This window comes from Strigops habroptila, chromosome 1, assembly GCF_004027225.2.
Source record: "Strigops habroptila isolate Jane chromosome 1, bStrHab1.2.pri, whole genome shotgun sequence".
Classification (NCBI taxonomy): domain Eukaryota; kingdom Metazoa; phylum Chordata; class Aves; order Psittaciformes; family Psittacidae; genus Strigops; species Strigops habroptila.
Window position 1 is genome coordinate 57,759,711 of NC_044277.2, and position 288,358 is coordinate 58,048,068.

The following is a 288,358-nucleotide window of genomic DNA, read 5'->3' on the forward strand; positions in this document are numbered from 1 at the left end:
ATTAAAATTGTACGTATGCACAATGTGACAGTTACAGTGGAGTTAGAGCTTAAAAGCCATGATGAAAGAGTTTCCCAACAGTTTCTACAGATGTGTTTATATCTTCACTTCACTTGCTTTAAAACCACTGTGATTAATAAGCCTTAAACATTATTCCCTCAATGAACATATTTCCAACCTTGAAGTATCTTCTATTACACTTTTTTTTGCATGCAGGATTATGTTGAGCCATGGAGTTACAAAACCTTACGGTCCTACCCTCTCTCCTTCTCTTTCTCCCTCTCCTCTGCCTGTCTCCCCCACCCGCCTCTGTCTTTCTATTCTGTAGGGAAGGAATTTTTTTGAGCCCCTTGTTGTCAGAGACATTTGAAACAATGACAATGAATGACAATGGAATATATTAGTCAGCCATCACATGCTGCTGTGTCTCATAAAGAAGGAGCTATCAGTACTTTCCAGAACATTTCCAAGTCTTCTGACTCTTGCCAGTGCTTGATCCTCATTTTCACACCTTGCTTTCTTCACCAGCCCATCTGAAATCTGCTCTTCCCTGGATTTTCCCATGAGATTCATGTCTTCTGCTTCTTTGAGACTTCCCTTTTATCTGTTTTTCTCAACCATGTCCCCTCCGCCTGCAATGTAGATGTCCAAGGCATTGTCTTGGGAGTGTCCTGCTTTCTCATGTCCTACTTTCACGAGAAGCCAGAGGAGTTTCTCTGGTGCCCAGCTACGTCTTACAAGGCAGATCTGACCTGTCCTTACTCCTATTTTCTTCAGTCTCCCTCAGTCTAGCAAAAGGAAGAAAAATATCCTGGTTTCAGAGAAGAAAAAAATCCTCCTTATGAATTTTTTTAAAACAAAATTTGAAAAAAATATCCAAACACTTTTTTTTTTGTTTCCTTTTAATTTCATGCTTCTCTGTTAAGTCTCTGAGCCACAGGAGTGCTTTTGAAAATGAGACAGTCTTATGTTACCAAATGACTATTTTGAGAATTTCATCTCTTGGGAGGATCTATGTCCAGTGTCAATAGTAAAAACTCATTTAAGTGTATTTACCTCCAGTGGAACAACAATATTGTGGGGTTTGGTTTTTTTTTTCCCCCAGATATTAAGCATTTCTTAGTTTTCAATGCCAGCTTGAAAACAAAGTGAAGGAAGATGCTATGATCTTGCTAGTGTATTTCATATTTGAAAAACCTGCTTAAAGTTAATGTATACTTTCCTGTAATTATTCCTTTAATATATTCTTGGAATCATTTATGGAAGCACATTTTTATTTTATAACCAATGACTAAAGTTTCCATGGGTGGTCTTTTATTTTCTTTGTGTATTTGATGCTATCTATATTACACATTCCCCACTCCATGAAATCATAACATGAAAGCAATTGATGAACTTGTATTCCCTCTGCATGTAGCATTTGTTATCCAGACAAGTAAGACATAAGTCACGATGTCAGCAGGTAATGAAAGTCTTTCTTTCTATCTGCAGATTCCACAGCAGTACTTTAGCCATGTTTTGTATTTCGTACCCTAATAATTCTTTACATGAGACATTTTTGGTTTCACAATTCGCTTCTCTCCTATTCATTGCTATCTAAGATGGCTATTGAAATCTTAAATTAATAAGAAATTAGAGCTACAACTCATCCACTCAGAAGCAAAATAATGCCTGTAAATGACAAACCTTACTTTGATGTATTATTTAAAAGTGTAGTGTTGCTGCCAAGCAGCTTTTCTCTCGAGAGATGACAGTCTATGACAGCATACGGTAATAAGAGGGGGGAGGAGGGGCTGTTTAACATCCTATCTGCTGAGAAGCTTCTGTGTGTGTTTTTAAACGCTGAAAGAAAAGGTCACCAGCATGACGTATAATCATTAGCTCTGCTCTTGGTAATTATAGCTAGTTGGAGAGAGACAGTTAGTTATTGCATTGTCTATTTGTCAGAAAGCTTTCACTTCGTGTTTGTTAGCCTTTTTCCAGTCTTTATCTGAACCAGTGTTTTACCATAGTTCAGTTATGTTGGTCTACTGACATTTCACTCAGATTAAACACATGCAAATAATCTGTTCTGCTGGCAAGAAGAATTCAGGATCAAGAGCAGTAAATGGACTAAAAGGCATAGAAGCAATCGCCTCACTAGAATCAATGTATGAATTGAGAGACTACAGAAGGAACATGTTATGGGCTAAAATCTAGTTAGGGAGCAAAAGGCTGGTTTGTGATAAGAACAGGAATGGTGGAGTTGCAAGACCTGGGCTGTTGTCCAGAAATCTTTTTTATGGTCTTATGCAGATCATTTAATCTTGGTTAAATCACAGAAATCAATGAGGCAAAGACATACCCTCTAGAAGAGAAAGGCAAAAACTACTATCTATCTGAACACTAATCATTCTCTTCAGTCTTTGTGTTGGATAATTGTGAATTAGATACTGAAGGTTTTTTGCCATCTAATAACACTGTTCAACATGTACATTAATAAATTACATTAGTTGGTAATATAGATTATTTCAGTTATCGGCACATTAAAATAAGATAAAAATGTCCTGGGCTTGTATTCTCTAATTAATCTTACAGAAAGAAAATAATCCAGTTCTCAAGTCCACTGATCTTAAGTTTCAGGAAATAATTATGACATAGCTTCTAATGCTTTGGTTGGATCCTTAAAAAAAATGATCATTATATTCAACTTCTGGTTTTCTGCATAGGACTAAGTCCTATTTTCTTTCATTTCTCGCTTATACAGGAATTGATGGTTTCATCACACAGAATGCTCTGACTGAGCTTTTGTGTGAATGTATTGGTTGATTTCATAGTTCTGTATTTGAGACTGCTTTGCACAGTCATATGGTCATATGCTAGGTTTCTTATCAGTAAAAAGGCCTTTAATTTTTGCAATTAAATTTTATAAAGTATAAAAACAGAATAGCAAGTATCTAAAAAATGCTAAATCAGTACTGCTGTATTACCAAAAAATCTCCAGTAGACTTTAACTCTCATTTTCCTGGTTGGATTTCATATATATCTGCCATTTGAGATAGCTAGCAATTTAATTGACACCCAGACAGATTTTTTTTATTCAGGACTGACAATTTATTTTAATGTTTTATACAAAATGTGGACATTCTCGTGTGTATTTCCTTTCATGGTGTATCTGCAATATACACACACTTTTTGGAGAAAGCAGAAATAAGCATTCTGAATTCTATGGATCACAAGGGAGAGGAAGAATGGGCCTATTGAGTACTTCTGCTAACCTATGCAAGAAACAAAAGAATGTCGCTATGTTTCCCTATTCATGAGAATTCACAGCAAACTCTCAGAAAGATGGAATGATTCAGAGGAACAAGAGTTAAGAATAAAATCCATAATAGAGGGAGGTATTCCTCAAGAATGCTAGAACAATGCCCAGGAAGTGAGAACCTGCTGATCCCACTGACAAGTTGCATTATTCAATGGAGGTTTTATCAGTAACTTAAATATTGTGAGGCTTTTTTTTTTTTGTTAATTAGAATAATATCAAAATTTTGTTTATTTTTAACTGGCTTCATTAACTGGTATCTGAATTTTGCAGAATAATTGTACTTCAAAATGATCCTTTGGCTGTTTCTCAAGGCTAGAGCTCTCTTGTATTGTCTAAAATTCTTATAACTGTGAATGACTCACCAAGCCTCAACATTCCTTTGAAAATACATAACTGCCTGATGCTCCCTCTGCTACCCTCTTTAGTGGTATCTTCTGCTGGAACTAGCAGTTACGCACAAACTAATTTACATAGTAATGGACTCTGAGCAGTCTTGGCTGAGATGAAGGTAACCTGTGTCAGATTTGTTGGTTATAAAAGTACATCAAATATAAACTATATAAATCTGTATACTATTAATAACATGTACACTGTTAATGAGTGGTAATAGAATATTTAATGCAATATGTATATTCATATATTTTATATATTACAGGCTTCAACCAAGAAAAAGATGGAGTTAGCACTGCAAAACCACCTAATGCAACATACTTTTCTAAGAACCTTTCCATAGAAGTATATAAACATAGACACAATATATATATGTATATATATTATACACTCACATATGTATGTGATATATATAAATATATATATTTATATATATAAAAAAAATGGGAAAGCAGTGGTATAGTCTAATGCAAACAAAGGGTTTTTCTGTTCCAATCCCTCACCAGATGTTTGTTACAGACTTGATCGGAAGTAAGACAGTGCTCTACCACTTTCTGGCAAACCCTAGATGGATTGCAAGACTGATGAGATGACAGTTTCTTCAACAGTGTGGAAGCTGATATAGAAGTACATCTGGAGTCTATAAGCACTAACCATTCTTATACAATGAGGAAGAGGAAAGTTCTTTTCCTTTGCTATATTTATTTGGCATGCAATTAAACTGAATCCATGAGTTTAAAAATACGTATATTTTAGCATTCGCCAATATCACAGGAAGTTTTATTCACAATAAAAGTTTGGGGGTTTTATCAGATTAGACTACTCTAATAGGATATGCTAATATTGTCTGGGAAGTGGGTTGCAGTAATACTGTGTTTTCAAATAGAGAGATAAAGTGAAAAAGTTTCTTGTGAAAACACTGTTGGATATGTCAATTCCTGTAGTGAGAAAGAAGACAAATTTAATTAAAGCCCTAGACTTCTAAATTATAAGCTAAAAAAGTGGATATTTGATTTCCGGTTCATAAAATTTCATTTCACTAAAGTCACTGTGATCCTTTAGTTAGGTCCTTTTTTGGTTTTTAAGTCTATAAATATTTTAGGGTGTGACTTTTTTTTTTTCCCCCCAGTACAAATGTGTACGGTAAGAAGGTATAACTGAGTGTTTGGTGACAATCCCAAAATGTTAAACAAAACTCTAAATTTTTGTACTTAACTTTTCGGTAGAGGCTATGTCTATGCTTTCTATCCAATGCTGGTTTTAAATTTTGTAACAAAGATATATATCAGCGCATTGGCTGAGTATTGCACACCACTTGACATACAGTGTTGTTCAAGAAGAGAGATTGCTGCTCCATTTTTCCTGTACTGAGAGATAATGCCTTTTTTACATAATTATTGAATGACAACAGAAATGAAAGTTCTCAGCCAGAGAACTGTGCTAATGTTGCAAAAAAACCCCAGCAAGATTGATTTAGAAAATGAATTTATTTTAATGTGTTTATACTAGTTTTGTGTTTGCATTCTGATGTGAATAAATACTCTGTAAAGGTCTTTATGTAAATCAATGATTCAGACTAATTTGAAATCCTGCTTGCAATATGGATTACCTTGCTTTGAAAATGATAATGAAAAATTAGACAAGTTTAGGGACAAACAATAAGAAAGCTGAAGAGCATAAAAATATAATCAAAGATTTTTATAAGAAAAGAATTTTTAAAATTATATTTTGATTACTTAATTTAAAAAGGACAGGCATAAAGATGACAAGCATATTTCTTATATAAAGATGAGAAGAACAGAGTATTATAACTGCAAAAATAACAGATAATTTATCAAGGATTTTTCATCCAATCTCAACGTAAGAATTTATCTTATGAAATAAAAAGTTAAGGAATTCAACAGTAAATGCCTCTTCATAGTATATATATAATTGGATTAATTAGGTACAACATTTGGGAAAGATGAGCACTAATTGTTTTCAGAGGGATGATACTGTACTAGGTAGATCTGCAGTCTTATTTTTGTATTGTAATGCTTAGTCCTCATACTAAAATAAGAGATGCAGTACACTACAATTTAAGTGAAAAAATATAACCCCCCTCATATACCACAATACTTAAAAATAAACACCTGTCCAACTGAAAGAAAATAATAATTTCCAGATTGTCGAAGTAATATTTTTTTTTGGAGCAGAAACTTAAATGTTCATATTCGCTACTCCTAAGAAAGTATAAATAATTCAGAGAAATGGTTGCCATTGCATTCAGAACCAGATTCTTAATATCTAGGAAGTTTCTTCACATGTTTTTAAAAAATGTTGCAACAAAGACATTTATGATATACCTATTACATCTTAGGTTTATCATCTACCCTTTTTTTTTTTTTTTAACTTAAAATTTTGGCATATGTCCTTTTCTTTCCTGAATTGCATGGCTATCTAAATTTTGCTAGATTCTTACAGGTCTCAACAGCCTTTTATCTTCAACAACAGTCTTGGTGAGGCTTCTGAGGCAGAGGTTGTGGTGTAGAAATGGTTATTGCAAGCTGAGGGAAGAACTTACCTATAAGACCATCAACAGCATCAACTCAGGCAAAAAGCTAAATAGTGTAGGTTTCTCTCAGACAACTTTTTTTTTTCACTCATTCACCTACTTCATTTCCTGTAAAAGGAACAACTCAATCTTATTCTTTACCTATGGCAGCAACATTTTATTCTGTGTATACTGACGGAAACGTTGGAGTTTTAGTTTGTTGCAAATTGCATCAGTGCCTTTTCTGGATTTGAAAGTGCCTATTAAAGTGAAATAGCCAGTAAAAGACCTCAGATTTTGTTGGTGGGCACAATATTTATGTGAAACATAAAGACATAGGCAGGTTTCCATTTCAGCATTCACTAAGATTGAACTAAGATTGATCTGATTCTTTGAATAGGCTGAAGAAAATTATATGGTTTTAAATTTTTTCCTCCATCTTATTCCTAAATTTAAAATTGAGTTATATTTTTCTCTAGATTAAGCAATATATTGAAATATCCCACTAGGAATTACATTTTTGTCACAATGACAGAATTTTTTATTCATGGGAATAAAAAGCTCCCATGGAAACATATTCATATGACAATATGATTTTCAGGATTGCAGGTCTCTGCTTGAAGAATGTTGAATAGTTTTAATCTTATAAAATGTTTTAAAGGGGAAAAAAATTCACAAGTTTACTCTCACAGTAAGTTTTTGCTGCTTTTTCAGTCCTTTAAGATGTAAACAATCTCCAACACTAAGGGAAACTTTTAATTGATATTTGGGGATTACTCATTTTAAATAAGATATTAACACTTGTCATATAATTAATTTACTCATTTTGCTTTGTGAGCAGTCCTCACAGTTTGCTGACTGTAATGAGTTGAAGGTACACCCATGAGAAAACTATATCCAGTTTTCTGAAGTGTTTGTGAAACGTGAGCTGTACCATGCTGAGGCCAATTTCTTGTTTCTTCTGCAGCTCTCTGGCAGAATTCTGCAAGGAATTTCAAAGGTCATATTTTGATGCTGCTGCATCAGAAGGGAACAATGTTTTTTTTCCCTTCCCACATGAAACTGAATTAGTATATTTGGAGCTTCTGTTAGGGGGAAAGAGTTTGTGGCTATCCTGCTGACAGTTGAATTAATTCATTTGAGAAGGTACTAGGATTGCAGAAAACTGAAGTTCTGCAGATTTAGTACGGTCAAAAGCATGGGACCTGTCTGTACTTTGTACTAATTAAATTTTTTACCTTTTAAACTGTACTAAGACCTAATTATTTGGAAATTAATTAGCAAAACCAACTCTGTTTTGTTTTATAGATGGATGCTTAACAGTAGCAGATAAGATTGTTACACTAACTGCACCAAATAGACTCTACTGCTGTTAAAATTTGTATATTATAAGGCTTTTATTCTGACTAGCTTACAAATGAAAACTATTTTGAAAATTATTCCAACATGAATGTAAAATATTATCACTAGATGGCTGGAAAATTACGATTTGAGTCTTTTATTCCAACTCTGTTTTCTGTTTGCATGGATCAGAGAGGTTATGCAGGAGGGATGTATTTTTTCCCAAATAATTCAGACTGCAAATGATGTAAAACTTAAGAGTTCTATTTGATTCTTCATTCAATACATGCAATTTCTAACGCAACTTCCCCTCCCACCCAAATATGAGACATCTACTGGTGAAACACAAAATGAACTTTGATACGAGGTCTGCAGTATCTGAAAAAGCAACTTATTGTTCAAATTGTTTGCCTAGGTTATTTCCATTGTGGTTTGTTCATGATCAGCACCATAAACATTGAAGCTATTTCCCATAACTACAGAATAGCAAGTTACCTTACAGCCTGCATCTTTCCCTCATGACAACTTTTAGCACTTACATACTTGGTCAGAGTTTGCAATAGCATATATGAAGTGTGTTGATCACAGGCTTTTATAGTCCTGAGCAGCTATGCAGAGTAACTAGACATTGTGCAGAGTGAGAAGCTCACTCTGCACGTGTAAATCCAGACAGCTATAAAGGTAAATAGGCTTTTTGAGAAAATATAACAAAAGATTTTAGCCATTCTTTTCACCCAGCACAGATGTGGCTAATGTAAGTGTTTAAGCAGCCAGGAGATAAACAGCATCAGGGAACTGATCCAGCCATAAGTACTTTTCTGGGTAACTTTTTGATTGGATTGATTTTCTTATCTGATAGTCTGTTTGCACTGCTACAGGATGCTTGGGCCAATTGGCAGTGTGAGGGCAGAAATAAGTGGCTGGGGTATTTTGGGAGCAGGTGGCCATTAAAGGAACTAGATTAAAACCTTCTGATACTGACTGAATCATTGTGACCTTGGCTGTCAGCAAAGTCTTAACATTCACTATCGTTTCTCTACCACACTCCTTATTTTCAGACACTTGCTAAACCATAATTTAAAACCAAAGAAAGACTGGGATTTTTACTTATTTATCTTGCCATTTGATTTTCCATGAAGTAGCAGGGAAGTGAGGGTGAATTGAGATGTGGGCATTGGATGAACGTAAGTTTTCCTAGGCACAGTCTGCATCAAAAGAAACTTCTAAGAACCAAAGAATTAGTCTTTAAGCTGTCTTGTGATGTACAGTTAACTCGATTTACTAGCTCCTGTTCTCTGTCCCTGCCCTTTTCCATGCAAATTTTTCCTCACTTTTCTCCCTGTCTTCTCCTGTTTCTGGGTTAGTGGTTTTGTCACATTTCTTGTGGTGCTCGTTAGACCCTAAAATTCATGAAACGAGAAGTCCATTATCTAGTTTTTGCCTTCTGGCTTGTTTCTGTATAATTCAGGCCTTTTTCCATTGGTGGCCAGAAGTACTACAGATAGATGAGAGCATTTAGCTAGCACTAAAGGGAAATGGTAAAGAATTCCCTCTTTTTGGGACCAGTAAAGTGTTAGTGCATCTCACTGAATCCGTTGAAAACTTATCCAGGAGTTAGAACGTTCTTTGCACAAAATATATCAACACAAACCAATGCAAGAGCACCAGGACATGCTGACACACTTCTGACAGTCTGTGAGAGAGTGGTTTGTGTGTCATAGCTTGATGTAAGCATCTGAGGAGAACAAGTAATCCTGCGACTAGGGTTTAAACCACAGATTTTGAGCTGGGTTGCGCACAGTAGGAAGCATATCCTCAATGACCTTGCTTGGAGTCACCGTGCATGCAACTGCCTGAGCAGCAATGCTTTGTGTTATGGAACAAATAGCAACATTTCTGGACACCCAGCAATAAAGGGTACCTAACACTTAAAATAGCACTCCATTGCTGAGGAAGAGTAACATTCATTTTGGGGCAAGCCAAAGTCAATTTTATATTGTGACAGCCTCCAGTAACTTCTTTTTTTTTTTTTTTAATTGCTGCTGATGTTAATAGACATAAGGTTAATTTTGTCCCGTTTTTCTAACTGTTTTTGCTCAGATGTTTTGTCTCACATGGAATAGATACATCTTTTTTCAAGTCGACATGTTAGGAAGTTAGTTGCCTGAAGAGGAAAGAGGTGGCTGAAGAGTTTGCACCGTGGTCCTCTGAGCTAAAATGTTTTCCTGAACATCTAATCTATTTTGGTTTAGAATCACAAAATCATTGAAAACAACACTTTATCAAAAGCCAAGAATTAAAATATTTTTTAAACTTAAAATATTTTAAACCGGTCTAAATTTATCATGCTTTTGGTTTCTTGATAACTTGTTCAGTGCGATTGGTGTTAAGACACAAAATACGGAGGTACTTTGATGAAAGTTCATGAAACTATGGACTTTTAATCCTTGAAGAGTCATCTAAAGAGGAATATTCTTTTAAATGTGAGCCATGGCTTGGTTATCCTCTATTGGTGATAGTTCTGAACTGATAATGAAAAACCTTAGCAATTACTTTTCAGTAACTAATATTTATATTGTAACCAGGAAAAATAAAGATAAAGATGCATACAAATGAGCACTGGTTTATTTGAGAACTCAGTGCACTGAGAACTGTATTGTACTATGGCTAAGATTCTGCCTGGAATGAAATTATTCTGTTCTGAAGGAAAAGAGAGGTGCATACTTTCATGACTCATATTATTCTCAAGGGGCAGGAAAAAAAAAAAGAAAAGATTTTGATCAAATCTTCTATGTTCAGAAGCTGAGAGTGGTTTTTTTTCCCACTTCTGGTAAAGCCAATTTGCAATTATAAATATAAGCTGCCTTTGTTTCTGTTCCATGGTGGCATTAGAGAAAACACCAAAGCAAGGAAAAATCACACTCTGAGCAGGGGTAGACTCATATATTCAGGGGGAGAAGTGAATACTGAAGTTGCTTCAGTTCTTAGCAGCCTTTCTCATTTCTATTTTTTATAGTATTTATCACTAGCCATTCCTGTTTCTGCTTTATCCATTGCTTTTTAAAGCAAACAAAGAAACATGAAACAGTTTTTGAAAGACTAACTTAGCCCACAGTTTGCTAAAAGGATAACAATATACAAAGCAGACACAGACCTGTTAGGAGATATATAGCAGTTATAGCCCTGATAGGATACTAAGTACCAAAAATAAAATTATTTTTTTATGGCATATGAGTAGAGAAGTGCAAATAATTCACAAATTACAGGTGGTAATGTGGAGAGAAGCTGTGTTCACTTTACTTCTGCATTCCATGTCACGGGCAAAATTTTTTTCTCCTACACTGTGTTTTCAGATACATTTCCCATTCTAAGAATGACCTGATCTTTGAAACTTCCATTATTCCTTTTGGGATAAGATTCAATATTAAAATGAGTAAGCTTTTACATTCTTTCTTTTTACTTTTTTTTTTTCCCCAATAATAAGTATTTAATAAAAAAACATTCAGTCTCAAGCTATTTTGGATAGGCTATTGCTCCTGGTACACTGCCTGCAGAAATCAACAGGAACTATTTCACTGGCATTTGTGGACATCGGAGTGCAGGTAGGTTTTATGACTTATTTCTTCTTTTAGAGAAAGTGAGATTTCAATGTCAAGTTTCTGATACATAAGCCTCATTTGTCAGCTTATGCATACATTTACACAAAGTTCTGGCATATTTGCTGTACTGGGGGAAATACTGCTGTTAATACTCTTAATTCCATGCCCTGGACTGTTGCTGAAGTTTGAGCACATAATGAGGTGAGTTTGCTTTAAATGAGTATTTTTTTTTAATCTATGTACTTTTTACTTACTTAGCATACTTGTAAACATCAGCATTTCACTTGTGCTATGAGGATACTACTGAGAAAAGTATTGGAATCAGTTTGCCATCATTGTGTGAAGCCTGTGCTGCTATTGCAATTCATCACCACCTAGGGATGTTGCTGTATTTAATGGACTAAATTGACAAAAATGTTAATAAACCTCTGCAGAGAAATTCATCCATCAGCTGAATTTACCTTTCTAAAATGCCCTTTGTGAAAATACCTGGGGGCATACCACACAATTAATATAAAACACAGGCACCAGTAAAACTTTAAAAGGCTTAATCCTACAGAACAGTTTTTTTTTTTTAAATGAAGCCTTAAACATGCACTGTCCTCTATTTCAAAGTGCATAAATAAATTGGGCCAAGCGCCAAAGTCTGAAAAAGCAGAGCCTTTTGCACATCCTTATAAGCATATTTATAAACTGGATTTTGATGAATGAATGGAATACAGAAAATTAAAATCTCTAACCCAGCATTTAAGTGGTCATAAGCTTTAATTAGGAAAAGCATGTCCTAACTACAATTTAAACAGAGTTCCAGAACTGTTTGAGGCACAACGTGTGTCTGCAGCTGAATTGCACACCAAGGAGAATTAGCTTGAGAAACCAAGAACAGAAAATTGCAGCATACAAGTTAAGGCAGGGAAAAATAGACCACCCCTGAACAGTATGAACTAATATCTCCATAGCTGCCCTCAGGAGCCCAGATCTCAAGTGCTTCAGTTCAGAGGCGGTTACAAGGCACCTTGATTACAAGGCAGCTCTGAACTTCTAAATAAATCTCAGAACTGCTCTGTCTTCAAGGTTAGAGCGTTACCTGAAGGACAAAGAAACTTCTACTGAGATAAGGTGTGGAAATATCTGACAGTATTTTTTTGATATGTCTTTAGTAAGCTTCTCAGGTGGAGGCCAGGCCACTTAGCTGCAACACAAATTAAAAATGCTTCCTAATTTTGACCCCAAACCCACTAACTAAAAGGCAGTTTATTACTTAGTAGGTTATAGAAAAGGATTGCAATGATGGCACTATAGGTAAACCTTCTGCAGCTGGTGAAGACCCCTCCAGTTTCACGACTAGTGCTGTGAATAACAGTGTTCCCTTCTGAAGTCCCAGAGTAGTGCTCAAAAATAAGTGGTGACTCCAGGTCTTGTACGTTAAGACAGACAGAGATTGCTTTCCCCAAACTGCTGTAGCTTGGTTTCATCCAAATATGCAATCTTACTGTATTGGAAAATTATCAGCATTTGATTACATAAAATATCCACAAAGATGATAGAAATGAAGGAAGGACTTTCATAAAGGAAAAATAAGAGTATTCTGAATGTCAATAAAAGCTGGAAAATGGCCAAAGAATAGAGGTTATTTTCGTGTTTGTAAACAAACACAAAAATTAAGATCTGACATCACAGCAGTATGTTAGACCTGAAACATGAATGCAGAATCAGATTAAATAGTGAAATAAATCCAGGGAGTGGAATATTCACAGCCACTGAGCTGGAAGGGACTGATGTGATCCACCTGCTCCTCTGTCAATGCATGTGAACACATCATGATCACAGAAGCACCTTAAATGTGTTGAAATGAAACATGAAAATATATCTAATTAGCCAATCATTAAGACAAAAACATTCAAAAGACACAACTAGTGGGCAAGAGTGCTTTTACATTACCTGGGAGAGAGAAAGTTAATAATGATTTTTTTTTATATATATATTTTTCTTTTCTTTTTTTTCCCCTACGCAAATGGCAAGGTTTCAACCAATTATTTCAGTAGATGGTGTTAAATACAGAGGTTCAGTTTGCTAATTACAGTCCTAACAGCAGAAGCTCCCTCTTCTGAAAGGATTTCTGCTCTGGTTCTGGGACAGTAGAATGAAGGCCAGGAGCTGACCTAAGCTCTGCCAGCTGGCTAAAGGCATTGCCACAACAGGGAGATTTTTGGGCAGGTGGGTGTGGCACAGTCACAGCCCATTTTGATCCCCTCCTCATGTCCCGAGTGTGGTGAACAGTTAGCAAAACAAAACATATTTCAAGTTTGGTATTTTTAAGTGGATTTTCTTTAAATGGAATATTAATAAAAATATAAAAATATGGGAATTGAAGAACACTGACCAAACACAGCATATTTCTGTATTACTAACTTTCTCCCTTTGTTCTTAAATCTTACAAGAAAGAAATTTCAAACTGAACTCTTATGTAAGAGTCCCACAAGCTTAGACTGATGAGTTAGTTCTATTTCTGATCTGTCAGAACAACAAATACCTTTGCACCAGTCTGTGATGCCCACGTGCCTTCTGTAGCATTTCTGTTTCATCGTCAGCCTCGGGAATAAAATAAGTTCTTTTCTTGTTCTCATCTGCTTTCATTCCTTCTCTTGTCCATTATATCTCCCATACTTTACACATTTTTTTCCTTACTAACCATTTTTTACTTCTTTTGCAAGAACACCCTGAATGTGTTTGCTTTCTGCCTTCCACCTTACTGAATCCAGACATGCTGGTATTTAATTTAAATTTTGAAGTAGGAGGTTGCATGTGTCCGTAAGGCTAAGACTTTCTAAGACAGCCATGCAGTCAGTGGACTGTGAAGTCACTGCAGTATTGCTAATGTATTACCAGTATTACCAAAGACAATCTAGAGGGACAACACCCCTGCCTCTGTCCCCTTTTCTTAACCAACCCTGATAGAGTATAAGTCTCTTTAACATCTGGATGTCTGAATATTTTCTTACTTTAATTCATCCTATCTTCTTCAGAAATACTATATACATGCAGTTTATCATTAATCTGTGGGGGAATGTTTGTCCTTAACACTGTTTCAGCAGAAATGCTTTGGCATATACTGTAAATTCACCAAATGATGAGAATCTGGAACAAATCTAGAACAGATTATGCTATCATGCCAGCTACTATCAGTGCAATTTAAGTTTAGGCTTTTCATACAGCATAACAAAAGAGCTTCAGCGACTGGCGACCTCCAGACTGTTTGATGATCATTTCATATCATAAATATTAAATAATGGTATTTATTTCCAATTCTACAGGAAAAAATATAATTATAATATAATTATAATTAAATAATAATATATCATTAAATATAATTAATAACATATTATTAAATAATAATATAATTAAAATCTCAAAAGATGAAATAGTTTTAAAAATAGTATGAAGGGAAGCACTGAAACTTTTTCTTTCTCACCACAATAACCTTTCTTTCTCATATAAAATATGCTGTGGGGTTTTTTGTTTGGGTTTTTTTTTTTTATTTGTTTGTTTGGGGGGGTTTTTTGTGTTTGTTTAGTTGGTTGGTTTTGGTTTTTTCGGTTTAGTTTGGTTTTTTTTTCCCCCAGGGAATGTATCACTAAAATCCCCATCTACTATTCTCAGTCAGCAAGGTTATTCATGCATATAAAATTTTTTGAATACATAAATACTTACGCTTTAACACCACATTTTACATTTGGCAAATAGCAAAATGTACAGATTATAAACATCTTAATAAAATAATGGTTTCTGAATTCTAAACAGGGGATACCACAAATTTAGACCTACACTGAAATGAAAGTAATGACACCTATTTTAAAACCAAGACCAAAATTATATGCTGTCTTCCTGCCTTTTTTTTCCTTTTTACGTAGTTTACTTTCTGTGTCTGTTGCTGTACCTTCCCAGGAGAAGAGATTAGAAGTAGAGTGAAAATATTTATTACTTGTACTGCTTTTGGTAATATTTTTTGACTCTTTGTACTCAGTTCTGAATAGTTTTCTGACTTCTTGTCTGGTGATTTTCTTTGACAGACATCTCCTTACCTCAGGAGAAAAGAATGAAAAAACCAAACAAAATGATCTGCCCAACCACTGTGGTAGGGGGAAATAAATAGACATAAGGGTTTATCCTTTTTTTCCTCTCCATCCAGATCACTTTTCTTGTTTGTCAATTATACAGTGGCTGTGTTAGTTCCTCCCTTGCAGCTTTGTGCACTCTTTAAGAATTCCTTTATTGTTATCATATCAAAGACATGGAAAACTATTTCATAATTCAATTTACAGTTTCTGCAACGACTGCACAAAAAAATGGTTTAATGTCTTGAGGAAGGCAAGCATTTACCATGTAAAGTTATTAACATCTTTGTTTGCAGAGGAAGTGGTTTGTTTTTTTTTTTTTACCATTTATGAAACAAAATTTTTGCTGAGACTGATAAAAATGTTTAGAGCAAATTGTGCTCCCTGTGTGCTCAACAGCTGATTTCATCTGCTGCCCTGCAAGAGATGGCATCTCCTAGGTTGCCTTGTGAGAACTACAAGGATCAGCCAAAACAGAACTCTGTTGCTTCAACAACAAACATCTGGCAAGGTGCTTATCTGTTCTATTGCTCTTTTTAAAAAAATAAAAATATCACAAAGCTCAGTAAAATTTGTTTTCAAGCTATTAATTACTGGAGCATCTTTAATATTTTCAGTGTATCATGGCATAGTATATTATTTTATAAGTTGTTATAGGAGAAGAAAGACATTGATTGGATCATTCGAAATATCATTTGACATAATTGTACTTTGACATTTGCCAGGCTTAATTTACAATCAAAACACTGCTAATAGGGAGTGGAGTTCTTCCATCAGGGTCAGAATACATGCTCCTTTCAATTGATTGGGTTTGCACAGATTTTTTTTTTCCTCTCTTGTTTCTTGTTTTCTTTTTTTTTCCTTGTTTCTTTTTATTTTTTTATTTTTGTATTTTATCTTTTTCCGCCCCCTCTATTCTTCCCCCCCCCCCCCCGAGAACAGCATGTAGGAGATTAATACCTGATAGTCTTAATTTAATTTAGTCTTCTGAAGATTTGTATAAAGTTCACCTCTCTCGCTCCTGCTATAAAGAGTGGTTTTGAGCTACCTTACCAGTGTCTCTAAAGGAAGAGGAAAGGTTAATTGTGGCTTGTACTGCTCAGAACCAGAGATGTGGTTCTGCAGGCTCTGACAGAAGAAAACATTTAAACACCTCCTTGAAGACTCTTTACTCAGAAAAAGACTCTGCAGATCTCAGTGTCTCACGCACTGTGGCTGCACACACATTCAGCTTCATTTGAATATGTGGTCTTCTGAACAGTGTGAAAGTATTTACACTAATTCAAGTGGAATGTACATTTTCCTGAAAGGAGTGAAAGAAAGTTTGATACTGGGGCTTAGAAGTTGCACTGATAAAGGTTAAACATTATTTGACAAAATGCAGTAATTTTTGCCAGTGCATGAAAATAATGGTGAGACAAATACTTGTACTTTTTTTTTTTTTGCTTAATGACAATGCTTAATTGTTTTTAGGTTTGGGGTATAAGTTCTTCCTTGTCAAAAATTACTCTTGAATTTATTTTTTTCTTCAGGGAAAAATAATTGAAACTATTACAATGAACAGTCTTTTATTCTTCAGGAAGCTCATTTAATAAAGGTTTCAGTGAGATAAGAGGAAGGAAAATGGGAAAATTACTCTTCTTTAGAGGTGTGTTAATCCTGAGAAATTGAATTAGAGAAAGACAGTATGAACTATAATGTAATTAGTGTGATACTAATGTGGTTCACATAAGGTACCATGAAGAAAATTAGAGGTATTATGCAAAACGAACACATACCACCTTCTCTTCTCTAATGTGCAAGGATAAGAATTATTTGAAGGTAGTTTGATTATGTGGCATCATGGGTTGTCCTTTTGCAAATGCTGAAATCCAAGTTCCGTTCCCTGACCATGAGAGCAGTATTTGATGAAAGAGCTGTACTGTTCTCATGTTGGGATACCAGTTTCTAAGATCAGCTCTATTTAAGTACTATGCATCAACCGTAACACCTGGAATTTCATCACAGCTTTTGTTGTAGTTTAGAGGACACATTGGCCCCCACTCTCCCGGAGGACCTACTTTTACCTTTTTGGCTACATTCAACCACCCTCAACTGAGATTCCATTTCATTGGCAAAATCATTCTGTTTGTTTAAAAAAACCCCAAAATTTTAGTTCTTAGATGAAATGTTCATTAAACAAAAGATTCATAACAATAGGTTACTGCTGTTATGGCATTGTACACATGTATCCTTCTGTGTACACTGTGGGATATTTTTTTCTATTATAAGGTTGTTCTTTTGTTTGTTTGTTTGTTTGTTGATTTTTTTATAAATAGTATGAATGAACATTGTCTCAATGTACCTATACTTGTTTACATAATTTCCGAGACCTATTATGCATCTTCTAGAAAGAAAGCCAGACTTTGCTGGGTGTCAGCCACAGTTATTCAACTGGTTAGTTGAAGGGTTGCAATACCATTTCACCATTGTGAAAGTTACCTACTTTTACAGTTATTTCATAAGAATTAAGATGACTTGTGATGTTTCTTTCTTTTTGGGGTCTTTTTTTTTTTTTTTTCCTTTCCTTTGGGGCTGAAGTCAAATAAAATTCAGATTGCTGTGATTGAGAAAAAAAATACTGATAAGTTTTGTTACATTTGTTTTTGGTTTTGAGTAATTTGCAGTTTCTTTGATGATGCTTTTATGAAAGCATCATGTGTGCACACAAGATGTACCATTGCAAAGTATGATGTCGTAAAGACTATTATCTAATATTGAACTATATGCTTTATAAGGTATCCATCTATATTTTACTGGAGCTTGATTAATCTCAGTTTGCAAGTTTCTATATCTCTTTGAGGAATATATTGCTACTGCTGAAGCCAAGAAACCCTAATTTTTTTTTAATTCTTTATGCTGAGTTGAAAATTTCCTGTTTTAAAATGTATGAACAAATCACTACTATGTAACTAGTGTCTACATTAGACAACACATAATACACAGAACAAAAATAGGAAATCAGATAAGAGTGTTAAGAAGAAACCTGGGTGTATTTTAGATCAAATCAGTAACAGTGAAGGAAGAAGATGCATGGACCTGCTAATACATTTAAATATGTAGATATATGTATCTTTAATTATAGTAACCTCATGTTGGCTTGTTTTCTAGGATTTTTTCCGAGAAGAAAAGAGGTAGCAAACATTTACTCTTGATAATCCAATAAGGAGTAAAGGTTTCATCCATAGTTCCTGTGGGGGGTTAAATTACTGAAGTATGTATCAGAATTCTTTCTGTTTGTACACAAATTCCCCCTAGATTATTCCAAAGATGATTTGTCATGTATTACTGGTGAAATAAGTAGATTGGATATAAACCAAGATACACAGAAAAAAAAAAAAAAATCACTTGAGTACATGGTGACAACAAGGCATTGTGAAGGCTTCAGCTGGCAAAGGCAATGTCATTATTACTATATGCTTGCTCACGTTGTCAGGCAATAGCAACATTCATGCATAAAGGAAATCTCAATGAAATTAGTGCGGATTTTTTGCTTAAATTTCAGTGGCATGAAATAATCCAAGTGATTACAGTAGATTATTACTCATTCTTCTTTTCTTGGAAATTCTGGTTTAAATGACAGGAAAAAAAAATTAGTTCTCCCTGTGAAGACAACGGATTTAAATAGTGTCTATGTTATGATAGCAGATCAAGTTTCTCATCACCTAGCCAACTGTAACTCCTGAGTGATAGTAATTATTTTTGTCAAATTTTAAAGAAATTCCTGAAATAATTAAGAGATTAAAATGAGAAATTTATCAGAAGAGTGTCAGAATTGGAAAATACATAAAATCACAGATTTCATCATCCTTTCCTCTCACATAATGATAAGACCATTTTACGTAGGTCTTACCCTATCTCTCATACGGAATCTGAGGCGCAGATCAATGGATTAATTAACTTTGCAGCTGTCATTCCAAAGGCTAGTATCAGCCATGCAAGCTGAACCTTCTTCTCCTTCTCAGCATCAGTGCCTATTCTGATAAACTTCTTTGCCTTTTTAGCTGTAGTTTATCAAGAAAAATGAAACAATGAGGCAGAGTGTACTGGAAAAGGTAATCCTTTTATTATGTTTGTTCAGAGTAAACATCACATTCATTAAGAAGTCTGGCATATGTCCAGGTATATACCAGAGACATTTCTGAGTGCTCTTCATAGGATTCAGTCATTGAGTACTTTGTTCCAGTGGTTAGATATACACTAGCCAGAAGTAAGCTGGGGAAAAAAAAGAAAAGATATCCAACTTAGATAGCTCACAGATGATATTAATGGGTATTACAGATAATTTAACAGATTGGAATTAAGCTTGTTGAAAAATACAGATTGTCAATGAAGGATGAAAATTCAGATAAGCACAAGACCTTCTAGTTCCTAAGGATGGAACTTTTCTTAACTTCACATAAACTTTTGCACTACACTTAAGGTGTAGTTACAAAATAGGAATTCTTAAGGTTTGTATTAAGTAGGTTTTTGGACTAGATCACCATAATACACTGCCTCATAAACTCTGCAAATACAGGAAATATCAAATAAGCATGCAACTCTCTCTCATTTAGATGAGATGTTCTGACTTCACATTACCTTGATCTAAACTATTATTACACCAGTCTCTGACAGACTTTGTATACTGCATGAAACTCAGAAAGAAGTATGTCACTGATTATTTCTGGACTCTCAGCAGCTTTGTAGAGTTTGGTATTGCTACTCCTAGATATATATAGATAAGGTAGCATGACCTTCTTTATGTGGAATCTTATCTTAACAGAGAAAAAAATTTATTCTTAACACTCTAACTCAAAATAAAAGTATTTTAAAAACTATAAAATCATAACAGCAACAATAATACCACCAAAACTACAAATCTAAACTTTGGTTGGTTGAAAAGTATTTGTACAAATTTTCTCAGACATAATTCCTACATAACAAAACTTGTTTACAAATGAAAAAGAAGAAAAACTGGATTACTATATTTTTTCTGAATACTTAAACTTGTCAGGCCGTTTAATTTATGTATGTGTATCTACATATATACATATTTATAGTTTCTTCATATTGCTTCTCTATGAAATATTTAACCATATGTTATATGCAATGTACCTATTTCTCATAGTGTAAGAATGAAAGTGAGTGAAAAATTGAAGGAAAACACTATTTAGGCCATATTCTGGTGACACAAATGTAGCAGTTTAGGATTTTAAACTGCTGATGGATCTGAAAATAAATGATAGTGGTAAAGAAGGATTTATTTCCTTTACCAGGTAGGTCCTGATTAAATTCAACAAACAGTTCTGTCGGAAGGCTTGATGACCTCCCTCAATTACATTCTTGTATCTCTAGAGAATTTAGTTGGGTTTTTTTTGTTTGTTTGGTTGAATGGGGTTTTTTGTCTTTTTTTGTTTGTTTGTTTGGTTTGGTTTGGTTTGGTTTTCTTTTTTTTTGTTTTTTTATTTTGTTCATGTCCTAAGATTCATGTCCTAAGAAGAGCTGCTTTGGTAGGAGACTTGCCAGGCTGGTCAAGTCAGCTTTAAACTAGATGTGCTGGGGTAAGGGGACATCGATCCATCCCAAGACTCCCAGTCAGTTGCCAGCACCTGTAATAAATGCTTGGAGCGATGCAGAGATATTTCAGCTGCTCCAGCCAATGAGTCAGCTTTATTTGGAGCTCATCTCAGTCCAGGGCACTGAGCTTGCTGCATGCCCTTCTCACTGTCCTGAGGACCTCAATCACAACCATCTCATGGTCGCTACAGCCAAGGCTGCCTTGGAGCATCATATTCCCAATCAGCCCCTCCGTGTTGGGAACTGAGTCAGTTACTTGTTTTTCCTGAGTGTTGCAGGGAAAAGCTGCTCAGTCCATGCAATTTAAACCAAATTGGGATCAAAACACTTTATTGAGCTATCAAGAACACGGAATTAGGCAGCAGTTAGTGAAGTGTTGCATTCAATTAGTAATACAAGAGGTAAACCCCCAAACTAGACACGTGAATGTTAATAAACACAAGAAAGTATCTAAACACCCTGTGTAACAAACGCAAAAGAGATTTCTTATATTATTTTTCTTTCCAAGAAGACCTCACCATAAGCAGCATAGTAGCAAATGCCACTTGGTATATTGATAAGCAATGGTGAGGAAATCCTGTATGCTCTCTACATTTCTGTAAAGTTAATGCAGAGGGAACCAAAACCCCTTTCTTTCATCTCTGGGATCACCACAGTCAAATGACTGTATGTGGTGTAAAAGTCTTTATTGATACAGTCTGAACATACAGATTCATTTACAGGGACATCCTGCAGCGGTGCCCAGAGTGTGGCTGCCATGGGCAGGGACATCCCCCTGGGCCTCCTGGGCACAGGCACTGCCTCAGGGCCAGCACCTCAAAGGCATGCTGGGCGAAGGGGCAGCAGCAGGGCTGCGCTGGGCAGGGATGTGGGGGCCCCGTCACCCCGTGTCATAGTGCCACCACCCGCCAACGCAGCATCACAATGCTCTGGAGCAGTATTAGGCAGCATCCTCCCATGTCCCACTGCCAGAGTGCCCAGTTTTGCCACCAGGACAGAGCTGGCAGCCTGAAGGTGTCCAAGAGGAATTCCTTGAGGCACCGGTGGCATTACTTGGAGGGGCTGAGGGAGGAACACGTGAAACTGCACAAAGCTGCGGGAAGTTCTCTGTTGCAATTCCAGCTCCTGGAGGGGCCACACTCACAGCTCATCTGATGGGTGGAAATCCTGCTTCAGTCTTTGGGTAGCTCACCGTCCTCATCTTCTGGGGAGATCATGGCAGTAGCCTTAAGAAATAGGATGCACAGATGGCTCAGTGCCCTCCCCCAGTGCTTTGGAGCTCCACTGCCAGGCACAGGAAGGGTTCTTGTTCCGAGGGTTGATGAGGCCAGCGGCATTTTGCTATTCTTGGAAGCCCCTGAGATGGCTCCAGGTGGAGGCAGAAAAGGCAGGGCCAGCGTCCCCTGAGAGGCATAACCAGCCCGTGGATCAGGAGCAGGTCTTGCTCACATGCTCAGGGAGTAGCCAATCGCCAGTCCTGGGGTCAGAAAGGAACTTTCCCCCGGGGCAGATTGGCACTGGTCCCCGGGGGTTTTTTGCCTTCCTCTGAGCACTGAGCATGACCACTTGTCAGGGCTCCTCTGGTCCTGGTGCTCTGGATTATCGCCTGCTGCTCATGCACCACGAAGGTGGCCCCTTTCGTCTTGCAGCTGGGGGGGGAAGGCTTTTTTGCCCCCAGGATGGACCGGCAAGTGTCCCTGGGGTTTTTTGCCTGCTCCGCAGCCGAGCACAGCCCCTCGATGGGGCTCCTTTGGGCTATTGTGGCCCAAAGGCTGCTGCTCGTGCTCCATGCAGGTGGCCCCTGTGCCCTGCATCCAGGGGGAGGCAGCCTTCTGGACTGCCAGGGTGGCCCAAGTGTGGCCCTGGGACTCCCAGAGAGGCCCAAATGTGGCCCCGGGACTTGCTGCTGTCCTCTGTAGCACTGAGCACCACCCCTTGTCAGGTCTTCCCTGGCCCATTCTGGCTGGGTTCTTGCACTGTTCTTCGCACCACCACGGCACTGCTCTTGCCCCAGCTTTCCTTTGTCAGGCTGCAAGGGATGTTTTTTCAAGCTAAACTGAAGGATGCATCAGCCTGCTGCTGGCTACGCATGTGCATCGTGTTAATGCTTGTGAGCATCAGCTCTGCAAGATTTAGAAATAGAAAATATAATCTAAACTAAACTAAACTAGACTAAAATTAACTAAACTAAACTAAATTAAACTAAACTAAACTAAAATAAGATAAATAAAATAACTTTATTTATAAATAAATAAAATACTCTTTCCACCTGTGACCTTTCTGATTTGTGTCTTTGAAAGTGTTTTTGGTGTTGAAAATCCCTTGGCATTTCAGGTAAATAATGGTCTCATCATTATACAACTCACTGGGAGTGCAGGGAATAGAATGGAACAGAAGGGAATAGAACAGAACAGCTATGATATGTTATGCATATAGTTCCTCATGACAAGCTCTGATGTAGGTTGGAGGGGCCACCTGCAGTGCAGGTCCCAAGGGAGGCCGGTCCTGGGCATTGAGGCCTATGAGCAGCCTCTGGACCCTGACAGAAGTAGACCTGCACTCCTCATATACTCTCCTTTGTACAGGGTGCCATGTACAGGGTGCCACTAGAGAGAGAGTATTGGACCAGATGGACTCCCGATGGAGTGTTGCTGTTCTCAGGCTCTTGCATTTTGTTCTGTTTCTCCAAAAGAAATAACTCAGGCATTTTTAAAAACTAGTATTTGGGGGAGGGGTGGGGTTGGGAGTGGGGGGAAATCACAAGGAAATGAGCAGGTGTTGCCCACATACAAAAGATTTGCAATCGTTTAGTTCAGGAGCACATCCTGCTTCAGGCTGAGGGCTTGATCTTTGAGCCTCACTGATTTCAGTGGTCTTTTGCTATCCTGTGAAACCCAAATAAACTGGATGATCACAAAAGAGTTTCAAAAACCAGTTCACACGTGTTTTTTGCAAATCTTTTCAGGTGCCCGAATCATCCAGAGACAATCTACATTTCTCACCACCATCAGAAGGCACAGGCCTCCTTCCCACAGACTGACAGAGCCAGTGCCTATGATGGGACATGATTACCCATTCAATCCCTTCTGCTAGTGCAGGGCTGGGAAGAAATGTCATCCGGTATTTCCTCAGCATGTACTGTTTGGGAAAGAAGGAAGTAGGGAGAAAAAAATCGGAAGAGACCTACAATAATCAACAAGTCCAACTGCTTGACCACTTTAGGGCTGGCCAAAAGTTAAAGCATGTTACTAAGGGTGTTGTCCAAATGCCTCTGAAACACTGATGGGCACAGGACATTGGTCACCTCTCTAGGAAGCCTGTTCCAGTTTTTGGCCATCCTCTAGGTAAAGAAATGCTTCCTAATGTCTCCTCTAAACCCAACCGGGTGCAGCTCTGAACCATTCCCACACGTCCTATCAACGGATCCCAGTGAGAAGAGATCAGCACCTCCCTCTCCATTTCCCCTCCTTGGGAAGAGCTGTAGAGAGCAATGAGGTCACCCCTCAGCTTCCTTTTCTCCAAACTAGACAAATGCGGTGTCCTCAGCCACTCCTCACTGGACAGCCTTCCAGCCCTGTCACCAGCTTTGTTGCCCTCCTGGATGCTTTCAAGGACCTTCATGTTCTTCTTAAATGGTGGAGCCTAAAACTGCACCCAGTACTCAAGGTGAGCCTGCACCAGTGCTGATGACAGCAGGACAATCACCTCTTCGTTTTTATTGTGTTTTTTTTTTTTGTTACTAGCTCCCAGCTTCCGGGATTAATGCCTTCCATCTCTCCTGTATGCGCTATGACGGATGCTTGTGGCCCCTGCACAGTCTGGGTCTGGAGCAAGCAGTCCAGCTCCCTCTCAGCTTCCCTGACATCTTTCAGCTACTGACAGTGTCCCGCAGCTCAGCCCCTGCTGCAGGAGGACCTCCACCAGGGCGCACCGAGGGCAGCCCTGTCCATTGTGCACCCTCGCCTCAAGAGACCAGCGGAGGAACTTTCTACACCCCGAGCTCTGCGCCGCAGCCTCCCCTCCCACCGGCTCTGTCTGGTGCCGCCGCTGCCACCGCCGCGGCAGCCGGAACAGAACTCCCGGAGCGCGCCCGGCCCCGAGCTGAGCGCTCCCTGCCCCGCCCGCTGCCCGCCCGCGCTGCCCGGGGCGGGTTCTCCCCGCTCGGGCGGTGTTTCCCGCCTGGCGCCGCCGCCTGGGAGTCCCTGCGCGCGGCTGCGGAGCTGCGGCTCCTGGGCAAGGCCTGGTGGGGGCTCGGGGCTCCTGGGGTGGCTTCTGCCGCTCAGAACTGAGGCTCCGGGACCCGGGGTTTCAGACTTTGGCCTCTTCAGGAATGTGCTCGGTAAGGTTCCATGGGATAAAGCCCTGGAGGACAGGGCCCAGGACTGCTGGTGGATATTCAAGGATCACCTGCTACAAACTCATGAATGTTGCGTCCCGACTAGAAGGAAATGCAGGGCCAGGAGACCTCCGTGGATGGATAAGGAGCTGCTAAGAAAACTTAGAGGGGAGAAAAGAAGCTGATAGAAGGTGGAAGAGAGGACAGGCGGCCTGGGAAGAATACAGGGATGTTTCCGGGAAGCTAGGGACCAGGTTAGGAAAGCTGAGGACCAGTTAGAATGGAGTCGGGCCAGGGATGTCAGAGATGTCAGGAAGGGCTTCCATACGCAGGTAGCAAATAAAAGACAGACTAGGAATAATGTGGGCCCTCTCCGGAAGGAAATGGGAGAACTGGCTACCCTGGATTTAGAGAAGGCTGAGGTTCTTAATGACTTCTTTGCCTCAGTCTTCACTGGCAAGTGCTCTAGCCACGCAGCTCAAGTCTTGGAAGGCAGATGCAGGGACTGTTGAGAATGAAGACCTTAGGCCCACTGTAGGAGAGGATCAGGTTCGAGATAATCTTGAGAACCTGAATATGCACAAGTTCATGGGACCTGATGAAATCTGTCTGCAGATCCTGAAGGAGCTGGCGAATGAAGTTGCTAAGCCACTGTCCATCATATTTGAAAAATCATGGCAGTCAGGTGAAGTTCCCGATGACTGGAAGAAGGGTAATATAACCCCCATTTTCAAGAAGGGGAAAATGGAAGACCCAGGGAACTACAGACCAGTCAGCCTCAGGGACCTCTGTGCCTGGCAAAATCTTGGAGCAGATTTTCCTGGAAAGCATGCTAAGGCACATGAAAAACAATGAGGTGGTTGGTGACAGCCAACATGGCTTCACCAAGGGGAAATCCTGCCTGACCAATTTGGTGGCCTTCTGTGATGGGGCTACAGAACTGATGGACAGGGGCAGAGCAGTTGACGTCATCTACCTAGACTTGTGCAAAGCATTCGACACTGTCTCACACAACATCCTTGTCTCTAAATTGGAGAGACATCAATTTGATAGATGGACCACTCAGTGCATAAAGAACTGGCTCAATGGCTGCAGGCAAAGAGTTGTGGTAAATGGCTCGATGTCCAGTTGGAAACCTGTAACGAGTGGTGTCCCTCAGGGATCAGTGTCGGGACCTGTCTTGTTCAACATCTTTGTCGGTGACATGGACAGTGGGATTGAGTGCGCCCTCAGCAAGCTTGCTGACGACACCAAGCTGTGTGGTTCGGTTGATACGCTGGAGGGAAGGGATGCCATCCAGAGGGGCCTGGACACGCTTGTGAGGTGGGCTGATGCCAACCTCATGAAGTTTAACCAAGCCAAGTGCAAGGTCCTACACCTGGGTCGGGGCAATCCCAGGCACAGCTACAGCTTGACTGGAGATGTCATTCAGAGCAGCCCTGAGGAGAAGGAGCTGAGGCTGTTGGTTGGTGAGAAACTGAACATGAGCCAGCAGTGTGCGCTCGCAGCCCAGAAATCCAACCGTATCCTGGGCTGCATCAAAAGAAGCGTGACCAGCAGGTCGAAGGAGGTGATCCTGCCCCTCTACTCTGCTCTCGTGGGACCCCACTTGGAATACTGTGTGCAGTTCTAGTGTCCTCAACATAAGAAGGACATGGAGCTGTTGGAGCAAGTCCAGAGGAGGGCCTCGGGGATGATAAGGGGGCTTGAGCACCTCCCATATGAAGACATGCTGAGAAAGTTGGGGCTATTCAGTCTCAAGAAGAAAAGGCTGCATGGTGACCTCATAGCAGCTTTCTAATATCCTGGCCTACAAGGATGCCAGAGAGGGACTTTTCATCAGGGACTGTAGTGATAGGACAAGGGAGAATGGGTTCAAACTAAAACAGAGAAAGTTCAGGTTAGATGTAAGGAAGAAGTTCTTTGCTGTGAGAGTGGTGAGGCACTGGAACATGTTGCCCAAAGAAGCTGTGAATGCTCCATCCCTGGCAGTGTTCAAGGCCAGGCTAGACAGAGCCTTGGGTGATATGGTCTAGGGTGAGGTGTCCTTGCCCATTGCAGTGGGGTTGGAACTAGATGATCTTAAGTTCCTTTCCTAACCATTCTATTCTTACAGGCTAAATAAGGGGAGCAATTAGCCCCTTTATGGAGGAAAAACAGGAGAACTCACTGGCCCAGGTCCTAAACCACTTGGCTGAGGCTCTTCAACAACAGAACTAGACTGTGTGAGATTGTCTGAATCTCATGTAATGAGTTTTCTGGAGGCTGGTCCTGCTTTGCTCATTTTTCCACTGCAAATTAACTTCACTGATATAAACAACACTTTGCCATTTTACCTGCTGATATTCTGCCTTATTTTTGAAAATGAACTGATGCAGCCAAAATATAAAATTTCTGAAAAATACCCCAAAGCAAAACTAACCAGATGTCCTGGGTTCAGCAGTCATTTTTCTCCTTCTTAGTAGCTGGTGCAGTGCTGTGCTTTTTAGCTTTCAGCCTGGGAAGAACGCTGACAACACCGATGTTTTTAGTTGTTGCTAAGTAATGTTTACTCCGACCAAGGACTTTCTCAGTCTCATGCTTTGCCAGGGAGGAGGGGAAGCCGGGAGGAAGCAGAGACAGGACACCTGACCCAAACTAGCCAAAGGGGTATTCCATACCACAGCACGTCATGCCCAGTATATAAACCGGGGGGAGTTACCTGGAAGGCCCAGATCACTGCTCGGGTTGGGCTGGGTATCAGTCGGCGGGTGGTGAGCAATTGTATCCTCTCCCCTTGTTATTTCCCTTATCGTTATTATCATTGGTGGTAGCAGTAGTCTCAAACCACGACACCAGAAAACTAAATGTTGTAGTAACCAAAGATTTCTTATCTGAAACGCTTCTGCACTTTCAGAAGCAGCAACAACAAAATATTTAGGGTAGTTGCATAAGGTTTACTGTAAAAATTCTTGCCCAAGCCTTATTGTGAGATTGTACTGTAAATGCTTTCATCACATTACAAGTTAAAAGTCAACTGGAATTGACTTTTCTAAATTCTAAAGATTCTAAATAATGGATATAACACATATAATAGAAGCAAAGAATGAAATCCTGAACCGAAGACTAAAGGTGGTTCTGCCACTGACTACAAGGGAATTAGTATTTCACTCAAAGATTTTTTTTTTTTGTATCATTTAGGGACTTCGTAATTTCATGGAAACTAGTCTGCATTCAGGGTTCATGATAGATGCATTTAAGTGGAAATTAATAAATTTGTAAGTCAGAGTTTGAAATGGAGTTACAAATGCATTTAATGCAAGTAATTTAGCACGTAAATATTCAAACAAGAACTCTCCTTCAAAATTCCAGGGTTTTACTACAGATATTTAATTGACAATTATTATAATATGTATAAAATTCTCTCAAAAGCTATATACATCTTTTGACTTGAAGAACTAAATCATGATTTTCCAGTTTAAAATACTGGAGATGAAATATCAATTAGGAAGCTAGTAGAGCAAGGTCTTTTTCAGTAATTCTGGAGGAAAATTTGTGAGACAGAGCACATCTCATTCTGAGAGGGGAAAACAAGAATGACCTCATTTTAATGATCTGTGCTCAAAACAAAAGTGAAGTTTGCAAACTTAGCTGCGTTCTGAAAAGAAGCAGGAAAAAATACTCTCTCTGCACAGTAGGAAGTTCCTCTGCCTTTCATATTTCTAATTCCAGGCAGCATGCTGTCTGCTCCAAAGAGCAAGAAAACAAATGCCAGGCTTTAATCAGTATTATATTGGCTGTGTAGGGACTTTCAGATCATTTGCCCATTCCTAACAATGTCATGCAGATTCCCTTCAGAATATCAATGCGCAGGCCTTTTGCCCTTGCTGTGAAGAAAAGGTTGCAAAATACTGAAGATGAGCAGCAGGTCCATTTGAGGTTAACATTCCTTTTTGTGATGAGGGAAGGAGGAAAGGGTAAAAGTTTTGCTCTAATTTAATTCCTTAATGAAACTAAGAATTAGAATCCCTGCAGCGTAGTGCTAACCTTTTCTCTAGTGTCAAGCAATTTTTTTCTTCAAATACCTCTTGGATAATACTGTAGGCTTACGGTTATAAGGGTTGGCTTAGAGGCCGTTAATAAGACATCTTGTACTGAATTTGACAGACCTTACACCGCTGCCTTAGACACAAATCTCTGTTCCTGAAAGTGCAGAACTGTTTTTCAAATAAGAAATGTTTGATCATTACAACATTTGTTTATTACTTTAGGGGAAATGATAGGTTTTAGCTACAATAGTTAATTTTTTTTAAATGGGGCAGAGTAGCACTAGGTAAAATAGCGAAGCTTCACTGATATTAGTGGAGTTAAACCGATTTACCTCAATTTAGCAACCTGTTCAAAACAGTACTTGTAATGTTAGTTTTGCTCAGGTAAAGCACTGAAACTAATTATGTGTATTTTAAAACAGAAGATATTTCAATGTTTGCCATGTCTTTTCAAATGATTGATCAATTGATTCACCTATTTGTTTACATTTTCTCAATATTGGAGAATGTCTTGCTTTTAGCCATCCATGGGGTTTATCACGAAATGAAATCCAGTACTTATATTTACAGTCATGTATTTCACACAAAAGCCTCCAGTATTCCTATCTATGAGGAATAAAACTGTATTCAGAATAACATGGCTTTCAAGCAACATCAGCCCAGTTTAATGAACTGAATTCCAGCACTTTTAAAGTCAGATGTTCTTGTCTGCTTTTCCCTCAGTGTCCCTAAAATCCTCAGGTCTTACCCCTCTTGTTCTGTACAAGGAAACATGCCTGGAAGAGGTTGTCATCAATGTCAGTGATTAGACCACACTTGGACCATCATAGCATTTGGACAGTAAGGCAGTTGGTGAAAACATAACAAGGAAGCCAGGTCTGAGGAAAAAGACAATCATTTTGGGTACATTGGAAATCCACTGCTGTATCTCCCCCCCACCTTCTCTTAGTCTTCTTATCAAAATTTATTCTAGTTAGCCTAATTTTTAATGGCCATAATATATCTATTTAATTTGTGTCAATATTTCTGTGGTTTAAATAAATTATTATCACTGACAAGTGTAAGTTGACATACTGTAATAATAAGAAGTAATTATATCCTTTGCCCACATTTATTTTACAAGCTTTTCTTGAAGGAGGTATGCCCTATGCCATTATTTAGCTTGCAAGCCCTTGCCGGAACCTCTTCCTTTTAGAGTTCATCTTTCCTGGACATTACTGAACAGGTCTGTAAATTCTGGAAGACATTTTATCAGGGCCTTTTACAGCAATATTCATTATTATAAATTCACAATATTCATTATTACGAATTTTTTTACAGCAATATTTTTTACAGCAATTTTTTTACAGGAAATTTACAGTAATTTACAGTAAATTATTTTTACAATAATTTTTTACAGCAATATTAATTATGAATATTCAATATTAATATACAGCAATATTCATTCTTTACTGCGAATACTGCACTAGAAATACATTTCAAGAAGCACATAATACAATGATTGTTTTACAATCAGCTAATCACTTAATCTAATTTCTAATTTGCACTATATGTTCTGATACCAGTGCACCACTGTATTTGATTGTCTTTTGTGTTCTTTTGTGTTCTTTTGTGTACTTCCTTCCTGATCTTCCCATCCTGTTTCTTCTAAATCCTTCATTTTCTGAGATATTCAGCCCAGGTGTCTTCACGTGCTAATTTTGTACTTGTCATTATTTTTCAATTTAAATTAAACTGAGTGAAAAAAAAAAATTTCTCTTTCAAACGCTTTCATAATGTCTTAATGTATTTACTCAGCTTAGAACTCAGCTTAGAATAATACCACTTTTTCCTCTTTTAGGGACTTTTTGGTAAGGAAATCTGTTATTCTTCATATCAAAGATTATCCAAACTTCTTAATGATTATTCTTTAATCTATATTTTTGAAAACTAAAGTCTCCCACAGTGAAATAATTCCTACTGTTTAAAATACTATAGAACTCCTTTATGCATAATGACCCACAGTCACATATTGCTACAGCTAAACAATTTATCTAGGTGGTATAACTTTATGATTGCATATTAAAAGGTCGATTCACATATTTACAAAGCTTCCTTCTTGTGGTAAATTTAACTGTTTCTGCTGTATTTCCTTGGGTCAACAAAATGATTTGCTGTTTCAAATTTGTAAGAAGTTGAGAAGTTGCCATTTCACAGGATATTACTAGAATTGACTAGAATAACTAGGATTAAATTTTTGAGTACACAATGATGTAATTATTAGGATTTCATATTATCAGCTAGGAATGTTAGAGAAGAACTTCAGATCAAGTTTTTTACCTGTTCCTATTTCTTCTGTCCCCTCGGTGTATGCTAATAACCAATTGCTCTAAGTCTTTCTTCAGGTGAAAACTGTCTACACATCTAGCTGAACTATTTAACTATGCCTTTTAGAGGGTAATAGCTTCTTCATTACATGAAGCAGCTAAGCATACATTCAAGATTTCATTGGCTTTCTCTTTTCATTTATTATAATGCATTACATATTCACACTCCACATCAGCATCCTGTCTACATTGCTTAATCAATGATGAGGAGCTGATACGCCACAGCAGAAAAAGGCATAAAAGCACTCCAGAAACCACCAAGGCTAGCTAGAAGTGATGCATGCTAGCTCAATCTATCATCCTTCTTCACCACATGTAGTGAAATAAATTCAGTGGCGAGAGAAAAGTGTTCCACTGTGAGAGGCAGTGAGATAATTCTGAAACTGCCTAGAAACTCCATATTGGAGACTCTTTGTCTCTTCACAGGTCAGTGTTTGAAAGCTAAAGCTGTATTATGATTGTCTCCTCCATGCGGAATGGCTGTTTGTTAGAAAACTCTGTTACAGTTGTGCTAGCTTCTTTATTTATTTTATTTGTACTTTTATTTCCTTTATTTCTACTTTTATTTCTTGAGTTGTCCTGCATTTATATGTTCCTACTAGTATCCCTAACACCTGCTAAGATAATAGGAGAGTAGTATGCACTGTGTATCTGTGTCAACCAGGTATAATTTTATCAGTATTTCTTTGCATAGGGCATGCAAAGAAGGAAATCAGAATATGTCCAACTGCACACAAGGACCTTCCAAAAATCTATTTTTATAACTAGCTCCACAAAGTAACTTGAATAAGAAAGTAATGTAGGCAGATATGTGTGAGGGGTGGCTCGAAGGACATTAAAGTCATGAAAGTCCTTGAAGACACTTCAGAAAACTAGGCTTTAACTACAAGGTTCCAAATAGTAGATGAATTGTGATGTTTGGCAGACCTGTATTTCTGAGATATTATAGATACTGTTCTTAATTTTCAGAAAAAATGCCTGAAAACCAAAATAAATTTACTTTTCAGTGTTTAAAAATTAAAACCATGGGTAAAATACATTCTGTACTTGTGGAAATATGTATGTGGGCTCTTCATGCAAAATATTTGGGCATGAAATACTTATAAAATTAGTAAGAGAGAAAAATCAAATGCAGCACTACTCTTTTGAAAAAGTTGTCAGTTCCATTCTTCATGCAACATCTGATTTTTCACTTTTTTCTCTGAGTCACAATTTATGCACAGCTGTGTTTCTCAAATAACTATTTATGCTTTTGTAATTTATGAAAGAAGTGAAGTCTTTCAAAATGCAATAGACTTTTCTTATTTCTATCAAACAACACATAATCACTTTCATTGAGCTATTCAGAATATTTGAAGTATGCAGTTTACACTTTCTGTCCTTTTCTTATCTTACGATATCAGGATTTTCTCTAATGCATTGTATATAACGCAGAAATATTTTACCTAACAGGGACCAAGTTATCTTGGGAAACGTAAAGCCGTGTTGGAGAAAGAGCTTTGTGTGAACTAACTGGCTTAGCTATTACTGTGCTGGGATGGCTGTATTTTTGTAGAAATATTTATATCAGATGCCATTGCACTGCAGAGATCCTGTCATATATTCATTGAAAATAAAAGTGGCGAGATTCATTGTCGCAGCAATCATGCCTGAGTGCTTCTCATGGGAAATTAGACATTTAAGTAAGAATTTACGTGCCTAAATATCTTTGTGGACTTGGGCCTTGGCCTCCTAAATTAGTTTTCTAATTACAGTTTCACTGACTATACTTGGCATGAGCCATAAACAAATTAACTATTATGTTCGTCAGAGGCCTCCCAAACATACCTCTGATTGATCAGGTGAGAACCTAAAGGAGTTGTAAGAAAATCAGACAATGTTGCATGCTAGAATACATAATGCTCCTGATAGTATATTCTGAACGGTCTTCTTCACACACACTTTCCTTTCCTCCCCACTCCCTTTTTTTTTTTTTTTTTAATTCCATCAGATGCAGTAAAATGAAGATTATTATTAAAAGAAAAGAAAATAAAAATTGCTTACTATTAGTTAGATTTTAGTTTTGCAAGAGAGAAGATTTTTCCTCTGTTTCACATCACAAAATGCTTAAACCTGCGTATATTTACTACTCAACAATTGATGATTCCATTAATTTGAAAGAAAAATAAAAATAAGTAAAACTACTCGTGTAAAAGAACTTACGGGTACAAAAGCTTATGTATTGGGTTATGTAAATTCCTTTTTCTTTCACTTAGAGTTGAAATTACTGCCTTTTCAAATTGGTGTGCAATATAATCTTTTTTCCTTTTTTTTTTTGTCCTCAACCACAACTTTTCTGTTGCACTTAGACATTAGGATAGCTTAAGAAATTCAATGGTATTTGTTATTTTATTGGAGAACACCATAGAGCCAGCATATATTGCATTCTGTCTTATGTTTTGCTGCATTTCCTGATAAAGCTTTCTTTTTCTTGTTTCTTACCTAATCTGTTTGGCTGCTTGTATAGCAGAAATAGCTTTATCAATGGATTGCATGCAGCTGGTGTGGTAAGTGGTGATGATTTAGCCTGAAAGACTAGCCTTCAGGTGTTTTTCCAGCTTTATTCTCTAAAATCACAGGATTCTTGCCTCTCTCAAATCTGCTGCAGATCTGTGTATATTACATATACAGGGTGTATTAGGGTTATCCATCAGAAGACTGTCCAGTGTTTCTTTGGCTTTAACAGATCTCTGCTATCCAGCAAAAATTTCCCTGTGATTCAGTGAAAATCTTCTCTAAGACTGAGATTTGCTGTGTGGGCCATCAGAGGTCTCTCCTAGACCTGGAACTACACAGAATATGTATTAAAGACTATGGTAACTGAATAAAGAATTTTCTTATGTGATAGGGGAAGATGCAAGTGCTTGGCAATGATAAATTTTTAATTAAAAGTGAATTTTACAAATGGGGATATGATATGTCTCAAATTAACATGATGAAATTAAGTGAGGGTAAGTACTATATTTTTTAAATCAACCTGGGCTTCTGTCCCCATCAAATACAATATTTAAAATGGGGAGAGAAATCCTGCTAGGAGGGAGGAATAACTGATCTGGCAGTTTTATTCTTCACATATGTATTTGAGCCAAAATGACATTCTTGCAGACATGGCAAACATCATCTGGGATCTAACCAGTGCACTATTTAAGAAAGAGAAATAACCATTCTTGTAGTAGTTGTCTGCCTTAAAAGTACCATGTCAACATTTTTAATAGAGATGTTTACAATGTAACCTTCCTAGGATGCTAACAGGAGAGGTAGGTAGAAACAGGAAAGATGAGAGGAAGCATAATACTAATTTCACACAGTAAACTCTCACTGTGTTACAAAGTATTTTTCTTATCATCAAGAAATAACTAACTTGATTTGCTGTAGAAATTATTTATTTCAGAAACTGGGGGGAAAAATCACCTTGCAAGGGTAGCTAAACAATAGAATGGATTACCTTAGGAGGTTTCAAAAGACAGACTAGACGACCATCAGACAGAGCTAGTTTGTATAGGCTAGAACTGTGTACTGGCTGGATTGCTTTGTAAGGTCTCCTCAAACCCTATGAAATACAGTTTCTATAAATAGTTCAGTCACAAATGCCAATGGTAATTTCATCACCAGTTTCAATAGTAATCTAAATGCAATTAAAAGTCTTCTCTGCATGCCAGTGAGATATATAGAGCAGCTATGTATCATTATCTTCCTTTTACAGATGGAGATATCAAAGTAAATGTTGCAAGACAGTAAATGTCTGCAAGACAACAAAATATGATTTTTCAGAACTCAGAATTTAGTCGCCTTACTTTCTTCTATGTGTAAGAGTGAGTCACTACTTAATGACGCAATTCAAAGTTATTCCTCTTGCCGTAACCACCAATTTAACCATAAACTTTCTTAAATGTAGAGATGTTTAAAAGATGTGAAAATAATGAGCTAATAGTACTGGTTTCATTAAGCCTCTATGGAGCTATTGCTCTAACTTGTCTAGGGGCTTTTGAAAGTCCCACCTAATAATAACTGAAGATGACAACAATGTGTTTTAGGAACGTGGGATGAAAAATGACCTCCTCCTGCATTTGTGGCACTGAAAGTCTTTATTTTTGAAAGCTGCTGTGTATGGGAAAGAACACCTGGAGTAACATCTTTTGACCACATTTGGAAGGACTTTCTTGCTTTGCCAAAGAAAGTGTTTAACAGAAAAAGGTTTATTTACTTCTTGGAAAACTGATGATTTGACTGAATCAGCAAGATGCCCAAATGATACTTCCACAATTTGCACCTGCTTGTCTTGTTTTGATAAATGTGAAACGACGCAGATTAAGCATTATGAGGCGTATTGCAGGAACACACATGCTCAAGCACTCTGTTACTCTTCTTTCCTCCTTACTTTCTTAGATCACATTTCGCAAGAAGGTTGGTTTTGTTTTTTCTATTTTTTGTTTAAGAAACCTGACAGAAGGGCTCACAGCCCATCTCTTTTGCTCCTATAGCTGTGCATCACTGAAGTTCTGCAGCCATCTTTGCTTCATTTTACTGCTCTAAATTACTTGTTCAAAACACCACTTTTTCTATTTGACTGCAAAGAAGATGATACTTTCTTTCTGTCTGCTGAAGAGCTAATAATGAGAAAATATTATGTCTGTCTTTGGCAACTAGAAGCCCCTAGAGAAATCTGAAGAGCTGTTTCCAGAAGCATCTCATTACTAGTGGGAAACTTTATAATTTTTAACTTACTCTAAGGTTTTTATTTCTCTTGTGTATGTTTGTTTGTTCATGGCTTTTCTTTTTGAAGTCAGTATACCACTAAAGAAAGTCCCAGCACCAGTATGTCTAACAGAAAACAACAATCCCTGTCTTCCCAGTTTTTAAAATAAATTTTACTTCTGGAATCAACAACCTGTGTCTGTGGGAAGTGTTTTCTCTTCAAGCTTTCAGTCTTCACTAATAAATTAATTAAGAAAAATGGGACTTCTTTACATTAGGAAGTTAAGTACCATTTCCACCTCATAGATGAGCTGGAAAATAGTTGATCCAAGAGTTGAGGAACAAGTTTCACATCTAGATATGTATTGATTTCTGTTGAGGTATGCATATGCATAGATGTACATGTATAGAATGCAGTCCTGGGGGAAAAGAAACATCAAGGAAAGAAGTGCATCCATACATTTTACCTGGACTTGTGCTAAGTACTTCACGGGTGGACAAAGAAGCCAAACAGGCAGTTCAATTCAGGAAAAAGGATGTTGTTAAAGCAGGTGAGAGAAAAAAGTCATTTGTCTCTGACATTTGAAATCTGTACTATAAATTTGAATTCCTTGGCTATGTCACATCCCTGGAAGGAAGGGGATGAGAACGTATCACAAAAATTCCATTTTCATGGAAATAGTATATACTAAACATGCTGCCACAGGGGACAATGTGGGACAAAACTTAATCACAAAGTAATTCCTATCCATTAATAAATGCATAATTGCACAGGTGCGTAATACATTTACAATGGCCTCTGCACAAACAGAGGTTGCTGGACATGAAAATGGAAGGGCAGTCTATTTAGTACTTATACCAAGCAAGAATAACATGCAAATACATAAACTTCCCATCAAACTGAGACAAGAAATTCTGTGCTTATAATTTGAGAAACCCTAACGATGATATGAAGGTTATGTGGACTCTAAGGGCTTAAGCTGATTCTGTATCTCATCATAACAACAGGAGCCTCTCCATTTGTGGAAAATGTAATCAAAATCATTCAGACTTGACATTTGCAAGGGAGGTCAGATGCAACAAGAAGAGCTTCTACTGCTACACCAGAAGGAAAAGGTTGAACAAGGAAAAGAATGACCTGTTTATAGAGAGATGTGGTTTTAGTGACAGTGGCCATGAGCAACACTGAGGTACTCGGTGCCCACTTTGTCTAAGACTTTGCTGTTAAGGTCTCCCAGGCATCTGTGATTAGAGACAGGGCTCAAGGAAGAGAATGATCAGCAATGGATAAGGATCGAGTCAAGGATTACTGGAAAGAGTTTGACCCATATAAATTGAAATCTGCATTGAGGGTGCTGAGAAAGCTGCCTGATATTATAAAAGTGGTTGAGGTGCTCTGCAACTGAAGAAAAGCAAGTGTTGCACTCATCTTCAAAAAAAGCCAAAAGGATGATTCAAGGAACTGCTGAATGGTCAGCCATACTTTGGTTCGTGGGAAAGTTAGGGATCAAGTCCTCTTGGAACAAGTTTATGGGCACATGCAGGAGAATAAAGTGATTAGGAAAGATCGGGAAGGATTTACTGAGAGTAAATCATGTCTGATTGAACTTAATGCTTCCTGTGATAAAATAACTTTATTTGGGGATGAAAGGGATGCCATTTATCTCAACTTTAGCAAGGCTTTTCGCACTGTCTCCCACAATATTCTTATTTCAGCTTGGGACATTATGATCTAGATAGCTAGACATCTAGATGGTAAAAAGGTGGTTTGATAGTCTTACCCAGAAGGTCATGGTCAATGGGTTGTGTTCCATCAAGAGGTCAGTAACAAGTAGAGAATTACAGAGAGCTGTACCAGGACCTGTCTTGGTTGACACAGAATCATAGAATCATAGAATGGTTTGGGTTGGAAGCGACCTTAAAGGCCATCTAGTTCCAATCCCCTGCCATGGGCAAGGACACCTTCCACTAGACCAAGTTGCTCAAAGCCCCATCCAAACTTGCCTCGAACACTTCCAGGGGTGAAGCAGCCACAGCTTATCTGGGCAACCTGCTCCACTGTCTCATCACTCTCATCTCTATCAATGAGTTGGAGGAGATAATGGAGCACATGCTCATCAAGTGTGTAGATGTAATCAAACATGGGGGAGACCAGCTGATAGTTGATAGATCCTTGGGCTAGGGTCTCATCCAGAGAAACCTGGACAAACTAGAGGAATAGGCAGATAGGAGCCTTGTGAAACTGAGCAAAGTGTCAAGTGCTGCTTCTGATACAGAAGGGCTCCTACGACGACAACATATTGCAGACCAACAAGCTGGAATGCCTCATGTGGGAAAGGCCATGGGCCCGGGTATGCTGTGAGTTGAGCCTGAGCTAGAAAATGTGGCCAACAGCTCCCTGGTCTATGTGAATAAGAGCATGGCGAGCAGCTACAGGGGTGTTTATCCTCCTCTACTCAGCATTCATTAGGCCAAATCCACAATACTTTGTCCGGTTTTAGACCCCTGATACAAGAAAGGCAACAAATCGGAGTGTGTTCAGGAGAGGGGCCTTAGGATGAGTGGGAGCACTTGCCCTGTGGGTAGAGGCTGAGAGGCGAGAGCTGTTTCAACCTGGAGCAGGCTGCCCAGAGAGGCCATGCAGTTTTCATCCTTGGAGGTTTTCAACACCCAGTGGTACAAAGCCCTGAGCAACTATCTCTGACCTCAGAGCTGGCGCTGCTGTGAGCAGGAGGTTGGACTGGAGACATTCTGAACCCCGTTCCAGCTTGAATTTTCTGATTCTGCAACTCTATGAAAATCCTGTTTACTGACCAGAACAATATAGATGCTATAAATAAATGTGAAAACCATGTTTGTGTGTGATTTTGTCCAGTAAGATGTCCAAGGACTGAGAATCAAACCTTAAAAATACTTCCTTTTTTAGCTTTGCAGAAAAGAATGTATCTTCTATAAAAAGCATTCCACAATCTGCTAAAAGGCATTTATGAAAAGTTATTTGTTTATTTTTTATTCTGAAACATGAAAAACAGGAAATCAGCTTGTGGCTTCTCTGCTGTGGACGAGTTTCTGCTGTTATTTTTCTTAAGGATCAGAAGTAGGACGTAACAACACTAATGCTCAGAAGTATGGTTAACTACAACAAAACAAAAATCCCGAGGAAAGAATGCTGGTATGGCTAAACCTGAAGAGAATTTACTTCAGCCTTAATTGTTGTAAAACATAACAATAAAAAAAATTGTTTCTTTATACTAAAATAATATCTTAATTTAGTATCTCTTCTGTTTTGTAGTTTCAAAATCCCTTGCAAGTCTTTACAGAGACTGCTCCTTACTGAGGCCTCACCACATTTATGTGCTTTTTTTTTTTTTTCAGAATTTTTACTCCAGAAGTCTAAGAACTATGGCCAGAGGTGAAAATACTAACTGTGACCGTAAAGACCCTTTGCTGGTCAGAGAGACATTGTAGGCTTTTGTTTTGGCAAGTACATTCCTGTAACCTAATTCTCTTTTTTCTCTATTGTTTAACCAACCACAGCAAAGTCTCTTAGGAGGTATCATTGAGTCTGACACTGGACAAGTGTCTGTTTTATTTTCTTTTATGCTGGCACACTCTGCAGGCATCCTGTGTCTGACAGAACTGAGTGTACAAGGTTCTGACAGTTCTCCATCTTTTCTTCTTTTCCTGGGGGCAACAAGGCTCATTGCAGATCACCTGCCCTAAACTGTCCACTGAACATTGTCCATCTGCACTGAAACAGAAGACAAATAAATACTGTAACTCAAAGATTTCATTTAACATTTATTTAAGAATCACTTCACAGAACTATTGCTTCAAGGTTTGTTTTTCTGATGTGCAGGCAAGGTGTCTGCAAAACCTAGATTTCAAAGTTCCCATGTATCACATTTTCTATTGACTACAGGAAAAATTCTAATTAATCCTCAGTGTACTTGCTCTCTTTCTGTATTGGATTGATTGCAAGTGGATTAGTTCATAGATCATTTTATATGAAAATCATAGACCAACATATCCACAGGTTTTGTGCAGGATGCAGTCTTTGACTAGTGAGTCAGATCTTTTGACAACATGTTTGCAAACCTGCTAAACCAGCAAACAGATTTCTGAAAATAAAAGTTAAAATAATATTTAGTTATTGATATGATCACCTTCTTGGGAATTTCTTTATCTTGCAAAAGTGCATAGCACAAAACTATTGCCTCAAAAATTTATATTGAATTTTAGTCATAATCATGCCCTCAAAAGTGTGTTGATCCCAATATAATAAGAAACATCATTTTCATTAATTTAGCCCATTTGAGTTCCTTTTTAAAAGTGCTAGTATCATGTAAGAAGTTAAATACAATAATAATACAGTCATTTTAATAACCATCTGATGTCACTTTGGCAGAGATATTAGTGAATAATAATGTAACTGAACCAAAAACATGTCAAGAAAGCCCTGAGAAATTGGTATGTAAAATAGATCCAATAAACCATAAAAGATAGATTTTGATTTGACTTGGAGTCGTGTCTTTTGTCAGCCATCCTATTCCTATTGATCACATCAAAGGTAAACATGGTAAATAAGGTAAAAGGCTAGATTTTTTTTTTGCTGAAAGCAACTGTTTAGATTTTTGAATTACCTCTTTTTATGTTTATTAAGTATATTTTTGACTTCCTGTAAGAGTTTCATAGTAGTTGCTTGGAGATTAACAACTGGAGATTAAAATGGGAAGTCTTCAGTCTCAATATAATCTGATGGTCAATAGCATTTTTTGTATATTGTCAGTATTAACATGACAGTCAGTATGGGGGTGTTGGTTGACGAGAAGCTTAACATGAGCCGGCAGTGTGTGCTTGCAGCCCAGAAAGCCAACCGTATCCTGGGCTGCATCAAAAGAAGCGTGACCAGCAGGTCAAAGGAGGTGATCCTGCCCCTCTACTCTGCTCTCGTGAGACCTCACTTGGAGTATTGTGTACAGTTCTGGTGTCCTCAACATAAAAAGGACACGGAGCTGTTGGAGTGAGTCCAGAGGAGGGCCACGAGGATGATAACAGGGCTGGAGCACCTCCCGTATGAAGACAGGCTGAGACAGTTGGGGCTGTTCAGCCTGGAGAAGAGAAGGCTGCGTGGAGACCTCATAGCAGCCTTCCAGTATCTGAAGGGGGTCTACAAGGATGCTGGGGAGGGACTCTTCCTTAGGGACTGTAGTGGTAGGACAAGGGGTAATGGGTTCAAACTTAAACAGGGGGAGTTTAGAGCAGATATAAGGAAGAAGTTCTTTACAGTTAGGGTGGTGAAGCACTGGAATGGGTTGCCCAGGGAGGTTGTGGATGCTCCATCCCTGGCGGTGTTCAAGGCCAGGTTGGACAGAGCCTTGAACCACGTGGTTTAGTGCGAGGTGTCCCTGCCCATGGCAGGGGGGTTGGAACTAGATGATCTTGAGGTCCTTTCCAACCCTTACGATTCTATGATTCTATGATTCTATGATTAAAGCAAGAGCTTTTTTTTATGATGATTATTATTTTTAACAGTTTATGGAGTCTGCAGGTTATCTAGACCTTGATATGCTGGTCTGTCCTGTCTTCTGTGTTTTATGTGTTGACAGTGCTTTCTCCCACAGCAAAAAGGATAGGTGACATCGGAAAAGAAAGTGACTTCATTGTGACCAAAATGCCTTTTTCACTGTGTTTCCACATATGCCCACATGGAACATAATACAGGAAAGGCAGTTAATGATGGAAAGTCCCCAGAGCTGGTAGGGTTTCTCAGAAACTGCCACTGCTAGATAATACATTTATAGCAGTTCTGTCTACCTTGCTGTCACAGCAAGCTGGATAAACATGTCTGAGTTACCTTTAACAACCTAATTAAATTCTGAGCCGTTACCCATCTACTTGGGCAGACTGTAAAGCCTGCTTTGAACTCCAAGCACTTAGGCTTCAGGCACATCTGTTCTGTGTCTAGAAGACATGTCCACAGCAGTTTTTGTCAGACACTTTAATGACACTTATGAAAGTCCCACCTTGGGAATCTAAGGGCCTGGATCATAAACAGTGTATGAGCCCTGACACTGAGAAATACATTACACTCTATTTCCATATGTGGAAATATGTATATGGGTGTAAAGTATTATATAGTATACAGTATATTCAAATAATCTCAACCTATATATACATATACACTACAGGTTTCAGTAGGTTTTTAGATTTCTACCTTGGTTAATTTATAGTCTTAAGTCCCTTGGGAGAGAAATCAACACAAATCATGGCAGTGTAGAGATTTTAGTTTTTAAATAAATGTCAGAGTAGAATATCAGGTTTTATGAAACCTTCAGATAGAAACGAGAAGCTCAACATGACCCAGCAGTGTGACCTGCAGGTCAAAGGAGGCGATTCTCCTCCTCTACTCCACTCTTGTGAGACCCCACCTGCAGTACTGCATCCAGCTCTGCGGCCCCCAACAAAAGAGGGACGTGGGTCTGTTCAAGCGAGTCCAGAGGAGGGCTGGGAAGAAGATCAGAGGGCTGGAGCACCCCTCCTACGAAGACAGGCTGAGAGAGGTGGGGTTGCTCAGCCTAGAGAAGAGAAAGTTCAGGGGAGACCTTAGAGCAGCCTTCCAGTACCTAAAGGGGCCCTACAAGAAATATGGAAAGGGACTTTCTACAAGGACATGTAGTGACAGGGCAAGGGTAATGGATTTAAACAGACAGAGGGTAGATTTAGATTAGGTATTAGGAAGAAATTCTCTACTGTGAGGGTGGTGAGACACAGGAACAGGTTGCCCAGAGAAGTTGTGGCTGCCCCACCCCTGGAAGTGTTCAAGGCCAGGTTGGATGGGACCTTGAGCAACTCGGTCTAGTGTGAGGCGTCCCTGCCCGTGGCAGGGGGTTTGGAACCAGATGATCTTTAAGGTCCCCTCCAAGCCAAAACATTTTGTGATTCTATGATTCTATGAAACACTTTGATTTGATGAAGAAAAAAAGAACAAACCATCTTTTTTTTCAGGACTCACAAAATTAGATATACTTGTTGCTAGTAAATCTTTATAAATTTAAAACATATTCTCTGGAGGTTCCAGATTGAAATCTGTTTTCTCATAAGTACCTATAAATTTTTCATGTCCAGTACAAAAAATAATTCTTATAGGGTAAATAAAAAATGCTAATGAAGCAGTAGCCATCTATCCACCCAACACATTGACATTATTAAGCTGCAAAATAGGTAATAAAAAGTGATTCTATTTCAAGTACCATTTTGGGAGGAAAACCATGTAAATGTTGATGCATGGTGAATTAAAGTAAATTAATCTGATAATATGAGTGAATTGAACAAGCTGTGCAATATAAATATTTTAATCACTTCTTGATCCAGAAGTACCTCATCTACAAATGAGCAATTACTTTCTACCTCATGGGAGTTGTCTTTAATTATGAGGCAGTTTAGTTGGTGCTATGCAAAAAGTACATGTAAATATTAAGCATCAGACCCTTGAATTTGTCATTTGTAGTATGAACAGCATTTTATATCCCTTTTTGCAGCCCTGCTTGTGTTTTACATTAGTAATTTTATTTGCTGGTGGTTTTAACCTGAGCAGACCAGTCGTTATCAATCTTTTTTTAATCTGAGGACAGAGAAACACTTCCCAGTGGAAGTTCAAATGGATGTCTATTGAATTTACGCATAAGCTTGTTTTTCTCTGTCCATTATAGACTACTCAAAACCAGCCTGCCAATGCTTTAAGCTTGAATACTATACATTAAAAACAAAGTTCTAGGTATAAAACTGAATTACTATATGTTATATGTGGGGTATGCACTAATCTTACAAAAAGCTTAATCAGCCAGTTGTGCGCTGAGTTCCCATAACTATATCAAAGGATATTGGAATCTATGAACGGGATGATGTATGCCAAAGGAGACCAAATAGTTTTGTGTAGCACAAATGTTTGAGTTAGTGTACTCTACTGGGTATTCCTTATTTGTGGGTAAGGAAGCCAATGTCATGTAGCAGCAACATCCTTGAAACTTCAGTAGGTGTCATTTATGCATTGCTTTTGTTGTCTTAGTGATGAATTAAGGACTTGTTTCACTTGCTGTGGATTGTATCACTTCTGTGCAGTCTGCTCTGAAAACACAAAAAAAAAATGGATTAGAATCACAGAATCATAGAATCATAGCATCAACTAGGTTGGAAATGACCTTTAAGATCATCAAGTCCAGCCATTACCTTGGAGGCAGAATTTTTTGCATCCCAATTACAAATGTCTCCTTAAAGAGGGCAATCAGAGTTTCTAGTATGACACATATAAAACACTGACTTTATATATCCTAAGAGTGAAACTCATATATGCTTCTGAAGCAAAACCTGAGTCCACATCCCACTTCAATTTTACATAAGATATATTTGAATAGAATAACTCATATCCAAAGAGTGTGTACGCATAAGAAATAAAAAAAAAGAAAAACTAAATAAAAACTTCTCTGGGTTCTTTCAGAGAAATCCTATCCATTCTATGGCTCACTGTTGTAATAAAAAAATGAAACAAAAGAAACTGATTGATCTGTTAAAAGACATGAGATGCTGTGGAATATGTGTTCTGGTTTTGCTATCTTTCCAGCAAATGTCAATTAAACATAAAAAATCATTGTTTCTAAGTTCACCAGAGATGATAATTACCACAAATCTATCTTCTACGCAACTCTAAATTTCCATAATGTACCCTTACTGACAGTGACAGGAGGAAGAATGCCATTATTCATATCAATGGATGAGGAACATATCTTAGAATTACTTCATATATATTTTGCTGAATTTACTGCTTCTGCTACAAAAACCCTATTATTTCCTGAGGTATTTATTTCCAAGATCCTGACTTTGATTTTACTCTAGTGATAGCCTATGAGGAATCTTCTTTATTTTCTTCTTTCAATTTCAGTCTAACCTATTGAGGAAATACTGCTTTATTGAAGCACATGGTTCTTCTCAGGTGCAGATGAGTGACAAATGGTAGTTTCTAAGTTGATCTTTGTATCTATCTTTGGGATTTGTGTTTGGCTGGGGCCCATTCAAAGATTTCCATCATGCTGTAATATTGTTTTGTAGAAATGAGACATGAAAAACTGAAATATTAATCAAAGTGTCAAAATGCCCTCTGACAGCTATTCTGTGAGTGAAGTACATGTTCATACAAGGGTTTAACCTAAGTGCAAGACAATGGGCAGTGCTACAGACAGATAGGAATAGACAGGGAAGAATGGAAAATGCAGAATGGGCACAGACTCACTTGTAAGCAAGATTTGTTTACAAACGCTAATGAAATTTCCAATAAAAATAATCTGAAAAGGTTTCTACTCAGTAGTGGGAAAAAGCTGGCACCCAAAAGTGTAAACAAATGAGTTTCCAACTGAACATTTTGTATTCCTAAATGAATGTCTTTGAAAAGCCTGCCTCTCTTCTCTTCAGTGAAATATATAGGCTTGGAATATGAAGTTAATCGTCCAAAAGACAATACAATTCATAGATTATGATTACTAATATTAATAGATTGTAAAACAGTACAGCTGTCTTTAGTTTAATCTTTTGAATTTAAATCTTCCGTCATGAAGTAGGAAATTATTTTCCCTATTGCTTGCAACATCATCAATGGGTCTTACCAGTATTATTTATTAAGCTGCAACTGAAAACTTTGAAACCATCTACAGTTAGAACTTACCCAATTGATGCCCTGGGAAATTAGTTATAATAATGAAGAAATTCACCTGAGTATCCCCTGTTTGCAATGTCATTCATAGATCTGTTAATAACAGACATGTAAGTAAGTAACACAATAAATACTTCAGGTTTTGTATGCTGACAAAAGACTTAATTTTGAGTTATCCTATTGCTCCAAGTTTACTATACCATGTCAGGTTTGATTACCAAATTAAGCATATGAATAAGTTATTCAGTGGAAACATCCAAATATTTATAATTAAACATATAGTCTTTACCTTTTTAACCTGGAATTTGGATAGCTAAATTCCAGTCATTCTACTTAGTTTCTTCTTGTAAATCTAAAGCTTTGGCTTTAATTTTTATACTGCACACACTCTTTCATCCTGTCCTTCCACATGGTGAGTCATAGAAGTTAAATATGAAAAGATTTAACATCCTTTTCCCCAGCTTGTTGGCCTCAGAAACTAGAGTATGCTGCATCCATTAACATGTCAGGACCTTGTGCTTTCTTTTTCCAAAGTCTTCTATGAAGCGTGCTACCTCTTGACGCTTACAGAGTATGACACCTTTGCAATCTCAAAATACAGTGTATCTGCACTCTCGTGTGGTGTTTGTTTTCATGACATTAATCATTGTAATGAGTTTAATTTAGCATAGCTGCATGCACTTATCTCATATGAGAATCTAGGCTACGTATTAATGTGTAAACAAGTAGTTCCTGTTGTCAGTCTCCTAAGAACGTATTGTGCCTTGACAATACGAAGGATACCTGAGTTTCATTTGTAACTCTGAGACACATTCACCACATTAGGATTTGTGAATTCTGATTAAGGCTTAGATTCTTCACTAGGAGGGTGGTGAGACACTGGCACAGGTTGCCCAGATGAGCTGCGGCTGCCCCACCCCTGGAAGTGTTCAAGGCCAGGCTGGATGAGGCTTTGAGCAACCTGGTCTGGTGGAAAGTGTCCCTGCCCATGGCAGGGGAGTTGGAACCAGGTGATCTTTAAGGTCCCTTCCAAGCCAAACTATGCTATGATTCTGTGGTTGTAATGCTTTCTGGAAGGAACTTTTCTCTTATGCTGCATAATGCATGTTCCTGGCACAATGGACTACCAGTCCATCCACACTGCTCTTGATGCCTTCTGCTGTATTGCTGGAGCAACCCCTACTACTAGCACTGTACTGGGTCTGGCTGGGGTGGAGTTAATTTTCTTCACAACAGTCCATATGGTGCTGTGTTTTACTCCTAACTCATTATCGATGTTCTAAACAGGTAGTTCTTGTTTCTTTGCAGTTTTCATGGTACAGAAAGGCATTATTCCATAAATATATTATGTCTGCATGATTAGTCCACTATCAGAGACTGGAGGAAGTGAGTTTAGTTTTGTCTTCACTTCTGGGTACAATCCTTACCATGGAAAAAAGGGTTAGTATGTTACTTCAGTTTATAATTAGTCATAGCACTTCATCGATGAGTGTCTCTATACAAGAGTGCACCCATAATTCAAATAAACAGAAGGAGTTTTAAAGAGCAAATCTGTGGCTTTTAAAAAACAAAAATGCTAGTGTCTTTTTCTTAATGTCTGAAATTGTTATATTTCTTGTTCTTGGAAAGGTAATTGTCATATAAACTTTGAGGAAAAAGAAGCCGAATTCTGTCTTTTTTTTGACAGTGGCACTTTTTGTCACTGCAAATGTTAATGTCATTCATGTGCCCTTTTACGACTTTGTTTCTATTATGGATATGTATGGGAAGATTCAAGACGATTAAAAGTATTTTTGTTTACTGGAGAAAATTGCAGCTAATAATTCATACATTTGTACAGCAATGCAGAATAGCATTACATTTTCCCTGGTCTATATGAGCCTGTGGCACCATCCTGTAAATAGTGTGGTGTATTTCTTGTCGCACTTGAAAGTCCACCTCAGAACTGGTACACTAAAGTATTATTATGTAGTTCCTTCCTCTATACTTTTTGTAGAAAATTAGTTTTCTACAGGTTTTTGGATGAACTCAGATTTATTATCCACTGTCTATCGAAAAATAATGTGCAAAGAGGGGTTTGTTATTCATTTCTTTATGCATGCTCACCTTCTGATTGCATAAAATCCACCAAAATTTCATAAATAGTAATTACTCATCTCTCTTCTATCTGTAACTAGTTTTTTATTCTATTGTTTGATTACTAACCTCTCAACTTCTGCCTCAATATTTTGGTTCTCCCTTTTTTTGTTGTTATTATTCTGGACAATTGACAGACACCTTTGAGGCTAAAGCACTGTGTATGGCACATGGGAAGAGAAAATATGAATTAGCAAAGCAGGGTATCTAAGATACCTACTGAGAACAGAGATGTTACCATCAAATGGTAGAACAGTGAGGAAGGGAGGCTTTCTTTTTGGTTGTTTTCATTTCCAAGAGACTTTTGGAAAAACAAGAATATAAAGTTGGCATAGTCCTTAGGCTACAGAGGTAGAAATGTTGAGGTAATTTACATTTCCTTGCTTGGTTGGTGCTACATGTGAGTTGCTACATGGAGTTACAAGTGTTCTATGTTAAGAGCTGACAGATATCTGTAAATTCTAGATGTAAATGTTGATTCATTTTATAATTGCTTCTCTATTTTAGACAATTTTCTAATAAGCGTGATATCAGATTGTTTCTGATAATCTATTAATTACTTCTTTGACACAGTGGGGAAGTTAAATCTTAGATACCTGTTCATGCAGGCCCTGTAAGCAACAAATCATCTGATTACATTCAAAGGTACTGTTACAGAAATTTAAGTTGCAAGACTAAAAAGAACTTTGGATTCGTGTGTAAGCCTTTTTGTCTCCTGTAATGTAACTTATAACGGAAGAGGAAAGCCTGTAATCTGTATTTATCACAGTGGAACTAACTTCCCTAGAAAAGATATTTAAGCCTTGATATCTCATCAGTGAGGTAAAGATACATATAGTGATAACTGTTTTTCTGTAGAACTTTGTGAGGTCAATGAGACCTGGTGGCAAAGAGGAATCTCAAAAAAAAGTATTTTATTTTCTGTACTGTGAAGATGATTTTCTCTAAGTTTTTTCTCCCCAGTAAAATGAAAATGCAGAAAGAAAATTTCAAAACACGGCACTTTTGTGTATTCAAATAAGCGAAGAAAAAACACTAATAGACAACCTTTTCAGTTGCTTTAAATGGGGGTGTCCTGGGTTCAGCTATAGCAGTCATTTTTCTCCTTCTTAGTAGCTGGTGCAGTGCTGTGTTTTTTAACTTTCAGCCTGGGAACGACGCTGATAACACTGATGTTTTTAGTTGTTGCTAAGTAATGTTTATTCCAACCAAGGACTTTCTCAGTCTCATGCTTTGCCAGGGAGGAGGGGAAGCCGGGAGGAAGCAGAGACAGGACACCTGACCCAAACTAGCCAAAGAGGTATTCCATACCACAGCACGTCATGCCCAGTATATAAACCGGGGGGAGTTACCCGAAAGGCCCAGATCACTGCTCGGGTCGGGCTTGGTATCGGTCGGCAGGTGGTGAGCAATTGTATCCTCTCCCCTTGTTATTTCACTAATCATTATTATCATTGGTGGTAGCAGTAGTGGTTTTGTATTATACCTTAGTTGCGGGACTGCTCTTATCTCAACCCGTGGGAGTTACATTCTTCCGATTCTCCTCCCCATCCCTCCGGGAGCGGGCGGAGGAAGGGGGGGAGTGAGCGAGAGGCTGTGTGGTTCTGAGTTACCGGCTGGGCTCAAACCACGACAGGGGGGAATTTAAACTGCGTTCCACTTTATTTTAAGAATAAGTATTTTCCAGCACCACTAGGTGTCATTGTATCTATTATTAATTCCCGTGCAATAACTCTTACCAGTACCTAGCAGCCAAAGCTGATGACTTAATCAGCTTCATCAAAATTTCAGTTTAAAAAGAAATAAAAGAGGTAAAAATATGAGACATTATGAAATTGGAGAAGTTAATCTCTGAAAGCTCAGTTACACAGAAAAATAAGAATTCTATAAAATCAAAGATTTGGAAGTTTAAAACTAAAAGTCTCGTTTCATTAACTTCAGTACAGATTTTCTTCTTGAATACAGAGATGCCTTCTTTTAATTTTCATTTGATACTTCCTATTACTACATATGAGATCAGTCAGATTCACAAAACCACGTAGGCACATAGCAAGAATGAGCTTTACATTCTGAAGTATGGAGTATGAAAGGCCAGTCTTCTGGGACTGTTAATCCTGGATGGCAGACACACCCCCTTTGCTCTAAACATCTGCAATATACATGCATATACTGATACAGCTGTTCTTGCCCAAACATTTGCTTGCATGCTGTGCTTTTTAGCACTACAGCGATACATCAGAGCTGTGCCCAAGTGCTTTGATGACGCTAAGCTGCTAAGTGTGTTTAGCACCTAACATACTGACAGGACTTGGTTCTCCACCTGTATGAAGAAATACTTTTGTGTTTGTTTCATTCACTTTAGAGAAAAATGATGGTGAGGTGGTATTTCTGCTTTTGGTATGATAGAGGACATACCAGGCACATGTTCAAAAGCTGATCCAGGACATGAATCAGGACTCCAACTACAGGAACTCACAACACACTAGTTTCACTGTCAGAAGCATTCCTTAGCCATCTGACTCTATGCCAGTAAGCTGGGAATAATTTCCATCTTTTGTATGGATGACTGCACAATCCTAGGGCTATAAGGGAGTGTGGGAATCAGTTAAGCACCTGTAATTGGTTAGAATATCCATTTAATCCTGGTCTCCAGGCTCTGTGCCTCTGAACTATCTAGGTATTTTTCACCAGCTGTTAGCTGAAAATCCAGAACCTGTCTTGGTGGTCTCCTCTAGACACTATCTCACTCAAACGCTCATTACATTTTCACTGGAAAATCTGAGGCTTGTTCTCTTTCATAAGAGCCTTACACCAAAGCCTCTTGGCTAATTACAGACGTATGCCTTATAGGGAGAACAAAGACCTCAGACACTACAGAATTTAGGACTATTTACTTGAAATTCAGCAGAAGTTTAAAGGCTGCCACTGGAAAAGAGAAATAGTCAAATATTGAACTTGTTCAGAGAAACCAAAGCACTTCCCCCTCCCTGCCCTGCCCCCTACAGTTACAGTCAGTTAACATACTTATTTGTCTCTTACGTCTTCTGCAATGATTCTACCTTTAAGTTAATTTAACTAAGTGTACCAATTATGTTATCTTAAGTTGTTATTTTCAAAATCTGAAGCTGTCTAAAGTCCCAGTGTGAGGAACTTAAAAGGTGACATTTCACTAATGACTGCTCTGAGAAAGTGACAGAGATTGATAGAGTGTTTTTTAAAGATGTCCCCATGAGAAGCATCTCATATAAGATGAAAATGACACTGCAACTTTTAAAAACTGTGGTGTGTGTCTGCTTTTGTTTATAAGAAAGAACTGGGATAGAGAAGCACTTTAAGGTAGTTTTCCAAATGCATGACACGTATTTTTTATTTAGAGATGTCTTCAGAGTGTTTTTTCAACAACAGTTTTATGCTTACTAAAACCTCACCAAAAACAGTTCTTCACTGCCCTGCATACCAGAAACAAGTACATTATGGGCCAGACTGTGCCTTGTCAGCTCAGAGAAGGAATAATGAATGAGGAACTCTTTGTGCAGAAACATTCAAACCTCTCATATAGGCTCATATAGAGCACACCTCTTGCTGTGTATTAGGAAGGTAGAGCCTTACCTCTTATTCTGTTTTTCCTAATTGCATTATCTCTCTATAGATAGTAGTAACTTCAGGTTTTTATTTGCACAGGGGTTGTGTTTAGGCTTTGCTCTTCTGCAGGAAATATAAGGGCCAGTAGGCTTCTTTAGGTCCTACTCGCTGCCCACCTTCCACTAGTCTAGTGGGCACAGGTATCAAAGGTTACTGCAGTGCAGTCCACAATCAGGAGACATGCATCTATGCTTCAGGCATCCCTTCACAATGGAGTGTCTCTGTTACCAGCAACCAAACAGATGAAAAGAGTGGTCAAAACTTTCTTCATGTAGAGAACAGGAGCAGTTCTGAGGACCTGGGAATAGCCTATCCCAGCCCTGTTCAGTAGTTTGAATGCTTACTCATATGATATAGTGAAAAAGTGTCTGACCTGTGTGATTCAGTGTGATTTTTATGCCCAATTGCAAATGCAAACAAATGCAATATGCAATATCACACCCCCTTACCTTTCTTTTTTTCTTTCCTTCCCCCCCCAGTTATTTTCCCCTTGTACTCTGCTCTTGTGAGACCCCATCTAAAGTACCTTGTCCGGCTCCGGGGCCCCCAACACAAGAGGGATGTGGGCCTGCTCCAGTGAGCCCAGAGGGGGGCCACAAAGATGATGAGGGCTGGAGCATCTGTCCTACGGAGACAGGCTGAGAGAGGTGGGGTTGTTCAGCCTGGAGAAGAGAAGGCTCAGAGGAGACCTTAGAGCAATAATACTTAAAGGAGGCCTACAAGAAATCTGGAAAGGGACTTTCTACAAGGGCGTGTAGTGACAGGACAAGGGATAATGGCTTTAAGCAGACAGAGAGTAGATTTAGATTAGGTATTAGGAAGAAATTCTCTACTGTGAGGGTGGTGAGACACTGGAACAGATTTCCCAGAGAGGTTGTGGCTGCACCACCCCTGGAAGTGTTCAAGGCCAGGTCGGATGGGACTTTGAGCAACCTGATTTAGTGGAAGGTGTCCCTGACCATGGCAGGGGGTTTGGAACTAGAAGATCTTTAAGGTCCCTTCCAACCCAAACAATTCTATGATTCTATGAATTCTATGATTCTATGAATTCTATGATTCTATGTACCTCTAGGTACAGGTAATTGTGCTTTCATGGGTAGCTAGCAGCGGTTATCTAAATAGAGTATGAAACATGACATTATTTAAGTTTGGTCCAAGTGTGCAGTACCCTTCTCTTTGCACAGAAGCCAATTCGCCACTGAATGCTGCTTGACTTTCTTCATAGAAAAACATCATCATCTATATTAATTCTTTATACCATTTGAGAGGTAAACCTGCACCCTTCCAGATTTAATGGTAAAAGTAAAATTACTTAGGACATAGCTCTGATGGGAAAGCTGCTCTTTTACAGCACAAAAGAATTAAGTCTAACAGCCCCATCATTACTTCAGAAGAAATTCTCTTCAGAAGAAACAATGAAAAAGGAGGCATTTTATTCTCCCTTGACTTAGATATGGCTTTCAGGTCTCTGTTGGTCTAGTCTCTGTTTTACAAAGAAAAGTACGTGAGTAGAAGTAGAAATGCCATCTTCACTGATTCCCTTGTATCTTCTCTGTTTTTGAAAAATAGTTAAAACCGGATATAGAAGAGAGTGCTTGAGATGGGAATTGCCATCTATTGAGTACATGGTCATTAGATTAGTTTTACAGTTCTGTACAGCTTTATGTAGTTCATAAAAGTCTATTTCATTCACATGATTTCATGTATAGGTTACACAGTGAAAAGTGGCTCAGAGAGATGTTAATCACAGCTGCTATCTGTTTCTTAAATTGTCATTTTTATCAGGTGCAATGCAGACTTAAAAACTGCAGTATTCTTTTCTTATGGTTATATCAATGCATTAAACTCTTCTTAGTGAGAAGCATTACAAGATCAATAAGACATTTTATCCACATTTTCAAGGTGGTCCCTTGGGCCTCCACATTCCCTCCTAGCTGTTAACGGAGTCAAATGACAGCAGATATTATAAAAAAGATTTCCAACTCAAAATCCTTTTCCTAGTCCTACACTGAATTTTCCTGCACTCCAGACATTCAGATGCTCAGGTTAAGGTTTTTTGCTTTATTTCTTTTGGACAGTATCATACCCTCCCCCCGGTTATTTATTTGCTTCTTTGTTTGTTTATTATTTTCCCCATGTTAAGCAACCATTACAATCATAGAATCATAGAATCATAGAATAGTGAGGGTTGGAAAGGACCTTAAGATCATCTGGTTCCAACCCCCCTGCCATGGGCAGGGTCACCTCGCACTAAACAATGTGGCCCAAAGCTCTGTCCAACCTGGCCTTGAACACTGCCAGGGATGGAACATCCACAACCTCCCTGGGCAACCACTTCCAGTGCTTCACCACTCTCACTGTAAAGAACTTCTTCCTTATATCTGATCTAAACTTCTCCTGTTTAAGTTTGAACCCATTACCCCTTGTCCTACCACTATAGTCGCTAACGAAGAGTCCCTCCCCAGCATCCTTATAGGCCCCCTTCAGATACTGGAAGGCTGCTATGAGGTCTCCACGCAGCCTTCTCTTCTCCAGGCTGAACAGCCCCAACTTTCTCAGCCTGCCTTCGTATGGAAGGTGCTCCAGCCCTGTTATCATCCTCGTGGCCCTCCTCTGGACTCACTCCAACAGCTCCATGTCCTTTTTATGTTGAGGACACCAGAACTGTACACAATACTCCAAGTGAGGTGTCACGAGAGCAGAGTAGAGGGGCAGGATCACCTCCTTTGACCTGCTGGTCACGCTTTTTTTGATGCAGCCCAGGATACGGTTGGATTTCTGGGCTGCAAGCGCACACTGCCGGCTCATGTTAAGCTTCTCATCAACCAACACCCCCAAGTCCTTCTCTGCAAGGCTGCTCTGAATCTCTTCTCTGCCCAACCTGTAGCAGTGCCTGGGATTGCCCCGACCCAGGTGTAGGGCCTTACACTTGGCTTGGTTAAACTTCATAAGGTTGGCATCAGCCCACCTCACAAGCATGTCCAGGTCCCTCTGGATGGCATCCCCTCCCTCCAGCAAATCAACCGAACCACATAGCTTGTTGTTGTTGGCAAACTTGCTGAGGGCGCACTCAATCCCACTGTCCATGTCGCTGACAAAGATGTTGAACAAGACAGGTCCCGACACCGATCCCTGAGGAGCACCACTCGTTACAGGTTTCCAACTGGACATCGAGCCATTTACCACAACTCTTTGCCTGCAGCCATCGAGCCAGTTCTTTATCCACTGAGTGGTCCATCTATCAAATTGATGTCTCTCCAATTTAGAGACAAGGATGTCGTGTGGGACAGTGTCGAATGCTTTGCACAAGTCCAGGTAGATGACATCAACTGCTCTGCCCCTGTCCATCAGTTCTGTAACCCCATCACAGAAGGCCACCAAATTGGTCAGGCAGGATTTCCCCTTGGTGAAGCCATGTTGGCTGTCACCAACCACCTCATTGTTTTTCATGTGCCTTAGCATGCTTTCCAGGAAAATCTGCTCCAAGATTTTGCCAGGCACAGAGGTCCCTGAGGCTGACTGGTCTGTAGTTCCCTGGGTCTTCCATTTTCCCCTTCTTGAAAATGGGGGTTATATTACCCTTCTTCCAGTCATCGGGAACTTCACCTGACTGCCATGATTTTTCAAATATGATGGACAGTGGTTTAGCAACTTCATTTGCCAGCTAGCAATTTCATTCGCCAGCTATGAATGAGACAATGACAGAGACTTTTTAGGGCCAATGCCTAAGTCTGCAATTGAAAGCATCAGAAGTCTTTTTTCTTCAGTAATTTCAGTGTGGGTTTCCAATCATGTGAGACTTCTCAGGATTTACCTTTATCTTGTTATGAGATCTCAATGTAGTGATGTACATCAATGTGACTGTCTATCACTTGAAAGTTCATCTTTTGAATCTCCTTGTCAGCTAGGCTTTGCGATGACATACCCAGGATCTCTGGTTCTTATGCATCACTGGTTTCACGTACCTGCCTTCCAGGCCTCCTAGTCCTGGGCATGTAAATCAATTCCCTGGTCCTGGTGATGAACCCGGTTTTCAAACTAATCTCCCTCTAAAGATAAAAATATACCCGAACATTAGTTTGTAAGAAACAAATTAAATGGAAAAACAAAAACCATAAGACAGTATGTATTACTGGTAAGGAAGGAAATTTGCCTTTTCAGGTTCACAACTTGTTACTCTCAAGGGATTATAAATGAAACACTGTGACAGGGAGCACTGTTTTTTCTTGAAGCTATCAGGCAGAAGGGTATAGGGGAACACACACTTATCACAAGAACCACCCAGATCATTTGTGTTTGAGTATTACAAACGGCTACATTTAGATCTAATATGACTCACCTGTACTGCATGTTTGCCAACATTATACCTGTTCTGTTTATTAACATGGAATGGATTAAACAAGGTAAAAAAAACAAACAAACCAAACCAAAAAACCCACCAAAAATCATATGGTTCAGCTTTCCTGGAAATTTTTAAAGAATAGAAATAAGAGAATGGAAGCCATTCTGGAATTAGAGAAGATAGAGGTACTGCAGCACAGGAGTATCATCTCTGTATGGCGTAGCATATGGGCAAGGCATGGAGGACAGATGGCTCAGGAGAAGAGAGGTAGAAAAAAGAGCAGAAACCCCAACTCTGACAGTTCAGCAGAAGAGCTGCTATCAGTTCTAAAGGATTCAGAAGTGGGTCGGAGTAACACCATACTGGAGCATGGAGCAGGTTGAGGAAAGGCCTTGGTTTAGCTGACAAGAAGAAGTTATGCTGCACTGGTCTTCTCTGCTCAGGCTAATATGGTTCAGTCAGTGCTAAACACCAAAGAATCGAAATGCTCAAATCCAGGAGCAACACTCACTCCGACAGCTCTGAAGGCAGAACAGGGAGGTCATATGATTTGGCCTTCAGCATTTGAAGTACACTTGCTAAGGTACAAAGGCTGCAGGCAGTGGTGGCTGCAGTCACCTCCAGGTTCCTGGATGAGATGAGAGCATCATGATATCTCTGAGCCCACGTGTCCTCTGACAGACTAGCTTTAGATTATAGCTACAAAAACCTTAATGTTTGTAGCTATCCAACAAATGCACTATGGTTCAACATGCTATATTGTCAATTTTCTCAGTAATTTTGATGCTTTTCTATACCCTCCCCCCATCCATGAGAACTCTGTGATGGCAATTTAATCTCTCTTCAGTAAGAAAGAAAAAAGACTGCACAGTCTTTCTGTGTGGCGTAAATGTGACAACACTCGAAAAAAGAAAAACATTAAAAAAAAAGAGAAATGTAAAAATAAGTCGAGGTGCCCCATTGTTTAAAGTCAGTTAGGTCTTGACTTAGGTTTTTTTTTTGTTTACTTTCTTTTTTTCAGTGCTTAGGTTTGGTAGTGTTAGTAAACTGTATGTTTTATTCTTCATGATGCCAAGCTGAAAAAGAACATCAGCCCTAGCTTTTGACAAAAGGGAATGTAGTCATATGAACTCTTTAAATGACTGCTAACTATCTTTTCTTTGTTAAATTTCAGTATTTTAATAAGATTTGAAGCCTAAAGACGTTAAGAATTGGTTTTGGTTTTGAATCTCAGTTGTAAATATATTTAGATATTATTACTATTACTATTACTATTACTACCTACTACTATCATTGCTACCACTACTACGAATGTTAGTATTCCAATGGCAATAGTCACAAATGCAGAGAATTTAAAGTTTATAGGAAACCTATAGTTAAATTTAGAGCAAAGGTAAAAGTTTAAAACAAAAGTTTAAGTAACATCGAGGAAAGTTTAATTGTATAAAAGCGCATTTAAGAACCCCCCTTATTTTACCTGGTAAATTGCTATTGGAGTATTGATTTCCCTCTCACTCCTGTTTTTTACACCTCTTATTTCATAAAGAAGAAAATTCAGTTCCTTTCAAAGTCTACGTGCTGTTTGTAGATGGTATGGCAAGTTCCTTGTCTGTAACAAGGAAGCTGATTTCTTGAGTAAACCACAAAGTAGGATTCACCTTTATCTGTAAATGCACAACAGATGTTTTCATAACTGAGAAGCCCTAAAAGGTCTCACCATAAGCTTCAAGACAGTCAAAGGGGTCTTCTAAAAGTATCATACTACACTTTATCCTAGCAACATGCCATCCTACTTTCTTTTTCTACATCTTTTTCTTTTTTTTTTTGTGTATACTTGCTTCCCACCCATTCCTTTTTAATTTGCCTCTAGGCTTAGCCTTTCCATGCTTCCTTAACTTCAGGTTTTTACTTTCACTTCTCTTTGATTTATTCTTTGTGACTTTTCCCCTTAACTAGCCATATTCTCCAGGGGTCCTCTGAGGGCATAATTCAGAACTTCATGATCAGAATGACTAGAATGACCTTCAATAGCATTAGGTGCATTATAAACTTTGTCAATAACAACTTTTAAGTTTTGCTTTTAAGATTTAGCTGTATAAATAACGATATGACTCCAGGATTTGTCAAAACTAGGTCCATTTCATCAACAACAACAACAGCAAATATCTACATATTAACATAAGAAAGTGACTTCGAAACATGGAATTAGTCTGGTAACTTGGATAAGAACAATACTGCTAAATCTAAATAGACATTTAAATATTTTAAAATGCCTTCTTGAAAATTATGAAATTAACCTAAAGTCATGAGATTTTATTATTTATTTTTTTAGCAAAAAATGAGTTTAGATTCTGCCTTTGTTGAGCAAACAAGAGGTTCAATAATTGTTATTTCAAGAAGTGAAAACTGACATTATCACTAAACTAATCAACTCCAGAATTGGGAAATAGGAGGAAAAGCACCAAACAACAGCACCAAGCTATGGAAAAATTACAGAATAGGTTTTACATTAAATTTTCATGTGACTGATGGGCTAGTTTGTGTAAATGACATACTCAGTGCGGTAAAAATAATTGGAAAGAGCCCAACTCCAGTGCTGGAGCAGTGGACAGATGTTAACAGGGCACTCTTCCCAGGCTGAAATTTGCAACCTCTCATGACTGTACATGCCCTGGTTATCAGTTTTATTCAACACTGGCTGCCTCTGACACACATACCATCAAAATGTTAACTCATGAATGACTACTTTCACATTTAAACCTGTCACACTGGGCTGCTAAACAAGTGAAAACCTATTTCTTTATGAAGCTTTCAGTGTGCTGTTCCTGCTAGTGTTGGTTAGCCTAAAATATCTTCAGGGCAGCCTAGTGCTTCACTTCCGCCTGGCACAATGTACAGAAGTATGAAAAATAAATATTATAAGATAAATGTAAAGTGTTTTGCTTGGAGTTTAAATAAATGAAACTTTGGGTCATCTGTCTACAGATGTTTTCTTGTCTTCTAAAGAAGTTGATATAGACCTCTGTAACAAGTTTGATTCTCATTTTCCACCCTGAAGATTTCACTTAACTTTCTCGTATGACAAGCAGTAGCTCACTCTTTGTAGTATGACTCTAGCTACCTGCAATAGAGCTGTTCTTTTGTCCTAAGTAATAGTGCACAGATTTAATCGAGTTTAAAAATTTTAGAGATGACCATTTTCCTCACTTGTGATCTTCGGTGAAAGTACTGATATCCTGCTGACATGTTGCACAAGTGCTTGAAGTCAAGGCTACGTTAAGCCTACTGTAAACAGCAAATATTTCACTGAGGTCAAGCAAGCTCAGCTACTCATAAACTGTCTAAAGCATGTGGGTTAGAAGAAAGACTGGCTACACTGCTCTAAGTCCCAGTGTATTTTTTGTTTTCCTTCACCTCATAGACATCCAAGTTTGGAAAAAAGAATCTCATGGGACACTTTACTCTTGAATCTGTTTCCCATTCTTAGGAAAATCCTAGAATTGCTGACAAGAATAAGAGAAGCTACTGGGTGCCTACAAAAAACATTACTTCAGTTAAGAAATGACAGATTTGGGGTTGTCGGTATAACCCTAAATGAGTTCTTGTGTAGGTATTCTCACACATTCTTTCCTTCGATAGTCACGTTATCTTTGTTTCGCAGGATCCCAGTTTTATCAGAGTATCTGTCGGAGACCCTGAGACTGGATTTGTGGAGTCTCTAATGAGCATTGCCCCATGTTGGCTCTTTGAGTGTCTGCAGATTAAACTGTAGCTCATCTCCAGATCCCCCCTGTTTCCCCCATCTTATATATAAGGCCCAGGGTACTTAGATATCCTACATGGTGCTGCTATAAGCCATAACAGGATGTCTTAGTTCACCAAGAATGTTTTTTTCTGGATCATTCTAATTCACACTGCCAGGTTATGTTGTCCAGGCAGCAAGACTCAGGCCTAAAGGAGCTATTCCTCAGAGGTGATATATCAGAGTATGCAGCCAATGACACTTGGGATACAATGCCAAAGGCCCTGCTTCAGGTTTAGTATATAATGTCATGTGTACCTGGCTTACACAGCGCTCCATTGGACAAACTTTCCATCTTTAACATTTTCTGCTCATCTTCCCTCACCACTTTATTCTCTTTATAGCCAAAACATTCAGGCACGTGTCATCTCATATGCTGAAAGCAGCCTGACAGGACTTTTTTTCCTTTCACTCAAGCTACTGCAAGAAGATATTCTGCTGCAGACCATCGTCCTAAAACTCAACGATCTTTCCATTTCCAGGAGTAGATTATAAGAACTCAATAGAGGTACTAGTAACCTCTCCCCAACCTATAGCATAATTTCTTGCTGGCCAGTGTGTTTTCTCTTCATTTTTGGTGACAAGCTAATTGCCCACAGGCCAAGCTCATCCTGTTGCCAGCCTTTACTCTGATCTACAAATGCTCTCCATGCTCACCTTCTACTGTTCCTGGGATGCATCATGCCCAGGCTGTCCTGCATCCCTCGTCCCCCAAATGCAAGATTCTTTTCACTTTGCAGCATTTTCTGTGCTTCCAGGGCTGTCTCTGGACTAATGACCTGTAAGCATGGTTGCTGCCTGCTTCAGTGGGTTGGCATGAGCCTAATCAAGCCTGGGGAAGCTGTAGAAGTCGAGGGATCATAAAAGAAACAAGTTACAGAAGACAGATTAATCAGAACATGCATTTTTGTAACATTAAACAACAGACTGCCTGCAGTTGCTGCACTCGTCCTATCCTGTATATATTTTTGAGGAATTCCACCTATATCTGAACCTTCTTTTCACTAAAAAATATTAACTGTAAACCCAGGCCTGAGACATGCCTAGATATCTGATGAAAAGTCTTGCAAAAATTTAAGTGAAGACACGTTATGAGGTCGATTTAGGGCAACTATGAACTCTTATCAGAAATTTAATAACACTTCTTTAAAATAATTGCTACTATATAATGAAATAAAAATTGAAGAACAAACAGTAGGAAACCCTAATCAGATTTACATCTCATTTCCATTTATATTTGTAACAAGTTTTTATACTCCATACTGAATTGAACCTTTTCTGCTGTTTAATAAACAGATTGCTTGTGTTCAAGAATTTCAAGGATGTTGTCTATGGGTGTATTTTTGTTTATTTTTTTTTTTTCCTGTGCTGTTCCCTTATCTCTGTGTGTGAAAGAACAAGTAGCACAGGAAAACGTTAAAATAAAATTTATTTTTTCAAAAAAGAAAATTTTGCTCTCTGATGTAAATTATGTTTGATATGGTCCTTAAGTTAAAGTTTGTACTGCTCCAGTTCTTTTAAGTATGAAGCTGTTTTTAGAAAATGATTTGTACAGGGAGATTTAATATTTCTTTACCTCTTAGGATATAGGCAAGTGCTCTGTAGTGAAGACTCCACTTATTTCTGCTATGACTACTTGCATGTGCTTATCAATCATGCATCACTGCATACCATGGGGCATTTATCCACTTTACAAACAAGAACAGCACCACCAAAACTTAAAAGGCTCCAGTTGGGCCACCAAGAAACTGAAGGCCCAGCGCTGGAGGGGGCCAACCTGGACCCTGAATTGATTTGAAGGGGGAAACAAGAGGAACATGAGGATTTTGGATATTCAAGAGCAGCCAGTGGGACTATACAAAACTTTGGAAGGAACATTTAGGAAGGAGGAATGCAGAGGAACGAAGAGAAAATTAAACAGAAAGGCATATAAAAGCATCTGGTCATGCCTAAACCAGGGCTCGTCAGTATACTTGACCGACCAAGCCTGGCATCTGATCACCCCAGTCTGTCCTATTTTGTTATTAAAACCTTTCTTAACTATCTCTGTTATTTCACTCTCTGTCTTGTGTGTGAGGGCTGTGAGGGCTGAGTGCCAGCTATTGGTGATACTTATGTGAGTGGATTTGATGACAGTGACTGGAGCCAGACCGAAGGGGCAGCTATCGTGTGGCTTGTGTTGGCTGTTGAAGCACGTGGCGTAGCTATTGGGGTAGAAGAAGGGTAAGCAAAGTGAGTGAGAGGCTTAGCAACAGCGACTGGAGCAGGACTCCGCGTCACAGCCTGTGTGCCTGGTGCCAGCTGCTGGGGTTACCAGAGTGTTTGTGTCTTCCGCAAACCTGGTATGCATGGGAGTATGTGTCGAAAACTTCAAGCTGGACCAACTGGTGAATAGGAGAGCCCTGGGGCAAGTGAGAGCGCCTGGGATCCAGGTAGGGGTACAAGGCAGAGAAGCCATGCTAGTACTTGGGCGACCTGCAAATGTGCTTGTGCATCTGGATTACAACTTTTCTGCTGTCTGAACCTACAAGCAGATTTAACAGGGAAAGAAGTTGCATCCGTTGTCTTGGGATAGAGACCTCCAGCCTCAGCTCTAGTGGCCAGGCAGGAGGTGTCCCTAGCCCCACATCCATCAGAGGAAGCACCCTCTTGACATCCCGTGACATGCTGCTTTTGTTTTGAGAGAGGAAATTAGCTGTATGCAGCAGCTGCAGAAGAGGGAAAGGATCTTACAGCATTCTTATGTTTCTCTAAAGATACTTTAGTTCCTGTTGTGGCTTTATATTAGGACAGGTGAGATTGAGTATTATGAAGAAAATCAACCATGGAATGTGACCGATGGAAAGAATATTCCAGTCATTCTGTGAGGAATGATGGACAAGAATGCTTCACTTTTTAGATGAACTCGAGGCCATATAATGTGAGGAAAATAGGTGTTGTATATTAGAAAAGAATTCTGTGTATATGAAGCAGTGACAGAGCTTCCACTGATCATTTCCGATCATCTCTGGGAAATGCAAAATTGAGTGTTAATACAGAATCTACTCCCAACATACATTTTGAGATACTCAGTATAAACTCCGAAATTCAATGGGGATACTTCAGAATTGCCAAAGTTCAACTATATGCTGAATTAAGCCCACAGGATTTACCACATTAGGTAAGCATCCTGTCTCTGGCACTATCTCTGCCTCAAGTGCAGGTTTCATTTATTTAATGCATAATGATTCTCTATTAATTACTTTGTACACTGTGCCAGCCTGTTTGTTTTCCTGGTTCCTTTCCAAGAAATAATCAAAGGGAGAAATTCATGAAGCGCTGGTCAATGCTGAAGTCACTTCTAGTTAATTTACTTCATATTAATTCAGTAGTGCTAAGCCCACTGGCAAAACTTTTGTGTCTTTTTCAACATTGGTGAAGTCTCATAAGAATGATAACAGGGAAAAGCTATACTATTTACATGGTCAGTCGTGCAGACGCCATGCACAATATCAAGTTGCCTTCATGGTGAGACTGTAAATAGATTGATCCTTCCTATTACTGTCTTTGTACACAACTCCACACTGAGGCTCAATTATCACTGATCCATATATGAGGACATTTGCAAGCTACTCATTCTGGGATGCAACCTGTTCAATCAGCAACATTTCTTGTAAATAGCATTCTGAAATCGTAGATTTGATCACAAAGCAATAGCTATTTAAACTAAAATACTCTTTTTTTCTTTTTTTTAGAAAGAAAAAAAGTCTTCTTTAATTCCCAATAGTTGTTTTTTGTTGGTTTTTTTTTAGTGAGGTGGAGTTTACAGGTTGCATTTATTCCAGGTAGATAAGGTAGAAGATTTCTAGTAACTTTTTTAATGGAAACCAGGAGGAAATTGTTAGGAAGGAAATATACTAGCTGAAAAAAAAATGAAAGGAGAGATGATACTAAAAGGGCTGCAGGAATATGAAGAGCAATCGCTTGAAATTGAGGTTAAAAGACTGAAAGAATAGGACAAAAAGCTAGAAAGAACAAATGTATGACTATCCATTTTCAAACTTTGCAGTCAGACTCTCTGTAACAAACTTGTGTTAAAATGAACGGATACCATCACTTGCTTAGTCTGGTTTGGCCAATCTGGAATACACTCTTTTGAGTCAGAATGTGGGGAAAATGTAACTTGGGGAAAAAAAAAAGAAAAAAAGAAAAGGAAAAGGTTTGTTCTATTTCTCTGCTTAGAGAACTCATCTTTTATACCATCATTTCAAAATCAGAAATACTTTCAGTGTCATGAAGTAGCGTCAGAGCCAACATCTGTTGCCCTGTGTGGTTAAAAGAAAGGTTGGCATACACAGAATGGTTTACCATAGCCCCTTGTTTTGGGGGAGGGGGTGTGTGGGGTGAGGGGTGTTGTGGTGTTTGTTTTGTTTGGGTTTTTTTTTTCTTTTATTGTTATTAGTATATTGTATCAAGCTTTAATGCAAGAGTAATTTAATCTTATTTTCAAATGATTATATATCTTAAGTGGGTGTATGCAAACTACCTCTTTGTCAGCTACTTGACTCCACATTGTGTGTTCTTCATTATGGCTAAGGTGTTTTAAGCAATGAAATTTTTTTGTTGCCTGCTAATTATCCTCACACTTTTTGTTGTCCGATTCACTAGCAGCAACTATCATTATGGTGAAAACATGATTCTAGATTCTGCCCTCACCTGGATTTGTTGATTTCTTCCTGAAATCAGCAGGCATTGCTTTGTGCATTTGGGAGCAGTAGTCAGTGTGAAATGCCCATTTTGACCAAACCCAGCAAGTTTATCTGTAATAACATAATGAAGAGCAAGGATCAAGGTCGTGTTAGCTCTGCATTTTCTTTACAGAGCACTATTAAAGTGAGAAACCAGATACCTCGTTTTGTGTGCTTATTTGTCATAGCTCCATCTTCAAACTGAGTCTCTCTTGAATTTTTTTTTTGAGAAGGATTAAGAGCTCCTCAATATTTGCGCACTGCAACTAATCCTATAATAAATATAACGAGTAATATAAATTATCTGCAATAAAGCCAGACAACAGTATTTGGAGCTGAACTTGAAGTTCAAAAGTGCTTGAAGGGCTGGATTAGGTGTGGTGCTCAATTTGATTAAATAAAGCTGTTATTAACTCCTAGGAAGGCAGCAAACCAAACAAAGAAAATTTGTGCTTCTGAGTAAGTGAGCTCCCAGTACAACTCAAATTGTTTTGAAATGGAACTTTCTGCTGCACATATTAAGTTTTTAATACCTCCAGACTCTAGTCTAATTTCTTCAGCCTTTTAATTATACTATTATTGCTCATAGAATCATCAATAATTTTTTGTGCCTCCTCTTTATTTTTAATTTTTATTTAATTCCATCCCAATTGAAAAGGGCAGTGGGTGAATGTCTTTTCAGACATTTCATTTGAGTTTGAGCAGTTTTAAATTTTCTTGGACTTTTCTTGTTTGTACTTTTTCCCTTTTGACATAATTTTGAGGGACTGATCCTGTTTGTATTTTTATTTAAGCTTCATTTTCAGGATAACGAACACTTCACATTTGCAAAACAATGTACCAGCACTACTTTAGTAAAGGATGTAATCCAGCTCTAAACAGAATAACTTCTGCAGTAGGAGCAAATTAAATACTTTGTACTGTATCACAGTCAGTAAAATCTGATTCTGTACTGTGTTCTTGATCTATGAGGATCATGTCCTCTGTTCAGTTCAAAGTTTTTGGGACTTCAGGGTTCTTAATAGATCAAGATTGTAATTTTTAAACCGTAAGACCTTTAATCATAGAAAGTAATGGGGAAAAAAAGCTTCTTTTAAAAATGAGAACACCTTTCCTCTTATTTTTCTTCTTCCGTTATGAAGCAGATTGATCCTTAATAAAAGTAGATTTCACCACATGGAGGACACAATATGTTAACTGTAGGAAAAATGAATCAGAGATGCAAGAGAAATTCTGTGTCCAGTTCAGTATGATATTTCAGTTTTTAAAACTTTTCTTGATAAATAATGAAACTCTGCATATGCATGTGACTAAGCAAAGGTTAAGAAAAATCATTCTGCTTGGACCTCTCTGTTGTGTTTGAATGCTGTTGCTGACTAAGTAGGATAGACCAAGCCTTGACAGCAGTGTGAAAGGACTACTACTAAATAGTACCTGGAAAATTACAGTCAGGTGTGCAATAAAGCAAATGCCAAACATAAAATTCACTCTTCTTAATTAGGTATCCCTCTTAACTAGGTATCACTCTAGATATCACTCTAGGTATACTCTAAGTAACACTCTTCCTTAGATAGGTTTCTTAACTACACCAGTTGTTTCAGCTAGTTTTATGCTCAATAGAAAAAGATATGTCCAAGAGACAGATCATTATATCCACTGGTGACACGATTATTATTTTTTCGTTATGCCTGCAGGTATAGCTACGTATCTAGCCTGGATGAGCCAGCTAAAGTTTAGATGTTGAAATTAGGGCCCATCCCAAGTCATAAATTGGTCAGCAGCGGACCTTTTTTTTTTTCAGACCTTGCAACATGAAAAGCATTATGATGTCATTTTGATAAAAAAGGCAAATAGTGCTAGGTTTGTGGCATATGAATTAATATGGTGTTAACAAAGATACTCCTGGGAACAAAGAAATGTGTTTACATCAGTTTGCTGTATATACCTTGCAGTAGATAGATACTGCGGTATGAAATCCAGCAAACAATAACTGGACCAAATGGTCTGTGTCTCAGATAAAAACGTGTCAGATAATAAAATCTATATAAAGAACCCCCTGCCAGAATCTATATATAAATGTACAGGATATGACATTTCTTTGTATTTATATTTGGAAAAAGAACAATGATAGTTTCTGAAAAATAGTGCAGGATTGTTTAATGTAGGAATCTGTCATGGTATCCTAGTTTCAGCTGGGGTAGAATTAATTTTCTGTAGTAGCTGTGTTTTGGCTGTGAATAAGGTTGATAACACAAAGGTGTTTTAGTTGTTGCTAAGTAATGCTTGCCCTGACCAAGGGCTTTTCAGCCTCTCATACTCTGCCAGTGACAAGAGGCACAAGTAGACGGGAGGAAACAGAGACAGGATGCCTGACCCAGAGTAGGCAAAGTGGTATTCCATACCACAGCACGTCATGCCCAGTACATAAACTTGGGGGAGATACCCAGCAGTGACTGATTGTTGCTCAGGAATGGGATTGGTCAGTGCAATTTTACTGTGCATCACTTGTCTGTCTTTATCTTATTATTGTTATCAGTTGTTGTTGTTGTTATTAATATAATACTTTATTGCAATTGTTTAAATGTTCTTACCTCAACCTGTAGGTTTTCATCTTATTCTTCTCCCCATCTCACTGAGCGGTAGGGGTGCAATGAGTGAGCGGCTGCATGGTACTTAGTTGCTGACAGGGCTTAAACCATGGCACATGGAAAGAATATACAAAATTAAATAGATTTAAGACTGTAGAATTTCCTCACTTTCACTTTTCCTGAAACTGGAACACTAACTTCTGAAACCTTCAGATTTCTTTAACAAAGTTTCTTTGCATATCACAAACTTTTCTATATTCATTTTCTTTCTCCTCTTGTCCCACTTTTCCTACTGTACATGCACTCTCTCTCTGGTTTCTCTTTCCCTGCTGGTATACCACTAACGCAACATATAAATGAAAGACAGGAAAAGTTGAAATAACTTTTTCTTTTTTTCCTTTCTTTTTTTTCTCTCCAGAATTCAGCAGTGATTCAGCCCTGCTTCATAGGCAAGCCAAAGAAAACTGGTTCCTGTGCTCAGTATTGCTAGCCACGTTCTCTTTTACTAGCTTTCTCTAGAGTGGTGGGAGTAATAAGGAAAAAACCCAAACCCAAGCAGTATTTATGGCTCTGAACAGCAGCCTGAACATAGTAAGGGTAATTTTTATCATCTTACAGAAATAAATAAAATACTTTGACTATGGAGGGTGATAGTTTTGGAAACTGTAGATAGGTAAATAAAGAAATTATCATACTTCCTGTAATAAACCTTCAGCTAGACGGAGATCTGGTTGGCCTCTGAAGTTAGAATCATAGAATCATAGAATCGTAAGGGTTGGAAAGGACCTTAAGATCATCTAGTTCCAACCCCCCTGCCATGGGCAGGGACGCCTTGCCCTAAACCACGTGGTTCAAGGCTCTGTCCAACCTGGCCTTGAACACCGTCAGGGATGGAGCATCCACAACCTCCCTGGGCAACCCATTCCAGTGCTTCACCACCCTCACTGTAAAGAACTTCTTCCTTATATATGATCTAAACTCCCCCTGTTTAAGTTTGAACCCATTACCCCTTGTCCTACCACTACAGTCCCTAAGGAAGAGTCCCTCCCCAGCATCCTTATAGGCCCCCTTCAGATACTGGAAGGCTGCTATGAGGTCTCCACGAAGCCTTCTCTTCTCCAGGCTGAACAGCCCCAACTCTCTCAGCCTGTCTTCATACGGGAGGTGCTCCAGCCCTGTTATCATCCTCGTGGCCCTCCTCTGGACTCGCTCCAACAGCTCCATGTCCTTTTTATGTTGAGGACACCAGAACTGTACACAGTACTCCAAGTGAGGTCTCACAAGAGCAGAGTAGAGGGGCAGGATCACCTCCTTCGACCTGCTGGTCACGCTTCTTTTGATGCAGCCCAGGATACGGTTGGCTTTCTGGGCTGCAAGCGCACACTGCCAGCTCATGTTAAGCTTCTCATCAACCAACAGCCCCAAGTCCTTTTCTGCAGGGCTGCTCTGAATCTCTTCTCCGCCCAACTTGTAGCAGTGCCTGGGATTGCCCCAACCCAGGTGTAGGACCTTGCACTTGGCTTGGTTAAACTTCATAAGGTTGGCATTGGCCCACCTCACAAGCGTGTCAAGGTCCCTCTGGATGGCATCCCCTCCCTCCAGCGTATCAACCAAACCACACAGCTTGGTGTCATTGGCAAACTTGCTGAGGGCGCACTCAATCCCACTGTCCATGTCGCCGACAAAGATGTTGAACAGGACCGGTCCCAACACTGATCCCTGAGGGACACCACTCGTTACAGGTTTCCAACTGGACATCGAGCCATTTACCACAACTCTTTGCGTGCGGCCATCGAGCCAGTTTTTTATCCACCGAGTGGTCCATCTATCAAATTGATGTCTCTCCAATTTAGAGACAAGGATGTCGTGCGGGACAGTGTCGAACGCTTTGCACAAGTCCAGGTAGATGACGTCAACGTCATATAACAACTTCTGTTGGCTTCTTATTCAACATTCCTGAGTAAAAAATGTCGTATAGAGGAAATTATCTGTCCTCTGTATTGTCAGACAACATTTATTAACAGAAATTTAACTGCTAAAACAGTTACTTTCTGTACTATGATATGGCATAGATTTACTGTAATTGATAAGCACAGAGGTGTTGATATCTCTTTCCTACATTTTTTTACAAGTTTTGGGAGCACTGAGCATATGCAGTGAGTGAAATGAATGACAGTGAATGCAACTCAGTTTTTCATTTCAGCATTTCTGCATAAAATAATAGGGATGATGTGCTACTGTGCAATACCAACATCTGATAATTTATGACTTTTTTTTAATATGTACACTTCCTGATAGCGCACTTCTTGATGCAGGGTCCAGGTCTTATTAGCAACATAGCACTGTTTTCCGCCAATCAATTTGCTAGTGTAGAAATTGTAGGTGGATGCATTTTGGGTCATACTTTATTCTGAAGCAGGTCGTACTTATGGTATCCAATGAGCAATTCAATGGAAAAGTTCACTGAAATTTGCAAAGAATGAACATAAGTATTTTTCATTGTCACTTTCTTCCATCAACTCTTCTTTCACAATACTTTAATACACATGTTTCAAAGACCACACTGGGAATATTCGAGTGTACAAATTCCCTGTAAATGATTGTAATGAGTTCTGCATTCTTTAGTGTTTTCAACCCTTTTAATCTTAACACCAAGGCTCATCTGTGACCAGGTCAGCTCAAATCAGCCGTGAATGGTTGGAACAACATGGTTTTCTTTACCATAGTTTACCTGTAAATCTTGCAAGATTTGATAAGGTTTTCATAAACAACCAAAAAATTATCACAGAAAAGAATTGTCTTAGAATGGCTTTTGCTACCTTTATCTCTTTTATTACATACATGTGGTGCATGCTAGTTTTTGGGTTTTTTTTTTTTCTTAGTGCAATTTCTCTATAAAGATCTGACCTGAGAGTCTTTGCTGTTGTAGTTTGCTGCTTCAGGTAGTCTGCCAGAGTCCATATTTAGCATACTGCAGGGTGCAAAAGAAGATATAGCTGGTTTTGAATCCCTTTTAATTACCTACAGCTCTGCAACAGCATTCATTACTTTGCAGAGAGTATCTAGAGCTGATGCTGTTACATTTATTTTAACTGTTGCTTTAACTGTCCTGAGATACCATCTGTCTTAGGTGCTTGTAACTTCCATTATTTTAGTAATTTTTTTCTCATCACATGCCCAGTAAGTTAGAGTGTATGTTTGTGCATGCATGTGTGCATGTGCGCTTATATGTGTTGACTTTCTTGTGTTCCTAATTCTCGCTAAGAGTTCGTGCATGCTTTAGCAACTTTGCTTGAGCTGAGGTTTGGGCTTCTGAGCCAGACATCTTAAGACAGTAGTGCCCACCTTATAAAGATTAGATAATCCTTCTCTGGCACCATTTATATCCATGAAAAGCTCAGCTGCTCTTTTAGCATAGATGCAGGTGCACAGATTTGCATAACTGTGCCTTCAGCCAAACTAACGTAACTGACATGTCCTTATCCTCTTCGAAATATATGATGAATAACAGTAGATTCAGAGCTTCATATATCAAGAGATGCTTTTGATGGTCTGTGCTAACCATAGATGTGACATCTATGCATCCATGAAACATGGCTCTCCTTTCCAGTCTCCTTAGATCATCAGTTTAAGACTATGTTAATAAAACAGCATATATATTATATCATATATAATATATACTATATATATACATTATCTTGCATAGTAGTTGTTTCTTATTCACCGATTTCCTAATACTGGAAAAAAATGCTTTGCAAATTGAACAGTACTCTTAATTTTCATTTTCAGTGCCAGTGATCTTTTTGTTAAGACTATCACTTATTTTGTGAGGCCTTTTGAGACGTTCCCTGAAACACAAGGCCTGATTTACTCACCAAGTTAATCATATCTATATGTGTACATATATATACAGAAAAATCCATAAACATGTGAACTTAAATGGTTAAATTTGATTTAAAAACTGATTAAAATAATGCTGAACTCTAAGAATTTACCTGCAACAGCAATCTAAATAATAGGGTATAAATAAATGCAAATGACTTCAGTCCATAGTTCTTGCAGCCATCTGCAATGAAACAAGGCCAAAATTTAAAATAGAAATTAATGATTCTTTTTCTCCTTTTTTTCCTAACTAGGAATTAACTAGTGATGGGGATTTCAGAAAGTGCTGGAGATTGTCCTTTGTGCATTACTGCTGAAGCTGACAGCTTGAAGCTGACTTTTCTCAAGAAGCTAGAAAACAGAGATATTAATTGCTGTTAGTCCCTTTGGGAAATCCCAGTCTGAATGACTCTAACTTCCATTCATTCCACAGAACATTAAGAGTCTTCTGCATCCAACAACTTGACGTCTGATCTCAATTCCTTAGTCAAAAGCTTTCTTTTTTTCTGTACTTGTTTGCACTTTACTGCACGTGTTTTTCTTAATGAATTCAATTATTTCATTTTGCATGTTAACATAATTCAACAAAGTTGGTAAATTATGATTTAAAAGTCTTTAATTGTTCAGAGTAGTCACTGCAACAGAAAAGGAAAAACAATGTAATGAGAAAAATAATATATTCTTTGTAAGGGGATAATTTAATTTTCTTTTCTGGGGATGACTGGTTGCAATTCCTCTTCATATATAAGGAAAACTCACTAACTATTACTAATGCTTCTTGCAAATGATATCCTGAAATTTAATATTGTAATATGTAATCCCTACATCTGTGGATGTACATCAGCTAATATTTTAAAATAATGCCTATTAAGATCAATGTCAATTAACCACAATTCATTGTTTGAATATCGATCGACCATATTAAATTTAACATTAGTGTTAGCAGAATGATGTATTAGTCAATTAAGATAGCATTGACAGAGAATCTTAATTAGATATTTAATTCTCTAGCCAGATTTAAGAAAAACCTAATCACTGGGTCCAGTGTTTTCCCTTTGTCTAGAATATCTGATTTTATTTCAGAGAAAGTTATTTACTTACACGTCAGTATAAACTGCCTTTTTTTCAACTGACTCTTGATTTTCTCTCGTTTTTGGTTGTTTTTTGTTTTTTTTCATTTGCCACCTGGATTTCCTTATTTCCATCGAAGATTTTCTAAATCTTGCATGCAAGTTTTCTCAAGCTGAATAAACCCATTGCAATGAGCTATTGCCTAACTGCAGAAGAATCTTTTCCAAAGCAGTCAGGAAATTATTCCCAAGATAGCCAGTCACTGACTGCTGCAAGAGAAAAAAGACTTCGACTGAAACATCCCCAAGTATTTGTGCAGAGACTATTAGGCAGTTTGCAAAATGAGCTAAAACCGTCTCTATGCCTTATTTCCTAACTGATCTTCTTGTTCATTTAGTCTGTAGTCTTAGTTTTAAACTCTTATTATCCCTTGCCACTTTTGCTTAAATAGCCATGCCTGTTTACTCTTCACATCCTTGTTCTGACACTTTTGCCACTGATTGAAGTAATGCGCATGAAGTAATTCCATGTGGGGTGATAAAGAACATCAGTATTTAGGTAGGAAAGAAAAAGAAAAAGGAAAAAAAAAACCAAACAAAGAGAAGAGAGATCATCAGAAGCTGAACTCTGAATATAATGTTTTCTGTTAGACGAGAAACAGAAAAGGACAAAAAAATCCTGCTTCAAATGGATTAAAGCACGTAACTTTGTTGCTTTGATTTTCTGCAATATAACAAAAGCCTCAAAAAATGAAACAAAATATTTCAACAGTGTTTAATCAATATGAAATATAACTTGTCTTCAGCATTTGCTTCTGAGACCTTTAATATTTAGAGGTTTCATTGCGAAATGGAACAAAATAACTGTCATCTCATGAAATTAAATTTTTGTACTGCTGCGTCTAGGAATACTCATAGCTGAAAAGAAATTAAAGTCTCATTCCAAATGGGCAACAACACTGTATTTGAATCTGTCTGTTTTATATGAGTTTACTAACCAGTGTCAGTTAATAAAAAGTGGTTCACATTGATCAGTGAGAAAGGCATTGTGTATATCTGAAATGGGTAAACTGTTTTTATTTTATTCAGCTAACCACTGCTGGAATCTGCAGATTTACAGAATCATTAATTCAGGATCAGATTTTAAGTAGCTAGGTTAACTGTATTGCATGTAACAGTTTTTCTCTGGCTAAATTTCAGGTGTAACTTATTCGTCTTTATATGCTTTATTGTTAAATAATCTGTTCCCTGAATAGAGGGTTTTTTGAATAGTAAAACATAAAAGAAGAAAATTAAAGATTACTTATGGCAGGTGACTTTTTTCTAAATAATTTTTCTAGAGTTTTTAATAAGATTCTGGTTTCACTTTTAAAGTTTCTGTTCTTCTGAAGTGAATAAGAAAATTCTTGCTTAGCTTCTAGGAGAGATGGACTGCAAATACAAATGTTACAATATTGTTAGTGGTTTCCTTGTACTAAACATAATCCTATTGTAAAGGTTTGACAGGGGAAAATCATGTTGTACTTGTGTTGTCTCCTGTACTTTTCCCTAAGCATACACTGACTGACACTGTCAGACATGGGATACTAAGTTGGGTGAAACTTTGATTTAATGCAGTGTGGCAGTTCTTTCATTCACATGAAAGTAAGTTGCTTTATGAAGTATCAAGAGTTAGAAAAGGTGAGGCAGAGAAAAGCATACAAAAAGGATAAAAAGAGGGCTGGAATTTCTTAAATATCACAGACTTAGGCAATGAAAATTAAAGATTAAAACCATTTCAACCATCTTCAATCCAGAAGATGCTGACAAAACGATTTTGGTGCCAAATACTGTTTTAGAAGTGTGCTAGAAGCTGATTTTGTGACCTTTTTGAGTTCTCAGTAGCACACAACTTTGAAAACAATCCATGGACCTCTCTAAGCACATGTTGAAAACCTCCATGAAAGCCTGGAAATGCTTCATGATGTTTTGGGCATGCTTTAATAGCTGTATATGCGAAACAAAACACTGTTTTAAGCTTTCCCTTCCTTCATGTGTCTTCTATTCCTATATTTCTATTCTTCATTAGGAACTTTTTTTTCCCCTAAAAATTTCTATGAAACAGTGAATCTTAATCTGACTGTTCCTAGTTCTCACACCTTCAGTTTACAAATTTATGCCTTTGTTCATTGAGCAGCAATACTGGCTGAAGAATGCATCTTTGTTCATCATTCTTTGTAGGAAAAAAGGGTTAATAGAGTGAATTTTAATAGACCATTTCTATATGTAGATAGAATAATATGCATATGTGTTTCTGTAGGGTTGGTGAAATTTCTCTTGATTAAAAGAAATGTAGCAGATTATTGTAATGTGAGTGATGTTTCACCTTTTTCATATTAGAGCAAAATAGTAAAAAGCCTTGTTTTGCATACAACACACTGTACACAGACAGAAAATTAAAAGGAAAAAAAATTCGAAACAAATTGAAACAAAATAAGCCAAGCATTGTAAAGACACAAGAATGTGAAGCTGAATTGCTTTCCATTAATTCCTGAGCTTTTCTCATTCCTATTCCCTAGCGTAGAGCAGTTGTACACTTCAAAAATCAGTTTATTGAAAGGTAGCATGACTACATAATGTATGTCTTTCATGTACATTGCCTCTTCACAAGTTCATTGTTTTCTTAAGTTGGTCTTAAATAGAAATAACATGAAGAGGTAAAAACTTACAGCTGAAATTAAACATAAGCTTATAATAAATGTTTTGATCTCTTTCTAAAATGGCTTTAATTTTGAGGTACTTGAGTTAAAGCTTCTTATCTTTCAGTTTCTTTTTCTATTTGTTCATTTAGAAATTTGTTCGAAACAGGTGATCACAACTTCAACTATTCAAACCCAAGAACTCTGAATATCAAGATTTTTTATTTTCAGGAGAGTTTATCACTCATCATATACTATTATTAAACAGCATTGATTTAATTTTGTATTCTCCCTCCTTATTACAGAGATTTTAACTATTGTCTGTGATTCTTGCATATAAACATATATTCTGATTTAAATACCTATGTTTACAGAGTTGACCAGTAACACTCTATAGTTTCCAGATTGGAATGGCTCATGAAATGTGGGATGTAATGGAGGTCTTTATCCAATTAGCCGCTTATCCTTATTTGCCCTAACATTTGTAGCTTGTCAGTTCAGGCTCTCTGTAATTGCTGTGCTTTGCTAAGTTAGATTCCTAAAGTCTGGGTGGGAGCTGGAGGTGGGAAGAGGAAGAAAAAGTAAATGCATCAAATCATAAAACAATAATAAAATAATCCAGTGAGCTCTGTAGCTCAAATAAACTGTGATTTCACCATGGGTTCCATCTTTTATCTCCAGTTAGATAAAATTCAGAACTCCTATTGCTTTCAAGAGGACTAGATTACTTGGAGCTCAGTTGGACCTCAGCAAGATTTCTTTTTTTTTTTTCCTTTGCCAAAGAAGAATTTGTATATTTACAAAACAAACAAAGAAATGTAGCTCTAGATCTCTAGAAAAGAGGGAGAGGAGATTTTTCCCAACATTTTTGATCTATCTGCTCAGCATATTTTCTTAAACAGCCCATGAGGCTGCAGGAAAGAATAGTATTCTGTTAATGTAGCTATCACTTGCAATTTATTTTCTGCATTTTTAATTCATCTTTAATAACTCAAACTATGGTAAATCCTAGAAATATAATAATCCCTATTACTTTTATAACCCTGCCAAAAGAAGGGCAGAGTTCTTTGGCTATCAATGCTTAGAGATTTCAAATAATAAATTACAAGTTTCAAGCACAGCTCAACCTCATTTTTCATTTGATCTAAATATGAAATGGCAAGTAAGTGATCATGTCTCTTATTCAAGTACTTTCAAACAGATTGTTGACACAAAAAGTTCAGTGTGCTTAATCAGGAGACATAATTGTCAGATTTAAAGGCAAACTTGTTTTCTCATAAAGTAATTTCAAGCGATATCTCTCTGTAACTAGCCCTACTTTTAAAAATGGTAGTTTTAAAAAATAGTTTACTTACTTACTTCTACAATGGAAAAATATAACCTCCAACTGTTGTTAGATGATCAATGTTTCTGAAAAGGAGCTTTTCAAGAAAGAAAAATGAAACTATGTGACTACAAATGTTGGCAATATATGGATCTTACAAATCTGATCTGAATTTTCTGGGAAAAGGCTACTTATTTACTGTTTTTTTAGCTGTTGTTTCACCATTTAGAATGTGAGTAAAGAGCACAGTACAATAGATTTTAGTGCTATTTCACTGTTTCTGCCAGCTGGTTAATTGTTTCTTCATTAAATGCCTGAATTCCTGATTTACAAGTTACTTCCTTCCTGGTATCAATCTGTTGGATTCCTTAAGCGTGACTTCTTTAACATTTATGATGAGACTCCACCTGAGTACTGCGTTCAGCTCTGGGGCCTCAACAGAAGAGGAACATGGAGCTGCTTGAGTGAGTCCAGAGGAGGGCCACAAAGATGAGCAGAGGGCTGGAGCACCTCTCCTATGACGACAGGCTCAGAGAGTTGGGGTTGTTTAGCCTGGAGAAGAGAAGGCTTAGGGGAGACCTTAGAGCAGCCTTCCAATACTTAAAGGGGGCCTACAAGAAATCTGGAAAGGGACTTTCTACAAGAGCATGTAGTGACAGGACAAGGAGGAGTGGCTTTAAATTAAACAGAGGTTTAGATTAGATATTAGGAAACAGTTTTTTACTGTGAGGGTAGTGAGACACTGGCACAGGTTGTCCAGAGAAGTTGTAGATGCCCCATCCCTGGAAGTGTTCAGGGCGAGGTTGGCTGGAGCTTTGAGCAACGTGGTCTAGTGGAAGGTCCAGTGGCCTGTCAGGGGACTTGGAGCTAGATGTCCTTTAAGGTCCCTTCCAACCCAAACCATTCTATGATTTTATGATGATTGACCGGTGGATTATGAAGACTGCCCAATCAAGGCAAAGAAACTTCAGAGAGCTATTAGGAAAATGTATGAAAGTCTTAAGCTATTTCCACTTTCTAACACACAGAAAAATTGAAAGGACATTGTAAGAGTTGTTTTCTAATTTATGAATTTAGTGATAAACATGAAAGATATTCCTCACCTGTTTGCACCACTTCTGGGAAATCATGAAGTATCTCAGTATCTCAATAAAATGGCCACTGACTTTAAATTTAATAATAAAGACAATTGTGGGAAATAACCACAGAAGAAACCCCGAAAGAATATGACAGCTGTTTTAAGATGTAGACACCAAAGCATTATTTTCTGCCTTAGGACTGATAGAATTGTCACTGATGATATTGTGTTGGAAGCTGCATATCAGAAAAGCTCTAATCTGGTACCTGTGGATCTGCAGTCGGATCTACATGACTTGGACCATGAACAGACTCAGAAGTGGGATCACTGTGCTCCAGAGCACTGACACAAGTTCTGATACTAGTGCTGGCTTGTTAATTACATGTGAGTTGCAGGGCTGAGGAGCCAGGGAGCGTCAATACCACTGTGCCATTCATGTGCCGTCTGCCTGCTCTTCTTGTAGAGATGAGGGGTTGTGGGAGTATGAAGATATCCTTAGAACTGGTGCCTCCAGTATAGTAACAGCTGTGACAGATGACTATTCCTCAAGAATTCGTCTTGTGACTGAAACATTAGAGGACAAAGAAATCTAAGCACCCAGCTAAATCAGAGGCCTGGGTATCATGCTCAGAAAACAGTCCATGTAACATACATCAGTCCCCAAGGACAGTCTGACAGAGCAAGGAGAAGAAAAGACCTTCAAATGTCAGCCCCTAAGGCTGAATTTAAACCCATTAACGAAAGTAGTGCTGTTACTACAGATACCTTAGAGATTCTGATCAAGGTTTTGAAAACACCTCAATGATTTAAATGTTTTTCTCAGTATGCAATCTCTCAAAAGCTGTGATTTTGAACATCCATATTACAGCATTCCTGGAGTCCTGATGGTTTGTCCCTGGAGCTTTGATGATTTTGATGGCAAGATGAAACTTCATTGATCTATAGGAAAGAGCGGCTGTCTATGAGATTCTTCAGCTAATTATTCACATTCTCACAACATGAAAAAAGAATACTGCTGTACCCGTACTTTATCTTAGGTGTGTATTGTGTGTTTTATATGATTGTTAGGGTTGTACTGTCAAGCTTTATAGTCTAATGCAGCTCTTAAATGTTAAACAATAAGTTTTCCTTGGCTTTAACTGGAATCAGAGCATGGTTTTGACATGGTAAAAAAATGTTTTAAATGCATCCGTATTACAGTTTAATCTGTCTAAATTTATTTCTTGAGGTTAATTTGATAAAGATAGATTTATTAAAAAATGTCTGCTTATGACAAAACTCTTCAGCACCAAGGTATTCCAACAAAGAAAAAGGTGAAGTAAAGCTGAAAAAAAAGAATTCACTTTGTTTGATATGTATACAAAATGAAATATGCTCTAATTGTTTGATAAATAATGCAATAGATGGTGAGAAATAGGACCTTTAAGCAGTTTTGAATGCATTCTGGATAAAAACATTCTTTCAGTTTAAATGAAATATATATTCATAAAACTTTTTATGTTTATTATTCTTGAATATTGCCTTTTTATTTTTTAAATATTTTTTTAAATTATTTTTTTGTGATGATGATCATGCAAAGCTTTTTATTTTAACCTGGGGAAGAAATTTCATAAGCCAGTCCATCCTCTGCAGTACTCTCAAGAACCACTTTTATCTTGTTTGTAGGTAGAATCAAGAAGGAGAGATAAACTGTTTGTGAACTTATACAGCTTTGAATTAAAAAAGGAATTACTTTTACATGTTTCTTTTTTCTCCAGAAAATGAAATATTTCTGAATATTGCTCAGACTACTGTAAAAAAAAAAAAAAAAAATTCTCCATGCTCTCCATGCTTCTCCATGCTCCATTCTCAGCCCTTTTGACTCAGATAGATAAGTAGATTGCAATTTTAGGACCGCTGATTACATCTGTGTCCACATGAATATGTAGTCATTACAAATACCTTCTTACCTCAAAGGACTCATTAAATACCTTAAGACCACATGATTGGAGCATGTGGTGCTTACATTTCAATCTGTTTCAAGGAGCTGGAAATGAAAACCAATGCTGCCAAGACTGGCCTGCCAGTGTTGTCAAGCTGCCAGGACTTATTTCAAACAAACAAACATGTCTGGAAAAATGGAAATTGAGCTGTTCCTATACTATAGATGATTGCGAAAATGGAGGCATAGAAGGTCTTAACTGCTTGCATGCATTTTTATTTATTATCTTTTTAAAACTGTAAGATGTTCTGAGCCTAGAAAAGGCCATAGTTTTTTATCTGGTTATGTGAAAACAAAGTATTGCAGAAAAGGAACACGAGAAAAAGCTGCCTGTTGGAAGTACTGTTTAGGCCAGTATGAAAATTGGTATCTCAGTTGCAAGGTCAGGTGGTATCCTGAATAAATTTCTATTGTCACCTGCAGGTCCAATCACTGGTTATAGGTTCCCGTGAACCTTTAATTAATTGGCGTATCTTCTGTACCATAGGTTTCAGCAAAAAATGAACAAACTTGACAAAATCTAACCAATTCTTTTCTGAAGAACATCCAAGGAATGATGGCCAATTAATAGTACTTTAAAAAAGGACTGAAGTGGCTTGATGTGTGGCTCCAGTAACTTGGGGAATCTTAAAAAATGAATCTTACAACTTTTTCTACATTTCTAAATTCTAGAGAGCTTCACACAGAACTGAGGTGTCATGCAACTTTTCATTTTTGCTAACAATGAAAATTCTAAAAGTTTAGGTTATAAAAAGACTTTCTAATTTTTCTCGGTCTTGTGCATAGATTAATATTTCAGAGCAACAATTTTGTCTTGTTCTGTGTGGGAACACTATCTTTCACAACTGATCTTTTGTTTTGTGTGCACCACAAAGCCTCTGCCCTTGCTTTTCCTGTTCCCAGCAATATTTGCATATGTTTACTGGGGATGTGTTTTTTAAAATAGATGCCCAAAAGAAATAGTTAAATATATCATGGATTGAAAGAAATGTTTTCAATCGTTGGTGTAACAATAGATAAGAATCTAGAAGGTAATGGAGTCCTCATCTTGTGACTAGAGAATTGGTTTTCATCACATTATTTCTACTAGCTTCTCTCTCACGGCAAATCATTTTAATGAAAAGCCTGCAGTAGGTTCCCTTTCATCATGATAGCCATTTGTTCTTAAAATTAATTTTGTAATTCTGTGGGAACCAAAGAAAAGAGGAATAGCAGCAGCCAATAATTTGCAAGTGCCTGAACAAGCTTCGTAATTGAAGAATTAAAAAAAATAAAGGTATGTAAAAAATATATCTGTATAAATACATACTTTAGTGTCAATTATGTTAAAATGTAAGCCTTCAAAGACATAAATAGCTGACAGGCATGAGGGCATTTTAGAATTCCAGAATAGCTGTGGCACTATTCCTTACTAACTAGATTAATGTAAATCAGAAATAATTCCTGTAGCATCTGGAAATTATACCAACAGGATAGCACTGTAACCGAAATCAGAATCTGACAATATTCGTGAAGTGGCAGCTATGCCAGAAGTATTTCCAAAGGCTGTAACAGCCAGAATTAAACTTGTAAAACCAAAATAATTTCAGACATGAGTCCAAATCTATTCTTAAATCAAGTCACTGTGTCTTGTTATTGATGTGTGTTTTGTTGTGCATACGATTGAAAGACTCAGGTAACACAGCAGAAAAGATATAAATTTTAAGGAGGAATCTAGATTATGATGTTTTCTTTGTAAATGTAAAGAGTCATTTAATCTTCTGATTGAATTACAACTGAGAGAAAATAAAATCTCTTTTAAGTTCAACTAGTTGAATTTCATGTTCCATTCAACACATGGATGAAAGTCAGATTCATAGGGTGCAGAACTGAATTTTACATTTTAATGCCATCTTTCGTAATTCTAATCCCTCAGTAATGTTGTACGACAGATGACAAAATCCAGGCAATAGTATTCATAGGCTAAGAGTATAGTCTACCAGTCTCTCTGTGTATCCTGTGTATTGTCTAGTGAACGCAGTAAACTCTAGCAGGCTAGGTTGTTATTGCATTTTGTCTCACAGAATTGAGAATAGAATTTAAAATTTTAGGGTTATCCACTTACTCTATTCCTGGCTTTGTATTCAAGTTCGTATAAATTAAAGAAGTGTATAACTGCATTCAGAATCAAACTGTTTACAAGTGGACTTACGCATATATATATAAATCAAATAAGTGTATAATTGCTTTTAGAACACAAGCTGCTTGCAAGTGAAAATTACAATATGCTATCATGTGTTTGAGCATGTTCTTAATGGCTTTTACGTATGTGTAAAGTTATTTCAGCTTAATAGTTAGGAAAATTTATTAGGATAATCATTCCAACAGACAATACCAAACCAAAATACAAAAAAAAAAAAAAAAAAAAAAGAAGCTGTATTTCCATGAAGCTGGTTTCCCCTATGCAGTTTCTTAAACTGAGTTGCAAAAATTACTTCATTATAATGTTAAAAACATTGGAAGTATATAGTATCTTTTAGTAGATCCTCACATTTAACAATACAGCTTTAATGAAGTAATTGAATCACTGATTTCAGTGTAGCTACCTTAATTTACACCAGCTGAAATGTTTCAAGTAAATGCTATGCTTCACCCACTGGATAAACAAAGCATAGGAAGGAATATTCATCTAAAATAATTTAGAGAATTACCTGCTGTTCTTTGAGTACTGAACTGTATGACATAATTGTGACAATTTGTGTCTGTTGTTCTGCTCAGAAAAGATTTCTTCTCCCCTGGGGCAATAAAGATATTTCAATGCTTCTCCAGTGTTAGGCAAATATGACAAAGTAAGTTAATAAGACACACTTTTTCAGAGCTTCTTGCCATAATAATCCAGTTTTTCTTTTGTTTAATTGTGCTAGCTGGGAAACTCAATTGTATCACTGATTAGTGTGGAAGGAAGCAGGTCACCCAGGAGGAGGCTAGAGTTGCTGTCCAATCTTGCAGGGATAGGGTTAGGAAAGACTGATCTGGGGCTGAAGCTGGCAAGGGATGTGAAGAGCAACAAGAAAGGATTCTTTAAGTACATAAATGGCCAGAAGATGATGGGAAAAAGTGGATCCACTGCTGAATGGGGGAGGGTGACTCTGACAAAAGCCATGAGAAGTCTGACATACTGCATTGTTTGCCTCGGTATTTACCAGGAAAACCAGCCTTCAGGAACCTCAGGCTCCTGAGACCAGACAGAAAGGCTGGAACAAGGCAGACTTATCCTGATGGAGGAGGAGCAATTTAGGGAGCACTTCAACAAACTAGAAGTACCTGAGCCCATGGGGCCTGTCCGTGACACCTGGGAGAGTTTTGTGTCCATTGGAAGAGAGCACATTGAATTAGGTTTGAGGCTTGATTAGTTCATTTATCAATTTCTTGAGAAAGTAGCATATTCTTCAATTTTTTATTACTTAAAATAAATTTTAAACTTTGGAGTAGAAAACTGTATATATTTCCAATAATTGTTCTAATTTTTCAATCCTTTTCTCTCTGGCTATACTCTTCAATTCACTCGTGTTTCTATTGTGGTTTAAACCCAGCCAGCAAATAAGTACTATGCGGCCTCTCACTTCCTGTCCCCACCCTGAGATGGAGAAGAGAATCTTAAAAAAAATAAAGACCTGAGGGTTGAGATAAGAACAGTTTAAAAATTGAAATAAATGTAAAATATAATACAACAACAACAATAATAAATATAATAATGATAAATGGAAATAATGAGAGAAAAAAGAGAGGAAGAAATAACCCCATTACCCTCCAACTCCAAGAAGTGATGCACAATACAATTGCTCACCACTCGCTGACCAATACCCAGCCTAACCCAAGCAGCAATCTGCCCTTCCAGGTAACTCTCCCCAGTTTATGTACTGGGCATGATGTGCTGTGGTATGGAATACCCCTTTGGCTAGTTTGGGTCGGGTGTCCTGTCTCTGCTTCCTCCTGGCTTCTCCTCACTGTCAGAGCATGAGAGACTGAAAAGATCTTGATCAGGATAAGTGCTTCTGCACAACAACTAAAACACTGGTGTGTTATCAGCATTGTTCTCAGACTAAAGCCAAAACACAGCACTGCACCAACTACTAGGAGGAAAACTAACTCTATCCTAGCCAAAATCAGGACAGCTTCTGTGTCCAATTTGACCTGAATTCTAACCACTAACTGGCAAGAATATTGGTGGATTTAATACAGTATAAAAGTTGCTTGTTTATGGATCATGAAGGAGGTGATAGAGAAAAGAAGATGGTTATTTTATGTCTTCTGTCAGATGAAAACTCCAGATGATGACTGCTAACACAGAGGTACCATGCAATGTGGCAGCTAAGATCTATTCAATAAAAAAATTGGTATGTATTGCTCTGTCATCTGCCTGGAAAATCAGAACATAAATGGGGCTTCAGGGAGACAAAACCTGAAGTATACAGAACAGTCTCAAATATAAACTGATTTTTTATTACTGCTGAAGTTTTGCAGCTGATGGTAGAAATATTTTCTATAAGGTCTACAAAAGATGGTGACAAATACAACATATCTTTCAAAATGGTGGTTATCCAAGTATCTTGTGACTTCTTATAAAACCACAGGTTTGCTTACTATTATTAGCAGGATATGGCTTTACAAGACAATAAAAACTGCCCTGTTAGGCATACTGATTACAGAAAATATATGAGCTTGTTAAAAAGTTAAAAAGTATATTTTGTTTTAAACATTGAATTATACTTTTTTCTCCTCAAGTGGCTCATTTGTTTGATGAAAGCTTTTAATTTCTCTTCATAATTTTACTGTTACCAGGTCTATTTCTGCAGAAGGTTCTGTGCTGCTAGGCTGAAGTACTGTGGTCAACATCAGTTTTTCAACATCAGACTTTCCTGTCTTTTCTTGACTTTTCTTGTTCATGAACTCATGCTTTAGGTACTTTGCTAATGGCCAGTGTAGGATTCCAAAAAAAGTATCTGATTTTACTTCCTTAGATTGGGTCATTCTGATAGCATTCTAATAATTGCTTCCTTACCTGATTTTTTTTCCATGTATTTTTTATTATAACAAATTATTTCTTATCATTAAATTTGGAAAGTCTATAGACAACAAGAAGGTGGTTTCCTCTTCCCTTAACATTTCTTGCAGCATTTAATTGACTGGTTTGCTTTCATTTTATTTTGAAACAGGGCTTGTGACTTTATACTAGTTAAGTCTGCACTTGAGGACTACATGATACTGTGTTTTGAATTCTCACAACGTATGTAAAAGAATACTTAGGTCTACTTCCACTTCTCTTTTTTTCTTTTCATTTTGACAGGGTTAAACTGTGCATATACATACAATTTCTTACCTTTTTCTTGTGGTAATTTTATTTTGAGCCCATATATGTGTTATAAGGAATGGTGTAATAAAACTAATCAATATTATTTATGCAGTTATTGACGTTAAGGACTGCAGAAGAGAAATAATATGTTATTTCAAATGTGCGTACATACCATTTTTACATTTGTGCTTATTTTCCCAGTTTTCTCCAGTGTGAGTGAAAACACATTTCTTTAACAAGAAGTATGCATACTGAGCTTCAATGGCAGACACAATGGAGAAAAATTACATACATTTGAAGATGCAAAGTTGAATTTGCAACAGTTTACACTATTCATAGCGTGTATTCCCACTATTCTGTCATTTATAACTAAAAACCAAATAGATCATGTTCAGAGATGTACACCTAGAATGGTTTGACTGCTGCTGGAAACACAGTCAATACGTATTTCTTTTTCTCTCCTTGCTTGCTTTCTTCATTTTATTTTTTAAAGGATATAGTGCCCATAAAAGTTTTTGGATTGACAGCCAGGAAGATTGAAATTCTCAATTTATCCACAAAACAAGTACCATGCAGCTGAGGTAATAATCCTTTCATATACCTCAACCCTGACCAGGAGTGACCAGGGCAGACATTGGGGCTTCATTTCCATTCAATCCTTGGCCTTTGTGCTGACTTTGCCAATGAGGAGAGTGATTAGTGCCAGCTGAGGGGTGGCTTTGCTGAAGGAGATGTCTGCCTGCGATGATCAGTATTGACACCAGACAGAAAATAAATCACATTTCCAGACCTCTAAAGAGACAGAGGAATAGCAAGAACTACAGTCAGCATAATCATAATGATAAATTTCTTTTTTTTTTTTTTTTTGCACCTACTACCTGAAAGCTTGCTGGTTGTCTGTGCAAAGACAACAAACTGAGCTAAATGCACATCACAATAAATTGGCTTTACCTGTGACATTTCTCCCTGCTTAATCCAAAATTTTGTCTGTGCTAATTGATGTTCAGGAATTACCTCTATAGCAAAGAAACAAGGGAAAGCAAAAGGAGGCTTGTTTTCTTCATGTCTTCTTTACTAAAAACTAACTTCAGTTCTTGTGATCGACTTATGTAAAAATATCATTATTACCCTTTTGAGTCACCCAAGGTATTGGGCTGACTTGAATACAGAATGTAAATTTCTGTCTTCTTCTTTAGAAAGAGAATTAGTAAATATAAATAACACATGGACAGTTCTGCATGAATACTCAGCTGAGCTCACCTGGTACCTTTGACCAGCAATGGACCACCTTCCTCTCTGGTGCCTCAGTTGTGGTGTGTCAACTGGATCAATGCAGTAAAGCAAAAACTGAGTATTCTGTCTAGTTTTGACACAACATGCAAATACTTGAAGAAGAGTGCTTACTAACCCCCTGTGAGGGTTTGTGAGGAGAAGGTAGGGATTACATGAAGTCACTGTGCAAACGCCTGAAAACTGCTACAGCTCTATATGGTGGGGCAGTCTTATGCAGGAGAAGAGAACACAGAAGGATCAGGAATTACCAGCACTTCTCTAGAGTCACAAGTGTAACATTGCAGAATAACAGCACTTCCCAGTGCCTCGTGGTGGCTGAAGGGTTGGACAACGCAAGCTGCGTCTTGCAAGAGAATTATCTTTCAAAGTTTCAACCAGGACAACTATATGGGACAGAAGAAATGCAACCTCTCATATTTACAAGAAAAATGTGTCTATCTTAAGATTATTTGAGAGATGATTATACGTGTATTTTATGTTATTCGTATTATTCATTACAATTCATTCAGTGAGATCTCCTTAAAAGGAGGAAAGAGAAAATAGTAAAAGCTCATAAATTGGACTAGGTAGTTTACAGAAAAATGTACATCCCTTTCATTTTCATTGAAGTAATCCTACATCACGTCAGACTAAATGTGCATGTAGCCCAGTAATCTCTTTTATGACAGTGGACAGGAACACATGCCCAGAGAAAGGGATAAATCAGGCATGCAGTTCCCCAGGATATCTGACAGTAAATATGCACCTTCTGTTCCAGGGCTAGATAGACTGATCTTGTACTTTTTTAGGCTTAGGTGATTTTTTGTTCCAAATATTTGTCCTGTTGTTTTTTGAAGCTATATGAACTATGACACCTACTTGTTTAAAAAGATGCCTCTAACTCATGTGACAGGAAAGATTTTACCTTCTTCATGCTTACAGTTTTATAGACCTGTATCATACCAATCTTAGCATCTCTTTTCTGTAAAGAAGAATCTTCACTTTTGTTGTTTCTTCTATGGAAACTTTTCATGTTGGTTGTTTCTGTACTTTTCAGAACTGTTCTATATCCCTTTTGAGGGAGACACAACATCCCTCCATAGACATGACTGTTGCGACCTGATCTGCAGATAATTTTGAAGGACTGTGCACTGTCAGCTTGTACAAAGAAGTAAAGATGTCTTCAGATTTGTCCCCTCTTCTTTTCGTAAAAATTGCTAACACTTTTTGCTTCTTGATTGTTACAGAGCACTTAGCTGTCACTTTCACAGAGCTATCAGTTATAACCCCATCACTGAGTAGGAACGGGCAGCTTATAGCCGTTCATGTTTTATGTAAAATTAGGATTTTTTTTCCCCTGCATGCATCATTCTACGTTTATCTCCACTGAATTGCAATTGTCTTTTTACTACTGGGTCAATCAGTCACATTACATTAGTTGGCTGATTTATTACACTTTCGTTCGTCTAAAAATTGTAGCTCATCTTTTGCAGTTTAGTTAAAAAGAAAAAAAAAACAACAAAAATAAGCACCCTATGTTGTGAAAGAGCATGCTGTTATCTGAAGCAAGGAAGGAGGAGACGGTGGAGTTGACTCATCATTCTCTGAGGATTTGTGAATACTCTGTGTATGCAGTTTTAGGCTGGGCTTGTGTTCATATAGTCCTGAAGAATGAGTGAAGTCTGCTGTCATGAGAAAGCCATAGAGCTTAATTAAAATCACTTAGAGTTTAATTAAAATAACCACGTACCAATGTGACTACCTTTATGAAGTAAGCTGTCCTTTTGCTTACATAAAGGATATCAAAGCTGGCATATCATGTTGCAAAAATACCCCAGATAATACCAGATAGACATGCTTGCTGACAGCTCAGTGGACCCTTGTACCCTCCCCTGTACTCAAACATAAAAAAACCACACCTTGTTATTCAAGGGAGCAAGTGGATAGATATTTCATGAGGCTGCACAGCCAAAGCTAGAATAGAAATAAGACCTCACCCAGACACAGAAGAAAGGACACAGACAGTCCCTCAGTATAGGGAAACCTGTGTCTAACATAAGACACTAAGATGCATATATTCTTCCAACTTCTTTCCTTTCAGCTGCATGACTTCAGGAGATTTAAAGAAATAAGTGAAATATGAAGGAAATCACAACCACTTTCTCTCACTTACAGCATCAGATATGTATCTAAGTAACCAATCAATGCAGCATTCTGCTCCTAACAAAAGCTCAAACCCCAAGCAAAATTAGAGCTCCTTTAAATGCAGTTATTAATAGCAACATTAACTTAAGTGACTTACTGCTGAGGCAAGCCAGCTGAACAAGTTTGCAGCTCAGAAAATGACAGCCACTCAGTGCCTGCAATTGCCTTAGGAAATGCACTGACAAAGTCCATGGAAATGTTCATGTAACTCAGACATATGTTCATTAGGTCAGTTCAGTTTCTCCAGACATTCTTGATTATCTTTTCCTCATAGCAGCCTTAGAAAACCAGGGGAGGGAAAGGAATACACCGGATGTAGGGCAAGATTCTCTGGCCTATTAAATCTGTGATAATATATATCAAACAGGACTTCAAATAACTGGGGATCCTGTTTGATTAGTGGGAAATGTTTCTTCTTCACAAGGCAATGTTGTGTTTGTCAAGGGGCTTATCCTGTATGCTGTGGTGCTCACCCTGACAAAGTGGCAAGGGCTTTGGATCCCTACCTAATTCACACTACCAAAATGCTCTGTATTAATTTCAGTGATCTGTAATTGCAGCCAAACTATGAAACAGCAAAAATCTGTCAAATCATGCAAAGTTATTTAGAAGACCTGGTGCTTGAGAAGACCTTAAGGAACTTTCAAAGGGACCCAGCAAAGTGACAAAATGTTGGGAAAGATATATTGTTTAATTTTAAACTAGCCACAATCTTCACGAACTAGAGATTCATGTATTTTATGAGCTGTCATGTATCTTTAACTCATTTTGTTCTAGACTATTTTCTGAATATTTTTGATAGGCCTGGTTACAATAGAGATAGTTGTTTTTGAGGTTTTGTTTGTTTATGTGGTTGGTTGGGTTTTCTTTAGGAGAAAGAAAGAGAATAGTCGGCTGGAGGAAGTAGTATTAGTTCAAGGGGTTTTTTTTCCACTGAAACATAGTCATCCTCTCCCTGAAATGCTGCTAATAACTAATACATTTTTAATTACATCTTTCTGAAATGCAGAAAATTCTCCCCTCTACTCACACATTTTGCGTCAGATAATACGTAAATTGTAGAATCATAGAATATGTTAGGTTTGGAAGGACCTTAAGATCATCTAGTTCCAACCCCCCTGCCATGGGCAGGGACACCACACACTAGACTATGTCATCATCCAAGGCTCTTTCCAAATGAATGAAGCTTCAGTTTAAAGCCATTATGCCTTTTCTTATCACTACATGCCCTTGTAAAAAGTATCCCTCCAGATTTCTTGTAGGCCCCTTTCGGGTACTGAAGGCCATAGTAAGGTCTCCCAGAGCCTTTTCTTCTCCAGGCTGATCAACTTCAACTGTCTCAGCCTTTCCTCATGAAGACGATCCCTCTGATCATCTTCATGGCCCTCCTCTGGACCCACTCCAGTAGGTCATGTCTTTCCTGAGGACTCCAGAGCTGGACACAATATTCCAGGTGGGGTCCCAATGACAGTGGAGTAAATGGGAAAATCACCTCCCCGGACTTGCTGGCCATGCTTCTTGTGATGCAGCCCAGGATACAGTTGGCTTTCTAGGCTGCAAGTGCAGTATGCTGGCTCATGTCCAGCTTTTAATCTACCAGTACCCCCAAGTTCTTCTTGGCAAGGCTCCTCTCAATCTCTTCATTCCCCAGCCTGTATTGATACTGGGGATTGCCTGAACACAGGTGCAGAACCTTGCATTTGGCCTAGTTGCACCTCATGAAGTTCACATGGGGATACTTCTCAAGCTTGTCCAGGTCCCTCTTGATGGCATCCGATCCCTCAGGCATGTTAACCACACCATTCAGCTTGGTATCATCTGAAAATTTTCTGAGGGCGCACTTGATATCACTGTCTATATTATTGCTGAAGATATTGCTGAAGATATTAAACACTACTTGTCCCAGTACAAGGTTGAAAGGGACCTTAAAGATCATCTAGTTCTAACCACCCTGCCATGGGCAGGGACACCTTCAACTAGACCGAATTGGTTAAATAAATTAATGATACTCCATTATGAATGAAGCTTAATCTTTCCTATAACCCTTTTTTGATGGATGTCTAAATGATTTTCTTTTCTAATTTTTTTCTTTTTTTTTTAAACTCCATAAATATCTCTCTGAAAACTTGCCTGTGGTTTAGATTCTAAGACATACTTTTTGGGAACTGAGTTTTTTTATGATAATTTTTCTACTTTTTCTGTTTGTTTTGTTTGTTTGTTTGTTTTCTGAGGGGAAATGAAGGTTGAAGTACCATTTAATACTACATTTCCATTGAAAATAAAACATTATCATATGAATTTCATTATGTATATCATGAAAACAAGATGTTTGTTCCTTGATCAAATTTAAGTTTGTCTTTACCTGCTTCTACTGCATTTTCTTAATAGTCTCATATATAGAAAGGAAGAATTTTTCATTCTGTTCTCTCAAGTTTTGTGCATTTGGTATGTTTCTGTTCAGCCATGTCGTTTCTTCTGTTTTGTCTCTCCCTGTGTTTACTTTCCATGTTTCTAAAAATTCCTTCTACCTATTTCTAAGCGTACATTACTACTTGAGGTAGAGAAATACCCCATTTAATAAAGACAGAATTATCCACTTTCAACCATCTTCCATGTCTCTAATGTCTCATGTATTTATTCCTTACACCCCTCTGTTTTCCTGTCTCTCTTCTTCCCTTCTGCATCACTAAACAGATACATCTCTGTGTACACCTGTAGTTTTCCTCCCTGCCTCTCATTTTATCTTTTGATATAGCTTCTATTCAGAAGCAAACAATACCAAAATTGGAACTATTATGCTTTGATTTCAATAACATTTTTCAACAAGAAATTTGGAAGAAAATAGTTTTCCCTTCCTTTTTGAGGATTGAAAAAAAATGTATAAAAATGTTTCATAACAACAACAACAAAAAATCAGGTAAAAAAGGCAGAGAAAAGCAGAGAGTTTCATAGAGTTCTATGGAAATAAAGAAACTAAAAGAAAAAAAAACCCACCAGATGAACTAAAAGATTAAATGCCCTTCTGTGCCCATTCCACACTCTACCTGATTGCTCCTAAAGCTACTCTGTGGCACTTTATGCCATTGAAAGTTGTGTGTACTTACACATACAGTAGGATGTTGTCAGTGGAGCAATAGCCTCAGGAGAAAAAAACCCCAACACTTCTTTTTTTTTGGGGGGGTTTTCACTGGCCTAATATCTAATCCTTGCCCATAACTCCATCTTTTGTTCTCTTATTCCACTAGCTTGCATCAGAGAGTTTGGTTTTCTTTCTGTCTTTTATTTTTTTTTTAACTTTTTTATATTACTTAAGACTGTGATGCTTGATTTCACCAAAGACTTCTCCAGAGTGGGGCACAAGAATACCAGAAACAAGAGAATGATATACTGTCTACTCTGCAAGTCTGTCTCTGACAGTAGCGATAACAGAGGGTGCAAGCTTCGTCCCTTTCTGCTCTCCATTGACCCTTGAGCTCCACAGCAACTTTGATCATTTGACTAGGGACATTGCAAGGACTATCCCCTCCTACTTCTTTTACTATCTGTTTATGGAGCTATTGTCAATGATTTGTCTCATCTCTTCTCTATCCTGCTGCTACTGACTGCTGTGTGACCCCTGTGCCAAGAATTTCCAGAAGTTCCCTTACCCCTATATTAAAAAGTGCTGTATTTGTTTCAGTTTGAATCTCTACTAGATGAATTGTTTTACTTTAATTGCAAAATTGCAAATTTTGATGAAGGTCAGTTCTGCATAAACCTTATTCACCACATTCCTAATTTTGCAAAGCCTCATTAGGTACCCCTTCAGTCTTCTTCCCAGGTGGAAAATACCCAAATGCTCCTTTTATTTTCTCCTGGTAAGGGAGTTTTTCCACATTCTTCATCATTCTAGTTACCCTTCTCTACATTTTCTTTAGCTCTACTGTATCTTTCCTGAGTTGCCAAGAACAAAAGTACACGCAGTGCCTGTAGCTTGTAAAGTTTTCATACAATGGCAAAAGGACATTTTCTGTCTTGTTTTCAGCACTGCCCATGCAGATAATTAGCAAAAACATATGAAAAATGTATGTTGCTTTCAACAACTGATGCTTTCAGGCTGAAGATATCAGTCCAAACATATGAATTATATTGATGGAGTCCTTGGTCCCCTTAACCTAAAGGGGACCAACTGCAATTCCTTTAGCAGAGTTGCAGAGCAGAATTTAAAATTGCAGGGCAGACTAAGTTGAAACCACAGAATGCTTAGACCTATTCTAAGAGCTAGATATCTGAGAAACAGTACCAACAAAGACACAGTATGAAGTAGAGATCTGTTGAGCACCAAGAGCCATGTACGTCCGGTGTGAACAGTGAAACCACACTGTTAGCTATGTTTAGGAATGGCTACCCATCCTGCAGTCTCATTCCCCAAAAACTGCTTAGGAGATTTTTTTTTCAGCAAGCCTTATCAGCTCTAAAGTTATTAAAAAAAAAAAAAAAGTTCAAATTTTATTCTTAAGTGAGCATGAAATTACAGAGATTCAAGAAGATGGCAAAAATCCCTAAATCGTAGGTGATGGATAAATTTCAGTTTCCTGCTGCTTTTGTCATTCACCCACATTCACACCGGAACCACAACCACAAAGATGCAAAACTTTGGCAGTTTCAAACACTATAGGAAATCAATTAAAATGATTTTGTCCCCCCCAAAGGAGCATTTTGTTTGCTTTCAAGACTAGGATATTAAATGATTTCTGGTTTGACATATTGCTGCTCCCTGCGAGTCTTTGCCCATCTTCGGATGGCAGTTCATATCTATAGTTTCTATCTTTGGGTAAAAAAAATAGTCCCAGAAGAACATGAGTCCTTATGAAGCATAAACAAAGATGCCCTTTGAGTGCCTTTATTTTTATTAACTTTTGAGTTAACAGCTGAAAATTTGAGAAATTGGTCTTTTTTAAAAAACCGTAGTTTCCAAAAGTAATCAAGGACCTTTTAAAAATGTAAGATTTAGAAATAACTTAAGGATCTGAACTTCATTTTGTTAGTAGATTACATACTCTGAGTTTTTCTTTTTGGAAGATGGCAATATCAAGATTAAGGATATTCCAAGTTTAGACCCCAATTTAGCTTATATTGAAGATATATTTTAAAGAAAAAAAACCATTCACATGGATGTTTCTCTGTTGCAAAAGACAGAGAATATTGTCAAACAGTGACTTATCTTTGGTTAACCTGGAAAGTTTTCCTATCACTGTAATGAATCATGAGTGAGATACTTTTGGATACATTAAGCCAGCCTGTGGTTTGACAAATATTATTTCTTCATGTTCTGTTTCTGCGAGTGAAAAGTAAATAGTTAATTTACTACTCATATTCCTGTAACAATTTTTGAACAGTATTGTAAATTTACACACAAATAAAGGGAGAATGAGAAGTCAGTCCAATCTAGATTCAGGTTAGAAATGTATTTTAATGTAGATACTATTTACACATGCCACCTTCAGGTAACAGATGAAGCACTAAAAGCTGCTAAGCATTTATTTACATATATTTTACAGAAGTAAGCAGGTATTAGTTGCTTCATTGGGACTTGCTGTTTGTCAGCGGAATATCAAGACACTTCAGTTCTCAGCACAGAAATAAAGTGTATGCACACTCCATATACCTGAGCCTCTGTGGACATATTGGTCTGGGATATTTTTTCACAGGGAACATTCTGTTTCATTAGCTTTTCTGGTTTGTTGCTACGGTACAAATTAAGCACTGAGTTACAACTGCTAAAGTTGTTAATTTCTTCTATTTCTAGCTTTGACTGGAACCCCCTGTTTGCTGAGAATAGCACAAAGGATTATGTGCTCACAACATTTCTGTTGAGGGTCCAAGGAGACCTTCATACACACCACGGGTTTAATTTTTTATTTATTTTTTTTTTTTAATGACAAAATGTTTTGAAATGAATGAACACTAGAATAGAGGTGGTAGAATAGAGGTTTAATTTTATAGAAGCTTGCTCTGGCTGAGGTATTGGTTCTGATCCTTGGTTATTCAAGTGAAAATATCACAAACAGCTGCTCTAGCACTACTAGAGATTTCTCTTTACGGGTTTGCTTGTAGGCTACATCCAGCTCTTTTCTAATTTTCCTTGGACACTGTTCCAGGCATGCTGCATGTTAGTTTCTGACATGGGTAATAAAGAAACTGTTCTGCTTGACAAATACTTGACTTTAAATTGCAATGAGAACTAGCAGTGCCCCCAGAATGTACTCTGATCTTGGGAATAGAAAGACAGAAGTTCTCCGTGCTACCTCAAAAGCTGTCACTGCTCAAGCATTCTTAAAGTATTGCCCAGCTGCTTGTTGCTTTCATTTGTTTAATTTTTGTCAGTGGCTTCCACTATGGAGATATTACAAAGAGAAAAGTTACTCGATCTTATAGAGACTTGTAGAAAATCCTGTCTTCCTCTTTCAACAGGAAAAGCCTGACTTCGACTTGGCGCTGACATTAAGCAATACATTAGTGTGAAATCAGTCCAATAGAAACCAGAGGGGTTGAGCAGTTAAATCACATGCTCAATCACAAAAACAGGAAGCAGAATTGAGGATGAAGGTTAAAGTTAGGGTTTGGAGAAGCATTTTTGAGGCTGAATGCTTGAGTTCCAGACTGAATGATTTTTCATTTCATGGATACTTTAGCAGATGCACTTGGTTCAAGAAAAAGCAATCCTCTGGATATCAGTATTAATACTAAAATATTCTATAATGGTCAGTATATTTATAACGAATACATGAATTATTAATGCTTGTATTTCTTCTGTATTTTCTTACAGCAGCACTTGGGTATTGCCAAGCTAATGCAATCCTAGGATATATCAAGCACGTTTTTTTCGATAGAAGTAGGGAAGTATTTAACGGCATTGTACACCAGTGTAAAATGTACATCTGGTACTCCAGAAAGATAAATTTATAAAGGAAGCAATGCAGAAAAAGGCTTCTAGAATCATCATGGCAATAAAGAGTGCATCTTACTGACAGAGACTAAAAGTATTTAATTAATCCATCTGAAAGTTCCCTATAAATACCTCAGGGGAACAAACATCAGAGAAAAAGAGCTACATAAAACAAAGGACTATGCTTGAACAAGCATACTTTAAACTGATCATGAATACATTTATAGGATGGTTTCTAAATATCCAGTCAATGAAATTCTTACATTATTTTCCAAACAGCATAGTGAGGGCAAGAAAGTAACCCACTTTTGAGATGGTTTTGGAGGACCTTTTATTAGGAGAATTATATTAAATAATTACTTACTATAGCTAAGGATGACACTTTCTGGTTCAGGCCTTCCCTTCAAGGCCAGTTTTTGCAAACACATTTTATACAGTGAAAGTAGTGTCTTGTCTTTTCATTTTTTTTTTTTTTTAAATATTTTTTCTCTCTCTGTGGGGGGAAAAAAAAAGAAAAGAAAAAAAGAAATTCCACCTGTTCTTGCACATAGGAATCCAGGACTTGTGCAATTGTACATCTCACCAGAATAAATGCTATTTGCAGAGGAAACTCGAACACACGTTTTCTAGAAGGGCTGAAGGAGCTCAACACTGGGTGTTGGGGATAAGGAGGTTTCTGGACCAGGAGGAAATTAGCGCAACTGCTAGGTTGAAATAAGGGAGAACCTTTCTGATAGCAATGTTGCAGCTGAGTCTTCCTGCAGCTGTCCTCTATCACTTCACTACAAAATTTGCTTCTCACTTTAATAGGTCTAAATGAGCAATTAGATAATATAATGCACTCTAAATTATTCTTAGGGCACCTTTTCATCTTTCTTATCTTTTCTCCTATCTTAAAGCAACTTTATCTTTTTAAAGCCCAAGCCTAAACTCCTTTTTCTTGCAAAACTTCAGGAAAGATTGTTTAACCTAGCCATCAGTTGGCATATTCCTGGCTCTGACATTAATTTTTTCTTCAGTATCTCCCCCAGCCTGACCCACATCAGCACATTCTTGAATTGCTTCTGCTGTTCAGTCATGGCAACTCTCATTACCTGTATGAATAAACTGCTTCATTAGGTTTTTTGTATTTTTCTCTTTGCTAAGAGATTTAATTGCTGTGTAATGTGTCAGTAATACTTTACAGAATGTTTACAGTAAATTATATCTAATTTAATTGGTTCATTTAGGGCTTCCAGGGCAATGTCACATGAATGCTAGTTATCAACATGAAATTTTTTGAAAAGTTGGAATATTTTTTTGGGTTGTTCTATTAAAGATATTCAAGAAGTGAATGTAGGTGTTGGCCTGGAAGCAAAAATGAAGAAACAGACATTATTGAGATGCACTATATCCAGGAGAGTGTCCAACACTTCACTCCCAATGGAGGTTGCCTGTGATTGAGACATAAAAATACAGGAAAACTTTGCATCTTGCAGATCTTTCAATTTGGATAGTTGTAGAAAGAACAGAAAAAAATAAATGTTTGTGTGTCATGGTTTATGTGTGTGGTGTCCCTGCCCATTGGCAGGGGGGTTGGAGGCTAGATGATCTTAAGGTCCTTCTAACCTGAACTATTCCATGATTCTATAAATGCCTGTGCTTTCATATCCTGCATTACACGGTGGTGCTCTTGAAAGAATTAAACAAGTGAAAGTTTTTTACGCACTCTCCTTTCACCTTTGTCCAAAAAATTGGGCAAAATTCTCTAATTGGGGAGGAACAGGAGCTTCACAGAGGGCATAGGCATGCCCTTCACAGAGGGCATACATCAGGAATACAGGGAATGGAAAAAGAATGGGGGTTAAAGCAGATATAAAGAAATAACAGAAGATGAAACAGGGAAATGAAATGCTGGAAGGATTAGTTAAGTGAATGCCTGCCTTCTAGCTGCTGGAAAGGAATGTTTCTCTTTCCACTTTGAGGCTGATAATTGATTATTAAAGGTGGCATAATATTTTTCATTTATATTTCACTTTAACTTCAGGCAATTCTCATGCAAAGAAATTATTTCCTCTCAAAGCCCAAAAGGTTACAAATAATTACTTTAAGGGTAATTGAATTATGTTTTATTATCAGTATCATATAAGAATTGTATTTGAAAATGCACTAGTGATGATATACAAGGTTTCAATTCTACTTGAAGCGATAAATGCTTCAATTATATGTCAACTGAAATCAGTACTAAATGTAATGAAAACTATACATGCTCCTGTGTATGCTCTCTTTAAAGCCACTGAGTCTTGAAATCCACTGAGTATGGCATTAGCATCCATACTACAGACCAACATTACCATTGTGAACCAAAATTACGTTTATGCTATAAAATAGTCATTTTACATGTGCATGGCACTGCACAGTTGCACTGAACTTCTATGTATAATACCATTACAGATATCTGACACAAAAATTTGGCACTAAATATTTTGACTGAAATGATTACTTCATTTCATACCTAGATATACTACTGAAATGAAAGAAGGCCTGTCCAAAACTGTAGTCCAGAAAAATAGGTCAATAAAAGGTCAGGGCACATCTACAATCCAGGGCTCATGAGCACAATTCATACTCTACTATATACAACAAAAATAATGGGGGATGTTTTTTGTGGAATGGATTAAAGACCATGTAGTTAAGTAGTCTGAAGTATAGTTCTGCTGAAGTCAGTTGAATTTTATGGCAGAAGAAAAAAGGATGATGTGCAAAAAAAGAATGTTTCCAATCTTATCATTATCAATAAAAGTAAGATGTCAAAAAGAAAGAAGGGAACAAAGCAGTGAATCTGGAAAAGCATGTCCAAATTGCTTCACGGCTACTTTGAAATACATTATTCATGCATCAAATACATATTTAAAGGTTCAAAAATTACAAGAAATTTGGCTCAGTAACTGTGCATGTAAATATTTTGAGCAACGTTGTTGTTCCTTTTATTCCACACTAAAAATCCCAGGTATTAAAACCTGAATGTTTTCTGGATCTAATCTAATTCTACTGTTCATATTTATTATACAACTGTATGCAGCCTTGACTGTGGTGTCAGAAATTCATTTGTGTATGATAGCACAGTTTTAAAATCCTGTCTGGGGAATAACAAACTTGGCCTAGTCTCTTAGCGTGGATATAATGGAGCTGAATGGCTGTGATTGAGAAGTACTTACACAATGACCCAGAAGGGTGAAAAAAATAACAAAGAAAAATTTAAAAGGCTGTTTGTTTTAAAACCCACATTTATTATGACTATAGAGAAGTGAAGGTAAGTGCTAGCCTTGTCCTGACAAAAGGAATAGTGTAATGATTATTCACATGCAACATTCACACTCCTGCAATAATAATTTGAGACAACAACAAAACAGGCCATTACATGATGGGGGATTGTGCTTGAGAGTAGCTTACATCCTCCTTGTTAGTGCTGAAGTGTTCTGATAATTGCGAGGTCAGCATTACAAACATATAAAGAAGTAAGTCTTGAAAAGAGGAGGAAATATGCTCCTAAAACATATGACGTGTGCATAGAGTAGATGAAAAATCTTTTCATCAGGCTTCGCCTCACTGGCTGCACTGTGTCAAAATGCACTTTGCTCTCCTATTTCTAGATTTTAAACTATATTCACCCTCCTTTTTTCTATGCAACTTTTCTGAAGAAAATATTTGAGTGTGGCTAAAATAGACTTTATAAATGTGTTAAATCTTACTCTTCAGGCTGAGAGAGGAAGATTTTTTTTACTCCCTTGCCAAAGTAAAATGCTAAGGAGCAATTAGTTTCACTGAAATTCTGCTTGCAGTTTTGGTGGTTCCTTCCTCTTGAAAATTTCTTTCTAATCTTCATGCAGCACTTTACTCAATGTCAAGCTATATTTAAAACATCTACAGAAGAAGGAAAGAAATGGATTACTGAAAGTCTGAGGTACTGGTCCTCAGTCTGGGACCCAGATTCAATTCCCTTCTCTGCCTGGAGCAATTTACACTCATGTTTCCCACTTTCCAGAAGAGTGCCCTCGCTATGAGTATACTCAGCTGTTTTTTTTAGGTGGGATCTGTCAAACTCTCTTGTTAAATATAATTCAAGTCTCATGTGAAAACAGTATTTTTTGATTAATGCAGGGGGCTTTACCACCTGCATTAAGCAAGTTAAGACAGCACAATGAAAGACAAGCCTTATTTCCTCCTCCCCTCTCTTATTGCATGCTCCCATCAACCTCTTTGTATTTGGACTAGATAAAGTGTGGTGAAGGGATGTCAGTCCAGTTTCCTAGACCAAAAGACTTGTTTCATACAGCAGCAAGTTATCATCAAGGCAGTGGGGATTACCTCTCTGTTGCAGGACTAATAGCTATTTTAATGTCAAGAACTATTTAAGTATTAAGTTCTTAGAGAATAAGATTGTGAGAAGCTCCTTGAGATACTAGTCTAAATCACTCATTCTGGATATGCAATACCATTTAATGCTTACAGATTTTTTACAAAATACAGATTAGGACTAGGAAATACAGAAAGAGAGGATTAGGTCCAGGTTAATGAAACCTAAATACAGACGGAGTCTTGGGTGACATGATTTAGTGTGTGGTGTCCCTACCCATGGCAGGGGGGTTGGAACTAGATGATATTAAGGTCCTTTCCAACCCTAACTATTCTACGATTCTATGATTTAGATCTACTGAATGTTTCAGTAAATACTTACAGGGGATGCTGTCATAATGAATCAAATCTCCCCACCTCATGCAAAAATATAGTAAGAGTTAGGAATTGTGCATAGTTTTGTGAAGAGTGAATTTAATGAAATTTTTTCTTTGTTTTCCTTAAAACTGAATTAATTTTCAGTCAAGTCCATTAGATGAGCCATAACAAACATTTGAGTTCACTCAAAGCTGATATTTTTTGTAAAGTTCAGATGATGTGGTTTTGACTCATTTTATTTTTTGATATGGAAACTGTCTTCTAAGGAACCTGCCTTTATTTAAATACAAACATGAATACAGTAACTTTCTCAGACCATAAATTTGGAGAAAATTTTCAGGGCTTGCAATGACCGCTCATTAATTTTCAATATATATTTTTACAGAGTCTTTCCATAATTTAATAGTTTGAACTCTTTGTTTCTGTTAGAATTAATTAATATAATGAAGATGTCAATACCTGAGAAATAATTGCTTTTGAAATCAAACTTGAACTACTACAAAGTAACCATAGAAAATATTAAAATTAAATTCGCAAAATGCCTTGCTAGAAACATTCCAAAGCCCTCTTTTTTTTTTAACATTTTCTTAATTGTTCCAATTAATGATTTATCGTGTTGTATTGATAGACTGAGGAGGTTTTGCATATTTGCTGAAATACAGTTTGGATTTGGGATTCCAAATTAAAAAGAAAAAAAAAAAAAAGGTATTATTTAGTCTGAAAGTATTTACTATCAAATTAGAAAAGTAAAATTTCTACTTAGGATAACAAAATATAATTCACATAATTTTACAAGTCCGCGGTTTTTGTTTTCTTGTAGTATCTTCCTGATTTACAGAATTATTATATCTAAAATAATTGAATTAAAAACCTCAAAACCAACAATGTTTCCTAACTCAGAAAATTGAGGACTATCTTTTGCAATCTTTTGTGTAGCATGGGAATGCTCTTCGAATTATACATATATTTACACAGGTTTGTTGAGCAGATATATGATTATTTATACATTTAAGTGCTTTGTTGAACAGGGGGCCATATCTTGTTAAATTCCTATGCCTGAGTGGATGGTCACATACATGAGTAAGTAGCTTGACAGCGTGTTAATTTATGAATGTAGTATGATTATTGATATATAAATATTTTCCTTTACATTGTCAGCTCTAGCGAATCATAATGTGAGTAGCTGCCCAGTTGCTTAATGTCCTGTTTCACACATGGAATAAATATACCTCCAAAATATCTTCTTTGTCTCTTAAATAGTGATAATATAAACAGATGAGAGAATGGATTTGTTCTCAGGAAAAGCAGGAAATGATATCGAGCTACAGCAGCAAGAGCAACAAGAATGAAATTGTACATCAGCTCATGCAATCAAAGTTAAGTTTATGATACTCAAGAGGAAATCAACAATAAAAAACATTTCAAATAAAACAGAGGAAGCGACTTTCACTTGTTGCTCATTTCTTCAAGAAAGTGCCAGTAGGTGTTCTTTCCAGCTTGCCTGCTAGGCAGATGAAAGGCTCCTCAGATTAATTACTGCTTGGTTGTGACAGGCTTGGGAGATGGTTTCTATCCCAGAGCCTGCTTCTTTTTTTCTTTTTCTTTTTCTTATCTCTCTCTCTTTTTTTTTTTTTTTTTTTTTTTTTTAAATAATGGTGGTTTTCCTTCAGTTCTGTCTGATCTCTGACTCACCACTGTGGAATGAAAAGAAAGAAGCTTTCTGTGCACAGCCCAGACTGCCACAAATGTTATACTGATGGTAGCATAGGATTCAATATAGATTTTTTTTTTCTTAAGCGTTTGTATCACTGTTTGTTGCAGACCCTCTACTCTATGGAAAAAGCCCGAGATCTTTCCCAAAGCACCTTGACGTGCAGTGAAATATTGGTATTTGAATTAGAGCCTAATGAGGAGCAGCAGAGAAAATGATGTGTTTCAGCTCTGTCTTTTTTGTAGCCAATTACTCCAGGCTCCTAGTGTTCATGTCTTCCACGTACTTTCTTTAATTAGCACTTTATTAGTTTGGCTTCAGAGAGCTGGTTCTGGAGAAAACTTTCCTGAAGCTGCCAAATGGTCACAAGCAGGAGATGATTAAATTTAGTCTTAAGCAATAGGCATCTGCATGCATTCTTTGAATCTAAGTGTGCTTTAAAAGATGTGTTCCCAATAATTTATGCCCAGAGGGGTGTTATGCTGTCAATAAATGCATATGGAAAAACTCTCACATTATTACCACTGTTTATATGTTATTCATTTAGATCTATTTTAATAATAGGATTCTTGACTCCTCCCCATTAAGCTCAATTTGATTTATGTTAGTGGCAAAAGAAATATGAAATGCAGGGGCCTTATTTTTGGTAGATTGAACAGGGAAAAAAAGCAGCAATTTCTGTTCACTGCAATCATTTTTATTGCTTTCGTTATGGGTAGGTCTGTTGTCTTCGTTTTATCGCTATTAACCCCTGATATTGTCTTCAGAGATGATTATTAAAGAGGACTGCACTAGTCGAAACAGCAGAAGATTGAATAAACACAGGTGATTTATTAAAACACAGACCATTTCTTTCTATATTTATTGAGAAATAGTAAATTCAGCTGAAGATGTAGTTGTAAATCCTACAGGTTTTGTTATAAAGCAAATGGTAGTAAAGTCAGTGAAATTTTTTTGTTGTTTAATTAAAGTCTAGGTGATTGGCTTTTTGGCCGGTCAGATGCCCATCATGCGGTCTGCCTCAGAGGTCAGGTGGGGACCAGCAGTGCAGACTGCTTGAGGGCCAACAGAGGTAAAGCATGAGTGGGGACTCTTCTTACTTAAACAGTATGGGGTTTATTCCACTTCTCAGTGAGTGACACCAAGCAGATGAATTTGCTTGGTACTGTTGTTGGTTGTTTTTGTGTTGTTTTTATCCCCCCGCCCTTTTTTTTTTGTTTTGGTGTTTTTTTGTTTTTTAATTTTTTAAATCACCAGCTCCTGAGTTGTGACTTAAAACCGGTTGATAACCAAGCACCACACAGCTGCTTGCTCAGTCCTCCACACCCCTCCAAGTGGATGGGGGAGAAAATTAGGACAAAAGTGAGAAAACTTGTGGGTTGAGATAAAGGTAAAGGTAATAGGTAAAGCAAAAGCTGAGTGCACAAGCAAAGCAAAACAAAATAAGGAATTAATTCACCACTTCCCATTGGCAGGCAAGTATTCAGCCATCCCCACCACAGAGCTCCATCACACATAATCATTTCTTGGGAAAACAAACAGCATCAGTCTTCTCCTTCCTCCAGCTTTGATATATATTGAGCATGATGTCACATACTGTGGGATACCCCTTTGGTCAGTTGGGGTCCGTTGTCCCAGCTGTGTTCCTTCCCAAGTCCTTGTGAACCCCCAGCTAACTCACTGGTCAGGTGGGGTGAGAAGCAGTAAAGGCCTTGATTGTGTATAAGCACTGGTCAGCAATAACAAAAGCATCCTTCTGTTATCAACATTATTTCCAACACAAATCCAAAACATAGCCCCATAGTAGCTTCTATGAAGATTAATTATACCCCAGCCAAACCTAGGACATCCTGTCAGAAGGTCTATGCACAGAAAAAGTAGACCTTCTCCTGAGAGGATCTCTAGAGATTCTCCTGAGAGGGTCTCTGGGTGGCAACTATTCCCCTTGTTATTCTTGCTCTGCATTTTCCTTTGCTAGTGTTGTAGCCTGGAGTATGCACAGCAGGACCACAGTATTCTAGCCACTGGAATATACTTTTGGCAGTTTAATGAAATTTCTGAATGCTACTCCAGAAGTCACTGAACATGCACTTTCCCATTTAGTGGCAGTGCTGTTTGTGAACATGTGACTCATAGCTTTGTTAGTTCATGAGCATGAGCTCTTATAGAAGCTGTTGATGATTATTTACTAGCAATTTACAAGGTCTGTGTGTTGATTCATAGTTATACTATGTCCCAAATGATTCAAACAAATGAAAGTATTAAAATAACGCAAAGGCATTTATTTTGAATCACTTTATTCTTATTGCATAGTTAAAAGAAATATTTTATTGTAGCTAATAAAATCCATGAACAAATTAAGAACTTGATTCACTATCCTGTACGTAAATAGTAGGCATGAATTTGCTAGACTAATTTGTATTTTTAAAGGAGGATGTTCAACACAGACGTTAGCAACCTGTTCTGACATACACCTCAAACAGTCATTTATATCTATGCTGAGGGTGTACGAAATGCTATGGGAGGCTAACCTGAAGGCACAGCACTGGGTTTCTTTACACATGCATCTCAAATGTAAAGGAAGTGATTAATGAAGAATTCTATAATGACATTAGCCAATAGCATTTTGTACTTTATAGGAAGTACCTTAGAAAGAATTAGGAAGCAACAACTGATGGTGAAAACGGCTAGAAGGTAGCGTTCAATTAGCTGCTATCATACCTATTAAAAATAAATCTTTTTTTTTCTAAAAAAAGAACATTTTTGTAATACCCCACAATGAACAGCAAAAATTCTAAACAACTGTTTTTTAATATCCATCAAGATTAATTTTATAACAATCACAGAATACCAATTTGGAAGGGACTTTATGGATGATCTAGTCCAAACTTTCTAGGTAGAGAATGACCCCTAGAAAATCTTATAGCTAACTGTTTATCTGCTTTTAGTGTTATCAGTCTTATACTTTGAATTAATTCAGTGACTTGTGATGCCATGGTCATCAATTTTCAGCTGGTAGGTGGCAGAAGTCCCTTGGAAATGATGAAGGATTAACATTTAGCTTCATTATCAGCAAGACCGATAGCACTAAGACTATCTGAAGTTTGATACGATCACTGCAGTGCTTTAGCTAATGAAATCTAGAGCTCTCACTAGTGCTGTCATGCCTCATAAGCAAGGCTGCTGCGCTATGCATGACTGCATCCACAAAATTGTGAAAAACAAAAATTTATACTTTCTGCACCTGCTCCAGTGCTTTTAAAACTGCATAGCACTAACTCTCTTTTGACTTGGCAGTTGGTTGGTTTAGAATTGGCACTACCTGTAATGCAAACCAGAAAAGGAGAACACTATAAAGCTGCACCCAAATGTGTCTTGGGGAGAAAGTTAAGGACACTTTGCAAGAGGCAAGCACAACTCCAGAGAGCACTCATTGAGTACAAAAGGAAGCATGCCAGATAAATCACAGGTTTTAACCTACACTTTCTTATGCAGCCCTAGGTGAGCCCTGGGACAAACTTGTGCTACAAAAAATAAGTTGAAACTGTCTTCTCATGATGTATGGACACATTTCTACTGCCAAACTGATAGGTATTATATAAAAAAAAAATAATCTGTGAATATACACACTGTAGGAAATCAACGAACATGTATTTACAATGTATGAAAGAGCTACATTCTGACTCTTAAACAAACGCATCTTCTTTGTTCAGCAACAACCATATCATACATTTTATTCACTTCAGCGTTTTCAATGTTAGTTTTTAAACTTTAGATTCAGCATGAAAACCACTTCCTATCCGATAATCTAACTTCTGCCTAGATTTTTCATTTTAAAATTCTTTCACTAAATCAACTTGTAGCACTTCCGTAACATAAACAGAAAATATTTTGTTGACTGGTGGGATACATCTACTTCTAGGGGTAAATAGAGCTAAACAGTATAGAAACCCACAAATATCTCTAGCACAAGAGAAGAATAACTTTTTCAATTCAAAATGATGGAGTAATCTTTATTTTTCAAATTACAATTAAACATGTTGGAATCTTATGAAGACACAAGCTACTTGGCATGAAGGACAATGGGTAGATAGCTCGTCCATGGATCAAAGGTAGTATACATAATTGAATAACAAAGAATATAATAGAATTTTACATATTAGTGTGAGTTACCAAATATTTTTTATACTTAGCCTTTGAAACCTAAAATTTCAGTGTGTTAATATTTGTGAGTAGCAGGGAAAAAAATCTTATATGAATTAGAAAATAGTTTTTATGACTGCAATTGGTCGTTGGTCAAACAAATCTTCAACGTTTTGGTCTTTCTGATTTGGGCGATTCTGCGTTTTATCTTGTTTTGGTTTTCTTTCTGTCAGACTTTCTGAAGAGGGAGAGTACTTAAATTACATGAATTTAAAGCAAATGAACTACCCTTTCATTAGCTAGTCAAAATCCTGCGTTAATAGTATATGATATTACATGGCCATTTAAACTTCATTGACTTCCTAAAATAATTTTTCTGCTCATGTCTAAATTTAGTGGTGATCTAGATTGTAGCATCACTTTATGACTTTGAAGTAGCAACATTACATACTTATACAAGACAAACTGTTCAAAATACTTCGCAAATAATACTTGATTAAAGTTCAAAGCAAGAATTCTAGAAAACAATGTGTTTCACTCATTTTATACACTATTTTTTCCATTAAACTCAAAATTTAATAGGAATCAATTTTTATTTATTACATATACGCCATTTTTATACAGTTGCAATATTCATCCTATCCAAAAGGGAGAATGAGAAGTGAACAAGTGAAGAAGGGGCTTACTGCACTTAGATGCATTAAGCTTAGCTGCTCATGAGACTTTAAAACTATGTGCTTAAAGTCAGAGGAAAAACTGAGAAATGAAATTCAGAAATAGGTTCTAGGGTCTTTATTCTTATCACTATATATGTCTTAGCATTTTTGGAAAGTGTTTTCCTTCTGAAAATGGAAAAAATACTGAAAACCTGTTGCTGCTCATATTTGTGATCAAAAATGTAGTCTATTTCCTTGGTTATTAGACACAGGATTTTGTTCAATAAAAACATTTTTATTACAGTGTAATTTTACATAGTATAATGAAAAAGTAATGAAAAATAAAATGAACTAGTTTTAGAATTTCTGAAATAAGAAAGTTCTTATTACTTGCTAGTTTGAGAAAATTTTTCTCCTAAAACCAATCTTGAAAACAGAATAAGAATTTATAAGAGCTGTGTTAGATTAAAAATCAAAGAAGATTCTTGGGATTTCAGCAGTATGAATAAGTGATGTCTGCCAGAAATCATGAACAATGACATTTAATTTTTGAATACTTTCCCTTAAAACTACTTCTGATTTACAGTAATACATTGTACAGAAATACGTACATATGAAAACTATATTTAAACACATAAAAAAAGACATAAAGACGGTTAATTGTGAATAATATTTTCTAAAAGCTAGAACAGTATTGAACGATCAGTTTCAGTGTGTAAATACAAACTGTTTCTGTCAGTTTATGGAGTAGGTCCACTAAGAAACACAGAATCATTATATGTGAGCTCATTTAAATGAATTCCTAATATTTATCTTACTTGAATGTTTAAATGTTTACAGTCTTCCTCTTTGCTTTCCTCATTTTACTAATGACATTCTTCTTTTCATATTTCATCTTTTATTTAATTGGTCTCCAATTCTGTCATTAGAGCTTGACTGGCTCTCTAGCAATTCTTTGGGGATCTCTTTTGCTGTGCTTCATTTAGTGACTGTCTCTAAGTTCATCACATTGTTGCTCGCTAGGAAACAAGAAACAGAAAATAATGAAAGGAGCCAAGTGCAGCCAGCAAGTGCAGAAGGTAAAAACATCAACATCATCTGGAAGTGAGGCACCTCAGGGCAACCCATCTTCACTTTCAAGTAACACCATTACAAAAATGAAAATTAAAAAATGGGAAGCTGAAATAGAAATAAAATTAAAAAAAATAAAAAATGGGAAGCTGATAGCGGCAGCAAAGTGGTGTTGACTAAAGTGACAAGCAAGTGGCGACGACCAGAAATTTCAGGTGACACGGTCAGTATAGCAAGCTAAAAATGAGAGATTCATCAAATATACACAGTGCAAGCGAGATCATTATCTTGCAGGAAAAAGGTATTATACATATATATTCAAAAATAAAACTGTCAAAAGAACTGAAAGAAGACCCTCTCTCATTAGTATGCCATTATCCTTGAATTTTGGAGAAAACAATGCTAGCTGTATAACATGGAGTTAGACAGTTTGTTTTTTTTTTCTCGAATTTTCTTTGAAAAACTGTGATGCAGAAATAGAATAACCTTCTGTGTCAGGTTCAGGAAGGGCAAAGAAAAAAAAGTAGAAAGGAGGACATAGGTAATTAAGATCATTTCACTGAGGAGCATAAAGCATGTTGTACAATAGCATACTACTAACAGTTTAATACCCAGAGGCTGTAGCTAGATTCACCCACTGATATTTCAAGGACTACTCTTTTTTATATATAACATTAAAAATTTTGCCTGCTTATTCCATGGTCTGTCTAGCATGACTTTAGGGACTATACAGTTGTTTCAGAATGTCTTTCATATAATAATACATATGCAAAAGGATTTAGAAAATTTCTATTTCCCCTTGTTGTTGTTCTTTCTCCTTTTCTTTCTTTTTTTCCCTCCTATTAAATTTCTATAAAATTACCTCTCAATTTAATGTTTCTTAAAATGACATGAGTGCTAATTGGGGACCCTGTTAATCTTGATTTTACTCCTCAATCTTCAACTGGATAACTTCAATTACATTTCTAAAGGTTTTTAAGCCTCAGTCTTACCATCTGTAAAATAGGAATAATGATAACTCAAAAATACTCTCTAAATGCAAGAATTCTTATTATTTTATTTAAAGAAATTTACTAATTGTATGTAAAATGGACAGGCACAATGATTCCTTTGTTATTAAATTGACAAGAAAGGAAAAAAAAGTTGTTTCCCATGGTCACTTTTATACAAACCATTGAGTCAGAAGCAGAATAACCCAGAGTGAGTAAGCAGAAAGTAATCATTCCCCATGAGCATGTCTGCACTTCACAATGTGGGCAGTCCAGTCAAGAGACCATTGCTCTTCTTACAATCCTAACTTTGCTATGTTGTATGCTAAGCTCACATATATGAACAGGCTGTGAAAGGGAGGAAGGGGGAAACCAGACTATGGTGTCAGTGTCTTCTTCCAAGTAGCAAATGATAGTACAAGAGGAAATGACCTCAAGTTGCTTCAGAGGAGGTTTAGATTGGATATCAGGAAAAATTTCTTCATCGAAAGGTTATTGAACACTGGAACAAGGTGCCCAGGGGAGTAAGCACCATCCCTGGAGGTATTTAGAGTATGTGTAGGTGTGGTGCTTAGGGACATAGTTTGTGGTGGACTTGGCAGTGTTAAGTTAATGGTTGGGCTCAATGACCTTAAGGGTCTTTTCCAACCTAAATCATTCTATGATTCTATGTTACAGAGTGCCTTAGTGTCTCAGCCTTTGTGGTGAGATTACCTTGGCTGTCCACCAGGTGCCCACCAATACACACAGGCTGCAGGGTAATCTCTGCTCTACCTCCTGGGGCATTTCCTCCCCCTCCTTATTCACTGGCATTGCTGCCTGCAAAGTTGTTTCTCTCAAATTTCCTCAATTCTCTGTTGAGCAGCTTTTTTAGCCCTTCTTAAATATGTTATGACAGAGACATAACCCTTTAGATATATGCCATTGACCAAGTCTGAGACTAAGACTAGATCCAGCTGCACCTAGGCTCCTTCCATAGTTTAGAAAGCAAGGGGGTCTATTCTGAACCTTGTGACCCAGTGGAAAGGTTTCCCTTACACCTTGTGCCTTTGGTCTCTGTATCAATAATTTTTAGCTCGATTTTAACTCTATTTTCCTTTGCATATTTTGTCCGTGTGATAAGGAATAGAGTGAGCCTTGCTATTGAATTTTCCTAAATTGTGCCTAAGTCATATTAAAACTGCTCTTTCTAATACTTTAATGGTCATTCTTTGAGCAACTCTAACCACTCATTTCATGACAAAAGGCACTACAACTAATGCAGATGCACGCAGTTTTGACCAAAGCTGGAACTGGCTCTGTCCAACACAGGGGAAGCTTCTGGTGTCTTTGGAGAGAAGCCACCCTTGCAGCCTTTCTACTACCAAAATCTTGACAAGTAAACCCAATTACAGTCTTGCAATATGAGAAGTCATCCTGCAAAACTCTTCTTGTCATCCGGTAGCCTTCCCTTCACAAGCAACTGTACAATCTCTTGACCACCCACCACAATGCTGCTATGGCAGTGCCTTTAGCCTCCCTGTGCACATCTCCCTGTCATCTTGCAGTCATAGAGTCTGAACCACAGGTATGCTGGGTTTTCTGTAGAAAGGGGTTGCCTTTGCTATTTACATTGTTCTGTTCTTCCTCTATCTCCATTCCTTCATCTTGCAGCTTTCAGTCTATAACTCCATAGCTTTCAGTCTATAACTCACCCTTCCCATCACAGCTCTTAATTTACAGCACCATAGCCTGGTAGTAATGACATCTCACTATTCAACAAGTATTACCCTATAATAGACACGCACAAAGCTTATCAGTCAGTGTGCAACTGCATCTAGTCAGTCATGCTCCAATAATAGCATCATGGACAGGTAGACCCAGTGGGCAGTTTGAGTGCGTCCTGGTGAAAAATGTATAGCTACTAAGGAAAAAGTTTACTGAGGAAATTGCCTGCTGGATAGGGAAGGATGCCTCAGAGATGACATTCATCTGGAGGCTGCTGTTACTTCTCTTCCAAACTGGCCACTTGGAGGAGTTTTTTACTTTTCTCTGTATTGCTTTCTTTCATGCTCTCTCATTTTTTTATTTTCTCTTCTTCCCTTTCAACATCATAAGGTAACTTTGAAAAGGTTGTGTGCCATTAGCTTATCAGTTTATCACTGTGGTTTGCAAGCCAAGGCATAATGAGTGATATGCTCACAGTAATTTGTGTATTTGACATCATTGTGGATGCACACAGCAAGGAAGGGAGTTGAAAGTCTGAGAAGCTTCTAGTACTATTTGATTATGAGGAGTTCACACACACCCCTCTAGGCTCAAAATTCTTTTTAACTTCACAGACACACCTACAGAGAGACATATATGTCTTGATATTCTATTCTAAGTTCTTCCAGCTCCTGATAGTAAACAAAATTTTCCACCATATGGCATCTAAATTATTTTAAGGGATAATGTCCTATATGTTACCATAAACCAATGACAATTATTTAGTTTTAGCATAGTACTTACCTGTTCACAAGAGAAACCTGGTGGAAGTTGATTCAAGGTTTTATAGAAAAGAATACAATTAGCAATGTCTGACAATAAGCAACTTAAGTTATCTACTTAGGTCCCTTGTAATTCTGGACCTATAACTCTTTATGAATTGTGACACAAGTACCTATAAATGATTGAAAAAAATACGTTCATTTAAGAAAAATAGTTATCTTTGAAATAGAAATTCCACCTGAAATGTCTGTTTTACTTTTTTTTTCTTTTCCTTTCAGATTTTGGCTTAAAAAGTGACAACGAAAATGTCAGTAAATTCATTATTTTCATCAGCCACAGGGAAAGTATTTAGCTTTTCCTTAAACATTGCTTCTTATGCATCCAAAATGCTTTCATCTTTAGTTGTTAGAAATTGGAATATTTTTTCAGGGTTGGTTTTTTTTTTTCCCTGAAGTTACAAGATTTTAGAACCAATTTGATGAAGTGTTCTTTATTATGAAATGTTTTGATAAAGGACAAAAAGCTATACCGTAAACAATGCTAGAATCAGTATTTGGGTACCAGTCTTGTAGAGGCAATATTGCTAATCGTAAAATTATTTTAAATGTATCTCTCTCTGTTAAAGATCACCTTTGTAGGTGCAATGAATATATTGATGTAGCATTTTGTGACTTAACTACTATTCTTCTTGCTCTGTAAAGTGGTTATATATGGAAAATACTACAGACTGCTATTCCCTGATGACCTATTAAGTACATGAAAAATTGAGAATCCTCAGCTTGCATTTTAATAATTTGCATCTAACTTACATTTGTCAGGCATTTGGTTGTGTGTTCAACTTGAATAGTGGTGGTTTTAATTGTGGTTTAATCAGAGAATGAGCTGCTCAATGCCCCTTTTGCACACACAGCTGTATGTTTTGTGGATACTTTTAGGTTTCTAAGGCTTTTAATCACTAACAGATGTTCTGAAAATGGTTGCAAAGTACTTGAGAATGGAGTCTGTCAAAAAAGAAGAAATTTTTATGAAATAAAATTTTCTAGTTTTGTAAGTTTCCAGTTTTGTATGAGTAAAAGTTCAGATGCGGTTGGTTCGGCAGCAATTTTCACTGAAATGCTGCAGCCAGCTTAGTAGCACTACTGGCATTCTGGCTCACCATGTTGCACATCTGTCATTCTTCTGAGACCCTACTCCTTTCCCATTTTGATATCATCATAAAAATATTTGGAATTTTTTTTTTTTTTTTTTTAATGTTTAGCATTAACCTTCTTAACATGAACAATTTTGAAGATATTTTAAAAATACTTTAAAATATAGATAGCCAAGAGGTGGCAGTAGTCCATCCTGTATTTGCTCTGTGTTTTATTGTTAGAAGTATATGCTTGCCTTTCTTTGATAGGCACAATTACTTCAAATTAGATACATGATTTTTTTTTTTTAAAGTTTTCAATTGCCTAGCATTCTGAGTACAGTTCCCATTCGATCAAAGTCTCAAAGGTCTTTGTCAGAACTAGAGGAAAGTAAGTATTTCCTTTAAAGGCTCCATCCTCTGAAGATAGTGAGACAGGTGCTTAGAAAGTATATAATTGGGCAGGTATGAGTGACACTAAGATAAGCCTTTGATCCTCATGCACAGTGGGAAGACAGGTACATCCTGTTCTCCCAAGCTTAAGCATCCCCTAAAGGCTTGCAGAGTCCTGTGGTTACATGCCGCTCTGTGGCTTTGTGAGGTCCATGTCACCCAAAAACTGCACACTTACCACTGTTACGAATGATTATTGCTGAAATGAGGATGGGGAGCTAGAACAAGGCCAACGTCAGACATCAAGGATGTCCCTGTAGGGGTAAGCAGGGAAGCAGGGAAGTGTGTGGCTGGAGGAAAACTCAATCAATGGACCAATAAACAGGAAAGCAGGGTTGAAAAAGGAACTGGAGGGTATGCTTATTCTAGAGACTGGATTCTTTTGTAAAGAAATGGACAATATATAAAGCTGAAGGTTGTATACAGCTCATATGATATTTAGTTCAGGCTATGAAATGAGCAAAATTAGAAAGCTGGTGCTGCAAGTCAATAAAGGAAGTTGCATGACACAGTTACACTTTTGCATTTTGATTCTTTTTTCTGATTAGTCCTAGTATGAACCAATCAGTTCCTGCACCATTTAGGGCATATCTGAGGCATGGAGAAAAGTATTGAGTTCTGTTTTAGGGCCACACTGAGACCTTGAAGAAAGTGATTGAACAATTTGCGATACCATGGCTCCTGGAGTAGAAGTTTCTACATAGGGTATGGGACCAAAAGGATATGATGTGGCTGGGAGTGCAAAAACCTACAGTAGGAAGACCAGATAAATGTCATCATCCAACGCTGATGGATTACCAACATCGGCCATTACCAACATCTGTACTGTCAACCTCTGAACACATGAAGTAAGAGAGGAAGAACTGCAGAGGTATGGGAAAAGTAAGTTGTGTGAGGCTACTGCACAGTCAGATTTGCTTCTAACAGCATCTACTAGTACCAAGAGCTTGCTTGGGTGTCAATTCATGACAATGTTGTTTACAGACTGTATTGTTAAGAATCTCCTGGTAAAACAGGATCGAATTCAGCATTAGTTTAGTTATTTCATGTATAAATAGGGGCCCATTAAATTAGGGTGATCAGTGGTGACATCTGAAAGCATACAGAGATAGAAAAGTTCCACCTGCAGAAAGTAAATTAATGGTTTATATGTGCTAAATTGTTTCATTTTATCCTTTTTTTTTTTTTTCAGGGTTGCATTTATGGGCCACAGTAGTTGGAGACCAACTGTGTGATCGAAATATTGTAGCCTTGGCTCACAGCAGGTTCTCTCTTCTTTTTCTGAGTTTTCCTGAATGGAGAGTTATTAGAATGGAAGTTGTCCATATGATAGGAACTATTAAAGTAGGAATCATGACTTGCATTCTGTATGTTATTGCAAATAGTTCCCTTGGGAATTAATAAGGTTGTGGCCTAAGTAAGACATAAAACTTCTCATTACATTTTGTTCTACTAGGTTTTTGGGGAAAAGAGATTTGGATCAAAACAAAATGAATTTTTTTTTCTTTTTTAGCCTGTGTTTTTAAATCAATACATTGTAAAATTCACACTTAAAAAGATATTTATAAGGTAACACTTTTTTTCCTCAAATGAATATAAATGTAACCTACTATTTTTCCATATCAAGTGAATTCAGATTTGGAGTTTTTAAGATGGGCACTGTATCTGACTGTGTTTTTAATGTTCCCAGCCCAATGTGAATATCCACACTAATGGTATGAGTTGTAAATAAGTTATGATTGTGATCATGGAAAACTTTGCACTTGCAATCATTTCCTTAATAAGTTTTTTTTAAAAAATGTAGCCTACATAAAAAATAAAAGTGCTACTTAGTTTTGAAATCTTATTTGCAAAGCAGTGGCATTAAAATAAAGATAGAATTCATATTATCACAAGTATGTAACCATCAAATCCTGTTCCACAGAAAACGTGATGAAACAGTATTCATCTGATACCTAATAATAATCTTATACAAATATTCTGGTGTGTTCTCTTGTAGCATATTTATGATCTTGTTGTGTCTGGTCCAAGTTTCTTGACATTCTGAGTACCCCTTTGGGGCAATATGACATCTTGCAGTAATGTACGCTGTGCATGTCAAAAAACAATGCCAATCTGCTTCTGCTACTCTGAGTTTTAAAAGTGGAAAGAGAAGGCTGTTCATTTTTTAACATATGCAGGATGGTGATGTTTACAATACCAGCTGGAAAAGCAAGTACTCGTACTAAACTGTGCATGGAGACAACTGAACAGGAGGAAGAAAGGAAAAAACCCAGCCCAAACCCACTCAAATTTTACATACTAGACAAGCACTGAAAATAGGAGCAAGGAAATCTTGGACTTTGTTAGTACCAGGTAGTACAGGCCAAAATAATCTCTTCCAGATTTTCCCATTTATTAGCCCTTCCCATACTCCTCTCCCCCCACACCCAAACTGTAAGACAAAAATAAAATATTTGTAAGAAATATTATAATTACTGGGGAAATGTGTAGAACAGAATATGGCCTGGTTAACTTTACAGGGTCTCTTTATCTAGTATAAATAAAAAGCTAGATAAGGTAAATAGTAGAATCGTGTCATTCTTTGAAAACCTAGCTCTAGAGATTTTGGTGATTTTAACACTAGATATAATAGTTCAGCCGGTTCAGCTAAGAATCAGGTCCACTTTGCTTGTAGTATAAATGAGGTCATGAAAAAGTCTATTCTGATGTGGTTACATTGCTTAAACTATGTCAACAGGCTTCTTTAGAGCTAGTCCAGATATTTCTATACATCACAAAACCTGCTATCCTTATATTGCTCTAAGAATATTTAGAAAGAAGCCAAGAAAGCATTGCCATGATATTTTGTGAATAAAAATGATACTTAGGTGCATGTGATTTCTAACACTTACCCAGTATTTGGATGACAAAAGAAGTCTGAGTAAAATCTGTCTTAAACAGCAGCTTCTCAGGTTTTTGTTTGTAAAAACCATGTTTGTGTCATGTTTGTGTTCCCTTTGTAAGTCTGATTTTTGTCTATTCATTCTTTTATTTTTTGTTTTGCATTCACTTAGAGTCAAGAAAATGTGAACACATGCATTAGATTTATAATGCTAACCATTTGTATTTCATGAAAACTTGAAAAGAATGATAGACTGAATTTGGGTATATATAGACCTATCTGCTCTGTGTCTTCTTCATTTATCCTCACTCCACTCTGTACTGCAGCAACAATCTCCTCTTCATGTTGATAGACCATCATGTATGTCAAGCTGTCCAAGGAAAAACAAAACAAAAGAAACAAAAGGAATAAGGTAATATATACCCTCACTAAAAATAAACTAAGTATTTACTACAGTGTTTAGTAACAGAGTTTCAAAGTTATGTAGGAACTGATCAGCATGTCCTGTGCAACAAACCATCCTCTTACTATTGGTAGAATAAGGGAGAGTGTTTTTCAGGAAAAAAGAGATAGGTGCTTAGCATATTTTGAAAACCCAAGAACTTTATTTCAACACCTGAATGAAGAATTAGAACTATAATTTAAAAACAAACAACAAATCAACAATGACAGTATCAACCATACAATCAGGGCATTAAACGAAGGAAAATATCGACAATAAAATACCATGAGATATTTGGAAGAGGAAAAAAAGTTTAATATTAAAAAAAAAGTATTTTCAATTAACACGAAAACTTTTACATTTCTCTGTCTGAAAGCACAAGAAGTATATTAGCTATTTTATATTCACAGACATCTCTTTGAGAGTGTATGGAATGAAATTCACAACACAGGATTCAAATAGAAGTGGCTCTACTGGGGAGATCTACAGATGAGAACTTAGGTCTTCAAAAGACTGTAGTAGACAGGTTATTATAGTACAAGGACTGAATTAGCTTCTGCAAAACAACAAAGGTGTCTCATGCAGGAGTAAGTTTTCGAGGTTATTCAACACCTATTAATGCAATGGCACCTCATGGAATATTTATTGCATTTTTAACCCATATTATGCAAATAGGACATTAACCCCATCTAGCCACTTGAGGTAAAACAGCGATATTGATCAAGCGCTCAAACATCATACTCCTCAGAGTGTCGTGGGGTTTTTTAGGGGTTTTTTCAGGGGATAAAGAAAAGAAGTATTGTAGCGTAGGTCTGCAACTTCCTCTAATATGAATATTTTCACTAGATCTTTTTGCAAATATTTTTTGCAGCTACTTACTTCTTTCCGTGATTAGTGTCAGGATTTTTGCATAAATATTTGAAGGACCAGATAGCAAAAAGTGTTTTCCCTAGTGGTATGTAAAAAAAAAAAAAAAAAAAAATCTTGGTTAGAAATCATATTTCACTGCTGAAGCTATCAGAGAAAAATATGAAGATCTTTATAATAATTTAATATAGACTTTTCCATATTGTGTTAGAAAGCAATCAAAGTTTAGTATAGATAGCTTGTAAAATATGAAGCAAAATAAGACTTCGCCCTTTCCATTTGTAATGGTGAACTGTTATTAAAACCAAGAACAAAACATGAATCAAAAACCTTATCTTTACTTAAAATATTGTCAGCAATAAATTACAAATTGTTTTAATGAAAATCAGATGCAGAAGACTTCTAAATATTAATTTAAGCCTTCTGGGAAATTAATATAATTAAACAGAGAAGATTAGTTGCTGGTTTTTTTTAAGAAAGATGCAGAGGGTAGATTTTTGTTCTTATTCTGTACTTCCAGACTTAGTAGTAACTCAAATTCCATGGATGCAGTCTGCAATGGAACAAGATGAATATTGCAAAAATTGCTGATATATATGGTCTGACTTAATATCAGCAGTTTAACTTAGTGCCTTGAAGCTTAAATGGAATGCAAAACACAGTAAGTACTGCATAAGCAAGGAAATAAACTTCTTATGTTCAAGTATCTTATAGGATACAAAAAAATTCTTTAAAATAACTCATCTACAAAATGGGAGATGAAAGATATTAAAATGTTGGCCATTAAGTGTCATATTTTAACTTCATGTCTATATATGCTATAAGCACATATATTATACATAAGTGTGAAAATATTTGTGTATCTGATCCCACATTGCTTTCTTGTAGGAAATCTTGCAAGTCACTGTAGCTGAAAGATGCAGCAAGGAACAGGTGTTTGGGAAAAGAGAAAGTATTGATGGAAAAGGAAGCAAGAGGAAAAATGAAGATCAAAATACATAATGTTAAGAATGAAACTCTTCAAATTAAGCTCTTCAAATACCAAAGTAGTAGAAAAAAGACACATAAAGAGCTAAGGGGTTGTTTTTATTCTAACAGAAGTAAAGATATAACTGAAATTTAAGATGAATGTCTATGGTTTTTGATCCATTCAACCATTACAATATCAATGAATGCCATATCAGGAGATAGTCCTAGTCCTTTAAATTTCCTTAAAAAAAGATTAAAGATTAACATTCCATAGTTACAACATTTTTCTCTCAAAACCCACTTTACATTGTGAAATGTACATGAACAATACAATAAAACATAGAAACTGGAAGGATTTTCAGTGTAATAAAAGAACTGTTCAATTTACTTACTCTGACTTCTTTGAGCATTTTTCTTTGACAAAATGTTGTTTCTACACTTTTCTTAGTTTTCTTAGAGAATTAAAAAAAGTAATAATTTTTTAAAAAATACGGAAATACTAATTTTTGAACACTTAAAAAGTTTGCACCTCTCCCATCATGAAAAACCTACTTTGAGGACATAACAGTTATATGGATAAGTTTTTAAACAAAAAAAACCCCAAACTAAAGCACTCTCTTCCCCCAACTGTTTAGTGAAAAGCCTAGCATTTTCCAAAGTTTGAGAAATAAAATTTTGCTTTGCTGATTTTAATGTCAGGTAAATAAGGAAACATTCCTATCTGTCCTAAGACAGTAATTCCATTGAAAAAACTGCCAAAATGATCAGGAGGAAAGAAAGTGTGATTTATGTGGCACAGCTGTCAGCCTTTGAGTTCTGAGGTAAAGGTTCAGAAGTTCCTACATTGCAGTCATCTATTTGAGTATACAGTTTTTAATCAAAAGTGCTAAGCCTCTTGTAGCTGATGCTTAGGAAGCAATTTTGACTGCTCAAATTTCACATCCTATTGGTGATGTCTCAATAAAAACCTAACAGTCCATGAGACAAGAAGGCATTTTTTTAAGATAATAGGAAAGTAAAGAAAAGCATATAACTAATACCAGGTAGCAATGCATCGATATCTTTATTACTATTTACAGATGCATGATTAGCAATGCTAATAATAATGTCATAACTTTTACACCATAGTTAATGAACACTGTCTTCAAAGTCTGGCAGGAAGCCTTCTGAGTAATCTTATACTGGAAGAGAGTTCTTTATGACCAGTATGAGTACTGGCAGGTGATGGAAGTTTGGAAATGCCCTACTTGAGAAGGTACAATACTAGCACAAATGGGATGAGCCTCAGCACCATGCTGCCATGCTGTGACTGTCTCTGTGTTCCACAGTTTATTTTCCAGTTTACAAAGAAATCACTTTGTTTTGCTAGATTACTGTAACTCTCTTCATTATTGTTGCATCCTGCCTCTACAAAGGCTTCTGATTAATTTCTTTACAAGTACCTAAAACCTTTTTGTGCTGATTCCTGTATACATGGCAATTTTATTCAAAGAATAAATTGCTTAGATTGGTTTGCCTCTACACTCGTGCATTTCACTTTTCACAAAATTATTCAACTTCTATCTAAAATTTTAAGAGCTCTTTCACTTAATTTTAAATGTTTCTCTTTTTTTTCTTACATAATTTATATTTGTTATCTTTTTATTGAAAACAACCACGTGACATAATTTTTGTTTCCTCTAAATTCAGTATGATATTTTTCTGGTCTTCTTCTCAGTGTTGGATCTGTTATCCACATACAATCTATTCGTGTATTAGGACCCACCCTCTCTAAAATTGCGTATTTGAATCCAATGCTTAAAATGTGTTGTGAAATTTTAAAATATGTTGCCCTCTTTAATTTCATGTACGGAAATGATCCTTACAAAAAATAAGTTCAATGTAAGAATCTTAATAAAATCGTCTGAGAACTGAATTGTTTTTCCTCACTTAAACATGGTACATTGTTTAATGATTTAGAGATGTTAGTATTACAGATGTTAGTATTAAAAGTATTAAACCCTTACTTTCGAAGATTATGATATGACTTTATTTTCAGAGCAAGAGATCACAATCTTGTTTGAACATATTCCATGTAACTGCTGTAATCTGTAGGATTTCAGGTGATTTGGTTTCCCTTATCCTCTTTTTACTCATGGTCTTGTCTTTATTTGTTTTGAGATGACTATAGTTATTATAGAGAATCACAGAATGGCTGAGTTTGGAAGGGACCTCTGGATGTCATTTTGTCCAACCCCCCTGCTCAAGCAGGGTCACCCATAGCTGGTTGCCCAGGGCCAATGATGGACACCCTACAAGTTGTCTTCCCAGTGTTCAGTCACCCTCACAGTGAAAATGTGTTTCTTGATGTTCAGATGCAACCTCCTGTGTTTCAATTAATGCCCATTGCCTCTACATATTTTGAAAGATATGTATTAAAACCATTAGTGGACAGTAAAGGAAAATACTTGCAAGAGATAACAAAGAGACAGAAAGCAATACAGGTTTAATCTCTTTAGCTTAATTCTCAGGCCCATCCAACCTGCCTTTGAACACTTCCAGGGGTAGGGCAGCCACAACTTCTCTGGGTAACTTGTTCCAGTGTCTCACCACCCTCATAGTGAAGGGGTTTTTTTCTGAATATCTAATCTAAATTTACCCTCTACCTGAAAATTTGAAAATATCTACTATTTATACTGTTTATATTTATAATATTTATATACTATTTATATAAAAAATTGAAAATACCTACTATTTGAAAATGAACGTGAATTTTAACATAAGACTTAAATTTAAGTGAAATACCAGGTGTAGGTGAGTAAAGTTGCTAAGCCACTGTCCATCATATTTGAAAAATCGTGGCAGCCAGGTGAAGTTCCTGACAACTGGAAAAAGGTAAATGTAACCCCCATTTTCAAGAAGGGGAAGGTGGAAGACCCGGGGAACTACAGAGCAGTCAGCCTCACCTCTGTGCCTGGCAAAATCTTGGAGCAGTTTCTCTTGGAAAGCATGCTAAGGCACATGAAAAACGACGAGATGGTTGGTGACAGCCAACATGGTTTTACTAAGGGGAAATCCTGCCTGACCAATTTGGTGGCCTTCTGTGATGGGGCTACAGAACTGATGGACGGGGGCAGAGCAGTTGACGTCATCTACCTGGACTTGTGCAAAGCGTTCGACACTGTCCTGCACAACATCCTTGTCTCTAAATTGGAGAGACATCAATTTGATAGATGGACCACTCGGTGGATAAAAAACTGGCTCGATGGCCGCATGCAAAGAGTTCTGGCTCAATGTCCAGTTGGAAAACAGTAATGAGTGGTGTCCCTCAGGGATTGGTGTTGGGACCGGTCCTGTTCAACATCTTTGTCAGTGACATGGACAGTGGGATTGAGTGTGCCCTCAGCAAGTTTGCTGATGACACCAACCTGCGTGATTCGGTTGATAGCTGGAGGGAAGGGATGCCATCCAGAGGGACCTTGACACGCTTGTGAGGTGGGCTGATGCCAACCTTATGAAGTTTAACCAAGCCAAGTGTAAGGTCCTACACCTGGGTCAGGGCAATCCCGGGCACTGCTACAGGTTGGGCAGAGAAGAGATTCAGAGAAGTCCTGCAGAAAAGGACTTGGGGGTGTTGGTTGATGAGAAGCTTAACATGAGCCGGCAGTGTGCGCTTGCAGCCCAGAAAGCCAACCGTATCCTGGGCTGCACCAAAAGAAAAGTGACCAGCAGGTCAAAGGAGGTGATCCTGTCCCTCTACTCTGCTCTTGTGAGACCTCCCTTGGAGTACTGCACACAGTTCTGTTGTCCTCAACATAAAAAGGAGATGGAGCTGTTGGAGCCAGTCCAGAGGAGGGCCACGAGGATGATAACAGGGCTGGAGCACCTCCCGTATGAAGACAGGCTGAGAGAGTTGGGGCTGTTCAGCCTGGAGAAGAGAAGGCTTCGTGGAGACCTCATAGCAGCCTTCCAGTATCTGAAGGGGGTCTATGAGGATGCTGGGGAAGGACTCTTCCTTAGGGACCGTAGTGGTAGGAGTAGGCGTAATGGCTTCAAACTTAAACAGGGGAAGTTTAGATTAGATATAAGGACGAAGTTCTTTACAGTGAGGGTGGCGAAGCACTGGAATGGGTTGCCCAGGGAGGTTGTGGATGCTCCATCCCTGACGGTGTTCAAGGCCAGGTTGGACAGAGCCTTGGGCCACGTGGTTTAGTGTGAGGTGTCCCTGCCCATGGCAGGGGGGTTGGAACTAGATGATCTTAAGGTTCTTTCCAACCCCTACTATTCTATGAGTCTATGATTCTATGATTCTGTGATTCTATGATCTGCACTGACATCTCAAGGCAATAATGACAGACTTCGTATTTTGAGAAATTGTCTCCAGCACTAAAAGAGGCAGTGTACGTTTTCCTTAGTTGTCTCTATTAAAGTGAGTATTGTTCTTCAATATGCTGTGCCTATCCCTCACCTGTGACTCAGATTCTAGGAGATCATGGTGTGATTCACCTCTCCGTTATACCCTCATGGACGTGCAGTACCTTTGTTAATTTGTAAGCTGCTATCTCTACAGGTTTGTAAATGTATAATGTCTTCAGTGTGAAGTGTTGCTTTATTTTACAAGTGTTTTCTACATAGAGCTTTCAGAAAAGCAGTGTCTGAATCAGCCTTCCAGTCCGCAGGTGTGTATGGGATCTGGCTTTCACTTGGTTTCCTTAGTGCTTTTTCTTCTTAAAGAAAGTGTCCTTTATTACTGTAACTGCTTAGCCTTTTAAAGCAGATCATCCAACCATGGAGGAAGATATCCATCAGACCTTTTCTTTGTTCTTGTAAAGTTCAACTTCTACTAAAAATCTGAAAAAAATTATCTTTTTCTTGCTTGGACAGCTTGGGATCTGTTTAAAAGTGCTAAAAAGTGAGTAAGGTTTGATTTGGAGGAAGCTTTTGGCTTATGTAGGATTCATTTCTAGAAAGCAGAGAGGGTAGAAGAGGTAATCCAATTTATTCACATTCATTTTCAATGTAGAAAAGAAAGGTTATAATTTAGCTGAAGTTCCGGAGGGCTTTGAGGCAGGGGATTGGAGTGGCAGGACAAGGGGGAAATGGCTTTAAGCTGACAGAGAGTACATTTAGATTAGATGTTAGAAGAAATTCTTCAGTATGAGGGTGGTGAGACACTGACACAGGTTGCCTAGAGAAGCTATGGCTGCCCTATCCCTGGAAATGTTCAAGGCCAGGTTGGATGGGGCTTGGAGCAAGCTGATCTAGTGGAAAGTGTCCCTGCCTGCGGCAGAGGGGTTGGAACTAGATGATCTTTGAGGTCCTTTTCAACCCAAACCATTCTATGATTCTATGATTCTATGAATGAACTGATACATAAGCCACGCATGAAACGTTAGAATAAATTTTAGCCTGTTCACAGTAATTATTTTCCCTGTTAAAGCCTGAAGATCTTTAAGGCTCGTTTAATCTTTAAAACTGTGAATCACATGGGCAGTGCAAGAATATGAATAGGCACTAACACCTTTAAGTGTGAATTTATCGAAAAGTTAATGGAAGTAATTCATAACAAATCCAGATAAATCATGTTTTGCATAGTCCATCCAAGCCAATTGATCTTCATCCCATGCTTGATATGAATGGCAAATGTCAGGGTGAGTTCGATTTTTGTTGTTTCTGTTATTCTTTTAAGTAGTCTTTTTGGAACTTGTCTACAATTAAACTGCTGAATAATCACCCTCAATTTTCACAAGTGTGAGCCTGTAATTAAAGGTAAATGGTTTTAGGCATGAAGAACAGAATGCTTTCAAAATGCTGAACTGTGAAAAACTGATGCTCAAATTCTGTAGTTCTGCTTTTCTAACCTCAGCTTTAAGAAATATAAATGAATTTAAATAAAATGGTGCAAGGTGGTGCAACATAAGACTAACTTAAGCTTCCTTGTTTCCCGTGTTTTCATACATCTTGATCACAACGTACATCTTGAGCACATCTCTACTCTCCTCCACAGTCACAGTCGTACTATATGGGAAGTTGTTACTATACTAATGGGTTATTACAAAAAAAAATCTAAGAGTGTCTACAGAATTAATAACAAAACCTTTTGCAATAATGAAGCATGAAAACAGAAATGCTGTGGTAGAAGAATTTAGAACACCTAACTGTAGGTACTTAATGCAGGCACTCAGAACACATGCTGGAGGTTCATGCTTTTTTTCTATTGGATAAACCTGGAAGTGGAAGTCTCAAATTCTAGACCTTCCAAGCTGACTTATTCAATTCAATAGATCTGTCTGGAGAGTTGGTTGCCATATAGTTTATTTACCTAAGTGTAGAAGAGTGTAAATAATACGTAATTATTTAGATTTTTCTTAAATCAAAAGATTGTATATCCAGTATCTTTCTACTGCATATCCTTTAGTCTCAAGCCCATGGTCTCTGCTTCCAATATCCACTCTGCCCCAGGTTTGCTTTCTGTCTTCAGTCTGGTAGTAGGGTCTCAGCTTTCCCCTGAATTCCTATCATGGGATGACAGTCCACCTTTCAAGCAAGTTACTTCTGGATAACTTGGAAGAGTCCTGTAATTTCTAAGGCAGCCAGATGCCATAAAAGCTCAGTGGTAGTACAAAAGCACTGTCCTGTGCAGAAGTAAGTGACTGGAGATCACTGAATAGGCAGCATTTGCTGCAGTGTTTGACAGAAGTTCACAGACCATCAGGCACAGGTAAAATCATCTATAAGCAGGAGAGTTTTCCTCTTTTTTTTTTTTTTTCTTGTGAGAATATGCACACATGTAAAAAACCAACAACCAGAAAAGAAACCCTCAGAAATGTGCTTGTTGTAATAACAATTAGATGGCTGTCTGAAGAATGCAAAATACAAGATGCTTTTTTACTTATTTATTACATTCAACATTAGTGCTGCTGTAAGAACAGCATCTAAGGTTTCTTCTATCACAGGGAACTAAAATCTACTCTATTCTGTAAGGCAACAAAATTTATCTCTTTCAGTATTTTCTACCACAAAGAGTGTCAAAGGTGGTTTGCAGTTTGTGGCATAGAGATTTTATGACCCCTGCTGAATTTAAGCTTTATCATCAGTTGCCTGATGAGTGGTAAGAAAAGGACACTGTGACGAAGCAGTCTCTTCTAGGTTGCCTTAAGCAGCATAATGTAGCTTACATCTCTATTTTATTTTTCTCTAAGCACATGTCTAAACTGATTTACTTCATTCCGAAATGCGCAGTTTAATGCTTCTTCACAAAATATGGAACTTTTAGCCTAATCTGAATCACAAACTGACTAAACAAGGCGGAAGATAGCTCCAACAAATGTGAAAGTAATTTCCACCATCACTTTCCTGTAAAAAATGTTATGCCAGATGTTTCAACCACTAACAAGGCAATTTAAATATGAATGCTCGCAGTTCAGTGTTGTATCAGTCATACATAGCACTAAATTGAACAGTTAAAGACAGAAAGTGCTGAACTACAAAAGAACTGTGTAAAATATAAGATGCAAATGAATTATTGTCCTGGGTTCAGTTGTAACAGTTATTTTTCTCCTTCTCAGTAGCTGGCGCAGTGCTGTGTTTTTGACTTTTGTCTGAAAATAATGCTGATAACACACTGATATTTTAGTTGCTGTTAAGTAATATTTACCCTGATCAAGGGCTTTTCAGTCTCATGTTCAGCCAGTGAAGAGGGGCACAAGAAGCCGGGAGGAAGCAGAGACAAGACACCTGACCCAAACTGGCCAAAGGGGTATTTCATACCACAGCACATCATGTCCAGTATATAAACAGAGTGGGAGTTACCCAGAAGGCCCAGATTGCTGCTTGGATCGGGCTCGGTATTGGTTGGTGTGTGGTGAGCAATTGTATTGCGCATCACTATTTTTTATTGCTTTTTTTTTCTTTCCCCTTTTAGTTTTATATTCTCTCCCCTTGTTATTTCCCTTATCATTATTATTATGGTAGCAGTAGTAGTTTTGTTTTACACTTTAGTTACTGGACTGTTCTTATTTCAACCCGTGGGATTTATATTCTTTCGATTCTCCTCCCCATCCTGCCAGGAGCGGGGTGGGGGGAAAAAGGGGAGGAGTGAGTGAGCGGCTGCGTGGTTCTGTGTTACTGGCTGGGCTTAAACCACGACAATTATTCTGAATTATACTAAGTACTAAATAGTCATTTTCAGTCGACTCTGCAGTTATCTTGCAACAGGACTATGACTCCTTGTTAGACTTCTTTAAAAATTAAATTAACATAGAGCATTTTCAGTTTCTGGTTACTTTGGGCTTTGCTTTTATTTTGTCCTCTTCCACCTTTTCTTTCTTCTGAATCTTTCTTTCTTCTAGGCTCTCAACCTTCTTTTTCTTTTTGCAATTTGTATCTACATACTTTTTCTTCCTAAACCAGTAAATATCTCACTGGTGGTACATCCCATTCCAGAAAAAAGAATGAAGTTCAATAGCATTGCTCAGTGCTGTTCCACTTGTTCTACTGCTCTAGGTTTTATTCTTTTCCTTCTATGCTCTGCACATTTCAAAAAGGACCAAGAAAATGACAGGTCAGGAAGCAGTTACTTTTCGAGTAAATAAAACAGCAGCGATAAAAGCATTCCTCAATGGACTGAGTCCAGTAAAGCTAGGCTTTAGTCAATTACACATCATTTTTGTTGACAACCCCAAGAACAACAACAAAAGCACTAGCTTTGGTGGTATGGAATTTTAATGTATAGTTGCAATGGGCAGTGTTATTAGATGCTATCAAGAATTTTTGTGTTTAAAGAAAGCCTGAATGTTTATCAGGATTTGTACTGGACACAGCCTGCCCCACTGCTGGGCTGTCCCCAGGGAGGCAAAGCTTTTCCTTATACCCAGTCAGAACCAGTCTTGTTCCAGTTGATGGCACTTGTTTCTTCCCATTTCATGGTGCACCAATATCAAAAGCCCATCTCCCTCTCCTCAGTAGCCTCCCCACAGGTGCCAAGGGGCTGCTGTAAAGTGTCCCTGAAGAAATCTCTTCTCCAGGCTGAACCGGCTGTTGTCCTTCAACCTCTCCCCACAGGGCAAGCGCTGTCTTAGCGGATCTCTCCTGAACTTATTCCAGTTAACTGAAGTCTTTCTTGCTCTGGGCCCCTGAATACTACTGTATTCAGGAACAGTGCTTGATGCCAGGGATGTACTCTTGCTGTGTCCTGTTCCTATTCTGGACAATCCCCTGTGAAGCACCAGCTGTAGTTGTCCATAGCCTGGAAACCAAAGAAGCTGCAATGGTCACATGCCTGAACACCACATGGGCTGGAGTCTCATGCAGTGGGCATACAAAGTTATGTAGAGATGTAGTTTTAACCTCTGAGTACCAACATATTTCTTTAACATTTTTCTTCCCAGATATTGTTGTACAACTGACATAGTAGGATAATGAATTCAATTAAATTAATTAATCATGTAAACCAGTATCTGCATGGGGTTTCAGGTATGTTACATTTAAAATATTTTTGTGAAGATTAATGGACAGCTTTTGCCTGCCCATCTGCGGGTAGGTCTACATTGCAATCCAGGATGTCCAGTTCCTTGCAGATATGATTGCTCAAGTTAACATTAGCCCACCTAGATCAGCTCCTTTTATGACAAGAGGTACTTCAGTTATGCAGACGGCATGCCCCCTACCGTGTTGAGCTCAGTACACTGATATCCAAAGCTATAAGATGAAAATATGTGTACATGTGATGAGCTCTGACATACAGGATGGACAGTTTTAAATCCCTGCATGACATTAGTGTAAGAATGGCACATGGCTTCATTAATAGATTTATATCATTTGTTATTATTCCTCAAGCACTGTTTTAACAAAGATCAATCTCTGTGAAATACCCTACTCTTCACCCTTTTCTACTACACTGTGGGGGCAGAAGGATGTTCAGACTCATATGTCCATTCACCTCCCAGAGCAATAGTGATACAATCCCATCACAGCATCATCAGTTGTTTAAGACTGCCTGGTTCCAAATATTATTTCAATACTGCATATATTATAGTACCATACACTACAGTACTGCATAATACAGTTAGCATAATACTAACATCCTGTGTGTCTGTGAACTTGCCTGTGCCATGTTCTGTGACAAAGCAGAGAAACATGTCCCCCATCAATGCTGGGACTATCTCCTTTCCCTTTCTGGGCTGCAGCTGAAAATTAGGAGGCAAAGAAGTGTAAGAAGAGGTGCATTCCCAACCACTACATCAGTATACGCCAAGACAGCAGTTGCTATTGTATGATTGTTCTTCCTCAGAGAACCTGGTCAGGTGAATGAATACAAGTATTTTCAGAGTCTGTAGTAGACTAAAGGTCCTTCTTTGGCCACCTATCATCCTGCTGCTGGTGCTAGCCAAAAGCAGGTAATTAACAACAGTTTTAATAAAGAAGGGATTATTTGAAACCTTTCTCTATTATTCCAGGTCAGAAAAAAATACTTCAGGAATTTTCTGAACTGGGCAATACATCTGGACCATGATATTTAGTAGTCACTGATAGACTGCACTCTGTTTGTTTAATGTCTTTAAAACCACATTTATTCTTCTGTTTTCCACAATATCCATTTAGTTATGATTTTTTGATTTTGCTTCCTGTCCCCCGGTGTCCTCCTATTCTACAGTTATTCCTGCTGACATTAGCAGGAATAACTACATGTGATAGAGACTACATGAGTGGTGGCTTGTAAAGGAGATTAGGTAGTTGAGAGTCACAATATAGTTAATACTGCTGACATTAGCTATGCAGCTGATGATCACACAGGAGTAAAATCATTTGTAGTGATAGTTAAAACTGAGCATTGGAAGCTATTACATTTTACCACTGGGGGAATAAAAGCCCACCAAACCTGAGAAATATTATTTCTGCTATCTTAAGGTACTGTAGGCACAGGGCTTATAAATACAGATTGTGAAAATAATTTCAGGTGATAGAGACTTTTTTCAATTCAGTGTGTATTGTTTAACTAATGCATGCTATCAAGCAGTGAAGCCTGGAGATCTAAGTGGGACAGATCACTATATTTTTTGTGCTAAGCTTGAAATATGTTCCACAGAATCAAAAGTTTGATTTCTGATAGTGACAGTTTAACTTAGCAATTTAACTGAGGCAGAAAAAAACTGAATAGCACGAAGTTTACTGTGTCATGGGTCTTTCAAGTAAGACCTTTGTGATTTTTTATTTTATGTGATCATAAAAAAGATCCCATAGCTGTTCTTTGTAGCTGACAGAATTTTGTCTCCTCGGAAAAATTTTCTCCCCGTTTAGTATTATGCAACATAGTTCACACAGCTCAGCTCTGCTTTCTAATTTTGCAAAGGGATGTACTTCTTCAGTTCCATATGTTTACAGTACCTGAAAGATTTGCAGACCTTTGTGGCACAAAAATATTTTAAACATAGGCTAATATTATAATAGATGTGTGAACTGCTAAATGATTTCAAAACATCACCAGTGATTCAGGATTCTGTAATGTTATCAAATGACTAGTTATCTCAAAACCATAGTGTGAACTGACATTCCATAGCAGGATGACTAAACCTAGTAAGTTTAATGACTGGGTATTTAGATGGACCTAGCTACAGCTCCCTGATCTTGGATGCCATCTCCGAAGAACTGTAAGGAGACTGTGGTCTGTGCTATCTTCTCCAGAGCCATCACCTCTAATGGAAAACAACAGTGCTTCATTGCCACCTTGTGTAATGGTGATGTTGTTCTGTACTGTTTCTTGGTCTCCACCATATACTTTAGAATGTGATAAGCAATTAAGCTGAAAACAAGACATAGAAATGTCAACTGAGCTATTGAGTTTTATTTTTACATGAAAAGAATACTTTCATGTCCGATAGCTTCAAGTCACATAGCTTCAAATCACTGCATTTCCTTGACCACAAACTCTGTCTTGGACCACAGAAACTTTCTCAAAGAAGGTATTTGTAGAAAAATTGCACGTTGTCATTAAAGAGCTTTCAATTCTGGCTAATTGGCTTTTGCTTATGAAAAGATGTTAAAGCAAATATACCTCACGAAGGTCAGCTAAACAGAAAGACTTCATATTATTCACACTGTCAAATTACATAAAGCACATATGTCAGCATGTAATATGCAATAACTGAGATGGGCTCAGACAAAAATGCACTTTACCAAACAAGCATCTCCTAATATGTATGTACTGATTTATACGTGGTATTGACTTTACTTTAAGCAAACTATCCTTAGCTGTTCCTAACACAAATTTTAGCTGTCTAGTGAATATCTCATACCAGTAAGAAAAATTTTGGTTTCAACCTAGATGCAGTGATATACTTGTATAAACAACAGTGAGAGTTTACAGAGAATCCAAATGAAAAATAGCCAGAAATTGACAGCTTGAGCATCAGTAAATATTAACACCCTTCTTGCTAATTGCTGCCATCACAAATTAATGGAAGTCTTTTAAATCTCCTGACAGTGGTTATGTAACATTCTGTGGTTAAGGCAACTCAAGGCAGTACATAACAGATGCCATCATTAATATGCAACTGCATATGCTTCCAGCATACAAGTTTTTGTAAACTTTTTTTTTTAACTTTCCTTCCTCATTTTTTTTTGTTGCTTGAAAATAATTCTTTAAAATTCTTAGATTCTGCTTTTCCACCCAAGTGTTCTAAATTAAACTCTTTTAACCCCTTGCCTTTTTCCATGAGGGAGTAAGTTTGGGTAGTACTTCATGGATATACTAAGTATCTATTCTTAGTAGAATCAGAATTATAAATGTTACAATTTAACAGATTGCTTATGGTGAAGAAATTATCTTACTGAGTCTTTTTTTCCTCCCTTCTTCCTGAGAAACTTAGAAAACAAAATAAAACTTTGGGAAAAAAGTATTCTGTTAACCCTGTTGGATTTCAGCCTTTTACTTTGTCGAGGCTTAAAATCTATCATCTTGAGCTTCTGAGTTCCGTTTCTTCATGGAATTATATTTTTCTTCTTGCAAAGCTTTATAGCTTTTATTAAAAAAAAAACCCCCAATTGGTACACTTATTGTGTGACTTATACACACGAAAAGCCACCCAAAGCAATACATCTGTCTTTACTTTCTTTCCAGTGACAATAGTTAGGTATGGCAATGGAAGGAGAGACCAATTTTAAAAGGTTAATATAAAACTGTATATGAACAAGAGATTACTGTAACAGATTTTCTTAACTTTCCACTTCTTCCTTTCTTTACACATTTTCGTCATGTCCTGTCTCTTCATCTCTCCATCCCTTCTTTCCCTATGAATGAGGACATCTTCAATATTAGTTTGTGATGGTCTCCTTTCACTACTCACCCTGAGCTCTTTTCTCCCACTAACCAGGGCAGTAATAGTCTAAAAAAAGGCAGAGTCTAAAATCACCTTTCTGACAAGGGTACACATAGCATCTTTCTCATAGATCACAGCTTGGTCTCTTCTGTCCCTTCACATCTCTCAACAGTCTCCAACAGGGAATTAATGTCACTTCTCCTGCTGAAAAGCAGTTGATGTACATCTGCCTTAGGGACCTGGGGCTTATGCCTGAGTCACTGGTGGGCATGTGACTGAATATCAGTGAATCGGAGAGGACATCTCCAGAAAGAGAACTACACAGCAGCACACATGAAAGGCCTCCGTCTTGCACATAGTCACAGGTTCAAAGTCTCTCAGGTCACCAGAGCTGCTCTGGTCTTTTTATCTGTTCTGAATAGTGTGATGGAGACATTATGAGTGGTGGCTTGGAAAGGTCATTAGACAAGTGAGAGTCACAATACAGACAGCCACTTCCTTTTCTCAGTAAGAGAATCAAATGTTGTTAAGTGATAAAAGATGCCATTGAACCAGATCTCAGCCTGTGCAGCCGCTTGGGATTTTTCTGTTCCAGGTGTGCAGGGCTTGTGTTTCTCTGTAATAACTCATGCAACCACTGTTGGTGCAATTAATACAGCCTGTTGTAGTATCTCTGCATGCTGACTCTTCTTTCCACTGCATCTGCCTGTCCTACCACTTCAGCGTCATCCACAAACCTGGTAAGTGTGAGTTCAGTCCCATCATCAAGGTCATTTACAAGGACACTCAACAGCATCTGGCCTGAAGAAACTCCTGGGGAACTCTGTATCTGGCTTCTGCTAGTGGACTTTGAGCCATTCACCACTAGCCTTTGAGTTTGGTAGTTTAGATCAGTTTCTACCCAAGTAGTGGTCCATCTGTTCAGCAGAGAGCTTGACAACTCATCTATGGAGATGTTGCTGGAGACCATGCCAAAAGCCTTGCCAAAATCAAGGCAGATGACACCCATGGCTCCACTGTCATCCACTCAACAAGCTGTTTCATCAAAAAGGCAACCAGGTTGGTCAAGCATGATCTATTCTTGGTAAATCCATATCAGCTACTCCCTTCTTGTCTTTCATGTGCCTGGGTTGTCCTTCCCTGAGGACATCTTCCTTAATTTTTCCAGGAACCAGACACCAGAAAGGTGTCTGTCTGCGCTTTCTCTGATTCTTTTTTCTTTTTCCCCTCAATGTTTTTAATTGGGCAAAATATTTGCCCTATTGTGGTTACTTGGACTTCTGATCCCTGTGGGTTTTCAGAAATGATTAATAGGAATTATTTTGTTATCATGCTAGGTAACACTCTCAGCATCCTTGGATGCAACTTGTTTGGTCTCATGAATTTATCTCTTTCCACTTTGTATAGATGGTCTGTAACTCAAACCTCCTCTACTATCAGCAGTTCACCATTTCCTTTGTTACTGCTCCTTTGTGTTACAGACCTCAAACTGAAGACTAAGGTGGATGAGACAGTTACTGTCTGGGTCCCTGCTGTGACATTTGTGACTAATTCGCAAGCCCCATTGACAGTACACCTATATCTTCCTTGTATTTTTGCTTTCTACTAACATATCTACAGATGAGTTTCATGTTATTCTTGAAATCTCTTGCCAGTTTGAGTGGCATCAGATCTTCTGCTTTCCTCACTGCATGGCTGCCTACCCAGATGACATTTCTATGTAGTCTTTTTCGGTTTTCTACCCTTCTTGTTCTCTCAGGTACTTCTTTTCTGTATTGGTAGTGTACTGTTTACCCAGGCTGATTTCTGACTGTACCAGTATTTTTGTACTGAAGGGGGAAGGGTTGTCCTTCTGCTTGGAGCAGGCTGTGTCTAAAAATGTGCCTGCACTCCCAAGCCCATTTGCCCTCCAATGCAGGCTCCCAGGTCATCCATCCTCACTATTCCCTGAGCAAGTTGAGATCTGCTTTTCTCAAGGTCTTTATTCAGTCCTTGTCTTCTCCACCCTTAAGGAAGGGAGGTTGGAACGAAATGATCTTAAGGTCCTTTACAACCCTAACTATTCTATGATTCTATGATCTTAAACTTCTCAAGCTTGTGATCACCACATTTTCAAAGCTGCCACTTATACTGAAGTGTCTAAACAAGTCTTCCTTAGTAGTGCACAGCTGTTCTAGAAGAGCACCACTTCCTAATCATTTACTGTCATTGTTTTGGAAGTTGTCCTCAGTGCACTTCAGAAATCTGCATTGCTTGTGCACTGCTGTGTTGCTTTCCAGTAAATATCAGACTGAAGTCACTGTGAGAACCAGGGCCAGTAGATCTGAAGCCTCTTTAAGGTGTCTGAAGAAAGCTTCACCTATCTCTTATTCCTAGTGATGTCTAGCAGACACCTACCACAAAGTCTTGCCAGATGGTAGCTCCTCTCATTTGGACACCTGGACTCTACAGGGAATATGGAAGCAGCCCACATGGCCCTGCTTCTCACATGCTTTCACCCTGTACCTTCTTGCTATCTGGATTCAGAGAACATTCCCCATGAAACCAAGTTTTAACCCTACCTCATTGTTAGCCATCCCACTAGGAAAGATGTCTTGGCAGGAAACTTTGACTTAGCTTCAAAAAGAATCTCATGGGCATGGGAGCCAAAGAACTTTCTGCAACCAGGTGCTGATTGTATCATAAGCCTACTCCTGCCTTTACCCTTGCTTTGCACTTGCAGGATTGACAAAAAACACCCCAAGCACCAAGCCCCTTTGCTTTAGCCTTTGCAGCTCTTTTGTGGCTCACTCTTTGCAGTATCATTGGTATGCACATGGGGGAAGGGGAAAAGTAGTAGCATGTGGGCTTGAGGAATTTTAGCAATCTTTCTATGATATGCTGAATTTTGGCTCCAGGCAAGCAGCAGACTTCCCCTGGCTGCATGTAAGGTCAGCAGGCGGCTGACTCAGTCTCCCACAGAAAGGAGTGTCCTGCTACTGATATCCACCACTTCCTCTCCTTGATGGGTGTGACCTTTCGAGCAGGAGCTTCTGATTTGTTTATCCCTTGCAGTGAATACTGTTTGTCCTTCCTATTTGCTGCCAGAACTCCCTGCCAGTTCTTCATCCTAATTTTTCCAGAGGAGGGGACAACAGCTTCCCTGCTGCCACAGGGCATGAGCTTCCACTGTGCCTTGTTCTCCAAGTCGCTGTCTTTCCCCTCTTTGATCCATGTTTTTCATAATTCAGTCTTGTCAGCACACTGTAGCATCAACTCTTGCCCCTACAGGGTCTCTGCTGGCATCCTATCAATTCCCTTTTTACACTTTCTACTGCAGCACAACCTGATGTGCTCTTCCCGCATCTCCCATACCTGTTGGACCTGTGATCCCAGCCATCCCCATTTCATTTCCTTGGGCTACCGAGTGGCAAGCACCTGCCTCTGCTTAGCAGAAAAGATGGTGGGGTGAAGGGAAGGGATGATGATTATGCTAGGGAAATAGGAGTGCTTTGCCTAGCCTCTTTAACACTTACTTACCTTCTTTCAGACACACCATTGCTGTCTATTTTGTAAACCTCACTCCTGGAGCTGGTGTGCAGCCTTTGTAGGTGCCTGTTGGTCCAGGCAAAAAGCATAACCATGGTTGATTTACCTTCTTGCCCTGCTTGTTCCACTGTGGGTGATGTGCTGTCCCTGTGGGCATCTCTCCAAGCAGAGATTCTAACTTGGAGCCCAAGTTAGAGAGGAGGTGGGAGGAGAAGAGAGAGGAGGTAGGTCCATTTTTTTCCCAGTTAATGCTCATTCTAGGTTAGGATGAAATATCTGACATATTAAAATACTGTTATACATGTGATTGTGGGTAAAATGGCAGGTGTGGTAGAGACAAATGTATATTGGGAATATACATTCTCCTTTTTGGAGATAATACTATAAACATGTCCTAAAAAAAATTCTGTATCAGAACTCTTCTAGTTTGTCTACAATTATTTTAGACTCCATCATCTGTTTGCTATGGGAACATTGAAGTTGCCAAAATAAGTAATCAGAGGTTAAGGAGCTGCAAAATTAAGACAGGTTAGGCTAGGTCAAGGCAGGTTTAATTGATTACTTTTCCATATTCTTTGCAATACCTTTCATTTACATGTCGCTTCATTGTGCCTTGATAATGTTGTTATAATATGAGAACTTGACTTCAGGAACAATTATTTTCTCCAAATATTTCAAACCTCTTTAAGAATTACTATAGAACAGTGTTATAACACTTCTGGTAATGACAGATAGGCAGATAAAGCTTATGAAACTCCAAAATATTATTTTAATTATACATTTAATTGGGAGGTCAGTGGTCCTGTCATAGTTTCCTAAGAAAAACATAAATAATATTTAAATTCTGTTAAAACATTGAGGGTCATTAGATTAGCCCTCAAGAAAAAATTATCTTGAAATTGAAAATAGAGAGGTAGTTTCCTTTTCCACTGTTTGGAAAAGTGCTGTAACAGCTTAAAGGTGGAAGATAGAATGGAAAGAAAGGATTTCGTATTTTTAAAAGCAATGTACATATGGCTTATCAGTTAACTTTCATATCTTCTACATACTAATACATGCGTTCAGCCCTTTCATTTATCTATCTGTTTTAACTTCTTAAATGAACCTCTATTTTCCCAACAGTGTCAACAAGTTTTTCAGAAAGCAGTTCAGAATTAGGAATATCCTTCTTACCAGTGACCACTGAGGTGGGCTAAAGCAAAGCTTATATATAGTTCATTGTATGAGTAACCATAATAATAAATAGAGGGACATGGAAATAAATGAATTATATGCATTGTGATGTATTTGTAAAGGAAATGCTGCTTTTATCCTGCACTTTGAACTTGCTAAGAACCCTGAGAGCTCATTTTATTCTCTAAAATGGGGCCTCAAACATAAGGGAGAGAGACATAAAAGAGCTACCCGATGGATTCTCTACTTTTGTTCTCTATATTGATTTTTTCTTTGTAGGATATTGCGTTGATGCAGTTTGCAAGCGAACTAAAAAATAACATTTTCTCTTGGAAAAAAAAAAAAAGAAGAGCCAACATATTTCTTCAAAAAATACCTACATCATGCCAGGAATCCACCAGAAAAGCATACCTCCTAGAAGGATGTTTCTTTCACAAGCTTGCAACCAGCAGTTTAATCCAATTGCAAACTTCCCAAACAAATTAATAAAAACTTTGCCTTGGGCTCAGAAACTCATAGCTGTGAAATTATTTTGCGAAACTTCTAATAGGTAAAACTTGGTGTTGCTCTAGGTGCCATTCAAAGCTCCCAAGGTTGTTAAATGGTTGGAGATAAGTAGAAGGATGATACAAAGCAGTGGGTTTGCCTTTGAATATAGAATAAACATTAAAGTAGTACAAATGAAAGCCTAAGAGTTTCTAATCTCTATGGTTAAATAAAGGATAATACTGACATAGAAGCAAAAATTCCTCTGGATATAGTATCATGACTTTACAGGTTAATTGCAGAGTGTTGTCCTGAGAAATCTGACAAAACCAAAAATTTATAATACTGCACAATAACTGGAAGTTTTCCACACATTCTGATGCAGCCTACAGACTGCTTTGTGTTGATTTTGCTCGTTCTACTTTCAGAGTATAAGCCCTCTGAAAAAACACATCACTATTAGGTGTTTATTAAGTGTACTGGAAGCAAATGGTACAGCTAACCTAGACCTGTCTCTTCAAACTCTCTGTTTCTGAAGCTGAATGTCATGAAATCATATCTTATGCTCCAGTCTACAAAAGACACATCAAAGTCCTTCTCAATTCTGTGTAGCTATCTTGACTTCCTTAAGGAATGAGGAAGTGGAAAAGATAAAAGACCAACATTTGAGCAACAAGAGGCATACAATATTTCTGATGGACATAAGTTTTCTATTTTCTCAGCTCCACTTGCTCACCTCATTTCCCTGTGTGCATGTACCCAACTGCACACACCGTGAGCACATCTACAGATGTCACCTGGACACCTTCTAATGTATGCCAAAAACAATTGAAAGCAGCATGAGTTTCACTTCACTGGCTTTCCAGCAGCACAGCTTTGTTTATTCTAGCCTTGAAGCAAAGAATCTTGTGTAGTAAAAAGTCTCTAATCTATCTACCCAGAGCATTCATCTCCTAGATGGCAACGCAGAGAATTCCTAATCATATCTCAGTCTGTATAGGTAATTTCTTATGCTGCACATGTATATGTATTCAGTTACGTGTTACTAGCATTTTAGAAACAAAATGCTTATTTTGGTACCACAAAAGATGTAAATTTTGGAGATTCATTTATCTCCTCCACATAAAATTGTTCTTCTATGCAGTAATTTATTTTTTTTTAATTGTAGTGTTATTTTCAAAATAAACATTTCAATGTTTCTGTGAGGAAGCCTGTGTTTAATGTAATTTTTTTAAGATTTGGAATGGAGCAGTAGTTTTGGAAAGAGCTAGTCATCATGTAGGCAGTCACTTTGAATCCTTGTCTACATAGCCTCTTAATCCCAATTGCAATATTCTTGCTATGCCTTTTTTCATGTTGGAACAGACTGCCAATCATAAATTATACCTGCTCAGGTGACAAATTATCCATAGAAATCAAGCTGATACTACTGAATGTGTCTTACATGTGACCTAAATCTAGACATAACTCACCTCCAGCTTGAAAAACTTCTGCACTAACCATCTAACCACCCTCTACCTCTGGCAACCTAATGAATGATTCAGTGGTTTTCATGGCTTCAGTTCGACGCACTATTTCTGTATGTGGAGACACAGTTTTAAAATATTGCATGTGGAACACATTCACAAAAACTATTGCTCATTAATGCTATTTGTTTGCTGTGTTGTTTCCACACGTTTTTTTCCATAATCTATTAATTTTCAATTTCCTATTGTTCTGACACTGAAGCAATAATAAATGCTCTATAGAGGTGATCTGACATTATTTTGGCATGATCTTGACATTCCTGGAAGAAACATATGTGGGCTTTTCAAGCACTACATACCTATAAATAAATAATTTCCCTTAAAAAAAAAAAAAGTGAAGAAAAAAAATAATTCAGATATTAAATTTAACCTGTTCCTTATAATTCTGATTTAATCTTTTCTGTACATGGTAATATGGAAATACTTGGATCACGTTATTAGCTATGCAACACAGAATATAATTTAGGCATTCTATCCATACAGCTAGATATAATGCTATAAGCAGAAATTTTCTTGTTACTGCAAATCAGATACATAGAATCATAGAACCATAGAATAGTTAGGCTTGGAAAGGACCTTAAGATCACTTAGTTCCAACCCCCCTGCCATGGGCAGGGACACCTTGCACTAAAACATGTGGCCCAAGGCTCTGTCCAGCCTGGCCTTGAACATCGCCAGGGACGGAGCATTCACAACATCCTTGGGCAACCCATTCTAGTGCCTCACCACCCTCACTGTAAAGAACTTCGTCCTTATATCTAATCTAAACTTCCCCTGTTTAAGTTTGAAGCCATTACCCTTTGTCCTACCTCTACAGTCCCTAAGGAAGACTCCCTCCCCAGCATCCTTATAGGCCCCCTTCAGATACTGGATGGCTGCTATGAGGTCTCGACACAGCCTTCTCTTCTCCAGGCTGAACAGCCCCGACTTTCTCAGCCTGTCTTCATATGGGAGGTGCTCTAGCCCTGTTATCACCCTCGTGGCCCTCCTCTGGACTCACTCCAACAGCTCCATCTCCTTTTTATGTTGAGGACACCAGAACTGCACACAATACTCCAAGTGAGGTCTCATGAGAGCAGAGTAGAGGGGCAGGATCACCTCCTTTGACCTGCTGGTCATGCTTCTTTTGATGCAGCCCAGGATATGGTTGGATTTCTAGGCTGCAAGCTCACACTGCCGGCTCATGTTAAGCTTCTCATCAACCAACACCCCCAAGTCCTTTTCTGCAGGGCTGCTCTGAATCTCTTCTCTGCCCAGCCTGTAGCAGTGCCTGGGATTGCCCCGACCCAGGTGTAGGACCTTACACTTGGCTTGGTTAAACTTCATAAGGTTGGCATCAGCCCACCTCACAAGCGTGTCAAGGTTCCTCTGGATGGCATCCCTTCCCTCCAGCGTATCAACCGAATCACGCAGGTTGGTGTCATCAGCAAACTTGCTGAGGGCACACTCAATCCCACTGTCCATGTCACTGACAAAGATGTTGAACAGGACCGGTCCCAACACCAATCCCTGAGGGACACCACTCATTACTGTTTTCCAACTGGACATTGAGCCAGAACTCTTTGCATGCGGCCATCGAGCCAGTTTTTTATCCACCGAGTGGTCCATCTATCAAATTGATGTCTCTCCAATTTAGAGACAAGGATGTTGTGCAGGACAGTGTCGAACGCTTTGCACAAGTCCAGGTAGATGACGTCAACTGCTCTGCCCCCGTCCATCAGTTCTGTAGCCCCATCACAGAAGGCCACCAAATTGGTCAGGCAGGATTTCCTCTTAGTAAAACCATGTTGGCTGTCACCAACCACCTCGTCGTTTTTCATGTGCCTTAGCATGTTTTCCAGGAGAATCTGCTCCCTGATTTTGCCAGGCACAGAGGTGAGGCTGACTGCTCTGTAGTTCCCCGGGTCTTCCATTTTCCCCTTCTTGAAAATGGGGGTTATATTACCCTTCTTCCAGTCATCGGGAACTTCACCTGGCTGCCATGATTTTTCAAATATGATGGACAGTGGCTTAGCAACTTCATTTGCCAGCTCCTTCAGGACCCGCGAATGGATTTCATCAGTTTTCATATATGATATGGAGAAGAACATCAGGTGTTGAAATGAAAGTGCATTTCAAATCTACTCTTTTGGAAATAAGCAGGTGCTTTCATAAGTCAGACTGCATTTTCAGTTGATAATGACCACAGACCTGGGTGTCCTCCCAACCATATCATCCTGTCCTTGCTCAGTGCTGCCCTAAAAAGGAAACAAAGAATGTGAAATAAAAAGAAGTAATTATGCTGAATGTTATTTAAAAGTAGCAGGCATGGCACATGAAGCCACGAAGTTTCCTTCTTTCATTTGTTTCAAACTCAATTATGCAGATATAAGGAAAGTGGTTAAGGCCATTACCTGTTTTACTGTCATTGATTTTCAAAGGAGTGAGGGGGTCTAAATTCATTAGAAGCTTTTGAAACTCCTATTTGTTTGTTCTTGTTTGTTCTGTGATTATTTAGCCCAGAAAATTAGGGCACATTTTATTGCCATAAAAAATGAATGTACAGCACATCCATTGAAAAGATATTCTTATCAAACGCAAAGGAACAACACCTCAAAATTCCACAGTAATTCTCAAAATAATATGATGTTCCCCTTACAGTGAAAATTCTACGGTTCAATACTAAGTTATTTAAAATACTGCATAGAATCATAGAATCCACTAGGTTGGAAAAGACCTTTAGGATCAAGTGCAACCATTACCCCAGGACTGCCAAGTCCACCACTAAACCATGCCATTGAGGGCCTGATCTACACATTTTTTGAACCTTCCCAGGGACAGTGATTCCACCACTTCCCTGGGCAGCCTTTTCCAATGCCTGATCACGCTTTTGGTGAAGAAATATTTCCTAACATCCAACCTAAATATCCCCTGGTGCAGCTTGAGGCTGTTACCTCTTGTCCTATCACTTCTTACCTGAGAGATCAACCCCCACCTCACTACAACCTCCTTTCAGGTATTTGTAGAGAGTGATAAGGTCCCCCCTGAGCCTTCTCTTCTCCAGACTAAACAACCCCAGTTCCCTCAGCCATTCCTCATACGATATATTCTCCAGACCCTTCACCAGCTTTGTTGCCCTTTTCTGGACCCACTTCAGCAATTCACTATCTCTCTTGTACTAAAGGGCTCGGATCTGAACATAGCGTTCGAGGTATGGCCTCACCAGTGCCAGTACAGGGAGACAATCACTTCCCTAATCCCACTGGCCACACTATATCTGGTACAAGCCGGGATCCCACTGCCTTCTTGGCTGCCTGGACACACTGCTGGCTCATATTCAGCCAGCTGTCAATCATCAATTAACACTATTTCACACTGACCACGTGCCTAACTCTGGGTTTGTTCCATATTAAAGTCTATTATTACCCCACTTTTTTTTCAGATCAGTGTACAGAGACCAGCTTTTATCTTAGTGTCTACCATTATAGTTTTATAAAATCACTTCAAAAGTTTTTTTTTTATTCAGATTCTTGATGTCAAAAGCCCACCATGTCAGCTTGAGCTTTAAGGTATTATCCAGCTTTAGGGAAGTTAACAACACCGATTTCAAAATGGAGCCTTCAATGAGTAGTATCCAGCTTAAATGTCAAGAATAGATCAACTGTTTTAACAAACACAAAGAAACTTTGGAAACTATTTTCAGAAGCATCCAAAACTATTGTGTAACTCATTCAGTATCAAACAATGCAGAATATCTTGGTCCCAGCTCATCCCACAATACTACTTCTGAGAGATGCCAGTGGTCTGATGCCTGCCACACATGTTACAACTGCATTTTACTCTGGTCTTTGCTAGCAGTACTCTTTGCTTTAGGCAAGACAAGAGGAATGGTACCCTACAGTATTTATACTGAGACTAGAAAGAAAAAGAATAGAAATTTTTGATTTGTTTCTATTATTTTCCTAGTCAATTAACCTTAGAAATAGAATCCTTCTCTTACTATGGAATAACTGTATTTGTATATTGTTGTAAGACATTGGTTGTTTCCTACAATTCTCCAATGTATAAATTGTTACAAATGCTGTTGTCAGGCCATTCACATTTTCTCAGTATGCAGCAGGTTTTACATACACAGAATGTTTAATTAATTTTCTGATTAATGGTCTTTTTTTATTATGCTACTGCCATTTGGCAGCTCTTTTGACAAACCTACCTTCCTCATTACAGAATTTCTACTTGTGAAAGGAAGTCAGCCATAGCAAATGGGCTTATTGAATTATCCAGCTCACCAATTTTATAGTATAAAATTATTCATCCTGATATAATTTGATCAGGAAAAATCATTTATCTTTAGTAACTGTGTTAAATTAGATATTATTTTGCTGGATAGGTGCAATTTAACAAGTGTCTGTACTTAGAGAACTGTTTTTAATTTACTTGAACACGAAGTTATTGCCTATTTTCTGATTTCACTTTGTTACCAAAAAGGTTAGTTTCTGACTAATCGCTCCACTGAGCCTAATTCATTCAAAACTTGACAAACAACACTTAGCCATTTTAGAGCAAAATGGCAGATTGATACATATTATTGGCAATACCATTTTGAAAGATCTGTTATAAATATATTTCAATCTGTTTATAAATCAGTTAATTCAAAATCAGTCTTGCAATTTCAACATTATTTAGTCGTGTGCTTTCCATGTATTTTGGCACTATTACAGCAATGTTGCAATCGACATTGACATTGCAATTTTAAGTCCTATTTTATTCAACCTAATAAACTTAAAATTAACCTCACTTCCAATACATATGTATCTTGTCACTGCACTACATAAACTTTCTTACTAAAAGCCAATGCTTGATGCATCTGAAAATAAATGCTGTATCGAAAAAATAATTGTTACAGATTGTTGTGGACTACAGTAAACAGTTGGTTAAAAATAAATACTTATTATTTCCTAGCTTCAAAAATGTTATAATTTGCCTTATGGTCCAGGACCACTTTTTCAGTGTAAAGCAACCCTGAAATTCTTGCTGAACAGTACAGCTACTGCATATTTGGTGTACGCTCATATGTCTAAGTCATGTCAAATTGTTCTCCAAATATTTCACTAGGCTCTACAAATTTCTCAGAGCATATGTGAGTTCTTTATCTCCTCTGTACAGCTGGATAAGCAATGGTATACTGACTGTACCAGTGTACATGGACATAAGACTGACACCTCCTCATTTTACCTAATTAGAATTTTACTGCACTTTCATTTCCTGTCCTCCATTACTTCGTAATCCACACTGTTTTTTTGATATCATGTCAATTATTCTCTTCTCTCATCTAATCCTCAGTCTGTGCCTTAACACCATGCGGTTTATCACACTGTGTACAAAGATAAACACTCTGATACTTGTCAGACCTTACTGGTTGCTCTTCAACAGAAATGACAGAAGAATCACAATCATCCTGTACTACACCATGAAGTCATGTTTACCTGGAGGATAATCCTATGCCCATTTCCCTTTCCTTGGGTTCACTCCGGTTTCATCAAAGGTATGCCAGCAGTTGCTGGAAATACCTAGGATGATAGTGCCATGATTCTACAGTGACTGTTGTATGCCTGGACTTTGGTTCAGGTGATGCCAGTGACAGCTTCATCTTAGATATCCTTGATAGGCATCAGCACATCAGCATAGCTGGGTTGCTGGAGCCTACTGGTAATGAGATAATTATCATTCTTGACAGCTGTAGGTTTGTATAGAGTACCTGTTGTAGGATCAGACTATCCTCCATATTGGGATGATCAATAATGGTCTGCTAATTGAAAGATACTCCTGTCTTTATGTTTTTTCATTGGCACTGGCACTAAGGTGACAGTCACCTGTCTCTGCTCTCTAGTTCCACTCCAGTAGGTCACTATACTTTTGAAGCTGCCTTACGGATATGCTGCAAAGTAGGTCAGAACATCCACCATGGCTCTCATCGTGAGTAGTTGAGGCCTGCAAGGCCATGCACCATCTGGTCTTTCACCCATTGCAATAGGGGTTTTTTTTTTTGTTTGTTTGTTTTCCCTTCTAAATGCAGATACGTAGTATGCTCAGTTTTACCAGAGACACATTTGGGTCACATATTTTTGTTCAGCGTTGTCCTGAAGAGCTGATGTTTATTAAAATTAACATGAGTACTTCAGTTAACAAGAGTACTTCATTAATCCGTGGCCTCAAATATCCTGTAAGCAGTTCATACAGGTTACCATCATCATTGCTGGCCATTCATGGTCTCAGAATTTGGAAGTCATCTTCCAGGACAAGCAGTCACAACTCTCTGGGGAGATCAGCATTTATGCTGCTGTCAGCAGCTGTTTTTCTGTGGTACGCACAGCCTTGTAGCCCACATTTGCTTGCTGCACGCTCATCCACGGTACTCTCAGAGAGGTTTAAGCCCCTTAGTGTTGTCACAGACTGTCTCAATAGCAAGCTGGAGAAGGAACAGCTGCTCATCTCAATATCTAAATAAGTAGAATGCAGGGTCCGTCCACCTGGGTAGCTGTAGGAGGTCAGGGTAGGGACAGCTGAAGGATTTTTTAGGTCATGAGAACAGTGCTGCTCTAGTACAGGAAATAGCCAAACTTTTATATAATTGTGGTTATCTTTTGCTTTGTGAAATACACTGCATATTTTAACATGAGACACATTTATTTGACTAATTTAGAAAGATTCTTGATAACTTCCTAGGGAAGTTGAAAATCACATATGAAAACTCTGCTTCTTGAAGTACACCAAACTCATAGCCATCAGAGACAAATAATTTAGTGTTATTTATATCACAGAGATGCCTAACATTTTTAATCAGCTTCTGCTTCAAAAAATGTCTAGTTTGGTGTTGCAGTTTATTGCCATCATATTAAGGAAAGTTTGTAAAACAATTTTAATGATAAGAAATATAGAATCTAGGTTTCCAGTCTTTATCCTTGAAGTCGGGTATACACAAGGATTGATTTGTTTCTAGAAAGTAGTGTTTTAAGCTATTGTATTCAGAAACTAAATTTTCTTCTTCTAGGTCACTGTAGTAAAAGCAGGTAATTTTTCCCTACTGCTGTTATTTCCATGGCATTCCTGCTTGAACAGTTTCATATGCTTTGTTACTTAAGCTATCAGTCAGTGATAAGATAATAGGTAAGTATACATTAACTTTGAAGAGCAGTTTTACTAGAAGATGCTTCAAATAAGGTTAGGTGACGACTTCATTTTTTCCCATGTTTCTTTTGTAAATGTCATCAGAATCAGTTTTGCTTTGCCTTGAATGCAATTTCTTTCAATTGCTTTCTCACCTTGTATTTCCAGCTTCAAGGATTTCATGTTAACAACTTTATACAGGTCTGCATCTTTGTTTCTCATAGCCTTGCTTGTTTCTTTGGAACAGAAGATTTCTTTCTGAAGAACAAAAGCAGTATTTTTGTTTCTTGTGATTTAGCCACTTTGTTTTTAAGGATATGAGAGAAAAAAACTTACAGAGGTAACATTTAACTAGACAACTGATATGCTTCAGAAAAAAATTAAAATCCTTTCTTATTCAAACCCCAAACGTTTGTTTTTTCTTTCCAAATGAAATAATAAACTATTTGGAAATCTTATCAGATAGGTACAAAAGAGAGAGACCCTTTAACAGTATTTTGGTTTTCTTGACATGCACATTGAACCAGTTGAGTAACTGAAAGTTCCTGGGTAACTTCCACTTCACTGATTCTATGACAATATTCGCACCATGGAGTACAAGACCTTGAATAAAAAATTCATAACCACAAGAATTTCTTTCAGAATACTTTTTTTTTTTTTTTTTGTTAATCTTAAATCAAAATCAGGATCTTCCTTTTGTTGTTTTTTGTATTTTCCATACAATACTGAAGTTTGGCAGAAATTTCATTTTCAACGATGAAATTCATAAATGTAACTGGCTATAACCTTCGCTCATTAAACAAGTCGTACGGATGATAAACCTGTTGTTGAAAATTGCCACCACTCAATGCAACAGATACAGTCTTTCAGTGGTGCTTCTGTAAGAAATCACCATGACAGAGTTCATGACAGGATAAAGTTATTGTTAAATATCTTATTTTTGCCCATTAATGACCGAACAAAATTAAAGAGGTAAGCTTACTAAAATTTCAGTCCTTAAGCAGAAAAGTTGATAAAATTTTATTTTTTCTTGGCTGGAATATAAGTCATTGCTACTAGAATGTCATTAAACATATCTCTATGGAAGGGTAAAGAAAGAACTTTTGAATAGTATTTTATTATGATCTTACTTATAATAGAATTTTCTTACGTCATCTTTTACCTGCAGATGGCCTATTACCTACAATGTTTAATTTATTTGAAAGATAAAGTCTACTGTAGGCTTGTCTTACTGTCTGGAATATGAAAAATTAATTACATCTTGGTCAAGCTGGCCCTTTCTTCTTTTCTTCAGCTATTTTTGTTTTTCTGCTCTGCATGTCTATGTACATTTACTCTTCTGTAGGGTCTGGATATGAAAGTAAAAGAACAACAATTCAAAAACTTCAAGCAAGAACTGACACCTAGTGACAACATATTAACAATGAAGATGAAGAGCTGAGTATGTATGACTAACACCTTTGGCTTGTAGGAAGCCACTTGTGCCATGGCTCTGATTTGTTGATGCTTGGCTGCCTTGAATCAGATGATTATGAGCTCAGTGGCTGACTCTGAGAAAGCATATGGGTGCCTTTTGCATCTCCCATAACTGACCTGCTTTTGGCATTTTATGATGTTTTTATGCAGGCTATTTGTTCTTTTTGCCTTGCAGACACTTTGCTTTGATTTTAGTTACAGGGTTTGTTGGTTTAGACACTTGACAATGGGCATGAGGCCAAGGCATCTTGAAGAGTGTGGCCTCCAAATCTGTGAACAACGTCAGTAAGGAAAGGTACAGGTAGCCATGAACTTACACTGTTGGAGTGCCCTCTCCCTGACTTGTCCACTTCAAAGATCTTCAGTACAGTTTTTCAAGTGCTCGGACCTTGATTCTTCACTTGCTTTCTTCACCCTTCACCCTGCCTCCCTTTCGTCCTCATCCTTAATGAGCGAACTCCTCCCTCTATTGCTGTATCAGTGGGATTCAGTCCGCTTGCCAGACTATTTTGTATTTCAACCTCATTTTTATTTGAGTATATTAATTTTCATACAAAAATGAAACTATGACGAATACCACGACAGCTTTTATTAATGTGCATAAATAGATTTCAGCAGTTTTTCTCAGGTGTATCGGCTCTCCTTTTCTCATGTGGTGTCACGAGCAAAATTTTTTCGTGTGAAGGTCTGGGAGTCTTTCTCTCCATCTCTCTCTTAGAAGATACATTCCTCAACAAATTTCTTCAAAGGTGATTCTCACGCTGTACCTAGTGTTAGTGACAGTGGCTTTAGGAAAACACTAAATACTATGAACTTGAGGTATAAACCTCGGCAGTCTTTGTTCAGCACTTTCTTCATGCTAGGAAGGGAGTAGTGAGAAGGGTAAGAAACACAGATATATATATAGAAGTATATCTGTATCAAGAAGATAAACCTGGCAGCCACAAAGAGGTGAGCATCAGTCTTTGTGGAAAAACAGCTTTACAGTACCAAAATGTAAAGCTCTGTTAGTCAGAAGAAAAACAGCAGAAACAAAAATTGTGTCACTTGTTACATACCATAGGTTTGACCTCTCTGGCTTCACGCCATTATGACTTCCAAGATGCTAGCTGACATGGTTCAGATGAGCTCTGCTGGATAAGAGAGAAGAAGCAGGGCTGTTGTCACCATATAGGGCTCTTTGAAGAGACCTTCTATGAGCCTGGCTGCTGCTGCTGCTGCCTGATACAACATAAGGTTTTAAGCAGCGTACTTGTTTTCGATCTTCTAGAGCAACAGTTTCAGGTCAAGCTGACACATTTTGTCCACCCCTACAACGAGTTTAAGTAGTTATTGAAACAATATCTCATCTCATTTCTATTTACCAGGTTAAAGGAAGTTTCTCTCCAGAATGGACTTTCATCTGTTTGCAGCAGGAAATAAATTTCTTTTAAAAATAAATCAAAAAAGACTCTCAGAGCTGCCAACACAGGTCAGTGTAAAATAATTTTATAATACATGGTTACTGCAGAAGTTTTTCTGAGCACTTTATCTGAAAAATACTGAAAATCTCTGAACCTTCTGTAGCTACTTTGTATATCCTACTCAACATAGTGAAGCTTTAACAACTTTTCTCCCCTTTTTGCCCTCCATAGGTACTTCAGTTAGGTATTTCAAAAAGCATTTTGATGGAAACTGAGAAGTTAAAGTAGTCATTTAAACGACCATTCTCACTATAAACTGTTGGATATAAGCAGACAAAGCAATGAGATGAAATAACCATGCATTTTACAAAATCTGTTAAAATTTCAAACTTTAGATGATGTTACAGTACATAACTTAAGCTGCCTGTCCCTGTGGAATACCAGCAAGAGTGAAAGAACTTGAACACTGCGTGCTGTACAGAACTTCAATGATTTGTCCCAATTTGGCACTAACTGTATTGAGGAGATTATTCTTTCAGTGTTTTTTGATTATTCCTTAGTGTAGGCATGATGCTGCAAAGTAGATGGGGAAAATGGTAACAAGATAGCTTTATTCTTTGTTCAAGATAAGCATAAATGCCTTTTCTTCTAAAAAACATAGCATTTCCTTTGCTTTGTATTAATTTGTAGGAGTTCACAGATGTTTTTCTTGTATTTATGTCTAATATATACGTAAAGGTTCATGTGGTTAAAGACCAGTTTCTCAACACACAAGCCTATATCTGAAGACTTAGTGTTAGAAAGCTAAATCACATGAGGAAAAAGAGAAGCTAATAGGATGAAAATGATCACAAGAAAAAACCCCAAACAATGCAACAGATTCATCACTCATTGTGTCTGTTCTTATACCTAAATGAAAGGAAAAATCTTTTTAAATTATGCTATGTTTTGGTTTTGCTGTAATGCAAAAATAATGACAAATGTTAGATTCTCTACCAGCCTACAACTTACAGATTTGGTTGTTTTGTTTTGTTTTGTTTTCAGTGTTTGTTTGAATTAGTATAACATCCTGTCATTAGAATTGTTAAGAAATTTTCCATCTGTAACAGAACTAGTACAGCATGGCTTTATTAAGGGGGATTATTCTTCTCCAGGTTAAGCTTCTCTTCACTTTAAGTACATCAGAGGTGAGAATTAACCAGTACAACTGGCAAAGTTCAGAGTGACAGCAAAATTCCCCCCCCCCCAATTAAATATTTCATTTCCTAAGAAACTGACAACTAACTGTTGTGCACATCTATTTATCCTATATTTCTGTCACCCAGTTATCTTCTATCAGCAGGAGAGATGCCCAGGAAAACAGCTGCTTTTATATATCACTTCATGTGTGCTTCATACAGGATTCCATAGACGTACTGCAAGGAGAGAAACAAGTAAAACAATCACTGACAAAGTTAATGTTCTTTAAAGTTGCTTAGAACCAGAAATGAGACAAAACTGTATAAATCTATGTAGTCATATTTCTTCTACTCTGTATCTTGCAACAGTAATCTTCTGATTACATTCATTATTAGCTATCATTTGTGTTGGGTAGTGTATAGTTAGATCAGCTTGCTAAGTGTGAAGTGCCTTCTGTTTAGGCCTAGATGATCACAAAATTGAGATATTCCTTTAGATACTCTGTCTTTCTTTAGTGTTGCTCTGTGCAGGTAGGGCAACACTAGTTGGTATCAGTAGCAAGAAGAGAGCTCCTGGAAAAGTGACTGAGAGATCTGCAAACTTAATTTTACTGTCAGCTAAGGAAAGTCAGGAAGCTTCCAGATAATGATCTTCTACTTTGCATTCTTCTATACAATCATGTCACAATTCAAACTCACACCTAACACCCTGTAATATTAAAACGAACAAAACCCAATTCAAGTATTATAGAGAGACGTAAAGAGAGGACAGTAGAAATTAGAGTTGTGAATAGCTTCCTTAGGTGGTTGAACAGCAAGGAATTTGCTGACTTAACCTTCCTAAATGTTTGCAGAAAGAAAAACAATAAAATGCTACTCACCCACAGCTGACTAGAGCAAATTAAACTATACCTTGCTACATCATGATGCAAACTTACTAATGCTAGTTAATTTCTGCAAGTAAAAATGTCACTAAAATGTTGAGTTACTAATACATTTCTATGTCTACTGTGGATGAAAAGAGGGCTTGGACAACTACGAAGTGTGTGATCAACAGCATTACTTTTGGGAACATAAGCTGTTTAGTCAATTTTTAAATGATACTCTTTGATTTTCCCAGTTCACCTCTGAAGAAAATAGGCTACTCTGAATTTATGTCTTCATGTCTGTGTTGTTTTAGTGTGGCTTTGAGACAAAAAACTTCTCAAAAGAAGCTCAAGACTGTATTTCAAAGGGCTGAAATTAATCTGTATATTCTGTAGTTACCAGATTCTTGTAAGGAGCTCTACATAAAGTCCCTTAGAAACAAATTTTTCCAGAGATGTAAAGAATATGCTGGAATTGGAGTTGAAATGAAAAAGCTTTCATATGTTTAACGGGATTCTATAATTTTATACCTATTTTAATGCATATCCCATGCCATCTGACATTGTGCTCAGATTTAAAGCTGGGGGAAGGAGGGAGGAAAGAGGGATGTTTGGAGTTATGCCATTTATCTTCCCAAGCGGCTGTTACACGTTATGAAGCCTACTTTCCTGGAAATGGCTGAACATCTGCCTGCTGATGGGAAGTAGTGAATTAATTACTTATTTTGCTTTGCCTACATTTGCAGCTTTGCTTTACCTATTAAACTGTCTTTATCTCAACCCATGTGTTTTCTTGCTTTTGTGCTCCTGATTATCTTCCCCATCCCACTGAGGGAGCGCAAGCAAGAAGATCTGTAAGGGTGAGCAGCAGGCAGAACTCAGGAGTGAAAAGAAAGCACACCTTTCCAAGTTTTCCTAGTGAGTGAAAAAAACAGCATAATTTCCACAAAACCTTATTGTACTGTAACTGAAGAAAGATTACAGTAAAAAGAAATTTGGGAGGGAGCTCTTGTTTGTCTGTTTCCTTTTTGTAGACAAGGGTCAGAAATAACACTTCTGGTTTTATTTCTGTAAAGGAAATCAAAACTAATGGGGTTAGTTCAGGCTAGGGTCTAGCACATTCTTTTTATAAGTGTAATAAAGAATAGCAAAGAAAGACAGAAAAAGTTAAGGTAGCAGCAAATAAAACTCAACAGTTCAAGTTTCCATGGCATAAACTAGTCTGGTCAATGTTCCTTCTCATTCCACTGTATTATTACAAAAGACCAGTAGACACTAAGAATTACTGTCATTAGGAAAAAACCCCCACACATCCCAAGAGTAAGCGGTCACCCTTTGTGAAACTTGTTGCAAATTAAGGTCACCCTGTCAGGTACTGTAGATAAATTTTAAGACATATTTGTTGTTATGTATGTAACGATAAAACAAGTCTCATGTTTTAAGAATTGAGAAGGATTTTCTCTCCCATGTGTTGCATTATACTACTGTTGCACTTGAATGAATTCATTTCTGGAATTCAGCAGAAGATGCAGTCCAATGATGGACTCTGCTTTAGGCAGGTCATAGGATTTGCTGACCCTTACGTCTGATCAAGTACAACAACTACTATGTTCCAGTCCCAGAACTGGGTTCCTGTAATGGTGGCATCTTTAATTTTTCTTTATAAGTATTTGCTCCATGAGATTCTAGGCATTAAAATTGTAAGTAAAATTAGAGGTTAAACCAGTTGCTATGTCTTCTGTTCAAATACACTGAAAATGAAAAATGAAACATGTAAAGGCAAGATGAAAACATAACTTAAAATATTGAGGATATTCAGAATGACATACCTTTAAGGCTCTTCTAGGAGTTTTGAGAAAAGATACTGACTGTATTACAAGAAAATATTAAAGCATCTGCAAGTAGTTATTTTTTACTGTGAAGATAGTTGTGTTCTGTTTAGAGGGCTGAAGGGGATTATCACTTTGGAAAAGATATTGTCCTCTCACAAAAATCATACTGGAGAATATTTGACTTCCAAATTAAGCTAGGGAACTCTAAAAAATGTTTGGCTTTTCAATATATGGCTTTGTTTATTATCAAAGCAATTGTCGTGAAATTGTTTAATGTCTCAGAACTTAACCCATAACAACTGAAGTAATAATAGCATCATTTGGTCTTGATCAGGCTGTAGGAAGTGGGACCCTTGTTTCATAAATATGTACACTGATTAGAAGAAATTAAGAACATCTTACTTTGTTTTCCATAGGTCAGTGTCTTTCTAGATTATGATCAGCTCTGAAATTAAAAACTTATCTCAGTATTCTTCATCTTTCTCTGCCTTTGAGAAGATGAATCTACATCCTCTTTCCTCGGGTTGTAAAGCCTGAGATAGCTGAGAAGTTGGAGTAATGTATTAAAATTCTATTTAGTCTGTTTATGACCATGTATTTTAATTGTCTTTGTACATTGCCACTGTGTTGTCTTGCTAGAAAATTTTTCTGGCTGGAAGTATTTAGCACTGGCTGATTTTCCCTCTACCCCAAGTGAATCAGTAAGTTTGCTGCAAATCCAACTTCAAGAATAAATTTCGTATGAATTTGAGTATGAGTAGAGGTATCGAGTAGAGGTATCTTTTCCTCATGTCAAGTTTGACAAGTAAAAGAAAACATCAGTTGCTTATCATTTTCTTCTTCCCTTTCTTTGTACAGTTTGACCTCTAAAGAACACCACAGAAAAAATTCCATTAAGAGTAAGTATAACCTTAAGATATCAATATTATAGACTAATATTTTAAAATAAAAGTAGACAAAGCTCATAGTAACTAAAAGCTGCCTTGAGGCAGGTTTTTTTTTTTTCTTATATCTTTGGTAACAATGCATGTTTTCTTAATGACCTACTTTGACTTAATCATTGAGCCTTTACTGAACAAGCCTTTTGGCACCTAAAGATTTCTAGAGCTCAATATACTACAAGGACTTTCTTTACTCTGTCAACTTCACTGTCTCTTGCTGTGAGACACCCTGGCAACCCCAGCAATGCGAATAGGGGTTGCCAAACCAGACTAAGAAAGTAAACATGATGGAAGCAACCATTTTGGAAATGCAAGAAAAATGTTTTGGTCATGTCTTATTGGAGTACTAATAAAATCATAATTAGCATTGATATGAATGGCATATCAAAGTACATTTATACTTCAGTATGTATATAGGCCTTAAGTTTCATGTCAGAAATATTCCATTCAGTGTTGTGAGTCATGACTTTCTTAGACATAGGCATGCAAAAATACAACATCCTCATACTAGAAATGCAGAAAACAATACCACTATGCTTTAAACAGAGCTGTCTCACTTTACACTGGAGTCAGAGAATTTCTGCCATTACCACTGCTCATCTGAGAGGGAACTAACCTTCATACTTAAGACATCATTTATGTGTAAGCTGTAACAGTCCTCTAGACCACAGCGGTTTTAAGACTTTTGTGTGAAATCTTTCTGATCTCTTTCTATGAAATTCTAAATCAAAGACACCTACAGAAAAATCCAATTAGTTATGTTCTTACTGAATATTGCATGCTCAAGCTTAAGTGACCATTCTGCAGACAAGGAAGAAAAATAATCAACATTTTAGGATTGAAATCTTAATTTCCACTCTTTCTGCTTTTTTTCCCCAAATGATCTGCTTCCTTAATTAGTTTTGTCTTCATTAGGCATCTACTGCTGTTCCCTTAATATTAGAAAAAAGCAAACACACCGCTAGTGCTTAACGTCAGATACTCCTGGGTTATTTATGGTGTCCTGAAGACTTATTGGATGGATGCTTTTCTTGTGTTTCTTCTACAGATTGGTGGAAAAAAGCGGCTTTGTTAAAGTTTTCTAGAAAGCTGACAGTATTTCCACTGTTTTATGGAAATATGTTTGCTTTTCTAACAAGTGTATTACAACGAGCTATATGTGAAGCTTTAAACAGCAATGTGAATAGGTTTTATTAACTCCAGTAAGCTATCTTGCAAATTGTAAATGTCTTATTTTTGCAAAGCTAATGAAATATAATGTACTCAATTGGATGGATTCATGACTTAAAATAAATGGTCAAAATGTCATGTAAGATTTGCATATTTGTCAACAACTTATTAAACATACTTACAATGGCACAGTAAAATCTATGAAATATACTAAACCGAAGTGATAGTATTTCCTATTTTATAGACTTTGCCTTTAGTGACATTAGATTGATAAGCTGCAAGAAAACTGCAGATGTCTTAAAAGTCCCACTTTTATTTCAAACACATGTAGCACTACTGTCCAGAGCTATCATTCACCTTGATTACACAAGCATTAAAAAGTTTGTTTGTTCTAAATCTTCAGTAAAATATATAGCTCTTTTACAGGGTGCAACCAAAAGGGAAAGAACATATTATCAGAAATCCACAATGTTTAGCTCCTTGCTAATCTCATGTTAAATTTATGGTGTATCTCATTCTGCAGGGGAAAAAAAAGAAAATGTATCATTCTTTCTTTCAGATTTTACATTTTGGGTTGTAAAATAAAAACTACCTTGTCCAAAGTTCAAATTCTATCTCATAGCTTTGAGCAAACTGTAAATGCTGTCAAATAGAGAAGAAAGCAATATTCCTATCTTCCCATAGGAAGTAATAAAATTGACTTGCAGACTAGAGGCCATTTTTATATCCAAAATTAAATACATGTCAAATAGTAAATCAGATGTATAATGTGACTTCAAGTTTCTTTTGCACATCCATGCCGCTCCATATAGACATATATGTACATTTACGTGCATTTACACTGCTGAAATATGCATAAGTGACTAATGAACAATTTACATTTTGGTATCCAAACCCAAGCATCTGTCGGGGTTTTTTTCCCTCAATAGATGTCTAGTACTCTCAAATACTCTCAAAGCTCTGTGGGTTCCTTCAAAATGTATCCACCAGAGACACGGATTCCTTTTTGACATTGCAAGAAGCATTGCATACAATGAATTATAAAGATCTAATGCTGTTTTAGCCACAAAGTCATTGCAGAGGGTAATATATCAATCACTTGTGGTATAATGAAGCAGAAGAGTTTTCCCGGAGCACAACTTGTGCCTCAGTAGGGCACTTGGCTTAGAGCGTGCTTCCTTCTAGGGATGTGGCTTGGTAGTTGATAGCAACATTAAATCAGTGAATAAAATCAAGCCATTTAATTCAGAATATTTATTTATTTATGATTAAAGAATATCTGCATTGTTGTAGTTGTATACATCTTTTTGAGTTAGTTTAGTTAGTTAGTTAGTTAGTTAGTTTTTACCTAGAAAAAGGGGCTTATGATCAACTCACTTTTACGATACTATGTTGTTTGCTGTCATTAAGGACAAAAAAAAAAAAGTGGTTAGCAAGAATTTTTCTTTCTGGTAAGGTTATTTTAAAGCTCCTTTCCTCAGGGATATTTCTACTTCCTCTAATATAAGTAAGCCTAGCTTACGAAATGCTTATTGTTCAATTTACTGATTCTTACATTAGTAAAACACTTATTTTAAATAAGTATGATATTGAAAATATTATGGAAACTCTTTGGAGTGCCTTGTTTGAAAAAGTTAGTATCTTTTCAGCAGTTGCCTTTCTTGGAGATAGTTTGCTTGGGCATTTTTTTTTTTGTATATTTTTGTTTTATTTCTTAAGAGGGTGTTAATTAAAAACAAAAACAAACAAAAAAAAAACCCAAAAACAAAAACAAACCCAAATTGAAGATGAAGAATTTAAAGTACGGTTTCTGGACTGATCTCAACAGAACAATCAACAGGTTTATTTTTGCTTTTTGGTAAATAGAATACATAAAGGAAGAAATAAGAATAATACTCTGGCCACCAACTCCACAAATCAATATGTGTTGAGCTTAAAACCTCAGGAAATAGGAAATCAAATCTGTCTCTTTTTCCGTGTCAGAATGTGACAAACATTTTTGCGACCTCAGGATTTAAGCAGGTTCCCCAATGCTCTGGTGCAGTTCTTGTTATATCAGGGCTACTGCTTTCGACTTCTAAGCAAAGTACTCTGAAGGCACACTTTGTTCTTGAATACACTAGGCATCTCACAGAGAATCACTAAGGTCTCAGTTTATAAGTCAACAGATTTTCATCCTATTGTTTTGAAGTGATTCTTAACTCAAGGTTGGATAAAGAAAAATGTTTATGCAAGATAGAAATTAGAAAGAAATTAAAAGGAATCAAGTTATTAATCTATTTCCAGTAAGTTTAAATCATAAAGGTATCTTTTTTGTTATCTACCTGATGCCATGACCCCCCATCATTCAGAGATTCTGTAATTTTGAAAACCATCTACCTCAGGACACATCTACCTCCGGACACATCTTTTGGAGGAAAATCATTTGCAGTGGAGCAGCTAGCTTTAATAGACAATTCGGTTTTGGAGTCCCCCACTTTTTTGAAATGTTAATAATTTCTTTATTTATTATGTAGAAGATAACAGAAATGGCCAGAATAATTAAAATAAGAATTTTTTCCCTTTGAAATTGTCTCTTCATTAAACTACATTCTGTCTTCTTGACTAGTCAACACTTTTCTTAAAGAAAAACAACTCTCATGACATATTTCAGTGTGAAAAAGTCTTTTGCTCTACATCAGCCTGTGCAATGATGGTGTGGTTCATTAAAAAAACAAAATCATCTTGATGAGCTAGATGCTCACAGTTCATTATCGGCTCCTTACTGATGTGGCTGTAAATGGCTAAATGGTACTGAGACATGGGGCTTGGGATATTAAAGGATAGAGAAAAGCTTCATTTGAGAAAAGAGTTGCTTCTATTTCCCACTCATTTCTTGACTTCCAGAGTGCTCTGGCAAATGGGAGCCCTGATAAGTGCCTTTTTCAAACTGTACAGGACATAGGTTTGCTCACTGAAAAATAAGACAAACACATTTTCTTTGTGTGGCCTAGGAACATCTGAGGATGAGGGAACTTAGCAAAGGCTCCAGCTGCACAGACAAGGAAGGCAAACCTGAAAGCAAGGAAAGCAATGAGCCTAAAGGCTTCCAAAATGGCAGGTTCTAGGCTAAAATTCCTGAGTTTGAGATTGCCTGTTGGAGCACACTGTTAAGAAAGGGTAACATCAGTGCTCTAAAACAGTATTGTGTGCTGCACAACAGCACTCCGCTATGCTTAATATTGGTTGAATGAATGGGCTGAATTTGCTAAAATAGAGAAGCTGTTCTACTTTGTGACATTTTGAGAAAGTGCCAATTTTTCTACACACAAACAATGTGACACATCTTAGTAATTTCTCACATGTCCAGACTGTAGGGGCACAGCGTAAGGCAGCATAGCATGATCACCTGCCATTCTGTGTGTTTGTGCTTAGAAGAGTCTGGTAAAGTTTTCATAAGACTTGCAAGCATTTTTACCACGGTATCTCTGATCAAGCCCTCTAATGGCACAGCTCTTCACTGGTCCCATTTGAAGCATGTCAGTGCTGCTTCAGATGGGCAGTGAGGGTGGCTCAGCTGTGTGATTCCTCAGTACAGCCTCACGGATTGCCTGCATGCCTATCGGAGACACCTCTGATGGTTTAGAGACATGGCTTTGCCACCTATCAGCCTAGTGAAGGTAGGGACAAGTGTATCTGAAAACATCTTGATACCAAGTTTAAACGAAGGCCAGCACACTCCTTTTTTAGGTCACTAATAGATGAGGTCTTGGAAACATTTTGTGCTGGCTCACAAAGACAGGATGTCTTCAGGGACACTGAGAGAAGGTTCATGTAGTGACATGCAGAGAAGACTCTGCAGGAAAGAGGTAATTCTTATATCTATTTTTTAACACAGAAGCCAAGGAAGTAAATGGTCTAAGTTTACTGTGTTCTGAGTTAAGGGAAAGTTCAGAGCATGATGATAAAAGTGCTTTTGTGAAGTTTTCTTAAGAGCACATGATGCACATGCAAACAGAGAACTTAGCCACAATTTTATGGCATATGTTGTTTATACTGGTTCAGTTTTGTGCAAATGAGCAAGCAAGGGTGAATAATTCCAAAAGGTAGCACTATAAGTGCACAAGATGAGAACAAGCACAAAGATGAGAAGAATTTCATGGTCTGCCATCTGATTCATTGAGTCAATGAGACGATAATACTATGATTTTTAATAATATGTATTTTTGGTAGAATGCATTATCATTTGGATACTATTTAGAAAGGTGGAGTATGAAACAGAAAAAAAAGTCTCTCTTATTCTTTGTGGCTATGCTAATTCATTTGTGTACAACAGTGACGTTTTCTTATATCACTAATGCACTTTTTCCTTCATATGGCATTTAATTGTGTCGTGCTCTTCCATTGCAAACTGGGTTTGGGAATGGTCAAGTAATAGAGTTAAATGGAAGACTTAAACAGTGTAGTGGGAGGAGAAGAACAAGTGAAGATATTAAAGAGAGAAAACACTTCCTACCAGTCGTGTCTTGAATCCTAAATTGTAAGTTCTCATAGTGTCTTCGTTTAAAGCTTCACCTGTGAGAGTTGTAATATCTACTGAGTTTCTTTAAACTGAAATTTTATTTACCTTCAAAAAAATCTTTTTTCATTACACAAGGATAAATTAATCATCTGTTAATTGTTCTTCTCCCTGATTCAATTAAATGTCATAAAGAGATTTCATTTCACTAAACTAGACATTTAAGCTAATAAAATTAAAGGCCAGATACTGCTCCTGTTTACACTGGTTGAATCCATTCAGGTGTTTGTACTACATCTACCACCAGAACATGGGCCCAGATGCACAGGAAAAACCCTGTGCTTTTTATTGATGATGGGAAAGGATTAGAACCCTATTTATACAGCTGCAAAATAAAAACTGCTGTTCTAACCAGTTGGTTGGCTAAGGTAAGCCCTGTCCAATGATCTCTTTGGCCTTACTGAAATTTGTATTATCTGGCATAAACCCCTTCCTGAAAGTTTCTAAGTAATTTTCTCTCGTTACAATAATATGAGGAGTTTAAATCATTTAACCAGTAGCTCTGTGACTCTCAACATCTACCAAACATGCAGCTGGTCCAGATTCAAAGGCTGCCCATCCAGCACGGATCCAGATTCATATCTACTGCCTAGCAAAGCTATAGAGAATCACGTGGTGGAGCAGCTCTCATTTCTTCCTTGAAGAACTGCCACTTTTAATAGATATGTAAATGTTTGTTCGACCAGAGGCAGAGAGAGAGACTGTTCTAACTGAAAAGAAAGATGGTTTTGCTTAGTGATTGGGAGGGGTCTGAACAGTGCTCCCACTTTTTTTGCTGGTGACTGTTTAAAAATCTTCTTTCCATCCACTCTTTCGGATGAGGTGGAAAAGGCCTGTCATAGGTTTTTATTTCCAGAGGTATTTAGACATTGAATGAGGGCTATGACATTGATGATTTCAAAGTAGGAAATAGGTGGGATTTAAGTTAATGCTTTTCATGAGTATGGCACCTGGATAGAATTTTACTTGTAAAGATATAACTCTGCCCGTGTCTCCAGTGTTTCCAATTGTATCTAGGCAGCTTTTCAATAAATCCCTTAAGTGAATACTATGAATTTGCTTTTTGATGATACTTATCTGCCTGTTGTCTGGGCTCTGGGCCTTAATTTAGGCTGACCAGTATTTACTTTCAGAATTACTTTGGTGTGAGTATTTTATCATGAATTCTTAATTATCTTAGTTTCAGTTGTCTGGAACTGCAGCATCTAGCATTCCCTCTGCATTGGCAATAGCCAGTAAAATGCTTGTTAGAAACCTGGTCTAACACAGGATTGGTAAATTTTACCTTTTATTTTTTAGAAGGAATCATCATATTTGTGTCCTACCATTCCTTAGGGAGACTCTGAATAAATTTTTAAACTTAGTCCAACCCTGAACTTAATTTTTTGCTCAGGAGACATTAATTTGGTTTGTGATTTTTCTCTAATGGTAAAAATCATCTTAGGTTGTTAAAGGTGTAGTACTGTAGCAGAATAAGGTTGTTTTTTTTTTTCCCCTAATCTTAAAACAACACAAAAGAAAATTAAAACAAAACAAACCAACAAGTTCCTCACCCCTGCCCTGCCCCAGCTGTACAAATACTAGCCATGAGTGCTTCTGCAACAGGTGTCAGTACCACCAGTTATGCCAATCACTGAACAGAAATCTAAATAAAAGAAGTTTGGGTACCTTCCTAAACTTCTCTTTAAAATATGAATCATCTTAAAAATATCTATTTGAAACACAACAGTTTTAGATATTTCTTCAAATTGATATGTCAGAAATACTTCCTTAGTTATTAGTGTACATGTTTACAGATAAAGGGAAGCAACTCCAAACTAACATAGTCAATGACGTATTCAGCTAGTTTTCATTACAACTTAATTTCTTTTGTGATTAGAAAGTACGAAGTTGTCCATAAGAAAAAAAAAAGTTTTGATTTCTGCTTTTAGTATTCTAAATAAGAAACGCCTTGCCAAAAACATTTAGTCACATCGATGCTGAGATGCTTCAGATTTTTTGTCATTCTGTAGTCTGCAATTTTCTATGATCTTCCATACATCTCTCGTTTCCTTTCCTTTCTTCTCTTGATTATTCTTGGGGAGAGGGGAGTGAGGGTAGGGGGTGTGATGGCTGAATACTTGGCCTGATTAGTAGACTCGTCTTCATTCTGAGAAATCTAGATATTCCACAGTTTTAGAGAACAGGACATTGGAAATTTCTTCCATGCAGATAGGTGTCTAGCATAGTATGTTTTAGTTCACAATGGGATATGGTATTTCCGATATCTAGGAATCTCTATAATAAACATTTCATTTTGGAAAAATCTAGAAACTTCTGTCAGCATTCACTTTATGGTCCTGTACTTCAATCTATATTCTGCCTGTGCTCATGCATCATTCTCAGTGACTCCAATGGGAATGTCACCGCAGCACGAGAGCTGAAGGAAAAAGCTCTGTGTGCTCAGTCTAATATTCACTGAGGTTGGTTAGAAGCTTCATATTGACCTCGGGTTACAGCACTAGGCAAAGCCAACTGTCCTCCACAGCAGTGCTTGTATTTCATAAATCAAGGTCATACTTGTATAAACAAATAAATAAAGAACTGGTAATACCTACTCCAGTCTTGTGCATTCATAATAGTCTTCATTTAAAAATTCATTTTTTATGATCAACCCAACACTGCTTGACCAGTATATTTACATAGTCTAATTACACTTACTGTAATTTGAAAAGCACAATTGTTATTGTTCACTGTGTCTCCTGTGGCTGCAGTTCTGGTCCATGCTTTCTATAATTAAAGCGTGTGAAAGCCCACTACAATTCTGTGTTATTCTCACTGCAGCTGACAGGTTTAAAAATACATTGCAAGAGTATTTACTAGTTTTCAAACACTTAAGAGTTACTAGAACTGGTAGGGATGATAAATTTATCTTCCTTCCTTTTGATGGGTGTTAAGTAATGAATATTGATGGTGATATACCTGTGTAAGTCTTGAAAGCATTCACTCTGCTGCCTTTGCACACATAAAAATGTACTTGCTGTATATGCATAGAGTGTCTGCAAAGCAAAAGTGTCTTCTCATTATTGCTGGAAAAAGGACCATGATGGCAGGAATGCTTGTGTCAGTTCTTCTTCCATTTTGTCTATTTTCCTGCTCTAGACTCATGTTTCAAGCAGCATTAGGGAGATTTATTGCTATACTGGCATTAAAGTTATGGGCGTTTGGTTATCTGATATGACTGCACATGGTATACTGCACAATATAGGCAAACTTCAAGTAAGCATAGATGCATGGCGGGAGAAGGCAATGTTCCACTAGCAGCAAACCACTGGAGCACAGCACCACTGTCCCCTTGCACTGGCAAAGTCACCAGCAGGAGATGAGATCTAGTCCATTGGCAGCAGGTGGCACAAACTGTTTTGGAGCAGGAGAAGCAATGATACAACACTGTGATACATAGGAGCAGCAGAACAGGAGTGTAAAATTAAGAGGTTATCTCTTATTTTTAATTTTCATGACACGCACAAATTAACAGATCTGTAAGCTATGGCTTTCAGCTGTGAATGAGGGGTTCCTAAGTTGAAAATTGCTTTGAAGCATTTTTTTCCTCATGAGAAACTCTACTTGCTGTTTTCCAAAGGCTAGATATACTGTTGGAGTTCCCTGTTGCTCATCTTGTTTATTGTCTTCATGTTTATTATTTGTTTTCTCATCTCCCTATGTCTTGTGTTGTAGGGACTGAAGGTGAAGGGGAGAACTAAATGCACACAAGATTGCAAAAGAAAAGGACAAGGAATAAGTAGTGGGTTTTGTTTGGGGGGTAACAACTTACCCTACTGTGATAACCAATTAGCTAGATGATATATTTAACCAAATAATATAATTTAAAAAGGAAGGAGTATATTCCCTTATTATTCTTCAGTATGACTACTGTCTGCTGGTTGGTCAAGTTTAACTATTACTGTCTAAAGAGTGACTTAGAGAAGTAGCATTGTAGATGACCTTGATTCATTTCCTGCAAAGAGGGACACTGTCTTCTAACTCCATCAATTTTTTGTGCAAAAGAACTTTCAGACCCAGTACTACTTTTAAGAAGAGCACCAGTAGCAAAATTTCAATTGCCAGAAGTTAATCCAGGCTCTTTTTGAAAGACATGAGTGCTGTTGCCATGCTGGTGTATATTGTTGTCTTTAAGATGCTCATGAAGAATGAGTTCTTACACAAACAAAACAAACCCCAAGCTCCTTTATTTTATACCTTCACTTATAAATAATTACAGAACACCTTTATAATTGTACTTTTGTCTGAATATTTACAGATCTCATTCCATATTACCTCGTAGATGTCTTTCATATTCTAGGAGCTTTCATTTTGCAACTTCTGGAATAGACAACTCATGATCACATAATAAAATGCAGTTCTTGTGGGCAGACTAAAATATTTGGTTTATACATTAATATATAATCACACAGAGAGCACCATATACCAGGCACGCAGCACGACAAGGTGTGTTTAGATTTTAGGTGGACACGTACAATGTCAAATTATACTACTACTTTAATTTATAAAGAAAGACTGAGAGATGGAGCATGAATGTGCACTGCAAACTAACTTTCCAAACCTGAAATAAACTCTACTGAAGTGAGCACCAGTAACATTAAATGTCTTTCAATAGTGGAACCTGAGTGATTCTGAGATACCATGAACTCAGGTAATTTTGTTATTGGGTTTTTCACAGACATCCAATAATTTTGTACAAATTTCTCAAAAGAATTCATAAACATTAACTCATTTCCTTTGTACAGCAAATATTACATTTTTCATTATTACCTACTTCTACAGAGGAATGCAAAGGAAGAAGACAACATATATGTGGCTTGTTCAAAGTTGAAATAATCTTGCACAGTAGAAGTGGAAACAGCTTGTTTATTATATCTTAGACAACTGATGATACTAACTTGTTCTAGTTTGTTGTAGCATTTAGTGGATGAAGGAAGAAACTATGAGTGGTACATAACAAAAGAAATATTTTTATTACACCTCTTGAAAATGTCTTGGCAACATTTAGCAATCTTCAGAATGTAAACTATTTCCTGAGTTATGTAGGAGTTCCAGCCTTTGTAACTTGGTATGCTTGATTTGCTCAGAAATAACGTGAACAGTCAATTCAGATTTTAGGAAGTTCTAGGTGTTTAAAAAACATAGAGACCAATTTCCTACTTGTCAAGAGCCCCTTGTGTCCAGTTTTGGGCCATTTTTATTATCCTTTTATCTGGCTCATATAGCTTAGGCATTGTCATTCAAGGAAAATAAAAGAACTAAAATTTTGGGAGTGGGAACAAAATGATCTATAGAGGAGTAAAGTTCTCATTTAGAAGACTATGATGATACGCATCAATTCATACACATTCTACTAAAGCAATGATTACACAATAATTACTGATAAGCTATTTTAACTTTTTTTTTTTTTTTTAAAGTGTTTTTTTAAGACTAGAAACCAGCTTTGGTAACAGAACAATTCTCCCCTCCTTCCCACCCCCTCTGATTTAATAAGAGTTATTATTGTCATTTGCAAACTTCTATTGCCTAACTAACCAAGATGATTACTCCAGACATCTGCATCACTTTGGCTTCTCTTTTGCAAGACCACAAATTACAACTTCTTCTAGACCACACTGCACTTCTATTAAAAAAGGAATCGAAACAATATCCTTACATTCAGAGCTGCCACATCTGTTTGCCCTGGGGAAAGGGAAAGGCAAATGTGTGTTTTTCTGTAATTAGAGCACTGGGTCATCCACTCACTGTCACGCTAATATTTTACTGTTCTGTCACTGTCAGTATTACTAGAATAGTAATACTGATCATAATCTGGGAGATGTGTTTCAGCTAGATGGCATTTGTGTTTTTCTAGCTTGCAGATGATAATTGTTCCTCCTGTGCATCATGTATATGATTACAAAGCTAAAGCTTGTTAAACTAAACTATGCCTTGGCAAAGTTATTTTTGGTCAAGCAGGTAATAACAAACAAAAATTTCTTTTGAGCACTCATATTTTAAGTAGTTTGCTTTGTCAGGTAATAGCAACAAGATCTGTGGGAGAGCACTGTTTAAAATTCTAGTTCAAATATTATTGTATACTTCTGAATTTGTAAAATTATTTTTATAAATCTGTGTATCATTAACAACCTAATTAAAAGTAATGATTTTGCCTCTATTCTTGAAGTGCCTTTGAATTTTAGGTCTGAATGGTCAGATACTTTTAAAAACTAAATTGAGACAAAGAGGATATATGTCTAAAATATGTGGATTAGTTTTACCATGTTTATATTGAGCTGGTTTGTGTTTTGGATAAAGATTGCATAATCACTCGTCAAGACCTCAATTTATGGAACCTCAGTAGCACATGCAAGCAGGACGAAAAACACATTGTTAATCTACCTGTTGTACAAAAAGAATAGGGAAATTAAAGATAGAATTGTAAGTAGAAAACACATCATAGCTAACATATGTTTTGAAAGTGGTTTAGCTCCAGGCAGCCATTGACAAAAGCATTGGTAAGGCTAAAAAAATATGGTATGAGACGGTATGCAGAATTTTATGGAAATATCTGATTCAGAGATGAACAAGATTTTTTTGCAACTCCTTGCATTATGTGAGATGTCATTTAGGTCAGTAAATGAATCTTCTTTCACCGTTACAAATTATTTTCAATGTCTGAATTCCTCTAATTAGGTCTTACCTAATGCCCAGGAAATATTCCTAGGATAACTCAAAGCTCTTGTCAAGCCATCCATATTCACTATTTCCGATTACTAAAAGTAAATCAGAAGCAATTTTATAGAAGATACTGGATTTATATTACTATACACCCAGTATCTGAAAGAAAATGAAGCTCTATCATACTGCACTATTTTGAGTAACACATACTAAATAGCATGAAGCTTTCATTTAAATTGGATACTAAGTATTGATCTGGAAAGTAATAAGACTTTAGAAATAGGATTTTTTTTTATTTTAACAAATGTCTGATTTATTAAAATGCGACATCTATAAAGCTACATTACAGAATTTATCCGTGCCCTGGGTGGCATTGTGAGAATTCTTTATGAGATACTCACTGTGCTAAGATGAAATAAATACACTCCTTAATGTTCAATATGACTGAAATGCAAAAAAGCCTGTTAATGAAATAGTGAAAAGTGCAAATTAAAATAAACATTAAACATTGTTGCATCAATAAACATGGAAATACAGAAGGGCAGCAAATGCACTGAATGAAATTGCTTTAAGAGAGCATTAGTAAAATAAAATTAGAAACGACAGTTTTCTACCTTGCTGAAGAATAATTTATGTAACCTCAGCAGAGACATTTCGAACTAAACAGTATTTGTTAAACATAGAATTGCAAACAAAATGCTGGAGCATTTTTGCAAAAGCAACTGGGTTCGTATTTTGTTGTAATTAAGGGCACCAGAGCAATTACTTCTATTGAAAACTTCCTCTTAGTAATCTTTCAATTGCTGGAGCTTGTCTTTATGTGAAATAGAAATCTTTCTTTTTTTACCAACTCTATATATTTTTCTTTCTTCCATTCCATTTTTCCTCCATCCTTTTTCATTTTAATCCAAGAAGTTCTCAAGTTTAAGTATTTCTTTTGTCTACAGTTTGGATGAAAGAACTGAATGTTGAAACTGTTTGCTGAAAAAGATGCCCTCAAATACCCTATTCTGACACTGTGCTATCAACTGACTGTTACAAGTTATATTGCTTTTTGTTCTTAGATGTTCTTTACTTCCACAGCAGGTATTGCAGTTTGTTCCTCCTTCCCTGTGAGCAAGCCATATCATTCCTGTGATTCACTTCTCTTTTCATTTGGCTAACATGCAGGTATGGTAAAAGAGGAAGGAAATGTCCTGAAATGATATAGTATTTCAACACTGATGTTTTTTCCTAATGAAAAAAGACAATATTTACCCTATTAGTCATTTGAGCTGTTACTCTTCCTCCTCCTACCCTTTTCTTATAGGACAGAAAAATTAAGTGTAATGTTTGATATAAGGTCTGGAAAGTTTTGATTGGTGACCATGATATTTGAAAATATAAAATGCTTTTTCTCATCACATGAATGAATAATTCTACACTGAAAGAATTCTACAATACTTACTCTTATGAATAATGCTATTGACTTCTAAGCATTCTTAATAACTGAATGTTATCAGTAGAAAAAGATATTCTGCAAGGTTGATTTTTTATTTTTTTTCCCTTAACTAATATGATGGAGAGCCCTGGAAAGATATTTCTAGTCAGCAAATTTGAGCCTGTGTAGTATATCACAAATGGTGAAACCATTTTAGTGTTGCTGAGCACTTGAAGAGGGAGGAGAGAGAAAGATATGTTTTTCATTAAGACAAAGTGACTCTGTTGCTCTAGTAGCACAGTGTGGATTTTCTCATAACAGCAAAGAGCTGGAACAAAATTTTTTCTTTTGGTGTATAGCGAGACTTAAGGCTGCTGAGAATGTTCTTAGTGCCATTTAAACAAGGAGTGAGAAACCTCCACAGATCGAAGTCTGTTGTTTTAAACAGTTATAAATAGGAAAAAAATATTATTATGATAATATTTTATGCTCTAAGTTTTAAACCAGAAAGAAGCCCATGTGTTGAGAGGTGTATGGTGAGATTCCAGCATATCTCTTAAATATTTAATTTCAACCATTGTTTGAATATAAGATATGACCTGATGGATTTAGCTTTGCCACTCTTGTTAAAACTAGTCTGCAGTAGCACTAAAAAATTAATGAATGTGATTGTTATAAAGGTTTTAGTGCATCTCCCTCTCCTTTGTGTGAGAGTTAAGGTTCATTTTGCAATATACCTGATGCTTTACAATATTCAATTGCTTCTCTTAATCTGATGGCTGTGTCCCAAATGTCCCATGCCTGCAAAATCACATAAAAACAATTAGAATTTTTGGTATTTCTTGCTCTAAAGCAGACCTGAAATATTTCTCTTTCTTACATTCTACCTATTTCTGTTCAGAGCAGAGAAAAAAATGAGATAGATCAGGAAACTACTTAGAAATGTATATTTATATGCACACAGTCCATATTTTTGAGAAAGTTGTGTTTCTATCTTGTATAAGGTGGATTCAGCCATCTTCATGAAACCTTGTTTTTTTTCATTCAGCTTCTCATCAAGTGCTACAACCATTTCATGCAATGTCTAGTAAAATTAAAAAAAAAACATAGAGACAAAATTAATATGAAAAAAATGCTTGGACAAATGAAGAAACACTGGACAGTATGGATGTAATTTTAAAGAGCATTGCAGTGTGGCAATGACTTCACAAAGAAAAAAAGATTGCGTTTTTCCTAGGTGTCTTTTATGAAACAGGCACTGTTGCTAGCATACTGTCAAAGCTTTGAGAACAAATCACTGTAATGAAACTGATAGTTAATTTTGTAATTCTCCCTTGGTTTTTTTTGGCAGAATTTCTGGAAGGTTTATTGAAGTTCTACCAGTCATCAATTGTTTCATTTTTTTAATTTATGATCCTTCTGTTATTTTTTAAATTGTAATTAGAGTTTTTTAAATTTTGATTAGCAGGTTTGGTGTAGGCTTTTTTTGTTTTGTTGGTTTGTTTTTTTTTAATTACTCAGAAGAGAGCGCCTATTTGCCTTTTGACACCCTTCGTGTTGTCCTGACATTCATTGCCATTCATTTAATCTGTGATCTGAATAGTGCTCCTGCCTTTCCTTCTGACAAGATGTGAATGGTGGAGGATCTCATGAGTCACTGAGTTAGGAATACCAGACTTCCTTTCAAATTTCCTATCATCTTGTGTGGCAGAAACCGAGGACTATAGTTGTGGCATCCTTACATCTATAGCTGTCTTGGATAAAATGATGCACGCCATACCATATAGATATAGCACCATATTATCTTTAGACTTATGAATGGTGAATGAAGACGTTTGTGTCTTTTAAGAGTTTCTTAGTTGTTACAAACTGCCACTTTGCCAGCGTTAAAAAAAAAAAAAATTAAATAGGATGTTGTTATTGTCAAAAATAATTTATTAACCTTATTTAAGATTCACTCACATTAATAAACCTCATTTGTTAATCATTGGTAGGAACAATTCTGTGAATGAGCATTCTGTAAAATAGCACTCTACAGCGAATCTGGGAAACAGACTTATTGGCAAACTGGGTCAGCATGTTTACAGCAATACAGGTTTTGTCATAGAGGTAGGAGTGGCATCACATTTATCCGTTTTTGACAGTCAAGGAAAAGTATTCAGAGACTCATTTGCTGATTGATTCGTTTGGAGTAAGGTTCAAGCTAACACCTCTGGTTCACTAGCAAAATGTTTTCTCTGCTCTCTGTCAGTGAAAAGTTGTTGGGGTTTTTTTATCTGGACGAATAAATAAGAGTGGACTGAGGCAAGTAGAAAATATGCTCAGCTCCTGCAGGCAACATTCAGTATAGTATTTGAACAGCCAAACACAAAGTATATACTGAACACATCCCTTGAGCTCCTGTGAGTTGGTTAAGCAGGTGCTTTGTAATTTATTTTAGTTTTACAGATCTTTAAAAATTCATCAGAGACAAAAAAACTGTTTTTGAAGGCTTAATATTTCCATCCAAAAATGACAAAGTGTAGGATTTTCTATGAGCATTATAAGGGACTATTAATTTAAGAAACCTGAGAATGTAGCTGTGAATTTATTATGATTGCTAATACAGAGAAAAATAACCAGAAGAAAAGTCTAGAAGAAGAATACAAAAGCAATAATATGAAACTAGAAGGATTTCAGACACTGGTGTCAAATGTAATTTTGCCCTGGGTCCAGAATTTTATTCTGTGGATATTTTGTAAATTAATCCAGTAAAATAATTTTTTGTAAGATGACAATATTTGGAAGATTTTTGTCATACTCTGATCATACCTGTGCTTCTGTATCCTTACCTTGGATGTTTTTACACCTTTATTTTTAAAAGATGATGTATTTTGAACAAACCACCTCTAAAGTACATTAAATTAAAGACTCACATGAAGTCTTTCGGTGAATGACAGCAATAGCAGTAGTACAGTCTTCTGCAAGAAAACTACCATCACTGGTTTCTCTTTATCTTTCATTCAGGTTATCTACTCTGCTGTTATGTTTGCTAACAACAGATATGACAGTCAGGGCTCAGACCTAAAAATGTTTTATGGCTTAAACTGTACGTGCTAGAGTTTTCATTGTGGGTTATCAGACAGCCATCGTACTATGCTATATTTAATAGGGGAAGAAAACAATGATAGGGAATGTTTGCATTTCTTATACAATTATACTAATAGAGTGAACAATCTTGATTTAGAACAAATAAGAGGTCTTGTAAAACAGAAGAGTCCAGATAGTACTTACTTGCAGCTCTGTGGACACAACTTAGACTAGTATCGTATCTTGTGCTTTCTTTCTCTATTTAAATTTCTAACTGCCAGGAAGGATTTTCATCCTGGAGCAAGTCTTGAATATAAAGCATTGTCATCTAAAAAGCAATTTACGTAGGGTCATAATCTCTCCCCAAGCATAGCCTATATTTCTGGTATGTGTTCTGTAGAGATCTGCTAGAGCTGAGTATGAACTCTAAATCGAGAGTACTGGAAAAGTGATAACAAAAAAGCACAGCCTCAGAGATGCACTGCTTACTGCAGTCGTTCCTCTCTGAGGAGGGACTACCACATCTACCATTATAAATCCAACGTAGATTACAAACACTGAACATGAAAGTGCAAATAGACACTAAAGAACTTTGTTGCTTCTGCTGTCATCAGGCTTTTTGGGGTGTTTGTGCCTTGGATCTCTTAATCATGGAAACAGAAAAGTTTTGTTGTTTGTCATTAACACACTCTGCTAGGAATGCTATTCAGGACTTGGGACACATGGCTTTCCTAGAAACCAGTTGCAGATATCTCTTCTTTTTTTTTTTTTTTTTTTTTTTTTTGCCTTTAACCAATTACTTTGGGCAAATAATTTCTCTCTGCCTTTCTTCCCAAACTTTATACTAGGGATTATGTTTCCAACTTGTTTAGTACAGAACTGAATGCTGAGGTGACAAAGGCCGCACAAATCCTGCACAGAACAAAAAAATTAAGAGCATTGCTTGTACATCTAATTTTGGTCTCTATGTCCTTTTCAGCATTTAGAACAAAAACTTAGACTCTTAAGTATCGATTTGGGTACCCCCATAGCACATGGTTCTCCCTCCAATACTCTCGATGTCCTCAAAGAGAATAGATTTTCAAAAACAACAGGAAAAATTCCAGTATGTGAAGGCGGCCTACAAGAAAGCTAGAGAGGGACTTTTTATAAGGGCATATAGTGACAGCACAAGGGGAAATGGCTTTAAGCTGACAGAATATTTAGATTAGACATTAGGAAGGAATTCTTTACTGTCAGGGTGGTGATGTACTGGAACAGATTTCCCAGAGAAGCTGTGCCCAGAGAACCCAATCCCTGGAAGTGTTCAAGGCCGGGCTGAACGGGGCTTTGAGCAACTTGGTCTAGTGGAAGGTGTCCCTGCCCATGGAAGGGGGTTGGAACGAGATGATCTTTAAAGTCCCTTCCAACTCAAACCATTCTATGATTCTTTGATTCTATGATTCTATGAAATACAGCTAGAGAAAGAACATATTTCTGCCTTTCTCTCTCAAAAGTAATTGATATTAAGTCACTTGTAATTGTAAATTTTTGTCTCTGTTTTTTTCAACTCTTCACTTGTTCACAGAAAAAAAAATCCTGATTTAGTTTTGGTGTATGATTTTGCAAGTAGGAGAGGGCAATTGCATTTGTGTGCAGGATAATGAAGAATGTCTATATAACACCAGTACAGACTTGATCTCCAGACTATTAATTTTTAATGCTTCAACATTTGAAATATATCATATGTTCTCATGTTTTCCTTGGTAACTTTTAAAGAAATGCTTTAAATGCTTTAGCTAAAAAATGAAAAGAACATTTACTATGGCATAAATTGAGTTTTTCTTTATGGAGGAATGGATTGAATGATGAAGAAAGGAATGTGACCTATATACTTCCTTCCTTCCTTCCTTCCTTCCTTCCTCCCTCCCTTCCTTCCTCCCTTCCTCCATCCCTCCCTCTCTCCCTTCCTCCCTTCCTCCCTGCCTTCCTGCCTTCCTCCCTGCCTTCCTGCCTTCCTCCCTTTCTGCCTTCCTCCCTTTCTGCCTTCCTCCCTTCCTTCCTCCCTTCCTCCCTTCCTCCTTTCCTTCCTCCCTTCCTCCCTTCCTCCCTTCCCCCCTCTGCAGTTTAATAGTCAAAACTGCCTAAATATTTAATTACTTATGTCTTCTACAAAATAAACAGTGATATTGTACAGATTCTTGCACAGAAAGGCACATCATCTACTTTAGACGTGTCTTAGAATGATGTAACTCCCAGGGACGACTCTCTCCATTGACTGTAGAAAGCCTAGCATGTCATTATGGACATGACAGCACATGATAATTAAAATGAATAGTGCCCTTTATGTATAATGGTGAGATTATACTTTGCCTTGAAAGAAACTGCCATGGAGAGACAGCCTGTACTCCGTGTCATAACGTACTACTTCAGCTCCTTGTGGAAGATTAAATGACTGCATTCAGCCAAAATCTGTGGAGTAGGCTCTTCATTGCAGTAGTTGAAAAAAAGCTTTTCTCAGCTGCCCTTTTTATAGAGAGCTTCATAACATTGCTACATAAAAAAAAAGCATCCCTTGGTTCTGTAGGAAATTTATTGGGAACTATGCAAAGCTCTAAGTGGTGGAAGGTGATGTCAGGTTTTGAAAGCATCACTTACAGAAAAAACAGCAGTACGTGTTCCATATTTTAATTTAAATAATGTGTCAGTTAGGGAAAAAGTAAAATTGGAACACTGAGAAAAACATAGGATTTTGAACAGCCATTCTCTGGAATATTTATTTTTTAGGTGTTCTTTTTTTAAGAAGTATTGTTGCAAACTTGCACAATTCCATAAAAAACCCTGCTCTGTAGACTAGAGGCTTCATCAAAGCCTAGAAATAAAATACACTTTTGTTCTAGGAGTATTACACGCATCTCTGAAACTTGACTTTGAAAATCTAGGTTATATTTTGATCTTGCATGGAATCTTACATTAAAAGAACATCAGTGAGGTTACTAGGTCACTAGATAATTAAAAGTTAAAAAAATCATAAAATTTAGCTCTTCGTGAGAGTTGTATTCAGTTCTCCAGCTGGAGTCAGATTCTCATATCTTCCCTACTATGGGTTTTGTTGTTTTATTCACTACTTGGATTTCAGATTCAGAAAACATACAAACTAAATATCTGACAAAGATCTGAGCTTTTGTGTTTTGGTTTGGTTTGGTTTGAGGTTTTTTTTACAGCATAATGCAGAATCTCCTTGTATCCCTGTGAGCTGGTCAAGACTAGGACACCATAGAAAAATGCACAGACCACCACAAAATTAAACTTTAGGACATACCATAAAAACCTTAGGTCAAACAGCTAAGCAGCCTCTCCATCTGCTTGGGACACAATTGCAAGAGAAAGGAACCCTGGCAGGGATTCAGATGACACAAGCTATATTGCATTATTGCCCTGTGTGGATACACGTTAGTGTGTAGTCAAAATGTAGCATCTTATCCCATCTTCCAAAAGTTGAAGTAACCGCTACACTCAGCTGTGCTGGAGGAAGACCAGTGTGATTAGGTGAAACACACTGGAGCAGTGAGAAGATGGCAAGTGCTCTGTGAGGATATATTTCTCTGTGTGAATGCATTTACAAACTACTCATACATAGGAAATGTGAAGGTAAACAAAAAAAATTATCAAAGCAGTTCTCTGCAATCTCTGAAGTGTCCCAAGTGTCCAAGCAACACAAATCCTTGTGTCTCAATAAATTATTTTTTAAAGTTGATTATTTGAAGACTTTTTTTTTTTTTTTTGGTTTGGCACAAGAAGTCTCATAACACTAATGTGACTTCTTGAAGTCTAGTTCCTTGACCAAGGCAAGGCACCGAAGTTTGCCAAAGATAAGCCTGTCAAAATTTTGGAATGGGAAAAAGTCTGTATTTTTGCTCCATGCTTCTGGCAATAATGAACCATTTAGTTGTTTCATATTTTGTTTTTAAAATCTCTCAGGCAGACACTAAATCTGAAGGACAGTTAAATACTTTTAATTATGTGGAGTTGAAGTAAATAAAAATTTATTCTAGTAGTGGAAAATGTCTCTCAATTCCAGCGAGAAAGGATGCCATTTGTATAACTGAAGAGATGAAGGAATATTAAGATCTAATAGTCTATCATCTTTTTTTATTTTTTTTATTTTTTTATTTTTTTTTAGTTTTTAAGTGTATAACTGAGAATTATAACATTATTATTTTCCCAATGATCCAGCTTAGATTAGATTTAAATGCAGGACTGGCGCCAGTAAAATAACATACAGTAGTAGCTCTATAAGGGACTATCTGTAGGAGGCAAAACTAGGTGTTAATGGAGATCCCTAAAAACATAATATGGTTTCGTTGGAGTTTCAGGTATAGAATAAAAAAATCAAAAACTATTTGCTAATGTGATTGAGACTTGACTGAAATAAAATCTAACGTAAAGCTGGTGGAAGAAAATATCCATGTTATTTTATAAAGACTTCAATTCATGTAGTTTCACAGACCTTTTATTTTTAAGTAACTGTGTGTACTAACAGGAAAACATACCATTTGCATCTGGATTTTTAAATGGCTATTAAGATATGTACACTAGAAACTCTTATAAACTCTTCTATCCAGAAAATAAATATGAGATTGGATTTTTTTTTTTTTTTTTTCTTTTGGCTCATTAGAGCTAAGCAACTCATTCTGAATTTGTAATATCATTGCTCAATTGGGCTTTGTGATAAGTTTCATGCAGTTATGTGATAAAAAGGGGCTAAGAAATTTAAGTCATGATGAAAAGACATACATTTGTGGGCCATTAATATCTTCAGAAGACAAGGACAATAATTTTAACTTAGCTGAATGGTGGAAGGGCTGAAGGGAGACTTGGGAACTATTAGGCATTTTATTTCCCTTGCACTCCTGCCCCAGTCATACGAAGAGAGATGCAGGCAGAATTGAAGATGGCTCAAAATTAAGAGATTAATTGAGCATCAGTCTTGTGGTCTTAGGTTCAAAAACCTTTCTTTTACTGCCAGAGAAGGTCATCAGCTCTTGGGAAGGAAGAGTGAATAATCTCTTTTAAACTACAATGGGACAAATACTCTCAGAAAGTTCCCTGGTATAATTTAAGGAAAGGAAAAGGGAAAAGGGAAAAGGGAAAAGGAAAAATGGGAATGTAAGAAAGAGGTGAGAGGGAAAGTGAGAAGAGGAAAGACAGGAGAGGAGGGGAGGTGAGGGGAGGTGAGGGGAGGCGAGAGGAAGAGAGGAGAGGCGAGAAGAGAGAGGCGAGGCGAGGCGAGGCGAGGCGAGGCGAGGCAGGGAGAGGAGAGGAGGAGAGGAGAGGAGAGGAGAGGAGAGGAGAGGAGAGGAGAGGAGAGGAGAGGAGAGGAGAGGAGAGGAGAGGAGAGGAGAGGAGAGGAGAGGAGAGGAGAGGAGAGGAGAGGAGAGGAGAGGAGAGGAGAGGAGAGGAGAGGAGAGGAGAGGAGAGGAGAGGAGAGGAGAAGAGAGGAGAGGGTGATCTCAGGAAAATATTGCATAGCCCAGTGGTGGACTTTTTGTGTTTTAATCACTGTTAACAGTATACTCAGCATGGGTAAAAAGCAAATTACAACCAGAGGTCCAAAAAAAGAGATTGCACTGCAGTCCTGAAAATGTGGAAGGAGATGACAAGAAATTAAAACTTGGGGGGTGGGGGGGGTGGGGGGTGGGGTGTGTGAGAAAGGGTGGGAGGAAGGGAGGCAAAGCATGAATATAGGGAAATGAGGAAAAAAAAAATATTTGACTTTTTTATCATTGAAGAATTGCATCAGTAGCAAGTGGAAATTTTACCTAGAGAAAATAAGGGCAAAGGATCATCAAAGGTGTTGAATAGCAGAAGTAGCAATCTTAAGAAAACTGTACGGGCAGAATTATGCACTCAGGCATCCATTGTGGCTCTCAGTTCAATAAATCACTTAAATTTTACACAATGTTCACTTACTTTGGAAAAAATACAACACAAAACTTTCTACAAAATGCTTGCTTTGATTCTGTTAGGGAAAAATAGTAATAATTTCATCTTTCTCACTTCTTCAGCAAAACTTTTGCTGGTGACCTGCATTTTTCCCTCCAGTTTTTATTATACGGTTTCAATGTGCTTTTTAAAAATGTTCATTTTTCTTTGCCATTATTCCTTTTCTTCTTGTTCTTCCAACGGATTTCATCTTATTACCATTTGACTGTTCACGGTGTTCCTGTTCCTCTGATACTCTGTTATTTCCTTTGGCCATTACAAGTTTCTAAAGAAGAGTTCAGCTGTACAGAAACAGTATCACTGTTACAAAATGTGTATAGGGCAGGAACTCTACAGAGCTTTTGCTTGCTCTTGATCTCTTGTGCCCACAGAAATGTTCTTACTGCTTCACTAGACCTAGAAACTTTCCATATTTTGTCTGTATATCTTTTCTGAAGTCTAAAAACTTAAGTTTGGTGCTTGAACAGCTATGTTTCATTTCTAGCTGAGGAAATAAGTACATAAGTACAGCTAGAAATGCAGTCCAGTGAAAAGTAAGAAGTGCTTTAGCTCAGTCATGGCCCTACAGAAAATGGTGCCCAGTGTTCTGACTTTTATACAGACTTGTTCACTGAGATGTAATGAGCAGGTTTGCCCTGCTTGACAATCAATCACTGAAAATATTAATTAATAGGGGTACTATGTGGGATCCACCACTGTTGGACACTTTTTCCTGTTTTTAGCTTTGCCACATACCCCTTGACCTAACACAGAGATTTCAAATTTTGTGAGGCAACTTCAGCAGTTTGAAATGTTTCTTCCCAACTGTTCCAAGCAGACAGAAAATACAACATAATGGGTAAGCTTTGGCAATATCAGGATCCTGTCTCTGTGTCAGTCTACTATAATGTATTTTAAGGCCCTTAGCTCTTTTCTGCTATGCAGTACCTGAATCATCTTTGATAATACTTTACTATGGCAAGTGCCATTGAATGTGATCCCGAGTTCAAAAAAGAGTAGAGGAATAACAAATATAATCTATAGAAAAATTGTCATAATTATTCATAAACAACATGACTTTATTTTTAATTACATTACTGATAAAGTCAACAAAAGTAAGAGGCTGGGTTGTTTTTTATTTTGTTTTTGTTTGGGTTGTTTTTGTTGGGTTTTTTTTTTAAGGTATCTGATATTCATGTTTTCCTGAAAGAACATAATAGTAGGCAACTGAAATAAAAGACTTTGGATGACGAACAGTATTACATTTAGCTGCTGCAGTTAGCAAATCCTCACTTCCATCTGTGCACCTGACTTTTACATCAAAGACAGCAAAGATGGTAGAATGAGCACTATGTCTGCTTTTTTAGTGCTAAAGCTTAATCTAACTTCCAGGGGTTCACCTCTTTGTGAACTGAGGTTTAGTGTCATCCAGCATAGATTTGTGTGTCTGTGACTTATGAAGAAAATCCCTGATGAAGTAGGAAAAAGTACAGGAACTAAAGCCAAGCAACATAAGACAAATAAAAATAATCAGAAGTTTAACAGGTAAGACAGAGGTACTTCAGAACTCAGAGATTCAAGAGAAAAAAATCCTGATGTGTAAAGGTGTAAAACCTTAATAAGGTACAGGGGAGATTCAGAAGATCTTGGGATCAGCCTGCAGTACAGAGCAGCCAAGGCTGACTCTTGTCCACCTCAAGTGCAACTGCCTGGTTGGGAAAGATTCATCAGGTCTCTCAAGAGAGCAGTGAGAGCATACATTAACACTGAACATACAGCTTGCTGGTGCTAGCCCTTCAAGCATGTTGGTCAAGAAGTAACTGCTTTACACTCTTAACCTGTGTGTATCCTGGTTTAGGGTCTCTTTTATGGTAAAATTTACCTAAAGCACAAGTACTCAGGGAGGTAGTGTTGAAAAAAATTTGTATTCTGATGTACTAACTTCAGCCATTTCCTTCATATCCATCTAAATTCATATAACTAATTATGAACTACAGTGTGCACAGAGTCCAGACATTCTGATGTACTTGTTTTGAGAGGAGCAAAGGAGAGGGTGGACAGATGAGTGAGATTAAGGTGGTTTCAGTAAAAAAAGAAAAAAAAAAAAAAGTGGTAGACCTAGTAAAAGAAGTTGAGTTTGTGGGGGTTTTTTTTCAATTCTTATTCCTAGAAGGTCAGTACAGTTGGTAATACAGTCCAAGTTAATGTATCATGGTCAAGAAATCTAGGTACTCAAGTGAATAAATTATTACTAAAATTTGTGAAGCTGTCAGCTATGCTCAGTCTCTATAATACAGGACTACGCTCCCATCAAAGCTCTGTAAAACCTTCTCTGTCTGTCATACACATCTTACATCAAAACGGTTATTTGCATTAAACTATTATAGAGGATAAAAAAAACCATAATGACAACTGCAAATTCTACTTCTGCTTCTTCTGAAGAAGGGAGGAGTATATTTAGTTCTACCAAGAAGAAAAAAGTTATTAATACTCAATAGCTTCAGCAGAATAAATTGTACAAATTTTGGTCAAGGCATTTCTCTCAGACTCACTTTGTATATCTATACAAAGTATTACGTAATGAAGTGGGGTTTCATGAGAGTGGAGTAAAGGGGAAGAATCACCTCCCTTGACTTGCTGGCCACACTCCTTTCTAAGTGTAAAGTTATGTTATGGAAGTCATACAACTCATCTGTGGTGTGACAATTGCAGTTACATTAATTAAAGAGTCATAAATGACATCTGCTGGTTTTGTGGATTTTTTTTTTTTTTTTTTAATATGTTTGCACCTGAAGCTCTTTGACTTCAGAAAGATTTTAAATGTTTCATTTCAGGAATTTCATTTGTATTCGCAAACACAAGTTGATTGCCACATATTCCCCAAGTATGTACTATTTTCCAATGCAAGCTACAATAAAATGTATGTATTTTTTAACTTGAACTTTGAAATCTGGAGATAATATACCATGTCTAATGTGTAATCTAGCTTTATATTAATGATTTTAAACTTCCTGTATTGTCTGGACCCCAAAGCAGAAAAAGGTGTGGCAAAAGCATACACCTGTGTCTGATATGAACACAACTCTGTCTGATAAGCAAAAGCATTAGAACTGCCACATCTGACAGCAGTATTAGCAATATGGTTCATGTGATTTCTATGACAAGCTAAAGGTAGCTATAAATGGAATTAAAAATGTGAAGCAAGTATTTCTGAGAAATACTATGGAGAATCAATGATGATCATCCCAAAATTTTATTTCATGACAATATTGCAAGCCATAAATGATGCACTAATTAAAGAAAACAGTCAGAGAATTTGTTTGGGGATAGAATAATAGGGGGAAAGTGAACTTGAAACTGGAAAAAAATAATTCCAGAACACAGGAAAGCCAAGTTGCTACAGTCATATTTAGTGAGAAAGCTATTTTTCAGATATGAATTCTTTTTTGCAGAAGTGAAACATAGAGAACACTGATAAGGGAAAGACAGGTGAGAGACAAGAAGGAGCATTTTGAAAGGCAGCAGTGTGAGACAACTCATAACTCTCCAGTGCGGGCTAGAATTGAAGGTTAGCTGACTTGTCAAATGAGAAACTTCATTTTTGTGTTCCAGAGTAGTGCCCCTTTCATGTCTTTCTTTTGTAGGAATATTTTAATTACAGAGTCAATAATTAGTTTTACCAAAATAAATTATAGGACTGGAATGGGGACTTCTTTGAAAATTGCTTGGTTTAAACTGCATTCAAACCAATGCGACATACTTGAAAAAGTTTAGTGGAAATAGTAGATCCACATAAGTGATGAAGACAAACTCAGTGTAGTCTGTGGCCCAAGGGAAGTTTGGCAGGATTCATTCCTGGGATTTGTTTCCTAAACTACAGAAGGAAAGATAAAAACTGCAAAAAGCAAAAACTTGTTAGTTATTCCCTAGAAAATTCCTTCAAAAGCAGAAGAAAACTCATTGGTCATGGGCATTTCCCAGTCTCCTCTGTGAAGATGAAAGCCATATACAGACAACCTGGATATTACAAAGTGTTGTTAGTTCTTCCTCACTCTTCAGTGACTTGTGTTTCTTAATGTGGCAGGTTTTCGGACCACTTCACAAGGTGGAGAAATATTGTAAGATATATAAATACCCATGGCTTCCATTAATCAGAAAAGCTCAAGGAATCTGTTCAGCACTGTGATAAAGATGAAAAATCATTTGTCACATTCTTTCATACACATGCAAATAAAAACATATGGAAAAAAGAGGTGTTATGGTGCTTGATGGGTTGGTTCTTGGGGCTTGCCTTCCAGAGTTGTCTTTGGTCTGAACTTCTGTTCTATTTCTGTTAAGTCATACAACTTTGCATTAATTGTAAAGCTTTTGATCTCATTAACACTAATATATATAGAATAAGACCTTTTAATAAATAAAAAAGCAACATTTACAGTGAAATTGTATTAATACCTTTTTTAAGTCACTTCTTATTAAAACAGTAGTCTCTGTGAATCAGGTTGCTGGCCAAAGACATTTTGTGTTTAATGTCTTGCACACAAAATATAGATCTTCAGACTTATTCAAGTCAAAACATATACAGTACAGAAATGTCAGAACTTAGTGTTTTTTCTAAATGATCCTAAGCTAAAATAGGAGGTTTTTTGGTGTTGGGTTTTTTGTTTTTTTTTTTTTTTTTAATAAACTCTATTTCAATTCCAGAAGGCTGAAACTGGGACAGTCCATGACTATTGGCTTAAGAAGCACTACAAAGACTTTCTAACTAGTAGGTCTTTCATTCTGTTGCTGGTAACATTGTTTAGGTATTTTAAACCAGTATCTGGAAATTAACCTTTGCATGTACTTTACTTAAAAAACACTTTTTCTTTCCCAAGCATTTTTCTCCCATGATGCTAATCTATTATCACTATTCCTCTCCTGCTTCCTTTTTCTACAGAAGTACCACGTTTATAAGGTGCTGGTTTAAGATAAAAAATTAGGAGGTACACTCTGTAGCCATGACATTTAATCCTAACCATTCTCAGTTTCTTTCCTGACCAAATTTACCACACCTGAAGAGTTATATGTACAAGTCATTCTGTGCAGATTTGGAGGCTTCAGTGTGTGGTTCAATCATGTGAAATAAATCAGTATCTTTTTTTTCTGTTTGGTTCTGGGTGACATACTACTTCTGAGCTTCAAGTTTATTCAGATTCTAAATTCAGAGTAATTGTTCAATGGCTCATATTACTGAATGCTGCCAAAATGGAAAACATTCTTTCATTTTAATGATGAATTCAGGATGAATTCAAAAGTCATTTGCAAATGGCATTAGATTTACACACAGGTGGAATCCTGTCTTCTATCTATTGGATTTTGTGACTGATATTGCCATTCGATTGAATCACTAGGACATGCATTTTGATTGTGGTCATATATATTATGATTCAGTAAAGCAAGTGTTAGTTCTTTGACTAGTCTACAAAACACTTGGATGCCAATTCTAGTGCTTTATGTATCGCAAAAGCTGCATCCTCTGTCGGAGGAAACAAATATTGTTGTTCTGTAATTTTATGTTTTTGCTACCAAAGAGAGCAGGAAGCTTTGAAACCCATGTTTTGTTTTTGCCTCAAAGGCCAAATTTATTCTGTCAAAGCATTTAACTTCATCAAAACCTTCTGCTGAATTTTGTATTAATATGCAAGGGGAGTTCCACAAGAGTTATGGCCTGTCATATTTTCAACAATACCCTACATAACGGCTTCAATATGCCTGTCATAAGCTTATCTTGTCTTGGCAGTGTCTACAATAATGCAGAACTCAGCCCTTTTAAATACTTAGATAAATCTGTATTTTTGACAGAAGCTGCTAGTTCTAACTTCCACAAGTAACTACTATAACACATAATCTCTATTGACTGTCTTCTACACATGTATATTTTGCTCCTCTTTCTATATGCTTTCGTTATTAATAATAATTATTAATCATTATTGATAATAAAAATTAATTATTGTAGGTAACATGCTATGCAAAGCTATATATTTTGTTGTATGGTATATACACATTGTGTACTTATGGAGAACTCCAAAAGTTTTCCTGCAGGAATTCATGACACCTTTCCTCTTGATTTCAACAGGAATTGAAGGAGCTTGCTGTTTAGTAGGCTTCTGTAGTTGTATGCTGGGAAATACAGCAAGATGTGGTGCTACTCTGAAACAGAGTGTTTAGGTACAAGAACAGGATGGCAATTTCAGCTTGGTATTCTGCTAAAATGCTGAATTGGCTTTTCTAGAGTAGGTTTTACCCCAGTGTTGTGGCTCAGCTGTCACCATGAAGCACAAAACCAGGCCAGATTTATTATGAAGTAACCACGCTTATTAGCACTGTCTGGTGCAATGTACATTTTTGAATCATAAAAGTGAATAATATTGATTTAATTTTATAAGGCTGAGTCTCACTGCAAGTTTATTTGCCTTATAAACATGTAGGTATAATTACCGTAATGATATTGACATGAAATGAAAGATATTTATCTTTCTATTCTGCTCTAGGACTGGAGGGAAGAAATTTATGAATTCGACTGTGGAGAAAATGTCTAGCAAAATTCTTCCAAATACTTTGAATAGTTACTAGCTGTCTAAAGAGTATGCCACTGCTTGAATAAACATATGTATATTAATCTAAGAATTGTAGGTGAGTTCCAGACTTTATTAACAAGTAGGCTCATACATTTGAATTTTTTTGTGATGTTCATACTGAGTGCCATCTAGATTGCGGAGTGGAATTTATTTCATCAAACTTCAGATGTTAGCATATGAACTAGTCATTTAGTCTCCTCTTAAAATCACAGGAATTAACTTGAAAGATGTGATTCATCTCATCCTGAGGTAGATATCTGAGATAGATGATTAACTTCTCTCCATTGATTTTGAAAAGAAGTGTAGGCAACTAATTCAGGCACAGAAACCACTGTTGGAAACATCAAAAGTTAGGTGATATGTTATTCTGACATATCCCCACTTGCAGTGAATAGCTTGAAAAAACTGAAAGCTTTTGTACAAAGAGATATCTATTGTTCTTAAAACCAATACCAGTGCCCCATCTTCTTTAAACAAACATATCCAATGACTTATCTCTGTCTCTAGTAATTTGTCTTGCAGTTGGTTATGCATTCCAAAGGCTTTATTTGTTTAACAAGAAACTACAGTGCTATGAATGTTTGAACCTTTCTCATAGTTCTGCCCAATCTGCACAATCTTCTATGTAGTTAAAGACAGTTCAAGATTTTTTTTAACTATTGCATTCTTTATAACATTTTCAATGCTTGTAAATACAATGAATAACTAAGTAATCATCGTGAAACAACTTCACTGACTTCTAATAAAATACTATCTGATTTTTGGATGCTTATTCAATGCAATATGAGAGGTTTGATAGTGGAGAACACAGATATTGACAAGCATTAAGTTACGTATGATTTTTGCTTTTCTAGGAGCACAGGGAAGAAGACAGTAGATTAAGTATGATTTGAAGGAAGAGGACTTTTACAAGAATTTTATGGAACTATAAAGAAGTAAAGAACCTCTGCTTTTCCATTTGAAAATCAAGAAACAAAGCAACCTGTCTATCTAACTTTTGATGAGCTACAGAAACTGCAGTTAATGAAGTTTTTTATGTCAATTAATACTGCATGTCTAGACATACTCTCCATAGTGTCTCTGTCTCCCCTTAAGCTGATAGTTGTGTTGTGAAAGTAAAAGGGAAGACCAACAAAGAGAGGAGAATGAAGCATACATTTACCAACTAATCATGTGAGATTGGTAAAAAAATGTTTCATAAAGAGCAACATAACCTGGCTGCTGCTTGCAGTGGCAGTCCATGGTGAGCCCTTGGGAGCAAAGACAGTAACATTATTTATCAATTATGGATTTTGGAAGAAAAAGTTAGAACTGACCCAAATCAATCAAGAGTTATTGTCTTCAGAGACAAACAACAGCAAAATACATCTGTTAGAAGCACGAGACTATTGTTCCTGATGTACAAATCTAGTCTTCCCACTATGTCAGTAAGTTCACATACATAATTTTAAAGCACCCATTATTTTGGTATTTAAAATACTTAATGCAATTCATTTAATATGTAGCTACCTTTCCTTATCATTATCAGGAAGTGTTTCTCTGCTTCTTTTTTTTTTTTTTCTTCTCTCTGACTCCAAATATGATGGTATTAAGAGAAAATAAGCTTTCTGAGATCATATGCTTCCACACTACATCCACAGGTGCATTCAGCATACAGACTGGTAATTCGCCTGTGGTATGCACCTAAAAAGGTATTTTTTCCTCTAAAAATATTTGTCTTAGTTTTCTGCAGATCCCCAAACTAGCAAATTCAGTGTGTCCAGAATCTTTCATGAATATGAGAAGATACTTGGCATCTTTACCAGTGATGATGGCTACAGACAAACTCTGCAGAGATTTATTTAGTCTTTATGCTTGTGATGAGAAAATAGGGACATGTAAATCACAAGGGTACTAATTTCTTCAGCTTCCAACTTACAAATTAATGGCAATGCAAAACATGAAAAATTCAATTAAACAAGAATAAAGATAAATCATAGCTACCCTAGAGCCTTTTCTGAAAAGACTCTTGTGGTGAAAGGCAAAAGATCTGATTTTCTGTACTTTTTGAATTCTTTTTGAATTTTCATTTACACTCCTGTCGTGCTAATGTTTTCAAGCACAGAAAGAAGATCCTTTTCACGCAGTCTTTGAAAATGCACAAATACAATACTTCAATGGGTAATGAAGGAAAAGAGAAGGCTGCATGAATATCTGTGCATGTTTGGCTGGCTAAATTTTTGAGCAGTTTGAACTTTTCAGATTTCAGACTTCAAAGGGAAAATGTGTGAATTTGTGTGTGCAAAAATGAAAACATATTATATAGGCCCTTTTTTGGAATATATAAGTTATCTGAATGACTGAAAATGAGCTTAGCTTGAAAACAGAAGAAACAAAAGATCTTTTGTGCAAAAAAACCCCAAAAACCAAAACAGTTAAAGCTGACTTGGCAATATGAGACTTTGTCTGTACGACTGAGAAGATATTGCAATTTCAATACCAAACAAGCAACATCTTATTGACTACTCTATTTTCTGTAAACTCAGAGTAAACACATTGCACCGTGTATGCGCATTCCTGTGCTTGTGCAGGTTTGAGATAGAGACGCATACAATGGGAGGTAGACAATGTTTATGGAATATTTCTAGAATTACTAAAACTAGCTAGAAAAAGAGCCCCAAAACATAATGATGTGACCAAAAAAAGCAATGAGAATATAAAGGAACTAAAGTAAGATAAGGAACTAAAGTAAGATAAGATACTGTAGCCACCGTAGCCACAGAAGTTTGAGAGTAACAAGGACAGCAGCAAAAGAGATTTCAGTAGTACACCGTATTTTCTGGAACTGTTTGCAATGATGAAACTGAAGGAAAAGGGACATACCTGTTAAAGAGCCAGTGATATCCTTGTTATCCAACAGATCCTTGAACTTTTGGGAATTTTTTTCCCTGATATCTCACAAAGCATGTCATGCAAATGTATAATGAGCTTTAGGGCACCTAAAAAGCCAAACTAGTGCAGGTTCGTCCTATACTTCATCTATCAGGTTCTACCTAGGCCTTGCGTCCCTGCAAAGAATTCTGGGAATTGCAATAGAGATCAGCCATTTCACTGAATTGTGTGTAGGCATCACCTGTAGGGAACATCATCAGGGTTACAGACTATGTTGAAAGCCTGGAAACGGAAATATAAAACAATGCGTCCTTTTTCTCTGCTCTCATGACCCTTCTGTGTCTATGGTTGGAGATAAAAGGCCTTTGTTTCCCTCTGAAGAGGTAGTATATGCACAATGTAACATTTAAAAGCAGAAAAGATACCTCTTTCCTCAATATGGCATACAGAATGTGGCGTTCACATTCTGGAGATTGCATGGTTATTTGGTCTTCAATAGCACCTGTATGTCTTCTATGGAAACTACTTAATAACTAGAAGTCTTCTTACTCTTTATTGGGAAAGATTTGTTGACATGTTGTCTGTAATAGCTCCCAGAACCAGCTGTGGAAGCTCCCAGTAACCATCTTGATTAGTTAAGCCAGCTTTTGTACTGTTTGCTGTTAGATGCTAAGTCTTACCAGTTAATTACATTGTGTGCACAATTGAGTGTGACTTTAATAACTCTAAAGAATTTCTGTACACATTAAAAAGGCCCCTAAGTGTTAGGAATTTAGGCATAAAAAACATGTCACAACCTTTGTCTTCCTGTGTAGAAGCCTACATGTAAAGTATTTATCTAAAGTTTTCTTTATTTCTATGTCAACAGGGAACCACGGATCAAAATTGTTGGTTGATTGATGATGGAGTCAAGACTCATATTCTGTAATATTTTTGCAAATAATCTATGTGATTCTTTTTTTCAAGATGTGTATTTCTCTTAAATCATGCGGGTTTTAGAAAAATAATCAGAATTATATCTATGCAAAGCTGACCTTTTTTGTAACTAAAATGCTTAATCTCCCAGAATGATTTGTCCCTGCACTTTAATTATTTATCGTTCATATTTTTGTGACTCTAAGGTTGAAATAGAAAATCAATATCCCTCTTGTGTATTAAAACTAAAACCTAGGAGTAGCTGATTCCTGGTATACCCTAACAAGTTGCATCTGACATTTGCCAGTAGTATTGTCTTGATCTTTTCCATCTTTCCTAGTGAAAGATTCATTAAAACTCAGGCCAAGGCAGGATTTTAGAATGCTTAGAGGCTGGAACTGTACATTCTTAGAAATTCTGTCTCCTAGAGAAATTTCTGATATCCAGGATCAAATCAAGCAGTCTATCCCATTGTCAAAAAATCTGTAATGTTTTATATAAGTATTGTTACAGGTACAGTTCTTTCTTTTTCCCATATATTTTGTTGTGACCAGACAGGCATAACAATAGAGTCCTACAAGAGTCCTATGTATACATTTATAAGCATCATACAGAAAATCATAAACACATGCAACATATATGTCTGACAACAGCTAACAAGTCTCCCACAGGTGTTTTTTCTCCCAGTGGAACAGCCACACTTACATAGTACTTTTTAATATGTCTTCTTCTTATCAGAATTGGGATACAGTGCAGTCTGCTTCTTTGTCTCTGCAAGAAATTTACCCTGTCATATCTTCAGTATATGGGTGATGAGTCTTCAGCTTGATTCATTTCAACATTTACATCTTTATTTACCCTGACCTAACCCATTAATTTCTATTCTCTATTTGTACAAATGGTGTTTCTCATGAAGGTAAACCATGTAGACAATCAGATGTCCAGGCATTGACTATGGTCTTGCTAGATTTAGGGCTCAGACACAGAACGATTGTGTCCCTCAGCTCAAAGGAAGCAGACTCGGGAGCAGTGTATAAGAACTGTATACTTGATTGCTTTTGCTTGTTATGTGCCTGATCCTTGCAGAGGAGTATGAGATATAACATACATCTATCTGTGCAGTAATCCTGTGTGCCATAGGATTTAGAATCAACTACACACATATGGTGATTCAATCAGAAAATAGAAACAAATCTCAGATGTGTTAATTTAATGACTTTAAATGAAAGGGATTTCTCCTATTCAGTTATGGCTTGACAAGTAACCTAGGAGGTTTTTTTATCACAGAGTTTAATTCTTCCACAAGTCTATCTCTCCAAATTAATAAAATAATTTAAACTCTTATTCCAACCTCTAATGTACTTATAGAATCATAGAATCACAGAATGGTTTGGGTTGGAAACGACCTTAAGATCATCTAGGTCCAAGCCCCTGCCATGGACAGGGACACCTCACACTAGACCATGTCACCCAAGGCTCTGTCCAATCTGGCCTTAAACACTGACAGGGATGGAGCATTTACCACTTCTTTGGGCAACTTGTTCCAGCGCCTCACCACCCTCACAGTAAAGAACTTCTTCCTTATATCTAACCAGAACTTCCCCTGTTTTTGGTTTAAACCCATTACCCCTTGTTTAAACCCATTACCCCTTTTCCTATTGCTAAAGTCCCTAATGATTATAAACTCTATCAATTTTTTCAACTATGAATTTAGTGAGACTACTCTTTTTGGATACTGTTTTCTTATTGGATACTGCTCAGTCAGTAGGCTCAGACATCAAACAAACTCTGTGAAGCCACCAAAGCTACACACTCCTTTTATTTTTACATAAAGTGTTCAAATGTTTTAGACATTGCTCACCCATGCCATAATATTTAGTCTATTTAATGTAACCTGGACTATCCTGTGGAAAATACTACATGAATTCAAATGTACCATGTGAGAGTTTATAGAGCTCTACTCCTACTTTTCTATCTCCTAAACTGTAAAAAGACAAGTTATGTGTTTCATTAATCACTATAAGTTTTTGAATAAAAAAAAGGAAAGAGGTGTAGTATTTTGCATGCTAGTCAGTATTCTTGTGCACCTGAAGTTATTACTCTTCTTCCTGTGCAAACTGAAAGTTGGAAGCAAACTGTATTGACATAACTTTGTTGTAACAGTTACTCAAGAGGAACTAATCTTAAATCCTAAAGCAATTAATCATGATGTATCTTCTACATAATTACATGAGGCTGATATACACAGAATTAACAGTTCATGTGTTTTCAATTAGAACATCATGTTCTTTTTGCAGAATTGTCATATTCCATTAGATCAATACATCTTTAATACTTCACAGTAAGGAAAACACAAATCCCAACTATGACAATTTTTACATGTATGTGTTTATATACATAAACATATAAAATACATGTATATGTGTAAGTGTATGTGTATATGTGTGTGCAGGCATGTATATATGTAAGTATATAAAGAATAACATCTGCTTCAAACTGAACTTGTAATGCAAAGTTGTTTTTCATGTTTGTTTACAACTCTAGCATAAAGTAATAAATTAGATCTGTTCTTTAACATTGAATTCTTCAGAATTATTATTGTCTTATTTTTTTAGTTCAAGTATTCAGAGTAATTGTAAATTTCCATTACGCATGTTTTTGCTGGGTGTGGGTGACAAGATTTTTCTGGCTGGGGTGCTGCAAGAGAAAGGAAGGGGCCAGGTTCTGCCCCATGCCAGAGACAGCCAGTTTCAACTAGCACCAGTGGACCCAATGGAGGACGCATCTGAGCCTCTCAGCCATGATGGTGGTATCATCTCTGGGAAAATGTGTTTAGGGAAAGGTAAAAAACCTGCTGTATAACAGTTGCGGGAGAGGACTGAGAAAAAAAAGTGAGGTAAACATCCCTGCAGGTAAGAAAGTGAAAGAAAAAGGAAGGGGAGGAGGTGCTCCAGGTGCCAGAGTAGAGACTCTGAGATATCCATGCCACACCCCATGCAGAGGACCCCATTCTGGAGGAGGTGGATGTTATCTGAAGGACTGCAGCTCATGGAGGACACACGCTAAAGTAGGAGAAAATTGTAAGGAGGAACACACGGCAGAGAACTGCGATGGACTTACCTCAATGCCCTCATTCCCCATCCACCTACTCCACTTGGGGAGGAGGCAGAAGAGTCAGAAATGCGGGAATTGAGCCAGGGAATAAGAATAGTTTTTGTCCTTGTTTCTAATCATCCTGCTCTATTTTTTTAATTGGCCATAAATTAAACTGATCTTCTCCAAGTTAAGTCTGTTTTGCCTCTGATGGTAGTGGTAACTGACCTCCCTGTCTGTAACTTGCCCCAAGAGCTTCTCCATCTCATTTTTTCCCTCTGTCCTGAGAGCATCAGGGTGGTGTCTGGCAGCCCACCAGGGTCAATGAACCACAACATTTTCAGTCACTGTTTAATAAACAAAAGCATAGTCAATAAACAGTATTTTGAACTAGTAATTTCAGCCAGGCTGAAGTGTATTCTTATATCACTACAAGTTTTTCAATTGAGTGTAGTGCGTACAGAATTTCAGATTCTTATGTATCTGCATCTCTTTATCAAGGCTTTATACATAATACTGTAGCTGTGATTCAACTCAAATCATGTTTCTTTAAGGCTAATTATTGACATTTTTTCTAATGTTTTATGAGATTAACACCTAATAGCTATTTAAATTACAAGCAGTTGACTGAAAAGTACTAGGTCTGAAAAGCAAAATGTGAGGAGTTAATTGTATTTCCTTATCCTTAATTCAATGAACATAGTAATTTAAGTCCTGTTTGTTGACATAAACACCTGGAATTAAAATATCAAAATTGATCTTCCTTAACAACAAATGTTGAAAGATAGCAAAATCTATTATTAGTCATGAATGATAGTAGGGAATATTTTGCAATGCCTTTTACAAGCATACAATAAATTGCATTCTTTAAGTGAATATTCAATATTTTGCTAAAATTGTGTTTTCAGGAACTCCACTGATAAACTTGTTTATCAGGTTTCTGCAGAATAAATATATCAAAATGAAAAAGGATTATTCTTCATATTTCTGGAACATTTTCTTGAGAAATACTACAGTATGAAGTCTCTCTTGATTCACTAGGGCCTGACTTAGAATAAAGGCTAAAATAATTAGTAAATTAAATGAGGTATGGAAATAGTCAACAACTGGTTAAATCAAAGTAAATTAAATCAAGTATTTAATAATCTTTTTGTAAGATGTGAGAGCTGGAAAACTAAATCTTTCTATTTTCTTCCTATTTACCATTATCTACGCAAAACTAGCCAGCAGTAACCTTATTTTAAGTACTCTTAAAATGCTTCTGCCACTTCTTCCTTCTCAGGGAGAGGATTCCACACACTCTTCTCCTGCTCCAGCATAGGGTCAGTTCTCCATGAACTTCTCCAACGTGAGTCCTTCAGAAACTGCTCCCATGTGGGTCCCTTCCATGGGGTGCAGTCTTTCAGGAACAGACTGCTCCAGCATGGGTCCCTTCCATAGGTGCGGCCCTTCAGGAACAGATTGCTCCAGTGTGGCTCCCTTCCATGGGGTGCAGCCCTTCAGGAGCAGACTGCTCCAGTGTGGGTCCCCTTTGAGGTCACAAGTCCTGCAGCAAATCTGTTCCAGCCTGGGCTCCTCTTTCCATGGGGTCACGGGTCCTGCCAAGAGCCTGCTTCAGTGTGGGCTTCCCATGGGGTCACAGACTCCTTCGGACATCCCCCTGCTCAGTTGTGGCATCCTCCATGGGCTGCAGGTGGATATCTGCTCCATCATGGACTCCATGGGCTGCAGGGGAACAGCCTTCCTCATCATGGTCTGCCCCACAAGCTGACGGGGAATCTCTGCTCTGTCACCAAGAGCACCTCCTCCCCTCCTTCTGCACTGACTTTGGTGTCTGCGGGGCTGTTTCACCTATTTTCTCTCCTCTGTTCTCTATCTGCAGCTGTCCAGGTTGTTTTTTCCCCTTCTTAAATCCGTTATTCCAGAGGTGCTACCACCACCGATGACGGGCTTGGCCTCGACTAGTGGCAGGTCTGTCTTGGAGCCGCCTGGGATTGACTTTATTGGACACTTCAAGGAGTAAGCTCTCTAAGTGCTCACTTTTCTAGTGAGCACTTCTAGGGGAAGCTTCTAGCAGCTTCTCACAGGAGCCAACCCTGTAGCCACCCCACTACCAAAACCTTGCCACGCCAATACACTCTCTGACAAATGACTATATGTAATCAGGACTACAGACGATTCAGTACCTAGGGCTCTCTGTTCTAAAGCCATCACAAATTAATCCTCTTGATCTCCAAATTCTATCCAAACTTTGCCATGTACTTGTACATTGAATGCTTTTCCTAACAACAGCTAGCTGCTAGAGTTTATTCATCTGTTGTAACTTTCTTCAGTAGAACTACATTGTTTACCAAAAGCAGGTTTTATCTGAACTTTAACTGTGAAAAAAAGACATTTTTTTCCTGCAGTCAGAAATAGCAATACTATACAGTGTTTGAATTCTGTTGGTTTGGAATTAAATAAGGTATAATCCTGTGGCAGGCCAGGTGGCTTAGCAGCTGTTCAGAGTACTGTGAAATGGGAAGGCTGGTTTGAAAACAACCTCATCTATCTTTTTCTCAGCCATTCACTTGGCTGGGAAGCTCAACTATGCTGATATTGTGAAAGTGATGCAGTTATATGCCCTGACCTTGGCTTCTCTGCATGATAAGGGATATAAGTAGAAGAGCAGGAAAAGTGACAGCTGCGGAAGGTGCGGGTACCTCCTGCTGGTCAGCTGATAAAGTGACATAGAAGGTACTTGCCTGCTGATTTTCTTGCTGTGCTTATTTTTCATAATAGCTACAGCCCATACACAATGATTTGGTCCAACTGCAGTCCAATAACATCTATATATTAGCAGATGCAGACAAACGGCAGTAATTTTTAAAATGGAAAACCATTAAACCCAAAGAAAAATACAATTTCACAAGCAATATTCTTGTAAAATCATAAATGGTTTGGGTTGGAAAAGACCTTCAAAGAGCATCTAGTCTAACCCCTTTGCCATGGGCAAGAACATCTTTCACTAGATCAGGTTGCTCAAAACCCTGTCTAGCCTCGCCTTGAACTCTTCCAAACATAGAACACCCACAACTTCCCTGGGCAACCAGTTCCGGTTCCTTACCACCTTCATTATAAACAACTTCTTCATCATGTCCAATTCCAATCTAAACCTACTTTCAGTTTAAAACCATTGGCCCTTGCCCTGTCACTAGGGACCCTGGAAAAAGTCTCTCATCTTTCTTGTAAGCCTCCTTTATACAGAAAAAGGCCGCAATCTTCTCTTCTCCAGGCTGAAAACCCCCAACTCTCTCAGTCTTTCTTCACAACACAGGCGCTCCAGACCTCTGATCATTTTCATGGCCTGCCTCTGGACCTGCTCTAACATGTCCAAGTTTTTGTTATGCTGGGGGCTCCATGCAGAACTCCAGGGAGGTTCTCATGAGAACCAAGTAGAAGGAGTGAATCACCTCCCCCGACCTGCTGGCCATGCTTCTTTTGATGCAGCCCAGGATCCAACTGGCTTTCTAGGCTGCCAGCTCACATTGCCTTCTCATATCCAGTTTTTCATTCATCAGGATGTCCAAGTCCTTCTCCACAAGGCTGCTCTCAATCCATTCATCCCCCAGTCTGTATTGATACTGGAATTGACCTAGGTGCAGGACCTTGTACTTGGCCTTGTTGAACTTTATTAGGTTCGCATGGGTCCACCTCTCAAGTCCATCCAGGTCCCTTTTGACGTCATCCCTTGCCTCTAGCACTATCAACTGCATTACTCAGCTTGGTGTGATCTGCACACTTCCTGAGGGTACATTCAATCCCACTGTCTACATCACTGATTAAGATATTAAATAATACTGATCCCAGCATGAACCCTTGACGAACACCACTCGTCACAGGTTTCTACTTGGACTTTAAGTCCTTGGACACAGTCATCAAGACAATTCCTTATCCAACATTCTGTCCATCAAACCTATATCTCTCCAATTTAGTGGCAAGAATGTTGTGGGGAGCCATATCAAATGCCTTTAAGAAGTCCAGGTAGCTCTTCCCTTGTCTATTGGTGCAGTTACTCCATTGAATAAGCTACCACATTAGTGAGGTGTGCTTTGCCCCTCACTGTGTTGGCTGTCTCTAATCACCTTCCTGTCTTTCATATGTTTTAACATATCTTCCGGGAGGATCTGTTCCAAGATCTTGCTGGGCACAGAGGTGTGGCTGACTGGTTGGTTTTTCCTAGGGTCAATGAGTATGAATAATAGAATTTCAAACTATAGTACCCATGTTGCAGTCTCCTTAATTCAAGGCATCATGTCTGACACAAAATGTGGTGGGCACACACACACACACGCACAGAGATACACACTACAACTACAACTATATGATACTTAAGGCATGTGGTTATAGGCAGGGTTGATTCACTTCCAGAGCAGGAACCTCTTCCTTCTCTAAGAAGACTTAGCATGGGTTTGGTGGCTCATCATTAACAAATGACTTATCAGCAAGTTCCATTACTAAGCCAGGTGGTGGTTTATGTTTCAACAACTGTTCATTATTTCAAAGCTGAGTGGAAACCTTTAGAAAAGTTAATGTGAATAGATAATACATCCACATCTGCCAGAAGGGCATAAAAATCAGCAGAGAAATTGCAGAAAGAGTATTTAAAAGAAATCAGCCTCCTACAATCTGCTATTTTAAGTGGAAAAGAGAAAGATAACACTAATGTAGCAATTGATAGAACTATAGTGTTAGTATTTATTTTTTAGCTTCCCTTTGTACCTCTTTTTGTGTCTCAGTATTGCAGAGCCTGTGCGGAACTTTTGTTTTGTTCAAATTTTTTCAGTATTACAGTACATTACCATTACAGTATATCTATTTGCTATAGATGTCAACAAATTTAGTTTTTCTAACCCTTGTAAAACTAGAGGAAGGCTTCATTCATTTTGAAAGAATTAATGAAATCAGAGCAGGAAAGAAAGCAAAAAGATAGCGAATAATGAAAAGGATAACCCTTGCTGGAGATCTCTTGTTTTACCACTCATTCAGAAACAATCTGATTTCTCTGAAAATTTTATTTCGAGCCTTTCTAAAGACATCTTTGTGTGTTTCTTGTGGCTGGTGAAGAAACAAACCCATTTTTACAGAGTTTTAAATTCTAAATTTTAATAAGAATAGGCTATCTCAGTGCAAAACATGTAGAGATGGCTTCACTTCTAACACCAGATCATCTTCACTCGACCAAATAAAAATGTCTTAATATAGTACCTAGACAAAACGAGTTATTCAGAAAATGTTTGAGCTATCTTGCCCTAACTGAATGCAGAGGCCAAAACTTCACTATCATTTAAAAGTGTGTACTGTCTACACACTGCCTACTGTGTACAGTCATATAGCTAAGCAAATTGAGTGTAGGTCGTGCAAAAACCATGGCTAAGGAATCTGTGCCATGCAATTACCTGTAGAATAGATTGTAATAATTAATGTGCAATCTGCTGTGTCAGAGCACAAAAGAAACAAACCAAAACCACCTCAGAAAATGTTTTCAGAGATTTTTAGAATAATTTATGCTTTTAAGCATGATTTGACTGCCATTTCATAGGTAATTTTTCTTTTTCAGTCTTCCCTTTATTTGCAAGAGATCCGAAGAAAAAAAAACCCAAATCATTACTAAACACTTTAGCATTCTGTTTGCTTTTAGTTTTTATTCTGAAATTTCTGAACTTGAAGCTGTTTTTCAGCTTCAAGCAAAATACTGTAACAGAGCAGAAGTGTTTATCGTGTCACAGTCAGTGTCCACCAGGCTCCAGGGTTTCATTTTGTAAATTGAGTCTGGCTTACTGTAGTAATTGTCAGAAAGAAAATCAGAATTTATTCTTAACACAGGGAAAAGAAAATGAAATAAACCTTTATTGTTATGAAAATAAGGCATATTAGGTAAATATTTTAACTGCTGTAATGCAGCACCGTAGTCAAATTTGATGATACCAATCTGTCAAAAACTGAAAGAAGTAATATGTTTATTATTTTTACTTCTGAAAGCTTGCTCTAGACAAATGTTTCATCCCACTATCAAATCATGAGTTGCACTGATGCGCAAGGTATTATACTTCCAAAAAAAAAAAAAAGGGGGAAAAATAATAACAATGCTAGAAAGAATTGTACAAGAGAAACTCAGCGACTGAGTTTTACTTTTTACATGGAGAGCTCTTTTAGTCTGAAAAGTGAGGTGATACAATTGAAAAGATCAATTTATGACATCTTAGATGGCCCCCCAGAAACGGGAAAAACCACATGTTGATTATAGTGCAATGAGTGAAGTTGTGGTTTAATCATAGAATTGTAAAATCATAGAAATATAGAATGGTACAGGTTTGAAAGGACCTTAAAAATCATCTAGGTCCAACCCCTCGCCAAGGGCAGGGAGACCTTCCGCTAGATCAGGTTGCTTAAAGCCCCATCCAACCTGACCTTGAACACTGGCAGGGATGGGGCAGCCACAGCTTCTCTGGACAACCTGTTCCAGTGTCTCACCACCCTCAGTGAGAAATTTTTTTCTAATGCTAATCTAAATCTTGCCTCTTCTGCAAGAGCATGCTGCTGCTGCATGTTGAGCTTCTTGTCAATCAACACCCCTAAGCCTCAGCTCTCCTCAGGGCTGCTCTCAATCCATTCTCTGCCCAGCCTGTATTTGTGCATTGGGGTGCCCTGACCCAGGTGTAGGACCTTGCATTTGGTCTTGTTGAACTTCATGAGGTTTGCATGGGCCCACCTCTTGAGCCTGGCAAGGTTCCTCTGGATGGCATCCCTTCCCTACAGCACATCAGCTGCATCACACAGCTTGGTGTTGTCGACAAACTTGCTGAGGGTGCACTCAATCCCACTGCCCATGTCACCAACTAAAATGTTCATAATCAGAATAAACTCAGAAAGGCAAATGAGATTCAAAAAGAGAATTGGACATACTTGCCAATGACAGCAATATCATTTCTGGATTGGTGAAAATGAGAGAATATGCATTAGAACTAATATCCGCCTTTGCGCAACAAGAAATAAAAACCTAGACTGAAACAATATATCTATTATTAGGTTTTGGTAATACAGTTATATTTCACTGGTTTTTGTTTTTTTTTTTTATAGCAAACAAAAATATCGTAGTTTAGATCCTGTTTTAAAGCTATAATCCACTGATTCTACTGATGCAGTTGTAAATCCCTCTTTACGTATAACAGCTGTCTTGTCTTCACAGTCCCCATTTAAAATGCATCTTCATTATTAAAGTATCAGTAACAAGAGGATTATTTGTTTTATTTGTTTTATTATTTGTTTTATTATGCAGGGACTGTGAAAATGAAGACCTTAGGCCCACTGTAGGAGAGGATCAGGTTCGAGACCATCTTAAGAACCTGAACGTGCACAAGTCCATGGGACCTGATGAAATCCATCCGCGGGTCCTGAAAGAGCTGGGGAATGAAGTTGCTAAACCACTGTCCATCATATTTGAAAAATCCTGGCAGTCAGGTGAAGTTCCCGATGACTGGAAGAAGGGTAATATAACCCCCATTTTCAAGAAGGGGAAGATGGAAGACCCAGGGAACTACAGACCAGCCAGTCTCACCTCTGTGCCTGGCAAAATCTTGGAACAGTTTCTCCTGGAAAACATGCTAAGGCATATGAAAAACAATGAGGTGGTTGGTGACAGCCAACATGGCTTCACTAAGGGGAAATCCTGCCTGACCAATTTGGTGGCCTTCTGTGATGGAGCCACGGAACTGATGGACAGCGGCAGAGCAGTTGATGTCATCTACCTGGACTTGTGCAAAGCGTTCGACACTGTCCCGCATGACATCCTTGTCTCTAAATTGGAGAGACATCAATTTGATAGATGGACCACTCGGTGGATAAAAAACTGGCTCGATGGCCGCATGCAAAGAGTTGTGGTAAATGGCTCGATGTCCAGTTGGAAACCTGTAACGAGTGGTGTCCCTCAGGGATCAGTGTTGGGACCGGTCCTGTTCAACATCTTTGTCGGTGACATGGACAGTGGGATTGAGTGTGCCCTCAGCAAGTTTGCCAACGACACCAAGCTGTGTGGTTGAGTTGATATGCTGGAGGGAAGGGATGCCATCCAGAGGGACCTTGACATGCTTGTGAGGTGGGCCGATGCCAACCTTATGAAGTTTAACCAAGCCAAGTGTAAGGTCCTACACCTGGGTCGGGGCAATCCCAGGCACTGCTACAGGTTGGGCAGAGAAGAGATTCAGAGCAGCCCTGCAGAGAAGGACTTGGGGGTGTTGGTTGATGAGGAGCTTAACATGAGCCGGCAGTGTGCGCTTGCAGCCCAGAAAGCCAGCTGTATCCTGGGCTGCATCAAAAGAAGCGTGACCAGCAGGTCAAAGGAGGTGATCGTGCCCCTCTACTCTGCTCTTGTGAGACCTCACTTGGAGTACTGTGTACAGTTCTGGTGTCCTCAACATAAAAATGACATGGAGCTGTTGGAGCGAGTCCAGAGGAGGGCCACGAGGACGATAAGAGGGCTGGAGCACCTCCCGTATGAAGACAGGCTGAGAGAGTTGGGGCTGTTCAGCCTGGAGAAGTGAAGGCTGAGTGGAGACCTCATAGCAGCCTCCCAGTATCTGTAGGGGGTCTATAAGGACGCTGGGGAAGGACTCTTCCTTAGGGACTGCAGTGGTAGGACAAGGGGTAGTGGGTTCAAACTTAAACAGGGGAAGTTTAGATTAGATATAAGGAAGAAGTTCTTTCCAGTGAGGGTGGTGAAGCACTGGAATGGGTTGCCCAGGGAGGTTGTGGATGCTCCATCCCTGGCGGTGTTCAAGGCCAGGTTGGACAGAGTCTTGGACCACGTGGTTTAGGGCAAGGTGTCCCTGCCCATGGCAGGGGGGTTGGAACTAGATGATCTTAAGGTCCTTTCCAACCCTTACGATTCTATGATTCTATGATTCTATGATTTTTTATTTTGCCCAAATATTAAATAAAGACACAGGGAATAAAACTTCTAAGATGTCAGTTTTGAAGTTCAGGTAAGGAATGGAAAGGTAATGCCAGAAAGCTGTGTTTAGGTACCTGGACTGGGTAATACTACAGTTTCTCTCAGACAGTCCCATTGACCCTTCTGTCAGGAGCAGCCCATATTAAATTAAGCTAGCTGCCTTAGGGCATGACAATCTGAGGTACTTTACACAGCTCCCTCTAACAGTCAGCTAGCCTCTTTTTCCTACAACTGCTCTTTCTATGTTTGAAATTGTTTCTCATATCAAAAAGATTGATAAAATCTTTTTTACTCCTGCTGAAGAAGATTGCATTCCCCCTGCCCCCCCCCCCAGTGTAAATGCCCCCAGTGTAAATGTCCAGATAGCAGAGAAACTTCCCTTTGTTTGTTTGTTTTTGTTTGCTTCCCTCAACACTTGCTCTTATACTATTAATAAAACAGAGGTAAACTTTGCTTTGCCTTTCACTGGAATGGCTGTGGAGTGCCTGAGCTATTCAGACAGGTCCATAGATTTTCTGATCCTGTTGATGAAGGTGGCCCTATCTCCTCACTGATCCCTTTAAGCTCAAACAGGAATACCAAAACCACTACAGAAGCCTTTTGCTTCACACCGTCCAACAACCATCATATCTACACCCCCTTCCACAATAGGCTTCAGGCCTGTCCCTGTGAAAATTCATCAAAGACCAAGAGTTTGATCATCTCTGGTAAGCATCCCTTAGCAAAGACCTGTCTCATTTCAGCTCTGCCAGCTTCTACTCCTTCGCTGCAGCAGCAGATATCAGGGTTTCCAGGTGACAGTGACATGAGTAGTCATGAAGAAAACACTAAACCGTCAGTTATGACTGATTTGATTGATAGTTATGCAGGCAAAATGAGATGCATTCGTTATTGGTAGAAAAATACTTTGCATCAGAAATTTTAGGGATAAAAAAAGCAGTAGCTTTTCAATGCATCTCATCATGTCAGATGTTTCCAAACACATATTAATTAACACAGCTGACAGTGGAATGTAATATATACCAACCAGTTTAATGGCTTTTTAATTCTGTCATTTCAAGTGACCTGTTTCTCACTCAACTTTCTTGATTCTTCCATCACCTTTTCAGTGTAATCTAGCCTGTACTCCTTACAAGAGGAGTACCACTTGAAAACTACTGAAATATTTTCTTGTGGTTCTCTGGCTATAGGCAGTGTAGGCAGGTCTTAGTCAGGCCTGCTGTAAATTGCATAAGAAACTTTTTATTTGTGACATTGTATACATAATAAACCAGTCTTAATATCAGAGTAGTCCTCTTTATTATCACAGACACAAACTTCTTTTAAGGAAGACATAATAAGGAAGTCAGACTTCTAAGGTATTTGGGAATCTAAAATATAGCTAAGCCCCTAAGTCTCATGGATACCAAAGTAAACATAGTAACTAAGTATTTTCAAAACTCTCAGTGTCATTTATACAACTTGGTATTTACTCATGCTTGGCACGTATCATTCATATATATGAATAAGTAATGTTTGTTGCTGATTCCCTCCAGAGATGAAATGTGCAAAAATGTATACAATGTATTTTGGAGATAATAATTTTTCCATTTTAAGATGAACCTGAAATTCTCTGATCACCTAGAGATAAAATTCAGCAATTACTTAGTCTCAATGTGTGAAAATCCTAATTTGGGTTAAGATGATTCTTAACTAGGGTTAAGATGTAGATCTTTCAGTTTTATCCTGGCAAACAGTGGTTTCATCATTTTTAAGAGAATAGAGTAAATAATCAACCTTATGCGATATAAAGATGAGAGGCACCTGGCTGACAAAAAGCTTTTCAAAAGATTCAGGATTGTGTAAACTGGTTCATTTGGCTTGTTTGACAGAAGTAACATGAAACTGTAGCAGCATGAGCAGAAACACCGGGAACTTCTAAAACCGAAGAAGTTAACAACAAAACATCCTTTCATCAAATCAGATGGGGTGTGATGTGTAGAGAATTGGAGTAACAAAACTGGAGATAATAAGTATAAAGATAACTATATTCAAGAGTGTGGCTCACGACATTGAGAAGTAGACTAACACATTAACTTAAGGTATAAAGGGTGAAAAAGATCGCAAAAGGAAAAAAAAAAAGCAATAACTACCACCACAACAACAAAACTTAAGTATGCACTGACTTGAAGTGAAAACTAGGCTCTTCTGAAGTTTTTTTTTTCAGGTCTATAGGAAAAAATTATGAAAACAGACAATGCAGTTCAGTAAATTATGGCATTACACTAAATAAAAGGCTGCTCATGACTTGCTATGACTATGAAGAAAAGTAACTGTTATTAATTCATGGAAGCTATTGTAAATAATGGAAAATATCCTCTGCAACAATCTTGGTCATCCAGGGTGTTACTATTTGCAGCACCTCTCCTCTCCCTAACCCATTTTCAATAAGGATATATTCTTGTGTTCCAGTTACTAGATCTATATTCTGTCTTTCTTCATTGTATTTCTGACAGCCTTAGTATGAATTTAGCTTGAAAAAAAAAAACCTTCTGATTATTCTTACACCAGATTTTTACTTCCTTGTTGAAATAAAATAGTGCTTTACCAAGTGAAAAACACTAAATTGAATCAGTGTGATAATCTGGAAAGCAAAAGGAAAGCTGAAAAAGAGTAAAGTAAACAAACTCTTTTAACCCTTTGAATTTAATGTGTACACAGTTTATTATCAGTTTCATTCTGCCCATCTTTAAGCACATTGGCTTGATGTACTTTGAATACTTTGAAGTATTGACTTCAAAACCAATACTTTCAAGTATGGATATATGGAAAGTTTCATTTTACCAATAATTAAGACCAGTTGAACAATCTGATAGTTATTTTTAGACACAAGCAGTTTAGACTTTCTTAGTATAAAGCTGGAGGTGTTGTGTTTCCCTCTCTCTTCAAGTGTAGCACAGCTACTTTGATGATCCTTTTATATTTGACATTGTTTTCAATTTACATATCTCGAAGGGCATCCCAGAAAATTAGTCAGATGATTGACATATCCACATCTAAAGCAATAGCATGGCTTCTATATTTTAGCCCAAAGTGGGCTTTTATTTCCCTTCACATTATTTTGGTTTACTGCACTGATGTTAACACTCTCTTGAACTCTAACTAGAGGAGGCGATTTTACAATTTCTTTAATTTTTCTGATGAACTTAGAACTCTTACAGAGGGTTAGATTTTCCTCCTCTGACATTAATTTTAAACTTATTTTTTCTTTTTGATTGTTAGATCACAGATCAGTTTGTCAGCTAGACTACAACTATTGTTTGAGTTGTAAAAGCAGTCATGTAAAAAAGCTGCAAATCACTCAGTCCTTGGGTTTTTTGCTCTCCTGCAAAAATAACATCTTCCACACCATTTATTAAGGGCCGAAGTGCTTACTGTCTGTGAGAATTACTTTATTGTAGTCTGTAGAATGAAAGGAGCATCTGTTATGGCAGCTAAGCTGTAAAATATGTCATGAAGTCCTAAGTAACAAAGCAAAAAGCTTTTATACATATATATATAAAGGTTGGTGATGATTTACAAGGAGTGTAGTGTTACAAGTGCAAGTGTTTCTGCTTCTAGTAGCTGTCACATCGGCAGTCAAGTAGGTAGACATGAGAGTGCACCATGTCAGTGTAGGTAATGTCTTGCTGTAATGAAGCTGACAGAAAGGTTGAAGAGTCATTGCAAATTCACTTATTTAGTGAATCACCTGTAAGAATAAACTACTATTTCTCCTATTCTTACTTTATAGCTCCCTTTACTATGTACATAAAGTATCTATTTATTTACTTCTGCTTTGTTCACTTAGCATGAGAAATATGCAGTTATTTCCACTTCTATCAAAGCTTTGTACTTCTTTGTTTTATACAGCCAAAACCCCACAACTAATCAAAAAAATCCCCCCAACAAAAAAACACCAGCCAAAAACCTAAACGATACTACATGTACGCAATACCCAAATGCACCCCATACTGCATAGCTAACTACAATAATGAATATATTTTAGGGGTGATATCACTCCTGATCCAGAACTGGCTCAGTAGAGGTAAAATATAGAAGAAAATTTGCCTTGCTTACATGAGGCTGTTTCTTCTCTAATGGTCTTTACCCTATTTTTCCCTTACAAGTACATATATGTTTCTACAGAAGTGTAACTATCTTGGCATTAAATCCCCAGGAGATGCTACTTGCTGAGAATCTTTAAGAATGTCTGTGGTGAACCAGTGGCAGTTTTCAGCTAATAGTTAGTTATCTATCTAACTATTTAAGCTACTCTGAGAGTTTCTTCAGGCAATTGGTACTTTCCACTCTGAACTTTTATCAAGAAAATGGAATGTGACAGTTTGCCTCTGATTGACAGTGTATGTAACTGGAAGAGACTAAAGCAACATGTTTTGTTTATTAATAATATTCTTAATGAAGATAATCAGCCAAATAACTGTCATCAGCATTTTGTGATTTCAAACAAGAAAATGTTTTTCTTTCAAATAAGTTTTAGTTTGTTTAATTTAATTTAATTTAATTTTATTTTATTTTATTTTATTTTATTTTATTTTAATTATTATGTTTTCCTCCAAACAGTTGCTTTCCTGAGTTGCAGAAAACCTGACCTATGAAGAAGCTGGAGCATCCATGCCAGGCATGGTCCCCCTCTCAGATAGGGAGAAGAAGGAAAGGGGCAGAGCATCAGGGTCTGTGAATAGTTCTCCTCTGAGAACAGGAACAGATTGTCAGCAGTTCTGTTTTACACACACGGGCCATAGACTGGTATCATTAGGAAGCCTAACTATACTCAACTGTAATACCACATAGCAAGAGAAAAAGATGAGAATGAAAGGTCATAGGCAGTCTTTTATGACCTGGTAAATCCTTGGAATAGATGCATAAGGCTAGAAAACAGTAGATAACTAGTCCAGGGTTCCTTCACAATTCTGAATTGGTGAATTTTATAAAAGATATTAGGTATGTGTTTCTTGAAGAATCCTGTCTATCAAAATGATACAATGATACCTAAAAGCACAAGGAGGACAGAGAAGTGGGGAGGTGAGACCCTGGGACCCTTAGAGGTACAGAAATCTGAAGGCTCTTGGAGTCTGAGAAAGCAGAGCCTGAGAAGGAAGACTAAAACTGTAAGAGGTAACTTGGGTAACTCTGGGTGGTTAAGGTATTTCAGACGTTGAACTGTTTTGAATGTGAAGCACGACAGAAATGATGTGAAGGTGAGGTGGTGGTTTGACATGAAGCTAGGCTGGGTATGACATGAACAAGAAATTGTTAGTGAATTTTATCTCAGTGTAGGAGGCTGATGCAGAAACCTATTCAACATAAATTGTCAGGAGATTACAAAAAGAGTGCTTTCTGAATCTTAACATGAACTTGGACGTAGGTAGCTGAACAGCAGTAGAAATAGTTGTTAAGGCTTGGCACTCCAACAAAATTTATCCGTAGTTAAAGTCTAAGCAAACCAATGACCCTGAATCAATGCAAATAAAGTAACCAGTTTCCTGAATAAATATGACTAAATCAGCATTAGTTCAAGCCTGTTACATTTTTACAGTGCCTGGTAAGATAGATACTTGGCTCCTGAGAACATCCACTGCAATTAATAAAAATGAACATGCTAAATGTGTGAGTATTAATCATTTTTCTCCATATGTGAAAACCATCTGCTATTTCTGTTAGTCAATTGAAGTGCTTGAATTTAATTGTATAGGTAAAGTAATCTATGCAAAGATTAAAGGAAGCTGATACAGTAATTGTAATTTGAATACACATCTCTTAAACGCATTTGTTTTAGCTAAAATACAAATAAAATGCATGTGATTCTTAAAAAAAACAAAAAAAAACCCACAGCAAAAAATAAAGCTGTGATAATAAATGCAAAAAAAACCCGCTGGAGATCGTGGTCCTCACTGTTCAGTTTTGGATTAGGAATTAATAGAGAATGTAAGAAATTTCTCCCTCAAATTGTTGCTCACCTGACTTAAGATTGGGTATGGAGCTGTTCCAAGGATCTGTTTTGCTGTTCCTGTCAGTGAGAATGTCTGTGTTTGCTCTCATATTACCTTGCTTTCTTTATTCATGTATTTATTTTTTTTAACATCAGAAAGTGTTGAAGGAACTTGTGCCAGTGAGCCAACAGAACCAGCTCAGGAGTCTTTCTTATGATAATATTTGATAACTGTGGAGAAACAAAAAAGCTGAAAGATGTCTGAAGCTGTCAAAAAACTCTGAGAAGGAAGGATAATGAAGCTACCTATGTCACAGCGAGCATGTTCAGAATTAACTGAGGCTGTTGATCCCTACAGTTGAAATTGCTGAAATATGGAACTGACTTAAACTCACAAGTGAAGTCCAGAAAGTGTTTTGAAGAAGAAATATCTCTGTCCCAAATTTCCAATGGTTAGGAATAAATGTTATAAATATTATCTGAAATTAACAGAAGAAGGAATATTTCATAATTTTCATACATGCAAAGTGCTCTGACTTCTAGGTAGCAATCATGGTTGATTAGAGTTGTGTCTTTGAACCCAAATTCTCAGTTGTCCCCCCAGCAAGCCTCCTGCATGCTCACCTTGTGGATATACTTACAGTAGAGGAAATATCCACTATTTTACTCTACAAATGTGTTCCAGTGCATTTCATTGTTTGCTAATGGAAACGAAGCACTAACTTCCATGAAGATAAAGCCAGCAATTCTTATTAGCCACTTCAAGGAGCAACTAGAGGGAAAAAGTTGTGGCTCTAGAGCTCACCTGTCCTGTGGGTATTGAATAGGAAGGTGACATTATTGTTTAGATGTTCAGACAACCAGAATATACCTGGGATTATACAATCACCAACCTAGGTAGATAAATAGCCCTAAGAAGAGGAATGCTTAAAAAGCCCAACAGGGAGATTTTGTACACCTTAAAGCAAGTTTCTCATTAAATGTATCACTGAACTGAGGCCTACGATATGCTTCATAATTATTTTTTTAAAAAATTATTTTCATACTCCTCCCTCTGCAAACATCTAAAGTATTGAGGGTATCTTCTGATTGTCTCCTTTAAGGCAGTGTGGTTCTACTTTCTGTTGGGAGTAGTTACATGTCACCTCCTTGCCCACAGCGTATGAGATAGTTTAGGTTTCTGATGCATAGGAGAAATGGGCAGCTTAGAAGTCCATGTACTGACATGTAGAAATCTCGTAGTGTCAAGATTTTGTATATATTATTGATGGGAAAACTGAAGCTATGAATTAGTCTTTTGTATTTTTAATATGTTTACAATCAAGAAAAATGTTGCATTGTGATGACACAAGATACTGTAAAAGGAAGCATCAACTTGTCAGGAGAATGAGAAGATTTTGTTAATATAAAATGAGAAAAATTATTCTGTATTTAAATCAGCTACCTACATAATATATTAACTTCTGCTATAAAAACTTAATAAAAAATAAAGGTAGATATGTTTCCAGTTGAAAGCTTTATCAAAAGCCTTAGGGCTTGTGAAAACAAAACCCCAAAACAATTGCATTAAACATTTGTTAAAGAATAAAATACAGTTCAAATGCATAAATCGCATTGTTAGTCCAAGCTGAAGCTTTAACTACTGGAAGAAAACCCCTTCAGGTCTGAATAGATAGCACATTTTCTGAAAGATAGATAGTTTTTGGTTTTAACATTTCAAAGCTACAGTAATACAGCTATTTCTAAAGAAAAATCTCTGAAGATATGAAGAAAGATACTCCTACGTTAAATGTACAAAAGTGTTTATTAGGATATCTTTTAAGTTTTATGTTCCTGCAGGTGAACATGAATAAAGATACACAAACTACTTAATTTTATGGGCATATAGTTAATACGCTAATAAATCATAACAATGTATGCATGTTAAATAATTGTGGCCTTAGTTTGCTTTGAATTGGATAGGCTTCCTTTCTTTCTCACTGTTACACATGATGCAAATAAATAGTTTTAAAATGGGAGAAAATATCAAATCAAGTATCATTGCTAATTGGAATACATATATTTTCCAATTATGGCTGAGAAGCTGGATTACAGGCTTGTCCTGGGTTCAGCTATAGCAGTCATTTTTCTCCTCCTTAGTAGCTGGTGCAGCGCTGTGTTTTTTAACTTTCAGCCTGGGAACAACACTGATAACACTGATGTTTTTAGTTGTTGCTAAGTAATGTTTATTCCAACCAAGGACTTTCTCAGTCTCATGCTTTGCCAGGGAGGAGGGGAAGCTGGGAGGAAGCAGAGAGAGGACACCTGACCCAAACTAGCCAAAGGGGTATTCCATACCACAGCACGTCATGCCCAGTATATAAACTGGGGGGAGTTACCCTGAAGGCCCAGATCACTGCTCAGGTCAGGCTCGGTATCGGTCAGCGGGTGGTGAGCAATTGTATCCTCTCCCCTTGTTATTTCACTAATCATTATTATCATTGGTGGTAGCAGTAGTGGTTTTTGTATTATACCTTAGTTGCAGGACTGCTCTTATCTCAACCAGTGGGAGTTACATTCTTCCCATTCTCCTCCCCATCCCTCCGGGAGCGGGGGGAGGAAGGTGGGGAGTGAGCAAGCGGCTGTGTGGTTCTGAGTTACCGGCTGGGCTCAAACCACGACAGTTCTTTTTGGCGCCCAACGTGGGGCACGAAGGGTTGAGATAACGACAGTTCTGACCAGAGTGTGTCTAATCATATTTGTGATAAGCATTCATTGTTACTACTCGTCACAATGGTGATTATTTGGCTCTCAGACTTGTTGCGCTTGATCTTAGAGTTTCAGCATGTTGTACCTTACTTACAGCCACTATTTGCTGTTTTAGCGTTTATCGGCTGGGGGGCCTGGGCTAAGGTTCTTGTTTCACTGTACTTCATGGTAATGACTTGTAATACAACCGACTCATTGATCATGAAACTGGTCTGGTTCATGCTTCCAGCGTGGCCATCACCTCTATACATTGGGAGGTATATAATGAAATATTTTAGCAATTGCATATCTTTTTTTTTCTCCTTGGGGGGTCGACTTAGAAAGGAAGCATTCTCTTTCACTCCCCGTTCCCCCACCAGCCTATTTGCAACAGCAGTTGAGAGTTCTGAAGGTTTTAGATGGCCTTTGAATACCCTTGAAACCTGCCTGCTGATTGTGCTGGGGATCAGCATACTGGCAAACATACAGAGCGTGTTTTACCCATGGCCATCCCGTCCTAGGAACATCCTATTTCGTTTAATCTCAAAAATTCAGCAGTATCAGGTTCGAATCTGGTCTAGGATTAGATGGCGATATAGGAGGACCACCAAGAGATTTTCCCTGAGGCTGGACAGTCATGAGTGGCAGGGTGTGTGGGATAGTATGGGCAAGTATCTAGGCCAGTGAGCCCCTCCAGTGCTTTGGAACTTCACCACTGAACAAGTGCAACATCCGGAAAAACTAGTAAAACACTTAAACGAGGTGTGCTGTCGTCCTGGTTATGCCAGAGAGGGACAAATCATGGCAACGTGCTGGGGCTTGGCCTACGCCTACAGAGCCCTGCTCAACACTATCCAGCACCTTCAAAGGGAAAAAAATGTCTCTGGATCTGATGGCAAAGCAACAGACAACGCAGCTATGCCAACTACAAGCACAGCAGCTACTCAGACCCTGACCACAACAGACAACACAGCTACTCCAAGTACAGCAGCTACACCAACCCCAGTGACAAGCACAACAGCTACTCAAACCCCGACAGCAACAGACAATGTGGCTACTCCAAGCACTGCAGCCACACCAACCCCAGTGACAAGCACAGTAGCTACTCAAACCCCGACAGCAACAGACAATGCAGCTGTTGGTGTTACTCAACTCCCAAGCACAACAGCTGCACCAACCCCAGCAATAGACATTGCAACCACTCCAATCCTAGTGGCAGACACTGCAGCCACTCCAACCACAGTGACAAACACTGCAGCTAAACCAAATGGCCAGTTTGTGACAATGTCTGTTGTCCCTGTAAGCAAAAACAAATGAGATGCACAAAGAGCAACCCACGAAGTGAAGAAAGATGAAGACCCAATGCCATTACTACACGCAACAGCATCTGAACAAGAGTTACTACTACGTGGGTCAGAGGAAGAGGAAGAAGAGGTCACTTCTCGACCCCGGACCTCAACCGAACTGCGGAATATGTGAAAAGATTTCACCCGTCTTCCAGGGGAGCACATTGTCACCTGGTTGCTCCGATGCTGGGACAATGGGGCCGACGGTCACAAACTAGAAGGTAGGGAAGCCAAGCAGCTGGGATCACTTGCTAAGGAAGGAGGAATTGACAAAGTGATTGCAAGAGAGAAGCGAGCCCTCAGTCTTTGGAGGCGGCTCCTGGCAGCTCTGAAGGAAAGGTTTCCCTACAAAGACGATATTACAAGTCGCTCAGCCAACTGGACCACGATAGAGAAAGGCATCCAGTCCCTGAGGGAATCAGCCATTATAGAGATGAGCTATCGTAGGCCGGATGCCAGGAACACATCCGTAGATCCAGATGAAGTCGAATGTACACGACCCATGTGGCGGAGACTTACACGGAGTGCGCCATCATCATATGCCCACACATTGGCATCAATGACCTGGAATGACGGAATATCACCAACAGTGGATTGCCTGATTCGTCAACTCTGAGAGTTCGAAGACAATCTCATCCCTTCCATCATTTCAGCTGTGGAAAAACTGTCCCAGGAGTTCAAACAATTGAGAGACGATTTATCCAATCTATCCAGCTCCCCACACGTACCAACCCATGTCTCAGCTATTAACAGAAGGCGCCCTACTGCTCGAGAAAGAAAATATAGGAGGTACACGCCACGGGCCACCCTATGGTTTTACCTGCGGGATCACGGAGAAGACATGAGAAAGTGGGGTGGAAAACCTACTTCAGCTCTGGAGCAACGGGTGCGTGAACTGAAGAGGAGAACAATGGTCAAGGATGATCCTCCCAGGAAAGCTGCTGCTCCAGTCTCTGGTGAGCAGTTTCCCAGATGGAGTGAAAGAGCTGATTTTACTCCAGCTCCTGTGATAAGGAATACTAATCCTTTTCTACAAGACAGAAGTGGAGAATTTTGTGATCACTATTAGAGGGGCCCTGCCTCCAGCCAGGTGGAGGAGAGAGATAATCGGGTTTACTGGACTGTGTGGATCAGATGGCCTGGCACATCAGTCCCACAGAAGTATAAGGCTCTAGTAGATACCGGTGCACAGTGTACTCTGATGCCATCAAGGTATCAAGGGGTGAAACCCATTTATATTTCTGGAGTGACAGGAGGATCCCAAGCGTTAACTATGCTGGAAGCTGAAATCAGCCTGACTGGGAGGAAGTGGCAAAAGCACCCCATTGTAACTGGTCCAGGGACTCCATGCATCCTTGGCATAGACTATCTCAGGAGAGGGTACTTCAAAGACCCAAAAGGGTATAGATGGGTTTTTGGTATCGCTGCCTTGGAGACAGAGGAAATTAAGCAGCTGTCCACCTTACCCGGTCTCTCAGAGGATCCTTCTGTTGTGGGGTTGCTGAAGGTCGAAGAACAACAAGTGCCAATTGCGACCACAACAGTGCACCGGCGGCAATATCGCACCAACCGAGACTCCTTGATTCCCATCCATAAGCTGATCCGCAGACTGGAGAGCCAAGGAGTGATCAGCAGGACCCGCTCACCCTTTAATAGCCCCATATGGCCAGTGCAAAAGTCTAATGGAGAGTGGAGATTAACAGTAGACTATCGTGGCCTGAACGAAGTCACACCACCATTGAGTGCTGCCATACCGGACATGTTAGAACTTCAATATGAACTGGAGTCAAAGGCAGCCAAGTGGTATGCCACAATTGACATTGCCAATGCATTTTTCTCAATCCCTTTGGCAGCAGAATGCAGGCCACAGTTTGCTTTCACTTGGAGGGGCGCCCAGTACACTTGGAACCGACTGCCCCAGGGGTGGAAACACAGCCCTACCATCTGCCATGGATTGATCCAGACTGCACTGGAACAGGGGCAAGCTCCAGAACACCTGCAATACATTGATGACATCATCGTGTGGGGTGATACAGCGGAAGAAGTTTCTGAGAAAGGGAGGAAGATAATCCAAATCCTGCTGAAGGCCGGTTTTGCCATAAAACAGAATAAGGTCAAGGGACCTGCACAGGAAATTCAATTTTTGGGGAATAAAATGGCAAGATGGACGCCGCCAGATCCCCACAGACGTGATCAACAAGATAACAGCAATGTCTCCACCAACTAACAAGAAAGAAACACAAGCTTTCTTAGGTGTTGTGGGGTTCTGGAGAATGCACATCCCAAATTACAGTCTGATTGTAAGCCCTCTCTACCACATGACCCGGAAGAAGAATGATTTCAAATGGGGCCCTGAGCAACAACAAGCCTTTGAACAAATTAAACGAGAAATAGTTCATGCAGTAGCCCTTGGACCAGGCCGGGCCAGGCCAGATGTGAAAAATGTGCTCTATACCGCAGCTGGGGAGAAGGGTCCTACCTGGAGCCTCTGGCAGAAAGCTCCAGGGGAGACTCGAGGTCGACCCCTTGGCTTTTGGAGTCGGGGATATAAAGGATCCGAGGCCAGCTATACTCCCACTGAAAAAGAGATACTGGCAGCCTATGAAGGGGTTCGAGCTACCTCAGAAGTGATCGGAACTAAAGCGCAGCTCCTCCTGGCACCCCGGTTGCCTGTGCTGGGCTGGATGTTCAAAGGCAGGGTCTCCTCTACACATCATGCAACTGATGCTACATGGAGTAAGTGGGCCGCACTAATTACACAACGAGCTCGAATAGGAAATCCCAGTCGTCCAGGAATTCTAGAAGTCATCATGGACTGGCCAGGGGCAAAGATTTTGGGATGTCACCAGAAGAGGAGGTGACGCGTGCTGAAGAGGCCCCACCATATAATGAACTGTCAGAGAGTGAAAAGCAATATGCCTTGTTTACTGATGGGTCCTGCCGTATTGTGGGAAAGCATCGGAGATGGAAGGCAGCTGTGTGGAGTCCCCTGCGACAAGTTGCAGAAACTGCTGAGGGAGAGGGTGAATTGAGTCAGTTTGCAGAGGTGAAAGCCATCCAGCTGGCCTTGGACATTGCTGAACGAGAAAAATGGCCAGTACTTTATCTCTATACTGACTCATGGATGGTGGCAAATGCCCTGTGGGGGTGGTTGCAGCAATGGAAGCAGAGCAACTGGCAACGCAGAAGTAAACCCATCTGGGCTGCTGCATTGTGGCAAGATGTCGCTGCTCGGGTGCAGAACCTGGTGGTGAAGGTATGCCACGGAGATGCTCATGTACCCAAGAGTCGGGCCACTGAGGAACACCAGAATAACCAGCAAGTGGATCAAGCTGCTAAGATTAAAGTGGCTCAGATGGACTTGGATTGGCAACATAAGGGTGAATTATTTTTAGCCCGGTGGGCCCATGACACCTCAGGCCATCAAGGCAGAGATGCAACATATAGATGGGCTCGTGATCGAGGGGTGGACTTAACGATGGACACTATTGCCCAGGTTATTCACGAATGTGAAACATGTGCTGCAATTAAGCAAGCCAAACGGTTAAAGCCTCTCTGGTACGGAGGACGGTGGCTGAAATACAAGTATGGGGAGGCCTGGCAGATTGACTATATCACACTCCCACCAACCCGCCAAGGCAAGCGCCATGTGCTTACCATGGTGGAAGCAACCACCGGCTGGCTGGAAACATACGCTGTGCCCCATGCCACTGCCCGGAACACTATCCTGGGCCTTGAGAAACAAGTTTTGTGGTGACACGGCACCCCAGAGAGAATTGAGTCAGACAATGGGACTCATTTCCGGAACAACCTCATAGACACTTGGGCCAAAGAGCATGGCATTGAGTGGGTATATCACATCCCCTACTATGCACCAGCCTCTGGGAAAATCGAACGGTACAATGGGCTGTTAAAAACTACACTGAGAGCAATGGGTGGTGGGACTTTCAAACACTGGGATACACATCTACCAAAAGCCACCTGGTTGGTCAACAGTACGGGATCTGCCAACAGGGCTGGCCCAGCCCAATCAGAACTTTTACGTACTGTAGAGGGGGATAAAGTTCCTGTGGTGCACATAAAGAATTTGTTGGGGAAGACAGTCTGGGTTATTCCTGCTTCAGGTAAAGGCAAACCCACTCGTGGGGTTGCTTTTGCTCAGGGACCTGGATATACTTGGTGGGTAATGCGGGAAGATGGGGAAGTCCGATGTGTACCTCAAGGGGATTTGATTTTGGGGGAAAACAGCCAATGAACTCAATTGTACGCTGTTGCCTGCTCTATAACACTTTTATAGCCCACCAGCTAGATATCTTCAGGTCGCCAGCAACTGACCCTGACTTCCCTCCGATCATCACCTCAACAAAGAATGACTTTTGAGGAAACCAGATGAGCTCAGCAGTGACCAGACGAGTTTGGCAGTACCATCAGCAGGCAACAATCCAATACTACACACCCTCCCTCCTGCCCTGAAAGACTATTACAAGAGATGGAGCCTGACATCATGGACTGGATGAGTTCAGCAATTTTACAGGGATTGGTCCATGGACTAGGGAATGATATCTTTCTCTGTGTGTGGGTGTGGGTGTATATATATGTGTACATATGGGACAGGGGCGATGCTGTGTTGAGAGAGGTGGGATCTGAACATGATGTGAATGGTATGGAATAAGGGGTGGATAGTGTCCTGGGTTCAGCTATAGCAGTCATTTTTCTTCTTCTTAGTAGCTGGTGCAGTGCTGTGTTTTTTAACTTTCAGCCTGGGAGCAACGCTGATAACACCGATGTTTTTAGTTGTTGCTAAGTAATGTTTATTCCAACCAAGGACTTTCTCAGTCTCCTGCTTTGCCAGGGAGGAGGGGAAGCCGGGAGGAAGCAGAGACAGGACACCTGACCCAAAGTAGCCAAAGGGGTATTCCATACCACAGCACGTCATGCCCAGTATATAAACTGGGGGGAGTTACGCGGAAGGCCCAGATCACTGCTCAGGTCGGGCTCGGTATCGGTCAGCGGGTGGTGAGCAATTGTATCCTCTCCCCTTGTTATTTCACTAATCATTATTATCATTGGTGGTAGCAGTAGTGGTTTTGTATTATACCTTAGTTGCAGAACTGCTCTTATCTCAACCCATGGGAGTTACATTCTTCCGATTCTCCTCCCCATCCCTCCGGGAGCGGGGGGAGGAAGGGGGGGAGTGAGCGAGCGGCTGTGTGGTTCTGAGTTACCGGCTGGACTCAAACCACGACAAGGGTCAAACTTCACTTCCAAAGTCTGGTTCTCCCTCAGCAATATTAACAACCTTACTGCTATTTCCATGGAAAAGGCATACGCGTTTATTAGTAGTTTGTAGATGCCTTTAATCATAAATTGCAAGTCCAAACACAACCTGTAACTGAATTTTGTGCCTTAAACCCATGCCAGCTGCAAAAGTTAAATCGTATGCTTTCCTTATGGATATGCACTTATCCTAAGCATATGCACTCTTTCATCTTCAGTTCACTTGTTTCATAGGCATTAATGCAATTGGTGAAATCTTCACACTTAGGTTCTGCATTAATAGAAATAATAAACTAATAACCCTTCTCAACATTAGTCATTTCTATGAGCTAGCGATCTGTTTCCTTGGACGAAATAATCTTTTACAAAGTTCTGTCACGGTCTTGAACGATTGCAACTTCAGATCAGGCTGTTAAACACTAATGGATTTGCCAATTGCTACATCTTTTTTTTTTTTTTTTAATTGCTTCTATAACCCCTCTGCCTTCCCTTCATCCTGGATATTCCTAACAAGCTGTTACAGGAAGGTGAGTAATTTTTAAAACATACCAGTAAACAGTGGAACAGCAACATTTTCTGTTTGCAATATATCCTTTCAGCATACTTCTCTCTCCAGTCAGGCTAAATTGGATTAGCCACAGTCTAATTACAGAATAATGGAACAGTCTACAGTTCCTTTGGCAGTGGGCTGTTGGTTTGACTTCTTTATCTCTGTATTGTTTTGGTTTTCCCTTTTGAATTTGGCAAAGACTTTGTAGAAAAGAAAACTAACAATCCCATTTGTTATTTGTGCCAAGGATTAGATTCTAAAATTTAGAATCTAATTTAGATTCAGAATTTAGACTCTTCGTGTATAAAAATAGCTACCAGAAGTCAAAATGTATGGAATTTAAGATAGCTCCATGCCACTCCACTGCACTCTTATTCAGTGGTGTAAATCTGGGATGAGACACCAGCCCTACTTTTAAATTTACAGGAATTTTTCAGAAAGACATTGTTTCTCTCTTTCTGCATGAACATATTTGTCTGTTTATGTATAGCTGATCTGCTGGCAGACTTGTAAATACAATAAGAAGAAGAAAAGAAGAAGAAAACAAACTTCTAAGCAAGCTTCATGTTAAGGTCTTTTCTTGTTTAAGCTGTAAAGGTTATACAAATACAGGTAGCTGAAACTTAAGCTTGGTCCATGGGATGTTTGTTATTACTTCTGCTAAAGTACAGCCAGAATATCTGTCTTACCTGCCCTCTGTTGATTCTTGACCCATCTTAGAAATTAAATCTTGTAGAGTGGGGTTTGTCTGGTGATTTTCTATAGGATACAGGCTTCTTTACTGGGGATCTACTGCTCAGCTTGGTTCTTCTTTGTCTTCACTAGTCTTACTATATTATGTGCTTTTTCCTGATCTTTTATTTTCACCCTGTTGGGACTCTCTAGGTGGGAGGTGCTCTGAAATATTACATATACTCACTATATTTGAACTGCTTAACTTTATTGACATGCTTTAAACCAGGCAACACAAAGACTGAGCAGTGTGTGTGTAAAGGGATCGTTTTATGGAAGATTGCGCTGCCTGTAATGCAGTGCTGGATGTCTTTAGCAATGGTTATCACACGTCTCAGCCAAGTCTAGATGGATCTCAAGAGTCTCAGGTTTTCTGAGGTTTTATGCCACAGACCTAATATTAAACTTGTGCTTCCTATGGATTTTGCTGGAGTTCTGATTAAAGAAACAGAATAAAAAAAAGTCAGCAGTCATACAGGTTGTCAATGTTGCCAAGAAAATATAAATATGTGGAAAAACATCCATAGTGGATAATGTATATTGATCAGAGCGAATAAAATATAATACTTTTTTCCTCACCATTAGACAAATGGAATTCTGAACAACCATAAAACCTAAGAGCTCAGCATAAACACTCCAGTATGATAGCTCACACCATTTCATGTGAGATATAAAACTGTTTTTTTGGAGCATTTGCATGCAGAGACGGTGAATCAGTTCTATTACACTAAAACATCAGCTTTTTATTCTTTTGCTGCATACACTAATGCATACAGAACAAAAAATGTATCTCCCTCCCATCTCACAGAATTTCTGAACACAGGTACAAGCCAACACATTAATTATGAACTTATAAAATTGGTATTAATCTTTTCTTTTCTGATATAGCTTCTTTTTTAATTGCCACAAGTTGCCATAAATTGCTCATTAAACTTCAAACAAAGCAATGTAATGCTTGCTACCATTTATAGGCAATGCTCTCCAAAGTATAATTAGAGGGAGTATTATGACACAGAACAATGGAGACAATTATTTCTGAAGTTTATTAATGCTAATTAGCATATGGCATCTAAGACAGCTGCTGATACTTCATTGCTAAATACTGAGGGACTAATTAGTATTTGATGTTAATTAGCTGCTTCTGCATGTGCGTTGTCCTTAGATGCATATGCACTGTCACCACTGGGCTATTAAAAATCTGGCCTAAGTCTTTTTGCAGTGGCAGGATATGGCATTTAGGTGATTTTGCAGACTGTACAAAACAGGTCTCTAACATGCCCTTAATAGCCACTATATGAGCTTTAACAAGGCAAACTCGCAAATTCGCATTGCAGTAGAGCACAAAATTTATTTTTGAAGTAGCTGAATAATGTACAAATTGTTTAAAATGGCAGTTTCTTGCATTTTTACTGGTAGAAATAACAGCCTGAGAGATTAAAAAAGTCACATATACTGAACTGACGAAGAGGGAAAAAACAGAATTTCTCAGACTTACACAATGCTATCTGCTGTTTAATCTCTTTCATTCTGAGTATAGATAATCTGCTCTTTGTTTGTTTTTGATTTTTTGGTTTTGGTCTTTTTTTTTTCTCCCCTGCAGAGATCCCTGTCATCCCTGTATTATCGTGTCTGTCTTCAAAAACATTTTTGGAAGTTGGAATGCCTTTTTAAAAAAAGAAAACAATGAAGTTATCTTGATCTAGCAAGGTGAAAATAAGCCATATCTTTCTTTGCTAACAGGTTACTGTTGCTTTACACATGAAGTTATTATTTAAGATCAGATACTAGCATTCCAGTGAGAATTCTCTGTGCCAATCATAAAACATGTTTTTCAGTAGTTAATAAGAATTGGTTTTAGCACGGCCATATTCCTATATAATTACAGAATGCTCATTTCCTTAAACAGTAGGAAAGGGGCATAAAAGATTAGATCACAGAGGAGAAAAACAAGCCAAGAAAATTGAAGTTTGCTAGTTAATTTGTGTGTGTGTCAAGGTTGCCCTTTATTTAACCATGGCAGCAAGCCTCTTTACTGAAACCTGAAACAGAAAGGAGAGGTAATGAAGGACAGGAGCTAGGAAACTGAGTGCCTACTATATAAGATGCTAAAAAAAAGTGAAAATAATAAGGAAAAAACCCTAAACCAAAAGGTGATAGCATAAGACCTCAGCTAAAATGTAAGAAAGATGTGAGGGGGATTCTTGGTGCCAAGCAGTGGAGAGTTTGAAGATGCTGAAGATTGCAACTTACTGTCATCCTCAACTTGATCTTGAACTGGGTCTATTTCCCCACCCAGTTTCTAGCTCTAGATAAAAACTTTTTATTTATGAAATCATTTTAACACTACAGCTTCCTTGTCACATATAAAACGAGTCTTTAAATGGTTTAACTTTGTAGGCAGAATTGCTGCAGCAGCAGCAAACTCCTTGGTTATGCAGGAATAAATATTAGCTCATTAAACAAAAAGAATCTCTTTCAAACAGGTTGGTTCTAGAGAAGCCTGGTTAAGAAAGTGTATATTAAATACTGAAGAGCTTTGTACTTTGTGTAAAATCCAAAGTATCTGAGATTTGTTGAATACATGGGATAAAAAAAGGATAAAATTTTGGGAGATTTCTGATCCATGACTGAGAATTCAGTTTTGCTGTTTAAAGCAGATAACTGTGTCTTTGATAAAAGATAAGCTTTTACTGAAATTCAAAGAAATAAAAATAGTGTCCAAGGAGAAGCTTAGTAAGGATGGATGACTCTATTGACATGATTGGAAAAAGCAAAACATCAACAGCAATAAAAAGGGACATCTTCCAAAATGACTAGTGAAATTCAAATTAAAATTCTGGAAAAATAACATAGGGAGTAAATATAATTGAAAAACCATAACAAACTAAGAAATGCAGTAGATCAGCTCTGCACCTAAACTTTAAAGATGAAAAGGGCTTAGTATTTGGCTCTTCATGTATTCTCATACAAATTCCTCCCAGGAAAAATAGACAATGTTGTAATATAAGAGAAAGGGTCTGTTATTCCAAAGCAAAGTAGTATATTTGTTTTCAGTTGGACTCTGGTGTATACAATAATATGCTTCCATAAACAGTAATAACTACTCTGAAAACATTAAAGGGATAACATTTAGGGGCTTTTATGGGGTAAGTATATCTCCACAGAAAAACTGTAACTAGGCAGATAAATAGCAAACTGCAAAAGATGAAATTCATAACACTATCAGGTAAAGGAGCCCTGTTTATTAGATTATCATATCATACTTTAATGAAAAGTTGGACTTACTATACAAGCAAAAGACCAGACTAATACAGAAATAACCTCCATGGGCTGGAGCAAGCTCTCAATGGCCATTGGGACAAAGCTGCGATATCCATGATGTCCCAGTTTGAACTGCTTATGTTTATTGACATGCTTTAACCAGGCATTTCTAAGGTCATTCTTACCTGGGAAGGCAAGCTGCTTTTTTATTCGTTCATTAGATGCATAAAACCATCAGGAACACACTCATTGAATACAAAAGGGGGAAGATGGTAATCCTTTCTTACGTATGGTTTGAAGAGAGTTAAAGGGAATATTTTCTTATAGATAATGTGGTGATACAAGAGTTCTCAACCAGAAAAGTGACACCTGTACTACTTTTCTCAGGTCTTCATGGAAAACAAAGAAAGACAGGCTTATGCCAAAAACCAGGACACTTGTATTTCTAAATTTTCAAGTCAGCCTCCTGATTTTTTTTAGGATCTCACAGATGTCTTCTGATATCTTTGGTGTTTTCAGCCTAGAAAAAAGATGACTGAAGAAGGCTATGACAGAAATTACATGATGAAATTATGAAAACAATGGAGAAGGTGAATAGTGATCAACTATTCAATGTCCTTTTGACATAAAATGTGGCTAGTGAATGAAACTGGAGAGAGACAAGATTGGATTCTTTATGCAAAGTGTAAACAAGTAAATTAGATGGCATGGGTCATTCAAAGTAATACAAAGGAATAGTTGCGTATTACTTTCCCCAAAGTGATAACTCTGTTGTAATCTTGTTCTGTCAAGCCAAAATGTTTGTGACTATGGGATAACAAGTTAAAAATTGCAAGCAATGTTTTGCTTTGTGACAATGCTTATTTTCTTTTATTCTTGAAACTTGATTTATATTTAAACAAATATATTAATTTTTATTGTAACATTGTTATTGCTGGTGTTCAGAGTGAAGCCTCACAAAAGCATCAAGTATTTGACAAATCGTCTGTGTTGATCTAATGTAACTGATCTCATTTTTGAGTAACACAAATGAGCAAGCTTAACTTCCCCTCAAAAGTATTGGAATCTTTGGTTTGTGTATTTAATAATTGTTTACCCATTGCCTTGTTCTCGTATTTCCAATATTTGCGAAAAACTAATCCTAACACCCTAAAACTGCCCATAAACTGTGTTGTTTATTTCTGTACTCTGTAGACATCCTCATATGACAATCAGTTATGTTTTTTTGTAATCTGGAGACTACAGTAAATGACTGCTGAAGTTGGGAGATTGTAGCGTGACAATTGATCTACATGGCATTTTTCATCATTTAATTTTTAAAAATTATGCTCATCTCTTCTAGAATTATGCTACATTTATAACTGTGTTGTGTGAAAGTTAATACTGTATATATATATCTGCTACAGAATTTAAAAGGGAAATAAATAGTTATGTGCTACTGGATCTGCCAAAGAATTTAAAACATATTATTAAGACTCTGAATATGTCTTATTATAATCTAATATATTTTTCAGCCTATTTCTCCATAGAAAAGAGATATGAAAGTCAGATTACTACCCAGATTTTAAATATGTGCTGACAGAAATTGTCCCACTGAGTTATAAAACACTATGAAAACATGGCCTAAAGAAGGGCTGTCCTGTTGATGATTTAATTTACTTTAGTGGAACCAGCTGTTAAAACCACAGCCTGCTCCTAAACTACCCTGACTGCAGCTAGAATCAGTATTTCAGAGACTGGGGAACCACAGGGAATAGAAATGATCTGCTTGGGAGAAAATCCACAAGTCATTCCTGTGTGAACCTCATTTTTGTTCCCGGATTTATTTTGCCAAAAATCTCATAGCCATTCTGGTTTTAGAAAGCTCTGTATGACTACTCTGAAATGTCAAAGTAACAAAACTCAACTTTGACATCCCATTTTGCTTCATTTATGTGAACACTGTCACCTGGGCTCATCTAAGTGTATTGTTATGTATGGTAATTGACATCTACCTAGAATAATAAATGAACAAAGTTAGATTTTACTGATACATTCAGGCAAAAAGGGCTGAAGCCTAACGCTTAAACTTTTATTGTATATATTCTGGTGTTGCCATCAACAAACTGGCAGAACTGTAAAAGGGAATATGGTGAGCTTGAGGATTACAGCTATTCTGACTTCCTCTGAAAACAGAAGGAAGCTTTCAGTTTTGAGGGAAAAAAGAGTATTGGTAACTGTGAACTAGTCCTACAGGGTGTTTTGCAAGCAGCTTCTCATATATTTTTGCAGCTGGAAACAACTAGATAATGGAAAAAGAAGCATAAACCAAGATCTTAGGGGGTGTTAAAATGTCCAAGAAAATACTTATAAGTAAAGTGCTTGTAAAACAAAACATTTAAAATTCAAGAAAAAACTTCTAAAATGTTCTTTTGATACCTGTATATTGTGGCTTTGCTTTTAATGAGTGTTCCAGTGCGGACTGGATCAGTACATGGTAGATGGTGGGGCTGTGTTTCCACCCCTGGGGCAGTCGATTCCAAGTGTACTGGATGCTCCTTCAAGTAAAAGTGAACTGTGGCCTGCACTCTGCTTCCAAAGGGACTGAGAAGTTACCTCTTGTTCTGCCTCTTCCTCTGTTTCTTGTACTGGTTCCTCTAGTTCTGGTGTTGCACCCTCTAGTTCTGGTATTGACCCTTCTTCATCTTCCTTCACTACATGAGTTGTTTTCAGTTTCCATTTCATCTTGCGTGTAGGGACAAGTTGGTTTCAAGGGTATTCAAAGGATATTAAACATCTCTAAAATTCTCGAATGCTACTGTAAATGGCCTGGTGGAGGAGGAGAAGGCACAGGAGGATGTCATCTCCATAGGTTGGCCCTCTGAGGGGGAAGGAAAAGAGGTGTAATTTTTAAGAATTCCCAGTACATGCTTCCCAAAGTATAGAGGTGATGGCAATGCTGAGAACACATATCAGATCAGTTTCATGATCAGTAATTCTATCATATCACAAGCCACTATCATAGAGTACAACAAAATGAGAACCACAGCCCAGGCCCCAAAGCTGATAAATGCTAAAACAGTGAATACAGGTTGCAAGTAAGGTGTGACATAACGAAACTCTGGGTCCAAGAGCAACAACTCTGAGAGCAAAGAAAGAAACATTGTGATGAGTGACTATTAATCCAAATCAACAAATGCTTATAACAAATTTGTTTTGTCACACTCTGGTCAGATCTGTCATTATCTTGATCCTCTGTGCCTCATGTTGGGTGCCAAAAGGGACTCTTGTTGTTTAAACCCAGTGGTAACTCAGCACCACACAGACATTTGCTCACCCCCCGCCCCCTTCCCCATTATAACTGTTATAGCTGATACCAGGATAATGGGGAAGGTGCTTTTCTTGTGTTAAAGATCTGGAAAAAGAATACTTTTATTGAAAATAAAACATGCCTTTAAAAGCCTATTAGTAAATAAGTCTCATTTTCCTATCTTATTATTTGATTATATTCATTGAGTAGTGTATGTGGAGAGCATGAGGTGACATTCATATTGTGACTGAAAGTGGAAAATAGATCATAAAAAGGAAAAAGAAAAGAACTGCTACTGTTAATAGGGAGAAAAGACTGATGGAAAAAGCCTATGTAGAAGGTGAAGTATTTTTCACGAACAACAAAAAAACTTAGTGTTTCTAAACATTCTGCTTGTGTAGTCCTAGGTTTTATCCTATGCTTAATATGGTCATGGCTGAGGTGTAAACCAAGAGCAAAGAGCTTGAAATACTTCTTAGATTTTGCTTTCATCCCATATGCGCAATCCTGTCCATATGACTGAAGCTTCTACTCTGTAAAATACTCAAAAATTCTGCCAAATATTTCCAAAATAAGATATCCTCTTACTCTCTCATTCAGCTCAATCACAAATTGCTACTTCTTTTGTGTCTTCATCTTCCTCCTTTTTCACTGTCCTTTTCTCTACTACTTTTATTCCCATCAGGGACCCTTGCCGCTTTTCTCTGTTCTCTTTTATCTTCTAATCCTGATTTGATCTTCCACCTAAAATGAGAAAACAGAGTAAAGGCAGGATTGCTTACAGTAGCTGCAGGTTCGTCAAACTATAGCATAGCACTCAGAAGGCCAGTGAAAACCAAAACTGTGGGAAAGAAGATTGAATCAAAAAGTTTAGGGGATTAAAGTAAGCATTAAAAGGATGGCACTTTATAGGGGAAGAATGCTTTTTATATTAAGTCTAACAAGCAATAGACAGGTGCTTTTTTGCTGGTGGGACATCAACAAGGAAGAAAAGGGTTTTAGAGGGTGTCTTGTCTCTTTCCTGTACATTTAGCTACAGTTGTAGCTGTATTCCTTAATCTTCTTGAGGGAGCATAAAAATGGGACTATCAGTGGAGGCTGCATTATTACAAATTTTATCAGCAACTTCACTGAAGTTCTCAGCAGCACAGATATAAGTGGAGTCTCATAGGCTGATATTCACTGGGATCCCAACACACTCATACATTAACAAGAAAACAACTCTGATTTCAGGATTTTTTTCCGTTGTCCAGTTTCCAGTCACATAGAAGATCACTTCAAATAAAGAACTGTCCTGGGTTCTTTTTCAGTTATTTTTCTCCTTCTTAGCTGGTGCAGTGCTGAGAACAATGCTGATAACACACTAATGTTTTAGTTGTTGCTAAGTAATGCTTACCCTGATCAAGGACTTTTCAGTCTCATGCTCTGCCAGTGAGGAGGGGCACAGGAAGCCAGGAAGAAGCAGAGACAGGACACCTGACCCAAACTAGCCAAAGGGGTATTCCATACCACAGCATGTGATGCCCAGTATACAAACTGGGGGGAGTTACCTGGAAGGCCTAGATCGCTGCTCAGGTCAGGCTGGGTATTGGTCAGCGGGTGGTGAGCAATCATATTGTGCATCACTTGTGTTTATTGTATTTTTTTGCTTTTCCCCTTTTAGTTTTATATTCTCTCCTCTGGTTATTTCCATTATCATGATTATTATTGATGATAGCAGTAGTAGTTTTGTATTATACCTTAGTTACTGGACTGTTCTTACCTCAACCCATGGGAGTTACATTCTTTCAGTTCTCCTCCCCATCCCTCTGGGAATGGGAAGGGAAGAAGGAGCAGAGTGGGTGAGCGGCTGCGTAGTTCTGAGTTACTGGCTGGGCTTAAACCACAACAATATATTTGGCAAATTTGAACTTTGAAGTCACTACTGCTCCTTCCTCATCCTGATATCAGTACTACCGGGGAAAAAAAGGTATCTGGAACATGGTACTATTTGATAGAATATATGCTAGAATAGATTGTAGACCATGGTACCTCCCTGAAAAGACCAATTCGTATTCATCTCAAAAGACATTTTTGGACAAATGTTCATAGTTTAATTTGATTTAAAAAGAGGATTTACATTAGTAAAATAAGCAGTGGAGCTAAACCATTTGCCATTCACAGTATGGAAATATAAATATAGACAAAATAACTTGGATATTGGCTGAAGAACATTGCACTCCCTATATAGACATTATGTTTTGAATGTAGATGTATTTCACAGTTGCAATTACAGGAGACGTAATTAGCTTTAGTGAAACTGGTCTGGCGAGATATGCTTAGATCATCTAGAATTGTAGATATTTATTAGCATGATAGGGCCTAGAGGGGTAGGGGAAAACATCTCCTGCTCTTAAATTAATTTTATTCAATAACAAGGGACAGTGAAGAGGTGCTGTCCAATTACCTTTTTTTATAAAAGAATAGGTAAATTATTACTGTCCTCTCCCAAAAGCTGGAAAAGGAAATAAATTTGTCATTCAAGCATTGAAAGAACCCATTTTTAATCATTTTGTTTTACAATAGATCAAAATTCCCCATTATATTATTTTTTTCTTACTAATAACTTTACTCAGATTATGCCCTACAGTTGTAAATAATGAGTTTCAAATCAAGTATCTCAATAACAGATCTAATTACAGAAATACCTAAATTAGCCATGAATGGTAAATGGTAAAAATGCCTGTAATTGAGTTTAAGAAGAAATATAGTTTTGTATTAATAAATAAAGAGAAAGATTCTAAAGATACAATGGCCAACTGAATCAGCAACAGCATAAAACAATTATGAAATGCACCAGCCTTCAGCTATTCAAAGATTTATATTTCCCAAGCAGCCAGAGTCTGAAATGCTCTGCATGTTAAAGGCTGTTTATAATTTTGTCTTTTAGCCTTCCTTATTAAAGCTTGTTTGTTTGTTTGTTTTTCTTGTTGTTGGTGTTTGTTTGTTTGTTTTTTTTAACCTTAGTTTGGAATAATCACTGAGAAAATAAGTTGTCAGGGGCATGCATTCATCACAGAAACTTTTCTTGCACAAGAGCAGTGAGAGCAGGAAAATGCGAGGAGGTTAATTGGCTACTAATCAGAAATGCAAATGAATAATAAGGAAAAATAGTTCTTTGGGGAGAACGCAAAATATTTATTCATCTTCCAAGCATACACATTTCCATTTCCTTCCTGCTTTTATTAACTCCATACTGCATCTATCTGAGTTTTCTTCCCAATGGACATTCTGCTGTCATGCTCTTTAATGACCAGTATCTGGTGACCTAATGTTTACAGGCAGGCTCATCACTGAAATAGTGTCTGACACCTAATCATTCATCTTCCTGCTTCATAATTGACAGAATCCAGGGTAAAAATTTCTATTTCATTGCTCAGAATTTCTTAGTATTCGAAAAAAAAAAAACCAAAACCAAAACCAAAACCCCCCAAAAAACCAGAACGGACATATTTTTTTCTACCCCAGAGGAAATTGTCTTGGCTTAAGATGTTTTGTGGGAGTATGAAAACTGTTAGTCACAAACTGCCTATATTCCAGGTTTAGGTCTGAAGGGTACCAACTGTTTTGTCAAGGATACGGCATATACTAATGATTTGATACTAACTTGCTTTCATTAATCTGAATGTCTTAAAATGAAAGAAATAAAAATTGTGATCATAGATATATTTAGAATTTGTATAAGTCAATTCAGCAAGAAGGCAGTCATAACATTCCAAACTTAGAAATATCATATTTAAAAGAAGAAAAAGAGAAAGTTCAGGTAACTCAGAATCAAACTAATAATGTTTTGAGACATTTTATGACTACAATATGATTGCATTATGTTTAGGAAAGGCTCTAAATTACCTGAAAGAAACAGTAAGTGAAGTAGTACTAAGGTAGGTGAGCATAACACTTATAACAGTTTTTGGAGGATAAAAGGATAAAGAATACAATAATCTATCAAATTATTTCATTATATACCTTAATTTCAAAATATAGAGACACTTTTCTCTCTCCTGAAAATTAAAATTATTTTGCCATGATATTACAGAAGTAAAGCCAGATCTTTAGAGGGTAGATACAAAGAATCAATTGGAAATGCCATTTGCTTTGCCAAGGCACTTGAGAAGCCAATAAGAAGGTAGGAGGAGAAGCTGAGATGCCTGAGAGTGTCCAGGCTGGAGAAGGGAAGGCTCAGCCTGATAGGAGGTAACAAAGCCAGACACTTCTCACTAGTTCCTGGTGACAGGACAAGGGGCAGTGGACACAAATCAAAACACAAAAATGTCACCTGAAAACAAGAAAACACTTTTTTACCATGAGGATGGTCAGACAGCGGAGCATGTTTATGACTTTGTGATTTTGCTTGGATACTTTTAAAGCCTTTTTTGACACTGTCCCACACTACATCCTTGTCTCTAAATTGGAAAGACATAAATTTGATGGATGGACCACTTGGTGGATAAAGAATTGGCTGGATGTCCGCATGCAAAGAGTTGTGGTAAACGGCTCAATGTCCAACTGGACATGAGCAATGAGTGGTGTCCCTGAGGGGTCGATGTTGGGACCGATCCCGTTCAACATCTTTGTCGGTGACATGGACAGCGGGATTGAGTGCGCCCTCAGCAAATTTGCCGACAAAGCCAAGCTGTGTGGTTCGGTTGATACGCTGGAGGGAAGGGACGCCATCCAGAGGGACCTGGACACGCTTGAGAGGTGTGCCAATGCCAATCTCATGAAGTTTAACCAAGCCAAATGTAAGGTCCTACACCTGGGTCGGGGCAATCCCAGGCACAGCAACAGGTTGGGTGGAGAACAGATTCAGAGCAGCCCTGCAGAAAAGGACTTGGGGGTGTTGGTTGATACGAAACTGAACATGAGCCAGCAGTGTGCATTTGCAGCCCAGAAAGCCAACCATATCCTCTTCTGCATCAAAAGAAGCGTGACCAGCAGGTTGAAGGAGGTGATCCTGCCCCTCTACTCTGCTCTCGTGAGACCCCGCTTGGAGTACTATGTGCATTTCTGTTTTCCTCAACATAAGAAGGACATGGAGCTGTTGGAACAAGTCCAAAGGAGGGCCATGAGCATGATCAGGGGGCTGGAGCACCTTCTGTAGGAAGACAGGCTGAGAAAGTTGGGGCTGTTCAGCCTGGAGAAGAGAAGGCTGCATGGAGACCTTATAGCAGGCTTTCAATATCTAAAGGGGACTGGAGATAAATTCTTCATCAGGCTCTGTAGTCATAGGACAAGGGGTAATGGGTTTAAACTTCAACAGGGGAAGTTCAGGTTAGGTATGAGGAAGAAATTCTTCACTGTGAGGGTGGTGAGGCACTGGCACAGGTTGCCCAAAGAAGTGGTAAATGCTCCATCCCTGTCAGTGTCCAAGGCCAGGTTGGACAGAACCTTGGTCTAGGGTGTGGCATCCCTTCCACATGGCAAGGGGGTTGAACCTAGATGATCTTAAGGTCCTTTTGAACCCTAACTATTCTATGATTCTACTATTCTATTTCATAATAGGCTAAAAGCAAAACTCACATTTGGCTCCATTTTCATGAACAATCAATAAAATATAATGTCTCCACAATAGGGATGGTAGTACCATATTTGTGTGTGAAGTCTGCTTATTAAACTCTTCCAAAAAAGCCACCTAGGAATAAAATTCTTTTTCTCTCTCTAATAAAATGACACTTCTTTTAAAGTGGTTAAATATTTTTGTAAGGCCTTAGATAAATAAGGAAAAAGCTTGTAGTAGATAAAAAGCTTGCAGAAATCATGACTTATACCAACATCTGATTAAAATTTTGAATTCAAAGTGTTCAATGTAATTAACAGATTGATATAAAACCAGAAAAAATTGTACTTGTCAGAAACAACTTGATGCTTACAACAGGCATAACTGAGCTAGCAACATGACATTCCTTTCTGTTTCATGTTGAAGAGTGGTCACACAGATGCAGCATTTAATCCAGATGTCGGGCTTAGGCTGAAGTACAAGAGTGCCACTTGTAGACACAGGTACCCGGTGGCTCAGATTCAGTGAATCACCTGCATGGTGGGGGCTTCCTCCTAGCCCAGGCACTCCCATTCCCTTCCTACTTGACTCAACGTGCAGGGGAAAGACATACTCCATCTCTAGAGTCCAGTGTGTACCTGGGAGGCATCCAAGGTAAATGGTGATGAATGCAGCATTGTTCCATCACATGGTTTAGATGCAGCTGCTTTGCTGGTGAGTGGTTTTCCTTTTCTGTTGTGTGCCCTTTTAGCTGCCTTGTGCCAGTCAAGTGAGAGCTTCTCATCCTATGCATTTAAACCATCAAATACACATGTTCACTGACTGAAATAAATCAGAAGGAACACTTTTGTGCTAGTTTATAAGCAAGTAGGTTTTCTGAGATGTTTGGTCTGTGACATGAAAAACCAGTGTAATTTTTGTTGTTCTTTTTGGCATGCCCTATAATTTGAGAAATCAAATGTAGCTGAAAAGAGTGAGATGTCACTGTGTGGATACTGTAGTGGAGACATTGATTGTGACTGAGACAGTCTATCAGAAATTAGTAATGAAACTAAATGTGTGTTAGTGATGTTGTGTAAAAATCTGCAGTACCCCCTAAGGAACCCAGTATTTCCATATTCACTCGTAAATGCTTCCTTATGCGTGAAGTTATTTGCAGCTCTAAACACAAGGTTTGTTTGGACGTAGGACAAATAAATTGGTATTAGAGTATTTTTAGTTGAATTTCCAGTTCAGTCACTAATAAATAAGATACTGTTTTAAAAAACTAATAGCACTGGCCTGACACTGTGGTCCTGAGATTCTGAGTGATTTTACAGCATGAACTAATTACACGAATATGTGTTACCTTCAAAGACTAGGAATACTTTTCTCTAGGGATTTTTCTTAGTAACTTTAGGACTTCTAAAATCCTGCTTTGAATTCAGGTAGGTTATGGTGCAGTTAGAAACTTGACATAAGTTTTCAAATTCTAATATAAACTTTATTTGCCTTCAGACACTATAAAACTTTTGTTCTTGTTTTGGTTGCTTGGTTGTTTTTTCTTTTTTTTTGTGGTTTTATTTGTTGGGTTTTGTTTGTTTGTTTTTGTTTTGTTTTTTTCTTGTTAAACAGAACACTAACTCTTTACAAAACTTAAATTGTGGAAATATTAATTATTTTTAGGTTCGGGGGGTTTTTTTCCCCAAAAAAAATCTAATGCAGTGTACACTTCATCTCCGGAGATAATCAGTTTCTATGTCCTACTGCATTTAGGAATTATTTCTTCCTGTATAATGTTTGAAAGATAAATACAGATGTTTCTTACCTGATATACCCTCCCATGGCCAGTTCATATGCTGCTGTTTCTGTTCTTGTTCATAGATAACTTCTACCTCACCTCTGAGTATCTTTTTTATAAACCCTACCATTTTATCTCCTCTTTCTCATGATTTTAAAGTCCTTTGGCAGATGGAACTTTTTTCCCATATTCAGAGTAATCTACCACATATGTAATAGATACTTGTTTCTATTGTCTTCATTGAAATCATGGTGGAAGCAAAATCAACTTACTTTTTTTTTTTTTGTTGATATGGTTTATTTTGAAGAAGAAAATAAATGAATATCTTAATGCACTAGTCCTAGGGTGGTTTCTTTCTGTATGTACATAAAAATATTATGTTCAAGTTTGCACCCTGGAGTGTTTTTGACTGCAACTAATACCACTTATTCTAGACCTCTAAGCGCCCAATTGCATTCGCATATTAAGGATGCACACATCCAATTTCTTAGTTGGTAATTGAGAGGACAAGACCATACCTGTATTTCAAGGATACAGAAAAGAAGGATATCTTAAAAAACTGCCCCAGGGATCTTGTTATACAAAATAGTCCATAGGTGGTGTCTGTAGAAACTTCATTGTGGTCTGACTTTGATCATTAAAGATGTATCTAAAGCACTGTCTAATCTAAATTAGACAGTAAGAAAGGTTATCGAGAAGTTTAGAGAAAAATCTGAGCTGTTAAAATGGACTTGGGAGAATCTTTCGGCAGAACACGTGTGATTAAATCTGTGCTGCAAAGCCTGAGTAAAAGCAGCAGCGTTGCTACCCTCCCCTTTAACCCCCTGGGAAGGAGCACTTGGCGTGGAAGGAGAAAGATCAAAACACCCAGCAGAGGCTTTATAAGACTGGGGCAGGAACCTGAAAAGGAAAGATAAAACATGAAACTGAAGGGTGATGAAAGTGTTGAGTATTAAACTATGTCCAAAGACTTTTGTGAGAACATGTGACTCAGTAAGTGTCAAAGCAAAATTTCCTCCCCTTCCCTCTCACCCAGGATGATGTAAAGAAAGATAATGTAGGACAGATGAGACAAGTGGCTTCAGCAGTCTATTCTTGTGAATCCTGTTATCCCAGATTGGAGAATAGGCAAACAGAAGCTATTTTACAACCTTTCTTCTCCTTTCATATTGTCAACATTCCTTTTTGTGTAGATTATATGTAACTTGTAAATAAATGTGTATATATAACTGAAAAATAAGTATGACATCACAGCCGTATGGCACTACATTTAAGTAAATGACAGCCTTCTCAGAGCAACATTTATTAATTGACCACTCAAAAATATCAAGTTTCTATAGTTCCTAAGCACTGTTATGCAAGAAAGTTCATTCAAATATGACAGTATGATTCTATTCCTCATAACAATAATTTCCAAAAGGATGAGAGCTTACTTTATATATGTCAACTGAACTGTCAGTACTGACAATTTGTTTCAGACCACTCCTTCCCATTGGACTCTTTGGCAGTGCAGCCACATACAGCTTGAGAAAGCATCACACGAAACTCATGAAAGAGAGGCTCCAGGCCAACCAGCATCCCTTCACAGCCAGTATTCCCAGGACGGACAGGATAAGTTCATCTGTGGGGACTCCTTTTGCTACAAAAGGAAATTCAGATCATCAGCAAATTACAATTATTTGTTCAGTTCTGCTATGGCAGAACAACACGATATCGACATTAACAATACAATCTTTCACTTTTATGAAAGAATTTCTAAAAACTTTTCTAAGTTGTGCTTCAGTGGCTATATGGTACCAAAACTATCGTTGTTGATGTGAGGATAAGAACAAACACTCTTTGAGTCCTCTAGCCATCTAGTCTTCTACTTAGTGTGTGTATACGCTTTGTCTTCACTTAAGGTGCCAGAGGTTAACTTATTTTCTATAAAGTAAGAGGCAAGGGGGGAAGGAGAAGTAATGAGTCCATCTAAAATTCAAAACACAACCATTCTTATGTTGAGATTAGATTCTGCTTCTATTGAAAGACATAATGCTTCTTCAAATTGTGCTGATTAATGACTTAATTATCATAGAATCATAGAATCGTAAGGGTTGGAAAGGACCTTAAGATCATCTAGTCCCAACCCCCCTGCCATGGGCAGGGACACCTTGCCCTAAACCACGTGGTTCAAGGCTCTGTCCAACCTGGCCTTGAACACCGTCAGGGATGGAGCATCCACAACCTCCCTGGGCAACCCATTCCAGTGCTTCACCACCCTCACTGGAAAGAACTTCTTCCTTATATCTAGTCTAAACTTCCCCTGTTTAAGTTTGAACCCACTACCCCTTGTCCTACCACTACAGTCCCTAAGGAAGAGTCCCTCCCCAGCATCCTTGTAGACCCCCTTCAGATACTGGAAGGCTGCTATGAGGTCACCACGCAGCCTTCTCTTCTCCAGGCTGAACAGCCCCAACTCTCTCAGCCTGTCTTCATACGGGAGGTGCTCCAGCCCTCTTATCGTCCTCGTGGCCCTCCTCTGGACTCGCTCCAACAGCTCCACGTCCTTTTTATGTTGAGGACACCAGAACTGTACACAGTACTCCAAGTGAGGTCTCACGAGAGCAGAGTAGAGGGACAGGATCACCTCCTTCGACCTGCTGGTCACGCTTCTTTTGATGCAGAAGAGGATACGGTTGGCTTTCTGGGCTGCAAGTACACACTGCTGGCTCATGTTAAGCTTCTCGCCAACCAACACCCCCAAGTCCTTTTCTGCAGGGCTGCTCTGAATCTCTTCTCTGCCCAACCTGTAGCAGTGCCTGGGATTGCCCCGACCCAGGTGTAGGACCTTGCACTTGGCTTGGTTAAACTTCATAAGGTTGGCATCGGCCCACCTCACAAGCATGTCAAGGTCCCTCTGGATGGCATCCCTTCTCTCCAGCGTATCAACCGAACCACACAGCTTGGTGTCGTTGGCAAACTTGCTGAGGGCGCACTCAATCCCACTGTCCATGTTGCCGACAAAGATGTTGAACAGGACCGGTCCCAACATCGACCCCTCAGGGACACCACTCGTTACAGGTTTCCAACTGGACATCGAGCCATTTACCACAACTCTTTGCATGCGGCCATCGAGCCAGTTTTTTATCCACCGAGTGGTCCATCTATCAAATTGATGTCTCTCCAATTTAGAGACAAGGATGTCATGCGGGACAGTGTCGAACGCTTTGCACAAGTCCAGGTAGATGACGTCAACTGCTCTGCCGCTGTCCATCAGTTCCGTGGCTCCATCATAGAAGGCCACCAAATTGGTCAGGCAGGATTTCCCCTTAGTGAAGCCATGTTGGCTGTCACCAACCACCTCATTGTTTTTCATGTGCCTTAGCATGTTTTCCAGGAGAAACTGTTCCAAGATTTTGCCAGGCACAGAGGTGAGACTGGCTGGTCTGTAGTTCCCTGGGTCTTCCACCTTCCCCTTCTTGAAAATGGGGGTTATATTACCCTTCTTCCAGTCATCGGGAACTTCACCTGACTGCCAGGATTTTTCAAATATGATGGACAGTGGCTTAGCAACTTCATTCGCCAGCTCCTTCAGGACCCGTGGATGGATTTCATCAGGTCCCATGGACTTGTGCACGTTCAGGTTCTTAAGATGGTCTCGAACCTGATCCTCTCCTACAGTGGGTCTAAGGTCTTCGTTCTCACAGTCCCTGCATTTGCTTTCCAAGACTTGGGTTGTGTGGTCAGAGCATTTGCTGGTGAAGACTGAGGCAAAGAAGTCATTAAGAACCTCAGCCTTCTCCAAATCCATGGTAGCCAGTTCTCCTGATAGCTTCCGGAGAGGGCCTACATTGTCCCTAGTCTGTCTTTTATTTGCTACGTATCTATAGAATCCTTTCCCGTTATCTTTTGCATCCCTTGCCAAACTTAATTCTAGCTGGGCCTTAGCTTTCCTAACCTGGTCCCTAGCTTCTCGGGCAATGCTCCTATATTCTTCCCAGGCCGCCTGTCCTCGCTTCCACCTTCTATAAGCTTCTTTTTTCCCTCTAAGTTTCCTCAGCAGCTCCTTGTCCACCCATGGAGTTCTCCTGGCCCTCCTGCTGCACTTTCTTCTAGTCGGGATGCAACACTCTTGAGCACGTAGCAGGTGATCCTTGAATACCGACCAGCAGTCTTGGGCCCCCCTGCCCTCGAGGACTGTATCCCATGAAACCTTACTAAGGAGGTTCCTGAAGAGGCCAAAGTCTGCTTTCTTGAAGTCCAGGGCAGTGAGCTTGCTGCACGCTCTTCTCACTGTCCTGAGGATCTCAAACTCAACCATCTCGTGATCACTAGAGCCAAGGCTGCCCTGGAGCGTCACATTTCCAACCAGTCCCTCCCTGTTGGTGAGCACAAGGTCCAGCATGGCACCTCTCCTCGTCGGCTCCTCTACTGCTTGAAAGAGGAAGTTGTCTTCCACACAATCGAGGAACCTCCTGGATTGCTTGTGCCGGGCCGTACCGTCCCTCCAACAGATGTCAGGATAGTTGAAGTCCCCCATGAGGACAAGGGCCTGCGAGCGTGAGGCTGCTCTTATATGTCTGTAGAGCGCTTCATCCACAGAGTCCTCTTGATCAGGCGGCCTGTAACAGATCCCCACCGTAATGTCCCCTGTTGCTGTTTTCCCTTTGATCCTGACCCACAAACACTCTGTTACCTCATCACCCGTCCCCAGACAGAGTTCCATACTCTCTAGCCTATCACTGACATAGATAGCAACACCCCCTCCCCATCTGCCTGGCCTGTCTTTTCTAAACAGCCTGTAACCTTCCATTCCGACATTCCAGTCATAGGAGCCATCCCACCATGTTTCTGTGATACCAATGACATCATATTCCCATAGCCTTGCACACATCTCTAATTCCTCTTGTTTGTTCCCCATACTACGGGCGTTTGTATAGAGGCACCTTAGCCGAGCTCCAAATGAAGCCGACTCAATGGCTGGGGCAGCTGGAACATCTCTACATTGCTCCAAGCACTTATTACACGTGCTGGCAACTGACCAGGAATGTTGGGATGGATCAATGCTCCCCTCTCCCAACACATCTAGTTTAAAGCTTTCCTGACCAGCCTGGCAAGCCTCCTACCAAAACAGCTCTTCCCCATCTTTGTCAGACCAGCTCCACCAGCCTCCAGTAGATCTGGCCTCCCAAATGGAGCCCCATGTTCTAAATAGCCAAACCCCTGACTATGGCACCAGCTTTCTAACCATTTATTAACCTGCCAAACATGCCTAGCTTTTTTAAGGTCCTCCCCTTTGCCCTGGAGAATCGATAAAAAAACTATCTGAGCTCCGGAGCCCTAACCACCTCTCCCAGGGCTCTGTAGTCCTTCTTAATGTTTTCCAGGCTACTGCTATCTATATCTCTAGCACCCACATGGACCACTAGGAGGGGGTAATAGTCAGCAGGACTTCCTAGAGCAGGCAGCCTCTCAGCAATATCCCTGATCCCAGCCCCTGGCAGGCAACACACCTCCCTCGAGACTGGATCAGGCCAGCAGATGAGTGCCTCTGTGCCTTTCAAAGTAGAGTCCCCTACTACTATGACCCTCCTCTTTTTCCTGGAGGCACCAGTAGCGATCCTCTTTACTGGTGCATCAGCAGGGTGCTCATTAGGTGTGGTGGGTGCTTTCTCATTAGCCCCCTGCAGAACCGCGAAGCGGTTCTGGGTGGGGACATCAGATTTAGGAGGAAGCCCCTTGTTAATTGTCCTCTTCCTCCTTTTTTTGTTCTTTTTTCTCGTGACTAATTCCCAGCTTCCTGGATTGCTGCCCTCCTTCTTTCCTATATGAGCAGTGCTAGACGTTTGCAGCCCCTGCGCAGTTTGGGCCTGGAGCAAGCAGCTCAGCTTCCTCTCAGCTTCCCTGGCATCTTTTAGCTCTCCAACCGCCTCCCGCAGCTCAGCCACCTGCTGCAGGAGGACCTCCACCAGGGCGCACCGAGTGCAGTCCTGTCCATTGCGCACCCTCGCCTCAAGAGACCAGTCGAGGCACTTTCTACACTCCGAGGTCTGCGCCGCAGCCTCCCCTCTCATCGGCTCTGTCTGGGTGCCTACGCTGGCCACCGCCGGGGCAGAGCTCCCAGAGCGGGCCCTGGTCCTGAGGCGAGTGCTCACCATCCCGCCCGCTGCCCGCTGCCCGCTCGCCCTGCCTGCGCGAACTGCCGTGCCACGCCCTGGTCGCTCGCGCTCCCTGGGATGGGTTTTTACCCCCTGAGGGCTGGTGCCGTCACTCCTGGCGCCGCCCCCTGTGAGTCAGCTGCTCGCGTCAGCTGAGCTGCCGGCTCCTGGGCGAGTCCTCTCGAGGACTTGAGGCTCCCTCGGTCGCTCTTGCCGCTCTGAACTGAGGCTCCGGGACGCTGTGCTTCCCCACGCTTCGGTGTTAAAGGCGTCCTCTCTGGAGATACTCACCTCGGCAATTCAGAACAACCATAAACAAATAGGAGAATTATTTTCTTAATACGCAGTTTCTTTATCTATGCCTTCTTTTAATAACTGATACTGTAGCTATAGTTCATAGTATAAAGCCAATAATCACATCATTTTCCTTTGGTTTGTTTTGTTTTGTTGGTTTTTTTGGGGGGGGGGCAGGTCAGCAATATTTACATAGAATTATACCATATATTTTTTCATCTCATTGTATTAGACAGCTCTGTATATTCTAAATCTATGAATATAAAACCTGTACAATTTAAGAGTTTCATTTTTATATTTACAGCTTGGATGAGTCAAGTGTCTGCCTAATCAGAGAGGTTAACTGCTAGTCAGCCATGCAGAACAGTGAGCATTGACATTCAGCATTTCATTGATTGTCAAATAAACGAGAATGACAAAAGTGAGAGAAGATATTTGCATGAAGTATTAACTTTGATGTTAAGGCGGGAAATAAGACAAATGAAGCTGGAAGTTTACTGTCCTTTTCAGAAGACATGATCAGCTGACTGTGTTTTAGGGTCTGCCAATGCTAATGGAAGTCATGATTTATTGGACTCATGATTGTTTTGCAGGTTTTGGGGAGGTTTTGGGGAAGGTTGTTTTTTGTTGGGTTTTTTCTTTTTCTTTTTTATGGCATAGAGTTGGGTTTTTTTTTTTAACGGGAGATCACAGCATTTGACAATGTTTTTGTTTATGACAAATAATTGGTTATACAGGTAATTTTAACCATGGAACTGCTTTTAAAACATTTAAGACTATGTTTTGGGCAAGAATTCTCTTGTATTATAAAATATTTGTACCATCCATGTTCATTTGGGGAAGTTACGAACTTCACATTCCTGTACTTTGGCCTTGGAAAAAGTTCATTGTGAAATATTCTGCATCGTTAAATTAACATCTGTTCTTACAATCAAATACTTTGCTTGGGGCTAAAGTAGCTCTCATGGTCTATAAAAGGTATTTCAATACCTATTAAAAAAGACTATTCTGGCCATGATAAAAACTTCCAAGCACTTTTATCTTTGCTTTAAGAAGTTCATATGAATTGTCTTGAACATACTGACCATTTGGGATTTGCATCCTTGATTACTTAAAGAAAAAAAACAGTGTGTGTGTGGAAAGCCAACCAAACAAGGAGGCATGCAATCTACTACATCCAAAGCTTTCCATAATTGCTAAGCTCTCTTACAGAGATGGGAACATAAGCACACTAAGAAGAATGTTGTCTTACTCCCTTAATATTCAGGCAGTTTCCCTCTGATGATTCTGGTTGGTTTTCTTTTGCTCCTCATAAAGCAAATTTCTTTTTAAAACTTTCTTTACTGATGTGAACCATTCTGATTGTCCCCTAAAGAACCACTTTAAACGGACTATGTCCTCCAAAACACAATTTCTGAGAGGAAAAGGAAAAACTTGATAGCAGTTCTTCCTTTAGTTTATACGGTACATTTTTTTTCCTTTTAATTCCGTAATTTTAAAAGATAACCTGCAAGCTGCATTTTGACTTGTCAGCAGGTTCACTTCTGATCTTGCAGTAATGATTGCAAAAGTCTAACCGTTTTATCGTTCAAGTATCTTTCTCAGTCTTTCTGGCTCTATAAAAATATTGCATTGTAAAAGTATTCTTTGTTGGGCCAATCTCCAAGAAAATAGATAGAATAGATACCTCATTCACTCGATATCCACATAACACAAGGCCTACTTTTATTGTTTCTTTTCTTTGCTGAAAATGGAAGAACTTAGAGAAAGTTAATACAATTTAAAATAAAAATATTACATCAGCATTTATTTTCATAGTATGTTCAGAAAATCGAAGAATAATGAAGGAAATACTTGATTTAAATGTTTTCTAAGTGGACTTCTAATTTGACTTCATGACAGTCTGTATCAGTTACTCTTAACATTTACTGTGTAAAAATTGTCATCAAATAGGTATTATAACCTCTTTAATGAAATGTACCTGGAATCATAATATAATTAAGCTTATATGTGTAGAATAATTTGGTGTTCTACAGAAGATATTAATCAGAAAGAAAGAATAACTGACTTGCTTTAAGCTGAATTTAACAGCTGAATAACAAACAGAAATCTGTCAACAAGGAAAGCCAATTTTCAAAGAACATTTCTAAACCTCGAATTTGCATTTAATAAATGTATAGCCTATATAAAATAATAGTCGTATGGAACTTTACTGGAAACAGTACAACAGCTCTGCTAATTTAAAAATAAGGAATTTATTTTCAAGAATTCAGAACAACACAGGATATTACCAAATCAGCTGTAGATGTGTCCCACATGGAGGAGTGAAGGTTTTTTTTTTTACTTTACTGAACAGTCTCCCATCCACCTCCCTTTGTTTCATGAGGAAAAATGGCCTGTCCACATAGTTGTTTACCTTCCATGATCTGATCCTTCAACACAGATTTTTTTCTAAAATTTTTACTATTTTATGAGGATGGAAATGGTAGTTCTTTAACTGTAGTTTTAGACTGTCTTCTTCATTCTGTGTGAAGCTATTTGGTTCTTTGTGAGGCTATTTAATGAAAAAAACAAAACATTTAAATGTTCCCTGACATGTAATATGAAGATCAATATGTTATAGTTTAAGAATGAAATACTAGTTCATTCTAGGGTTTATTTGGTTCCTATATTTGCAACACTCACTGCTACTCACACAACTAGGTAACAACAATGTTCCTTGCCCCTTTAATCAGTAAAATAATATATTCATTGTCTTGATTTTTTTCCATGCACTTATTTGCAGTACTCCATAGTCTGCATTCTACAATTTGAACTGGAGTTCAGTTCTCTAAAGCACTTAAGCAAAGGAGGATAGATCTCAAAATCACAGGAAACAAGTGTTTCCATTACGCATTTTTATTATCATAGAATCATAAAACAGTTAGGGTTGGAAAGGACCTTAAGATCATCTAGTTCTTACCCCACTGCCACAGGCAGGGACATCATGGGTTGTTTGGCTATTTAAATATAGTGATGTTTCTTTTTCCTCAGTGGACAATCACAACATTTTACTGAGGAAAAATATAGCATTACAATTGCAAAAGAAGAAACAACTGATTTTGTTAAAAATATCTGACTAAAGAATTGTTTGTGAAAATTTTTGATGCAGCTTTCAAGAAAATTTACATAAAACCCCCAAGTACTCACCTAAATATCTGTAATCCACAATCTATTTTTTTTTTAATCTAGTAATAGCATAACTATTTTCATAATGAGTTCTATGACATTAGAAAAACTTTCTTTTTTCTCAGCAAATAAGTCAACTTTGTATTGCTCATTTTGCTGTAGAAAATATGGTCAAAATATTTAGTGGAACACCTTAGAATTAGTATTACTTTCTAATTTTAGAGTTTTAATACATTTTACTTTTGCTAATATGTTAAGGAAGAGCAACTGTTCAAAACTATCCTATATAATTTTCTGTCTAATGCATCACCAGCACATAATTGTTCAGTAATCCTGGATTGAAAGATCATTAGATAAGAGTGTGGTTTGTTTTTCAGATTTTAGGTCAAATCCGCAGGGCTAATAATCATTGAAATCACCCTTTCTTTCAAAGAACACAGATGTGTTATGGCAGGCTTCGAGAGAAGGATAAATATGGAACCCATGATGTCATTGTCACTGACTCACTTTTCAAACAGACATTTTGTTGCTATCTCTAAACAAGGATTATTGTTAGAGTTTGATACCCACGAGTAAGTAATATCCACTCATTTCATATTCTTAGAACCAACAACAAAAAATTGTTATTATAAGAAACTCAATGCCAGTCTTGAAAAAGATAACATATATAAAAAGGAATACAGAGAATCATTTTGGTAATCGACTTACTACTTCTTCTGTCAGACCAAGGATTTGTCTGTATTTCCTAAATTTTGTAGCAGGCATTTGCAGAAAAAATGCTTTCAATTGCCAATATTTGCTGTATAAAAGTACCTCAGACTCTGCTGCTTTGAACTGTGCTTTCTTGGGCATTGGCAGACAGACAGATGGCAGATGGGCAAGCATCTACTTATTTAGCTCTTTAGTTAAACAGGCAGATCGTTGCCATTTTTGAAATATATTGGTTTAAACACAAAGTTTTGGTCAGTGAAAAGTCCTGAAAAATAAGTGAATGAAGATACTACTTATTACCATAATTTTTTTCTGCAAAAATCTCTCCACACCCCCTAATTGCCCTAGTTTCTATGGCAGTCTATTTTAAGGCTATTATGACCCATTGCACTAAGTAGAACATAATATTTTATGAAGAGTTTCTTGCAAACAGCTCTTAATTCTCAGAGAATACCTTTCAGAAATATATTCTAAATCAATTTTACATTTTTAATCTGTTTTAAGCCTTTGTTTTGAAACCCGACAGAACTCTAACAACTTCCTGGAGTTTTTAAATCGCAATTGATTTTGAGGTAAAAGTCAAAAATCAGCATCTTCCTATTACCTCTGTTCATACAAACTTTTAAATAAATTATGTCAAACCCTTGTGGGTGAACAAAACCCAGCTCTTATTTTTGCCTGGGCTTTCTTCCACATGACTGTTGCTGATACTGGTTGAAAAACGTCATCATTGACTGAAGAATAATAAAAAATTAAGTAACATCATTCTGGAACACTCTGCAGCTTGGTGCTTTGTACTTCTCTAGAGAAATTGAGATGCTAATTTTAATATCTTCTGGTTGAGAAGGAAACTGGACATAGCTTTCTGTCTTTGCAGATGGGTGTTCTATTATAAGATATTCTTCCCTAAAAACCTGAAAGTTCATCTGATCCACTTGAAAACACTGCTTCAGTGTCTTGCAGCTCTATTAACCCATTTAGGATATGATCAGTTTTTCCTACTTTTATTTTTTGTTGTGATTTTTGCATACAAGAGCAATATCAAGAATGTGAGAATGAATATTCTTTCTGCCAATGTTTCAGTATTTTTAAGGACTTTACAAACATGGTAAGTCATGCAAGATGTTTTAAAAAGGAGAACATTGATTATTCTATTCAGAAGGGCTTTACATTGAAACTATTTGAACTAAACTAGATCACTCTTAGCTACAAGTGAATATATAAATATGGCAGAAAAAAAACCAGACAGTATAAACAGATGATAATGCAATATAAACTGCCTGTAAACAGTTTTGAAAAACTGAACCTGAATCCGTTCTATTGATGGTCACAGACTACACAGCTGTGGAATAAATTTAAAATGTCAAACAATGAACAATTAGATAAGAAAGAATTACTGACAGTGTGTGCTAGGTTTTGTTGTGGGTTTTTTTTCCTGCTTTGCTGATATTAATGTTTTGTATGAAATTCACCACAGAGAGAAGCAAATCCCAGTAGCTTTGATTTCAGCAGGCAGAAACTTGTCTCTTTAGGTGAGGCAAAGTAATGCAAAGATATTATATCTGGAAGCATGGGTTTTTACCACATACACAAATACACAAATGGCAAGAAAAAAGAAAACTCAAACAAAACACCCCTCCCCTAAACATCCACCTTGAAGATTATAGTCATTTAGGAAAAAACAGGTTTTCAATGCTAAATTTCTTTCTTCTGAAATATTTTCTTTTCCATATCATACCATTTTCCTCTGTAGACACATTATTGAAAATACATAGTTTTATATCTTGTCATATTTATTAATATATATAGATACTGTATACCTAAACATCCCTCCAATTTGATCACCTCAACCATTAGCTTTGTCTTTAAAAAAAGCTATTTTAAAACACTTCCTAGAAACCTAAAATGTCAACCCCGACATGTTCTGATTTAGATAAGTTTGTCAGTTAAAACATGGCAAGTGTCTTCCAGTCATGGCAAGTCATCTTCCAGTTATTTATGGACAGTTTTACTTCAACTTTTTTCAAAATACCATTTAAAATGTAGTTTAGCTTCCCTTTATGAATCAATTACTAGTTTTTAAAAAAAGATCATATATTTCCTGTACATAGAATCGTGGAATCATAGATTGGTTAAGGTTGGAAAGGACCTTAAGATCATCTAGTTCCAACCCCCTTGCTATGGGCAGGGACACCTCACACTAGACCACGCCACCCAAGGCTCTGTCCAACCTGGCCTTGGATACAGTCAGGGATTGAGCATTTACCACTTCTTTGGGCAGCCTTTTCCAGTGCCTCACCATCACCCTCACAGTAAAGAACTTCTTCCTTATATCCAACCTGAACTTCCCCTGTTTAAGTTTAAACCCATTACCCCTTGTCCTATCACTATGGTCCCTGATGTAGTCCCTCTCCACCATCCTTGTACGTATCTTAGCTCTTACAATTGCTCCCTAACTAAAAAAAAAAAAAAAAAAAAATATAAATAATTAAGAGCACTGGCTATAAATAATCTAACAGCTTAATTAGATTAATTTCCAGTTTATTATGAGACACTGTTTCTATTTATGGGGAGACTGGAGGAAATCATATATAGCACATGATGGACTTGATTAAGTGTAAGAAATGTTTAAAGAGAAAGAAGGTCCTGACTGGATATAGAAAGCACTGTAGAAGGGTGCCTGGATTCAAACTTTGAGATCACATATGCTTATTTCTGCCCATTCAGTCAAACAGAAAAAGACAAGAGGTCTGTATATGAGGTGGTACTTGAAGGTATCAATAATTACTCAGCAATTTACATTTAAGAATCCATACTTGAAGTACCAGGTAGGTGAGAAAATTGGCAGAAGGTCTTTTTTTCTGAAGTGCTTAAGCACAGAAAGTTCAGGATTTAATATCCAAACTGAAAGATAGAAGAGAGGGATAGAGATTATTCAGATTAGAATAAAAGGTTGAAGTATTAGTGAAAGTGGAGTGGCAGACATTTTTATAATGCTCAGGCTGCTTGTCACTCTGGCTAATATTTGCACACCAGGAAGATTCTTTTTGCTCTTTCTGAAGGGTGTCTTTCATAAAAAAAAGGTGAGGAGGCAGGGAAATTGACAGCATTCCTTCATGAGCAAATTAATATTCTCATATTGCATCTGAGGGGAGGATATGAAGTTAATTACTGATCAACAGGTGACCAGTAAAATATTTAAGTATTTCTTTGCCCAATTATACATTTTAATGTCCTGCAGAGCAGAAAAAAATAATCCAGATTTTCAGTTAAAGGCTTAGAAATCTTCAGCTGAAGTAAGCTGCATGGATTTGCTAACTGTTCCGGTTTCAAAATGAGAGGTCACGCAAGTATTAACACTAATAAACAAGAAAAGCTTACCTACTGAATTTTAAAAAGGTCCTCTCTACTCATTCAAATTCCCTTCTGAAACAATCTTCAGATATAAAGACTTTTCTTTTTTACATATTCTGTCCTGTCAGAGTTTTTTTTCCCATATCCTCATATCCCAGTTATTGGGAGATCTGGATATCCATGTGGGAAACTGGAGTCTGACTCTACAGTGTCATTTGTAGGTTTGGGGTCATGGACTAGAAAGAAAAAAAATGAACAAACAAACAAAAAACTGAGTCTGTGCATTCTGAAAGATTTATAGTTAGAAAAAAAAATAGTTTACAGGCACTGATTGTGGTCTCTAAGTCTGTACAAGACATTTTGCCACAAATTGCCACTTCTGGAAAAATAATGTAAAATGTTTGGGGTCTTTTCCATGCTGTAGAAGTGTATGCCAATGTGTGGACAACACCACAGATAGTGGTAAAAAAGGATAAATTTATAAAAGAAAAAAAAAAGACAGAAATATCAGGAACAGCAGCAGTATCAAAAGCAATAAGCTTTATTGAGCCATAGCACATATGCAATAAACTGATTTTTGTTTTTCCCTCACTCCCTTTTTTTGAAAAAAAAAAGTTTGTAGCTGTTAAAGAAATGAGTGGAAATTTTCTCGATATTGAAGATGCTGGAACTTCAATAAAGACTTTATTGAGCAGCCTTTTTCCTAATCCCAAACTGTGATATTAAAGATAACTGGTAGGGCAAGTGAACAGTGCTATGCTACAACTCTGTACAGTTTCTTTTTCACTTTGTCTGGTACATTGCTGCAGAAGAGTGTCATCAAGACTGGAAAATTCCTGGGGACACAATGTGGCAATCTGAATTTGGGGGCGGGGGGACGACACACGTGGAACACAAATTCATTCATTACTTCCTTTCCTCCACCAAAATACACCAGTTTTTAAGGTTGACTAAGCCTGTAAAGCTGTGTGAAGCTCAGGAATTCAATGTTGTAATGGTCTCTGTTGTTTCATGACTGCATGAAATTGAAGTAAGTCATGCTTGTTTATCTCTGAAAGGAATATCTTCAAAGGACTGGAAAATATATACATAAATGCATGAGTGACAGCTGCAGAGGAAAGGGTATCTCACCTGCTGATATATTTAATGGCTATATTACACTGACTGTAAGCTATGATATAGTGACTGTCTCACTCTAGGGAAGCCTGAGTAGAACTTTCTACTTGCTAAACCGTGATTTCATCTTTCTTTTCTCATAAACATGAGCTTTTTCCTCGTGTTTGGAGATGCTGGACTTAGTAATGGAATGCTGAAGTATTGAAAATAAAATACACAAAAAAAAGACATATTTATCCCCTAGTGCAATATGCAACCTTACTAGAAGAAAACACAATGACCTTTACATGTGTTGTCATTCTCTAGTTGGACCAGGAGGTGTGGCATGAAAGTTTCTGATCATGGGATAACTGGTGAGTAAGGACCTCATGAGATCTCTAGGCCAAACTCTTGCTCAAAGCAGTATCAGCTATGGGATCATACCTTAGTGTTTAGACTTTAACTTAGCAGATCTTGAAAACGTCTGAAGAAGGAGACTGCACAGACCCTCTGGGCAATCTTCTCCAGTGTTGTGGAGCAGGTCCCTGTGGGGAAAAAGTTTTTTCTTATACCAGCACAAAAACCTCCCCTGGTTCAATTCATGCCAATTGTCCCTTATCCTCCCACTTTGCATCTTGCAATCATCTTGTGAAGAGCCCGGCTCCATCTCCTCCATAACCTCCCTGTAGGCTCTTACAGGCTGCAGTTATGTGCCTCTGAAGCTGTCCCTGCTCCAGGCTGAACAAGTCCCACATCCATCAGCCTCAATTTATAGGGTAAGTTCTCCACCAGCAGAGTGCCACCATCTTTGTGGCACTCTGCTGAATGCTGCCTTATGAATGTGTTCCCTGTATTGGGGTGCCCAAATGTGGACACACTGTTGCAGATGTGGTCTAACAAGTGCTGAATAGAGGGGATAATCACTCATGATGTTGTGGCTGTGGTCTTGTTCATATGGCCCCAAAGCTGTCGGCTGCATTTGCTGCCAGGTTGTACATCTGGCTCAAGCTGTTTGCAGCCCACTGGGCCTCAGGGCCTTTCCAAAACAACTCATCCCAGCACATTTATCCACAGCCTGCTTTATTACCAGGGCTTCTTTGTAGCAAGGGCAGGACTTCCTGTTTCTTCCTGTTGAAGTTCATAAGGTTCTTCTTGACCCGTTTCTCTAGCCTGCCCAGGTTCCTCTGGATGGTGTAACCACCCTAGAATATATCAATTAACTGGCCTCCCGCCTCAGAAGTGGTGTCATCTTTAAACCTGATGAACATGCACCCTGTTATCTCCTCCAGGTCATCAGTAAAGACATTGAACAGGACATGTCTCAGCACAGATCCCTGAAGTACTTCATTTCTTACCAGTCTCCAGGTAGAATGTGACCCATTAACCATGACCCAGAAGCCTTAGAGTTCTATTATCCAATGAGTTTATTACTCTTCTGGTTCTTTATTGTGGACTGTACCTTTGAAGCAAGAATACTGTCAGAGATAGTGCTGAAAGTCCTGCTAAAATTCAGATAACTTACACCCACTTTTCTCCTCTCTTACTCTAAGCAACAGGCATAAGCACAAGGGGTCACATAAGTTGGAACATGAATGTAGTTAGCAACTACACATCCCATGATTCAAGACAGCCAGCATGGCTTCTCTGAGGGCAAGTCCCACCTGACCAACCTAGTGGCCTTCTATGATGGAGTGACTACATCAGTGGATAAGGAAAGAGCTGCAGTTATCATCTATATGGACTTCTGTAAAGCCTTTGATATGGTGCCCAACAACATCCTTCTCTCTAAATTGCAGAGAGATGGATATGATGGATGGATTATTCAGTGGATAAGGATGTGGCTGGATGATCACATTCAGAGTAGTCGCCAGCGGTGTAATGTCCAGATGGAGATCAGTGGCAAGTGATGTCTTCAGGGGTTCATATGGGGCCAATACTGGTTAATATATTCATCAATGACATGGACAGTGGGACCAAGTGCAAGCAAGTATGAGAATGACATGAATCTGAGTGGTGTGGTTGACATGCCTGAGGAACAGAATGCCATCCAGAGGGACCTGGACAAGCTCAAGAAGTGTCCCCATGCGAACCTCATGGGGTTCAATGAGGTCAAGTGCAAGGTCCTGCACCTAGGTCAGGGCAACACCCAGTATCAGGTATGCAGGCTGGGGGATGAAGGGATTGAGAACATTCCTATGGAGAAGGATTTGGGAATGCTGGCAAACAAGCCAGCAATGTGAGCTTGCAGCCCAGAAAGCCAATCAGATCCTGGGTTGCATGAAAAAAAGTGTGGCCAGCAGGTTGAGGAAGGTGATTCTTTGGGATTTCAGAAGTCAAGCGGTAGTACAAATCCTGCTTTTCTAGGATTTATCTGTGACTGAGCTTCAAGTTTTCACTTGTTTTTACTATGACAGGTAGAGTATAAATAATGGCAGAGGGACTGATTCAATCTGAGCTGAATTTGCCTGAATTAAGGTTTTGATATGGGGTGATGAGGAAAGTCCATGAACTATAGAGAAAGTAGCGCTTTTATCTGTTCAAAGGGAATAAGTTTATGGGTACCTTGAACATTATGCCTCATTTCAACACAGCCTATATCAAGAACCATAACCTTGATTGTTAATTGCTGGCAAGCAGTTTAATTTTTGTGGTCAGTGATATCTAAGTGAATGTCTGGTGTTTCTGGGTATCATTTATGAGGGTGAACAAATCCTGAGATTTTGTTAAGCTGCATTTTTTTGTTTTCTGGGAGTTTTTAATTTCGTGATCTCAACAGCCTTGGAAGATAAAACTGGGCTATGGCATAGGCTTAAGTGCATTGTCTTCACCTGTCATTAAAGAGTTTAACATCGATATTCAGTGCAGGAGCTGCTTCATGTTAACATGTGTTAGATGTTCATACAGCATCTAACACAATGGGCTACTTTAGTTAAAGCCATTAGGGCTGTCACAAAGCAAATAATTGCAGGTTCGCACTGCCACATAAAACCTAATACAGAAATGGAACTGGCAATGAAAATTTCAAAAATACTAATGTAAATAATCTATATATAAGGTTTAAATAAGTACCTTTGTATTGGAATTAAAATCAAATCGATAGTACTCATTCACTACTTACATAAAGCCTTCCTTTTGATGTCAAAAGGTCAGGAACTGATTGCATATTGATTTTAATGTAATTTAGATGTAGCCTTTTCAGGATATGATTTCCCATAAAGTTGATGCTCTGGTGCAAGCACATAAAACAGCTGCCTGTAAATACTGTCATACTGTTAGAAAATTCTAGAATACTGTATATTCCCCTAAATAGCTTATTTTCATTCCTAGAAACATTTTATAAAATTATTCTTTTCTTGGTACATGACGTCCTATGAAAAAGTCCTAGAATATTTAATATGCATAATATTGAATGAGCATTGTTACAAGAAAGTATTTTCATGAAGATATGAAATATTCTATCTCTACTGAGGATTCCATTGTTAATTTCTAAAATTTTGTTGAAAACCTAATGTTGCAGTGGAATATTTTATTATTCACAAGCTTCTTTTTGTGTTTTTCATTTTTGTTAATCTAACATTGCTTATTCTCAGATAGTGTTTGCACTTTGAGAATCAGTGAGGTGCCCATAGCAGCAAAATGAATATGCATAGGACCAGACTTTAGCACTCAGGCATTTTTTAAAATGAGTGTGGTAGGACACTGGAACAGATTGCCCAGAGAAGTTGTGGATCATCATTAGAACTGTTCAGAGTCAGGTTGGATGGGGCTTGGGCAATCTGATCTAGTGAAAGATGGCAAAAGAGTTGGAACAGATGATCTTTGAAGGTCCCTTTCAACTCAAACCATTCTATGATTCTATATGATTCTATGATACAGTGTACATGTCCAGGAATATATGCCCTCAAGTTCCTTGAGTTCCATCAAAACTCCCTGCAAATCTGATCAGGACCATGGTGTCCATTCTTATATTGAGTAGTATTCATGAATTCCCTCTGCTATTGCTTTGCAACCATATCAGGTTGCATACATAGATTGCAAGAGCATTGCACTACAGTTAAATATTATCACAAAATCAGCTGCCTTATGCTGTACCCCATAGATGAACTTCCACAGAAGTCACCTGCTAATTCCCGCTTCTACAGAGTTAATCTGATTTTCAGAAGTCAGTTGAAAAAAAAAAAAAAAGGAAACATTTTATTACTTTAATATGTAGCCACTTTACACTAAGACTGGAGTTGAATCACCTGTCTCCTCTCCCTTTATTCCCATCCCTTGCAATTAAATTTAAACTTGTTTTCATTCTTGTAAATAAGAGTAAGTTTGAAATTCATAGGACTTAGGAAAGAAAGAAAAAAGCTTCACATGATTGTGAGTGCAAGTAATTATATTGCAAAGCAGCTGAGATCTGCTTTGGACTTTTTTTTTGAACAAACTTTAAAAGTAGGATAACGTAGAAAATGCCATTTACCATTTTTACACGTCATGATGTCTGATATTATTCTGGCTTCTTATCATTAATTCAATTTTCAAAATATCTTGAAGGTAAACTTATAAGCAAATGCAGGAAAAAAACCACCTCAAAAAGAAAACTCACTCTTTTGAAGTTACTTTGCAACCAATTCACCTGAAGATCAAATGATAAAAAAAGGGAATATAAAGCTGATAATGATAGAGATAGTATTAAAGAAAGCCATTGTAGTAAAGGCCTGTCTTGATGACTTTGAAGCCAACAAAGGTATCTAGAGTGGGAATTCTGGAAAGATGGATGGTTAATGGATAATTGCTGTAAATTAAATACACTAACAGTACTAGCAATGCTTGTATTCTAGAACATTAAACAATAAATAGAACTATTTCTGATATATTTTCAGGAAAAAAAAAAAACCAAAACCAAACCCAAAACCAAAACCCAAAGACCAACCAACCTATGTAAGACATACATTTCATCGTTCTTTGCGCTAAGAGTTGTTCCCTCTTTCTCATAAAAATGAAGACAGTTATAGAAAATATTTCAACTGAAGTTATGGAAAGGGCGAGTTTTCTCCTCTGCTTGAAATGTGCAAGATTCAATTTCGTACTTCTGCAATAAAACAATAGGAGAGGGCAAAGGCCTTAACAAAGTGGAAAAAGATTTGCTTGGGCAAATCTTGCTTGACAGTTTATAAATTACAGTGCATTCACACTTAGAAAAATATATAGCCTCTTTAAAACCTGTGAATAATAAAGACAAATGGGCTACAACATGTAGATTATGCTATAAGAAAAATGATGTATATGTTATATTTGTTGATTATGATTAAGGCATCATTTACCAACTGAGAACTGAGCAAGAAAAATCTAGAATGTAACAATCAGAGGAACATATGTACTTTTCTGTCAAAATATTTTCGGGAAAGCTTTGTAAAGTCCGTGTTTTAAAAAACAAAACCAAAAAAAACCCCAAAACAAAAGAAAACCACAAAAGCAGCAAATTACCAGTTTCAGCTGGCCATCACCAATTATCATTAGTTCTGAGGAAGCACACACATTGTTTTTATGCTTAAAAGTGCGCTGGAAACAAGCTGCTGCTGCAGTCTACAAGGAAGTCTAAATATAAAATTGTGATGCTATCACTTTTCTAATGGACACCACCGAATAATTCAACTCCGATAATAATAATTTGCCTTATTATTACTGGAGTTTCATCTTGAATTTCTACGTTAGAATTGGGAGTAGTGATTTACTTCTAGCACCTAAGGTAAGATCTCTTCCTTCCTCCTCCTTAAGAAGATGGAGAGAAGAAAAATTTGTAAGTTGACAACATTAATTATGCCTGAAGAAAAGAAAGATCTGGTGGAGTGCCAGAAAAGGAATTAGGCCAGCAAGTGAAAGATTTGTTGATGGTTCAATATCTTCTGTCATACAATATCTGGAGAGATTTCCCAGCTTGGAATGACCAAAATGTACTTTGGGCTGGAACTTCTAACATAGGTGGCTAAATGTGGAAAAGCAAAGCAAAGGGTTTTAACTAGGTAACCTTATAAAACAAAACCAGCTGTTCTGATTGCATTTTTTTCCCAACCATCTGATAGCTACTTATTTATGCATGTGTAAATTTAAAATGCCTCTGTGTTTTGGAGGATTTCTTTCAAATGTTTTCCTTTTTTTTTTTTCTTTTTCCCTGCTATCTAGGAGTGACCAATTTGTCATTTAAGTTTCATTACAAGGAAAAGTGTTCATAGATTATGCAGACAGACCATGCTATATATTTCTAATACTGATCTGTTAGATAACTGGCTACAGTCTGATTTCTTCTTTCTTAGTTGAATAGAAAGGCAATGCTAAAAAGTCAATGCTTTTAAAAGCAATCTTTTTTTTCCCTATCAATGACTCCTAAGTATTTTAAAATAATACCTCTGGATCCACAGTGATATAATTATTTTCTGAATGAATTATTAAGTGTAAGGCTCTTATGTAATCTGAGGAGGGTTTTTTTGAGGATGTTTAGTGGTGGAGAAAGCTCTTACTTTAAAGTAACATTTTAAAACTACTTTAAAGTAGCATTAAGAAGAGAATTATTGGTCTCATGCATACAAGGAAAAATATATGCCATATATTTAAGTATCCATTCCTTTAAACAAAACTAGAAAGATTATATTCTTTCACCAATAAATGCTGCAAGAAAGAAATTCTAAATAAATGTTTGGGTTTTAGGGGTTTTTTGGTATATGTTTGGGTAATTTACTGCTCTCATATAAGAACCTACATAGAACATCATAGGCCTGAGTCATCTTAAAACTTTTGGATTTGAACATATATCCTGTCAAATTCAATTAAGAAAAACAAGGTGCATGCTACACAAGAAATTTTATTTTTTTTTTTTGTCCTACAAAAATAATGGCAAAGAGTTAAAGACACAATTGGAAACATTGCTGATTAGACCATGGATAATTCTGGAGAAAAGTAAATATTTCTCATTCTTTGACTAAAGATTTCACAAAGCAAACTGGGGCAGTAAAAGCAGAAAAAACAGACTAAAAAGCACGATGAATAAGGGTGATCCATCAAACTTATTTTAAAATCAATTAACTCAAATTTTTAAACACAGTATGAAATCCTGTAACAAAAATTTTAGAAGAAAAAAGAAATACTTGCATTTTCCCAAATCCAGGCAGCTATAAATTTCCTATTGACTAGAGTTTACTTCAAGGATTCACAGAAACTTAATAAAAATTAAGAGGATGAGTGCAAAGCAAGCCAGCCTTCTGTTTTCTTTACCTAAAAATGAATGGTATCTTAACGTAAAAATTAATGTGAGATGAGACATAGCTAATTAAAAGGAAGTATAATAGCAGGCAACTCTTATCAACACCTCAGCTGCTGCAGAAGAAACTGTGTGCTGATGAAAACTGCAGCTGGACTGGCATTGCCTTTTCATAGCTGATGTGAGATGGAGAAATGAAGTTAAAGCATTATGAATGGGACTACAGCATTTTTTGGACAGTAACAGAGAAGGCTTACTTGTTCTTCTGCTGCAATATTTGTGAAGGAAACCTGGAAAAAAAATATATAGAGTATGTATGTATAAACAATGATATCTGTTGGTGGGAAAGTACGGCCTGGCACAAGCAATCCAGGATGTTCCTTAATTGTGTGGAAGACAATTTCCTCTTGCAAGTGATATAGGAGCCAACAAGGAGAGGTGCCATGCTTGACCTTGTGCTCACTAATGAGGAGGGGCTGGTGGGGAATGTGGCGCTCCAGGGCAGCCTTGGATGTAGCGATCATGAGATTATAAAGTTCAAGATCCTCAGGGCAGCGAGAAGGGCGTGCAGCAAGCTCACTGCCCTGGACTTCAAGAGAGCAGACTTTGGCCTCTTCAGGAACCTGCTTAGTAAGGTTCCATGGGATAAAATCCTAGAGGTCAGGGGGGCCCAAGACTGCTGGTTAATATTCAAGGATCACTTGCTACAAGCTCAGGAGCGTTGAGTCACAATGAGAAGGAAATGCAGCAGGAAGGCCAGGAGAACTCCATGGATGGATAAGGAGCTGCTAAGAAAAGTTAGAAGGAAAAAAAAAAAGCTTATAGAAGGTGAAAGCAAGGACAGGCAGCCTGGGAAAAATACAGCGATATTGTCCAGGAAGCTAGGGACCAGGTCAGGAAAGCTGAGGCCCATTTAGAATTGAATCTGGCCAGGGATGTCAGAGATATCAGGAAGGGCTTCTATAGGCAGGTAGCAAATAAAAGAGAGACTAGGAATAATGTGGGCCCTCTCCGGAAGGAAATGGGAGAACTGGCTACCCTGGATTTAGAGAAGGCTGAGGTTCTCAATGACTTCTTTGCCTCAGTCTTCACTGGCAAGTGCTCTAGCCACGCAGCTCAAGTCTTGGAAGGCAGATGCAGGAACTGTTGAGAATGAAGACCTTAGGCCCACTGTAGGAGAGGATCAGGTTCGAGATCATCTTAAGAACCTGAAAATACACAAGTCACTGGGACCTGATGAAATCTGTCCGCGGGTCCTGAAGGAGCTGGCGAATGAAGCTGCTAAGCCACTGTCCATCATATTTGAAAAATCATGGCAGTCAGGTGAAATTCCCGATGACTGGAAAAAGGGAAATATAAACCCCATTTTCAAGAAGGGGAAGGTGGAAGACCCAGGGAACTACAGACCAGCCAGTCTCACCTCTGTGCCTGGCAAAATCTTGGAACAGTTTCTCCTGGAAAACATGCTAAGGCACATGAAAAACGAGGTGGTTGGTGACAGCCAACATGGCTTCATTAAGGGGAAATCCTGTCTGAGCAATTTGGTGGTCTTCTGTGATGGGGCTACAGAACCGATGGACAGCGGCAGAGCAGTTGACGTCATCTGGACTTGTGCAAAGAGTTCGACACTGTCCTGCACAACATCCTTGTCTCTAAGCTGGAGAGACATAAATTTGATTGATGGACCACTCGGTGGATAAAGAATTGGCTGGATGGCCGCGCACAGAAAGTTGCAGTTAACGGCTCAATGTCTAACTGGAGATGGGTAACAAGTGGTGTCCCTCAGGAGTCAGTGTTGGGAGTGATACCGCTCAGCATCTTTGTTGGTGACATGGACAGTGGGATTGAGTGCGCCCTCAGCAAGTTTGCCAACTACACCAAGCTGTGTGGTTTGGTTGATATGCTGAAGGGAAGGGATGCCATCCAGAGGGACCTTGACATGCTTCTGAGATGGGCCTCATGAAGTTCAACCAAGACAAGTGCTAGGTCCTACACCTGGGTTGGGGCAATCCCAGGCACAGCAACAGGGTGGGTGGAGAACAGATTCAGAACAGCCCTGCGGAGAAGTACTTGGGGATGTTGGTCAACAAGAAACTGAACATGAGCCGGCAGTGTGCGCTTGCAGCCCAGAAAGTCAACCATATCCTCGTCTGCACCAAAAGAAGCGTGACCAACAGGTCGAAGGAAGTGATCCTGCCCCTCTGCTCTGTTCTCATTGGAGCCCGCTTGGAGTACTGTGTGCGGTTCTGGTGTCCTCAACATAAGAAGGACAGAGCTGTTGGAGCAAGCCCAGAGGAGGGCCACAAGGATGATAAGGGGGCTCAAGCACCTCTCATACAATGAGAAACTAAAAAAGTTGTGGCTGTTCAGCCTGAAGAAGAGAAGGCTGTGTGGAGACCTCATAGCAGCCTTCCAGTATCTGAAGGGGACCTATTAGGATACTGGAGAGGGACTCTACATCAGGGACAAGGGGTAATGCATTTAAACTTAAACAGGGGAAGTTCAGGTTAGGTATGAGGAAGAAGTTCTTTACTGTGAGGGTGGTGAGGCACTGGTACAGGTTGCCCAAGGAAGTGGTAAATGCTCCATCCCTGTCAGTGTCCAAGGCCAGGCTGGACAGAGCCTTGGGCGACATGGCCTAGTGTGGGGCATCCCTGCCCATGGTGGAGGAGTTGGAACTAGATGATCTTAAGGTCCCTTCCAACCCTTACCCTTCTATGATTCTATATTCTTGCTTCCCAGACTTGGGCGGTGAGGTTACTTTTGTTAAATTAATAAAAGGAGAGTTAGAATTTAGTAAGGCCTAATGAGTTTTGGTGAGTTAACACCTTTGGTAATTGATAGAAAGATGGGTGGATGATTTACTACTGATTTAGGAGGTGACTGAATTGTTAATGAGGTATTAAATTTTGCAATGTGAGAAATTGATAACTTAGGCCAAGATTATATAGTTGCTTTGACACCTACTTTTGATAAGATGCTCTGTAAGAAGTCATTTTGACTTTAAAATATCTTACATGTTCTTGAAAGGCAGTTAGCTTTAAATCTATTCTGACACTATGATGTAATACAAATGGGATTATGCTGAATCAGTAAAACATTGTTCTTTAGATTTGTTTTTCAACAAATATTTTAACTGACGTTAACTCCCAATATCTGTCATGTTTGTAATTCAGTAAACACAAACATGACAGAACTTCTTTTATTGTTCTTCATGATTTTGACTTTTAGCAGTAAAGATAGTTGAGTTACATTTTTCTTTTGGTTTATATAATTTTTATTTAACCCTTTGTAGGGATGAGCTAAATAATGAATTAAAAATTAGCCCTGTTCACTGAAAGTTGAAAGGGAACCTAATTTCTCAGGTCTGATTTTATGATAACTTTTTTACTGTCAATAGAGGACTTTATTAAAGTTAACATGTTTTCACATAATTTTTAACTCCAAAAGCTTCCACTACTTACCAGAGACAACACTCTCAGACTTCCTAAAAAAAAATGCATTAGTAAAGCAGCAAAAGACATACAGTGGGTTACTTAACTGGAAAAAACTAGTAACCACACTACTGACAAAGTAATTTTAGTGACAAAATTTAGCAGAATTCAAATTATTAGTGTGTACTGGGACTCTTTTTTTCCACCTTTGATATCAGCTTTTGTGTTTCTTCATTATAATTACCCACTAAGTATGTTCCTCCTGTCCCAATCCATTTGTTGTGAATTAAACAATCCCATAACTTGATCTGTGACCCAGAGGAAAACTAACTTTAATTTTGAAGAATAGTGGGCTTTACGAACCTGAAGTGAGAGTATATGGAGGAAAACATAAAACAAAAAAATGAGACATCAAACTTGCTTGTTCCTTAAAAAAGGGACTAAAGAGTACAACAGCGTGGCTAAGGCTACTAAGACACCAACAAAGCAAATGTACTAGCAAACAGCTTTACTTTCCTCCTAGCTCCACAGTTTTTCTCCAGGTTATTTCTTCTTCCACTAATTTCCTTTGGAAAGCTGAAAGAACTGACAAATTTTACAAAAAGACCCTCCATGTCAGTCATAGTTTTTAAGCATTTCAACTCAAGTGTAAGCATACGTTGCTCTTAACCTATAAGTGCCACTCATGTTCTCCTCACCTTTCTTCTATTACATTCATTTTCAGAACCTGATTAATAGTTTTTGCATCTTTTCTAGTCCTAATGTCTTCCTTTTTCTGTGTATCCCATCATGGCAGAAGACTGAAAGAACAGACTAGTAGTACTCCTTGGGAGAGGGTATTCCTTTTGCTTTCCATTTTTGCAAAATCATCTGGTAAATGAAGAGGTCTGAGTTGACTGTGAATGCTACACCACTCCTTGGAGCAGGAGTAGCTTCTCCCCCTAATTCATCTTCCAGCTGCAGGAAAGGTCAAGGACAATGGAAGACATAGTCTTGGAAAAAAAAGAAAGAGGGGGGGAAGGGGGAGAACTGTCACCTCATGGGCAAATTGTGGCAAAGAAGAAAAAGATTTCCATTAAATCAGATGAGCAATTTAATGTCCTTGTGATACAGATGGGATAATAAGAAATGCAAAAGTGTGAAATGTACAGCTAGGATGCTAAAAAAGAAAATGGCAGCTCTCAGTTACATATGGTACATATAAAAAAAAAAAAACTTAAAAATTATAAACAGTTCCAGCTTCCTTCAGCTTGTCTCCGTACTCTGATACTTGTGCTTTAATGGTATTAAATGGGTGGGAGAAACGAAATTTCCATGTTCATTTTGTGTCTCTTTATTTAACTGATTTTTTTCTTTCCCTCCTGAGAGTGTGATAGACAGAGTCTTAGACTTGCCATATGCCTTATCTCTCACACAACAGAGTACATTAGCCCTTTTGAGTCAGTCTCCACTTGAAGTTTGCCAGGGAGGCTGGAGTTTTGCCCCAAAGCTCATTCTAGTCTCTCGTTAGGTGGGAGACCATCTAGTCATTCATTTACTTAGTGGTAAGGTTATTTACCTTCCATAGCTATAAAAATATCTTTGTTATACTAAGAATAATCTCAACATATTTGTGTAAAGCTCCTGCCCCGTACCAGTATTGGTCCCCTTCTTGGACCCTTGACGGACATCACTTATTTCTGGTTTCCACTTGGATATCGAGCTGTCAACTGTAGCTCTTTAGACATGACCATCCAGTCAATTCCTTATCCACCTATTAGTCCATCCATTAACCCTATATTTTTCCAATTTAGTAGCAAGAATGTTGTGGTGGACCATATCAAAGGCCTTAGAGAGGTCCAGGTAGATAAGATCTGTAGCTCTTCCTTTGTCTCCTGATTCAGTCGATCCATCACAGAAGGCCACAAATGCCACTATTACTTGGTGGTGATAGTTCACCAAGGCCCTATTTGACCTTGGTGAAGCCTTATGTAATTATACTACAAACATAGAAGACAACCTCAAGTTTCTATTACAATGATGTATTTAAAGTGGTAATTTATCAGAAATGTTTGCATGACCTTAGCATTACTTTCAGAAGTTTTATAAATTTAATGTTTCTGACTTTCAGTTAGAAAGTTAACAATGTTTTTATCTCTAGCCCAGTTAAGGTGACAAATTCTCTTCTCTGGACTAGTAAAATATAAATATTGCATAACAATTTTTCTGTGGAATAGTTGAACTCTCTGCATTGTCCAGATAATGTTAGTCTTCTCTTAAGCAAACACTTTGGGATTCCCTTTTATAATCAGTGATCAAAATGTTCAGTATTAAAATCTATTTTCTAGAAATCCTAATATAGAAAGGTAAGATATTTATAAATCCTGGTGACACTCTGGTATAGCTGTCTGTGCTTTCCAATGCAGTGTAAAATGTTCTTCATACTCTGCTCTGTCTATAGAAGGACAGCCATAAATTTTGCTTCAACAAATAGAGGTAATTGGTTAGAAAATGTTCTGGAAAATGAAGCTCAATTATAAAACAAGGTAAAGGAAGTGGTCAAGGAAGCAAGATGAACAGTGTGGTGACTTCATTTCTTTTCATTTCTGGATAAACATGAGGGAATGGGAGTTGAACTTCCTGTTGACATACAAAGATTTCTTTTGGTTTTTCTTTTGTAATTTCATATTTGTAAATTGGAGATGTGCTAATTTTTCCTCATAGAAATTCTTATTAACACCAGGCAGAACTACTGTGATCTCACTGGTCTACAAAACACATACTATGATACTCTTCTAAATGCCTGTGTAAGCTTCAGTAATTTCAGTCAAAAGAATCTTCCAAAATATGCAGTCTTGATTTTAAAAATGTCAGAATGACATAATTCTTCATAAATTTCAAAGTAAATTCTAATAAGTGTGTCGTATGTATTGTAACCTTTATGATAATTCCCATATCTTTTTTTACTTTGATATTGTGTTCTTTAAGCCTGTGTTTGCCTGCATAAAAAAAGAAAGCAAGTGGAGTTAGTTAGTAAAAATGTGTAGAACTGAAAAAGACTGTGCAACAGTGTGCCCTTCAAAAGAGCTAACTTCACTGAGTCAATGCATGAAAACGATTTTTTCAACCAGATTGAAGACTGAGCTCATCAGAGGAAGAAACAGAGTCTTCATCAACCTCGATTTATTATGAAAACTTGATTTTTATTTAATATTAAATGGTAAATAAGCTGTTCCTGAAATGCTTCACTGTGCATCAATACACCAAAGAAACATCAATTTTTTCAGTAATGATTTATATTTTACTACTGTTAAGAGCTGCTATACTAATTATTAAAATATTTATAATACATACAAGTGTTGCAATTCCTTATATTGTGGCATAAATGCCCTATTTGTGCAGACTTTACTTTCTCAGTTGATCAATTGCAATCTGTTAAAATAACATTAATTTTTACACACAATGTGTGAGGCAAGGCAGATGTTGCTAGAATTTTGTCAATGAGTCTCTCATACCCCCAGGTCCTTAGCAAAAACAGTGGCAATATGGTAAATAGCAAGGCAATCTGCAGTGAGTTAAGATATTGGCTCCATCACTTGCTCTCAGAAAGTTTCTTCTGCTTGACTGAAAATGAATGCCATTAGATTCATGCCTCAGCATCTTCTTCCAGGCAGCAGACAGCTGGTACTTGCAGTGATTAAGAATCTTCTGACCTGTGTTTAGGACAAGCTGGAAAAATGTCTTTCATTTGGCTTCTCAACTTCATTATCAGTGAATGCCTGGAACTGATACTTTACTTATTAACAAAGAAGATTCCCTTTACTTCAACAATACTATTGATTGTCCTAATTTATTTAACAGCCCTACTACTACACTGATGTTAAATGTAGAGTAAGTAAATTACTTCTGTTAGAAAGCAAAACTGTACTTAGTCATCTACTTACTCACTATGTATGGGTTAAGTGGGTAAAAAAGAAAAACAGGTTCAAGAAACAGATTGGCAATGTAATCAAAGCAGAAAGAAGCAAAAGCTAAAAAAAATGTGGTCTAACTCTTTCTAACTGTAAAGGGATTTTTTTATTAAATAAAATACATAGTATGAATGTAATGACAGACACTACTATAAGTTCCAAAAGATCTAACCAGGTGTTCTATAGCAGTGTTAAACATTTAATCCTGCTGTTCCATTTGGTTCATAAGGGAAGTAACTTCTATGTCCAACAGCAGTAAGGATGACTAAAACCAATGAAAATCATGTTTTGCAGAACTTCTTATGGAACACAAAAATCTATCTTGACATATTCTCATTGTACTTTGACTTAACTCTTCTTTTTTAAACAATATGGAATTATTATTAACTGTGATGTAATACTAGAGTTTCTTTGACATTTTAACAGAAGTAAAAACAGCTGGATCTGGTCACATGATGACTAGATCAAGTATGTCTAATAACAGTGTTTAAGCTATGTGACACTGTATAAAAAAAGTGCTTAGTTGCTTAGACCTTTGTCAAACATTGTATTTAAATGATCTGTTAGATGTTTGTTGTAGAGAAATCTTTTCATCATGCATAGTATTTGCTCTTTATTGGTAGAAAAGAAAATGAAAGAAAAGCTGAGAAAAGATGCCTTTTATTACTATTATAAACTTCTAGAAACTTTCACTAGATAGTGTTAACAACTATGTTCTTTGGGGCATGAAACTATCCTTTCTGACAGATTTGGTTTGTTGGCGTCTATGGAAACACCTGACCATATGGCGCCAGGTTCTTTCGAACAATTCCACTCTGCACACTTCAGCAATGTCTTAGTCTCTTATATTTCCTTAAGACCCTGTCCACATCTTGTTTGCACCAGTTCCTGACCTGAGCTGGATCCAGCTACCAGGAGAATAATTGTTTCTCTATTTCATACTAAGCATTATAGAAAGAGAAAGTTATCAGAGCCAAATTTAAGGTGTACTGGAACTGGGGATATTTGTTCTTCACTATTACAGGGCACAAAGAAATAAAAACCTTCAATCAGAGACTTTGAAAACAAAATTGAAAACAAAATTAAGGGTCTTAATTGGGTCTTGGCTTAACTTGTGCTTGCTTAGTACAAGGAACTTGACAGAACTTTTGGAATTTTCTGGGCAAAAGAAGAGTAAATGAGGAAGCATTTGGGCCTGCAAAACATGGAAAGAACTGGGCCAGAAGTACAGGGAATGTGGAGCTGGAGGTTATGAAGGAACTGGAACTGGAAATCATTTGCTAAGGAAGCAGAAAATGTGTCCAACAATATATTTTTCTTTCTTTTTTTTTTTAATCTTTTTGCTCTTATGCCCTTGCTCTGGTTTCCTCTTGGTCATGTTGCAGGAATGCCTACTAGTTTCTCACTTCTCAAGTAGATTCACTAGTTCCTTCCCAGACACAAGGGGGTTATCTTTGTCCTAGGATCTACAGCGAACACTTTATGTCAGAATGATCCTGTGACAAGTATAGTCTCCCAACACAATTCCAGCTTGCTCTGTACCCTAAATTACATCCATGTACCCTCAGGTTGTGCCTGAGAACATGAAACGAATACCTGGAGTCATGCTAAAAAAGGAAACCTGGCAGGCAGCATCGTAGCTGCATTGCTATTTCAGGCAGTCCAAACTCAAAAATCTACAAACATTTTTAAAAACTAAGACCATAAGGGCAGCACATAAGACAAAGGGTATCTGACTGTACCTAAACTGCTGATTGCTATGCACTGTGAATGCTTTAGTCAGCCCAAGCTGTTCTAAATCTGAACTAGACTGCAATGACTGATATGAACAGTCATTCTGCTGTGCAGCCCTCAGATATGATCTATAAGATTCAGCTGATGAACTAGGTTATAGAGAAAGCAAGGACAATATCTGAATTTTGGCAAGGAGGAAGAGCAGATGATGCTGAACCTAGAGGAGTTTTTTTCCAAAATAATAGGTTTCATTCTTCTGTTATCAGCAAGTGTTTATACTGAAGTTCTTTACTTTCCTCACTTGAAAGTCCATGAAGCCTGACTGGTTTCACCTACAAAGGCTATGAGAGTTGGCTGATCTCACTGCAGTGCCATTCACAATTATCTTTGAAAGGTTACGGTGACTGAGAGGGATTCCTGAAGGCTAGAAGAGAGCAAGTGCCAATGTTATCTTCAAGAAGAGTAAGAACGAAGATCCAGGGAACTGCAGGCTGGTCAATTTCATCTGTATTCCTGGGAAGGTGATAAAGAAAATTCTCCTGGAAACCATTTCCAAAGATGCACAAGAGAAAAAGGTGACTGGGAGTAGTCAGCATGGATTTATCAAAAGGAAATGATATCTGGCCAATCTGATAGCCTTCATAATGCAGTGACTGCTTTGATGGAAAGGAGGAAAACTGGACATAGTTTAGATGTCTTTAGTAAGATTTTTGACACTGTCTTTCATAACATCCTCATAGACAAGCTGACAATGTAAGAGTTTAGGTAATTGGATTGTGAGGTGAGTTGAAAACTGGCTGAACAGCTGACTCTAGAGGGTTACGATCAGTGGCATAAAGCCTAGTTGGAGACCTAGTGGTGTACCTCAGGGGTTGATTTTGTTACCAATACTGTTTAACCTCTTCATTAATGACATGGACACTGGGACAAATTGCATCCTCAGCAAATTTGCAGATGATACAAAACTGGGGAGAATGGCTGATACACCAGAGTGTTGTGCTGCCATCCAGAGGGACCTCAAAAGTCTGGAGAATTGGTCTGAGAAGAATGTCATAAAGTTCAACAAAGAGAAGTACAAGGTCTCAAGGCTGGGGAGGAACAGCTGCAAGCACCGGCACATGCCGGAGGCCAGCCAGCTGTAAAGCAGCTTTACAGAAAAGGACCTTTGGGGCCTGGTGGGCAACAAGCTGACCATGAGATAACAATGCACCATCAGGACAAAGAAGGCTAACAGCATCCTGCATTAGGATTGTTAAGGACACATCTGGAGCGCTGTGTCTAGTTCTGGGCTACCCAGTACAAGAAAGATATGGACTTACTGGAATGAGTTTAGCAGAGGGCCACAAAGATTATTGAGGGGCCTGAAGCATTTTTCATATGAGGAAAGGCTGAGACAGCTTCTCAGCAACACCCACTGGCAGGACAAATGGTAATGGGCACAAATAAATCACATGAAATTACATCTGAACACAAGAAAACCCTGGTTTTGGTTTTGTGGGGTTTTTTTCGAGGGTGGTCAAATACTGAAGTAGGTTGCCTAGACAGTTTGTGAAGGATCCACCTATGGAGATATTGAAAACCCCACTTGACAAGCAACCTGCTTTAACTGACCTTGCTTGAGCAAGGGAGTTGGACTAGATGATCTCAAGTCCCCTTCTAGACATAATAATTCTGTGATTCTGTAATTCCTCAATCCATCTTTGCAACCTGCTTTGTATCAGCTATCACGGCAAAGCCTTCCAAGCTCGTAAAGTGTTGTATTTGAGATATTTCTGCAACAGTTCAGCTTCTTGTATATATGCTTTGTTTTGTAATCCATTATCAAAATACATACTCAGTGCAAAAAATAGACATGCTCTAGATATGGACAAAGACTATGTAATGAAACTGCTGTTTGTGGGAAGTCTGCTTTGCTTCTTCAGAAAGTTGAAAATAAAATGAGGAAATGTAGGGATGGAAGAGAGAAAGAACAGTCTTACACATAGCCATTTAAATGGTGCTATGTGGAAATAGACTGTACTTCTTTATGACACTGACTTCTGTGGTTCTGGGAAGACCATGTTCATCAAACTTCTTATGGCTCATCAGACTACCCATCCTTCACTTCCTGAGAGTTTTAGGGTTTGATTTGTAAAAAGGCTGGGCAGTAAGGAGCAAATGTAATCAGAGCTTTTCATTGAATAGATAAAATGCTATACAATGCTCCATGGTATAAGAATTCATGCTACAATAGGAACTCTAAATTAATAGGTTCATCTTACCTTCTCTGCTTTCCTGCATAAAAGAAAATAACACTTTATTTTCAAGGGTACTGTAAAAATCAGGTGATTTGTTTGTGCCACAGTGTAATATCAGTGATAAATACCGTAGAAATCTACAAATAAATTAGTTCTGCCTTCAAGGCAGAGTTTGAATAATAGTCAGTAAACAAGGCATATGGCCACGCACTGAATAATGAAGATAAAGGTGTTGTGTAGGAACTGTACAGAGTATGAAAGGTACCATGAATGAAGCAAGGATACTCAGAAAATGGTATGAAAGTACAACCTAATTACACAACATATATGTACAATGGGGACAATTAGGACAAGAGCAGCACTATTTCTGGTAACTTCTGACTTATAAGTGTTTGTTCTTGCACTACAGCAGTCAGCATAAATTTGTGAATGTTACATATGTAGAGTTTAAATACTGCAGAATTTAGAACACTACTTGCTTTTGTGCCCAACATTAAAATTACAGTGTATCTGACAATATACATTTGTTCCTTGGACTGCTCACACATACTGCTGCTTGTCTTCAGGCTAAGGCTTGTAATAAGGTAACCCCCAGCAGAGAGTTATTATCTCACTTACTCATGTCCTGCCTCTGAGGACATAGATGGGCATAATCACACACACATGTATGCTGGCCCACTGATCCCTTTTTGAGAACTGTCGAGCACCAAAAGAAGTTAAAATTGAAAGACAGCAGGTACAGGATTGGGTCCACAGCAGTCTTTATCTACTTGCAAAATGGCAGTAGTTAGTCACCATTTCTTCATGTGTAGCCACACTGAGCTGAAATCACTGTAAAAGCTAATATCGGTTTAAACTCTGGCAGCAGAATGACTTTTTTCTATTGCTTACAGCCCTCACATTATATTGAAAAGAACCAGATCTAAGCAGTGTGCCAGAATGAATAAAGGCAGTTCAAATGGCAAAAAGTGAATCTGCAGTTACAGCCAATTATTTCAGCATGCTGTCTCAGTGGCAATTAAGACACAACTCTCAGGAGCCTGGTGTCAAAACTGGCAATGGCATCCTGGTTCACATACACATTCTTTAATCTTCATAATATACCTCTTTCACATTAGTGCTTCATTATAGCTTTTCAGGTTTTCATTTGGGAAATATATTGTTCATTTATTTAACAATTTCTCTATTGAATCATACTTTTCACTAGTACATCCATGAGAACATAAAAGAAGCTATACTGGATCAGAAAAAGATCTGTATAGCAGATCTTTTGTCTCCATCAAAACCACATAGCAAGCACAAAGTAGTCCATCTCTAGAGGACTCTTGTATGAACCACCACTTCTGAGCTCCGCAGAGTCATGGAAGGTTTGCGGATGAGGGAGTGGAAGGGGTGTCATAGGTGGGTGTAATAGTCCATGATATAATTTTGCTCTATAAATTTGACCTCATCTGGTAAGTCTGACCTCAGAGCTGACCCTACTTTGGGTAGCAGTTTGAAACTACAGACCTCTTGAGCTCCCTTCCAGCCTGAACAGCCCTATCAGTCTGTGAACCTCCAGAAAGAAATTTCACATATTCATAACACCTAGTGAAGACACAAACTTCTTTTATTTTGAACCTGCCAACTCCTAGCTTTACTTACTGTATTAAAGGAGAAAGTGAATAATCATTTGCCGTTCAATTTCTGCATGTCTTGTTTATGTTATAGGTATCTGTCATTATCTGTTCAGTCATTTCTTTTTCAGGCTGAAGAATCTACTCTGCAAAATCATTCTTCATTGAAACCTTTCTACGTGTGCAATTGTCCTTTTTCAATTTTACAACATATTTTTCTGAGATGGGATGGGAAACATATCTGCTGGGAGTATTCAAAACGTCACTGCACCTTAGATTTATTAAGTGGCAGAATGATGCTTCCTGTATTGCTATCTTGGCAAATAAGCATTTCTTCATGTTGATTTTAATTCACTTTTTAGTCACTCAGTATTGTGATTGTCTTCTGCAATATTTCACAGCTAGTCCTTGTCTTAGCTACCCTGAGAAATTTGGTATCAAATGGGAACATCATTATTTCACTCCCTTTCTCTCACTCTGATAATTTTTTTTAATATATGGCACCTATCTGTTCCCACTACAATCCCTGTGAGTCTCCTCTGCTCATATCAATGCTATCTGCAACTCAGCCATTCTTTTCTATTCTCTGTACCCTCTCTTCACAACTTCTTAACCTATGTGGATGTTCCTTTTCTTATCCCATAGCAGTTTATTTTCTTTAAAAGCATTTGATGAGTGAGCACTATATCAGCAGAAGCTTATCTGTCTACGTGCTTTGATTTTTTAATTAGATGGCAAAAACAACCAACCAAAAGTATAGTACTTTTTAAGGTTGAAAATATTAAGGCTGGATTTGCTATGGGTTTGGCAGTCTAGAAATAATTGAAGAACACAACCGATAATTACAAATGTCTGGATTTTTATTTATTCTAATTCAAAATTTCCTAAAGCTCATACTAAATATGTCTCCTGCATCACTAATATGGGATTACTTTCTGACATTTAGGACTACAACTGCACATGTTTTATACAGGAAAATAACAATTAATTGTCATGGTCAAAACTTCAGTGATTGTCTCTCTACTGGGAATAACTGTAACTTGAATTTCTGCTAACTTAATGATGCACTGGTGTGGTATTTGGTTACCTCAGGCTTGTGTGCAATTGATACATTGTTTTCCATTAATATGAGAAATAGATATCTGTAATATGAACTTAAGGAACAGTATACTTATTATTTAATGAATTATACGAACCTTTAGGAGATTTTTCCTTTTATTTTATTTCAGCTCTCAAGATGTCTTGTGCTTCATCAGGATAGTAAAAACACTTGAGCTGCGTAATTTAGTTACTTCTATTTCACCCTTCATAGGCTGCATTTTTCCTTCAAAGATATCACCTTATTTGCACTCATGTTGCAATTGTCTTAGTATTTGATCAAACACTTCTTAAAATTTGGAACTAAGCAAGCTGTTTGAAATCTTTTCTACTTAATTTATTAATTTTTCATGAATAAGGTAGAATAACATTTTTATACAGACACATTAGGGATTTACAGTCGCTTGATTGTGATTTTTGAGTATATATCATAAAACTGCAGTTTAAAGTTAGCATTTATAAAGTTGTGAATGGCGTGCTTAATATATGGAGATCAAAGCATGTACAAGGAAGAAAATTACAGAATGTGCCTGAGCAGATACATTTGGTTTACATAGCAAAGTATCAGCGGTGGGGGCTGCAGGACAGCCTCTGTGAGGAGAAACTGGGTCTGCCCCATGCTGGACATATCCAGTTCCAGCCAGCTCCAGTGACCCACCACAGGACACAGCTGAGTCCTTCAGCCAAGATGGTGGCACCTTGGGGAAAGTGTACTGAAAAAAGGGTAAAAAACACTGTATAGAAGCTGTGAGAGAGAAGAATGAGAAAAATGTGAGAAAAACAGCCCTGCAGACACCAAAGTGAGAGAAGGAGGGAGAGGAGGTGCTCCAGGTGTTGCAACAGATTCCCGTTCAACCCATGGAGAAGACCGGTTGTCTTCTGCAGGTTGTCTTGCTGCAGCCCGTGAAGGACCACATCAGAGCACATATCTGCACTGCAGCCTGAGAAGGAACCCATAGCACAGCAGCTTCCTTCAGGACATGCCCTGAAGGAAGCTGCAGCTGGTGGAAAACCCACTCAGGAGCAGGCTCCTGGCAGCATCTGTGGCTGTAGAGAGGAGCCCACACAGGAGCTGTGGCCTCTGGAGCACCCACACGGGATCAGTTTGTTCCTGATGGACCCCACGGAGAGGATCCATGCTGGAGCAGTTCTGAAAGACTTACAGCTCATGGGAAGGACCCAACCCAAAGCAGTTCATGAATGGCTGTATCCTGTGGGAAGGACCCCAAGCTGGAGCAAGGAAATGACTTTAGGAGGAAGCTGTGGACTGACCAAGACTCCATTACCCCATCACCCTCACCACTTAGGGCAGGGAAAAGTTAGAAGAGTCAGGAATGAAGGAAAGAAGTTGAGCCTGGGCAGAATGGACCAGCTAAGGGAAACATGTTTTAGGTTTTGTCTTTGTTTCTCACAGTCAGAATTATTTTAATTAGGAATAAATTAAATTAATTTTCCCCAAGTAGAGAAAAAAAATCATGTTCTCATTGAAGAGGAGGAGTTCCTCTGCTCACTGCTGCTGCTGCCTGATAGTGGCATAAAAGCAGGGCACACCCTGCAGCTGACACCTGGGTGACGGCGTGTTCCCACTGGAGCTCTGTCTGGGCAGCTCTGTCAGCTGTGGTGGTTGCAGAGCTTAGAGAGGCCATGACATTCTGCTTGGCAATTAACATTGCTCCCTGGTCAAGCGGGCGGGGCTCCCTTGGACTTCTTTCATATGCATGGTGGGGCTTGGCCCTCATTGCTCCTGGCCCTGCCCAGATCTCATCAGCTGCTGTCCTGTGAGCTGCAGGCTCCCAGTGGACTCCCCCTGCGGATCCTCTGCTTCAGGAAAGCTCCCTGTGCACTGCACTAGAGTGCTTCACTGAGGTTTGTGCCAGCACCAGATGTGCTCACATCGATGACTAGTTTTAGTTATACCATGTTTAAAAACCTGATTGAATGAAATGTACTGCAAGGAAATAGATAATCTGGTACTGCAGCTTAGCTAACCAACAGTAACTTAATGACCATGACAACTTTGGTCCGTTCACATGCTGAATCACCAGCTCCCTGTTTAGCAAATGTAGTCAGAGAATTCTAGTCTAAATATCTGCTCCAATGTAAATGTGATACCTTGTAAATAAAAATTAAATTTATTTGTTCTAACTTATTCAATTAAGCTCTTTTGGGGCTGTGTCAGAAAATAATACTGTATCTATGGGCTACAAAAATTGACACTGATGACTAAAGTCTTAGTTCAATATTATAGAGTGAAGTTACTCACTTGGTGGTAGTAAAAAAATTGAGGACTCCATAACAAGAAGGGCAGCTAGAACCATAATTATGATGGGTATCAAGCACTTCTTAAGTACTCAAAGAGCATATCAAATATAATTACATTTCAAAGTGGTCACTATCTTCTTTGCTTTCAGCCACTTCTTTCTGTTTTTCATTTATTTCCCATTTATTTCCAAATTTAGAAGCCCACCTCACATGAGTTAATTACAACAAACATAATTAACACCACTTCACAATTGCTTCTGATTATGCTTAGTCAGACCTGTTTTTGCAAACAGAACTAAGCCAGAGGGTTAATTGTAGCTCATAGTGAACCTGTCGTCATCTTGTTGAATGTTGATTATACTTGACCTTAATAAAGGATACCGGTCACAAGGGATAAGCTATTACATATAGATACTATAAGATGGTCTGTAAATAGTCTTGAAAGAAGTCAGTATTGTCTAGCTAGTTGCCTATGATTCACCACCTTTACACTGTCACACTTAGACTTATAACTCTAGTGTGATTTGTGACTTCTCTATCAAAAAGACACTGTCACAAACCTACGTAACCTACGTCTTAAGAACTAATGAGCATCTGTGTCTCTCACTGATGACAGGATACTGTCAGGAAAGGAAGCTTAAATTTGGTATGATTATTCCTCTATTAGCACAGATCAGCAGAAACATTACATTTAAAATGGAATACAGCTTCACACAGAACAGCATGGCAATGTTAGAGTCAGAAATGAGTAACTAACTCTGGTATCTACCTGTAGGATGTTTTTGTGATAGCAGATTAAACAAAATACAAACACAGTGCATGGACTCGACCTATTCTAGGTGTAACCAAGCATGAATTAAGCACACATACTGGCCAGCATTAACAGTGGTGGAAAAAATTCTGCCTGGCATTGTTGATAGAGGGCTGGAACACAGGCAAATCCAAAATTGATTGCCTGTTTCTATCCAGAAGGGTGGAAACAGATCAGCCACTGGTATCTAATAATAATCTAGCCATCATCCAGTCTTGTGTCATCCCTTTGAGGAACTAAACCAAGAAAACAGTATATTGCTGCCTATCAGATAAATACAAATCTAGTCGTATGTCTTTAAGTAATACTTGGACTTAGTACTTGGCCCTTTAGCTTCTTTCAAACATATGGTTTCTATTAATGGAAATCAGTTGTGTCTGCTCTTTCCATAAGTGTTGTGGATTGCATATATATAACTAGGAATAGTGATTACATGCACATTTTCAGGGAATCATACTCACAGTAGTTGACCTAAAAATGAGGATATCTAGCTTCATCAAGAGCAGGATGAGATTCTACTTTATGGACTCAGTCTAACATTTACTCTGTATGAACTACACACTCACATTTAATCATTCATTTATTCATGAATAATCAGTAGATAAGACCCTCAGTCTGTGCTTCAATTAAAATAAATAAGTGACCATATAAAGTGTGTCCTAGAAAACTGAAGACAAATTGCTATTCTTCAGAAAGAAACTTTGGAGGGCAATGGAGATTGCAAAATTGTACTATTGTGTTTAGAGAATGTACTTGTCCTAGGCCTCTGAAACTCTACGTGCTTTCAGAAATGGATTTAATAGAATCTTTCATTGTTCCAATTTATTAGTGAGCTGACACTGCAAAATGGTATCTCCTCTATTATTTGTGTTCAACTTGGCCAGAATCCCATCATGCAATTAAAGAAGGAGAGAAAGCATTCCCTTCTTATTCCCTTCTGATGTTCTGCCTCCTCCAACTATCAGCTTTGAATGTGTGTGCTTAAAGCAGTCTAGACAGGTATGCAAGTTGATTGACTGGGTGAATCTAAATTAGAAAGAGAAGATACAAAAATAATAGGATGAGGACAGAGAAAAGGACAGAATGCTATAGTGTATAGAGATAAATATATATATAAAAATACTATATGTCTATAAAGTTTTCTCTGATGATGGCTACAATGAGCTGCAGCAGCCAATCTCACAAAAATCCTTTCTACCTGCAGCACTCTTCCAGAAATGTGCTCTTTCATTTAGACTTTGAAAGATGATATGTAAAGATAACAATTGCAGCAACAGAAATTGATGTCAGATTGCAAAACATGAAGCCATGTTTTGCTTGGTTTCTCTCTGTAGCATATGTTCATAAGCCAAGAAATAAAAAATATTCAAAATTCCCCTTACTGTGGAATTTATGGTTTTCATAAAGATCTATGAAAGCTGGTTTATTAAGTGGGAAATACCACCTTAATAAATATTATTTATCAAAATCTGCCTTCTACTGAGATAAGAGGAGTTCAGTGGAATATTTCAGGCTGTTTTGAATGCATGGATTGTAAAGACTGCTCCTAGAAAAAGTTCTTTGTTACATGACACACATCACACTCTTTTTCGTTTATTTTTCCATAATCCCTATAAAAATTGAAAGTATTGTCCTCCTGTTCAGATAAAGGGCAGCAACGCAAAAGAGGAGTGGAAATTCCTGTCTGTGGCAGAGGACACACCAAAGTACCTCACTTGGCCACAGAAAAAGGGTTTGTATGCTACCTCTGAACAGACAAGTTACAGTATTTGTGGCGGTGCTGACACAGCTGATGACAAGCAAGGAATGTGGCATAGTGAGAGAGGGAATCATGAATGCTTGGGATGAGGTTCCCAGCCAGCCATGTCTTCAGATGATCTGGGAGCTGGTGTCTCAGCACAGAGCTGCAGTTAGTGTGAGAGGAAAGAGCCTGTCTGAGAGCTGTCCAGACCTCCCAAGCTCCCAGGTGATATCAGCACAATTGGGACTTCATAAAGGAAAGTAAGTGTATTTTTAAAGTGAGAAAAATTCAAGTAGGGAAAAAGAATCCATTTGTGAATCTTGCTATCCACGGAATCATGCATCCACCTGAGTTGAGCCATTTCCTTACTCTGATGTCTTTGTATATTCATTTTTTTTACTATAAAATATTTTCTTTGTACCACACACAGATAAAAAAATGTTTCTGTGAACAAAGCCTCTTCTATTATTTGGAAGCCTTGCTGCTCTCTTTCAGCATTAGGCGTTGTAATCCTTTTTTCTGCTTCACAGAATTGAATGGAATTAGGAACAGTATTAGAACGTAGACTGAAAAAGTTAGCCTTTGTTTCCCATGTCAACTGTTGTCTTACCATAAAATTTTAGGTAACTCATTTAACTTCATCATGGCCAAATCTGCCAAAGATATATTGGTGATACTACACAGCTCAAATTGATTTGAAATTGAGCTAATCACAACTTGTTTCTCCTAATTTTCTAAAATTATTGGCTATGTTTCTGAACCAAACCATTACTATCCCCCAACTTGCCAAAATATGACATTTTTCAGTATGACATTCAAACTCTCCCCGAAAATCACAGACCTGAATTCTGAATTCACAGATTCTGAATCTGTTATTTTAAACTTTAGTCACATGCTTTTTGTTCACCACATCCTTTCTCTTCAGTTTGTGTTGCCATTAAACAGTAAATTATTTGGAATATAAGTATGATGTGTTGCCTAGCACCGTAAAAATACTAATCCAGATTTTCACATGCAATTATATGTATTCTAAACCTGGTTAATTCTCAATTAAGTAGAGGTAGAATGTATAATGTTCATTACAATTTCTTGAGACCAATTTTGAAATGTCCATTTGAGGATATGGTTTATCTGTGCATTTATTTCCAGGAAACAGTAATATTAAAGATGTGCAGGACATATCGGAGGTAGTTTACATTTGTGAAGATACATTACTGAGATCTTGAGTTGAAAAGTCATCTAGCAGTTTAGTAAAACTATACAAGTTACAAGTAATATTCTGTCTGTAAACATTTCTTAGGAGAAGACAACTTCTACAGAATTTATTTTTCCTGTAATTAAGATTAAAAAAAAAATTAAAATTCCATAAAAGCAGAATACTTTTCTCCAAATGGAATAATTTAGAGTCTTATATGACATTATCCTGCTTCTTAAGGATTGGGAAAAATGTGGTATTTAAGCAGAATAAAATGACATGCACATATGGTTAAGCAAATTTATCTAGCCATAACAGTGTAGTCTTATATTGTAAAAGTAAATGTGAACATTTAGACTAGAATGATGTCTCTTTTAGTGCAAGGGGAGTATTCCAAAAGGAATTCTATTGCCCACTTAAGGCTGCTGCACAGGAGGCAGCCACCACTCTGCAAATCCAATAATGGTATTGTAATCACTCATATAACCCTGCTGGCAAGTGATCCAAAAGGTTTTAATACTTATGTTGATTGTGTTCTTGCCTTTTATCTCCTTCTGTTGGTAAGCCACCGTTTAAGGCAGAATTATTTCAAGATTATGCCTTTCACATCTGCATTATCTAATACGTAAGTTTGAGTCTGAAACCTGAAAATTCTTGACAACTGGAAAAAAATAGCTTAGGGACTTCAGACAGCAGAAAAAAAAAATTAATAGATATTTTCTAAATTTTCCCAGATAATAAAGCAGGATAATTCAATTTACAAGAGATAGATACAAGTAACATTTAGTTCTTCTGCTTTATATATGTAACAGATTTCATCATCACTGGATCTCCACTAATCTACATTTGGTGAAAATGCAACCTCATATTTCTGATATTATATTATATTTGTAAAGCCTCTTTTCAGGTTTCATTGGAAAGTTCTATAACCAGCAATCAAGTCTGATTTTTTGGTGATGGTCTTGACTTTCCATATGTTTCCACTGAGAAGCAGAATTTGCTTACCTTTTTCTATTTGGTTGTGGTCATTTTATTTGGTTTCAGGTGGAAAGGTGTCAAGTGTGCATATGAATAATATTATCATGTATACTCTGAAAGATATTTAATACTTAAACCAAATCTCTCCCAAACAATCTATTCAGAGCAATAATTACTTTTTTCTAAAAAAAAAAAAAAATAAAAAAAAAAATTTGCATTTGAATATGATGGAGAAATATTAATTCAAAGAAAAGTACTCTGAATCTGAATGTGAACAGTTTGGTCTCCTGCAAAACTTCAGGATGTATTGGTTTAGGCAGTAGTAAGATAAGTTGTTTGGGTATGAAGGGACGTGATGAAAGCAATGTTAAAAGGCATAGCGTAGAAGAAAAACATAGTGTAAAAGGTTCCTGAAAGGAATCAAAGGGAAACAGTATCCAAAAGAAAAGTAGGTGGGAGTCTTACCTGTTCTTAATTAATAACATTTGCAAGCTGATGCTGAGTTTCCCATTCCCTCGCTACTCTGTTAATATTGTACAGAATATCCCTCTCTCAGTCAGTAACTGCCAGAATTGTTGCACGTTTTACCATGAGGTTTTACCGCTTTATTTGTTCTAAATTATTTTTAAGCATAGTAATTAAAAAATATGCAAAGGAAGTATAAATTAAAACCCATTACTTTAAATTTTCAGTTTATATAGTCATTTTAGTATGATTATTGTGCCATAGTTATGTTTCACTATACAATGAGTTTACAAGGAAAACTTATAATTTATAAAAGCCTTAATAGAGATAAAAATCTAGATATTTATTGTACGTGCTCATTTTCTCTAGGAAAAAATGATTTGTGAGGTAAAGATAAGAACAAGGGAAAGGCAGGGGTTTCTGCAGGTCGTCTTGGTAGATAAATTTTAATTGTCTTATTTCTGCTATTCTAAGATTTTTAAATGAAGATTTAATATATGAACTATGATCATGTCACTTCCATGACTCTTATCTCACTCAGCTCTCATTAACTTTCTGAGGGGAGGTGAGTTGATTCACTATTAGCCTTGGTAAACCCTTTGTTGAATGAAATTATATTGCTTAGTTTTTAGTGTGTAAGCATGTAACCTTGATGTGATTGAAATTGCAACTCCAAACTCTTATAGAAAAGCACAGAATTTATTTAGTTATATAAAAGAAACTAGTATTCAGAACAGTAGATTTCTTTGTGAAATAGTTTACAATTATGCTATTTACACTGCCTTTTATTCTCATTTATTTGCATTGCTGTCAGTGAGCTTTTTTCCATTGATACTATTCACCTAATTCATGGAGATACTGCAGAGCTTATGCTTAAGAGTTGCAAACATAAAGTACTGCATAACGGTGTTTATATTTTTATGTCTGTTATAAAACTCTAAACTCACAAATGGATTCAATAAGTTCTACTGGACAGCTTTGGTGTATGTCCAACATGTTTTAATGCTATATTGAAAATCTAATGTCAAAGTTCTTCAGTTATTTTTCTCCTACATTTCTCATCTGGGTTGAACTACAATAATATGTTTTCATCATATTTTTACATGATCCTGCCTACTTCAGAGCTGAGACGTGGATCTGCTATTCTTAAACCTTTTGATAATGTTTTCTGAAGGTCTTTTAGCAAATATTTACAGCTACTGCCTTTGAAACACATTCCACAGCTGCCAGCTCTTACGTATGATAAACGGATATTGCAATGTTAAGCACTGAAAAGCTCTAGACCTAGGGGCCGATATACTTGGCTTTCATTAAAAGCAGCATTACTAGACTGCCTAGTTTAAAATGTCCAGCTTATAGTTATCGTGGTTTCAGGGGGAAGGAAAATGAAATTTCAAATGTGACCAACAAGAAGATGAAACTATGATCATTGTAAAAATGTCAGTGATTAGAGCTATATTGTTATTACTGGTGAGAAGAAATTAGAGGAAGAAAAATGGAGTAGTGGAACAGAAGAATGGCTTGGAGTAAAAATCACAATAGTTCACATAAATCTAGACCATAAAACAATTTGCGACTTGGCCAGCCATATGAGAAATTGGAATTTTGTTTGATGATGCATCAATATTTGTGGAGTAGGAAGTCAAAACCAACAATCTCTGTGTGTTCTGTTTTTTTGTTTGCGTTTGTTGCTTGGTTTTGTGTTGTTTTTTGGGTTTTGTTTTTTTTTGGTTTTGTTTCCTCCTGTTTGTTTTTGGAAATCCAAACTCCTTTAAGTAAATAAACATCAGAAGCTAATCATCACTATATCGACAATATATATAGAAAAATATATGATGTAGAAAATATGATTAATTTCCTCTCCATTCTCCCAACAACTCTTTATCTGAAAGGTTTAGAAGCAGATAGATAGTTTTTGGCTTGTCTCCATGGCTCTGAATATAAGACTTTAGTAAAATAGGAAAGATGAATAGTTGTGTATGGATAGAAACCGAATTTATTTTTCTTCTCACTTCTTCCCCCAGTCTAATAAGCAAAGACCATGAAGGCTAATTGTGTTTCTGAACAAAGCATTTCTCGTGACTAGACATACTATGGGATGCATAGATACATTTCAGGTCTTTTGGAGCCAGATATCATTTTCTTTATCGTTGGGCTTTAAGATACAGAGTGATTACATGGATTGTAAGATTCTCATCTCAGGTTTTTCCATGTATGTGCAGTACTTTTCACCTAAGAATCTGGTTGTGACTGGGATATGTACACAATATTCCAGATCATACAACTGTCACAGTAAGTTGTTTGGACATAGCAGAATGAGCAATTTAAAACAATTAGGATTTTTTCTCCCAATGCAGCCAATGACTCAAAAAAAGGAAAATTTAGTTTATACCCAAGGAATTATTAGTGAATGTATGCTGCAATTTGAAAAGCAGAGGCAACATCTAGATGTGTATAACTTTCCTAAATGAGTCTAAACATTTAATCTTACTTTTTTTAAATCCTAATTAATAATATATATTTATGTCTTTGTAAATACATATTTTTATATAGGAAATTTTATAGAGAACTTTAAAATTAAAGTTGCGTGGTATTATATAAATATGCACTATTGTAAAAATCTTTTCCCAGACTATGGACAGACAAATAAAAGAAATGTTATCCTTTCCTAAATAAACTCAAGAGTTTTCTGACTCTAACTGAATGGAAAGGGATTTTTCTAAATCCATGACATTTCAAGATTAAACAGAAAAGAGAGAGAGACATTACCCACTTGACTGAAATAAAAGAAATCAATCCGTATGTAAAAACATAAAAACATACAGAATTTAGTGATAGGACCACACAGTGGATTTAAGTCCCTGACCATTTTTTCTTCTCACAAACCCAGCAACTTACTTAAACAGAGGTATAAAGTGCTCAATTAGTTGTTTTGGAGAGGTTCATTCGTATTTATGAGGAATTCTACACAGAACCATTACATACCATTTAAAGCTTTACTGACATGAGAATACAATAGTTTCAATGGATAAATCTGTTTTGGTATGAAATGCTGATTGAAAAATTCCCAATTTATGCCAATTGATGCTGCTTAGTATCATACAAGGTGAACAAAGCTGTGAGGCATTGCTTCTGAAAGCACAAAAACTTATACCATAGGCCCCATTGATCTGGAAGTAAAATAGATTTGAGCAGCTTGTCACTGTATGAACTCATCAGATTGCTTCCAGACCAAAACCAGTTTGGGATGAATCTCTTCAAGTGTCCTAGTGCTCACACTTGATACTTCTAGCTGCTGTGGTAGCGTAAAGTGTCTCATATTAAATCAGCTTATGTCAATATGGACTGTCAGTGTCTTGCAGCCAGAGACTATTTGTATGGCATATTCTCTTAGATTCCTGGTTAAGTGGAATGATCCAATTTTTTGCAGGGGAAGAGCTGCCAATATAAAAGAAGTATATGATCTGTAATCCAATCATGCTGTTATAACTGATGTAGTTCCTATGTGCTGATTTGGACCCTACCTGAATATTTAAAAACCCAACTGCCACTGCAGTGTGAATTGCCATTTACCTGACTCCATTAATTTCAGGACTACACTCCATATGGAAAGTAGAGATTTTAGAAGTTGGAAGGAATTATAAAATTGCAGCTCAGCCTGGAGATTTGATAAATTCGTATAAGCTGCATAATGGCAAATTTAGAACAGAAAAAGTCAGCACATTTCCCAAACAAAAAAATATTAGTACAACTGTAAAAAGTATTATCAGGGAAAATAAAAGCAGAGGAAAAGAAAGCAAAATGGGGGGGGAGCGTGAAGCAGTATCGTTATTGTTATTATATTTATAATTATTGTAATATTATTATTAAAATAATTGTTGTTATGATTATAATTTATCCTAAAATGTAAATATAAATAGTCTTTAAAGTTGAGGTTTTATTACAAATTCAGTTCAATGCAGACCTTTACACAACTGTATCTCTGCTGGCAATATATTTAGCTTATATAATTTGGATACTCACCCATGCTAAACTACTGTCTCCGTCCTGTATGACTGAGACATCATCAGGGTATGCACAGGTACTTTGATTTGTCTGCTGACTAAACATAAGATCAAAAGCCTTCTAGGATAAAGCTATTTCTGTAATTGTGTGATTGCCTTTATATTAATTAAATATTTGAACCTAGCAAAACTGAATACCTCCTGTGCCCATTTGGTAGGTAAAATAAAAAGAAATCTGACATTTAAAAAAGCTTTTAAATTTATTAACTAATATTAACTATTAACTAATATTAATTGTCTTAAATTTATTAACTCTTTCGAACAAATTACTTTCGAATGCACCCTTTTTCTTTTTAAGCCTGCATGAGATGCATGTTTTATTTTGACTTTTCACTTTCAGCCAGTTTTTAAGAAAATATAAACATAGGCAAGTCTCTTAGAGGGATTTTCCAAACCAAAGTATGTGATAGGAAAACATTTTGCTCTGCAACAGTATATTTCCTGGTTTTTACTCTTTTTTTCTAATCAAACACCAGCAAGTCCTTCAACCCTTATACACTTTTGGGAATTAACTGTTGATCTTGTCAACAGTTTTTGTCGTTGGACTTTGGGGAAAAATGACTTGCAAGATTAGCAGGACTGGAAAAATGAACATCTGCTGGCAAAACGAACAGCTGCCTGGCTGAGTTGCGTAATGAGTAATATGCATTTTTCTCACAACTAGGTTTCGTTGCAATTAATGTATTCTATTATTTATTGTTCCTAAGAGACTTAAGAATTTTAACTGGAACTAAAAAAAAAAAACAAAACAAAGAAAACAAAAGAAACAACTAAAAACAAAAACAGAGGGATGTCTTTTTTCACAAAGTCCCATATTGCAGTTTTTCATTGTAAAAATAAAATGCATCTTTTTGTTCTGCTTATTTAACATTATTGATATTCTACTTATTTTCAGGAATTTCATTCATTCTTCATTCCATAAATGCTTACAACAAGTGAGTTTACTTATTTTATGTATGCTTCTCAAACCACCAGTGCAAGAAATGATGTTCTTCTCCTTCAGGCTAACAAAATAATGAATGACATTTGAGTAAGACAAACATTTGTCTTTAGGTGAACTCTGGAGCTATAGGTCAACATCTGAATTCCCCCAGCAAGAAAAGTTATTCTTTCATCATCTTTCTGTAGCCTCTGGTGAAGAGGGCATCTTGCTATGAACAGAAAGAGCTGATATGCTACAGAATTATTATCTTTTTTTTTTTTTTTAAGTTAGAAACACTTGAAGCTAAGACCAGCACTAAAGAACAAATCCACACATCACTTTCAGTGGTTTATTAGAAACCAGCTAGTTACTCCAAAATTTCAAGAAAAATTAGTGGCCTGTTTCTTGTTGCATTGATATATTAAGTATGCTCATATTTGTGAGGGGAGGAAAGAATGGTCAATGGCATTTACGTATACTAAAAAGAATTCTGTGCACTCATATATCATGCCAGAAAGTGATAGCTTTGACTGCAGATTAAACTTGAATTGTTACTTTGAGGAACAAGAACACAGCTTCTACAAGATGTTTTGCTGTCAGCACCAGGCTTGATTGACAGCCAACACAAGCACATTTGGTGTTATTTCTCACTCTGTAGGAAATCACATCTAGTCTCCAGCCACCAGTGTAGACTGGGCCTCACTTAGAGTCTCTGTCACACTTGCTAGCTATGGAAATATGGGTTGCGCATTGTTGGGCACTGCAAATATCAGCAAAGGCCTCTGATCAGACAACAGACCCATGTCCATAATAACAAATTTAGCATTTAGGAATGTGTACTTATTGGTCTGGTTTTAGTTTCCATTAACATGGTACAAAGCCAAAGATCACATAAAGTAAACTGGGTATATGCTCTTGACAGCAAATTTGCCAGGATTTTCCTTCTTGACAACAGATTACAACTGATTTACTTTTCAGGGGTGATAATGCTGTGTACAAGTTTATCTATACAGGTAGTCCCCTGCTTTGCTATATTTGAGTATTTATAACACTTATTTCACTTCTTATTGACAGTGCTTTTATGATCTGTTGTCCAAAGTATTTAGTATTGAAATCACAATACTTTTGCATTTTAATTGTAATAGAACTTGGAATTCTATGTTTTTATAGTGGCTGCTTTAAAACAAACAAAAAAACAAAACAAAAACCCCACAAAAATGTCATAAGCAGCATCAGCAACAAAAGCCCCAAGGTGTTCTTGGCAGAGCATTCAAGCATAGCAATTCTTGGGTTTGATTGAGTGATTGAGTATTACTGAGATAAAAGCAGACGTACGTTGTCGATAACACTTCATGAAATGGAAGTCAAAGGATGTCAGAATAGCTAAACAGATTGAATACCTTTATAGTGCCACTATTTGCATTACTTTTCTTCATCTTTTATACTTTTTTAAAGTACCTCTCCCTTACCTATAGTATTACCAGTTTTGCTTTAATTCCTCTTTTCAATTTCAAGATTTCTCTGAATTCACTAATTCCTTTCTCAAAGGAGTATGTAGAGAAAACACTGTGCTTTACTAAATGAACATGAAAACCTCGTCATTTTCTCAGACATATTGGCAAAATATTGATTCCATGTTATGTATAAAAGATACAGAAGAGTAGATGGAACATTGAATGGTTCTATTGAGGCGGTTCTGCTCAATGAAGAGATTAGTACCATTACCTGAATATACTAAAGTATACCACAAATTCGAACATAAAAAACCAAAATGTTACAGCACAAAATGGAGAAGTGTTTTCACAACTGCTTGTAAATGATGCTATTTCAGTGTGAAGATGGACACTTACATTTTGCAAGAGAAGGAACTGGTTGTATCACCTCTAAGTGCCTAGACATATGCATTTTGCAATGTTAGAAATTCTGACTTCTAAACACAAACGAAGATGGTTTTATTGCTGTAAATCCACATGGGAAGACAGGAAGGAAAGAATTATATTTTGGAAATAATTGTAAAAATGTGCCAGAAGTTTCAGAGAATTAAACTTCATTATGTAATTCAGCCACCCTGTTTCCCTAAAAGCTGATCATTAATATTTATTTAGACTCATGAATTTTCAAGATGATTGGCTGCTTTCGGAATCCTGAGGCAACAGTTCCAAGTTTCGCCCTCTTTAAAGTGAAGTAGATCATATGATCTGAAAAGGATTTTAAGGAAATTTTCAGGTACTCATCAAAATGTTGATATTTGTAATACTTAACTGCCTATCTGTCTGAGGGGTAAAAGTTCACTTCGTGATTAACAGTGTAAAATTTCTCAACCATTTTGTTTTATGCTTAGTTTCTGTGGATGTTTTTTGCTTGTTTATGTACTCTTCTGGTAAAAATGAGTTGAACATAAACCTAGGCACAATTATATTGAGATTAAGATCTTTTTACCAGAATCTCAACAAACTAGAATTAGATACCTTTAGTGAACCTGAGGAACAGATAATTAAAATATTTGTCTTTAAATAATGTATAAAATGTTATTTTTTTTTAAATTCCCCGGCTGCTGACATCAACTCTTCTTTTTTTTCACCCCTTGAGTAACCTTATTATGTATTAAAAGAAAAATTTTTGCAGTACTCTGTTTTGATGAACAAATTATTAAACCCATAATTGTTATTCCATCTTTCTCTTTTATTCAGTGTGTAGTAGAACATAATTTCTCTTGTGCTGTGCATAGCATCACTTAAGATATTTATTTGATTACTGACCTGAAGCAGAATTTGTCTTTTGCAGCTGTTTTTCATGGAAACATACACTGCATAATTAACAGTTTCACACCCCTTTAACCATCAAAGTGCTAAATTATTTGGAACTGTGTGCTTCAGCTTTGTCCTCTGTTTACTGGCATTTGCTAATATCAGTGTGAATGCACAATGCTTTATTCTTAACAAATTATGAATATAACCTACTGTAATAATAGTGACCAAGAAGAGTCAGCTCCTTGAAATTGTTATAATGATTTAGTTTGTAAAGCTGAAAATATTCAAGCAATATTTCCTAAGGCAAAGTATACAATTTATTTTTATGCTGAAGATAGTAGATGCCCTGTAAGTGGGATACAAAAATATTCAGACAAAAATATGCATGTCAGATGGTAGAGCCCTGAGGCAGTCTAGCAACCTGTGTAACTCTCTGGAAGAATTAACATCTGTTTCAAGTACCATTGCTAAAACTGAAGAAAGTCAACCAAATCCCAAGGGTTTTTAAGAACATCAAGATAGGGAACTGTTGCATTATTTACGCTTATTGCAAGTTTTTTGACAGCACTAACAAGTGAACAAAGTACATCGTAATACAGAAGAATCACAGGTATGCAGACATTTCCACAGTTCATAGGGATTAGTAATGCCTCCTCAAACGTTAAGACTTGACTTAAAATATTACTGCAGGTTTTAGGGCATATTCAAACATGAAAGTTAAGGTACATTATTCGAAGGAGGTGATCCTGCCCCTCTACTCTGCTTTCGTGGGACCTCACTTGGAGTATTGTGTACAGTTCTGGTGTCCTCAACATAAAAAGGACATGGAGCTGTTAAAGCAAGCCCAGAGGAGGGCCGTGAGCATGATCAAGGAGCTGGAGCACCTCCCGTATGAAGACAGGCTGAGAAAGTTGGGGCTGTTCAGCCTGGAGAAGAGAAAGCTGCGTGGAGACCTCATAGCAGCCTTCCAGTATCTGAAGGGGGCCTACAAGGATGCTGGGGAGGGACTTTTCATTAGGGACTGTAGCGATAGGACAAGGAAGAATGGGTTCAAACTTGAACAGGGGAAGTTTGGGTTAGATATAAGGACGAAGTTCTTTACAGTGAGGGGGGTGAGGCACTGGAATGGGTTGCCCAGGGAAGTTGTGAATGCTCCATCCCTGGCAGAGTTCAAGGCCAGGTTGAGCAGAGTCTTGGGTGGCATGGTCTAGGGTGAGGCATCCCTGTCCATGGCAGGGGGGGTGGAACTAGGTGTTCTTAAGGTCCTTTCCAACCCTAACCATTCTATGATTTTATGATTCTATGATTATTCCATTTTTATTCTTAAAAGGTGAATTCAGTCTTTATTTCATCTCTTTCTCTACTGTTCTTGAGAAATTGAAAACTTTTCCCAAGATACGTATTTTTCTGAAGTACTAATCTAGTCACTACTCACATGACTGGATAATGTGTTTTCAGGCTGGGTTTAAAAAAATTGACTTCCTTGGTCTCAGAAATTTGTATCTTCTGTGATCAGTTATATAACAAAACCTGCTTTCTTTCTCATCTGTTGTAATGAGAGAAGAAAGTACAAGAGAATGAAGAATTAGACTATGGTTTTCCTTTACAGCATGGATAGTGAGAAATCCCTGTAGAAATTATTTTTGCAGATGATAAACACTGGATACTGCCTTATTCTGAAAGGTAGCAAAGCATATTCAGCTAATAGGAACATTACTTTGAAGTGGATCCCAAACAGCAAGTGACAGTTGCAAATAATCAGCTTCTTAGTAGAACTTGCATATTTTTAAATAACTGCCAAGAAGAGAATAAATGAAGTTGATCAAAAAACAAAAAGCAAAAACTGAAACCAAGAAAAAATGATTATAAATCTCAAAGAACTGAGCAGTTAAATTTCTTGGCTGAGAAACTTGTTCTGACTCTTTTAAACTCTGTGAAAGTCTGTTCACCATTAAAAATTAACACAGTAAAAAAAAAAAAAAAGAAAAAAAGAAAAAAGAAATAGATTTTACTTGAAAATAGTCTTCAGATTTTCATAGAAAGTGAAAAATATATTTGAATTACAATAGCATTAGGGCCTATTCGCAAGGTAATTGTGAGATGATGTTGAATCCTATTGAGTGCAGGCAATAGACACACTTCTATGAATCCTATGCAATTTCTCTTCAGTTCTCCAGAAAAGACCTGAATGTTACAGGAAGTGGTAGCCTTCAAAATCTGAGCAGGAGGGTCATGGTCAAGAAGGTCAAGTTCCAAAGGAATTTAGTTTTCTAAACACTTGACAGCAAGCTGAATATGTCGCCTTGGTTTGCAAGTCTAGAACTGTAGTTCAGCACAGTCATTCCTTGAACATGTTGATGGTATAAAAGGACTGTTTCTATACAAGGAAAAACCTTATGACAACTTCTTCATATAGCATAGCCTGGGTGCAAAACAACCTGTTTGTGTTCTGGTTTTTTTGTATTTTGCCTGTGGACAATCTGCAGTCAGGTTTGATGTCTTCACATCCTAGCTCATACTGTCCCTTGCCCTGATTGCTTATTTTGGAGTTCTCAAAGGAGGAAGAGGCAGCTTAAATATTTCTGCTTACAAAGTCTAAACATGCCTATTCCTTATGGAGTATAATTATACTGCTTGTACTAATTACAGTAGATTTAACAGACATTTTATGTGATACTCCCATTTTGGTTGAAGCATTACCTCTGTGTAATCTTATTATAAGTCTATGAAATTATAATTTCTCTTCTGAAGGAGTTAAAGTTATTACATTTCCTGTGTGTCTGACTTCAGAGATAATGGGGAATTCTTCCTCAGGACAAATGATTTACTTTAGATTTTTTTTTAATATAGGTGAATCAGCAATGAATGGAATCTCATCATTTCACTTACCCATCAGAATGTAATCAGTGCATTTCCGCTATTACTAAAAATCCTTTTACCCTCCTATCATTTTTGTTTGTTCTGTTTTCTGTTCTTCTTCTGATGCCTACTTCATAGTGACACATCATAAAACACTAACAGAAATGAAAATGAAGTTGAATGAGAACTGAGCAAAAAAGAATCCAAACTGAATACATAGGATCAGTACCATGGCATCAAATTTGTGGCGCTTCACCTCAAGTCTTATTCCTCACACCTAACAAGGATTTATACACCCATAAATCTATTACTATAATTTGTTTAAAAGAATATTTCTGATATCTCAGAGAATATTTTGCAATACATTCACAACAGTTCCAGAATTAGTGATAGATAAATTTATAGTATATTATTTACAATCAAATAAATAAATCTTCAGCAGGAAGAAAAAAGGGGGAATTGTACAAGGTATTCTTTAAAGAAGAATGCCATTGTAGTAATGTAGTACATCCCGCATTCAAAAAGAAATGACTTATTTCACTGCAAAGTGAAATAGGAGAAAATTTTTCAACAGATTCATTAAAAAGTATGGAAAACTATCCATCATAAAATAAAATTATTTTAAAACAAATGCATTATATGCAAGAAAAGTTTCCTAAACAAATTCAAATAAACTATTCAGAATCAAAACCTTTTTTTCTCCAGAATTATTTCCCACCAATGCACCAATGCAAAAAGGCATTGAAAAGCCTTTTGCTCATAATCAGATGAAATCTAGGTTGTGTAAATGAAATTTCTGAATTACTGAAGATATCTTTGAGAGGTTTTAAAATAAGCTATTAAAGTTTCTATAACAATACTCAGCAATGTTGCACTTTTAAGAAAGAAAAAAGTGAATTTGATAATTCATAAAAAAAGAATAAAATTTTCAACATGATAAGCACAATAAATTACATTTTCCAAAACATGAAGTGGTAACTAGGATATTTTACTTCCAGCAGGTCAGTTGCTAAAACAAGTCAAGTGACATTAATGACACATCCCTTGGTAAAGAAGCTGGGTGTCATGGCTGTAATTGTTTTCTTCCATTTTATTAAAAGTACAGACAATTATTTGCTTGAGATCTTGTAAGTATTGCTCTCCAGAAAAGACATATGAATATTTTGCTGACTGCTTTTGCTTCAGTTACCTATCTCACTTCTGATTTAACACAGCTTTGGAGAAAAAACCTTTCACCTCTGAGATGACCATAGTCTGATTTGTATTTGCAGCTCTGTCAGCATCATTTCTCCATGCAAACAGGAAAAGATTGAATATAAAGACTTTCCATAAAAATTCTGAAAGTCAATTCAATTTGCAAAACCATTCTCAATCTGAGTATGACGTTTTTATATCACTTCATTATTTGTATATATTCATTACTTGTATATATTTGTTAAATGGTTGTGCAAACTCATTTGAATGTATGAATTTGCCCTGCGGAGAAGGACCTGGGGGTGTTGGTGGACAAGAAACTTAACATGAGCTGGCAGTGTGCACTTGCAGCCGAGAAAGCCAAATGTATCCTGGGTTGCATCAAAAGAAGCATGACCAGCAGGTCAAAGGAAGTGATCCTGCTCCTCTACTCTGCTCTCCTGAGACCTCACTTGGAGTATTGTGTACAGTTCTGGTGTCCTCAACATAAAAAGGACATGGAGCTGTTGGAGAAAGCCCAGAGGAGGGCCATGAGCATGATCAAGGAGCTGGAGCACCTCCCGTATGAAGACAGGCTGAGAAAGTTGGGGCTGTTCAGCCTGTAGAAGAGAAAGCTGTGTGGAGACCTCATAGCAGCCTTCCAGTATCTGAAGGGGGTCTATGAGGATGCTGGGGAGGGACTTTTCATTAGGGACTGTAGCGATACGACAAGGGAGAATGGGTTCAAACTTAAACAGAGGAAGTTCAGGTTAGATATAAGGATGAAGTTCTTTACAGTGAGGGTGGTGAAGCACTGGAATGGGTTGCCCAGGGAAGTTGTGAATGCTCCATCCCTGGCAGAGTTCAAGGCCAGGTTGAGCGGAGTCTTGGGTGGCATGGTCTAGGGTGAGGCATCCCTGCCCATGGCAGGGGGGTTGGAACTAGGTGTTCTTAAGGTCCTTTCCAACCCTAACTATTCTATGATTGTATGAATTCTTTACATCTTGTGGAACAGTGATGAATTTGTTTTGCTTTAATATAAGTTTTGTGCGAAGAAATCTGCCAAAACCACTGTACACTTCTGCCTCTTTATTTTCAGTATCTCTGATTTCTACTTCAGTGTCATGACTGGGCTTACTTCCTGTCTTTATCTTGGAAGTAAGTTGATGTCATTAGCTTTTTTTTTTTTCTTTTGATTCCCTTTAGTATCATTTTTTCACACTAAGGAAAAAAAACACCAACACCCTGGAACAGAAATTTCAGATACTTTAGAATCTATTTTGCATTCCTTCGTCTTTAATTCTGCCAGTGTCCAATAACGAAGCACAGGTCTCATCTTTCCTTCCTTACCCTTTGATGAAACCATTTGGCATTTTCCTTATGTTATTACACAGTAATATGTGGTCTGTTTAAAGCCAACTAAAGGACAAAGGTCTAAGGATAGACTCTATCAGTTGCTACCCTCTAACAACTGTTAAAAGTATACCCTATAACAACTGTTCCTTGTCATCCTTCAAAGATGTGAGACAGAACTTCCTGTTTTAATTCAGTACTACATCAACCCTAACCATAAGAACAATAGCCTTATTCTAGTTGTCAATTTCTCTGTTGAATTACTCTCCCCCCATGAGATTTTTTTTTCTTTCCTTTAGGTACTTAGATAACTTCTTTTGCAATGCAGTCCTAACGAAATTTTTCTCCTGGAAAAAAATTTAGCTAAAAGCCTGATTTCTAAATTTAAAATCTCTCCCTGGAAGCAGTTTTTTACTGACTGTGCTAGAAAGTATATTTCTAATACCAAACACAAGGAGCACAGTAAAAAAAAAAAAAAAATTAAAAAAGAATAGTGCATTGAGGTGAAGTGCATACATGAGAAAGAATTCAACATTTTATTTTAATTTCTACCTTTTTGTATTTCCAAGTCCATCTCCATGAATGTCAAAGCTCTGATCTTTTCTAGAATGGTTGAGCTGTGCTAAATTTTATGATTGAAATTTGATTAATCATAGATGAATAATCCTTGACAAATACAATTTTTTTACTAGAAAGAAGGTGAATATTTGCATCATTTTCTAAGTTACTTTTTCCATTTCATCAAATGAATTGTATATCTAGTGAAACAATGAGGAAAAGAATAAGTAAGCGAGCTAAAATATTCTTCACCTTCGATTTTATATCAATCCTAATCCTTCATACTCATAGAGACACTGTTGTTGTACAGGCTTTGTTATACTGAGACATGTATTTCATAACACTTTATTAATCTTCATATAAAATTATTTTATTAAAAGTGGAGTAGAACACTGCATGAGTTACCCCTCTAAAATTCTTCTGATGTTCAGTTTTGATATATGTTTATATATATAATATACATATATAAATTAATATTATTTTTACCTTATCTTTTTTTTTTCCTCTTTTTTAAAGGATTATTGTACTAGCACATGTTGTCTCACAGTAATCCTGAGGCAAATATAATGATAACTGTGGGTTTATTTTAAAGCAATGTTGCAACAGACTGACAGAATCTTTCTGGATCTCATTTTCCTATAGTCACCTCTGAATAAATATCTGTAAAATAGATTTTTATGTAGTTCCCAAAGTCAAGTTCCCAAGATAACTTATTCCTTTTATAAATAACATTGATAGATTTCTCCTATGTAACAACTGGTCTCATCCTCTGAAAAAGGAAAGAGAAAGGAAAGCTCAAAGTAATCCCGTTAATTTCATCACTAAGTAAAATATCTATATATTAAGTGCCTTGTATAATTCACTAAATAAGTTCTACTGAATTTAAAATACTCCTCTGTCCATTTAAGACAAAGCAGGGAAAAGTAAGCAGTTTGAATATTATTAAAAAAAAAAAAGTAAAGTAAAAAAAAAAAATATTTGAAAGCTCTTATCTTTCCTTTGCTTTTCCTAATTCTTTCAGTTTATGTAAGACTGAGCTAATGGCATTAGGGGAATTACAAATTTTTACTAGAGACATCCTCTGCCAGCTTTAGAAATCTATGGAAACTTGATAGGATCCATAAAGATTGGGATCCATAAAGATTCTAAAATGCAGAATTCTAAAGGATGAGGAAAAAAAAACCCCAACAAACCACTTCAGTGAAAGAAGAGTATTTTGAATATTAGGATATGTTCCTGGTTTTTTTGCACAGGAATGCCTGTTGCCATGGAGAAAAAGGATGTGAACAGTAAAACAAATATTAAGAATTTCAAGAATGCGTACACTTGACATCAAGGAGCCAAATCTTTTTGAGTTGCAGAAGGCAGAGAGCTGTGGCTAACAAATTAAAACATCAAGAGTATACTCAAAGCATTCCTACAGCAAAAGAAAGTTCACTTAGCACTTTAGAAATATGTTTTATTAAAGACCTGTGTACATGTTTTCATTTAAGAATGCACCATCATTTTTTTCTCTCAGATATGTCACATACTTCTATGAATAGAAGCTTTTGAGCTAAAGAGCGCTAATTTTCACAGAATTTGGCAATCATAACTTAGTTGGTCACTTAACACGCTAATGCATTTTTAGGAAAATAAGATCAGGGATTCCATATAACTCCCAGATTAAACTTCAGTATAAATGAATTAATAAAACAATAGCTGTTTTAAAAAATAACTGTCAAATTTGGCTACCTTTATTAACAGTATCTCAACATGTGCAGCTGGGCACCTTTGCCTTCTATTAAAATATGTATATATATCTGTAGTGCAGATTTGTAAACAGAAATTGGAGCTCTAAAGCTGTCAGCACACGGGTGGCTCCATAACAGAAACCTGTGTTAAGGCTGATGTGTGACCAGAGGACAGGAAGGTATGGTTTGGAAAAGAGTGTAGAAAATACTCTAAGGTTTATAGCTTTGGGATCTGACTGTAGTTACATTGAAATACACTTCAAATCATAAAAATTAACTCTTATTTTTAACATTACAAAGCTCTGAGTAGTTTTGAACAACCATCAATCTATTTTATTTGTTTTACTTCGTATTTCAGGCAACCCTCAGCTCCCAACTAAGGAATTGTTAATAACTGAAAAAAAAAAAAAAAAATCTATGTTTCATGGTACACTTTTAAACAAATGCAAGAATATGATACCAAAACCAGTAGATAGAAAAGGCATATTTTCAAGAGAATGGGCATTATTCACCTCTGGCAGTGAAATGTAATTCAGAACATTTATGTTTCAGTATCCTCTGTAGGCTACAAAATTTTGTTAACATATTTTTTGTTCTCATGTATTTTTCCTTTTTATCCTCATGCAGTGGACAGTTTTAGAGGTGGAAGATTATAAATTACCAGTCCCTCCAAGAAGTCTCTATAGTTGTTTTAAAAAGTAGCTATTTCCTCTAGAGTAAGATAGCAAGATCAGTTACAGTTATTTGATTTGACATTGAGCATTAGCTGAGATTTCCAAATTACTTTGAAAGATTTAGGAGCCCATTTCTTTTGAAATTCCTTTGTCAGCTCTAGATTTTTTTATCACTTGAATTCATTTTCACCCTCAAAACAGTATTTATTTTTTTTCTTGGATTTGTAAAGTTTGGTCTCAGAACAACAGTTATGATCATCTAGTCTGACTTCTCACATAATATAGACCGTAAAATATTATTCAGTAATTTCATATCTTTCCTTGTATTATTTTGATGACTATTGAAAACTGTACATGCCAAAGATAGATTGAACAGCCTTATCAGACGTCCTTACATCTTTTTTAAGATTAAAACCAATGTGATATACAGATATATAAGCTCCAATTACTGGATGTATGTAGACTTGAATCCATCATTCTGTATGTAAGTTGCTTGCTAACTTGAATTTCTGTTGATCTTTTAGTTGCTCTC